Source organism: Platalea leucorodia (assembly GCF_965183815.1).
Source record: "Platalea leucorodia genome assembly, chromosome: Z".
Lineage (NCBI taxonomy): Eukaryota > Metazoa > Chordata > Aves > Pelecaniformes > Threskiornithidae > Platalea > Platalea leucorodia.
This window is the reverse complement of record NC_138858.1, coordinates 69,184,730-69,435,294: the sequence shown is the minus strand read 5'-3', so window position 1 is coordinate 69,435,294 and position 250,565 is coordinate 69,184,730. Positions and strand designations below refer to the sequence as shown.

At 38.0% G+C, this 250,565-nt stretch overlaps 3 protein-coding genes across 24 annotated transcripts; all 3 read left to right on the top strand.

The window, feature by feature from the left end:
- The first annotated feature begins 22,294 nt into the window (after positions 1-22,294).
- Positions 22,295-106,225, top strand: DMXL1 (Dmx like 1). Of its 15 annotated transcripts, none has more exons than XM_082336742.1 (46): positions 22,295-22,449; positions 32,745-32,834; positions 38,576-38,653; positions 40,779-40,857; positions 41,464-41,596; positions 43,327-43,393; positions 46,370-46,545; positions 48,044-48,233; positions 49,761-49,929; positions 53,288-53,500; positions 54,175-54,428; positions 54,528-55,212; positions 55,740-55,861; positions 56,389-56,478; positions 56,791-56,893; positions 59,005-59,121; positions 60,443-60,667; positions 61,333-63,030; positions 63,617-63,727; positions 64,749-64,918; positions 66,115-66,212; positions 66,899-67,064; positions 67,853-68,102; positions 69,759-70,849; positions 71,113-71,304; positions 72,565-72,641; positions 72,833-72,960; positions 74,680-74,928; positions 75,316-75,429; positions 83,180-83,343; positions 84,358-84,497; positions 84,836-84,921; positions 86,963-87,164; positions 88,438-88,564; positions 89,862-89,924; positions 91,820-91,906; positions 92,582-92,703; positions 92,818-92,959; positions 97,394-97,444; positions 97,720-97,780; positions 98,298-98,425; positions 98,594-98,686; positions 99,156-99,247; positions 100,182-100,234; positions 101,972-102,189; positions 102,590-106,225. In XM_082336742.1, exons 1-46 carry the CDS (start codon positions 22,363-22,365, stop codon positions 102,812-102,814), a joined length of 9,276 nt encoding a protein of 3,091 aa, XP_082192868.1. In that variant the 5' UTR covers positions 22,295-22,362; the 3' UTR covers positions 102,815-106,225. The 15 variants fall into 15 exon arrangements, with proteins under 15 accessions (XP_082192868.1, XP_082192867.1, XP_082192866.1 ...); XM_082336741.1 differs by having other exon boundaries at positions 32,745-32,870; positions 53,288-53,485; XM_082336740.1 differs by having other exon boundaries at positions 32,745-32,870; positions 88,438-88,555.
- A 942-nt stretch (positions 106,226-107,167) lies between these two features.
- On the top strand, positions 107,168-171,801 carry TNFAIP8 (TNF alpha induced protein 8). Of its 3 annotated transcripts, XM_082337493.1 has the most exons (3): positions 107,198-107,265; positions 150,456-150,555; positions 170,054-171,801. In XM_082337493.1, exons 2-3 carry the CDS (start codon positions 150,525-150,527, stop codon positions 170,617-170,619), a joined length of 597 nt encoding a protein of 198 aa, XP_082193619.1. In that variant the 5' UTR covers positions 107,198-107,265; positions 150,456-150,524; the 3' UTR covers positions 170,620-171,801. The 3 variants fall into 3 exon arrangements, with proteins under 3 accessions (XP_082193621.1, XP_082193619.1, XP_082193620.1); XM_082337495.1 differs by lacking the exon at positions 150,456-150,555 and having other exon boundaries at positions 107,168-107,265; XM_082337494.1 differs by lacking the exons at positions 107,198-107,265; positions 150,456-150,555 and adding an exon at positions 167,171-167,399.
- Positions 171,802-183,476: 11,675 nt separating this feature from the next.
- On the top strand, positions 183,477-246,987 carry HSD17B4 (hydroxysteroid 17-beta dehydrogenase 4). 6 transcript variants are annotated; one of them, XM_082336388.1, is made up of 25 exons: positions 183,507-183,590; positions 186,358-186,418; positions 186,684-186,737; positions 190,814-190,921; positions 191,446-191,505; positions 192,229-192,250; positions 192,365-192,411; positions 193,197-193,281; positions 194,994-195,181; positions 197,625-197,716; positions 198,347-198,371; positions 200,018-200,146; positions 208,574-208,680; positions 209,369-209,602; positions 210,062-210,113; positions 211,397-211,468; positions 212,979-213,082; positions 216,959-217,024; positions 228,926-228,995; positions 232,430-232,536; positions 232,848-232,934; positions 235,373-235,462; positions 236,532-236,670; positions 244,593-244,720; positions 246,583-246,987. In XM_082336388.1, the coding sequence occupies exons 2-25, from the start codon at positions 186,391-186,393 to the stop codon at positions 246,670-246,672; spliced, it is 2,184 nt and encodes a 727-aa protein (XP_082192514.1). In that variant the 5' UTR covers positions 183,507-183,590; positions 186,358-186,390; the 3' UTR covers positions 246,673-246,987. The 6 variants fall into 6 exon arrangements, with proteins under 6 accessions (XP_082192513.1, XP_082192516.1, XP_082192517.1 ...); XM_082336387.1 differs by lacking the exon at positions 186,358-186,418 and having other exon boundaries at positions 183,477-183,590; XM_082336389.1 differs by lacking the exon at positions 183,507-183,590 and having other exon boundaries at positions 186,342-186,418.
- Positions 246,988-250,565: the final 3,578 nt, after the last annotated feature.

Here is a 250,565-nt window from a genome sequence, read left to right as displayed (position 1 = left end):
TGCCTGATGAAAATTCCTCTGCAGAGCTGACTGTTGTTCTTCAGCGTCTCTCTTCTATAGTGTTTGCTGAAAAAGAGATACTTTCCGTAACATCGTTTCTTTCTCAGAATCACAGGATTTGGGGGATAATAATGTTCATCCATTAAAACTCTTTTTCTCCACAGCCTGGAGATACCCTGTAAGGAAGCACTGTTAAGAACTATTTCCATGTGAGGAAATAGCTCAAAATAACTATTCCATCCCAGCTATCTCATGCTAACTCCTGCATATACACTTTTTATTTTTGGTTATAACTACACAAATGAGTTACCATGAAATAATGAGGGTGTGACTTTGCAAGGTAACTACTACATCACAAAACTGTCAGTTTGCATGTTTTCACATGCTGTGAATACCAGAAAGTGTTCTTCCTCTTTCTCCCTCTCACTTACAGATTTTGCCATTTTGATAAAGTAATAGTGTAGACAATGATACCTGCTATGAGTAGAACCATATTTCTTTACTCAGTTTTACAACACTGAAACCTTTTTGGGAATCTGTATTGGAGCTAATTTCAACTAAGTTATATAAAGGTACTTACATCGTAGTATTTTTATTCCAAGAAGATGGAGAGTACTGGGGCAGGACAAATATCGATACAGACTGCAGCTTTGCTTTTGAAGTATCACCCAGGTTCGTCTAAGTGGCTTACGTAGTTTAGTCCCATTTTGAAGAGAGAATCCTTTAGGAGGCTGAAGATTGGTCTGCCACTATGTACTTCTGCAGGCATCATTCATCACTTGCGAATACATTTTGCCTAACACAGGTGTGCTGGTAGATCCCAAAGCCTCTGGCATAGATACAATTATGCCAGCAGATGCTATTGAGAGGCAGCTTTTGAGCATTTTGGTTGCATATGTTACTATAAAATATTACTAATTAGACAGAAAGATTGCTACTCCAGATGAATTTAATAAATACTGCAGTGCTTGCATTGCTGTTTGCAGTCTACCTGCGCTTGGAGTCCAGCATTCATTTGGGGGACAGATGCCAATGGCTTTGCAGGCATTTGTGGCTGATAAGGTAGTCACTTTTAATGGTGGATTAGTGATCCCTTCTCCCAGTGAGAACTGTCAACAAACATGCGCATATTTTTCTCTAGTTCCAGCTCAGAAACTGGTGAGTGCTGGCAGTGTAGCAGGTGTTAGATGATGCTGCTGCAGGCTGCCTCCAGCCAGTTTCCATCAGGCTCAAATGAGAATGTAGTTAAAGCCTACACAGCAAGCCTTAGCAAACTTTAAAAGTCGCAGCATATTTCTAAATGTGACAAATAATTTGAAGGTGTACATAAATTGTCACTACTGCTGAAGGTGACGATCTTGCCTTTCTTCCCACCGTCCCCATCTCCCCTGGTGCTAACACGAGTCATCATGTGTCCACATAACCACCCTGCAAGTTTCTTTCGCTTGTTTATTCTCAGATAGACCAATTCAGTTTACCTTGTGGCTAGCCAGGCACTAGTGCTGGTATAAGCATGCTAGAAGGGGGAATGAGGAGGAGAAAATCAACCATCTTTCCATTCAGATCTCTAGTGTCAGTAAAAAGTAAAAGACCAGTAAAAATGTAAATGCTGGGGAAAAAAAAAATACTGCTTTCCTGGGCATGTACTGCTGCACATGGGGGCTGGCCTTGGTTCCTGGTCACTGCCTCACGGTAGGCCAGCCCCATGCAGGGTACAGTCGTAATCTGCTGGAAGGGCAAATGGCAACATATCCATGTATTGCCAGCTAAAAATAACTCTTCATGGCAGCTTCACTTGTGTTTTTTTTCTGTCACCCTTCCTTTTGCGAGCCGCCACTTTTCCTTTCCTGTTACTCTGCTGCTGCTGCAGCATTCGTCTCATCCGTGCCACGGTGTGCTGTGAAGCAACACACCAGCCTGCTGGTCAGGCTGCACTCCCTGCCAGCGTGCCACATCACACGGTGCTGTATTTTCCTGATTTAGCAAATCTCTGTGTACTGGATTCTTTGTTCTGCTGTTAGTGGTTAGTTGCAAAAGATGTGGAAGAGATCATAATCTGGAAAAACACATTAAAGTACTATTTCTGTTGCCGAAGTCGGCTCATGAGTCTGGTTGGTTTTAGGTTTGTAAAAACTAACTGCCTTCTCAGTTGCTTTTGGTTTTATGTATTGCAAGATGTCACATTCTGCATAAGAAATTCACATGGATTTCATAAAGGTATTTTATGAGGTCACATGCAAGTGTCATCTCCCATCTTGAAACAGCTTAGACCTAATGTCTGAGGTAAATGAAATACATCATGTGACAGATCATTCACTTTCATTCACTTCTTTTACAAAAGAAAAAAGTGAACATTTGTAAAATGTGAACACATTTTCAAACACAGTCTTTTTCACCACTAATCTGAGAGTTTGGTAACAAGGCTTCTGATTGCATCATGGCCTCACTCAGGATACCAGACTAATAACAGAGGTAATTCTAATCACTAAACCTGTAATTGCAGCCTGTGATTGCAACTCTGATGACCTGGAGCACATTACAGTAATAGATAGCTGAGAACAACATGCTAATTTGAAAATCCTTGCCTAAAATTAGATTCAAAAATCAAAATCTATGCACTGTATAGATACAAGTATAGTTGGTCATAGAATCGTGGTATGCTGTGTACGTCATTTGGTATCTATAAAATGCAGTTGAAAATACAAGGAGCAGGTGCAAAACAAAACAGGTGAAATTCAGTGATGGAGAGATTAAAATAAGCAGCAGAGAGCAAGCCTATGAAGTGGTACCTGCTAAAATACTGTAGGTAAGGGTCAATGTGTCCTCCACAGCTTTGTAGCTTTAGAGCTACGCTAGACAGCATCTGTTTTCAGGGCTAGCCAGTGGAGGCTCCTGTACATTACATGTCTTTGGGAAGCTGGCAAGCTTGTACAGAGAATTCACTTGTATCAAATGCAGAGGTGGCACATCACAGGGAGAGAAAAGATTGTGAGTACACTGGTTAAGGGGCACTGACTGAAATCTTTAACTGTGAGCTTTTATTAAAGGCCTCTAGAAGTCAATGTTCCATTCAGCTGTACTTTTACGGGGCACTCTGGGATGTCAGAAGCCCTTTTTCCATTCACTTTAGAAGCTTTGCATTCAGCGAGTCATTTCAAAGTCATAACAAAAATATCTCACCTGAGTATGTTTCACAAACTTGTGTTGGGAATCTGGTCAAACATCATAATTACAGTATTTCTTTAGTGTTTCCTGCTCCAGTGTCAGTAATGGTATGCCCTACCCTAGGTGGTCAAAGGATGCAGGTTCCACACACGTTGAAACTACTCCCTCTTCTTTAACTCACCTCCCACAATAAGTGTAGCTGCATTGCTTTTGGTCTTAACAAACAAACAAGCAAAAGGCTTTAAGGCTGAAAGAAGTCCAAACTGTACCTGTCTTGCAATGTAACATTTGGCTTGTTCACTGTTCCTTCTATCAGAATGGTATATGCAACTGACAGAGGTGACCGGTGTGATTTATTCTTGGCTACAAGAATGCAGCTCCAAAAAGGAGAAGTACCTATCTCTTTAAACCCAAGAGGTTTTGGTCATTTGGAAAACATGACAATGCAGAGGTGAAGTGTTAGGGCGACTTTACTCATGCCCATGTGCTTAGCAGCATCTTGCCATTGCTTAGTTTGGGCAGTTTCACAGAACAGATGCACAATGCATTCCATAGGATCTGTTTTTCTGGTTCTGTAAACACAGTCTCCTAGACAAGTCTACATCAAATGGAGTAAAAGCCTCAAGTTACAGCAACAGCACAGGAGATTCAGCTGAAATTTCTTGTAAAGAACAAGAAAATAACACAATCAGTCTGTCACATGTGACCATCTCAGTTTCATCTCTAGGCTGCTTAAGAAAATTATTGACAGATGTGAAAGCGTACAGCGAGCCAGAAAAGCTCTTTTCTTCCACAGCAGTATTCATGCAGAACAATTATCCCAAATTTATAGACCAAACCCTAAACTAGTATTAAATAGTATATCTGGATATCTGCCATTCTACTCTAGGACTAGACTGTAGTTTAAATACAGACCACAGTAAAGTGTGAGGGAGGCAAATATGGAACCAGAAGTTCATCCTGTATAGTGAGAGAGGAGAAAATATTATGTGACATGGAAAGAAAGTTGTATTTATGAAACACGTGTTTCCAGCAGAAGCAACTTTGAACAAAACTATGCCTTAGACAGCAAAGCATACAGCAAAGCAGATCATTTTCTCCTCTGTGCTAGCAAGTCCTGGCAAGTGCATTAGAGGAATGATTCAGGGTGCCACCTGGTCCTGGACAGGACCTTTCTTGGATGCTTCCTGCTCACTCTCACAGGGCAAATCGGTCCTCTCACTCTGTATCTAATAGTGTAGATGTCCTAAATCTGCTGCTATTAGGTACTGCTTCTTGTCCCTGTCTTCTATGCTGACACACACTGCATCTATCAGAGCCATATCTTCAGTTTATATTTATTAAGGCTTATGGTTAAGCCTGAATTGTTAAATGGATGCATATGAACACCTAAGATCATTTTTAGAAAAATCTAAGTAGTGATGCATGATGTAATAATGTCCCCCTTAGTTACCTCTGCTGAAACATCTTGGGGTTTGTGACTCGGGTTTTGCTTTGCTTCTGATCATTTTGCTTACTCTGGCAATATACTTGCTAATCCTTCATCATCCCAACAATATCATTAGTGATATCAGGCGTTTAAGGAAGTTAAGTTGAAGTTCATGGATTTGTTTCCCCTTCAAAGAGTTGTTTACATAATAAAAAATACTGTCAGGCGAAACATGCTTTTTCTTCCAGTCAGTAGTTAGCAAATCAGAGGGAGTGAAAATAAACTGCCTTACTTATTTCAGAAATCTTTCTGTTTTGCTGAGTAGTCAGTTTCCTTTTTAATAGCCTAATCTGAATGCTTCACCAGACCCCAGCCAAATCCTTTCCCTTAGACTGGACTGAATCTCTTTTCCCAAGAAGTTTTAACTTCTAGGGATGACTTTGAACAAAGCTAAATGACCTAAATATGTAGTTCCATGGAGTGGCCTTGCACAGTAAATAGTCGGGGTAGTGAAGATAATTTTGTTTTACTGCAGTGCTACCATCTGCTTGATAGATAATGTAGTAGGCAAGATCAATGCCTAAAATAATTATGTCAGTAGAAGCCTTGATGTAATGTAGACATAATGGCCCTGCAATATACTTCCTAGGGCAGTCCCCAGACAAGGACATGGCATTTATATTATCTTTCACCTGCAACCTCAACCTGACTTCTAGCAGTCTACTAAACCCTTCTGGCCCTGCAACAAGTCACGACAGGGATTTTCTTAAAAGGATGCTGTGACTATTTCTCCCTGAGATTGTCTCTGCAATGACAGTAAGCTGTGCAGAGGTTAAATGGAGGGATGGGGTGTGCTAACACACCTAAACAGGGCTGCCCCTATGTGGGCACACAATGTGTTCCTTCAGGCACGTAATGTAGGTGATTTTAGTCGTGAGGCTGCATAGGACGGATGGGGAAGACAGAGAAGGAGGGAAAGGCTATTTTATACAGCACTGTAGATGCCAGGCCAGCGAAATCATTAAAAATAGCATAAGGACACAGGAGGCAGGGGAATATGGCGTTATTATAAGGTAGGTCCCTGCTTAAGGAATACCCTGGCTGTGAATTTAACGTGTGTATTTGCATTTTATAGCATTGTCTGGTAAGAGGGAGAATGGTCACTCATGGTGTTGGGCAGACACTCCGGTAATGAGTGTGTTCTTGAGAGAATCAGAGACAACTTTGAAATCAGTGGGAACAGTGAATCCATACTGGCATCATTTTTTTTCCAAGACCAAGACATGATTTTGCCCTGAACTAGTCTTTTGACATAGTCTGGAAAGCCACTATCTCGAACTAGCTTAAAACCACTATGAGAAGTGCATGTGTAAGGAATAGGCTGTCACAGAGCTGTCATAGGCTCTGTCACCTGTGTAGATTTTGGGAAGGCTGGCAGTGGCCCACTTGCACCACGCTCCTATTTGAATATAAAACCATTAAGCCTTTTCTAATCTATGTCCCAATTCAGCCCCCCACCTCTGAGGAATCGCAACCACTGTTCACTAGCAGCAGTGGGATCCTCCAAGAGGACTTCTCTATTTAAAAAAAAAAAAAAAATTAGAAGGCTTGCAGCTTACTTACAATGTTGTGAACTCCTGGGAAAAAGGTAACAAGGCTTTTAACAAGCTGGATCCTAGGAGAAAGGAGACGCATAGAAACTATGTTTTTAACAAATCAGGATGAGAAGGCAAGCAGTGAGATTTTATAGACAGTAAGCTGAAGGACAACTGCATTCCTAGGAAAAGCTACTTTTGAAAAAAAAGCAGATTTCACACCAGACTGCAGAAGGGAGGAGAATTCTCTAAAGAATTTTGTGACTGAACTTTAAATAATGATTCAGACACACTTCATCATATTCATCATATTTATCTTAATTATACTTACTTGATGTCATACAGTAAATGAAATCAAGAATACAAAGTGTGGAAAAGACTGGTAGAAGATACAGAGTAACCTTTATCAAGTTCTCTAGGTGTGTTAGGTGAAATAAGGAAATTGGCTAGAAATAAAACATTAGAGAGAAAAGATACAGCTACAGTGAGTAGACTGTCCTCCAAGACAGGAGCTTGGAAAGCTGGAAGACTTTTTAAGAAGAGAGTCTAGAGCAAAGGCAGGGAGTATGCACAGCTGCTAACCATGTCCAGCACCTGAAAAATCCTGTGACAGCTGCAGAAAGATGTAAACATTTTGCAAGAATTTGTTGTCAAGAGAAAAAGAAGAAAAAGAAATAGTATATCTTTATGAGTATATCTTTAGTAGCAGAATAAAACTGCCTGTGGACCCTGTGGAATACCAAGTAACTGTCCAGGGATTCCTCATCCCAGAAGCATTCTCCTAGTCATGAGAAAGACACTCAAAGCACAGTGTAAACACCCTTTTACACTAGAAGTAATTAGTAAGAACAGAAGATCCTATTAGTTATGGTATGTAAGAAAAGAGGGTGACAGATTCTGATTGTGATGCTTAGGGGTAATCAAATATGATATTTCTTTTGAGATACTCTTTGTGGTAGAAGCAAATTAGAAACTCACAATATCCATAGGAAAGGAGGAATAAATGGGCATGCCTCCCAAAATACAATGACTGTTTTTTCTCCCCCCAGATATTACTCTATGATTCAGTAATAGAGTGTAAACAGGGGAAAAAAAGATTGATGAGGCAAGTGATAAGACTAATGCTTTCAAAAGTATTTGACAATTGTATCTGAAAATAATAGGCTTTTATAACCAAAGTAATTTTCTTAGATTATCCATTCTCAGAAATAATGAGGAATAAATTTGCAGCAATCACAGCAAAAGACGAGACATAGCAGAAACTCATTAAGGTCATCCTAGTAACACAGCCAGGGAAGTACACAGTGAGGCCCTTATTACCAGCTCAATTCAGAGATATGTATCATTGATGACTTACTTACTACTTAAGGTAATAAAATGATGTCAGTGCAAGTATTATATCAGGCTTCCGAAAAATATGTGGAGGTCATATGGTACAACAAACTGTCAAAGAGAAGTCTGTAGAAAGAGAAAAAAATGTAAGTATGAAACCTGTAAAAATTAGTGAAGTGGACAAATACAGTTCTGGACATGCAGAAGCCAAACACTAAAGTAAGTACATTCTGGCAAAGATGATGTTATAATGTTGTGTCATTAGCCTGAAATTACTTTATCAGAGACTCTAATAACAAATCATGTCACAGCACACCATAGATCTATATTTGTCAAACAGAAAATATTAAAATTGGTGTGTCTACTAATAGTTCATTGTAAGTGGTCAGGATTTTAAACAAATAGTGGAGAATTAAAGAGTTAAATGAGAAACATAGAATACCATATATTTTCCACTGAACCGTTTACTGGAAAGTGTGATAAAAGAGCAAACAGAGTTTCCAAAGTTTAGTCTTTGACAAAGGATCCAGCCTGGGCTCTGCTGAACTTCAGAACAGTGCCTTAAAGTACAGAAAATCTGCAGGAGAGCTGTTAATGAACATGAAATAGTAACCAGAAGTCTTTCTTTAACCAAGACAGCAAAAAGCATAACTGACCCCAATTAATTAAAAACATCATAAAAATGCAAAGAAAAGTAAAATGGCTGGGATTCCACGATGCTAAAGCCTCAAGATGATATTTACATGCACAGCTCAAAGGGCTGGCATTACTGAGGAAACTGCTCATATCCCTGTGAAACGTAAGCATTTAAATGACAATCTTTCAGGAAAAAGCTGCCTTTTCCCCTTTTCTTTATCTTTACTGGGAGATACCAAGGAGAAACATGTAGCAGCGAAGTAAACATATAGTGGAACAAGTGTAGAAACCTGTTTCTACTGGCTCTCACATGGAAAAAGGAGTCAGCAGCTGCCGCAAGCAGGAGGGAGACAGAATCATAGAATCTTAGAATCACAGAATAGAATAGAATCATAGAATTGTTAAGGTTGGAAAGGACCTTGAAGATCATCAAGTCCAAATGTTAACCTAACATCCCCAAGTCCACCACTAAACCATGTCCTTAAGCACCACATCTACACATCTTTTAAGTACCTACAGGGATGGGGACTCAACCACTTCCCTGGGCAGCCTGTTCCAGCGCCTGACTACCTTTTCAGTGAAGAAATTTTTCCTAATATCCAACCTAAACTTCCCCTGGTGCAACTTGAGACCATTGCCTCTCATCCTATCACTTGTTACTTGGCAGAAGAGACCAACCCCCACCTCGCTACAACCTCCTTTCAGGTAGTTGTAGAGAGTGATAAGATCTCCCCTCAGCCTCCTCTTCTCCAGACTAAACAACCCCAGCTCCCTCAGCCACTCCTCATAACACTTGTGCCCTAGACCCTTCACCAGCTTCGTTGCCCTTCTTTGGACACGCTCCAGCACCTCAGTGTCCTTCTTGTAGTGAGGCGCCCAAAACAGACCACAGGACTCGAGGTGCGGTCTCAGCAGTGCTGAGTACAGGGGCACTATCACCTCCCTGGTCCTGCTGCCCACCCTGTTTCTGAGACAAGCCAGGATGCCGTTGGCCTTCTTGGCAAGGAGGAACTGGAGACAGTCTCAATTCAGTCAGCACAGAGAGGTCAGGAAAATGAACAATAGAGAGTAACATGGCCAGCTAGCCACCCCATCAGTGCTCTGTGCCTGTGCCACCGCTCGCCTGTCCTCCTGGGGAAAGGTTTCCTTACAGCTGGTCCCAGCCTTACCTGCCCCTGACCTGTCCATTATGCCCCACTGAAAGAGCCTGGCTCCCTGGCAGGCCCTCATAGGCATGGTGGCTTCTGTTAGGTGCCCCCAGGTACCCCCTTGTCCAGGCTGAACCATCCCTGGTGCTCCAGCCTCTGCACACAGCAGTGGAGCAGGCTGGGACTCTCTCCTATCTGCTGTAGTGTGCTTAGTCGTATTTGAACTGTGAGTCCAGCTGTGGGTCTGCTTCCTTAAGAAGCTTGAAGCATCCCCATATTCACCTTGTAAACACTGAAAGTTTTGTGGAAAAAAGCAAATCCAAAGGATCAAAGTAATATAGAAAGGTGTATTTTTTTAATAGCATTAATTCTGTGTATATATGAACTTGTATTTAAGGACTTGGAAGCACCTTACTGGATAGAACTAAAATAATCACACCCTATCATTTCCCATGACAAGTATGATCTGGCAACAGAGGAATTCAAAGTCCCATGCTACAACACTGCAGCCCACAGAGTAAAGAACTGCTGTGAGATAATAAGGAAAGATGGTGCAGTGCTCTTCCACTGAGATCAGTAAGAAAAATCAGCATGAACTTCAGTGAAGAGTGGGAAATATGCTGGAAGGAATAAACCTCCTGCATGTCCAAAGCCAGCTAAGGTGATATCCGCATGGAAAAAAAAATCACAAAAGCAACAGCACTGTGTCTATGCGATGCTGAAAGAAAATCCCCTTAACAGCCAAACAACACAAATATTGCAATTAGTGTGGCTTGTGGCTGCACAGTATTATGCAAAGCTGCACATTTTAGAGTATTCTGTAGTTTGAGCTGCATCTGACACTGATTTTGCTGTTGTGTATCTGTGTGATCTTGTGCCGCAAAGGTGTTTGTTATGGTGCTGCCACCTAAAGTTATGAAACAGAGAAAGGGAAAACAGTGGTAACATGTCAATTTTGTGTGTCCTCCTCATCTGTAAAATTAATAAAGCAGATTCTGTGTTAAAAAAGTCTGTGCTGATAAGAACAAAGCTGACAAAACAAATTCATAGAGAGATTGTAAAGGGTTTCTCTTCAGATTACCCTGGTTTGCACACAGCTTGTTTACTAGAGTGCAGCAGAAATTTTGTTGGTGTGATGTGTGCACTGCAAAGTCAGAAAGGTGTATGAATGAGTATGTTAAATTATTGCGAACATGCATTTACACCACCTTCAGGTGCTCAGCGTGTGCACTGCACCAAATAAACTCCTTTCTGTAGAGGTAGAGAAGTGTAGGCAGTTTTTAATGGAGAGCACCTAGCTGTAAAATAATCTAGTTTGTGTCAATCTGTACATCACCTGATTTGTCCCGTGCCCATGGCCCATTTGTAAGGAGATTGGAAGCAGCAACAAAGGGAGCTGCATATGAACCTGAACAGACGTGACAGGCAGGTTTATGCTGCTGACTGCTGCCGCAGTGGGGCCTGTCAGCAAAGCACTGGAAGGTATGCTTAAAAAACCCTTGTATCTCAATAATGGCACCCGTGAATAAATTTAGTGTCCCAGCCACCTTAGGCCAAGAGCTCACATATTTCACTTACCAGTGGTAATGGGAGAGAAGGGGCACGCCTCTCTTTGCTCAATTTACTCCTATTCACCGTGGCTTGTGATAGTCACCTACTGGGGCCATTGCCAAGTATTTGCAATAGACGGGCGACAAATGCCACCTTTAGAGGGCACTAGTGAGCTTCTCACCTGGCTCCATTGGTGGGCTCAAAGGGATATGGCCTCGTAAGGTGTTTCACCAATATTTCTATACTTCAGTTTTCGTCAACTTCACACCCCAAGTAAGATGGCACTTATCTGATTTACATAAAAGAGGATCATATTCTTATTCTGTATCTATTTAGTATCTATGGAGGAGTTTTGAAAATTCCCAGGTCCGTCTTTCAGTTCCTTCTTCTCATCAGTAAATGAAATCCACACTTGACTAAAACTTAGATCACTTGCCTTCGGAAGGAATGAAATTATTTGCAGACATTTTTTCTCATTAGATTTCCCCAAAACTGATAAAATTAGCAGCTGATACATCTAGTACATGATTTGCATTGTGCTTTAATTTCCATTTTCCTTCCTGTCATCTGACCAGTGGACATTATACAATTGTGCAAGAAATCTGCTCATTTTTCCTTCTTTTATGAAACTTTAAATTTCTTCCAATTAAATTATTTTACTTAATATAATATTATGCAAAGTGGGCTTATCTGAATCTGAATTCTCTCAGTGCCAGGAGGCACACAAGGCGCGAACATCGTTCTTCCACTTCGATCGGTCTGCGGCTGCGTGCTCTGGACACCCAAGGGCCACAGCGCAGTCTTCTGTTGTTTTTTTCCTCAGGACATGACCGATCCAGTTCCATCTCCTCCTCCTCACTTCATTACTGATTTTCTCCATCTCCGCCATTTCGGTTTTTTTGAAAATTGATGCTCGTTGTTTCTGCAACTTTTTATTTTTTTTCCGGGAGGAGGTAGTTGGCCTCCTGCCCAACCCCCATGACTTGGAGGGCCAGTGGTTTTTCTGTCAGGGTGGCCTTCCCTTAGGCTGCGTTGGTTCGCGGCACCTTCTTCAATTTTATCCGGTGCCCCCTCCAGAGAGGGATCCCCTATCCACCACCCAGGGGACGCGCCTTCTAGCCGCGCAGCCCCAGCCGAAGGAAAGTGGTCTTATAACCATTACTATTTCCCAAATGTAAAATGCATTCGTGTTCTTTATGCAACATATCTTCATAAAAAAAGAATGCAGTGATAGCATTTAAGTTGGAACCCCATAAATTCAAAGCTTTCATAACAAAAACCAGTTTAGAATTAACATGTAAGTTACAAAATACGAAATATGAACACTTCATTTTTCCCCCCCCAGGAAATATCTATATCCTTTGGTAAAATGGGTACATTGCTTTGTTAAAGAGTTCTGGGGGGGGGTTTAATTTTTTTTTTTTTTTGAGACCTCTTTTGCTTACAGTTTTGTAAGTTAGTGAAGATGACAGTTGTAAAACTATGCAAGCAGTACTGAAATCAAGATATAATACTTCACTGGCACTTTCCTGAGGACAGTTATTTTTAATTACATGTGTATCAACCATTCAATGGAAAATTACAGATGTCATAGTAAATTTCATCTAGCTATGATCAAAACCAAATTGGTGATTTTAATGGTTTTGATATATTGCCTCATATTTTCTGTTGCTTATTATATGGCACATTAAAATAATGAAATATTGATTTGTCAGATAGTCATTTGGTGTTTGTGCAAAAACTGTAGCGCTACGTCTAGGAAAAAAATCTGCTTTATATTAGACAGTACTTCTTGTGTAATATGAAAACAGTGTGAATTCTGAGAATGGTAAAAATCTTGTAAGCCAAAGGGTGATGAGCTTTTGGTTGAATCATCTAGCAACAAAATAATTAAAGATTCATATCTCCTCATATTTCAGGTAATCATTAGTGATTGCTATGCATTCTGAAAACATGCCAAGTAGCATGCATTAGTGATGATTCATAGTCTCTTTCTTTCTCGCACACAAAAACACACACATGTGGACGCACACATATGCACACACATACTCCCAAAAAGGTAAGCAGGACTGTTTACTGTGTACATGGAAGTCAAGAGCAGGAAACAATTTCCTAGATGGAACTTCCAGTTTTAGGCTTTTCAGTGCTGATTATTTATTTATTTATTTATTTACTTTAGTTATTTTCCTCTCTGGACTCGTATATTTAAACACAGAACCTAATTATAGATTATATCTGATTACTATCAATCTTATTTCTCTCTCATCCTGAGGCAAGGCTGGGTCTTTCTATTTTTATTTTAGAAGAACACACAGTAAGCTGTGAAAGCAAATACAGAATGCATATCAGGCTTCTCTTTTGCCTTGTGACTGTATCTGCGACCTGTTTGTTTCAAAGCCCCCCAGAAAAAATAAAGATAATATCCTTGATGTAAATTTCAAACAAAAATTCCTTATAAACATTGCTATTGGCAAAGCATTAAACTTTATTTGCCAGTGCCACTGAATTACAGTGGTCTTTGCAATGGAAGTTCAGCAGTTAACATACAGATTAAGACACTGCAATTGCAGAAGTGAAATTTATTTCTCTTCCTCCAAAATGTGTTAAGGGCATCATCTCTACAATACAGCTGTCTACCCTGATCAGTTACAATTTTTAAATGCGGGCTAACTCTATTTATTGAATAAAGCTTTGCACAGCTGTTTTTTATTTGCCCTGTTGGCATTTTAATATCTGTGTGTTTCTAGCAAATTTTGTGTTTTAAAATCATTGCCTGAAAATCTAACAGAGTAAACTGCTTATTAAAAATATACCTAATGTGGAAAAAAAGACTCAAACAGCCTTGCCCAGATCTGAGTCTGTGTATACAAAGTGATTTAGTCTATCAAAACAGAGCAGAACACCTGCTTCTTGATGGCTGTTGTTATTTCATTTTTCTCTTTCTCTTAGGTTTGGTTCCTTCTCAGGTGTGTGCTTCTGGTACAACAGGATCCCTACTGTTCACACATCCACGGAAAATATCCTATTACTTGCTCTGTAGGGGTAGAACAACACTGTGAAAAATGCACCCTCTAGGTTTTATGCATGCCCTGCCTCACACAGGCTTTCCCCATTGGCTGGTCAAGTCCTACAGGACGATTGCAATACAAGCAATAAACAGTAATAACCAAGGCCTAGGCAAATAAAATGTGACCAGCTTTCTTCTCATCCACCATCCATATATGCCAGGAAAACATTCCCTGCTGTCATTCCCACATAAGTTGCCACACAGGCAGGTGCCTCTGCCTCTGGCGCCTGCCCCAGTAAATGCGACAGTGTATTTTCCCCCTTTCAGTGATGCTGCTGCCTGCTCCACCAAACAGCTATTGATGTGTGATTATCAGCAACATCAGGGAGCCCTTTATCTTATCAAAACACCTGAGATAATTCTCTGCCATAGTTATTCTGCGCAGTCCCTTTTTTCCCCTACACATAACATTTAAATGCACTTTTGCAATTCTACCTGATAATGGGAGCCGGGACAGATGAAGAAAGCCTGCCGTTGCCTGTGCCAACTCTCATCAGTGAAATCAAGTGTTTTAATACAGCAAAAGTATTTCCTGATGAATCTCTGCAATGAAATGTTAAACTTCACATACAAATAATGTTATGCTACAAGAAGAATCAAACTTTAAATGGAAAAATATGTGATATTTCTTAGAGCTGCTCTGTTACACATGGTTTCTGCAATCAGACTTTCATTCTAGCGCTTTGGGGTGTTGAGCACCCTTAACTTTCACTAGAAACTCATTCAATATGACAGGATCAAGGCCTAAATGCTTTAAAAAGCTCCTGGTACCATTCAGTTGCTCAGACAGGGATTAAAACTACTGCAGGCAGTAGCAAAGTGGTAAATATTGACTCAGCAGTAAATAAAATCAGTCCATTGAGGTGGAGCGTACAATATGTGGTGGAGGAAGAGTCACGAGAAAGCATTATTGCTCCTGGGCAGATTAAACAGTTTACATCACAAAACCACATGCTGTTTCAGGAAAGTCAGAGTCTTCATAAAACACAGTGACACTTTACACTCACAGCAAACTTTAAACAAGGAATTGTGTGTTCTTTTTTTTTTAAATCTAGTCAAAAATTTATTTTCTTTAGTTGCAAAACAGATGAAGCCTGGTACTGACGGACAACCTGCCACCCTTGAATATGTCTTAAAATGTGCATGTGTAAATTTTAGATCCTGCCAACAACTATGTTAAAAAATCTTACAATTTGTTATTTATAAAATGGAGGATGTTTCAATACCATTCTCCCCTATAAAACACACTTTATTACCAGTTAAAGAAAAACAGATGACATACAGGTGATCAAATAATGAGAAAGACAGCAATTTTAATAGCTCTTTTCAAGCCTCGTTAAGCATGGTTAGTTCCATGCAAAATCAGTAACTGCAATGCCATTTTCTACTCAGCATATAGCAGTCAACTGTGAATCTACCACCAAAATGTTGGTGTTTTATTAGTCTGAGCTCCTTTGTTTTTTATGTTTCTACAGAGCTATGAATATGCCATCAAGTGGTAGAAGGAATTTGCAGTAACACAAAGATGAGCTCTGCTTGATTTGATTGCTCTTGCTTTCTCTTCTCTACTTTGGGGGATAAAAACAATATAAAGAAGGTAATATTAATATTAAAAAGGCAAGTATGCCTAGCTGGTGAGGCACCCCACATATGTGTATATGAATGCCTCAGCAGAGGAACATGGCTCAGGTACTGAAATGTAGCAAGCAGAAAAAGAAACAACCTGTGAGCTTTCACTTCATACCACTAAAACTGCTGGCAAAAGAACAAAAAGTCACAGTACCTCACGAGGTGCCTGTGAGATAAGAGGGGGTGTATGCATTTGAGGGGAAAATGTTTCATATTTGAGTTACACTGCAGCAGGAGAGAACAACAGGCTGGTGTGTCTCACATTTTTCTTTCCCAATACTTGAATGGCCATCTGCTTAAATCTGTGTATAGGTATGGGTTAATAACCAGTCCTCTGTCACAAGCTCACACGCCCTCCTATGAGGTTAAAACCTAACCATAAAGAACCTTAAAGAGGTAAAAGGTTGAAAAAATAGTATAAAATCACTTTCTCTTTTTTTCAGCCTAGCCCTTGAGCATCTTAAGCCATTTTAAAGGCCTAAATATAAACATCCATATGTAATAGATTTGGGAGATATGCAGATACTGAAGTTGGAAACATATACATCCAAACACTTGATATAAACATGACAGGAACAGTAAAGCAATAGCATTGTACCTCAGATAAGTTTGTTAGGGACACTATAAAGGGTTTCACCCTTTTAAATATGATATGGAAAACATATATGAAAGTTCAAAATATCTAATGGAATATTCTTTATTAGAATATTACACTGGCAGTATGAATGGAATATTCACTACGTGAATGTGGAGTCTATATATTTATTTACACATCATTAAACATTTCATAGTAAACTAAAGAATAAATATTTGGTATTATACTCAACCTGAAATTGACAGTATCTCTGAGAAAAGAACAGACTTACTGAATAATTTAGGGTTTACATAAAAAGGACAAATACATTCTGGTAAATAGTACTGCATAATGCATATTTCAATAGCCTTTCATGTGAATTTCAAGTAACAGACTATACATGAGCAGCCTAATCAGAGTTCAGTGCCAGCAGGTGAGCCGGCAGAGGAACTTCTCCAAGGCCAGATGGAGTCTCCCAGGTCTACACAAAGAACGGACCAACTAAAAGGGCATCTTTGTATAGGTGGAGAGAGCCTGGCTCAGTCATTTCCAGGAGGCTGACTATTGCGCCGTGGCACAAAAAGTACCCTGTGCATGACGAGACTGATGACATTTGAAAATTGGCTGATGTGTCTGGAAATTGGCACTGTTTAGCATTTGCAGTAAGATATGCCATGGAAGATCACTCTCAACCACACACCACAGAGTCCATCAGCGGGTGTTTCATACAGCTGCTGCATGCCAAAGCAGCCTGCCTGGCTCTCACAGCCCTGCTGCGGCGCAGCCCCATGGCCTGGCAGCAGCTTTCTGGAGAAATGATGGAGGGATCTGTGAGAAACCTCCCCAGGGCCACCCTGCCGCCCTCACTCGAGCGATGAATTCCAGCTCAGCATCCCCAGCTGTCCTCAGCTCTCACTCACACCCCTGCCCTTGCCTGGCCCCAATCCTGCTGCTCCCTGGCGGGAAGGAGTGAAACGGACACTGTTGCCACAAACAGGGGCCAAGACCCAAGCTTCCCAAATCACGTTTTAAAACACCACAGTCTGGAGCTCAGGGATAAAGAAAGAGTGAACAGGAGGTAGGAGCAAATGGCCTGGCCCAGTCTTACCACCAAGCTCATCGGGTCTAAATGAACTGGTGAGCACAAGCTGAGCTTACTGATATAGGGATCAGTAAATGATGCAAAGAAAAAAAAAAAAATCCTAATTTCCATTTTCTAAATTATTAGTGGTCACAGAATATTTATAAATACACAGGGAAAGAGTGGACAGTTAATGCATTATCCAGCAGCCCTTTCATGATTTTCTTCAAAAGTAGCTTTAATCTCAGTCTGTGAAATGAGTGCAAAGCTCTCAATATAAATGGAAATTTTAAAAGCTTGTTAACTGTTAATTTGCAAGCCTGAAGGATCTAATAATGGTTGGCTTTTACACTGGAAACAACTGCTGAATATACTCTGAGCTTACAAAATGGAAGTATCACCAAAAGCCAAATAAAAGATGAATCAAATAAATCAAAACATCTTTACTTATCTCTTGTAAGAAAGGATACCAGTCAGCATGTATCTCCTTCACCAAGTAAAAGGTTATATCAGATCACTGAAGTGAAAGAGAATGTACTACACTGTACATATTAAGAGATGTGACAGCAACATGAGCTATTACAAAATGTCTTTCACCAAATGAAAAAAGTAGGAAAAAAGAAGCAAATACCACTCTAACCTGCAGGCTACAGATGTAGAACATGGGGTACTGAAGACATGAACAATCAAGCTTTTTGCAAAGAAAGGTTTCTCAAAGTAGTCAGCTGTTTAGGACTGTACCACTAAGTGTCAATGTTCATGTATTTATGACTTTCATGTTTTCCCAAGGTGCCATGCTGTGTTTTGACTCTTTTTACACTGCTAAAAGTCATAAAAGCTCAAGAAGAGAATCAAGTACTTCTTCAAGTGATTCCCAGTGTGGGCACAGAGGGGGAACTCCAGATCTTGGGGAGATCAGTAAGGGTTTTTTCTCTTGACCTCACTAAGGTCAGACTTTTGGCTTGGGTATTCACAAACCAAACAAACCCTGCAGAAAGGTCAAGGGCAACAAAGACAAGGTCAAAGAATATATGAGGTGGAACGCTTGTTCCCACCTGCAGTGCATTGTTTTTGTAAGAAGCAAGTTAAAATATAATGAATTCCACACAATAAATTATTTCAGAGGGAAAAAAAAAAAACAAAACCAAAAAAAAATTCCAAACACAAAAAAAAACCCAAAAGAATGCTACCTACCTGTAGCTTATTATTAAGAAATCAGGGAAGAACACAACATTTTCTAGCACCGTAGACAAATTCTAAACATGCCACTTAAAATGCCAGCTTCTTTCAAAGCTGCCTGTGTATCATTGACATAAGTGAGCTCACTGCTGTTAATGAAAGACTCATGGATGTTTATTGTACAGAAAGAACACAAAGTATGTCATTGTACTTGTGCAAGTAAAATAATTTACAAATATACATCAATTTTCTACTGCATTACACTGAAGAATATTGTTAATATGGATTTGCTTTGCAGAGGTACAGTTTTGAATTTAGAAGAGACTTGTGGGAATATGATTTAAAACTCTTATTTGGACTTTCCTCGGACATTATTAGGGAAATACAAGTAGGATTTACTAATGAAAAATGCGTGTGTGTGTGTATATATATATATATATATATATATATATATATACAGACTTGTGTTGCTTTTTGGAGCATTCAAAGGCCTTGTTGTTACTGAAAAAGTAAAGCTGTGGTCAATAACCAAAAAGCAGTAAATCGTTCACTTCCAAGCCCTTCTATGCATGCACAAATGCTGAAATTCTGGCAGACTTTCAGAACAGCCATAACCACTATATGTTAAAATACTGAGAAGTGAAGAGTCTTTCCTGTCTTCTGGTATTCTCATATTGAGAGTATTTTGTATAGTGCCCCTTTAAAAAGACAAAGGCAAGGACTGAGTGAGCGTGTTCAGCAGCAGTTGTGAAAGACAGGAGTCAGCAGCTTGTGAGAAGAATTACAGCTCCTGAAAGACTCAAAGAAAGAAAATTTACTGATGTTAGGGGGCAAAACAACAGAAAGGAGCTTGTGATGGTATTTTGTAATCCTGTAGGGCAAACTCAGTGCCCTTTCTGTTTTTTAGATACTTCTGAGTGAAAGGCAAAACAAAGGGCTTTTTGGAAAAAACTGTTTAATGAGAAGCTGAGAAAAATACGCAAAATTAACAAAAAGCACAGGAAACACTTTTGTGGTGGTTACCGGCTTTCTGAGATTTTTTACCTTCCAATAAATGTCAAGTTTTGAAATTCTGAGCAAAACCAACCTCTGTGTTTTTGTCAACAAGGAAATGTATAAATATACTTTTAATTGTATTTACTCATTTTAAGCTTTTTTTTTAAAATGCCTGCAGTATGAAATTGCACAAGCCAGAGTTGAAATTTGTCAGTGTCCAACAGTGCATTCACATTGATATTATAATAAAATATACAGTACATAATTTGTCTATAGCTGAATTCACAGATGTTGCAAAAGAAGTGAGAATGGGCACCAAAGTGAAGGACGTGTGCCCAAGTCCCACTTCTGGTGGCTGCCCTTGCCATCCCTCAGGCTGAGAAGTGGCAGAGGCACAGCAGCAGTGTCAGGAATCAGCAGCGAGGAGTGAGAGCTCCTGCGCTACAGCTCATTGCTGACAGCAAATGTGGGAAGGGGAAGGTAGTGCCCCATCCCCGTGGGGATGGAAGCCAGGATGTGGATGCATGTGCCTGGCAAGTCATTACATAGGCTCTCACGCCATCCACAGAGGAGAGGATAAAAGGCAATGTCCTTTCTATTATGAAGTAAGCCAAACCGATTAATCTGAATAGTTACAGAGACCAAATCGAGTTTGGAAGGAAATGAGAAGTTCCACATTTTCTTACCATATCAGCATGTTAGGGTCAATTGTAAACAAATCATACTGTGTTGTAATTAGATATAGATTAAAAAGCAGTAGAACTCTTCCTTTCATTCTTTTACTCAGCGTCCTGAGTTTCCCCTTCTTCTTGAATTCTTTGCCTTCCTCAGACGGGGGTCTGGGATTGCTGCCTACTCTCACCCTGCTATCTCGTCATACTGCAAATGCTATGTGCTCTACACCTGTGGAGTGAATAAGGCTTGAAGAATCAACATGGTTCTGCAGGATCTGCGACCTTTTCCATCCAGCGTATTCCAGAGCAGTCCTTGTGGGAAGAAGTATCAGCTGGCTGCAGCAAAAGCCGGAGCGGTGCAGTCTGAGCCCAGAAGCAGGCGGCTGTGCTGAAAATCACAGCTAAGGGCCTCTTACTGTTTTCAGTCATAATTTACTTTCTTGCTTAGAATGCAATGCAAATAATTTTTGTTAACTTAAAAATCCACTAGGGTTGCTTCATGAGATTCTGCAGCTGGCAGAAGGATAGGATCACTTATCAGTGATCGGCACTCTTGGTAAGGGTCAGATCACTATTCATTGATAGGCTAAGTTGAGGAGCTTTTTGATCCTTTCCACAACAAAAGTGACAAGGGTGACTGCAGTTTACAACTAGCATGAGAAAACCATGTCTCTCTGAAGGAATGTCTGTATACACATAGTGCCAAACTTGATGGATTTTTCTCACATCAGAAGGCTTTAGAAAACAGGAGGAACCTTTCTTTCATTTGCATGAATTATTGCAGCAACCAGTGTTAAGGTGATATATTTTTCAATCTGCTTTTCAAAGGATGTGAGGCTTATATTTACTAAAATAATTTGCGGAACACCATGCCCGAAAGGGTATGACCTTGCTTACCCAAGGACTGGAAAAGTAACACAAGAAGAAAATGCACTGTCGTGTACAGATTCATAGTATCCCCTTATGAATATTGTGGGATGTGATACACAAAATTATGCCTATACATCATGAAATGGTTTTGATTTTGTATTATTTCTTGGAACAGCTGGTGAGCAGAAAGAGGCTCTAATATTCAATACTGGGATAATGTAAGAGTGAAAACCAATGCGGGAGCTGTAATTTGCAAGGGAAAACACAAATAATGATGAAGTTTCTATGAGAAATTGTTGGAATACTGAAAACGAGTTACAGTGGAAAGAAGTATTAATAACAAGACATGAAGTGCTTTCAGGGTAGCAGAGAGAATGGCCATGCCTTCTCACAATTGGGAGACACCTCAATCTTTCAGTCCATTTAGAGGCAAAGAGCTACTGAAACGGTGAGGTGCCCTGGTAGGACAGATCTGAAGATCCTGCTGTCATCTGAACATGCAGGTTACACTGCCTGTCGCACTCGGGCCTGACTTTACTTTCTCTCGTCTCGTTGGACTAAACCGGCCTCCGCTAACCCCGCTCCACAGCTGCGTGTAAAGCAGAGCTCACCCTAGATGGCTCCCATTTTCTTTTTTCTCAGGGTATGAGGAAGGTAAAAAACATGGTTGCCTACAGCTAATGTGGCGTCCCAGGAAAATGTCTTCTTCGTTTCCCAAGCCTCAGGGAACCATGTCTCCCATTGCTCTTGTAATGGCCTGTGGCAAGGCTGCAGCCCAGTCCCTCCGCTTGTGAAATGATGTGGGCTAGAAGGGGATGCATTCGGGCTTATTGACTCTTGTAAGGTGACGGACTCCTGTGCCCGCTCCAGCGAGGCGGGAGGCGGCCCGGCAGGCCTGACGAGTTTTGCCTCCCCCTCCCTCAGCCCACACCCGGGGTCAGCCACATCGAGCCCCTTGCCGCCAGGCCGAGGCAGCACTCGCCGAGGCCATTTTAATAGGAAAGTTAAATTAACCGCCGAGCTGCCCTTACCCGCGGCCCGCCCGGCCGACCGCGAGGCGCTGAGGCGAGACCCGCCGGCCCCGCCGCGCAGGCGCGGGCAGGACGCGCCCGCTCGCCCCCCGCTCACCGCCCCCCGTGGCGGCCGGCGCGCGTGCGCGGAGGCCGGGCGGCGGGGGCGGGCCCAGGGGAGCGGGGTGCTGCCGCCGGGGCGGGCTCTCGCGAGAGCTGGCGCGGTGCGGCGGCTGGGCGGAGCGGCGGCGGCGGCAGGCAGCGGGCAGGCGGCGAGGCCGGTGTCAGGGGGAGCAGCGCCTCCGCGCCCCGCCCGCCCGGCCAGGCTCCGCCCCGCAGTATGTGCCGCCGCCTCCGCCGCCGCCCGCGGGACGAGGGGCGGCCGAGCGGCAGGGGCCGGCGGGCCGGCGGCGCCCTCCTCTCGCCATGAACCTGCACCAGGTGCTGACGGGGGCCGTGAACCCCGGGGACAACTGCTTCTCCGTGGGGAGCCTGCACGACCAGCCCTTCACGGTCAGTCCCCCGCCGGGGCCCGGGCGCCTCCGCCGGGCCCGGGCCCCCGCGCTGCGCTCCCCGGCGCCGAAAGCGGCTGCGTCAGGCGCGGCGGCCGCCGCCGCCGCCGGCCCCGGTAGCGTCGTCGGCCCGTAGCGGCACTGCCGGCCGCCGGGGGAGGGCTTCCCCGGAGGGCCTGCGGCACACCTGCCCGGGGGGTGGGGAGAGACGTGCAAAACTTTCCCGGGGCGGCGGCGGTTCCCGAGGCCGGCGGTGCGGGCAGCGCCTGGGGTGGGCGGGCCGGGCCGGGCCGGGCCGGGCCGGGCGGCGTCTCTGCCGGCGCCGGGATGGACGGGGCGCGGGGCGAGTGCGGTGCCCGGCGGAGGCGGCGCGCAGCTGCGGCTCTTAGCGGGGTTTGCTAACGCGGGAAGATGGTGGCTTCGGTAAAAGATTACATAAACGGCAGCCGGTACGTGGGGCGTTCTGTGGCGGGGAATTTCAGCACTCGCCTTCCGTCAGGTGTGTAATTGGCATCCTTAATGGTCGCCGTGCAAGAAGATCTTGAAATACCGTGCCTTAGTGTTAAGGTTTTAAAACCAGTTTTGAAGTCCCTGCCGATGTTTATACTTAGAGTGGAGAAAAAAACGCTTGCAGTGTTTAGTAAAGGCTAGAACCTTTTATTAGTGTTTGTTTTCCTCCCTTTCGGTTTTGTTTTGTAAACAGACTTCTGGTGTTGTGGTTCTCTTCCCACCCTCCCTCCGAAATATACCCTTCCTGCCTTCCGTTTTGGGCTGAAGAGGGATGAAATGAGACGCAGTAAAGTTTCTCAGTGCACCACATCTAAGTGTTTTTAACCTTACTTTTTCTGGCCACCCCTAATTACAGCACAGTGTGGTTTTGAGTTTGATAGGGAAATGATAGATAGAAATGCAAGAATTAAGAAACTTTATTTTCTAATGTCCCATCTGCTGTACGCAGTTAAATTCAGCTGGCCGCTTGCAGCTTTGCTCTGCGGCAGCGGTGCAGTGCCGGTGCTGGGAAGGTGGGGTACAGTCAGCATTCAGAGCGAAGCGCCCTAGAGCTGCTTCCCCAGAGTTAGGCTGGCTTTGCGAAGTCCGTTTATCTACAGCCTTGTCCGGTGATGTCCTTGCTTCTGAAAAAATGAATCCTGTAAATAAGTTCATATTGGAAGACTTCTTAAACTGCAGCATTTGGGACTTTGAATTCCAACTGTGTCAAACTTTCCGATTTTACACATCTGAAAATGTTAAAGACCCACCAGTGGTGGGAAGCCACTTGGTAGGAGACAGGGAGGTTTGCTTCACAGAGGAATGTTAGTAAGCTTTCAAAGTATGTTCTCATAACTTTCCCATTTTGATATCATTCTTTTTTGAGGCAAACAGTTTGAGTTATCAGTGTCGCCGAAGTGCTTGCTGCTTGTTATGGCCTAACTTATCAAAAGTGTTAGAGCTTCCCAGTGGATAAGAAGAGTAAGAATCTCTCTTTGGGGAGAAGGGAATGATGGGGAAGTGCAGTTATCAGTAACTGTTTCTATGGTCTCTTTTTTACAAGAGCTATTTTGACATAAATACAGTAACAGTGTTTCCTATAGACACATTAATCTTGCTTTGTTTTGTCCTTTTCCCCAGAAGGTTCTTAATGGATTTCTTTTCCTCAGATTTAAAACTGCTAACAGAAATATCCTCAGCTGCTTCAGGGTTTTTGTTTTTTTTGTTGCTGTTACTCATTTTATAATGCTATGTTAAGTTCATGAGATTGCTCAGCAGGATTAAGAAGTGAAAAGTGCTGAAGCTAATTTCTGCCTTTTTGGAAAGAAATGGTAGACTTAACCTGTAGAAACTCCAACAAGAAAAATGAACAGTTGTTTTCTCATATCTGAAGTCATGATATAAACATTAGTAAGTATAAATACTGTTGAATGTTATCTTAGAAATGGAAAAAAAAAACATGTCTCAGCAAACTTCTATGCTTCCAGGTTTTGTGACTGAGAACTCACAGGAGTTGATATTTGAGGGCTATGTACTGTACAGGTGGGGTGAGTTACCTTTGTCTGATAAGAGAACTTGGTCTGTAATACCTTGATTTTTTTATTTGTTTGTTTTGGATACAGTATGGCCCAAAATATTGTTTGATATGGTGCACTAAATATTTAAGGTGAAAATTTCTAAAATGTTAACAGTTTTAAGCTAAAAATAACAGATTCTTCTCCTAAACTCTGAAAAATTGGATGTGAAACTTGTAAAAAGCGCCTGTACTCACTGAATTGCATGCACCTTTTTGAATACGTGCAGTTCTGATCTAAAAAGGTATTTGAGATGCTTGTCCTAATGGTGTGCAGGCGGCGGAGGTTTCTTGTTCTGACCTTCTTTTTTTAGGATGTGAAGTGTCAAGTGGAGCTTGAACTTCCTTAGACAGAGCACTGATAAAGAGTTTTTGGCATGTCTTTTATTTATATATAGAAAAAGGCTCATAAGCATCAAGATATTATAAGAAGCATGCCTGTTGTTTATCTGCTGAGAGTGGATAGTAATAATGTATGGTACACTAAATGAGAGAGAACTTGGCCCTCAGAAGTCTGTATTTAACTGTTTACTCTCTGTGTGCTACTCCTGAAATTTGTTTTATTTACCGTGTACTTGTCCACAGTGGACTACATCCTTAGCTTGCTTTTATTGTTTTCAGATCTGAAATATTTGAGTACAAAAGCCATTTGTTTAATAAGTTCATCACATAGGATACTGTTATACTAGTTATTACTGAAGTTGTATTTAAGTTATTGGGTAACCAGCACTGATACGCCTTTTGTGATTGATTGGCTTTGTGCATTTTTGCTTATTCAATTCTGCTTCTGTAATATTGTTTTTCCTTTGTTTTTTTCCAAGTATCAGAAAAGGGAAAAAAATCACTATGGGAAATAGCAACTTTAGAAGCACAAGTCCCAAGACTGGTAATAGAAGTCACAAAAAAGCAGTTGTTTGTAGGGGTAAAAATTTGGGAAAAAAAAAAAAGATAAATTACATGGTTTATTTCAACGCATCCAGAATCTTTTCTGGACAGATTTCCTCTCTGTATGTGGTTAAACTCATCCTGGACTTGAGACTTGCTTTGTATGATAGACAAAACTGTGAATTTAAAATGTTAAGTTGGAAAGCACTTGGAAAATGTGTTTTTTGGGTAGTTTGATCAAGATCGCACTGAATTTTCCAAAGATATTGGGTTGTGATATAAAGATTTCCAGCTTTGTAAAGATTTTTTCATAAATAAATGTAGTTTCTGTGGCTCAATAAAATTGGTACTTATTTGTCTGGAAAATACTTCACGTTTTCTTTGCATTTAGAACTCCGTGTGTATCTATGGTCAAGAAAATTAACTGACTGGTCATAAGAGTCACTCAAGAAGTTACACTGTTTACACCTGCTTCTTGATTGTGATTTAGAAAAGGGAAGGAAACATTTTTGATACTTTTTTTTTCCCAGATTCCGGTTAACCTATTCTGAACTTAATAAATTAATTGGCTTTTTGACTGAATTAATCTAAAAAAAAAAAAAGGGATAAAACCTCTTTACACTTCAATGAAAAGTGCAGTTGCAGTGATACTTGATTCTAAGTGCACATCCAATCAATTTCTCATTTAAAGAAGTATAGTAGTTCAAATACTTTTGATAGATTAGAAAGTTGTTGTTTTTTTTTTTTCCCAAGGATGATGAAAGAGTATTTCTTACATTTAATTCATCTTAATGAAAGAAATATCTTTTTTAAAACAGGACATTTAAATGTAATACTTAGAGTAGTGTAAGTTTTGATACAATAATGAGGGTGGGAGACCATGCTGAAAAGCCTAGTGCAAATTTATATCTGCACAGGTGAGGTTTTTTTTAATAGAGTGATTGAACAAGGTACCACGTGCTTCATGGTGACTGTGCTTTTTGATTTTGACCATTCTGTGCAAAGGAGAAAAATACAGATGTTATTGCAGTATTACCTGGTTAATAGATTCATTTGCCTTTAATTTTTGTCTTTTCATAAGAATGACCTTTATTGTAAGTTTTTCTTAGAAGAGGAACCAATGAGGAAGGTGTGAAAATGGGAGAAGTGAGACACAAGGAAATACTCGCCTCCCACCTGTGCCTATTTGTGTTGCATATAAGCAGTATTTAGCCCTTGCAGACTGAGAATGTATTATGTTTATGTGTTCAGTCAAGCAGAAGAAACAGGTACCTGATGTAATTAACAAAGATGATTTTTTTCTTTTTTTTGGTAATAAGTTTTTGTTCCTAGTCTACAATGCTTTTCCTTGGTAGATCTTTTTTTTTTTTTTTTTAAAAAAAACAAACTGGGAAATGACTCTTCTCTAAGGTATAAATGGTTGTAAAGATTGTAAAAGTACCTGTTGTAAACTTCCACTTTCAAACATGCGATAGAAATATTATTCAGCTATTACAGAATTCCAATAAAATCTTTTTAATCGGTCAATGTGATTGTAAGCCCTGGCATCCTCACCTTTGGGACTTGCTTCATTTCATTGGCAAGGGACATAAGAGCCCTCGAGACCCATCAGTGATAAAAATGGCCTTGATGTGGGTTGAGAATTACCCCCGACACAGTAACTGAATCAGCTGCAAAACAAAAGAAGCAAAAGATAGTGTGGGTTGTTGAACTGCTAAGCTTCCAGTATAGCTATAGTGGGGAGAGAACATTTCCAAGTGAGTTACTGTGAATGGTTAAACGTGGTCCCTTGGTCTGCTTCGGCTAGGTGGTTCTGTATGACCTTGGACTCAGCACAGCCTTCTGCATTATCTTTCTAGTCTGTCTGTTCATCCCACATACATTTGCATGTGTTTATATAAAACTTTATAAATGTGTATGTGTGCACACACATACTACTGCATTCACCTGTGCATAGTAGCTGGCAATTTATGGTAGGTGTACTTGTACCCTTCATGTAAGAGGTGTAGGTTAAATATAGTTTGTACAAGTTGTGCAAGATAATGTGTCAGTCCTTATGTAGCTGTAGCAGAAACTATAGCAAAAACTTTGTATGTCGGTACATAGAAGAAATACATAAAAAGGGTTGAGTATAAGGGAAATAACTGCTTTAGAGGTGCTGTGCTGTGTAAGAGGTCAGGACTCCTGCTCATTTGTTTTTCTTCTCTTGAAAGTAGTCTGATTTGCCAGTACTATTCTGTTTTTTTAGAGTTGTATATATCAGGCTTTCACTTTAGAAAGCAATTAGAATAGTTCATATAATTGTCTATACTATTTTCTGTTAAAAGTAACATGCTTTTAAAGCACTGTTATTGTCAAAATACCTGTTAATCTTCTCCAAAGAAATATGATTTTAGAAATAAGAGCTGACATATGATTAAAAGAATGAGTAGAAATTGTGTGAAAACCCGGTACTTCATGCAAAATCACATTTATTTTCACAGGCCTGAAACATCTTTCACTTCCTAATTTCAGGCTTGTTTTGATATGTTGACAGCTAGTGAAATCCATGTACATGCAGCATGAACAAGTTCTATCTTGTTTGTGTAACAGAAGAATAAAGCATTGTTTAATAAACATTCCAAGAACATGATAATGTCAACATTATCTGCTTGTCCCATTGTGCAAAGATAACTTTCTTGTAAATATCCTAAGACATTTTTAAGGTGAAAGGCTCTTATGGCTTGCAAAAATCAGATGTAGAGGCTCTGCTTGCTTTAAAAAGGCGTTCTGGCTGTTTATTATTTTTTAGGAATTCTTTCCTAGTTGAACACTGTGGCAGCGTTTTGTCCCTCACCAAGGGCCAGGTAACGTAGGCAAGAGTATAGATATGAGACATGCTTATACTCTGAAACTGCTTCTTGCCCTACGCATAATAGAACACTTGAATTACCTTTTTTCTTAGATTCTATAGTTTGTAAAAATGCAATCTCAGTAGCTTCTGTCAAAATGAAAATGGGTGACATGAACTATTGTGGACAAGTCTTGCAGTAAAAAGTAGATAAAGTTGACTGGTAGGCAGAATTAATTTTTGTTGTATCTGAGAGGCTGTTAGGGTATAGAAAGTATTGCTTACTCCTGAGTGCCCATTTCCATTATACCATGCTAAAATACCTCATACAGTTTTCTGAGGTGAAAAAAATAAGTATAAATTAGTCCAGCAGTTAGTTTTGTGCTCTTGGTTTAGAGAAATGCCTTTATAGGAATAAGATACTACTGCTTAGAAACCTCATTCAGAACTGGAGTCTAGGTTCCAGTGAGTGTGTATGAGGAGATGACCTCGCTGCACAGAGACTGTCTAATGGACGAGTTGCAGTGGGGACAGCAAAGAACCAAAGGAAGGACACCTTAAGAGGAGGGCAACACTCAAGCTTCCCTCCCAAAGTGTCTGGTCAGTGTGAGGTGTAATGGGATTGGGATGGTAGGCAACAGTAGAAAAGGGAGCCTGTTGCAGTTTCATTTGCCAAACAGCTTAGTTACCGTCTGTTCAAACACTTTTTTTTTCTTTGAAATATATAGCTTCCTTCCCCTCTGCATCCCTTGCCTTTTGTCTTTGAAATTGTGGTTCTCCTGCAGGCGAACATTGACTAAACGTCAAAAATAACTTCAAGCCATCATCCTTCTGCTTGACTGTAGTTATATTTGGAAGCTCCTTGAAGATGCTTTTTTTTTTCCCCCTTGCTGCCTCTTTGGGGACAGACCAGCTCTACAGGCTTATGAGCTAGTCAGTGGTTCTACAGCTTATTGGGGATTGGGAAGTCAATCGGACCAAGTATGATCTAATCCATCTGAATAGACTGATGTCAGAAGTGATTCTTTTTTTCCCGAATGTCAATTTTTTTCAGGTAATGTGGATAATTACCAGAACATAAGGATGTAATGACTATATTTTTCTTCCAAGAATAAGATTTTAAAAGGGCATCTGTATTGGGTTTGCGTGGCAAGGTTTTGGTAGCGGGGGGGCTACAGGGGTGGCTTCTGTGAGAAGCTGCTAGAAGCTTTCCCTGTGTCTGATAGAGCCAGTGCCAGCCGGCTCCAAGACAGAGCCAACGCTGGCCAAGGCCAAGCCCATCAGCGATGGTGGTAGCGCCTCTGGGATGTCATATTTAAGAAGGAGGGGAAAAAGAAAAACCTATGCAACTGTAGCCAGAGAGAGGAGTGAGAATATGTGCGAGGAACAGCCCTGTAGACACCAAGGTCAGTGAAGAAGGAGGGGGAGGAGGTGTTCCAGGTGCCAGAGTAGAGATTCCCCTGCAGCCTGTGGTGAAGACCATCATGAGGCAGGCTGTCCCCCTGGAGCCCATGGAGGTTAATGCTGGAGCAGGTATCCACCTGCAGCCCATGGAGGACCCTGCAGTGGAACAGGTGGATGCCTGAAGGAGGCGGTGACCCTGTGGGAAGCCCATGCTGGAGCAGGCTCCTGGCAGGACCTGTGGACTCATGGAGAAAGGAGCCCACACTGGAGCAGGTTTGCTGGCAGGGCTTGTGATCCTGTGGGGAACCCACACTGGAGCAGTCTGTTCCTGAAGGACTGCACCCCGTGGAAGGGACCCACGCTGGAGCAGTTTGTGAAGAACTGCAGCCTGTGGGAAGGACTCACATTGGAGAAGTTTGTGGAGGACTGTGTCCCGTGGGAGGGACCCCATGCTGGAGCAGGGGAAGAGCGTGAGGAGTCCTCCCCCTGAAGAGGAAGGAGTGGCAGAGACAATGTGTGATGAACTGTCCGCAACGCATTCCTTGTCCCCCTGTGCTGCTGGAGGGGGAGGAGGTGGAGAAAAATGGGAGTGAGGTTAAGCCGGAGAAGAAGAGAAGAAATAAGTATTAAACATAAAATGATAACCATGTTTAAACATAGCAAACAGGAGGAGGAGATACAGCTCTTGGACAAGAATTTATATTCATAAAGGAGACATTTTCAAGAAACGGGAAGTCTAGGGTATGTGTATACCTCTTGGAGCTACTGCTGTCTAGCACAGGCAGGGTTATCAGGGGATAGCCTGAGCTCTGATACTATTTTAAGTCCTTGTTCCTGATACATTGATGAATATACTAGTTCCTAAAGACTCCAGTGAGTAGTGTTTGATAGTTACTTTAGAGTTCTTCCAGTACAAAATGCCAAGTGTACTCAGGAATTTTTTTATATGTTAAAACTGGTTGACTTCTTGATCCCATTAAAATAGTTAGTTTATGAACGTCAGGATCACTGCTAACAGTATGTGTTACTATGTATGCTAGTTCTTGGTCACCATGGTGGAAATATTGTAATGTTGTGAAGCAATGTGATCTCAGGCTTGCCTGTGAAGCTAGTAATGGAGGGAACCAGATAGGAGAAATCTAGTAAGTCTATAAAGTGCTGATGAGGCCTAGAGGGGCATACAGAAGAGCAGGTGGGCTTCATACAGTCGTTGAGACTTCAGTCTTTTAAAGGCATTTTAATAAAGCCATGTTATCTTTTTAAAGCGAGGCACATTTTTTTTTTTTCTTTCTTAAAATTGCCTCCATATGGAATGCTAAATTTAACAAAATGGCTTTGGGAAAAATTTTATGTATGGTACTTCTGAATAACCTTTGCTGGGTGGACCAAGGATTTAATCAGTGAGTCACCAGGTGAGATGGTTTTTAACTAAAGAAAAGTTTTGTCAGGAACAGGTCCAAAGTTCATGTCATTGCAATATCAAAATAATCACTTTAACATTTGAATAAAAAAATAGTATTCAATCTCCTCTTCCGAAATGAGTTTTAAATTAGACTGCTTTGGAGCCTGCAGTTTAATATGTCAATTTGTAATAAATGCTGCTCTCTTGACAGGAGGAATTACACCTCTTGAACCTCTTAAAGCTGAAGAAGGGACAGGACAGGAAGGAGCTCAAAAACCTGACCAATAATAAATGATCATAAATAAATATATGGTTATATTTAGTCTGCAGAAGCATACTAGACAGAATTTTCAACTATCAGGTTATTTTAAGGGTGGCTTGTGGTCTGCTGGTTGGAAAGTAATAACTGAATATTGGCTGAGAATGGTGATCACAGTCTTGTGGGTAAGATTGTTTTGTGAAATATCACGGAACCCTTTGCGGGGAAAACTGTCTTTTGGACTGAAATCTCCGTATTTTTTATTTTATGTATTTATTTTAATGTATGTAATGGTATGATAGTCTAGGTCAGGCTGGGCTAAAAATACTCTTTCACATGAAGCACCTGAAAACATGATCATCAGATTTCAAATTTGTAAATCTAGCATTCAATTTTTCTGCTTTTTTCCAAGTCAAAAGTGTTTTTAGTTAATATACTAGAAATTAGTAGGGTTGGTTGTAAGACAAGATCATTTATGTCACTATATGGAAATCTTCCATCTGCAGTTTCTGTGAGACTGTCTGCTCCTGAATCTTTTGGCCAACTAAAACGGCATTTTTGGCCCTTTTATCATCCTCTTGCTCTCTCACAGAATACTATTTTTTTGTGGTCTTAATTTTGTTGCTGGCTTCCTGGCTCTGACTTTTAAATGGATGTGCATTCTTTGTTCTAGCACTTTCATCCTTGAATGCTATATTCTTACGCTTATTGGATGATTCTGCTCACTATTGTTTCCTCAAGTTTCTTCAGCGTTTAATCTTTCTCTCTGTTTTAATCTGTGGTCTGTTTCTAACAAAACTTGTATAAAGATAGGAAGACATTTTGACTCACACGTTGCAATACTCAATCAGCTGGCTCTGTGAATGTGTTAGATGTATCAAGTTACTTAGTGACAATATAAATTTAAGAGAAAATAAAATTAATCCATGGAATGCAAGTCACAGGAGACTCAACAAGTCTGAAGGCACAGCTTTGCTTCTCTATAACTAAGCTTCATACTCTTACCCTTTTGAATTTTTCCTTTACTGAATGTTTTGTAACATTTTAGCTCTTCAGTTCTATTCCCCCTTTTCAAAAATTTATTTTTAAATGCCTCTTTCTCCAGTGTGGAAAATATATTACTTTTTCCTACTTTGCATGAACTTTGTTCTTCATGCTTTTTCTTTTCTTTTAGATGTTTTCATAACTCCATCTTTTTTGCCTCTTCTATCTTGAACCACTGTTTGCTTGTTATGCAAGTGTTGTGATGCACTTCTAAGCATGGAGGAAGAGTAATTTGCCACTTCTATTGCTTGATTTAAAATATAGACGTCTGTTTGATCTCTGCGAATACGTCTGTACTTCTGTCTATAGTGTTCTACATGGATAGGATACGTGGACTATGCTGTTTCATTCTTTACACATATGCTGTAAATAGCTAAAGCTTTACTTCTTGTTTCTTTTTTCATTTTTAGGCATACGCATCAGGATGTGATATTGTGGTACTGGGGACTGACTTTGAAAGATTACAGATAATCCCTGGAGCAAAACATGGAAACATTCAGGTGGGATGTGTGGACTGTTCAATGCAACAGGGGAAGGTATGTAGAGCAGTGTTTCTAATAATGTTCTAGCAATATCATGTTAAGCACCTTCTTGAGAGCGTGGATACTTGCAAGGTAAAACAAATACAGAAGAGTGAATAGTAAAATGGCCGATTGCTCCATGTCTTTATTTGTGGTAAGCAGCACACTGAATGTGAAATACTAACCATAGATATGAGATTGTAGAAGATATGTAGGGCTGCACAGGAAGATGTAGATATGCACAGGGCTGCGTAGAGGAGATAGCAACAATTTGACTAGAAGATGAGTAAGGTAGAAGCAAAGGTAATTTGTTCACTATGGTTTCATACTACTTGGCGTGTCATTGACATACTTTGACGTGTTTGTAGCTGGTAGCAGATGAGAGGTTCCACAAAAGTCATTTTCAGGTCATTCAGAAAAATGACACCCTTTCAAGCAATTCATAAAGGCTTAAAATTGCTCTTGGACAGGGTTTTGCTTTCTTGAATTCTCAGCTTTTCTTTTTCTTATGTAGGTAAACTGGATCAGAAATGTTGTATTTTAGACACTATTAGGTTTCAAGTCCTTTTTACAGAGGTCTTTCTTAATTGTTCTGTCATAGTAAAAAAGAAATAACCAGGTAACTGTATCCACTGTGATGTCACAGTGTGATTAAGCTGTTCACCAATTCAGTAGGAACCTGTCTGGGCACATGTTGGCTTGTCTAAGAGAGTTTTTTTACTTTGTTGCTTTTTGTGAGGCTATAAGGTGAGCCTTTTGCACATCACTACAAGCATTATGAGTTGATGAGAGCTTTAGTTAGATTCTGGTGTCCATCTTGAGACGAGACCTCTGCATGGAAAGCAGTTCATGTTCACATGTGAAGTCTATGATGATGATCCCCAGCCACTCTCTGTTTCTGCTTTTTAATGTTTGAGTGATGAACTCTTACAATGGTGGTGAAGGAACATAAATGAAAATGAGGAACTGTTCTGCTCTGTGTGTCTTGGTACCTCATAGCCATAAAGACTGCATGTGTTTCTCCATTGGCTGCTCTTAACTAGAAAGCTTTTTTGAGTTCACTGACTGTATATTAACAGATAGTGAAATACACATGCAGATCACATATCACAGTTAATCTTATAAAATTTTTTTGCAAATTTGCAGGGTCATCTTGACTGCACAGTAGTGGTTCTATATGCATTTAAATGACAAACTGTCCTTGAGTTGTAAATTAACACATATGAATATATGAAATGATCAAGCTTACTAAGCTTTACAATTTTTTTTTTCTTAAATCATTTTGATTCTGCAAGTTGGTATGGTTTGCTGTTAGCAATTAGACTAGATGTATTTGCAGAGTGCTGAAATACTAAGCAGTGGAATCTGCATATTGACTGCACTGGTCAATACTTCTCCAGTTCACTGTTGCAAGGATGGAATTTCTTCTTATAGCTTCTTCATTGGTATTGACACACAGATTTCTCTTTAGTTTACCTCCAGTTTATTCTTTGTTGTTTGAAATCTATAGGAAGGAGCACAATGCAAATAATGCAGCTTATTTAGGCTGCAATTTTGAACCTTTGTAGAAAGCATCTAGTTAAAATTTGTAGTTTATGAATTTTGTACCTTTTTAATTTTTTACTTTATGGAGAACTGCTATCACGCATTTTCTCCATAATAGCTGGCCTTTACTCTCTTTGAAGGATCTCTGTCGTTCTCCCTTTGGATGACAGAATTGATCTGCAAAAGAGTAATTTTTTTAGTTGTGAAAGTAATGAGTTGAAATTTTTCTTCATTCTTGCCCCATAAATCTAATTGTAGTTTATTGGGAAGCTGGTGCCTTGTGAAGCTACTTTGAAGCACCAGCAGCTTAGAAGTTCATGTATGACCCACCTCTCCCTTGGTTTTGAAGGGTGGGGGGTGCATGGCACCATCTTTTCTTTTCCTAGTCTAGTTTTGGAGATTAACTTGATTCTCTGTCTCGATGAATGAGATGAGGGGAAAAAAATGGATGAGAATTTTTAATCATCCCGAGAAAGCATGTATGAATGTGTTTATATTTACATGTGTTTGTATGTGTATGTATATAAACTTTTTTAAAAAGTCACCCATGGATTTGCAAGGACTAGTTTCACAAACAGGACAATTTAATCTTAGGCCACTGAATCCAGTCTCTTGCCTCTGGTTGTAGGCAACTTAGTAATCAACAACTTATTTGTAAGTGGGTGCAGTACTCTATCTTCTCCCACACAATGTGAGCTACAGGCTGCTTTCCAGGCTGCTTTTTTTTCTTTAGTGAACATAAGAATTAAGGCCAAAACTTTTAATGATAACCTGACAAAACTTTAATTGTTTTCATGGTTTGGCTTGTACAAATATCTAACAGGATACAAGAAGACGGTCCTAGCTTCAGATCACTTGAAATGTTTAATCAGTTGTTTGTGTCATGGCTGGTGACTGCAGTGTTACAATGTATATGAAGTGTTTTCTTTATGGAACAAACTATTTTACTGATGTCAAAGGAAAACGTAGGTACTAATTAAAAGTTTCCTTTGGTTTACATGAGAATAGGTTACCTGTAGAAAATTGGTAAGTAAACCCAGTAAGTTTGTTAAATAAGACATTTTTAAAAAGGACCTTTTTTTTTCATAAGTAGAACTACTAATTATTTTGAGTATGAAAGCTCAGTTTTGAATCAAGGGTTTATAATTTTGTGAACTATACTAGGGTGGGGGTTTTTTGTTGGTTTTTTTTTTAGTAGGCAGTCTGTGGATTCTTTTCAAAGGAACTCTTGATTGTTTCATTTTCTGCTGTTTGGTAGTGAGTGATAATATAACTTGATACGAGTTACAGACCTTTTGATGAATGAGAAAAACGTTGAGGACTTCTATGCAATATGGAGGCTTGGTGGAGAAAAACATAAGTGTATCAAGAAACTATTTGGATTATACTAAGACTTTAGAAAATGAGAAACTGATGCTGCCAGTTCTATTCCTACTTTGGACAAAGTGGTGAGGTGGACGTAGTTGTTGCTCCAAGGACTGATGCTTTATTCGTATATGATGGTGCAAGAATTACAGAGTCACAGAACGGTTTGGGTTGGAAGGGACATTTAAAGATGATTTAGCCCAACCCACCCACCCTTGTGGGCAGGGACATCTGTCACTAGATTGCATTGCTCAAAGCCCTGTCCAACCTGACCTTGAATGTTTGCAGGGATGGGGCATCTACCACCTCTCTGGGCACTCTGTTCCAGTGTCTCACCATGCACATTGTAAAAAACTTCTTCCTTATATCTAATCTAAATGTACTCTCTTTTAGTTTAAAACCATTACTCTTTGTCCTATCACTTCAGGTCCTGTTAAAGTCTTTCTCCGTCTTTCTTATAAATCCCCTTTAAGTATTGAAAGGCTGCAATAAGGTCTCCCCAGAGCTTCTCTTCTCCAGGCTGAATAACCCCAACTCTCTCAGCCTTTCTTCATAGCAGAGGTATTCCATCCCTCTGACCATTTTTGTGGCCCTCCTCTGGACCCGCTCCAACAGGTCAATGTCTTTCTGGTGCTGGGGACACCGGAGCTCAATGCAGTACTCCAGGTGGGGTCTCACTAGAGCGGGAGAATAGCCTTCCTCGCCCTGCTGGCCACCCTTTTTTTGCAGCCCAGGATACGGTTGGCCTTCTGGGCGGCAAGCGTGCATTGCCAGCTCATGTTCAATTTTTCATGCACTGGTATCCCCAAGTCCTTCTCCACAGGGCTACTCTCAATCCATTCAGTCCCCTTGTCTGTACTGATACTGGGGATTGCCCAAGGTGCAGGACCCTGCACTTGTCCTTGTTGAGCTTCATGAGGTTCACATGGGCCCACTCCTCAAGCCTGTCAAGGTCCCTCTGGGTGGCATTCCTTCTCGCTAGCGAACCAACTGCACCACTCATCTCGATGTCATCTGCAAACTTGCTGAGGATGCACTCACTACCACTGTCTATCATTAAGAATGACTGCAACCTTTCTCTTACAACTCAGTAAGGCTTCTCTGCGCATCTTATTTCTCCTAACAGCACTTGGGACTACAACAGACGTTTGGTTGATGTCTCGGTGGTTATTGTCGTAGTTTGGGAAATTCTGCAACGCACATTTGCATTATTCTTTTTGGTGGCATGCTGCTCAGTGAGGACTAGTCTGAGTGGCTGTATCATTGTGGAAGCCTCTGGAAACTTTCACAGGGTAGCAGGTGCTCTGGACACTATTTGTTTAGCATTTTGGCATGCTAATGTTAGTTTGTCTTAAAAATCCCCTGCACAATAAAAAATGGAAGGATTGTCCACAGTTGGAAAAAAGGAAAAAGGAAAAATCTAATTGATACGAGGTAATATAAACTTCTTGCTGTTGGGGTGTGGAATGGAATTACAAGAACAAAAGAGTAATTGCGGTATTTAAAGAGAATTAGAGAGGGCAAATATTAGCCTGAGATGTAAGAAAAAAGTTTCTTCAGGCATTTTGCAACTATGACAAAATTATTCTTGGCATTTTTGGGTCAGGCTGATGTTTAGGTTGCTCGTGTGATAGAAATTTGTTTAACGATCTGTTCTTTTTAACGCAGAGGGCTTCTCTTGAAGCTATGGATCTATGGATTTTAGGATCTGTACGGATCTGTGCATTTGTATATCTGTACATTTGTAATTAACAGATCTGTAAATAACATGAACAACTTAGGTATGACAGTTCAGTGCTTTTTTTTTCCTTAAAGCTGCTGTGGTGGATACTGAAATCAAAACGTATTTTATGAAGTGACTCTGGCTTTCTTTAATGTTGTTAAAGGAAATCTGTGAATATTTTCTGAGCCAGAATTTCACAGAAATAGGAAATTGACTATTACAGCATATCAGAACTGTAGATGTGCTCCCTTTTAACATCAAGCATCACTTCAGAATGCAGGATGTCCATTATGCATGACCTATGCAAACTCCTTAATTTTCGTATTTCAGAGTAGTTTTAGGCAACATTGCCTTGTGACAGCGCTCTCAGGCTCTGCCTGAGGGCTTTAACATATATTTGGCTTGTTTTGGCTGCTCTTATCAAGTCTTTTAGGCTTGCATTTATATAGATATCTTGAGATAAAATACTCCTAATTTTGTCTTAATGCAAGTTTGGGATGGCTGATATCACTGATGGAATAAGACTTTGAAATACCAATTAAAGCTGACCATACTGCAACTTTTTTTGAAATATTTCATGTTAGCATTTAGTAGTTCTTCTGTTTTGCAGTTCTCTGCATTGGGTGTTTAGCTTATGTAGCTTATGTGTCTTCTGAATTATCTTTTTATAATGTGGCATGTTCTCATGCCAGGGAAGTCCACAAAAGGACCCTGAGCCAATGTTTCCATTTCTGAGAATGTGAACTCAGCAGACTCCTTTTGAGTGTTTACCTAATTTAATATGGAAAGAATATTGATAATAGATCTAATTTAAAAAAAAAAAAAAAGGCTCATGTCCACCTGTACTCTCAGTAGTTCATCAGGACTAATGTGTAAGTAAAGAATTGTATTTTTATTATTGTCAACACTTGCTTTATGATTTTTGCTAGATGTCATTTTGCTGTTATTGAAAGGGAGTATGAACGTGAGCTTCAAATTTATCTACAAGGAAGGTTAAAAATAGAATCAACAATTTGCATTTTATTCTTGTTCTATAGCTTGTTTCTTCTGTGTGTGTTTATGTACATATAAATATAAATTCCTTTAGATTGCAGCTTCTTACGGAAATGTGATTTGTATCTTTGAGCCGGTTAGCCTCTTGAAGCAGAACAGCAGTCATCATAATGTGAGTAATTCATCACTCCTTAATTCATTTACTCAGTTATAAAGCCTGACTCATTTTCTGGTTTGCTTTAAAGTTGAAGATTTCTTTGTCTTCTTTTAATGCTAGAATAAAATTGAGAGATAAGATGGTCCTTGGGAAGTGAAAATGGTAGGAGGAGGGCAGAAACATGTTATTTGAATAGTTTTAAAAGAAATAGGTTTTAATATAATGCTTCATATTAGTGATTTCTCAAACCCTACAATTCATAACTGAAATATTCCAGAACCCAAAAAGAAGTGCATGCCCTCATTCTCCAAAGAGTATAGCCATTACAATAGGAATTCCTTTTTGAACCATCCTGTGTAGCCTTTATGTCCTGATGTGTTTTACAATTCTTATTTTAACTTTGGTTTATGAAACTGCATGCTCTTGGTGAAATCTTTTATAGTTTCAAAAAGTCATTTATTCTAAAAGTTCTTTAGAATATCTGACTGAATGCTTATACTTCAGTGTTATAATGGTGAGTAAAAACAATATTTATTCTCTTGATAGCATCGCTTAATTTTGGTGACAGTGGTTTAGTGAATTAGTGGCCAGAATCTTAATTTCTGGCTAATAATGTGATTTAGAGCAAGTTATTAAACCATGCTTCTTACATGGGGAGGATTACTCATATAATTAGAAGCTTTAGAGTCTAATTAAAGTCAGTTTGATGATATGAGGACTTTGATAGCAATTGCTCAAGGAGCTTGTGTCTCCCTCTTCGGGGGTTTGGTCTCTCCATTTATATTAATAAATTATTTATACAGCAGTATAGTGGATTCCCTTCTTTATACTAACGAGCTAAGTCGTATGGTTCCTGGTGTACCTGTAAACTAGTGGTATTTTATATATTAATTAAATAGCTGGTATTGAATATCAATGTATAATATTTCATACCACTAGAAAGCAGTGGAATAAAATAACGGTACAATGTGACTTCCTGTGCTTATATGAACTTTTTAGAAGTACTGTTCTCATTTTTAATCATTGGAGCTGTTGAATCCATCCTGAATGTTTTTCTATACCTGTAAACACTACACTTACCTTGAAACCTCGAAGTTAGTATAGTAACTGTATGCAATAGAGGAAGCACTCTTCACCCATGATTTTCTTTCAAATATTTTATAATTGAAGAACTATTCTGTTACTTCATTCTTGCAGTTAACATCTATGCAATAATTTCCAGCATATTTAGGTTGTCGTAGGATTGTCTGTCTTCTATTTACTAGAATGTTCAGAATCTAAAAAAAAAAAAAAAACAAAAAACAAAAAACAAAAAACCAAAAAAAACCCAACAAACCAGCTTCAGAAATATTTCATTTAGATCCTTATCAGCAGGTACTTTCTACTGTTTTCTACCAAACTTGTGGAAGATTTAGTTGTTATATTTTAACTTTAGCATCTATTGGTTTGATATTTTTGGAGTGAGGGATGATTACTTTAAAAATGTCTGTCTTTGTGAAGTAAGAAAAAAACTTGTTGGCTCTAAATATTATTTCCAGTAATGGTTTCAGTTTCTTCTGTAATTCAAATCATCAAAACTTTGCAACCTATTATGTAAACAGACCAGATAAATACTTTGTGAATTTAATCCTTAGCTTGTTCCAGTGAATGAAGTAATGACGCAAAATCTGAAGATAGTTGACTGTCCTGTTGTATATTTAAGAAAAGGGGGGAGGGGGAAGTATCATATATGTTATCTTGACCTTAGTGAAATCCTTTAATTCAACAATACTACTGATATCAAACACCAGGTGCATTTAGTGTATTTCATTTTTGAAATATCTTTTTTTCCCCAAAATAAAATCGGGCTTCCTTTTAAAAAAATCTCAGATTCTGATGATGATTTTATGTACTGAATTTTTTTTAAGATATATTTTTAAAATAAGAACTTAGAAACTTCTATTTGTATGGTCAGATTAATGGAAAGCTATTTTGTTTAAAAATCAGAATGAATCCATTTTTATGAGGTAAGCAGTAATGTATTTTTAAACACATCCTTCATAAAAGTTGGAGGATGCAGTTAAGATGTACTATTTCTATTATGAAAGGGGAGGGTAAGGAAGCATTTTAATGTTAATGTTTGTGAACACTTAAATTTCAGATGTTACATTATCAGTGGCAGAAGAATGCTCAAATCTTACTGGAAGCCATAGCACATAATCTAACGTGGGATCCCACAGGTAAGAACAGAATAAAAGAAACACCTAACTATTTGATACTGCAACTAATTTTTTATTTAAATTTCACCATTCTTTGGGGACAAGGAAACAATTTTTGTTTTGCCTTGGCATAATAGAGAATATTACATTGGAGTTAAATCTACCTTTTGTCACTTGCTATAGGAGAGCCAAAACATTAGGTGCATCTGTATGGTTGTACTTGATTATCCTAATCTTAGCAGTATCTAATTTTTAAAAACATGGCTTAAATGGTAAGTATTTGTTAAGAGGGATGTCTACAGTAGCTCTAGGTGTTTCTTTTAGAGAGTAACTCCTTTGAAAATTTGATTAATTTTCACTATTTGAACTGTATGTAGATACTCTCACAAGACGTTTTGATTTGAGTATCTTCTTGCAAGATTGACACAGTCTATATCCATGTAGGGGAATAAGTAAAAGGCACACTGCTATTATAGTAACTTTGCTATAGAAAAGGTGTTAAAATAATATCTGGCATATTTTGTTCTGCAGTTTCAGCTTTGCAAAAGTGTTTTTTTCTCTCTCTTTACAGAAGTCTATATTTTGCTACTTGTTTTGTAGTTATATTGTTATAAATATTTGCTTTAGGCACTCGTCTTTTGACTGGTTCCAGTTGTCTTCAGCTTTGGTCCAATGTTCCTTTGGAAAACCCTTCTGACAATGACAATACTGAAAGAACAGGTGTTGGACTAGGAGAATGGAGGTGTATCTGGCAATGCACGTAAGAAACTTGTTTGAAGACAAGTAATTCCTTTTTCCTTGCTGATTCATACCTTTCAGATGAAATACTTAGTGTAGTTTAATGAAATCCTGTTCTATACTGTTACTTGATAAATATTACTGATATGTGATAATTTTGAATCATATTTCCCTTGAATATGTGACATTTCTTTCTTCCTACAACATCAGTTGTAATTGTTTTTGGGGTAGTTTATGTTTTTAGGCAGTTCTTCAATTATATTGAGCACTAGTAAAATACTGAGGGAAGGCTGCGATTGAGACTGTCCCAGTAGACTTTGTTCCTTGTACAAGAATTAAGGTGAAAGCTGCATATTTGAAAATTATTGTGCTTGCAGGACGGATGAAAATGAACTTCCTTCTATGTCCAATGTATTGCACCTTTCTTTTTCTCACACATCTCCCCCCTTTCACACACCTTTTCCTGTGGTTATTCTGTATATTCGGAACAGTTATGCAAAGATGGATGCATTCTGTTTTACTGCATCTCTGAATGCTCTTCTTGTTTTCATGTTGATTAATCATTTTAATCTTTGTGTCTGTGTATTGGTACATTCAGAAGAGTTTTAGTTTAGTACTTCAGTTATAAGACAATTGAAATTACAGTTCTGGAAAGGGTCAACAGAACTCACTTTGTCAGTTCATCTTTTATGCCTGTATGTCTTCTGGCATTTGTACTTCACTTAGATTTAGAATAGGGTTTTTCTTAAGGAGAAGTTTTCAAGGTAGTGATTTTGCAGTACTACCCTTTGCCAGAATAATTTTTTATGTCCAAAGGAGGCATTCCCAAATGCCTTCATAGTGGCTCTACTAGGAGAATGTTGCTTAATCCTGGGTGGAAATTGACTTTCATTGATGCACAGCTTTTGTAATTGACTTATTGTTGTTACTGCACCCATTAAATGCATCATGTTTTTGTTGACCTGATGGCTAACTTAATCCTTCTTGAAAGTTAGGCCTTACAACTTGTTTATACCTGTCTAATAAATTCAGGATGAAAACATACACTGTACTTGTGCTGCACCATTAAATTCTTGTATGCTCTTGTTGCCATTAATAAGCCTGTCACTTAGGCAATAGCTCAGTGCTTCAACAGCTATAAAAGAAGCTAATTTATTAGTATTTCCGATAAAAGTAAAACACAGCAAAAATGAACCACATAACTTAGGTTTAGATTATTTTGGTGTGGTATCTTTTATCAGTTTGACCATTAATGTAAAAACCACTTTCAGATACTTCTTAACTACACTATTCTTTTTAAACCTTTTTATTTTCTTGAGTTACAACTGTAGGAAGTATGAGAAATGGAGGTGTCTTTCAGATAAGTTGGAAGATAATATGGGACAGCAGAAATCAATTTGAAATCCAAATGATTGTGAAGTGGAAGTAGAGCATATCTGCATAGAATTTAATCCGTTAGCATCTGTTAAAAAATATCCTATGATATTTTGGAATATTGGATATGGTAGTACCCTCAGCTACAGCTTTTTGGTTTTCTGTTTTTCCTGTGTGACCACAACCATGTGTTGCACACAAGTTTACCTCCTAGTCCTTCTGGACTTTGTTAAAGCTTAAGTTGTTTCACACAATACAATGGACACTTGCATATAAGAATTAAATCACTTTCATGAGTTCAAGGGGAAAAAAATGTTCAGAGTTCTGAAAAAGTTCTTAAAACTTATTTATCTATTTTTAATTTTCTTTATTTCATAGAACTGCTTCTCAAGTTTGTTTAATGAAATTCTCGCCAGACGGGGAGTTTTTTGCTACTGCTGGAAAGGTAAGCATTTTCTTCTAATTTGTTTTGTACTAATTCAGATAAGCTATTAAAGCAAACAATCAAAACAAAACCACACTTTTTTTAAAAAAAAAAAGCTTTTCAGTGAAAAATTTCTTTTTTATATTTTTTTGCATAGTATTTCGAGTAATCCCTCTATGCATCTTTACATTTTGGTAAATAAGAATTTGGGAGAAAGGTAGTTTGGGGGGGGAACCCAACAAATATTCACTGCTTACTATTCTAAAAATACCCATTTTTAATCAGTACCAAATTATAAGACATCAGAAAGAGAAGAGTTTCAGGGAATGGGGGACATCTGTGAATGAGGTCACTGATGGATATCCTTCTAGTGAGGAAATATATTCAGTATTTCACTATTATCGTGACACCATTAATCAAAAATAGCTCTTTAATATCTTTTTGTGTAAATGTGTCTGTATGCCTATTTGTATACATAGAAGAGAATTCACGTTCCCCTCCACAGGTGTATTTGCACATAATTAATGTCAGTGTTTGCGGCCAGTCTTACAGATTGGTTCTGTGTGCTCAGCATTGAGTGATTTATCAGCAAAAGCAAATAAAACCCCTTGGCAAAATAAGCAAGAAAGTTAAAGCAAAATGTCACTGTCATGTTTTTTTCACTTCCTGAAACACCAATCTTTTATTTATACTACAAAACTTGTTCTTCAGGTTTTGTAAGAGAATAATATCCTAACAAGTCAAAGCAGAAGAAATCAGGAAAATGTAGAGGATCCGCTGAAAAAGTGTAACAAATCCGCACAAGAATTTGTATTGCTTGTTAAGGGATGTGAGATAAGTAGTTGTTTTCTGCAAATAATAGGGTTGTCTTTATCTGAGGGGAAAGTCGCATTGACACTGGTCAGAAAGTTCTAGTAAGAATGTCCAGATCCATCTTGTGAGAATTTATGGGATTATCAAAAGGGGGGGGGGAGGGGGGGGCAGGGGGCGGGTAGTTTTCAGATTACTGTTTTTAAAAAAGACACAGAAAACTTAACAGTATAAGCAGTTTTAACACAGATTAACAGATGCAGGTAGACATAAAGTTTGTGCTACCAACTAAAGAACCTAGCAGAGACTGCAGAATTATTAAAAAGGAAGCAAAATGCTAGTATGTAAGGTTAATTGGGACAATGCAATTGCTGAGATTAGTGAAAACCTAGTTTAGGTGTCACAGAATCCAGAGCAGTATTGGCCTGACAGAACGAGTTTCAGACTTAAGAATGACAGACAGTTGTGCAGTTTGGTCTAGTCTGTCTCAGAAGCATGAATGAAAAATTAGTATGTACACATAAAGTTTGGTTAGAACAGTGTTTGATTTGGTAGTAATATGTGGAACTTCGCTTTTGCTGTTTGGATCGTAATGTCCCTTAATACATGCTTGAAGCACAAAGATTCAAGGATGGTTCAGTCTGCAAATAAGTCTTGCTTTTAAAAGGTAGTTGTCATGCATATTTTTGTGATCAGTTGTATGCATCAAGAACAGGGGAGTAACACACATTTTGCTTAGTTGTAAGTGTTTGGTTTTTGCTCTAAAGCTTGCCATTTCAGATCATTATGCTTGCTTAGAAGGCTAACTTTGAAGGTATTTGCTATCTTTAAGGAAGAGACAAAGATGTAACAAATCTATAAAATAATCTAGATTTCTTTTTCTAGATAAACTATATTTCAGTTGACTAGTTTCCAACATGTGAAGTGAAATACTAGACTTTCTTGATGATAACCTGTATTCCGTATAATAACAAAGTCACAAGTTCTCATGTTCCATTCCTGTTTTGCTTATTTGGAATGTCATATTACTTGCTATATGTTCTGTGATGTCTTTATCCATTTACTGGCTGAAAGGAGAGTTATTGCAGTCATATTTAAGATAACTATTACTTTTTAATTTTTCGAGTACAGGTTTTATGAAAAGAAAGTTTTTTGTCATTGTTGGCAATATATGCTATATGTATTTCATTGTATTTTTTTGATGGGTAGGCATTAACATTTTAAAAGTCAAGTTTTAATAGGTTCTAATGTTATAATATGATTGAATTGTGGAAAAATAAATTAATCTGGAAATAGCTTCTCTAGGGGTAATATCCTTGCAGAGTTTTTGACTGGAGTGTCTTATGTCCTGATGTGTTATCTTACATTATAAACTCATGCAAAGCACAATTACTAAATAAATAGGAATAAGTAGGAAAAATTACTAAGTAGGAAAATTAATAACAGATTGTTTACCATAAATTACTAAGTTAATTACCTGCCTGCAGAATCTTTATAATGCATCTTAGTTTCTGTGTTGTCTTTGTTTAATTTTTTTATGAGAGGGGATGCTGGTCAGCAAAACAACTTGCTCTGCCCTCATCAGGGTCATGTTAAGCATACCCAGGTTAACATAATCTTTCAGTACCATTCATATTTAATAGTTGATCAACAATTTGTGAATCTAGGTCTAGATTAATTTATCTAGTCCTTAAAGGCATAAGGTCAAGGACACTAGGAACATGATTTTTTCAGCTTATGTATGTGTGTATCTAAGAAAAACAGGCTGAGCAGTACTGAGCTTGATTTTTGAGATGTCATCTTTGATCTTTGTATTCCTAGCATTTAAATTTGTGTGTGCAGGTTTTGGGCGTTTTCTGTCAGAGTGCAATAAGTTGTATTAACATTTGAATACCAGCTCAAGCCTGTACAGCTTGCAGTTTTGTGGTTAAAAACTGGCAGCTAATCAGAAGGAGCAAAATTAAATCCAAGTTAGCAATGGCAAGAGAGGTTAAACAGAAGCTCTGCTACCGTGTTTTCTTTGTGATCAGGTTTTGAAGTTCTATTTACTGAACTGACTTTCTGCCATCAAAAAATTATTTTACTTAAAAGAAAAATGAAAACCCAGGATACATACCCAGAAGTACTTGAAGTGCATCATATTCTTATGCAAGATAGTCTTATTTATTGTCTTTTTTCTTTCCCCAGGATGATTGCCTTGTGAAAGTATGGTACAATACAGACAGCTGGCGATCAGCCATAACACCACCTGGTGCAAGTCCAGAAAAACAAGCAGAAGAAGTTGATTTTTCATTTGTCTATTTGGCTCATCCTCGGTCAGTAAATGCATTTTCATGGAGGAAGACCAGTAAATTCATGCCACGGTCAGTAATTCTGATAACCTGAGGTTTGTAAATTGCACAAAAAAAAACCCAAACTGTGTAGTCTTCCCAGCTCTACAGTCAATAGTCACACAAGTTGTTCAGTTTATTTCAGTTAATAATTGAGTTTACACACCTTGTATATTGTTCGTGTGTGTTCGTATAATTCCTACACACTGAAGTTCTTGAGAGGATGGTAAGCATCCTCCTACCCGAGAAGGAACTGGAAAGATAGAAGGGGAGTCACACAGACTGGCTTAGAGATTGGACTAAATATAAAATCAGCTATTGAAAAATTACATCTCTTTGCATCTTTTCGATTGCACTGTCTTAAATGACCATTCGCGCATTTGGTCCCAGCTTGTTCCTCTCTTTCTATCCTAATGGAATCAAAGCAATTCAAAAGTCCTGTCACTTTAGGTTGTCTTTGTCCAACATTCAAATACTTCCATGTCTTTTAATTTATTTCTCTACCTAGTACAAAACTAAACCTCTTGTCAGAAACAGTATCTGGAAATTAAATCAAAATGATAATTTGGAAGTGGTAATTTGGGTTTGATTTGTGTGTGTGTGTGTTCTGACGATTCCTAAAAGACTAGTCCCTAGTTTTCACCAGTAATTGCGATCTCAAACTGAAGTAGCACTAGCAATTGTGCCCTGCAACCGTCTTTTTGCCATATTATTCCAAATAGTAGCCATTTGAATTCTGCATACCTTTGTGTGTTTGAGCAAGTTTATGCTGTCTTTTATACCAACCTTTAAGTAGAAGAATCTTCATAAAGCTATTACTGTAGTCCTTAAATCAGTTTTGAAAATCCACCTACTCCTTGATGCCTAAGGAAGTTTGCTGCTGGACAGTCCAGTCAGATGATCCATATAGTTTTTGAGTCTTAGCTAACACTAAATTCTGAAATTACATGAACCGGAAACCTGATGATCTGCATAGTTTTACTTCAGTGCCTAGTTTAGGTTAATTGGATTTTTTGTATATATGTGTAACACAAATTGCATTTGGAAAAATAGTAATTAAGAAAAGTTTTTAGTTTGAAATTGGCTGTTGTATTCTTGGTATTACCTTGGTTTCTCTGTTTTGGAGATATAATTTTCTAAGTGCTAATAGCAGTAAGATCTTGGGAATTGAGAACAGGTATCCAGAATATGATTAGGTTTTTTTGTGGAGGACTTTAAAAAGAAAAACATAAATTTTGCTGTTCCAGCTGTGACTAATTCTATAAATTGGAATCCATGATTTGGTGTTGCCCAGATGTGTAATGAAGTTTGAGGTAATTTATATTCAGGTACTTGAATAGGTATGAAAGCCTTTCATACATCATTTGTTTTCCTAAGAACGTATTAGTGAGTTTTTCTTTCCTCTAGCACCTTTAAGTTACTTGGTGCAATTCTGAAAACTGATAATGGAAAATTGTTTGCTACTGTTGCTTTATTTTGATGTTATGTCATAGTAAGCAGCTTCTTCACACCTTAAATTTTCTTTCATTAGTGGTGCTGTCTGCAATGTACTCCTGACTTGCTGTAAGGATAATGTTTGTCGTCTCTGGGCAGAGACTTTGTTACCCAATGACAGTCTGTTGTATGGTGGAGGATACAACAATTGGAGTGAAGCAGTGAACTTCACAAATAACTTCAAGAGAAATACTTCAAGTAAGGAAAAAGTGCAAAATGCTTTAGAGGTAAGAAGTGAAATGGAACAGTGAGAATAAACACATGTACACATGCGTAATTTTAGACAGGATTGTACTTAGTAGCTCAAACATGTATCATAAGCTGAAATCCTTTATACCATAGATGTGCATAAAATACTATAAAAGAGTGGATTTACTTTAAATCTTCCTTAGGAAGGCTAAGCTGACAGCCGTCCTACCAAGCTTTGACATTAGAAGACACAGTGTCGTTACATCACTACTGCCTGTTTTGCTCTGGTGACTGAAGCAAGGTGTTTTGCAGTATCTAGTTCAAAGGGATAGGAACAGTATAGAGCACATACTGTACATAGGATATGTGACACTCACTAATGATGCTGCCTTAAAATGTAAGGTAGAGGCTCACTTTTTACCTCTGAACTTGGGATGTTGTCTGGCTTCTGCAACTGGAAAAACAGTGGTAATATGGAGGGAAGAAAGATAGCCTTTGTTGCCTTTCTGCTGTAGTCCTCAGGTAGAGCACACTGCTTGTAAGCTGTATCTCTGAGGCAAATGATCCTTACCAGATAGTGTTTTCTAACCAATGGGAAGCAGGGGGAAGGTGAAGCATTAGTGGTCTTTTACAAAGCTGTGTAGAGAGTATGGACTGATGGATTTAGCATGATCATGGTGCTTTCTTAGCACATGTGGCACAGATGAAAAAATGACAGGCTAAAAGGCACAACACAGCAAAGAAAAAAATTCAAAGGGGGGAGGGGAAAGGAAGTTGGAGACAGTTCCGTGTTCCTGTTGAAAATAAGAGGCAACATTAGAGATCAGAAATAACAATTAAATAAAAATTGGGAGAAAACTCTTTTACATGAGCATGCTGGTAAGATGCAAAGGATAGCAAGTGAAAAGGAATGCCAAGAGTGTAATACCATCCTTAGTACAAATCATGTACCACCTTGTACTTTTTGGTGTCTATAATAGATAGCTACAGCACAATGGCCTTGAACTGTGCAGTATGTGGAGTGAGACTTCTTAATACTGGCATAGTCAATCTTAACAATTTAATATTACTTTTCCCTTGGAAACATCTATTTGCATAAAAGAGGGAAGGCCTTAAAACTCATTGGGCCATTATGATGGGAGTGGAAGTACTGATCCAATCAGATCCAAAGTACTGATCCAGTTTTTCAGTCTCTGAAATGAAATTAGCAGATTTCCTGCTTTTTTGTTCAGAGTCTTGAATAAGCATGATATGCCTTTATGAAACACAATAGTATTTTCTGTTTAAGTATAAAAACTGTATGAGCATTTTCTGTGTACTGAAATGTGAAGCAGTTACTAAGTCAAGGTACTGTATGGGCCTTCATAAATTAGTCTGAAGGCACTGGTATCTCTACTGCAGACACAGCCTGAACAGCGTAGTTTTTGCAAGAAACTCCACTGATAATTTCAAGTAGCTTTTGAACTGAAAAATTTCCTTCACTAGTATCTAGAAAACCACTTCCAGCTGAAATATGCTTTTTCTTTTTGAAAGGAATTAAAAATGACACCTTATTCTTCATGCAGTTAAACCTGAGGCACTTCCGACGAGGAAGGAGGAGGTCGGGTGCTGTTGTAGCACATACTGGATATGCTCCACATCAGCAAGATCCCCATGAAGTTCACAGGAACGTCCCTCCTCATGCAAATGCACTTTGTCACTTCCATATTGCTGCCAGTATCAATCCAGCCACAGGTAAGAAGTGTGGTAAATCCTTGCTACAGGGTGAGCTACAATTTCAGTTAGGTCTGTGTTGTCTCTGTAAGCTTAATTGGCTCAGATGTGTTTGTACAGTATTTAAATGATCATGCAACATTACAAGCATGTTGGTTTCATTTAAGTCATGGAAGAATCTTCTTCTACAGTCATGAAATCATTTGAATAAATTTTCTCTACAATAATCCTGTCTTTCATTTCTGGTCATCTTTTAACTGAGATTCACAGTGGTCTGAAATGCAGGAGGCTAAGTATTTGTAACTGGAGTTACAAATTTGCTAGGAATTGTGTATGATATTGGGAGCACACTGATAAATCAAAAATTTCTAGGCTTCTGAAAATGAGTACCTGACACTAAGTGTCTGAAGTAACCACACATCGCTGTACTTTGGCCTCTGAACCAAGCAAAACACGCCTTCATCTTGCGTTCCATAAACTTTACTATTCTCTTGCACTCAAGCAATATGTTGATAGGCATTAAGGAAAATCCCCTATAGTCACCAATATTTCTGTCTTCATAATCGTTTGTGTATGCTGAAAATGAAGTGCATGTCTGCTCATAGAAAAACTGAATAGAAATGCAATATTGAATGGCCTTTCATTAAGGTTTTATTGCTATGATGTGACTTCCTGTGTCTAGACTTAATGAGCAAACATGTAATCCTTTTCTTAAACTAGTTAAGCTCTGTCTTATAAATAGTATTTTTAAATTGTTTTTTGTTCCTCCTGACCGTTGTTTGAAAGGCCAATTTTGACCTAAAGACATTCATGAGTAGTTCATGTTTGTAGCTGTACAGTCTTTGGTATGATTATAAAGAACTATTGGCTTCCATTACCATTGCTGGTTTAAGAAAGCTGTAAACGCTTTCTCCTGTAAGATTAGAGTTAGTCTTCACCTTTTTTGGTATTGGTTCATGTTTCTTTTAACAGATATGACCGGAATCACATCCAGCCTACTAAAAGGGAACTTTTTGCAGTTTTGTGCTGTGCCATCAATGCTATCCTATTTCTGCAGGAAATGTTTCCAGTCATTACATATGTTACTACCCAATGTCATAAAGGAAAATTTCTCCAAAGCTTCTTAGAGATGTATAGTTCACCTGTCTGCATTTCTGCGTGTTCAAATTGCCCGGGGAACTAGCTAACCTTTTCATGTGGCTAGCACATAATCTTTCACTGTCTTTTTTGTATCTACTCTTAATGCACTTCTTTCCTTGTTTGTTTATACATAATAACTAAGTAAACTTTAAGTTCATTTTTAATAGTCTTTGCAATATAAATGTGCCCAACAGCAAACTCACAGAATGCGAATAAAAATAATTTTGGAAATGAACGATAAAAGATTTCCTAGTTGTCTAACACTTTGGCCTTTTTAGTCTTGTATTCCTTCTATGTTATCTGTATTAATGTTATCTATCTTGATATGTGTTTTGGATCACTTGGTCTTTAACTCAGTAGTTTGGAGGATAACAGGTTGTTCTTTAATGCAGAACCTCAGTTCAAAGTAACTTTCACATCTTAAATCTTAATTTGAAGAAATAACTGTTCTCCCTCACAGTCAAGTCCTTAAGTACCTCAGTCTAACCAGATTCTCTAGGTAGTCCTTTTAGTTTGCCCTTTTGAAATTAAATTTTATCTGAAAACCTAATTGTATTTTCTTCCACTTAATTTAAACCAAATCGGTTTATGATCTCTCACTTGAAAATTTGCCCTTAATACAGCATTCAGAGTACTTGATAAAAACTAAGGCCAAAGCAGCTTTATCTCTAGTTCACTTCACTTTTTGAAGAATGCTGTCATATAAAAGAATAAATGTCTTTGTATTATATTTGTGTTCTGTTGTTAATTTTGAAATGCATTTTACTGTAGCAACGAAATCCTTGAGACCTTCTTTTATACTGGCGTGTTATTTAAAGTGGTATGCAGCCTGGGTGGAGTTCAGTGAAAGGAATAAGCAGTGGCTGCTTGGACAAAATTACCTCTAGGCAAATCCAGGGAAAGTTATTGAATCCAAAGACCTTAAAGTTTTCTGGAAAGAGTGAATGTGATTTATGAAGCAAATAGAAATTCACTAAGGATTTTGTCCAGAGCTGAGCATCAGTTAGAAGTTGGTAGTTTCATGACAGGAGAATGGGGGAAAAAAGTTATTTCTTTAGCAATCTTTTGATATATCCTCAAAGTACATAGATTTATATTCTAATCTGAAAAGTCATCTTTCCAGTTCACCTTCTTATTCACGTTTACTGTAGTTTCATCTTCCAAAGAGAGGTCAACAGAATTCTTCCCTCCAAGTTCTGTTTTTGCCAAATGTATTACGATATTTTTAAGACTGGCATTAATTGGCCTTTTTAGGAAAACACTGTATTTCTTAAATACTCTGCATTCTTCTTGCCCCCCTCCCACCAACAAAACTGCTGGTAGTCATGGTGGCCCTTTCTTCTATCCGTGTGCTCTCAGTTACTGTTTTCTTAGGCTAGACTGGAGAGTAAGTAATTCAAAGCCATCACTGGCTTTGAAAAAAATGCCAGAATTCGAGTAAAAAGTATTTTGCCTGCCAGGGCATTGAATTTAAGTCATGCTGCATAAACAGGGAGCAGGAGATGAGAATATATATGGAGACTTCTAGGTGGGAATTAAATGCAGGTTGAGCTTTTAGCATGTTGCTGTATGGCCCATTTGAGGAGATTACAGTAAATCACCTAGCTGCTTTTTAGCCACACTTAATTTAGATGATGTTACTCTGAAGCAGTCTGATGTTTGCTTCTGTTGCTTACATTGTGATTACTGCTTTATTTTGCGCAGCCACCTGGGACACCAAGTAGCATCATAGGGCAATGTAAAATAATAATGGAATCTATAGGAATCAGAAATCCTGGGTTTATGTGATGTTGTTACAAAGTCACTGTACTAGTTTTTGCTAGTGTAAGCCCTGCCGTAAGTGGTACTTGATTACAGTGTATACCTACTGCAGCCTCCGTTGTGGACTAAATGTTGGGAAACTATGCTTAAATTATTTGGTTTGTACTGAGCTGTAGTAGCAAAAGACAAGATAAGTTAACCTGTATGGACAGAGTTACATCATGAAGATGTAACAGTCCAGGGCCATACTGTAATCCTAATGTAAGCATACCCAAGAGCCTCCTGTGGAGCATCTGTTGTTGTAGCAGTCAAGCAATTTACTACTGAAAGTAGATGATGTTGGTGAAATGAATGAGAAGTGGCAATACACTTAGTATTTTTTTTTCATGACAGAGTTTCTGCTTAAAAAAAATTTCTCTAAAATTCTTTTTGGCCAAACTACTTGGTTTTCAAAAATGTCAACATCTTTTTCTTATAGATATTCCTCTACTCCCTTCTATCACATCTCTGAGTCTTGGTGAAAATGAAGAAAAAAGTGGACCTTTTGTTGTGCACTGGCTAAACAATAAAGAACTTCATTTTACCTTATCCATGGAAGTATTTTTGCAACAACTGAAGAAGAGTTTTGAACATCATTCTCCTGAGATTAATACTGAGGAGTCTAATCAAATGGAAGGTAGATCAGAAGAAGGTAAAAGTCTTATCATAGACAAATGGCTTTCATTTTACAAAGTAATTTGGAATGTTCTTTCATGTGAAGTAAGAGGTGGGTATATTGACATGTAAGGATACAGACAGATTACGGTGGCATTTTTGCACATTTTCTTCCCTTACTCTGGAAGTACCTGTATCTAGAAATGCTGAATTTGTTTATGGTTGTTCCAGAGATTTTGAGTTATTTATGCTGCAAACTGTGTTAACGTAGGCTGACCTGGAGGCCTTTGCATGAAAGTGTGTTATTTTAACATGTTTAAGGAAGCAGGTACAACCTTAGAATTAACTTCTTTTTTTTAATATTAATGTACACCTAATTTAAATAGCTTTATTCTAGATATAATATAGTCAATTTATATATATACAGTTTGGCAGTGACTGCTTTTGTTCTGCCTATGCATGCAAAAATGTATATAAAATGGGGAAGAATAAAAATATTTCAAATTAATGTGCAATATAAACTATTTTGGTTTGTTAGTCATTGACTGAGGTCCACTAGGGTTTTCTCATTCAAGTTTTCATTATTTTGAATTTGTGCTTATATGAGTGGTTTACAAAAGGCCTGAAAGGTGCTTCAATGCCTGAATAACACTGCTTGCTGCTATACTTCTGCTTTTGAATATAATATATATATATCTGTGTGTGTTCTAGAAGTTGATGAAAATGGAGATGAACAAAAAGGAAACCAAGAAAAGAAGGAAGTGGGGGATGAGAAAACTACTCCAAATTCAAGCCTTGTTCCTTTATCTTCTGCTATTATTGATCATGAAATTGAAGTACTACTTTCTGAATGGAGTAAAAATGCTGACATGCTATTCAGTATACATCCTATGGATGGTTCACTGCTGGTATGGCATGTGGACTGGCTAGATGAATACCAGCCTGGCATGTTTCGTCAGGTGCAGGTACTTTTATTTTTTCTGGATTATGCATTGTTATTCAGTGAGAAGTATTATGAAAAAATAACTTTAATACTTATTCTTTCTCCCTTCTTAAAATTCCAGGTGTCATTTGTCTCAAGAATTCCTGTTGCATTTCCGACGGGTGATGCAAACTCTCTTTGCAGAAGTATAGTGATGTATGCTTGTACCAAAAATGTTGACTTAGCTATTCAACAAGGCAAACAAAAGCCTCCTGGCCTTACACGATCTTCATCTATGCTTATCTCTTCTGGACACAGTAAATCAACCAACAGTTTAAAACTAAGTATCTTCACACCCAATGTTATGATGATTTCCAAACATGCAGATGGGTCATTGAACCAGTGGCTAGTGAGTTTTGCTGAGGAATCTGCTTTTTCAACTGTACTCAGTATTTCACATAAATCCCGATATTGTGGTCATCGTTTTCATCTTAATGACTTGGCTTGCCACTCAGTATTACCACTGCTGCTTACAACCTCACATCACAATGCTCTAATTTCACCAGATGTTGAGAGCGCAACACAGGCAAACGATTCTTTAAAGTTTCAGGAGTCACCAGTAAGACTTCAGAGTAGAGGCAATGCAGATGTAACATCCCAGGATCCCAATGCAGTTTACAGTGAACTTATTCTTTGGAGAGTTGACCCTGTTGGGCCTTTGTCCTTTTCTGGTGGAGTTTCTGAACTTGCTCGGATCAATTCTCTTCATGTTTCGGCTTTTTCTAATGTTGCATGGCTGCCCACACTTATACCTAGCTATTGCCTTGGTGAGTTTGGTTTCCTGATTTGTGAAGTGTTCTAGAATAAAAGTAATATAACCTAATAATGCTATTAAATAGATAATGAAGATGTACTTGAATGCATTGGAAAAAATGTTAAGCGTGGGTCCTTTATTTCACAAATTTCCAAGCTGCTAATACGTGGAAATTATTTATTCCTGTGTAAAGAATTGCAGGGTTCTTCTGCCTTCTTTTATGTATTTGATATTTTAGAAGCTAGTGCAGTAGGGTTCTTAGATGCTAGTGCATACTTCAGAGTGCATTGAACACTTTAAGCAGAGGTAGATTTTGCTCTGGTTTGCAAATGGGATTCTCATTTCCTTTCATGTACTTTGATTGAGTTGCTGAGTGCAGCATTAAACTTTGTAGTTCTTGCTTGTGAACAGAAATTAATAAGAAAGAATTTTTCTTATGCTATATTGTTTTCTTTCATAACTTCAAAATTGCCTCTTACCAAAAAAGGGAGCAAGTTGGTGTTCAAATATTTGAGCACTTTCTGCATTCTTATTTTTCAGGTGCATACTGTAATTCTCCAAGTGCCTGCTTTGTGGCTAGTGATGGACAGCATTTGAGATTATATCAAGCTGTAATAGATGCGAAGAAACTTTTGTGTGAGCTTTCCAATCCAGAAATTTCTGTAAGTGAAAAGCTGTCTCAAGTTTTTGCAGGTTGGAACTTCATTCAGTAGCTCTAGTTTCAGACTTGTTCGTAACTAAGCTGGTTGCTGAGGATTTCACATTGTAGCCATACTGCATTCCATTTAATCTCAGACTCTGCATATTGAGGCAGGTCAATGTTTGATTGGGAAATACCTCTGAAACACTTCTATTACAAGGAGTAATAACAGAGCAACAAACTGTGTGCATTGTCCATCCTAAGGAAAAGTTGAGATGACAATGGAGCTTGGGGAAAGGACAATAAACTGCTGAATGCAAGGCTTTCCAGATGAGAGATGCAGGTTCCTGTCACCTTTCAGCCATCGAAAGCAATGTGGCTCTTGATAAAACTGGGAATGTTACCTGTGTTCTTGGTGAATGTCAACCAGTGTATATTTAATGCTTTAGTTAACATTTCCTTAGTGATGTTGCACCTACCTAGCAGGCTGTGCCACAGAAATGCACAAAACTGAGTTAACAAGATCATCCCCTGACTCTTTTTAAACAGAAATATGTTGGTGAAGTTTTTAACATCATAAGTCAGCAATCTACGGCTCGCCCAGGATGTATCATTGAACTGGATGCTATCACAGAGCTTGTAAGACCTTTCTCTGTACTCATTTTATACCATAATTAGCTTGTTTAAAAGGTGTTAATAATAAGGCTATACCTGTAGCTCTCCATCGGATAAAGATGAGGTATTTAAAGACTAATTCTAACATACACTTGCTTTTGGTTTCATAGTACCTGTAAATGAAAAAAATGTGAGTAATGAAGGTGCATTTTCTTGAGAAATCTTCCACTGATGTGTGTAACTTAACAATCAAGTTAAAAGCTCCTATGTTAGAGAGCAATCTTAAACAGTATGCTCCATGATGTTCACTTCTTGTGTGTGTGTTTGCTTTCTCAGCATGGCAGGAAAACACAGTTATTCCATGTTTTTCAAGAAGACTTCATTTTAAATAACCAGGAGAAGGAAATACCTGAAAAGAAGAACAATTTATCAGACTCTGGTAAAGAAATTTTTTTCATAGAACATTGAAGACAACATATTATATTTTTTAATTCCACAGTGGCAAAAGAATGTGTTATATAGCTTTTAGCATTTTAAGGTCAAATACCTTACTCTATTTGAGATCTCTATATACCAAAGAAAATCTAATCTAATGAAACTTGGGTGCTTCACTTCCTTTAAGAGTAGTGCGCAACCAAATTTAGACAAAGTAGCTTAAATCATGAGATAACGATTATGTACTGTATTAAGCATTCCATTGCTGATACCTTTCTTACATGAAGGGGAAAGGGTTTTAAATGTATAGCCTGTAGCTGTAGGGTATGACATTGACAAAGCTTGCTTGGGCCCTTTCATGATGGATGTTCATCCTTTACATCAGCTAAATACTGCTCCTCAGGCCTCACGTTGTATAATGAATGACAGGCCAAACAAATCTGCCAAAACACAACTATAAAATACAATATTGTGAGTAGTGTGTGGATTTGTAGGTCTTAGGGTGGATGTGAATTGCTCTGGAATAAATGATCAGTTTTCCTTGGTGGAGTGGGTCAGTAGTTGTGTTATATAGGCATCTCAATTTTGTTTTGCTCTGTTCCATTAAAATAATGTGGAAAAAAAGGATCAGAGTAAAGTTTGTGATACCAAGTCATCTGCAGTGGTAAAGAGAATGCTGAATAAAAGGAAGCAAAGTTGTGGAGCACTGTAAAAATGTCGCATAATAACTCAATACACAAAATTTATTTTTCTTAGAAGAAAAGGGAGACGCCTAGGGAAATATTACCCGAACTGTATATACATAGTGATCAATTCTGAATTAGCCGTTTCTAGTCAAGAAAGAGATTTGGAGTAATGAAGATTATCTATGCAAATGTCAACCCAACTCTCCCTAGAGGTCACAAAATGCAAATGGGTTTTTGAAAATGAGGAACAAAATAGAGAACAAAAAGAACTGTTACTCTACAGCATAAATTTGTTGTAAGTTTGCATCGTGAGTATGGTACACAGAAAGGACTTTAAAAGAAATATGGAATACTTAATCTTAGAAAAGGGCAACTGTATACATCTGTATGTGTTTTGAAGGTCTATATGGATTGCTGCCATGTAAGAAATTGGACTAAGTGGACCCTTTGAAAAACTGTGAATTAGAAGTGTATCATTCACATACATTCTAATTTGAAAGTATTTTCTAGTACTTTAAAGCTCTTTAGTTTTAAAAAAACCCACTATTTCTTCTTTAATAAAACATGTAAGTATTTAGCTCATATTATTTTTAAAAAGAGAACAAATTCACCTGTGTTTTTCTACAGTACCGTAAATAACCCAATGTCAAACCCACAGGCCACATACAGCTTATTCTTGATCGTGTTTTATGTAGATGCACACCTAAAGAAGGGTCGGAGGAATCATGGAGGAAAGATGGGCACTAAACTAACTATTCCTTCTTGGTTGTAATGGGTTTATTTTGGTGCTAAGGAAGGAAAAAGGCTGCGTGCACCCTCCAGAAATGGGCTCCTACTGATGCTGTCTTTTCTTGGGGTGAAAATATAGCAAATAATTTCTTAGGAAGAAGCATTGTACCTCTTGTGCATTCCAGACTATACAGGTGGTCTGGCTGGGTTGTGATGGATGAGCCTATCCATTAGACCAGGCTATGACTTTCCCAACTGTTGGCGTGTCATTTCTTCTCTAGATGTAACTTGCATACCTTTTATACATTAAAGGCCAAACCTCTGTCTAGCTCACTGGCTTAACTGTTAAAGTTGCCAGTAACGGGTAGCTAAGAAACTGTAAGACACAAGCACATAAAAGACAAAGGTGTAGAGCTGAGAGTACATTCTGATTTAACTTTAAACACAGTAAATTCAGGCAAATATTTTGTCCTCTCTGAAAGAAAACACTGATAGTTCTTCATCTGTGTACCTATAATTGTAGTGGTTACTGCTTGTGATAAAATACTGAGAAAACTAATATAACAGAGTTGGATGTAGTCACTGTTGCATTTCAGTATTAGTTCACGGTAGCTTAATATGTTTATTTGCTAGCCAGCAAAATTTAGTTCTGCTTTTAGGTGCCTAACCCCTAAGATCTTCCTGTTCTGAATTTCATCAGGAAACCAGCAGAATGGATTCTCTGAAAAATTCTACTTAATAGTAATAGAGTATACTCAAAACCATTCATTACTACATATGTGGCATTTACATTTGAAGTCAATTCCAGTCTCAGTAGGTAAGCCCTCTTTCTTGTAGTTTTCTGTTTTTTAAAAAAAAAATCACTATCTTGTGAATATATCTGCTATTCAGTATATTCTAAATTGTATTTCAGCTTTTTGAGAAAAATCTGCAATTCTATTACCAGCTTTCACCACAACCCATTCTTTCTTGATTACTTCTTAATGTTCAGAATGCTGAAGCTTTTGAGTTCAGCCTGAGCCCAAAGTTTGGTATTTTTTGTGCATTCTAAGGGAAAAAATATATATCTGGTTTTAATACAGCGTAACAGTTCAGACATTTTGCTTCTTAGAGGACTTTGTTCTGCAATTTTTGAGTTTACACATAAGTTCTAAATTGGACCGTAGTCTGAAGCACCTAAACATCAGAGCTACAATTACAATTATGAACAATTCTGAAGTTCTGAAATCTGCTAGTTCTCTTTCAGACTACCAAACTACCACAAAAAGTATAAGACTTTTTAAATAAACTAAGGTATATTTCAGTAGTTTTCTTTTATCATTTAAAGATTTTAAGAAAACATGTATCTGGCATTTACTGCATACCAGAGGAATCTGTTATAATGCATGTTTCTGTCATTTAAACCAAATTGGTATTTGTCTTGCAGTTGCTTTCAAAGGCAGAATTTCTTCAGTTATTTGAAGTATTATTGCAATTAGTTTATGAGTTCATGAGAAGACTAAAGATCCAAATTTTTTGATCTACTTGTATGATTAGGACATTGCTAATAAGACTTTTCAACCAACCTATTGTCAATCTTCATGTTCCAAATCCATCAAATTCATACTTCAGCTGTTGAGTTTTATTAAAAAACCAAAACCAAAACCAAACAAACTACAAAAAACCCAAAGCACTTGCATCACATAATCTCGGAGACCGTACATATTAAGGAAATATTAACAAAACTTTTCTGAAAAATACCTTTCCCCAATTTGTAAGGCAACACATGGAGATCTTCATTTAATTTTCTCCAGCTGCAGGTATTTTGTGCTTCACGAAGTGTTAATTTCCATGGATAACCACATACATACCTCCTTCATCTGCGGTTTTGTTGTTTCTGGTTACAGTTTGGTTGTTTTAAGTCTGAACTGTTTAAAGCTGTAACTTCTCAGGAGTTCTAGAATTTCAGAAGTATTTAATCTGAGATGTGCTAGCATTTCTTTTTAAATCTGAATTTGGGAACGCATTTCATTAAAATGAAAGTAAAACTTTAAGTCATGTTTTATCTGTCTTTTTGCAACTTTTGGGGTGAGTAAAATTAATTCTTAGGTTAAAAGAAATCATTGACTCTTTTAAATTAACAATGTCAACTTTTTTAGATGAGAAGGTAGATTCAAATACACCTGAAGCAGCAACACAAACGGAAGAATTGTATTCTTCACCAGATCCAGAGAAGATCCAATCACCTTTCACTCAAAAGTATCAGGCCTGTAGAGCAAATCTTCAGAGCACCAGCTGGCTTACTCTGTCTTCCAAAATGGTGTATAGCCAAGAGTTGCATTTGCCAGAAGGAGTAGAGATAATAAGTGTAAAGCCATCAGCAGGTTTGTAAATTTTTTAAAGAATAAAATAAGGAATCCTTGCCTTTCTGACTTTGGTCTTAAAATAGAAACAAAATAATAGTAAGTTTTGTATTTGTTTTTTTAAAATTAAAATGCCTGTAGGTGGATCCAAAAGGTTTGCTAAAACTTGCTCCCCTGACTTTATATCTCAATTCTGGAACTAATACTAAAATAAAACTTTTATTTAAGGTATAATATTTATGGAATTCCAGGTTCTTGCAATAAAAGGAATTACAGAAACACAAATTTGGTTTTGCAGTCATTCATGAAATTTTTTGTAGGATCTGTATGTAAATTTTAAGGCTTCCATCAGTAGTCTTTCCAAAAACATTTCATAAAGATTTTTAGATTTCTGAATGGGAAATGTTTGTTTGTTTGGGAGAGATGAGAGATATTAATACTCAGGTTTAAATCATATAATTTGACTCCTTTCTAGACCGTGAAATAGAAACAAAGGGTAAAATGGTTTCACAATATTTTTGTCACATTGCCTCCTTTGTGAGGCCCTGCAAACAACCCTCTTTGTGAGGAAGTGCTAATACTTTTTTGTTTCAGAATAACAAAATGATAACTGAATAAAAACTACTTTACTTTTTTGCTTGCTTTTTAATATTTCCCCAATAAAAGTGTATTTTATTTAATTCTAGGACATCTCAGTTCTTCTTCCATATATCCTGTTTGCCGTGCACCGTATCTGCTGGCTACTTCATGCTCTGATGGAAAAGTTCGATTCTGGAGATGCAGAGTTACCTCTGAATCATCAGCTTCTTCCATGCAAGAACATAGTGCACATAGTGATGTTACATATGTATGGGAAGAATGGCCATTACTGATTGAGGATGGACTTCTTAGTAGTAGTGCTATTAATGTTCCAGGAAGGCCAACTGAAGTTAGCTGTGCACACACAAACAGATTAGCAGTAGCATACAAGCAGGTAACACCTAAAAATAGTAATCTTTCTCATGATTTTGTAATGCATGTTAGTATTTTTGAATGCGAATCTACAGGGGGTTCTTCTTGGATTCTAGAACAGACTCTTCATTTAGATGAGATAGGCACCATGTTAGACTCTGGTGTTAGTATTGATAGTAATTTAGTGGCATATAACCGACAAGACATTTCTCTGTCTCATGGTGGGAGTATTATGCCCAGCACGAAGCACTTGGTACACTTAGATTGGATGTCTAGGGAAGATGGTTCACATATTCTAACAGTGGGAATTGGATCGAAACTTTATATGTTTGGTCAGCTCTCTGGGAAAATGCAAGAACAAAATGGTAAGGAGATTGTAGCAATCTCCCATAGTGGCCATATGAAGGCTACAACCCTTTCTAGATTTGTTCTTCTGCGTTGCGTTGACTTGGTTTCATCTGTAGAGGGGTCACCTCCTTTTCCAGTCTCTTTGTCTTGGGTGCGTGATGGCATTCTTGTAGTTGGAATGGACTGTGAAATGCATGTTTATTCCCAGTGGCAATCTCCTTCCAAGCAGGAACTAGTTAGTACAGATTCCTCCAGTGGAAGTATGCCATGTATAACTAGCTTAATGAAACAAAGCCAGTCAGCTGCCTCAGGTCTGCATCCACCAAAGCGAACCTTGACCAGATCTATGACCAGCCTTGCACAGAAACTTAGTGGGAAAAAATCTGCCTGTGATCTGTCTACAGAAATGGAAGATTCTGGTCTTTTTGAAGCAGCTCATACATTATCTCCCACTTTACCTCAGTACCATCCATATCAACTGTTGGAACTCATGGATCTTGGTAAAGTACGTAGAGCAAAAGCCATTTTGTCCCATCTCGTGAAGTGCATTGCTGGAGAAGTTGTTGCTATAAATGAATCTGAACCTAATCATGATAAGAGGCTCAGATCTCTGACCATCAGTGCTAGTGGAAGTACTGCAAGAGATCCCAAAACATTCAGCAAAACTGAGACTACAGACTATATTGAAATAGACTCTGTTCCACCATTGCCTTTGTACGCTCTGCTTGCTGCAGATGACGATTCATCTCATTCCTGTTCAGAGAAGTCTAATAATCAAAATAGTCAAAATAAAAAAGATGTGCCCAATGACAATTATGAAGATCTCTTTCAAAATACTGTTATAAGTACAGATGAACTTGTTACATTTGAAGCAGATGAAGACAGTTCGAAACCAAAAGTCATTGATCTTTCTCAATATAGCCCAACTTACTTTGGACCAGAGCATGCTCAAGTTCTTTCTCGTCACTTGCTTCATTCAAGCTTGCCAGGTCTGACTAGGATGGAGCAAATGTCATTGATGGCCTTGGCAGATACGATTGCTACTACCAGTACTGACATTGGAGAAAGCAGAGACAGAAATCAGGGTAAGCTGTCTCTTAGTCTTAAATATACTACTGTGCTTCACAACCTTTTTTGGGAGTTTTTCCTATTTTGGAATATTTCTGTGGCTTATGAAAGCACGTCATAGTTTTGTTTCATAGTATAGCCTGTATTATTTACTGCGCCATCACAGTATTTACTGTTTAACTAAAGTTTGAAGACTTCAGACTTCCATAAAATCCAATTTTGTGTTGCGAACTATTAATGCCAGTGTTGGTCTGTCAGTCTACATACTGTAATTGTTTCTAATACACTTTTGAGGAGGTGACTTTCCTAATGGCCAATGTTTGTTGCACTGTGTAGAGAAATCAAGAAATAAGTTTATGGATTTTTTTATATGATAATACTTTTTCTGTTTCTTGCATTAAGAACATATAACTTGAAAACTCCTTATATTTGAAGTTTTCCTCTTTCCCTTTCCATGAAGGGAAGAAGTATGAATTAAGCTATTATATTTATGAATTTAAAGCATTAGTAGTCACAGAATTGTAAAGTATTACTTCTGTTAAGACACCGAATAGCTACTTTTAGTAGTTTCTTTAAAGTGCATATAAAAATATTTAATTCCAGGTGGAGAAACTCTTGATGAGTGTGGTTTAAAATTTTTATTGGCTGTTCGGCTTCACACATTTCTAACAACTTCACTTCCTCCTGTACATCGAGTTCAACTGCTTCACCAAGGTAACTGATGTGTTTTCTTATGTGAGGTGAATCTTAGTGACATAGCTACACATATGATTGCTGTGCTGTTGACATGCTTCTGCAGAATCAATGAGTTATTTTGTCTTTTTTTTTTTTTAAAAATATTGTTCAATGTGAACGTATGCCAGACCAGAAAATGTCTGTTTTATTTTAGATAGAGGTCTTGGAACCGAAGTGATTTTTTTTTTTTTCCCCCTAACAATTTTTTGGTTTTAATTTTTCTCTATTTCCCCAAAAGAAATGGCTTTTCTGTACTTCTAGTACCATGTTGTTCCAATAACCTTCTGCAGGAATAATGCAGTAGAAAATACTTATTTACTTAGTTTTTTAATACGTGTTTGGAAAAAAAAAACTCTTACAGTCTACTCAGACTTTAAATGTTTTTTTTTCATATGCTTACCATAATTATCCAATGAACTACTTCAAATCGTTTTCTTTGGTATAGTTTTAAGTAGTTCCAACCTGATATTGCAGACAACTGAATGAGATGGACTTGATTAGGCTTAATCAAATCTAAAGGGCTGGCTCTGATTGCTTCTTTACCCTTTCATTAGTCATTATGACAGTTGATAGCATTTCCGGTCTTGTGGCTTGTCACCCTCAGCTGCATCAGAGATTGGAAATTGCCAGGACTGCCACAACAGAGTGCTACTGAGTTAGGTCTCTGATAGAATACTTGTAGTTGAGATACTTCTGCTTCTGCTGAGCTCAGAAATTGCTGAGAGTTAGAAGTGCCTCCAAGGCATCTGCAGATGTGCAGTTGAGTGTGCCTCCTTCCAGTTTTCATTTGTATCGCTAGCTTTCTTTAGTATTTGGTATGCAGTGCTTACAAATGTTCTTCAATGTCTGTTGCCTCATCAGCAATGCACTTAGAAATCCAAAATAAACAATTTGACCTTCTTCCCTTCTCCCTTTCCCACCCCCTTGTCTTCAGATTCTGGATTATTTTATTAGTGAATCTTTTTTTTTTTTTTTTTTTTTTAAATGGCTTATTATGTAGGCTTATCTACTAGTCATTTTGCCTGGGCATTTCATTCAGTGGCAGAAGAAGAACTACTGAGCATGCTTCCTGCGGTACAGAAAGGAGATCCAACATGGTCGGAACTCAGAGCTATGGGTATAGGATGGTGGGTTCGAAATATCCATAGCCTGAGGAAATGTGTAGAAAAGGTAAACATAGCATTCTGAAACAAAATTACCAAACTTTTTTCAAACAGCTGTCCTCTGGTGTTTACCTTCTATTTATGTGGTTTTAACTTTTTAGATATGTTCAGTGTTTCTGAATGTTTTATGCTGTATTTTTTTTGTACGTATAGTTTGTTGTATGAATATGAACTTTTGTATTTAACTGTTCAGTACTGTAGGTTTCAAATTCCAGTGTGAAGTACATTGCAGGCTTTTAGATATTCCATTTTGAAGGTGGCAGTGTACAGTGCTTATTGTGGATGCTGAAGATACAGATAGAGCATATAGTTGGTTTTTATAGCAAAATTAGGAAACAAGTTACAGGAAAATGTTCTCCTTAGAAACCTATCAGAAGCAGGGTCAACTAAAATATTGTACATCTGTTTTGCAAATTGATACATTTCCATGATTACAAAACCTTCTATTGTTTTGTTTTGGCTTGTTGTTGTTTTTTTTTTTTTTTTTTTTCTATATATGTATTTTAATCATCACAGATGTGGCAATAAGCCTAGCCTCATTATCACTTGTTTTAAGCTCTTGGAAAAGCCAGGTGTGTTGAGCTAGAAAATGATATGCACAAGATACTTTCACTACAAAGCACAAAGTGGTAAAATGCATGTGTCTACTTTTACTTTTCAACTTCAGCAATTAATCATCACTTTAGGAAACTTACCTGCCTTGGTTTTAAAAAATTCCAAGTATTCTGGGCCTGCATTTAATGTTACCTTACATGGGTCTTGGACTATTCTTGCTGCCACTTACCCCTTTTTTTCTTTCTAACCTCCAAAAGTAATCTCCTGTAAACAGCTTTTCTCCTGTTGTGACTGGTCCCAGCCTGTTCTTCAAGACTCCATTTGTCCTTTGGTTACCAGAGCAACTAATAAATTAATTTTGTTATGATTTCAGGAACTGATTTCAGATGTAGGCATTCCCATTTGATCTGCCAAAAATCTTCTAGAACTGGAAAAGCTTTAGCTAAATGATATCAACCAAAAACAAGGGGTTGAGGCTGTGGTATCTTCATGCGTTCTTATGTCAGACTCATAGTGAGAGGAGGGATCCTATATTAAAGAGAACTTCCAAGCACTGTGGGGTGTGGCATACCAGAAGCAACAGGAATCCCATTTAAGGTTCATTTAAATTTTGGTTGGGTTTTTTTTGCTGTTGAACTCTCTTCACAGGTGGCTAAAGCAGCCTTTCAGCGAAACAATGATCCACTTGATGCGGCCATTTTTTACCTTGCAATGAAAAAGAAGGCTGTGATCTGGGGATTATACAGGTAGGAGACATGCAAGCTCTTATGTGGAGTTTCATACTGTCTGGTATAACTTTGGGGAAAAAAGTTGAAGGTGATGGTAATCTAAAAGAAGTACAAATATTACCATGGAAAGCTGAGATTTGATTTCTAGATTAGTCTCTACTTTGGGTAGTTTTTAAGCTTCTTGTATTTACTGAGGTAATGAGTTGCTGCTTCAAGTTTTAGTCTCAAATCTACTGTAATTTCAATCACTGCTTAATTCTGATTTACTTTGAGGATTACCTGTGTAGTGTGTGGAATGACATGGCTATCTTTTAGAAGAGTGTTTGTAGTTATACATTTTACCTTAAGTTCAGAGGACTGAATTAAGTCTGTCTTTTGAACTGGTGTTTCATAATATAATGTTCAACGCTGCAAACTTTTTAAAAAGTAGTTTGCATTGTCACTTATTCTTAAGACCTCACCTGGGAAAAATGAGCTTTTCTGTATTTGTATCAGGTTAACTGAAAATACCGTTAGTTTTTGTATTTACTAAAGTTGTTGTTATTTCTAAATATGAAGCTTCGTATGCTTCCAGTGTGGTGAGAGCCTCTGCATTTCCTAATGAAAAGATCTGTGTAAAATTCTACTAGCATCTAAGGAAATGAAGGGCCATAATGCACCTAGTAAAGTATATAATATTTTTATCAATTATGTTCAATATGCAGGTCCCAAAAAGATACTAAAATGACACAGTTTTTTGGAAACAACTTTACTGAGGACAGATGGCGTAAAGCAGCATTAAAGAATGCTTTTTCTTTGCTTGGCAAACAGCGTTTTGAACATTCTGCAGCATTTTTCTTGTTGGCAGGACACTTAAAAGATGCAGTGGAGGTAATAATGAACTTTTTTAATGTTTAAGACTGTTATATTGTCCCAAACTTAGAAATATATTGAATGTGACTTGCATTTTGCATTCGTACAACCACTGAAGATTCTGATTTGTTTGTGCTCTTTCCCACCCTGCCCTTCCACCCCAAATTAATGACAAATACAAATCTTTGATCTTGATGTTTTGATTCTGTTTTAGCTCTCATGGTAGTAATACTAAAAAGTCCCGTGGTTAATTTCTCCATAATATTATTAAGAGGCCTACCTACCATTAACTTGCTTTCAGATTGTCTGCTCTGTCATATGTGAAGACAACATAGTTTTTCATTAGGAAGTTTCAGATCTGAAAACAAAGGTTTTTTGGCAGTGATGTGGGTTGGCTCCTAGAATCCCTTCACAAAAAAAAAAAATCATTTCCTGGGTCTGTTTAAATTGAAAAGCTGGGAGGAAATTCATCTCTTTGATAATGAAGGATTTGTTCTGTAAAGCTTCGTAACCAAAACATACGGCTTCAAGAGGTGGCATGTGCACACTGACAATGATTTATTGAAGCCAATTGATTTCAAAAATCTATTGTCATGTCAGACTTAAACTAAAGAAATTGCAAATCAGATCTTGCGTATCATAGTCAGCCACAGCTATTCTGCGTAGTTCCTGCTAATTTTTTATGGAATTGATAGACCTAGTTATCTCAATCTAAACAGATTTGTGTCACTTCCTGTCTTGTGATCATTTTAACCAGAGGAGAAATTATAACGTTTGGTCTTGTGAATATATTTATTTTCAATTAGGTCTGCCTTGAAAAACTGAATGACATTCAACTGGCTCTTGTAATAGCAAGGCTTTATGAGTCAGAGTTTGAAGTATCTAGTACTTATAAATCTGTACTACAGAAGAGAATTTTGGGAAGTGTGTTTCCTGGAAAAGAGAGCTCAGGAAACATGCACTGTGACCCTTTTCTGCGAAGTATGGCTTACTGGATTTTAGAAGATTATAGCAAGGCTCTTGACACTTTGATTAAACATTCTGTTGAAGATGGAGGTAAGAATATGAGTATTTTGCCTGTTATGTTGGTTTTAACTATTTGTTGCTTTAAGTAGTAGTTTCTTAAAGCATAGTCTGAACAATATCAGGTACTGCACAGTTGCTCAGCGTTGCTAGTAAGTAGCTTGCTGTAACAATGTATTTTTGTAGGGTTTTATCCTAAATGTGGTGACTGTGGTGGTGTTATCCTGTATCTCATGAATGGATACTTAATTTATCCTTTAAGTATGTGAATATCAGGATAATGAGAATGACCCTGCAGTGATGCAGCTGTTTTTCCAGCAGCAACTTAAAGATGAAGAGACAAATTAACTTCATTAGTTAATTTGACTCCATCACAAGCTAGGAAAAAATTTTATTGCATAGTTACATAGCAGAGTCTGGAAGACATGGCGGTTTGTAGCTTTTAGTCCTTGGGAAGAATGGTTGACCACAACGATAAACTGCCATAGCAAAGATTTTGATATTCACTATGATACAAGACGACCCACGTGGTGCCTGAAATAGCATGTAAGTCTCCTAAAGTGGTTCTTTTCCCTGTTCACTTGCTAGCTTTATAGGCCTTCTAAGAATCAGTTGTATTATTTCCTAAAGTTAATGTTCTCAAGGAAGTTAAATGTTTCAAGTCCCTAGTAGTTAGCATAATAGCTGGTTTCAGTCCTGGCTGCTGAGAGAATCTTGATGGGTATAAATGAAGATTCAAATCCCCAGAGTTGTGCAATTAATTTTAAGAACTGATTTCAGCAGAAGTTACATTCCTCAAGATAATTTTGAGCAAATGAGGGATGTAGTATTTAGTTGTTTCCGTCTTGGTCATATCCTCATGTGTAAAATAATATTTAAATGTTACTAATTCTTCTGTAGAAGTTCAATGGCTTGTTTGTGGTGTGTTGCTTTATTTTCTTACTTAAAAGGGGCTCTTTCATGTACCTTTTCCTATTATCTGTAGTTAGTTGTGCCATAACTCCTGACAGAGGAAACAGTAAGGGTATATCTCAGCTAACCTGGACTCTTCAAAATCTGTGTGAATCATTCTGTGCTGATGCTCGTATCTTTTCAGGGGTTTTCGTGTTGTGCTTTTGGACGTGAAAATAAAATCTGTAGGTGCTGCACTGCTACATAATTCATTTATTTGTATGTAATAGTGATCAATATGTATAAATGTTAAGGATTTCCTAGTTTTATTATAAGTTGCATTTTTGTTAAGAGGTAGACAAAATAAAAAATACTAATAAAAAAATTTTAAAAATTCTTTTTTTTTTTTTTTTAAGTAAAAATAGTAACATGTAACATCTTACTGTCGTTTAGTGATGGAGACTTCAGAAATCTAAACTGAACAGGAACGTGGTCTTGTTTGACTGCAGGAGAACTAGTCTGACTGCAAGGAAAAGAAATAACTGTTTTAAATTAAAGGTCTTACCTGGTCTACCATTCAAGCATCTCTTTTTAGTAGTGATTAGGTTTGGCAATGTCCTCCCTCCAAAGACACCCAAATGATAAAGGTGTGCAAAGGAAGGCGAAAAGGGGGATGCAATGAAGTAAGCAATAGAATGAATATTAAGACCTAATAGCCTTCTGATGAACTTAGAACTTTGCAGATGGATTATTTCATACAGAATGTTAGATTTTCCTCCTGATGCAATATCTTTTCAGATGAAGGAGATGGCTCATCGAGTTGTAACCCTGCGGTGTTTAACTTCTATAACTACTTAAGAACACATCCTCTCCTGTTGAGACGTCATTTTGGGTCTTCTGATACATCTTCCACACACATTTGCCTGACAGTAGAAAGTGGATTAGCTGACAAAATCAACCTAGGCGAAAGACGGCTGTTTTTCACCACTGCATATGCTCATCTAAAAGCTGGTTGTCCTATGTTGGCCTTGGAAGTGTTATCAAAGATGCCCAAAGTTGTCAAGAGGTCGAAGTCATTCTGTAGATCCCCTAGTTTAATGGATACTAGTAAAGATTTTTCACCATCTTCTCCAGTTAAAGAGTTGGAAACAAAAGACCAGTCTTCCAGTGTTGATTGGTCACAGCCAGTATTGAATGGTCTAGGTTCATCTTCAGATTGTTCATCAGGAAAACATTCAAGTTCAACTCTGTCCTTTGACTGGAGCCAGCCAAGTGTAGTATTCCAAGATGAACACTTGAAACTACAGTCAGACAGTGATGAAAGTGATGAGAGTGAAGATTCTTCCCTGGTAATGAAAGAGCTAAAACCTCTGAAGAAACCTGAAAAATTATATGAAACAAGTTCTAGCTACACAGAATCTTTTAGTGTAGTTGATGACAAAGATATTCTGAGTCCATCAGAAGATATAATTTCAGCACAGCTGAAGTTTAGAGCATGCCTGAAAATTCTTACTGTAGAGCTTCGTACGCTGTCCACTGGTTATGAGGTAGATGGTGGGAAGCTGAGGTATCAGCTTTATCAGTGGCTTGAAAGAGAAGTGGTAGCTCTTCAAAAGACCTGTGATTATAATGTTGAAGTAGAAGAGATACAGTCAGGAATTAGTGTGATGCCAGAGGAAGCTACGGTACATGAAAACCCTGAAGACTCCGCTGACCAGCAAAAAAATATGCTACAGAAAGAAGACTTTCAGAGAAGACGTCAATGGCTTCTGAAATACCAGTCTCTCCTCAGAATGTTCCTTAGTTACTGTATACTTCATGGCTCTCATGGTGGAGGTTTGGCATCTGTCAGAATGGAATTAATTCTGCTATTGCAGGAATCTCAGCAGGTATGTGGGGGAGCTTAATTTGTGTTTTGTCTTGCTTCAGGTTTGTTGTAGATTTTTTTGAATGTGTTTCATATTATTGTTGAAGTTTTCTTATTATAGCATGCAGCTGTTTTATAATAACTGTAACACTGTTTTTAACATGTAATGTTTTCTGTAGGTTATGGGGTTTTTTGTTTAGAGTCCCTTTGCCCTCTTTCAAAAGTTCTGTTCCCTTTAGGAAGCTGTACTATCACTTCGTGTGTGTGTTTCTTGCTTGTTTTTAGGAACAGTCAATACAGATACCTTCCAGCCCTCTACCAGAGCAAAGCTCCATACCTCTCCTATTTGCTTGCACAGCTAGTGCCAAAACAGTGGTGGCTAATCCATTGCTACATCTTGGTAACCTAACTCACGATATATTACATGCCATAATAAACCTTGATTCACCACCTCATCCAGATACTCAGAACAACAAGGTGTGTATTTTTTTTATAGTTGTTTGGGTTTGTTGTTGTCATTGTCCAGTTTGATGAAGTCATGAATCTTTTTCTGACAGCATGAAAACTTTCTGATGTGCCTACCTGTGACAAGTAATAGAACTGTGGAACATAGGTGTTTTCTGTAGTACTATAATGTCCACTGATTATTACTTATTGTTGAGGTGTTGAGCATCTGGTTCAACAAGCTGAAGTACATTGGCCTCTCTCAGGACTCAGTATTTGTCCAAGATGACATCTGTTGTGGAAAACATGTTGTACTACATTATCAGCGTCACGTTTGTCTTTATGACAGTATGATCATTACTTCTATTATATTAATGATACACTCTGCATTTCAGTCCTAGACCTAAGTAAAATTAAGTTTTGAAGTGTAAAAACTGATTATCAGCAAAGTGCACTAAACTCAAACTTTTTTGTGAAACAGTATATATGTTTATACAGTAAAACATAGTCTTTTTTTTTTTAAGTTACGTTTCTGTAAGATTTCTTCTATATTTAACGTTGGACTGGAAACCAAACTTAAAGTGTTAGATTAGATCTTTCCTGAAGTTTTGTATGAGTTAGGTCCCAAATCATGTTTACTTTTCCTAGAGATTTCTAGAGACTACTCAAGAGATTGCACAGTTCCTTGTCTGTGCTTCATTTCAGAGGTAACAGACAAATAAGTATAATAAACTAATTTTTTTTACTGAACCTTTTTGATCAACAGATTCTCTAGCTCTTTACGTACGTGTGTTTTGTGATACATTAAGAAAAGTATCAGCTATGATAAAAAAAGATCAGTGTGATACTGAGTAAATTGTGTGTGTGTCTGAGAGCTGCACAAGAATTGGTCAAAAACTAAGTTGCATTATAATTTCCATTCTGAAGCAAAGCCTTTGTATTCTGAGACAGCATATTGCTACTGTCTTAGGGTATAATCACTTATAACTGTTGTATAGAGGTTTAATATGTTGCTGTTTCTTAATTGAAAACATTGCAGCTAGAGCTGATCTGTGATTATGGGTTGGTGCGGTGAGTGAGTGCTTCCCCTTCCCTTTCATTGCAAAGTGAACTGATTTCTCTGAAATGAATTCTGAAGAGAAGGTGGCTTTGTAAGTGATTTTTGCCATAAGTGCTTGTACTTTTGATATTCAGTTCTTGTTCCACTGTTAGAAATCTGTATGCGTGAGAGGCTATGATACTAACCACTGGTCATCATCAGTGTAATATGTTCTATAAAACTTTGTCTTACAGATATATGTAATGCATACCTTAGCAGCGTCACTCTCTGCTTGCATCTACCAATGCCTTTGTGATGGCCACAGCTACAGGTAAAGGTCTATGAAAAGTACTTTCTAGAGCATGGTCAACACACTTGTCTCACTGTAGTGATGGTATAATACATAATGCACCGGAAGGTAGTGCTCACAGCTGCCTACATCTAGAAAGGGCCATCTCTTGAACAGTTTTAAACACAACTTTTTTTTTAATAAATACAACATCCCACTTTTGTGTTTCACAGCTCATTTCAAGCAAATCAGTTCACTGGAACAGTGTATCAGACAGTACTATTAACTCAGCGCCATTCTCTAAGAACAGGAAGCTTAGAAGAAACAGTGACTCCCAATACATCACCTGCTCAATGGCCAGGTATCTAGAGTTGATTTGTTTCTTTCCTCTTAAGGAAAACTTAATTGTCTGCATCTACTGTAAGAGAGTGTATCTATGCTCTGGACTTTCTAGTAGTATTTGTAACAGCTGTGTGGTAAAAATAAGTTCTTATAATAAAATTTTGTCTTCATTTTTCAAAAGCTGTAAGCTAGTAGTTCTGGTTATTCACTAAGTCAAGTTGATTTATATTGCTTTCTCTTGCTAAAAAATGTTAGTGGAGGCTCTAGTAAAGGGCAGGTAAATGGAAAGTAGGGTGTTGTCCTGTGCTCTACTTGCTCCCCCTGCAGGCAACAGATCAGTCTCATCATTATTCTACTTCCTTACTCTTGAAAAGGACATGGAAGGCTATCTTAGTTTGTGCTCTATCTCAGAATGGTTGTAGTTTATGTACAACTTTTGAACTAACTTGAAACTATTGACAATACAAAGTTTATAACGAATTGTGTTTTGCTGTAGCTCTGAAACCCACGTAGGACTTCAGGTAGTTCTTAAAGTGTGCTGGGATCTATGCTAATGAACCTACACTAGTCATATTAGAGGGAGTGTAAACCATGTAATATGTGTCTGTCTGAGCTTCAGTTTACAGCACTAACTTTAACGTAAGTGTAGCCAAGAAATATGCTTTCATATTATGGGATTTGTTTTTTCAATAAGAAAATTTCACATTAAAAAAATTTTTTTTAGAACCTTAAGCAGTCTTTGTATTTGATGCTATACTAGATTTTCTTTTCTGCAAAACATTCTGTCACTGAATCTACAGATTTCAGAGAGAAATCAGATTATCATCTGTTTTTTCCTTATTTCATTAGTTGCAGGGTTAAATTTCTAATGAATGGGACAAGGGATTGTTAGCAGTTGTGCTACCTTGAACTTATTTCTCTATTTTTTTTAATAGCATCACATGCTTTATGTGCAAGTGGGAGAGTATGACACAAAGCAGAATTCTTTGGCCACTGCTTTTTGTATTTTCTCTTATGTGCACAAAGTGACACAGTTGGAGCCGCATCTGAAACTCTATACAACTTTTCGTGGGAGCGTAAAAACACTACAGGATGTTTAGTACTTGGGTGAAAGAACACTTGTCAGACAGTGTTAGCTTTACCAGAGTAAACAGAGAATATAGCATTTCAACTTAGTGTTATGCTGGAATTATAAACCTAACTGGTGAAACAAGCACCACAGGAAAGTCAATGAGCAGATTAGTATTTTTTATCTTAAGATTTGGATGCTATGTATTAAATATGCTGTGAGGTACTGAATTAAAAGTAGAGAATAAAGGGCTAACCCTTTGCTGAAAGAATTGAAGAGCCAGAAAAGAGAGAGCTTGAGACATGGGGGGAAGAAAGATTCATGTAAGTAAAGGAACTAAATGTTGTATCATAGAGTTTCAGTACCAGGGAGTTGAATTAAAGCTGCCAGTGTTTTATTTAAGATATATTCCAAAATGTGAGTGCTTTTTTGTGGTGTTTTTTTTCTCTTATTCTTGAAAAGTTGATATGTATTTCTTTAACTGTTAGCCCAAAACATGGAGCTGTTAAAAATAAATAGCATGTGACTTTTTCCTGGAGTTTTCCATTTCCTCTAAAACTTAGAATTTTTCTACACTAGAAGGTTGCCAGTCAAAATACCCATGATAATCCAGAGTATGTTCACACACACATATATGGTTTGTTTTTTTTTTTTTTTCTTTATAAATAGGAATAACAGCTCTGATACGTCTCTTGAATTCTGCTGGTGAGGAAGCCCAGCCAGGTCTCACGGTTTTACTTTGTGAAATCCTGACTGCAGTCTATCTGAGTCTGTTCATCCATGGCCTAGCAACACATTCTAGCAATGAGTTGTATAGAATTATGGCTCATCCACTTAACAGCAAAATGTGGTCTGCTATCTTTGGAGGAGGAGCTCATATGCCCAACAGAGGACAACTGCAATTAAAGACAAAAACTGGTTAGTTCTGTTGTTTTACTTATATATGTCTTCTGGGTTTTTTAAGAAAGTGGTGTGACTGCTGAAAGCTTAAGACTAATTGCTTTAAATAGTTCATGTTCAGTAAGAATTCAGTATGGTTTTAGATCAGCAAAGAAAAACAACGCTTGAAAATTATTAGTATAGGTATTGTGTAGAAGAGGGTAGGAAGCAGAAGTGAATCTTACTGAAATAAGGTTTCCAAGTAGCACAACACTGTAATGTGAGGGGGTTACGTTCATCTTAAAGAGAAAATTTTCAGCACTATTACAGCTTAGTTTTTAATGTTAATTTTAAAGTTTTCCAGTTCTCTCATAGCAGGAATATATTCCCATTTTACAAATACAGTATGTTTTCTCTCTTTGGCAGGTAGGCACTTCCCAATGCCTAGCCCACATCAGGTGGTAGTGTTCTCCATGGAATGCGTGGGGTTTTCCAAATCCCTTACCACCTTCAGTACTCATAGTCCTACCAAATCTTCAGGCAAGATACTAGATTTAGTACTAGGCCTCTACATGCAGTTTGCTTTGTGTGATTTTTTTGCATATGTAGAAAGACAGAAAAACTTCTGTTTGCAAGCCATGACATAAAAATTTAAAGCAAAGTTTTGTAACTAAAGCAGCAGTTGAATTGGGCCTTTTTAAAAAAGAAAATTGGCAGTGCTATTGTATTCTTACTACACTTCATTTGAAATCAATGTTAATTATAAAATGACTTTGACCATGGTTTGAAAGGATCAGAAGTGTTTCGTATCTTTGGAGAGCTGCTTGTTTTGCTTTTTGAATATAAGCATTATTATGCATGTGGATTTCTAAGTGTTCATTCTAGACATTACAAAAGAAAGATGTCTTGTTGATATTCAATTTTGATAGTCTGAGAACCCTTTAGGAAAGCAAACAACCTTCAAGTTTTAAATTCAGATTATTATAAATTATCCTGAGGTCCAGAATGAATTCTGTAATGCTTTTCTTTTTGGTATAGATTTGTGCTTTTTAATTTAGTTGGACTTCTATAAAACCAAGAACGACAGTCCTACAAATTATCTACTTTTTTAACAGGAAGATTTTGTAAAGATAAATTTACTTGAACGATGGTGACTTTGTACATCACATCTGAATATATATCCATATAAATTATAACTTAAACTATATAATTTTTATTATTATACTGTTGTTATTGATATTAGATGTATGTTACATATAAAAATGTCTTACCTTGCATTTAAGGAAAGCTGGAAATTCAGTCTGTTTAAATACAGACTTTGTCAGACATTTAGAAAAGTATTTTCAGAGTAGAGATCATTTAATCAAAAGTGAGTTCTTATTCTAGATCTGATCAGTTTTCTCTGTAGTATTGAATAAATATTTCTCATTATAATTTTTTTAACGTAGATATATTTGCCATATCAGAATTGTTGGAAGGCATAACTGGCTTTTGTTTGCAGTTCTAAGTTTCCTAGGTGTTGGTAACTGCATAGTGAGGTGTGTTTAATGCTGCTTCTACTGCTGTTTTAAAATGATAATTGTTTTTACTTAGAGGTGTGTTCTGAAATTATACTAAATGCCTGTCTACTGCGTGTTTTTCTTAAAAATGAATGCTGGCTGTCTGCAGAATTAGTAAAACTGTTGCTGGAAGAATCAATGCTGAAACTGAAAATTTGAGGGAAGAAGGGACCTTTTTAAATACTAATTTGTAGGGATAATCAAACACTGGAAATTGGGGCCTAGAGGGATTGTGGAGTCTCCATCTTTGGAGTTATTCAAAACTTGAACAAACTAGGCCATCACCTAAGTTAGCCTTATTCTGAGCAAGAGGTTGGACCAGGTCCCTTCCAACCTACGTAATTCTAGGATTCTGTAGGTCCATTATTTGTTTTTTAATGCATGTTTATCTAGAGCAAATTTGGGGGAAAGAATTTTGGAGAAACATCTTTCTCTGTTACTTTAAAAAAAAAAAAAGGGGGGGGGGAAAAATAGACCCCCACTGAAGCAGAGGAGTCGGGTTAAAATCAGCTATATTTTTGTGCCGTTACTGTTATCTCTTGCTTTTTCTTCTGACACACAGAAGCAAACACTGAGAAGTGACTGGAATGCTTGTTCCAGTCAACTATGGCACATTCTTCCATAATATGATTTAGACTTCGTGTAGCTTTCTGTTTTGTTATGCATAACTAGACTCTTTTTTCTTAAGCTTATTTTTAGATTTTTGTGAAATATTTTCAGTCTCAAGTAAAGATCAAAACCCAAAAATTCTTAACACTAAAAATTCTACTACAAAATAGTAGAATATAGTTGATGTATAGCTGAATATAAAATTTCTCTTAAATAAGTATGATCTTCCTTTTAGACATAAACTAAAAAACAGGAACCAAAAAATAGTTCCTGATAGTCTTGTAAAATGCTGACCTCTGTTAAGAATCAGTTTGTATGAAAAACTATTGTTTTATTGCCTCTTTGACAGTAAAGATCAGACAAAGCAGAGCAGTTTGAATGCTTTTGAGAGCTGCCTGACATGTTATACTTTCCAGACTTGTTTCTTGTTTTTGCAGTTGCAGCAAATGATTTTGACAAACTGGGTTGCCATTTGAGAATTTATATTATGTCTAAAAATTGTGGGTGTGTCTTGTTTTCAAAGAGGCAATTAGCATCTGAAAAATAACCCTATTGTTGATTATAGTAGATCTTTTCAGAATCATATTAATATATAGTTTCTCTTCAAAACTGCCTCAGAAAACTGTTTTGTAACTTAAGTCTATATAAAGGTGGTAAGTTCTCTATAATCCAGAGGGTTCTTAAGGAAAAATTTGAATTTTGCTTTAACAGTTAGAAATCCATAATTTCATTTCATATATTCAGTTATTCCATGCTACAAAGTAAATTAAATGAAAAACTGGTTCCAAAACTTGAGTATTTTACAAGTACACTTTATACACTTAAAGATGTCATTTTGGGTTTCAGATGTAGAAAATCAGAAATCTGATAATACTTGATTATTGAGACAGGTTATTTTTCTCTGCTGATTGTTTTAACTTTCCAAGCAATTAAAAAAGTTTTAACACAAATACTATTTCTGAGTACTGTCATAGTTGTACTTTCATAGGGAGAAATGATAAACTGTCAGCTCTTACTGTGATGAGTTTTGCCTAACATGCCAGAGATTTTGACACAGATGCCTTGATAATAAGGATGTGCACATAAAATTTATCCATAGGATGTGAAATCCTGCTGTTAGTCTTATGCATGTATTTCTCTTGTTAGATCCTCTGAATTAATTTGTAGCTTTCGCTTGGTCTCCACAAACTGTTATTCATGACTTCCTAGAAAACATACTGCAATGACAGATAGTATAAATGTCTGACTTCAAGTAACAGAGCATCTAAGCAGAAGATGAATTTATTATTTGGCCAAGTTTTGTTTAGGCAATTGTAAAGAAAAAACAAACCCTTAGAACTCTTGCATTTATCTGCTTGTTGTACCTACTGTGAGGTAGGTTTCATCCAGAATCTAAAACAAAACCACCACAGAAACTGAACTTGCATTAGCAGTGCTTCAGACTAGACGCTCTCTGCTTCAGACTAGATCCAGCAATGCTATAATCTGCTACTCAATTTCACCAGCAAATCAGAAACAATGGTAAAAAGTGTTTGTTTTTAGACTTTATCTCCAGGAATGTCTTAATCTCAGAATAGATAAAGGGATACAGATTCCTCAAGTTTTAAAGCCTTCCAGCCTGTATAAGGACCTACAACAGCCATGCCAAACTACTCCGTTTTAATACAGAATTCCCTGTGATATTGTTAGTGATGGAAACTGACATCAATGTGAGAATAATTGCCTTTAATTCTGAGCTGGAATTCGAGACTGCAACATTGGGCTTGTTTTCTTACTGTACTTTGGAGTACTGAGTACTTCATTACTTGTATGGCCTTTCTATTCTGTGTTAAAGTCTTTGTCTTCACACTATTAATGTCTTATTCTTGGTTAAGTCAACCATTAAAACAGATTAGAAGTTTGGCTTGAAGTATTTGCACTGTGAATGATGGAGTTACTTTGGTTCAGTACAAGAAGCCTTAGATGGTCAGAACAGGATATATCAACAAAGTTTGTGTATGCCACTAAGTACTTCATTGTGCTTATCTGATTTTTTGAGAGGTTTCCATTTATTTATTGAAATGTCTACAATGTATATAATGTCTTCAGAAACATCTGAGAGTTTAATATATACTTGCTTTGAGCTTTTCAGTGAATCACTAGTCATTAAATGGTGCATAAATACAATAAAGAATCTACAGTCTTGTGTACATATAGTAATCAAACTGCAGCTTATGGAACTGAATTGCAGTTGCCACTGTTGAGTGCTAATTCATTAAATTAATCACTTTGGCCACATGGGTTATTGCCTGTGAGAAAGTAGAATATCATGTTGAAAATTTCAGGATTGGTAACCTTGCAAAATGAAAATTCTTTTTAGGTTTGAAGTCGAAGTGTCCAGGAGTGTAGATTTTTCACCAGGCTGGTGTTCGAGTTGGCTTTCATATCTTCCCAAAGAATTACAGAAATCTGTGCAGGGCTTTACACTTACTAAAATGATTTGAGGTGTGATTCAAAATCAGTATTTCTTTGTCATGTTTCTGTCATTCCACTCTGTTCTGGGCTTCAGCAGTGCTAATAATTGTTGATGCCTTCAGTCAAGGGTGATGCTTTTTTAAGAGGACTTCTTCATAATTTTACATCTCTTAATGAGGACTTGCATTTCTTGTAGGGTGATGGGGTGTTGATGCTTCATGTCTGCACACAGTCTTCAATAAAACACAGTAACTCTGTCTTGCATTTTAGTGTTTTTGGGAAATTGAAAGAGATCCGCCTTTTAGCTCTTCCTGGGAAGGTGGAAGGGAGGTGATGTGGGCAACAAGTCTTTTGAATATCATTGCATGTGTCAGATCTTGGCAGAAATAGAAGCATTTTCCATGTCTGAGATATTGCAATAATCTTGGAAAGTAACATAAATTTTACATTTGTCTTATAAGTAAAATGAGACCCAAGATAAATGTACCCGTGTAAAAGAGTTTTAACTAGAAATATGAGAAATTTGAAAGTGAATATAATTGATGATCTGAAATCCCAAATGACAAAGTCAGATTCTTAATGAACTTGTTAATTTATTTAAAGATTTTTAGAATGCAAAAAAAGAAATTGGCATTAGTAGTATGTATGTCAAACCACTTAGATGGTTGTGCATTTGCCTTAAATACTGATTTTTTTTCCAATGGCTAGCTTGCAGTATTCTTAAAGATACAGAGAATGATCCAACAGAATGGAAAAAAGTACTATTTTAAAGTAAAGCATTTGCTTTTTGAATTCTGTTTAGAAGAACAACCTGCAAGCATATACTTGCTTATTTCTGTATCATGCAACACTTGCTCCTTATTTTATGCCTAGTGAATTTCTTTTTTTTGAGCAATTGCTAAAAATTCATACAGTGATGCATGTGCATGCTCTTTCTTACCTGATGAGCTTTAAATAATGAAATGAAAATGCATTGTACTGAAGCTGTTATATTTGCAACTTTTAGTACAGGTAAGTGGATTTCAAATAATATCCCTAACAGGAAAAAAAAAAATTATGATACAGTATAGTAGTGCAACACAAACTGTTGAAATATCCCAGTTTCAAGATGAAAGATGAGATGCTGTCTTCAGCTTTTATTAGATTATCTATATAAATTATTTTATAGTTCAGCTGCTTGTAGTGGTAATGGTTGTCTTTGTACATGGTCAAAAATGATTTTGAAAATCCTTGGAAAAAATATGGGTTTTTCTGGTCCAAAAATGACCAGAAATTATGGAAAAAAAAATCCATCGGCCACTGTGAACACAGAGAATTTGCACATTTCAAAAAGAAATTAAAAAAAAACAAACCATGAAAAATCATAGTTGTGAGGTATAAAAAACTCAATTTTTTTTTTTTTTTTAAAAAATCAACTTAAATCTTACCTTCCTCACTGTTTACAGGTGGCTCAGTTTGTGTTATGAGCATGTAAGTCCTATGTGGAATATAACTGTTCTTAAATGAGCGCTGTTTTTCTTTCATCCAGAGTGTTAGACCTTCTGTTTTCAAGTGATCGGAGTACCCATAAGAGTTTCGAAGCAAGTAGTCTTTCAAGCATATATCAAGACTCAAAAGTCTCCTGTGGATAAAACATGTAAACAAAACAACATAAGGGTGTAGGAAATACTTCTTTGTAGTTGTTCACTCCAGGCATACATAGGGATGCTGGCTCTTTTTATGCCATCCCCAGCATTGTTAACAGGAGAAAGTAATTTCAGAAGCTTCAATGGAAGTTAGTTTTGTGGGCCCTTGGTAGCAGAAGGGAATAAGGAAAGTTAAAACAATAAAGCACCCATTTACGTTTGTGATGTTCATATTAGTTCATTCTTGCAACGAGTCTGGCCCAACATGTTGATGCTTGAACTCAGTGATAGGGATATGTAATCTCCAGTTCAGCTCTTTTAGCCTGCAGATTTGCTTTCTTTGAGCCTGTTTATTACTTTTGTTACATCAGTCAAAGACTCAAATCATAAGGCAACCCATATTCCCCTTTACTTAAGAGGTGTTTAAATGAGAACTTTTATGACTAACTGCCTGGTCTCGTTATTGCTCTATGCAAAATAAAAAAAAAACCACTTAATTAAACAAGAAACAAGCAAAAAGTTTTTCTATACTCTTCTTCCCCAACTGCTTTTTTTTGCACTTAAAAGAGTGGAGTGGGGTGGAACTTTTTAAAAGAATCACAGTGTGTTCTGTGATTCTTTTGGGTGATGTCGTAGTTTCAGATCTCAACTGGAAAAGAGAAAATGGAAAAAACTGGAAAAAAAAAATGTTCAGTACTTGTTTAAATAGGTGTTGAAAGTTTTGGGGACTTCAAAAGGCAGTTTGAAAAATCTACTTCCTCTTTATCTTAATGTTTTACCTTTCCTTTTTTTACCTAAATCTTGAACCCATTCAATTTTTTCACTGTAGAAACTAATCTCCATGCATTACATTTATCTACTTGAAAATAAAAAACAAATTTTACAATCAAGTAGGAAATGGATTCAAGTCCATTTTGTCTGTAATGGAAGATGAATGAAGGCTACCATGTTGTATCAAATCTCCAAATATGATTCTCTTTCTCCTTCATCCCTTCCACTTCAGAAATATTCTGGAGAGCCAGAACACTAGCTTACTGGTCAGGGACAGTGACAATCAATATCATTCATCCTCTAATAACAGAAAGGCTGTATTGGAATACAGTCCAGCTACCAAGAATTGGAATGGTTTCAGGTCATTAGATGGTTATGTGAGCCTCTTTTTAAGTAAGCCATTACTTTTTCCATATTTGTGAAGTTGATACTTCTCAATTAACAAGAAAATAAGGGATCTGATATGAGGCTTGCTTGTTTGTTCATTTGTGATATAACTGCATTAAGATGTTCCTGATAGCTTGGATAAGCTATTTCCTTAAGTACTGTGATCATCAAGAATGTAATTCAAATAAATCTGTTGTAGACACTTCTTATTCTGAAAAAAGTCAATGTTGGGGGAAGTGAGGAGACCCCTCAACTCCTAGGAGTTAGAGTATTATTACAAATAATTAGTCCTTCCCAATTTATAAGGTATATATCAGATTGTATTAGTTAAAGTGGGATCTTTTATATTTGCTAAAGAAATATATTGTCAGGGCATATGGATTTATCGGAATTGTACTGTTTAGAAAAAAGTACAGACCTCCTCTGGAAGGAGACATGGAGTTAAAACTTGGAGGAGGAATGGCAAGCTTAGATATTTGCACTATGTAGTCTGAAAAACAAGACTCTTGGCTTGTCTTAAAAACTAAGCATAATCAGTATTCAGTAGTGCTTATTAAAGTAAAATAGTTTTGCAGTATTGTTGCTTGAGCAACAATATTTGTCGTCTTTGTAGGAAGAAAGCTTCTAATGCAGTTATGCGTGTACTCTACTATTCTATGTTTGTGCTGGGGATTTTCCCCTTCTGGAGTTGTAGTTATATATTAGTTTTGCATATTTGAGGGTTAACATTTGCTATGCTTATTTGCTACAGAAATGTTAAGATAAAATTCTGAAAACTTGTAATGAGGAAGATTTTTACTTTCTATTATAAATCTCTTTATTAAAAGCAGTAGGGAGGTGGAGCAGACAATTTAAAGCAACATACTGTATTTTCTTCCTCTGTAGATGATGGAGAGAAACAGCAAAAACGTTACAGACTTTCATCAAAAACCTCTCCAAAAGAGAGTTCTCAGTTGCCTGCATTGCCATTGGTAGACCAAGAATCTCCATCTTACAGGGAAAGGTTTATTCCTCCTGAGCTTAGCATCTGGGATTATTTCATTGCAAAGGTAATTTTTTGCTATTACAACAGTTAAATATCTTCTGTCACTTCTGGAATGGTAATTTTTTTCTTCTTAGTCTTTATTCTAGGTATTAATTTAGATGTGTGATAGAAGCTGCCTGTTTTTATTACTCATATTTAGCTTTTTCTAAAATATCGCCTCTAGGTATTTTTGAAACAGCTTTCTTAAAAACTGTAGTTATGAAGTTTATTTGTTTTCAGATAATGCTATGAACAAAACATTTGCTTTTTACAGTTGCAGAGTAAGAATGTATAGGTGATTATGGATAAGCTATTTAGATGAACAAGGAAATGTTGAGAAGCTTTTTTATCATCTCTTTCAAATGGGTGGAATGAATGTGTATACTTACTAGAAATCAAATTATGTTGTCTTCTGTCAAGTCTCCTGTGGCAGATCTTTCTTTGTAGAAAGTTAAAGAATTGTATGGAGTTGTATGGCACATTTCTATATCAAATAATTAGCCATATCAGCAAAATAAATATGTAAGCAGTATTTTGGCAGCAAGGACAAAAAAGAAATTGCCAGTACTGAGTAACACAGGGGGACACTGATGGTGGGCTTGTCATAAATACTGAACTCTGTAGAGAGGGGATAGGATTTTCTTTTTCTTTAGTCCTCTGAGCCCTTGAAAGAACTAGAGAGAAAATACAGTGGTGGTTTTGGTTTCCACCTGGCAGACAACAAGCTTGTGTGTCCTATGTGTGGTTTGATATATCTGACGTGAAAGTAAAGCAAAATAAGAATTGGAAAACTGTTAGTATTTTCATTTTCAGTATTAGAATTTTGAGTAACGTAAAAAATGGTTAAGCTGTTAAAGTATGCAATGCTCATGGACAGGTACCCTTTTCATGAGGTACAAACAGCAAATGTTACTAAAATAAGATGATATGCCTGCTTTTTTTATAAAAAGTATTAAATATAATGATGTATTTTTCAAAAGATAATTTAAAACTAGATGTTGGCTAGAAGATACTCAAGGAATATTGTTTAAATTTTTAGCCTTTCCTTCCATCGCAAAGTAAAGTGGAATATGATTCAGAAGAGAGTCAGGAAAGTGGCGAAGATGATGAAGATATTGATGGTGATGTGTTTGCATCAAATTCACATAACCAAGAGCATTCTAATTCAAATTCATACAGGTAAGTAACTCTTTAGAATGCAAAATGTTCTGCAATGGCTAGACTTGCATTTCTGGCCTTTTATTTTTGAGATAATACACCAGTTACTTGATATTTTATGGCTGTGCATTATCTAGACTTAATAGTTAATTTTTCACAATGATTATTTTACATGTTTTATTAATACATGATATAGTGACTTTTGAATTCAAAGTATCTCTAATATTCTGAAATACTCTTTGTAGCTATCAGCAGTTTATAATAAAGATTTAAAGCTCTACATTTAAATCCTGATTGTGAATAAGTGAGAAAAATTTATTTTCCTATTAGTAAATGACTTACTAGTGCTTTCTTGTTAGTTGGTCACTGATGAGATTGGCAATGGTTCAGCTGGTACTTCACAATTTGAAGATTTTCTACCCTTTGGCTGGACATGATCTTTCAGGTAATAAGCAGCAGAGTTGTCTTTTCATACTTAACTACATTTAAAATCAGTGATGTGTTGAATAATATGTATGTTGTAGCTTTATTTTTAGTTTAAAAGTTCCTAATTTTTCCATGATCTGGGAATAATTGTTCTGATACTGTTTATTATATAGGTATTTTTATGAAATAACATGGTGGGTGGGCAAGATGAGTGGGTGAGAAGGAATGCTCAGTAGTTAGCAGAAGTCTCTGCATACTTAGTTTTTTCTTTGCCTCTTAGCCATGGACGAATGTTTACAATGTTTATTTCTTGGTAGAAGCCCTATAGTCTTTTGTAATTCAAGTTACATCATTCCTACTCCTTGTTTCATAGAGTCATGGAATGGTTTGGATTGTAAGGGACCTTTTAAAGATGATCGAGTCCAACCCCCCAGTTGTGGGCAGGGACGTCTTTCACTAGATCATGTTGTTCAAAGCCCCATCCAACCTGACTTTGAACGCTTCCAGGGATGGGGCATCTGCGGCTTCTCTGGCAACCTGTTCCAGTGTCTCACCATCCTCACTGTAAAAAATTTCTTCCTTATATCTAACATAAATTTATTCTCTTAGTTTAAAACCATTACTTCTTGTCCTGTCGCTGCAGGCCTTGGTAAAACGTCTGTCCCCATCTTTCTTATAAATTCCCTTTAAGTATTGAAAGGCTGCAGTAAGGTCTCCCCAGAGCTTCTCTTCTCCAGGCTGAACAACCCCAACTCTCTCAGCCTTTCTTCGTAGGAGAGGTGTTCCATCTCTCTGACCATTTTTGTGGCCCCCCTCTGGACCCGCTCCAACAGGTCCATGTCTTTCTTGTACTGGGGCCACAGAGCTCGATGCAGTACTCCAGGTAGTGTCTCATGAGAATGAATTAGAGAGGGTGAATCACTTCCCTCACCATGCTCCCCGTGCTTCTTTTTATGCAGCCCAGAATACGGTTGGCTTTCTGGGTGGTGAGCACACATTGCTGGATGACCAGTATCCCTAAGTCCCTGTCTGCAGGGTGGCTCTCAATCCCTTCATCCCCCCAGACTGTATTGATACTGGTGATTGCCCTAACCCAGGTGCAGGACGTTGCGTTTGTCCTTTTTGAACCTCATGAGGTTCACATGAGCCCACTTCTCAAGCCTGTCAAGGTTCCTCTGGGTGGCAACCCTTCTTCTAGCAAATCAACTATACCACTCATCTTGGTGTTATCTGCAAACTTGCTGAGAGTGCACTCGCTACTACTGTCTATGTCATTATCAAAGATATTGAACAGTACCGATCCCAATACGCACCCCTGAGGGGCACCACTTGTTACTGATCTCCATTTGGACATCAAGCCATTGACCACTACCCTCTAGATGTGACCATCCAGACAGTTTGCTATCCACTGAACAGTCTGCCCATCAAATCCATATCCTTCCAGTTTAGAGAGAAGGATGTTATGGGGGACTGTGTTAAAGGCCTTACAGAAGTCCAGATAGATGACATCCGTAGCTCTTCCCTTGTCCGCCTTTTCCAACTCTTTGGATGCAGTCATTCAGCCAATTCCTTATCCATCGAACAGTCCATCCATCAAATGCTTATCGCTCCAATTTAGAGGAAAGGATCTTGTGTGGGACTGTGTCAAAGGCCTTACAGAAGTCAAAAGCAGAGAACATCAGTTGCTCTTCCCTTGCCCACTAGCACAGTCAGTCCATTGTACAATGCCACCGGATTAGTCAGGCACGATTTGACCTTTGTGAAGCCATGTTGGCTTTGTCTCACCTGCCTGTCATCCATACGCCTTGACATAGCTTCCAGGAGGATGTGTTCCATGATATTTCATTTCTGTCAGCGTTGGAGAAGTCTGTTCCCGTATTTAGCAATGATAGCACAAAGCAGTTCATCTTTTTATACTTACAAATATCAAGGTGAGGTTTGAATAAAGCTTACTTTTGGAGATATTTGAAATACACTTCAGCCTTTGGCTGTGGAATTATCTTTGTTGAGGTTATAATGGAGAAGGAAGGTTTTTTATTATTGTTTACTTTTCTTTCTAGAGCTTCCAGTTAGCTCCCCAATATGCCATGCAGTTCTGAAAACACTACAGCGCTGGGAACAAGTTCTTCTCCGACGTCTTGAGCTGTATGGGGGTCCACCTCAACATTATATTTCAGTTCATGCTTCTGAAGATGCCTTAGCTGCTGGTCCTGCATTGCTTCGCCATAAAACTTTACTTGAGCCTACAAACACTCCTTTCAGGTGAGTCTAATTTCTATGAACACTGACTATATTATCTTTAATATACATCAAGCTTTGTTGTTAATGCATGTGACAGACCATAACTTCAATAACTATATAATGCCAGTTTCTAGACTTGCTTTAATCCATTGTGAACTTGTGGGTACACATCAGAATTCATGCACCTCTGGTCTAAAGCAAGATCAGGAAAAACAAAAGTTTCTAATTTTTGTAAGTTCTTTTATTGAAGCTTAACATTGATTTTGAGTGCCTCTGTGGAAAAACAATGGTTGACAATAAAATAACGACTAACAAATTTGCCCTGAAAGACAATTAAGGATGAGGGACAATGAATGAAATAATTGCCCCACTTTTGCAGGGAATAAAATTACATTCTTATCAATATCTTTTCCTAAGATGAAGTAAGAAATACTTACTATTTATAATATTTGCCTAGTTGTGACTCCATATAATTGCATGTTCAGCCAGAAAAGTCTGGTCAGTTTCTTAAATCATCACTTTTTAAATAGATTCCTGCCTTTTTAATCTTACTATCACCTGTGGTTGCAGAATCAACAGAAAGTCTGTCTTTTTGTTGTAAAATACCTCACAATTGTCACACTTAGTTTTAGTAACTTGAGCTGATTAAAAAGGAAGAGCTTAACATGTATCTGCTGCCTGGCGTTATTTTTAAATTATGATTTAAAGTGAGTCAAGGTTTGATGGATTTTGGCCTGCCATAAGCAGCTGTATTTGTATTTACAAGTTTTACTTGAGCATACAGTTTCTAGGGATAAGCATAAACATTTGAAATCTGATCTGATTCTACAGTCCTTCCAATTTTGTTACTGGAAAGTCATGGATGTTTCAGAGATGTTACACAGCTGGTGATGTGTTCCTAGCAGGAAGTGTTAGTCATTCATTGTCCATGTGATAGAAGCACTCATTAGCAATAAACAGAAATGATCCGTGTTGTAAAGAATGAGGTGGACTAATAAATAATCTGTATGCTGACCTTATTGTTGTGTAATCTCTTAAAGAGTTTTTTCTCACTTGTCCCAAGATCAGAGGTGAAAATGCTACTTGTTCTTTTCCTTCTTTCTTTTGCCACCTCCTCTCACACATAGGTTTGTCAGGAAGATGGTACCAGAATGCTTCTGAATAGCTCTTGTTTAGAGAGCTGTACTTTTTCTTCCGCATTTCTTCTGACTATAGTTTGATTATTATATAAGGTATTGCTGTCTCTTATAAGTATGAGCATGATGTCAATATTTATTTTAACTTTGTTCTGTAGATCTAACAGTCATGTTGCACTATCTGTGAAAAGGCTCTGGCAGTACTTAGTTAAACAGGAAGAAGTCCAGGAAACCTTTATCAGAAATATTTTTACAAAGAAGCGATGCCTGAATGAGGTTAGTATGGTATGTAAAATGCATAAAATGTTGCAGCTCAATCTATGAGCTTTTGCTTAAGTTATTTGGCTTTCTAGAGCATGAGTGTATAATATACTTGGCTATGACTCTAAATCGACAGTATTTCATATTGAAAAATCTTTGCCCATTGTTTCTTTGAATATTCTAAAAAATAATCAGTCTTTGACTGCAGACTGACACCTAACACCAGTTAGCCACAGTCAGCCTCTTCGTTAAGATCAGTATAAAAGCTGCCTCAAGGGAATGACAAAATTTAAAATTTCAAAGATTAAAACCAGTAACCTGATCAAGTGCTAAACATTTGAGTTTGTCCCTACCATGGTCATCTTGGGTTTATCCACTGGTTTCTGTCATGTTATGATTCAACTTTAATAGGAAAAATGGTCATACAACAGTTAATATTTCTGTCCCTGATAACTTGTCCCAGTGTCTAGCTGGAATCCAGGTTCCAGATTCAGTTAAATGTTTTAAAGTTGTAGTTCTGTAATGGAGTTTTGCTATTTTTTTCTCCCACTTTATTTGCTCCTTTTTTTTCCTTACTCAACCCTACTCCCAATAATTTGAAAGAATCACTTTTATTATAGAAAAACCTATGGAGTAGGAGAAACATAGGAGAAAGAAGCAGATCCAAACAAATTAAACATTCAGGAGAAAAAGAGTATTCATGACTAGCAAAGCCATGGCAGCAGAGAGTTCTGTATGAGCTAATCTTTGTCTTGTCACAACTAGAATTTTAGCTTGTTTGAATATTTGTGGCTGGCTGTTCACTACAGACTGCAATTAAAAGGAAAATTTTGTTTTGTCTTGTCCTTTGAAGATGCGCCATTTCTGATCATGTCTTATGTTAATGCGGCCGTGCTGCTATGCTGTATGGAAAGGTATTTTGGAATATTTTAGGTGGGCTTCATAGGTTTCCAATCAGGATTATTGACAGCCTTACACAGCATAGGTGTGTTGGCTTTATTTTGTATCCTCTTGTTACTGGCAAAATGTCAGTGGAGATGGCTTATTTTCCAAGAAATACGACTTTTGAGATGGACAAGATACTGTTACAGTACAGAATAGGTAAATCAGTGTCTTCTGTACTGTATATTGAGTTTAGAATTTGTTAATTACTGTTACTGTATAAAATACGTATGTGTGTGTGTGTGTATGCAAATGTACTGTTGTGTTTCAATTGTTCTGTGTTGGGGTAAACACCAAGGAATTAAGGATTTCCTTGATACCTTGCATGTTATGTCTTATCTTTATTCTTTGTTCTGTGGTTGTGCTTTCCTTGGTGAAGTCATTAGAGGAGCACAATGAAACCATGAAAAATTCTGTGGTGGAGGAGCCCATCGTCAATAAGGTACACAGTAGTAATGCTCAAATTAATTAGACCTTACATCATTATGAAATAGTTCCTTTTTGAAATGGTGCTGATCTCCCTTAAAAAAAAATCTTTGCTGACATAGCAAATAAACTTAAAAGTTCTATTTTGTAAGAGATTGAGTTAAAGTAGACTTGTGTTAGAGCCTATCTGAAACCAAGTGTATCTTAGCTGGATTAAACAATCAGGTAAGAACAATACGTATTATCAAATTCCATAGCTATGCCAAGTGAAGACCTGAGGTTGAGATTTGCTCAAGTGACAAAAATTCAGTAGTACTGTGGGAACATAGTACCTACAGGAGCTTTCACCAGTATGAGATGGCTAGAATAGTTGCCTGTAAATGAAGGTGGTTAACTGAAGTTAGAGCAGTTTGTTAGCATGATACTAGTTTGCTACCAAAAATTTTCGCTAAGCCTTAGTTTTAAGATGGTGACAAGTGAACCCATATAACAACTGTATAGCAACTTTCTTGAAAGATTGGTATGAGAGACTAAAAAAGTATAATACTATGCCTAGAAATGCAAACAAATACTGTATTTTTCAGCTGATCTTTTGCAAAACTAGTGAGAAGACAGAAATGAGAACATCCTGTGTCCTTGGGGTACCTTGTTGTTATTAATTATGCAATAACGCATTATTAGCTAGTAGGTAATTGGAACTGACCAGGGGAAAAACAATCTTAATTTCATGTGGGTTTGTTCACCACGCAACACTGATCATGTTTCTGTATCTGTTTGTCACTGCAGTTTTGTGCAGTCTTACATACATAAGATCATCGGAGTATCAATTTTGTTTTAATATTAAAAAATGTATTCTACTTCGTGCTGTATAACAGCTACAGACTTTTTTCAGACTTTTAAAAAGACTGTTTGCAGTTATTTGACAGCATCATCTTACTGTTTTTCAACTAAAATATCCTTGTTTAAATCTTTTGAAGACCAGAGAATTAAGAAATTGAAGGGGAGAGGCTGGGAAACGATAGTTCTGAAATAATTCTTTGTGTTTTGAAGAAAATACAGAATTTTACATTTGTAATTGAGGTTTGAATTTTTGTCACCATTTGTTTGGCAATGCCTTTTTTACTGTAAAATTATTTTGTAACTACAAGAGACTGGAGTCTGTAGTCTATCAGTTTAATACTTGCAGTGCTGAGCTCTTTAATTCTGAACAGGAGTACTACAGTGCTGGTAGAGTCCAGAATTTTGTGTGCCGACATATAGCTGGATGCATTTCTAAAATACAAAAAGGTAGACAAGATTCAAATATAACATTAGATTGCATTAAGAAAAAAGAAAAAATAAAAATATGATAGTAAAAAGTTTGTAGTACTGGAATGTTCAGGATTCCAGATTTATTTGATGGTGGAGAATGGTGAACAGATAAGCTGACAAAGCTCAAATTTATTTTCCTGCTCAGGATCTTGTCTGCACCTTCTGTTGGACTATTTCATCAGTTTCAGTGGCAGAAAGTGTTTGCTAAGAGCAAGAAAACATTTAGCAAATTTTTTTAAGAGCAAAACATCAGGACTCAATTTTCTTATTGTCAACACCCCCAAGTGTGCATGTAGCCTCGCTGTTTTTCAGCATCCCTGAGAACGAGCACAGTACTGTGAATTCTGTGACAAATTATGCTTTCTGTGTTGCTGTGGTAACCTCAGCGTGACAGTGGGAGGCTAGATTATTACCCATGAAACAGGTTTACTGTAACTATTACAGGTTATATTTGTCATATTTTCTTAGAATTAAAATAGAGAGAAAAAAATAACCAAACATAAAATTTCATATGATCCAGTGTTTGGTCTCTGTACTTCCAGTAAAGAGCAGTGTTCCATAGAAGTTTGCATTTAAATATGCTTTAATTTTTAAATACAGATAGAAACAGATTTGGGATACCCAGGAGGCAAGGCAAGAATAATCCATAAAGAGTCTGACATCATTACTGCTTTTGCAGTCAATAAGGTGAGTATAAAAGAGGTAGAATAATCTAATTTTGTTGTCCTTCCACCTGATAAACAGGCAGTAGTCCCATTATGAATGGGTGAGATATCCTTTGCCAGCCATCCTGCTGCAGCTTGAACTCTTAGAGCTTCCTTCTCTAAAGCACTTCAGAATTGTCTTTTCATAATCAAACAGTTCTACTACAAATTGTCTTTTTTTTCTATTGTGCAATGGATTGAGGGAAGGGAAAGGTGGCCTCTACTTTTTCTTTAAGCTTGTGTGTAGAAGCATTTTTTTTTCCTTCTCTGTTAAAGACAGCCAGGAAGTCATCTTTTCTTCTCCTGTTGTAACTATTTAAGCCTTAAGTGGAGGAGGGGAGCTTGGTTGCAAGCATTGTAGTATAGTTACCTCTTGTTTATCCTCTGAGGAAAGCAAGGAGAAACTAGAGCTCCTTGAGAGAGGTATAAAATACAAATAGTATTTGATGCTATCCCAGATGTAGATAAACTTTTAAAAGGGAAATGTCAAGTTTAGACAGTTTAAGTATATAGATTTATAGACAAAAATGTTTGGATTTTGTAAATTGATTAAGTGTATATTTTTTGAACAACTGTACCATAAACAGAGAAAATTAAAAAAAGCACCTTTTTGAGTATTCCTTTTGTACCTGCCTTTGTGTGTGTTACTTTTTTTCAGGCAAATCGGAACTGCATTGCAATAGCATCGAGTCATGACATTCAAGAATTAGATGTTTCTGCAATTTTAGCTACACAAATCTATACCTGGGTTGATGATGATGTGGAAATAGAAAATAAAGGGTATACTTTCTGTTTCCAATATCACAGCTTGACTGTGTATAAATCAGTGTTAATAAAGCATGGTATTTAATGGTGTTGTTTGAAATCTAACTTACAATGTTGTTTCATTTATAGGGCTGATGATTTCTTAGTTATACATGCTCGAGATGATCTGGTAAATGTTCAGGGAACCACTCCTTACACTCATAGTAATCCCGGCACACCTATCAATATGCCTTGGCTTGGTAGTACACAAACTGGCAGGGGTGCATCTGTGGTAAGTCGCTTGTCAAAGATTAGCCTTATGTACTCTGTTTACTTCTCTCCTTTTGTCTGTTACTGGTCATATTTTACAATTAGCATGTGAGTAAATGTAGTTTCTCTGTGTAGTCAAGGCAAGCTGAAATTTTTTATAATCATTCAATTAATAGCTTAAAATACTGCACGGAATTTAGGACACAGTAACTAAGCAAGCAAAGTTTTTAGTCAAGCCGTATACGCTTAAGATACATAGTTTAAAAATAAAGAATCAGGGTTCAGCTAAGAAGTTGCAGTTTAAATTGTTCTTTAATGACTTGAAGCCAAATGCTGTATCTAAAGAGTATATATTCAGGAGATTTCAGGATATAAATTCATAAAGATTGCGTAGAAATATTTGTGTGAAATATTGAGGTAACTGTTATTTTAATCATAATCTTAAGTTTCATTCTAAGTTCCAGACCATTCCAGTTTTTATGTAAAAGTAAATACCAACTTCTGCTCTAGTACAAAGTACCATTGTAGTGCACTGTATATTCATATGAGCCTGTATTATAGAAAGGGCAGCAAATGAACTCTTGAAGCAGATTTCACTGGCAGGACAGAGGCTTCAGTTGAAATTAATTAAACGCTGGAAACTGAGCAACTTAAACTTGGGAAAAATAGGGATTCTTGATTTCATAAGAAAAATGAGGAAGGCGGTACTGCAGAAATAGGACCAGCTACAAGCGTCATGTATAGTTTGAACTACACGTCATGCTGATGCATGACTGTTTCTCTCCAAATCTGTTTTCAGCTCTGTCATCTCTGAAGTGCTGCACAGTTTTGCCATAACTCTGTTCAGTAGCATTATTAAATATCTCACCTCTGAAGATCATGTTTTAGCAGAGAAGGTCAGTTTCACTGTTCAGCATTTCTGAAATACATTAGAGTGAGAGATGCCCAGTAAAGTGTAACTAGGTCCACATGAGCAAATTGATCCTTCTGATCATAGAGGTGACACCTGCACAAGGGTGGCTCTTACTTTTAGAGATAGATTCTGTTAGAATGAAGCTTGGCCCTGAGCAAAAAGCTATTAGCTCAGATTTAATTCAGATCCAATGATAATTCTAGTCTGGCCATTAACATACTTACCTTAGTTCCTATGAAGCGTAGATGCTCTCTAATAATGCAGATCTCTTGATTCGTTTAGCTGGGAGATGCTTAGCTTCGGACCTACTTAACTGGACTGAAATGGTCCTACAAGACACATGTATCTCTTAACCTGTCTGCACATAGATATGGAGTTTTCCTGGATAACTGAATGCATTAAGTCTTGTGACTTGACTGCACTTTGTGGTATTTAATAGCTCAGAGCAAGTCCATGAGTGGTGGCAGAATGAAAGAACCATATGCTAATTTATATTGTAGTTGGTTTTTAAAAATATTGGATGGTTAGGAGGAGTAAATAAGGAATGAGCATTATAAGAATGATAATGTTATCCACATGTGGAAGTAATACCCAGTATCACTTGTGCCAGTACCTACACCTGTCCCTTCTGTTTAGGAACTGCTGATCCTAGTTGCCAGTTTTGCAGCTCTGGTATCACAATCAGGTCTCTTCTGCAAGAATTCTTTGAATGACTTTGCCACTTTCTCCTCTCACTTCCATTGATATAGATATATACATATATATAGATTTTGAGTGTGTTTGTGTATTTCTCAACAAAGTAATTACATAATCTATTAATGTAAACTATTCTTACATGACTTTCTATTTTATATGTAGTAAAACTTTCTTACCTGAAGATATATGGCTATGCTTGTGTTGAATGTGTTTGCTGTTAAACTTTGGGCCTAAATTTTGTTTGCCATACTGTTTGACCGTGGCAGAGTAGAGAACCAACCACAGCACACAACGACACCTGCCCACTAGGGAGGGGAGACAAAGGTACTGAATGAAGGACAAAGTAAATGAAGGAAGATAGAAGGATTCTTGGGAATAGTGTTACTGTGGAAGGACTCAAATCTGGAGTAAAACCAGCTTCACCGAATCTTTCTGTCGCAGCTACTTGTTACTTTGTTCCTTCAGATACTGCTTTCGATCATTGTTCACATCTTTGCTTTTCCATAATTTGCAGCCCATTTAGTAGATAGAGCCCACTGTTCTTTACTATTACCGGCTTTTCAGTTTTGTTGTCTTTGCTTCACTTCCATCAACAAGGGAAACTACTGGACTTACAATACTCAGGCAGTTAACGTTTTATTAGCTCTAAGGTTTTTTTGTTACTCTTCACTATTTCCTGTTACGCAGTTCATACAAGGTAAGTAAGGAGGCTCACCACCAGATCCTTCAGTACACTGTGTTTACATCGTTCTTACAGGAGGTGTTTCTAAGAGAGCACTGAAATAAATAGTGCATACTCTCAGCTTTGAAACTCGGGTAATGTTTAACAGCTTGTCTGCCAAACCAGTACGACTGACACCAATATTCACCAGTTTAATAACTGGTGGGTCAGATTTTAAGCTTTTATATTCTTCAGTCCTACTGTATATTAGGCTCAAAGCACCCAACTCTCCAACAAAGCAATCAGTGTTCTAGCCATCAGCTGTTGTTAAGGGGGAACTGACAGAATCAAATGTCAGTTACATTGGTAATGAAAGTATTTGCATTTGATAATGATACTTGGCTTCTAAATCAGAGATGGTGCACCAGAAATTTATGTTAGCATAGTCTTTCAAAAGCATGTTTCTGTAAGCATGCATTTTTCCAAAGCATAATACAGTAGGCGTCAGGAGATCACGATGCATGCTTATCTGTTGAATGAAGGAATATGATTTCCACTGAGTTCTGGATAAAAGTTAGTAGCTAGAAAACTCAACACAGCCCTTCATTTTGGTGAAGAAATAGAATGAACATGAATAATTTTTCTTTCACTTACACATAGAGATAAATTGTAAGTTTAAAGTATTGCAATTATTTACTGATTGGTATATGCATTAATGTTTGAAGAATATCATCCTCTGTTGTCTTGTCCTAAATCTTATAATGTATATATTGTTCTATTCACCAATGTTTTACCAAACCATTGAGCTTTTTCCCTTGTCATTTAAAGTACTTACACAAAAAAAAGGAAAATATGTGTTTGAAAAATCTTATTTTTTGTCTTCAGGAAAGTGTTTTGAAATGAACTTGGGTAACCAAGAGGCATAAAGCTTTCTCTTCAACAAATAATAAAGCTTTGAGAATTGAAAGATCTAAATCTGCTTCCAAAATGTAATTAAGAGGATTGCAATTCCTCCACTAATCTAAGCCCCAGGAAATTTTAGCAAGAAAATCAATCCTTTCCCTTCCAAGTGTTTTTCCTCCTTTTTGTTTGCAAACTGAAAATGTGGAGAACATTGTTTTTGAACTCTTTGGATCACATTTAGTAACGTGAAGCAAGAGCATGAACATGATTCTAAGTAAAAACTTGTAATTAATACGTTCTTCTAGTTGACAACCTGACATGATTGGAGGCTTGGGGAGAATAGCATATTTAAAATACTTAATTTGCTATCTGCTGTTTCAGAGACAAAGCAGTGGCAGAATACTATACAAAATCATAGCAGTTGAAAGTCACAGTTGGAGTTGATGATCTTAAAGGTCTTTTGCAACCTAAATGATTCTATGAAAGTAGTTCAGTGCCAGCTTGCTATTGATGCGTAGAAGTGGTAAGCTGCTGTGTTGAAAGTGAGTGCTCTGGCAACAAACTTTTGTGTTATCATTTGAAGTTAACACCTGGAACAAATATAAACTTATGCCCTGTTCTCTCTCAAATGTTCAGTTAAATAATACATGCATAAGCAAACTGAATCCAACAATTTTCTGAGGAAAGGCAGTCCTTAATGTAGTCAGATGCTTTTGAGGAGAACTAATAGGACATAGAAGAATGAACACTTAACTTTGGCATACATTAATAGAAAGAAAAGAAGGGAAGAGACATGCAAAGAAAATACAGGTGCATTTCCCTGATGAAAAATCCCTACTGTTTCTTTCCAATAGTGGTATTGTGGGTTGGACTTATGATTTAATTAGATGGTGGGGTTTTATCTTAATTGTCTAATGTCTCCAGTCCTCTTCATATATTGAACTCTTCCCAGTTAGGAATTAAGCAACTAAGAAAAAGAGCATTCTTGGTCATGTACTTTGCTTAAAGCAAAGTCTGGAATTTAGGAACACAAGTGCTGCTGAAAATCCATTGGATGTGTATTTGCAAAATTACAAACTCTTCTGAAGAATTTTTTGTTTACCAGTTGCTGAGTATATTGCTTATTCTGGATGGCCACAAATAATCACTTTTCAGTCAATGACAATAAATTAACTGGAGTTGAAAATAAATATATTCCTTCCTATTTTTTACTTCTGTTAAAGTTTGTTTACCTCTTTCTTTCCATGCTTCTGCCTCTCTCTTGCTTATCTTACAATATTCAGGAATATTCCAATAAATTTAATGGAATCAGAAAGGAATTGGCAAGAAAAGAGGTAAGACTGCAGTCTAAGGAGTGTTTATATTTGGATCCATAAATCTCTGAAGCAAAAAGTTAATTTACCTAGATGTATAAAGCTGCAAAAGTATTAACATCTACACTAGTCTTGGAAGAAACTGACTTCTGTCTGAATCTCTAAACCCAGTACTTGCTTTCAGTAGGAATTTTGATAGGAAACAACTCTCTGTGATCACTAATGATTCTAGTTCAGTAAGTTTTTTGTTCAGTAGTATTGTTTAATTATTTTATATTATTTTGTATATTGAACAGATGCTCAAGAAGGCTATTAATAATGTCAGAAGAATGGCTTCTCATCCAACATTACCATATTGTAAGTTTGGTTTTGTTAAAAAAAGACAAAAGTTATCTAAAGATTATATATTTACTTCTTGGCCCTGTTTCTTAGTATGTTGCTATTTTGTACGAGCATAGTATATGTTGTAAAAGTTGCTTATAAGCCCTATTTTACTGAAACTATTTTTCATTTCCAAAAAAAAATAATACCGGTGATATAGAATTATGTTTTATTTGTGACTTGGATGAAAGATAGTAGGAAAAAGATACATTATTATCTCTGAGTAAATAGCTTGTATTTCAGTTACCATCTAAGTAGAGTTCTTAATTAAATAATGAGTAAGTACAGTTCAATAAGGTTTGAATAATATGGGTTTAAGTTTCAGTGGTACCAACTACTCCTACAGTATGCCAGGTACTATGGCACTTATGTGGCACTAGTTGTTTTGAGGATTTTGTGAGCTGGTGTGAGATTTCTTAAAATTTTGGAAGAAACCTTCCTGCTCAATTGCTACAACACCTGTGAAAAGTTATGTAAATATTTTCTGTTGCAGACCTGACAGGTGCTCAAGATGGTAGCGTAAGAATGTTTGAATGGGGTCATGCACAGCAAATCACATGTTTTCGGTCTGGTGGCAACTCAAGGGTAACTCGAATGAGATTCAATTACCAAGGAAATAAGGTAACTGACAGAATGCTTCTGTCCTTACCCTCTTCTCTTCCCCCCCATGCCCCCAATATGTTTTTAAATTAGCAGTAACATCACATTCTTCAAATATAGTTTCTCTGAATTGTGGATAATTTATCTGTAATACATACATATGTTTTTACAATTAATATCTTTTTTCAGTTTGGAATTGTTGATGCTGATGGATATATAAGTTTATATCAAACAAATTGGAAATGTTGCCCGCTTACTGGAACTTCACCTAAACCATATTTGGTAAGCTGAAAACTAAATTTGCTTCCATAAGCTTGTGTTGCGCTCTCTTATTTCCTTCGCCCTTTAGAATAGTTAAGAGAGCAGGAATTGTGCTGATAACCAGTATTAATCAAGATTTAATAATATATTGTTGCCATCCTGTGATCTGTATGACAGACAAGTTCTTAAATCCTAATCATACTTAGTAAGTTAGAGTGTAGAAAATGCAATGTTAGATCTGAAATAACTTTAATATTCTTTGAGACTTGTCAATAATTGTCAATTGTTAATTAATTGTGAATAGCGCAGGACTGGAAAGTATACTTCTAGGAAAAATTAAGAGTATCAGAAAGCATACACATATCTTTATATCCTGTGTTCTTTAAGTTGCTTTTGAAACAGCTCACCTTTTTGAGGAAGTTCAAGATTTCATGCTTCCACAAAATACATTTCTTTTTTAATTAATAATTTCTAAACTGCAATTTTTCAGACCTGGCAGTGTCATAACAAAACAGCCAATGACTTTGTTTTCATCAGTTCATCATCTTTGATAGCCACAGCAGGATTGTCTTCTGACAACAGGTAAGAACTGCTGTGATAACACATAAAAATGAAGTGGTGCCATGTTTTCTCTCCTTCCCTCCCTCTCCCTGTTTTTTTTAATGATTCTCCTTAAGCAGTTTTAAGAGCAATGTGTGTACTCCTGCTCGCTCTCTTTCTTTGTGGGAGTGAAGCAATGTTTGCAGCTAAATTCTATGTGCCTATTAAAGGAGGTTCCATAGGGAAGCATAAATCCTCTGTTCATGTTCCATATGAGGAAAAGGGGAGAGGGAGGTACTGATCTCTCCTCCCTGGTATCCAGTGACAGGACATATGGGAATGGTTCAAAGCTGCATCAGGGGAGGTTCAGACTTGACATTAGGAAGCATTTCTTTACCAAGAGGGTGGTCAAACACTGGAACAGGCTTCCTAGAGAGGTGGTTGATGCCCCAAGCCTGTCAGTGTTGAAGAGGCATTTGGACAGTGCCCCTAATAACGTGCTTTAGGTTTTGGTCAGCCCTGAATTGGTCAGGCAGTTGGACTGGATGATCATTATAGGTCCCTTCCAACTGAAATATTCTGTTCTGTTCTATTCTATTTTATTCATATGAGCCTGTCTTAAATTATTTTTATAGACGTAGGGTGTAGCTCTTGATTTCACACTTATTTTAAGTAAGTTTTGATCAAGAAATAGCGAAAACTGCAAACATTCAGGTGAATTCAGCCACAAAAGATTGTAATCTCAAAATGAATTCTTTATGAGAACAAGTCGTAGAATGGTTGTGTAGAGGGTATGTTCTTGCACTGTAGGTATAACTATGAAAGTAACTTGAGGTCTGCTCAAAAGTAATCACTGGAAGTCTGTTCACAGTGCTTTTATGCCTGAAACAATCTTTTTAAGGTTCAGATGACTTTTCAAGTGTTCGAAATACTTCAGAACATTTCTCACTGCATTAAAACATATTTTTTTCTACAGAAATATTTGTCTTTGGGATACTTTGGTTTCACCTACAAATACCTTGGTGCATGGTAAGTAAAATACAACCAGGAAAATACCTGATCACAGTAAAAAATACATATGTGTGTGTCTGTATGGAAAAGTTATTGTGGGAAGTAATTTTAATATTAGCAATAAAAGATCTTTCACAGTCCTGTGTGAGTGCACCAGCAGGAATATAAAAACAGATTCTTGAGAAATGACTTAGTGTTATATACAAATGATTGGTTTCATGGGTATAAGCACCTTCCTTTGCATACCATGTATCTTTTCACCACGAGTGCAACCCCTGACAGCCAGACATCTGTAATTTCTGTTCATTTTTAAAAGATTCTGAGCAACTCCTGCTTGCAGTGACAAGCATGTTAAGACAACAGCTATAACGCTGTCAAAACTACAGTTTTTAGCACAGTTATAAGATACATATTTGCAGGACATGCATCCACACCCTTCAATTCAAGGTTCCTATGGCTGTGTCTGTACTCATAAATCAGAGAGGCCCCACTCAAAATTGATCAATTAAGTGTTAGACCAAATAATGGTACTACAAAGATAGCATTGAGCACTTGCAGATACATTATGTATTTAGAGAATATGAGAGGACATGCTTTTTATGAACTGTTGCCTCTGTGAAAATCCTGTCCTCAGAGAAGCTGTAATTATAAAACTGTTCTCTGAAGATATGTATATGCATAAATGCACCAAGTTTTCTAGAATATATTAATTGATTTTTTTATTAATATATTGAACAAAGAGATGCACAAATAAGATCTCATATAGTAATTTTCAGAGTTGAACTAAAAGATGAACTTACTGCTATATTTGTAAAGTAGTGCATTTTTGCTTTCAAAGATTGTCCAGTTCTATGACACTTCTATGTATTATGCCAAATTTAGTGGAATGTTTTAAATTATTTCTCTCTGTGTGTGTAGATAATATATACACACAGTATTACAAAAATGCTTTAGAAGAATTATTCCTGTAAGTATGCTTTTTGAGATGTAATAAGTACTTAGCAGGGTTTCATTAACTTTATTACTAATATTTTGTTGCAGTGGAAAGAAATATATTTCAATGTCTGAAATACAGAATTAGGCTCAGAGAGAGCTCCTTGTAATTAAAATGTGGTTAATGCTTAAGTATATGTGTGAGACGTGTCGAATTTCTAAAAGTAAATTTAGAGAGCCCTTTGAACTACAAGTACAATATACTACATGCCACGTGTTAGGATTCATAGCGTTTAGTCTCAAACATACTGAGCTTTGTTCTGATAATTGTAATCTTCTTTCACTTCCCCCACTCATTTGGGTGAGTAGACATATCCACACAAATGTGAAAAGCAGCAAATTAAAAGTAAAATAACCAATGGAAACTTACAAGATATTTGGGCAAGTAATTTAGGAGGACATTTCTTATGGGAAACATATGCCTTAAAACAGCAAGCATTAGAGAATCTGAAAGGAATCTGTTTCTGGTCAAGGCTTAATAGTTTGTGATCACACAGGAATAGACAGAAGGATATAATTTTTTTTCATACAGATAGTAACTGCTTAATTTGAGAATACTGCAACTTCAGGATGCCTGATGTGAACTTGGGTTTACATATGTATGGTACTGCAGTAAATGGTTGTGGTCAATTGGATTACAGCATCAAAGTCACTGTTGCTACTGTCTTGAACCATTAGAGGTTAATGGAAAATTAAAGTTACTACTGTAAAATTGAAGTTAGTACTATGTGTTTATTTAAACTACTTTGCTTTGGCTTTCAGCTTTTATCTGTCATGATAGTGGAGCAACTGTGCTAGCATACGCTCCAAAACATCAGCTGTTGTTATCTGGAGGCAGGAAAGGCTTTACATGTATAATTGATCTTCGCCAAAAACAGCAGCAACAGTTACTCCAGAGTCATGATTCTCCAGTCAAAGCAATTGCTGTTGATCCTACAGAAGAGTATTTTGTCACAGGATCTGCTGAAGGCAACATAAAGGTATTAATGAGGGGGAGGGAGCAGAGAGATGAAGATGGTGGTGATGTGTAAATTCAAAAAGAATCTTGCATAGGTGTGGAATAATTAGATATGTCATACGTTCTGCATTTGTTCTCAACCCTGACTTTCACATCTACTAATTTAATTATGAAATGCTATTCTTACCTTGCAGTCCTCCTTTTAGTTAGTCTTACCTTAGTCCCTGTATATATTCCTTATTATAGAAAATTAATATTCTATAACTGTGTCATTACAGATTGTTACATAGCTTTTCTTTTACAGTTAGTGTCAGAAAAATGAATGCAAAATATAGTCCAATTTCTCCATGACTCATCACTGGTGAATTTTAAGATCATGGTAATTACCCTTATAAGAGATCGGTGTTTTGATGCTTTTTCAGGTATGGAGTCTGTCTACGTTTAATCTTCTTCACACTTTCATCAATGAGCATGCTCGACAGTCTCTCTTCCGAAACATTGGGACGGGAGTCATGCAAATTGAGACAGGACCAGCAAATCACATATTCTCCTGTGGTGCTGATGGAACAGTCAAGATGAGAATCTTGCCCGATAGATTCAGCCCTTTAAATGATGTGTTAAAAAATGATGTGAAATTTATGATCTAATATTTTTCTCGGAACAGTGTATAACATTCCCCTTCTGCCATCCCTAAAAATATTTTTCCTGGAACTAGCCAACAAAGCAGATACACAATGATAGCTTGTGCCACAAAGATGTTTGGGTTTCTTTTTTTTCCTGCTGTCCCATGCCCTGCCCCGCCCCGCCTCAATATTTATTACCTGGAGCTTTTAGTCCCTGATGCACTGATGCCTTAAAGATTAACAAGGTCCTTCAGATTTTGATCATTGCCTAAAACAATAGCTGTACATGACTCCATATTATATACTTATAATATTATTAAGATGTTGCTGAAGTGGTTTACTCTTCCTTTTGAGGTAGTTACGCTCCCACCTGGAGTGTACCATCTGGGCATGGCCTCTGCTTATATTCAACATCTGGCCGCCTTCTAAGAGCAGGTCCGTCCAGATGGAAACCTTAAATAATGTTACTCTTTCACTGTGGCAACCATAACTGTCTCTCTTCTCAACTATAAAAATTGATACCTGTGTGTAGAAGAGAAACAAAGCCTGTATGAGTAGATACTCCTGGCCGTACAAGCATTCATATAATGAGCCACTGTCTGTCTCCATTCCTGGAATCCAGGCTGTTTACCTCTCTAACTTGCCTGATCTCCTTCCTCTGACCTAGGGTATAAGAAACTGAAGGATGTTCTGTAACTTGTCTTCTGTTCTATAGCTTGAATCACTGCCATCAGGATGGCAGGCTTACCTTTTAAAAAGAAATATATTTTTAACCCTGAACACTCCCTTTACAAAAATATGTAAATATTAATGGATATCTTCCTAGTAAAATAGTCAAGATTATGTGTGACACTTTTGTCTTGATCAAAAAGAAACAGGAAGATACTGCTTTAGGATATGGCACTAGAATTTCTTCAAAGAATATTTATTTACATGTCTGTAGAGGAAAAAAAAACTAATTTATTTTTACATTTTTTCCAGTAAGACTTTTATTTAGCCCAAAGATACTCAGTTCATTCTTAGCACTTATGTTCTTGTTTGTCTGCTTTTCCTAAGTACCTTAAAAAAGGAAACAGGAAAAAAGTTCAACAGCGAAGTACTTTTAATACTGTCAGTCTTTGTACTTATGTTTACATCTGGTGTAAAATGAAAGAAAAAAAATTTGAAAAGGAGAGATGGATTTTTTTTTGCCAAAATATTAAACTGCAAAACTTAATGTTTGACCAAATTATTAATGCAGAAAGCCTTTACATTTTTTTTAGTCAGCTAAAAACTGTTTCTGTAAGTGTTTTGGTTTATTTTTCCTGACTTGAGAGCTTGACAAAGGTTTAATTTGTAAATTAGATGTGAGGCTGGATTACTTGAATGCCAATGGTGTACTTTTTGCTAAAAGATATTTTGTGAAATATAGCACCAAGATATTAACTGTAAAATAAACTTGTCAAATTAGGAACTATGGGGATACATAAAGCATAGCAGAAATGAAGGGCTTGTAAAATGAACTTTGTAACATTCTCAGGATGCTTTTATCTTAAGAATATAAAATTGTTTAAAAAGATTTTTTAAAATTAAGGTCATTTTAAATGTATGTTTCGCAAGTTGCAGTGCAAACACTATGAAGGTTTTTATGCACATAACCTTAATTTTCAAATTGTGCAATAAAAAGAATGTGAATATTTTGCCATGAAGAAACATGTGACAGCATTTCAAACTGGTACAGCTGTTCAGTGATTCAATTGTAATTGTTCTTCCACAACACTTATAGATTGGAATCAAAATTGATATCAAAACAGTTTAAGTACAGCGATGGACCAGAAAAGTGACTGACTAAAAGTGACACCACCTTACAAAACAGACTTGCCCAATGCGTCTGTCATATCTGCTCAGTGACTGAGTTTCTAATGTTCCTTATTCTCATGAAAGAAGGAAAACAGTGGAGTTAACAGTAGCGCACTCCTTGAGAATCAACTGAAACCCTGACTGTAGCTGCTTAAATACATGCATTAGTTTTATGCACCCACTGAACTAACACAATTTCGTTCAGAAAAAGAAAAATGTGCAAAAATCGTGGCAACATTATATAATGATGTTCTTGATGTTTTGTCCTTAAATATTGGTATCTTATTAGCTTCAATATTCCAAGCTCAGTTTATTGTACTGGCAATCACGAAAAGCTGTCTTATCATCTGCAAACTGAGCAGATTATGTAATTTGCCAAGACATACAATGTTGTCATTTTTTCTGAGTAGAGCTGCACTATGAATAATCCTGGCAAACTTACGCTTTTACCAGAAAAGTACTGACTGTGAGCAGGCATTTTCAATAATGTTTATAGTTACCATAAGCTACTCTCAAAACTAAATTATGTAAAATCACAATGTATTTGCCACACCTTCATAATCTTTACAATAAATCCTGCAGAAATTCAACCTTCTAGAATTCCATGTTGCTGCTACTTCATTTACAAATCAGTTGTTTGCTTGTATAATGTTCATTGATGTTTAACTATTATTGTAAGTCAAATTATCCATAGCTTTCTTGTAATGATGGAATCAAAATGAGTTAACTTCTGTTGTATCTGAAACTTTTAAAGGGACACTCTCAACTTTTAAATCTAGTCATTGGGGAAAAACTGAACTCAAAACTCTTCCAGCTGTTGCCCTTAACTTCCACTGAATTTTGTCCTCCAGCAATTAATGCTTTCTCCCTGTTGCTATGCAAGTTACTCAAACAGAAGGGTAATAGTGGCTACCCAGTGTTCCGTGCTTGAAGTAGCCATGTGCACAAACTGAACTTAAAATTTGTATTTGCCAGTGCTTAATCAATAATTCTGCACCCAGACAAAATAACTTAGCTTGTAGTTGATAATGTCCCTTCTAAATATCATAGACTAGCAGTTGTGACTTGTGTTTGTCTATGTAGCAATACACAATGCAATCGGAGTGTGTCATTCTTGTGATTCAGTTACCTCAAACAGATATATGATCTGACTTCTTTACTATTACTTTAGTAACTTGTGAGAGTTAAAACTGGCCATCTGGGTACTTAAACTGGCTTGCTGTGTGACTTTTGACCAGCAAATTCTCAGCTGACAGCTGATGTTGCAGGATGTTTATGGAGAAAGATGGAGAGTGGAATAGATGCAGATTTTGTACCACGCTGCTGTGGCACAAGGTGAGCTTATACATGTTCTGCGTTTTAGGAACCTTGCTACCAGTTACAGGAAATAAACTGTTGAGATATCGTGCATTAGGTACCACTCCCTTCCTCTTAAGAGCACCCAGTGTTAGATTAGTTGCAATAGGTATGAAAAAAGCAACAGTGATTAAAAAGAAATAAGCTTGGAGACTATATGTTCTCCAAGATAACTTTTTCAGATGTTTATTTTTACTAAAAATAGCAAAACCAACTCTAATGGCAGGTTCAGCACACTGATCAAACTACTTTCTATAAAATAAAGATATTGATTAACCAAGTTTCTTGGTGTTTCTTATTCCTTCCCAGTTCTAGCTCCAAAATCTGCATGGTTTTGATCTTTCTCCTTTCCTGTCTTTTTTTTTTTTTTTTTTTTTTCCCAGCCTTAGCTTTTCATGCCTTAGCTTTCCTTGTATTAGCTTTTTGATGTTTTGGGGGGTTTTGTTACTATCTTTTTTTTTTTTTTTTTTTTAAGTGTCAGTTGTGCTCACTTCTAAGTAATTTCTCAGTGGAATGAGGCCGATGTGGTGATGGTGCTTTCTGTCATTTTCTTCCACAACTAACTTTTTTTAACTCCTTGTCTGTTTCGTTTAAGCTTGAAAGCTTGTGAAGGTCTTGGGGAACTCCACCTCTCTACTTTTCCTAGCCCTAGACAAGACGCAAAGATGAGTCCCCCTGCTTTAGTTGTACATTAGGCAGCAAGCTGCTGCCAAAATTAAGAGCACCTCAACATGCAGCTCAGTAGAACGAAAGAAGAGTTTTACTTGGGGTTTGTCCTTGCGGTAACTGGTGGCAAAGAAAGATGTACCCTAACATCTGGGGCAGAGACCTTGATGTCCTTTGCGGGCGTGTTGAGCCCCCTCTTCTCCACCTGGTGTTTCCCTCTCTGCGTGCCCGGGGAAGGCGACCTGACCGAGGCGCCTCCCGCTGTGCCCGCCTGCCTGCCGCCCCCTTGCCCCGCGGCTGTACGAGCGGCTCGCCCAGGTGAGAGGCGGCGGCGGAAGCTTGAGCGGGACCGAGGGCGGGCGGGCGGGCCCCGCCTGGGGCAGGCGCTGCCGGCCGCGGGGGGCTGCCCGCCCCGGCCCTCCCCTCCCCTCCCGCCCCGGGACGAGCGGCGGGCAGGGCCGCCCCTCTCCCGCCCGCCAGGGCCGCGCCCCGCCCCGCGGCGCGGGGAGCCGGGGTTGCCTTCGCCGCGCCCGCACCGCCTCGGCAGCGCCGCTCCCGCCGCTCCCGCCGCCAGCCCCGAGGAGGCGCCGCCGCCCCCGCCCCGCGCCCACACAGTAAGTGCGGCCGCTCCGCGGCGCGGGGTCCCGCTCCCGCCGCGCCGGGCAGCCCCGTCCCCTGCGGCGAGCGGGAGAGGGCAGGGGCCCCGCCGCGGCAGGGCGGGCCCGCGCCCGGCGGCGCCTCAGCGGCGTGGCGGGCTGGGGCCTGGACGCCCGGCGGTGCCCCGGCAGCTTCCCCGCCGAGGGGGCGGCCGTGGGGGCCTGGCTGCCCGGCGGCTGCAGGTGGCGGAACCCGGGGCGGCACTGGGAGAGCAGAGCTGGGCTCCCCGCGCCGCCCGGAGTTACTCGGGTTTCGGCATGGGGGGCGAAATGCGGGGGCCGGGGCGGAACTCGGGCAGCCCCCGCGGGGCCGGGGCCGGGGCCAGGGCCGGGGCGCGCCGCTGCCGCCTCCTGCCCCGGCGGCTCTCGGCGCTGCGGAGCCCCGCAGCGCCTCGGAGCGGCTCTCGGGTGGGAGCTGCCCAAAACCGCTCACGTTGAGAGTTTCACCGCGCAAAAATGAATTTGGGTGAAAGCTGTACAGGGGTTTCTGTTCGGGGAAACCTGACTGCCCGTCTTCCTTCCGCCGCCCTTCCCGGGCGGTGGGGCAGTTTTCTGCTTTGTGCAGAAATATTCCTGCCGTCGCCCGCAGGGAGCCGTCGCCCGCCTCAGGGTGCGCTTGAGCACGCACAAAACACATCTGCAGCTCCTCGGGCAGGGGCAGCAAGTGTGGCAGCGTAGCTGAAGTCTGCGTCGTGCTGGTAAAAGACAAACTTTTCTGAGATACACGAGTTTGCTTTTGAAATACTACTAGCAAAAATTCTGCCGGTAAAATTAGTTTGTATCTTATTTACATACTGCTAATTAAATGAGAGAGATCACGGTTCAGTGTGGGCTTTTCCTTTTTAGAAACCTGGATGGTCAGACTTCCCACACTGGAGGTCTGTGTGTCTCCAGAGGTGCACGTTTGCCATCTTACTTGACCACACATATGCACTGGTAAAGCAAAATGCAGTCCAAATGATGTTTCGCTCTCCATGTGTCTTGTTCTGGTTATGCTCATTTGCAAATTATTTTGCATAACTGAGTAGTGAAACTGCTCGCGTTACAAACTGCCTGGTCAAAACTTCTCTGAGCAGTCGGGTATGCCAGATGAGGAGCCGTCAGTTGCACTCGCTGGCTGGGTTGACTGCTGCCAGCTCTGCTTATCTGTTGTCAGCTCTAAATAAGAAATTTTCTTTGAAAGAGCGCTGATAGCAGAGCGCTTGCAGCCCGTGCGACAGCAGACGAGCCTTTCGCTTGCCACAGACCACAGGTCTGGCCTGAAAAGCATCGCTGACCTGAACCTGACCGCTCGTGGGCATCGCTGGGAGATCCAGAGCTACCATTCTTCATTGGCAGACCCAAGGCGGGGGTTTCAGGGGCAGCACAGGTCAGGCTGGGCCATATCTGTAAAGGCACCGTGCCTAGACGGAGTCCTGATCCTGCAGGCTGTTCCTGTTCCCGTGGTGGGAAGCGTGTTAGATGAGATGGATGTTGTTGAGAAGCATAGGACAAGCCATCGACACTGTGTATTGCTTATAACTTTTCCATTTAATGGCTTTTGGTGGGAATCTATTTCTTTGTGGTGGAAGTTTCTGATTATTATTTCTACTTTGTAGTGATTAATAAGCATTTTAGTAAACTTTGGAGACAGTGCAAGACTGAGCTATTTTAACTTGAGAGTACGCTGAATGCATTCCTTTCCTCATCATGCTACTTACATTGTTGCCATGTATTACTAGTGCAAAAAGGTAACATCATGTGTTTGCAGACCTCAAAGTTTTAACTTAAATAAACAAGCACATGATGCACGTACTGCATGTTACAAAAACAGGATACATTTTTACCTTTACCTCATTTAAAATATGATAATGCGGAGAAGGAAAAAACATCCTCAAGGGAATGAGCTACTCGGGTATTAGCAGAAGGTGTTTGGATGTTCCTTGCCGCTTCATCCCAGAAGTCTATTTTCTAAGAGGCAGGAATCATCTGCTGTCTGTCAAATAAACCACATAAAAGTTTCCTGAGGCTTTAAACAGGAATTGGGGGGGGGGGGGGGGGGGGAATCCAGAGAGGAAGTTTTGCAGTGGAAGGAGGTCCAAGGCCTTTATTTGGAAGACAAAATTCATTCAACTTGGAACATGCTTAGAAGCAGGAAGAAGGAACTAAAATGTTCTAGTACATCTACGTACTTATTTTTATTTAACCTGGATGCAAATTTCACTTGGAATATTATAAAAGTAAAAGTTATGGTACAGATCTTTGCAGGAGCACAAAACGCTAAGGCTTAAATTGAAGTCGCTCGCTTTTTGCCCTGACAACAGGAAGCTGCTCATTTCCATTAAATAGTAACTAGCCTAATCTCACTAAACCTAGATTTCAGTGTACTTTGTGGCTTAATTTGCCTGTTTTGAGTTTTCTTTAAGTACTTGCTACTGGGTAAAGAATAATAATTGCTGCTGCAAATGGCTGAAGAAATAATCAAGTGGTTGAGAAATCTCAACCTTGGTCAACTTCTTATTTCAGTATGTCAAGACAAGTCCTCCCTAATGCATCCCTACAGATTATTTTTATACAAATAACAAAAGTACCGAGTAGCGAAGTATGGTATGTAAACAGTAGCTGATTTGAGAGAAGTTACATCTTTATGATGAATTTTCTTCCAGGTTACAGATGTTCACTCTTAAGTTTTCCTCTTAAAAGAGGTTTTGGCCTAGAATTTTCCTTTTTTTTTTTTTTTTTTTTTTTTTTTTTTTTAGTTAATTCTTATACATGAACAGTAAAAAGATAAAAAGGAAAAAAAAATGTTACCAAGTGATATTTGTTATGATCTTAACATTGGGTATATCCTCTTAAATTACCTGCTTAATTGAAATAGTTGGTAGTATGTTTTCCATAGTTTTTACTTTATTGATTACGTTTTAGCAGCTTTGACTACTGGGTAAATCTGGGAAAACTTAGTTTATAGCTTCTTACATCACTAAGATATAATACAAGGCATTTGTACTGTACTTTGCTTCCTTTCTTTTTTTCTTTTTCATCCTTTGTAGGTATGTTTCTTGCCATTTCATATATTTTCCCACCTTTAGGTAGAGCATTCAAACTGCCAAATTTCTTATGCTTTCTTTAAGTTAGGTTTTGTGGATCAGATTGATCTGATGAACAAAACAAAATTTAACTGAAAATTAAGTATATAGGAAGACTTTTCTCACTGGGAAAGTATACCTTTTATACAGTATATCTTGCATAAGCATCAAGACATAATCGAATGGTATGTATCTCAATTTAAAAAATTCTAGTGTTCTTGTCTGTTGTTTGGAGTATCAATACCCAGAATGTGGTGCTCCAGGAGCTGATGATTTAATGGCAAAGTAACTTAGGGACTTTTTAGGGTTGGTTTGGGTTTTTTTTGTGCCTATATGCACATGCTCACAGCCATGAGCGGCCCTGTTGTCTATTTGATCTGCAATAGAAACATTTGCAACATTTTTCAACTGGGATGTAGCAAAAAATCTAGTCTTCTTTATTTGAGAGTGGCTTCATAATCAAAAAAAGTGAGTATAGCTTGAAATTAGTTACTTTTTATTTTCCCTTATGCCTCCAGCATCTTCAGATCATAAGACGCAGAATAAATGCTTTGTGTGGTCAAGTAGAAGTTAAGATGGCATTTTGTCAGTTAAGCAAGCGAGCAAGAAGTTTTACTTGGCATTTTTACACTCTCTTTCTTGAGTAATGCTTTACTCAAACCAGAATTTCCTTTTTTAACTTGAAGATAGACTGACCTCGCCCCCCACTGAGAAGTGTGAGCTCTGTGGCCTGAGACTGAGGTAGGTAATTTGCAGAGCACTAGCACATGCCCATTTCTTTAGCATTTCTAACAAGTCTCCAGGAAGCAGGAGAGTACAGAATACACGATTTAAATTAGAAGCTTACAATCATGTGTATAAGGTGCTGTTTTCTGAACTGATCGTTGGCACTATTGCTTGGAGCCAAAACATCACTTCTTTCTTTTTCTTTATTTCACTGTGGTGGTTCCTGGGATCTCTGCAGCAACCTTGAATTTAGTAAGGCAGGTGTGTGAGATAGAGTACCAAACAAAACACATACCCTTTAAATGATGGAAGTAAAAGCTATTCCTTAATTTCAATTCTGCTTTTGTTTAGAAACCTAGATGGTGAGAAGTAAGTGTCTCATGTCTTGAGCAAAACTTACAGGGACTTCAGAGGTGTTACATGCCTTTTACATGATAAAACCATAAGTTGGCATTGGTAAGTTAATAAGAGGTATGTTGAGGACGAAGTCCAGAAGATATCAGTACCAAAATCTGCATTTCTTTCAATGCTTTCTCATTAACAAGAAGAGTATCTCCTAATAGGTGAATTTTAGTATTAAATATGCCTGGCTTAATCCAAGATCTCATTTTTCTTCCAGAAATAGAGTTGGGTGTTTTTAAGTATCTCCATGAAGATGAATTTCCCTTTAGTTTCTAGCTGAATTAAGTTGTTTTGGACCCAATTTCCATATAGCAGTGTCGGCCACTTCCAATTTGATGAGTAGTACTGAGCTATCAAAAGTATGTTGGCATTACTGCAGGATATCGTACTTGCCTGAAGAACTTATTTTGCCTGTAAATAAAGCTGAAGTTCTGGGAGTTAATCTGGAAATCCTGAAAAAAAAGATACTAAAAGTAGGTTTCAGGTGATGAGAAGTGTTCTCTGTCAGAAGTCTGTTGGGTGGGTGTGCTAGCTGGCACTCTAGGTGTAAATATATTGCTGCTGTCACTCCGTCCTAAAAGAAACAAAACCTTAACTTCCTGCTTTCGCCAGTTCTGCAGAAACCTAAGACATAACCAAGTCATTGGTGTCACTGGACATAAATAGTGAAATGCTCCTAAAATATGATTCAACTTTTTTGTTTCAATGTCCGGAGTAAATAACTGCTTCTTGACTTACTGAAAGCGCGCTAGTGTTATTTTCATATAAATAGTTATGAAGGGATTTTTGGTGCTGCTTTGCTTTGAGGCACACAGAGGAAGTTGCTGCTCTGTTAATTGCTATTAATAAAGCATCACCATTTCATACAAAGCAGTCAGTTTTTAGAGCTCTCTCTGGTATTTTGTGGTTAACTAATACAAAATACATACCTAAAACATACCTTCATCTTTCCCAAATAATTTTGTAGATTTTTGGATTGTTTAGATAATGTGGTTTCAGAATGTTGTAGAGAAATACTAGTTGGTACTGGAAGGTACCTGTGATTTTCTGACTCATCTGCTGCAGAAGGTACTCTCCAAGTGGTGAGTATGCACAGGCATAAAAAACCTAGATAAGGTAAGTTTAGTTAAATAGCCTGTAATTAAGCCCTGACTGTTGAGTGAATTTAGAGTATTCATAATTAGATATGTGTTTACTTGTGATATCCTTCCACTTTCTAGTAGAAAAGTATTTGTTTTGTATATTTGCTTAGCCCATTTTCTTTAGTGTATTAAAGTAATTTTCAAGTCCTGTGGAGGAACCTTTGTCTACCTTCAGCTTATCCCACATCCCTCCTTCTCAGTTGGGAACACAAACTCTGCATTTTATCAGCTGCACTTCAGCTGAATTTTGTATTTCATGCTTCTTTATCAGATGAAACAAAAATCAACAAAAATTGTTCAGCAAGTATTTTTTTAAAAAAATTCTAGATCATCTTCAAGTTTTATAGTCAATAAATGTTGATATTAAGATTTTATCTAATCCTGCTGTGTACAGTACTGTCTTTATGACTACTAACTGCAGAATTGTTTTATTTAAAAAAACCTCCCCTTCTGAGGATACCTTGCCAACTTGGAGCTTTATGTCCTTGATATAATTTAATTGTTGAGTTTATATTAAGGAAAAAATTTGCTACTGTTGGGCCTCCAACTTGTAGTGCTTGGGATTCCAGACATAAAACCTGTCTCTCAAGTAGTCTAGACTTGGTCTTATTTATGATATTGCTAGCACTTTCAGCTGTGTTACCTTTTTGGCGTGATTGGAATGATTTTGTGAACAGATGGGGGGGGGGGGTTAGTGGCATGTGGAACTTAATTATGCTTTTTATGAGATTAAAAAGTAGAAGCCTTTTGCATAAGATACAGGGAAAAAAAGAAGAATGTAAATAGAGGGTAGAGCAAGAGAGACAAAGCTGAGCTCATTTTAGGAGCCTTAAAGTTTGCTTAGCTATCCAAAACTTTGCAAGTCAAGTTAGAAGAAAGCAGTTGATAACCTTTAACTGTTTAGTTATGGCTATTATTACAGTGAAATATGGAATAATACACCTCAAGGACTTTTTGTACCTGTGCTATTCTTGAAATTTTTGTGTAACAAAAATCATCAATACTTTTTTGTGTAACAAAATCGAGAAGCTGTGTTGTTTTATTTTAATGTTAACCTTGTGATGCAAACCGACTCTTGCAGAGAGCTAAAGGACAGATCTGCATTGGTGGGATGACAAGTTTAATATTTTTAATATTACCCCCTCCATAACTTCTTGTAAGTTAATAAAAGCAATTATATAAAATACATGAGGTTCATTTGTAGGGATATCTCCTGCTGAAGTCTCAAGTGGATTCAGGATGAGTGTAGCAAGAGTTTTTCTCAACATCTCCCTGTGGTTTCCAGTAGTTTCAGAATGATTTAAACATACTGAGGGGAAGCTATTGGTTTTTCTCTGTTTGACTACAGTTTTCTTTTCTTGTATCACTGAGTAGTATTTAGTGTTAATAATAATGTGGATAAATGACAGAATGCTTTAGCCTCCTGTCTGATGAAATCATGAAATAAGATAGTACAGATCTGTTCACTATAAACAGTGTAATGGGAATCTTGATACTTTCTTTTTAGTTGTCAGCCCTGTTTTTCCCCAGTAGTTGACAACATATTGATAGGTGGAATTGTTTCTCGTTTGAAGATGTCATTCTAGAAATGGTTTATATGATATTTCTGTATTTCCATGCATTTCATATCAAGGTCTTATCTGCTACTTTATGTGAATTAAATTGGTTATTTCCAGACACATTCACTTAATTTGTTATCCATTAAAATGTTTGTTTGTAGCACTTCAATGTATTAGACTAGCCTCATGTTAAAGAAAAAGAAATCTGCAAATCCATTTTTGCTTGGAGCTTTTGAAAACTTATTAGAAGTTACATGTAGCATTGAATAATAGTGGAAATGTGATTAAACTTTGAATTGTAGAGAAATCTCTGTAATCCAAGCTATGAATTTATGTTGTACTGGTCTGCAGAACACCACACTGGTCAATGATGCAGAAAGTATGCTGATTGCAACTGAATGCTTTTGTGCAGATTTACTAGCAGTATTTGCTGTACAAGTGGTTTTGAATATGCAGGTGGATAGTTTAAAGTCACTTGAAATGTGTACTTTGTTGTTAATACCAGGAGGATAACTGGGGAATAGATGAGGAGGAGTACTGAATGTGAAGTCAGTGATAGGCAGTAAAATACTGTGTACATTATTTATTTATTCCTGTAAAATGTTCAGTTGTAATCTCAGATGATTGGCAGTTTATACATTTCTTCCGCTTCAGATAATAGGCTGGATAGGAGAGAGTACTGGAAGTCTGCATTACGACAAAAAGATGCACCTGTTGAAAGCATGTTTTAGGTCACATCAGAAGATGAAGAGCACAGGACATGACCCTTACTATTAACTGCAGTTTGTACAGTGTTGTCCATCTCATCTGGCATCCCTAAACACTGGTTGTTTGCCTGTGTTTTCCAATAAGCTTTGTGTAAGTTGTTTTTCATTACCTGTAGTTTTTTAGAAATTTCTCAGTATTTCAGCATACTCATTTTCTAATGACTTGCTTTAAAATTTAAGACCTTTCAAAAAAAAGATCCTGCTTTACAGGAAGTACCCAGTTCTACATATCAAGCCAGGTATTTAGTGTCAGTGATTGTAGAACATGTAGAACATGGTGTAGCGAAAACACTTGCAGAGTGTTTGGGTCCAACTGATGTGGCGTCAGCATTTGAGACCTATAAAACCCGCAAGTGCCTAAAACCAGAGTATGTGCTGCGCTTATGTACACAGGAAACCATGCCACAAAACCAACCCTATTTTCTGCTCAAGCACAAGAGGTTATGTGTAGCTGACTGAGTTTGGGGAAGGAGCATATATTGTTACAGTGGACTTAGAAATTTAGTTTTAAGTGATAGGAAAGCAGACATCTGTACTAGCCAACTGAAAGACAGCATGGACTATTTAACAATCTATTAGTTTTACAACAGTATGTAAGAAAAGTAGTGCAGGAATCTATAACTAAAAATGCAGTTATGACCAATTTCACCTTTGTTTGCCTTACAACCGTGTTGTTTAAAAAGTTAATAGTTACAGCACAAATCTGAAAGTTGGTGTTCTGTGTCTTGATGGCAATAAATACATTGATGGAGAAAAATGTCAATTAACGGATAGGAAAAGTTACAAATATTTAGCTAGGAGGAGTAAATGCAGAACTTAATCAAGTACCGGGGTAGGGATAAGGAGAAGTCTTGAGGAGCTTAAATTAACTTCTTGAGACCAAAAACAAAAGATTGAAATTAAAAACTTGATGTATGTTTTAAGTTTTGTGATATTTTTTTTCTTAATATGAAGAGCTGGATAACACCATAATAAAGTAATGTAAAGCTAATCAAAAATATTTGACAACAGTGCCAGACAGAAGAAAGATCTTTTTCAAAGCCTCTTCATGCTACAGAAGAAGTGGTTTAGATACCCAACGTGACAGTCTGAAACTATCTGACAGTGCTTTTTTTTTTTTTTTCTGTGCTCAGTGAACTGAGGGCTTGCTATGAGAAAGTGGTAGAATCAGTGAACTAAAGCTTTTCTAGATATTATTTCTGTTTGGTGTGGATATGAGCTGAAAACACTTCAGGGAATTTCACCATGGTAAAAACGTGTTGAAGGCTTGTTGGCTTTAGAGCACACACTTGCATCAAGAAAAGCTGGCAGACCCTGTCTGTCCCATTAAATGAAGCTCAAAACGGGAGCACAGCGCTTTGTGAGGGTCGGTAGCCGGTGTGGTGCCTCGGACCACAGAGATGCATGGAGCAGAAGCACCCGATGTGCTGTGACTGTTGTAGGCAGACCATGTCTTCTGGGGGGGTGGCCTGCAAGGGGGCAGGCGCATCACATCAAGTGCCTTCAAAACCCTCACACGTGTCACGAGATTGTGGTTACCTACCCAGAGTAACCGTCTGCCTTCAGTAATACTTCAGTATCAGACATGGGTATTTGTGTCTCCTGTATTCAGGCACGTGACCAAGTACAAATCTTCTGAGGTTATGCTGCACAACTGAGGGAAATACAGATTTTGTCAACTGATGCTACACAGATGGCATGAAGAGCGGTGACCATTGCTTAATTTCCTCTGCTCAGGTAAACTCAACGGAAGTTCCCTCAAGGGCCATGCTACTGTGCCTGACTAATTTGGAGGCAATTTGTTCAGGTGCTTAGTGTTGCTGCAGTGTAACCCTGAAAATAACATGCCTTAAGCTTGTTTATACCTTAAACAAGACTGTGTTGTAATTATGTTTTTCAAGCTATGGAGCAAGTGCTGCTTGCTGAAAGTTGTGGGTCCTGTTAGCAGAAGCCCTTCATAGTCAGAGATGGAGAAATCCTGTACTCCGGACCCATCCCACTCTCTACCGCTTTTATTGAAAGAAAGTACTAAGAAAACAATAATTTTCTCCAAAATTAAACATACAAAGACCTGTTAGACCCTGCTAGAGTTTTCAGTGTCACAGCACACTGTGACATTATCTGCTCTATTCTCCATGTGTGGCCACAGAGCATCAGTGCCAGTCACCTTAGTTTGGCATTGCGGTCCTTTACAAGCAGCTGAAGACCAGATCACCTAAAAGGATCTGCCTGAGGAACAAATAACTCGCAAACAACAATTTGATGGTGTTTCTCTGGCTGGTACATCTGTTGCTATGTCTGTCCAAATAGCATGGTGGTAGAGTAACTAGCTCTCAGAACTTGCTGTATAAAAGTTGTATCTATGTATAGTTGATTTGAGAGCTGGAGCATCCATTTTGTCTGATGACAGTTTTAGGAGATGTGGAAGATGATAGAGACGTATGGTGGGTGGTAAGAGAGGGCGCTGGGATATGTCTGAGCTCCCACAACTCCTGTTACTTCTGACTTCTGGGACTCCCGGTGTGCGCTGAGCCCACAACAGAGCACAGTGCCAGGTGATCTTGTTCCAGAAGTTATGCTCCTGTATCTGAAAACTTTGGCTGAATGCAGTAAGGATTGAAATAGGACATAGCTGTCTGTACAAATGTGATTAATGTGCAGGAGTTATTCTCTTAATACTTAATGTGTGGCAGCTTATAGCAAAACTAACTCCTGTTTTGGATCTTGAAATGAAATTTCCAATGCAAGAGTGTTTTGAGGGAATAAAAGTCAGTCAAGTGCTTCAAAAACATAACCTTTTTTTTTCTTTAAAATTATTTTGAGATGTGGTATTTATGCATAATTTAATTTTTAGCCATAAACAGGCATGGATAGAGTAGTTCTGATACTTAAAGTGGGAATCCTGAGGCTGCTCACAAATTCATGTAGTTCAGGAAAAAAGTTAGAGAAATGATGTTTTGGAAGTCCAGCTTAACAAATGAGAGAAAATAGGAAGATAAACTAATGAAGTTATTCCAACATAAGCTAGTGAAATAAGAAGATGAAATTCAAAAACTGTGGAAGGACTTCAGGCAATAACTTGCCTGCTCCCTTAGTACCCTCTTTTTTTTCAGTGCTCTAAAGGAAGTAAACTAATTAATTTTACACCCATCTATTCTTGTAGTACCTCTGGCACTATACACGTGCATATATACATATAAATGTTTACTCTGACTAGCAAGTTTTGCAGTTCCTCTTGTTTGTGTCATCCTTCCATGCAGGACTTGTACTAAATCATTCTTTCCTGTGCTGCTCTACTCCAGAAAAACCCCAGAGGTATTTGATATATAGTGTAAGATGAAAGCAGCCCGCGATGACCTAGTAAGAAATAATCGTCACAAAAGGAAAATGGGTTCCTCTTTGAGTACACAAAATCTTTTATTGACAGTAGAGGTGTGTAAGTGAGTTATTGCTGATGGCTATAGAGATGGTTGTGTGATCCAGTGTAAATATGTTTACGGATGTTGAAGTGTTGTCTGTTTTGAACAAATCTAAACCAAGCTGAAGAGAGTCTGGTGGAGTAAAGCATTCTCTGTGAAATTTTAAGCTCCTTTGCTCAACATGAGTGGAAGAGTCCAGACTTTTCTATTTGGATAAAACTTCCTTCCACATTGACAAATAGAAGTACTTGCTTTCTATTGTGTTTTGCAATCATTTAGTGAGGAGTTTTCAGTAACTGGTAATATTTGATCACAAGTATAATTTGAGGTAGTTTTCTTACATAGCACACATCCATTTTTACACACGGTTTAAGAGATAATTCATACAAAACTAAACCTTGTTATACACAGGAATATTTCTCAGACACCTAGTTTTAATGCTTGTTTATTGAATTGATTCATTAAATGCAAGGTGATTTAAAAGTTATCTTTCTCCCTACGATTCATATCTCTTCTCTTGATTTTTTTGCAAAGTGCCAAATCCAGACAGGTTTATCTAAATTTCTCTGTAACAGCTGCATGTAGTTACACGTACATCAAGTGAGTGCAGTATGTCTGAACAATGTTCCCCTCTGCATTAATAACATACAGAAATTACTGTGATTAAAGCCTTTCAGTGCTTGGGACCACAAGTTAAATTGCTTCTCAGAAACTATTTTTTTTCCCTTGTTCTTTCAGTGTATCACCATAGGACTGAAGAAAGTGGCTCAAGAGATTCAGACCTGGATTTTCATTCTTAAGTCTTTAAATATTTTTTTAGCAAAACTTTAACCCTGAATTTTCTTGGAAAATGCCTAGTAGAGAGAAAATTGCAGCATCCTGTCATTCGGGTTTTTTACTTGACTGTGTGCTCCCATTTTTATCAGAATCATAGAATGGTTTGGGTTGGAAGGGACCTTCAAAGATCATCTACTTCCAGCTCCCCTGCCATGGGCAGAGACATCTTTCACTAGATCAGCTTGCTGTCAAAGCCCCATCCAGGCTGACCTTGAACACTTTCAGGGTTGGGGCATCCACAACTCTGGGCAGCCTGTCCCAGTGTCTCACCCTCATTGTAAAAAATTTCTTCCTTATATCTAATTTGAACCTACCCTCTTTCAGTTTAAAACTGTTACCCCTTGTCCAGTCACTACAGGCTCTGGTAAAACGTCTGTCCCCATCTTTCTTTTAAGCCCCCTTTAAGTATTGAAAGGCTGCAAAAATTTCTCCCCAGAGCCTTCTCTTCTCCAGGCTGAACAACCCCAACTCTCAGCCTTTCTTCACAGCAGAGGTGTTCCAACCCTCTGACAGTTTTTGTGGCCCTTCTTTGGACCTGCTCTAACAGGTCCATGTATTCTTGTGCTGGGGACCCCAGAGCTGGACACAGCACTCCTGGTGGGGTCTCACAGAAGCAGAGTAGAGGGGCAGAATCCCCTCCCTCGCCCTGCTGGCCACACTTCTTTTGATGCAGCCCAGGATACGGTTGGCTTTCTGGGCTGCAAGAGCACATTGCTGGTTCATGTCCAGCTTTTCATCCACCAATACCTCCAAGTCCTTCTCCTTTATTCTAGTGCAGCTTTGGCAGGAATTCTCTTAATCTTATTTAGTACTCTTAGGTATCGTTATTTAGTGTTTAGAAATCCAGATACCATTTTGGCATACTTTTAATACTTACAAGTACAGAATGTTACCTTTAAATCCTTTATTTTTGGTGACAGTATTAAATGGTACTTATAGATGGTTTATTTATTCTGGAGTTGAAAATACACAGGAGCTGTCTGATTGTTTAAGCTGTTTTTGTAGCTGGTTTATCATAACGAATAAAGTGCAAAACAGCTTGCATTTTCTCATTTTCCCTATTTTTCTTTTCGATTTCCTTGCATGTGCATGAATATTATTTACAGTTCCCAACTCTGTCCTTAACTTGGGCAGCTAAAATGTTATAGATGGGCAATAGCTGGTTCCAAAAAGAAAGAAAGAAAGAAAGGCCCTGTAATGAAAGTCACAAGTTATTCTGCTTTAAAACCTGCCAGTCTGTATTATTTTCAGGGAATGTATGCTTAATTTTATGAAAAGCAATGCATGGCCTTAATCCTCTAGGAAAGCCAAGTAAGGGGAGAACAGTGAAAGCGGTCATTTAACTGTGGCAGGTGACAGCATCAACGGCTTTGACTACATCCCCGTGCTGTAAAAATTTTCAAGGAAAATTTTATTATATTTATGATTTTCCCCTGTTTAGAATGACATACCTGCACATGGAATAGAGTCCCATTTGCAAAAAGAGATATTCCTAGCTAATGCAAAAGAAGCTGGAGGTTGCATGAGGCTTAATTCATTTGACATTTAGCTACAAAACTTCCAGATCCTTCTGCTATCATGTAAGTGTTTAAGAATTTGTATTTTTTTTGTGAAAAAAATTTCAAATCTATGCCAGACTTCTAGAAGCTTTAAATAGAAAAGTGTCATCTATTGAGATCATTTAGCAGAAAGAAACAGTTCAGTGCAGAGTACTACATGTTTCAAAGGAACTGCTTTTTTAATTTATATTCAGAAACTATTTTTTGATTAATTCTGTGTATTTTTATAAGTATTACTTATTTTGGTGTTTTTTTTCCTACAATTCCTGTTTATGTATAAAGCACAGCTTGACTACAGAAACATGGGCAGTGACTTCTGAAGTATGACATTCACAGATTCCCCTTTATAGTCTTGATAGGAAGGTGCTGCTTCAGGGAATGCACCTCTCCTGTCTTGCAAGAATGCGTTTTTTCTTTGTGAGCCCTGGGAAGTGAGTGCTTTCAGCCCTTTGACGCTTGCTTGGGTAGCATATGTAGATTGGGAACCTGTTTTTCAGAGGTAAAATTATGGAAATTTGTAACCCTGCTGACAAGTTATTTGCATAGCCTAGAATGAAGTTCTAACAGTAACTCAGAATAGCAGTTAAAGAACTTTATTGTGTTAACTACAACATCTGGCACAAGATAGCTGTAAGGAAGCGTACTTTGTCAATAGCCATATAATAAGGAAATTTTACAGAGTGTCTATTGGATAGCGTTATTTTTTTGTTCCGAATGCATTGACCTTTGCTAATGTTACCTGGCGGTAAAGAGGACTAGTTACAGCACATTCCAGGAAGTGCAGCTGTTTGCCCTCTTGCAAAATAATGAATGTATTTGTTGTAGAGACTGTGCAAGGAGATGAATCCCCTGGTGACTGATACTGCGTTCCTTACCGAAGAGCCTGAAGCCAGGAATCTGAACTGTTAAGAAACTGCTTCGGCCGATGCGTGTTAAAACCAGCATAAGCTTTTCCAGTCATAAACTGAAACCAACTCTCATGCTGCAGTCATCTGCCACTTTCACTCAGATTCTTCTCTTCCATTGTTTTTCAAATAGAAACTGTAAAAAAAGTCACTTCTCAAGCTTCTTTCCTGAAAGAAGAAACTAAATTCATAATATTTGAAGCCTGTTAAAATAATTTTTGACATGGTAGAAGTAGAAAGTGTCTATGACTTTACTAAATGTTGATTTTATTTTTTTTTTTTAAGTAGGAAGATATATGTAAAGACATTTAACTTAAAAAGTGATATTCATAATATCAAGTTTATCAGAATCAAACCAGGGATGGGCAATTTTGTTAGTTCTGCTGGCTGTGCAATTTTTTAAAATAATATTATGTTTCTGGACATAAATTTCACTGCTGTTCTTCAAATAATATTGAATCCTCTCCACTTTGATTCATAGAAAATATTTTCTAATGTTTTATCACTAATCACCTTGGGATGCATGCTAAATATTTTTTGCTAATGTTTATTCTGTTAGCTTGAAATCAGGTGACACTTGCCAGAATTTTTGCCTTTAATAATTAAGACATCCCCTAATTCTTTTAGATAAGGTAAGATTTATAAAAAAGAGCTATATTGCTTTTGTCCTGGTCCTGCATACAGTCATACCAATTTCATTAGGCTGGTGGTGGCTGTGTTTTAGGAAGAGGTAACTGGAAGAAGCCTGCCTTCTGAATCACAGGCTCCAGGTCCCCCTGTAGTGAGCAGCTGTCTCATGTTGCAGTCAAACCTCATTTTCATTCTGCACAGGTGCTTGCACCCTCTAGAGAGGTAGGTGAAGGATTGCTCTAGTACTGGAGGTTTCTGATGTTTAAAGTTTTACTTGTTTTTTGTGGCTGGTCTGTTGTCACTTGTTTACGTATCAGCCTGTGAGCGGAAATAATTCTGTTACCTGCTGTTCAGCCCCTGGATGTTTTTATAGACTGAGGTCTTCTGTAATGCGATTGCTCGTTGGAAGAGTAAATATGCCAAACTCTTCTGTCTGCTGCTGCAGGATGGGCACTCCCCTTGACTAGTACGTTCTTCCTTTGCATTTCCTCTGGTCTGAATTCTGCTCTCCTGAACAGTGTAGGTACATACATACATTTATTTACATACATACACATATGTCTGTCATACATAGCATCTCTAGATAGAGTTCTGTCTCTGCTGGAATTACTTCTCATGATTTTTTCTTTTCTCTTCTTACTGGAGAGAGGCTGGTGGGCTCCTCTGCTAAGGGTTTCATGGTGCCACAGGCATAGATACAACTTGGCGTTAACTGTCATTGTACTGCAGCAACGTTTCTCTTACAGCTTGGAAGACTAATCATCAATATGCAGGCTCATCTGGTTGCGTTACCATTGGATTGTTATGCACATTATTAGCAAACATACGGGAAGACACGTTTTTCTTCATGCTTAGTTGTGAAAGCTGCTCTGAGCAGTGTGTGTGATGGCGTAGCAGATGCTTTTGGAGCTCAAGGGCAATTGAGGCTGTGAGATCCTGTGTGGATTCAGCTCTGGTGCATGCTCAAAGCTGTGAAGTCCTGACCAAAGCAAAAAGAGATGTGGCATGTTTGGCTCCTTCACTTTCTGTGTGTGAGAAACAGTACAGACTGCTTCATTAGAAAACTTTGGCAGGATTCATCCATTTGAGCTAATTGCAAGAACGGTGGAAAATCTGTGGGCAGGTAAAGTTATCCTTGTTTCAAGCGAAGAAGGTTAAACAGTGTTTGTTCTAAGCACGCGCTGCCAAGGTAGCTGCTCATCTAGAGTTGGCTTGAGGGTGAAAAAGGCCCAGTTTAATAAGATAAATACCCAGTCAGCAGGAGAAAAGCTCAGTGGTGTTTGCTTATATTGAAAAATACAACATTTCAAGCATCAATAGGTGTCAGGATTGTGGATATGTGAGCCTTAAAGGAAACCTGTGGAATGAGCATTGCACTGGTGCGATCCCAGGCTGTTGTGAGGAGTGGTTCTGGTGTCGTCTTCTTGCCCACCTCCACCCAGGAGAACTGGATGCTGTGCAATGGAAGAGGTGGTTGCTGAAATGAACGAGATCAGTCACCGATGCTGACAAGGCAGGTATGAGGCAATGACAGCCAAGCTAGGGACCTTGTCGTGGCAGGCCTGAATTTGGGTCTTGAGATGGTCAAAATGGTGGCAAGTTGGATGCAGGGTGAATAGATAGAAATATGGTGCACCTAGAAGAAGCTGTTGAGGGCTGGTAATGTCCCTTACTTACCAAGCACATTTAATGCCTTAGTGAATGTAACGGAAATTTGGGCTGAGACATAGGCTATCCAGAGTAGTATTTTTGGAAAAGTGTGGTGCGTGAGTGTCAGTTCAAATGCAGGAGTCCCTGTGTAATCAAGCAGTGAAGGATTAGGCATGACAGATACAGCTAGAGCACTGGACTGGTAGCTGTGGTCAAGGGCTGAATAACTGAAGGAAATACTGTAATGTGAGCTAATAAATTTTCAACCTCAGAACAGAAAAGAGATGATGGGAACCATTTTTTGGCCTATGTGGTCTCTAATTGGTTAAAGGGATTATGATATTTGCTTACCACGGGGTACAGGATAAGAAACAAGGCATCCTTAAGCCCACACAGTTCATGCCTTTTGTGAGTTTCTGTAGAGGAGCTGAAGCTGTGGTTTATTGTTTAATTGCATACCAAGAGTCTGTGCATCCCACCATTGTTGTCTTATCTTTTTCAGAGCAGTAACAGATTGGTTGATTTGTCATGATCTCGTGGCACAGGTCCTTTTCCTTTTCTTTCCAGTTGATGATATCCTCTCTTTGCTGAAGGATTCAAGCGAGTAAGCAGTAATTTCACAAACATCTTTGGCTGCCAAAAATGTCATTCAATCTTGCTCCCATGCTCGTATTATTTCCTTCCTTGTGTCAGCAGAAACATTCATGTTCATCAGACTGAGGAACTCGATCATGAGATCAATTAGCCTTTTTTTTTTTTTTTTCCCCCAGCAGCTTTTTTCTGTGAATCAATTATGCAATCCCATGTGCCATACAGCTAAACAGATGCTTACGCTACCACAGGGAGCTCTCATGCTGGGGTGGGAGGAGACGACAGAGTTGGTGTAACATGTCTGAGAGTTGGGGATGTTGCAACCATGTCATTTGGAGGCAATGCTTAAACATTTGTGTTCATAAAAGTCTCTCAGTCTGACCTTGCACTTAGAAATACTGGTCTGTATCCCATTGCACTGAAACTAACCCTGCTCAGATTTGTTCACTTTTTCCTGCGTGTTTTGTCTTCCTGTGTTAAGGATGCCTCTCAGCTTTGTGGGAGGCATCACACAAACTCTCACATTCTTTTGAGCCAAGTTTTATTACTGAAGTTTTGGTTAAATATGTTGCAAGGTTTAGCCTTACCTAAACTGTAGAAGAAACCTTTTAGCCTGATGTTTACCCTTCTGGTACTCCTTATTATAATTTTTCCTTTAGCAAGTTCACTGTCCAACTGCACACTAATAGTCATTTATCATTCACTAGTAGCTTTCCATATAATAAGTGTAGATTGGGAAACATAGTAGGTTATTTTCACATGACCTACTTTTGAGATAACCATTTCTGAATTATGTTTCAGTTTCATTAACGTCTCTTTCTTTAAAAAGCTTTCCGTAACTTGGAATGCTGCTGTAAACTAACAGGCTTGTAGTTGGTCAGGTCACTTTTTTCCTTTTTCCATTCCCCTTTGTTGTTTGCTGTTTTCCTAAATTACAAATGTAATTTATTCAGCCTTAAATCAATGTAATAAACCTCTGTGTATAAGAATTTTTTAGGAAGTTTTGTAGAGTGTTTGGATTCTGAAATATTTTTAGGAAAGGTGTTTGATTCTCTTTAAGCCAGTTTGTAGAGTATATTTTTTTTTTTGTCGGAGCATTGAGTATTGGAATACAGCTTGGCTTTGTTTCTCAAATGTAAACTTGCGTACCAGAAAAAGCTGCCTTTGAGTAACGCTTATGATGCACAATGTGTATGTGGTGCCACTGTAGTGTTTGGCATTTATTAATGCAACTTGCCACGGTAAGGTGAAAGATTTACCTTGGAATGCAGGGAAATTTGACCCAGGAATGTCCAAGTACAATAGAAGTATGGAAAATAAAACATGCCAGACACTGAGATTTTTTCATTAATCTTAGCCTTTCTTTAGCTATGTCCAATGATTTAATTTTGTAGCTAGCTCTTATGAATATCTGTCTTCTCAGTGCCAGCAGTGGCAAAGTTGCATTCCAGGATGTATATGAGAAGGCCCGATGTAGCATCTGCAATCCACATGTGTGTATTGTGTTTTAGATAAACCTTTCCTGTATAAACATCTCAGTAAACAAATGTGTAGCTGACCTACATATGCATGTCAAAATATTCTTATGTTTATACTAGTAACCATGCAGAGTTTTAAAAATATGCTTCTTTAGCAGTTGTTTGTTTCTGTATAGCTTTTCTATGCAAATGGCAAGTTAGTGCATGCAAAGGAAGCACTGAGATTTTTAAAAACATTTCAAATATTAACTAAGGGAGGAAAACTGGTAGTATTTAATCCTGATCTGCTGTCTCTTTTTCAAAATATATGAAAAAGTTAAAATGATATTATTCCTTAAACTGGTTAGACTGAATCCTGAGTTATTTGCTGCAGTTCTCTGCTTTTCCAAAAGCCATAATACAGAAGATCACTTAAAATTGTGTTAGTTGTGACAGAGATACTTGAACAAATCAAGACAATACACAGAAGCCAAGGTGCTGTGACTTGTTTCCATGTTACAGCTGTATTTTACTATCTGCTGAACCAGAGTGGTGAAGGTTTGGTAGACATAGATGTCTGATTTTACTGTTTGAACTTCTTCAAGAGACAGCTGAAGAGTGTACATTGTTTAGGGATTTGTAACATGTCTTTATTGAGCAGGATAAGGTGTCTATTGATAATAGTTAAAAAAAAAAAGAAGGGGACTGCACACACAGTTGTAGCTAGCAGTGAATATCTAGATCATGTAATCTGTAATCAGACTCAAAAATTAATGTTTTGTGACCTGATATCCTTCAGTAGAAAAGGAAGTAGAAAGTATCTAATGTAGTTGGTGGGATACAGTACAAGAAGTGGGATTAACATATGTACTTTTTCATGCTGCTGCATAGACTCACGCTGCTAGTTTCTTCATCTATCACCACTCAGGTAAAATCAAAAAACAAATGCCATAACAGGAATTATTAACAGCGTGATTAAAACAGACTGTTTTTTTGAGCTGTTTTCTTGTGGATTTTTTCTTCCTAATCCTTAAGAACAATTATCTGGTAGTACACAATATTGTGCTGAAGAATTTCTCCCTTTTTAGCATAGACTTAATTTGTCTTAACAATCCTGATCTGCTCTGCCCCAAACTTATTTGTCAAAAATATTAAAGAGGAAAAATGCCATAGAAAGTCAGCAGGTGCTGGAAAGCAGTGGAGATCTCCGTTGGAGAATATTGGCTTAGAAAGCAGAGCCCTGAGGAGCTGATCTGTAGCAGCTGAAGTGCATGGAGGCAGTAGTAATAAAATGAGTTCCTACTAATGGAGCTTTTCGGGCTTTCCTTCCTGAGGTGGCATGAGCCTGGCGGGCAGGTAAGTCGCCTTCTAGTCACTTGCTCACTCTCCCACAGTGACAGGGGAGAGGATCAGAAGGACAAAAGTGAGGAAAAAAACCTCATGGGTCAAGATAAAAACAGTTTAGTAAGCAAAGGGGGGCGGGGTGGGGAAGAAACAAGTAACGAAAAAGCAATGATTTACTACCAGCAGACCAATGCTCAGCCACTCTCAGAACAATGGCTACTTTGGAAAAACTCCTCCCTTCTGCCCCAGTTTTAATGCTGATCATGGCATTACATGGTATGGAAAATACCTTTGATCAGCTGAGGTCAGCTGTCTCGGCTGTATCACATCCCAGCCTCTTGCCCAATCCCAACCTGCACATGGGGAAAGGGGCAGAGTGAGAGACAGAGGAGGCCTTGACCTGCTCAGGAATAGCCAAAACATTGGTGTTATCAACACTGTTTTGGTCACAAATCCAAAACACCATAAGGGCTGCTATGAAGAAAGTTAACTCCATCCCAGCCAGACCCAGTACGCTTCTACTAACTCACCTGTAAGGCAGCAAGTACAGTAAATCTTAATAGGTTTACTAACTTTGCTCTGAAAATCCAAATATTCTACAAATTCATGGTAAAGGCAGCACTCTGTCTTTAAATGTCAAACATTTTAATTTTACCTTCCAAATTAAGGATTAAATTCTAATGCCCAAAGTGAACTTCTCTAGAGCTTATTGTCAATTATCAGTTAGCTTTCCATAAGTTCAAGCCTCCCATCTGAAGCCTCATTAAATTAAAGCAATGAAAGCTGCTATGAACAAAGTATCTGAATCCTCTTTCTAACATTTAGACTTCCCATTTTCTTGCTCATTACTTCATGGTTCTTGAGAATAAGTTTTGGAAATGTAAATCAAAGTTAGCGACTTCGGGTTTTTTTTTAATTACCAAGAAGCTTCACCTCTTTCTCTGGTTAAAATTCTTCTTTAAAATGTTCAGTGCATTCCACATTTCTAAATTTACTCATGTTTTTATGAGTAAATAACTCGTGACTTTCCAACATAGTGTTGTGGTGAGGGCTTGAACTGCTTACCTTCCATTATATACCACACTGTACTGTTCTGTAAATGGCAGCAACTGAAATTTGTTAAAATCATAAAGAAAAGGAAATATAATTCTTAGAGTGTGGGACCCTAAATCTTCTCATAGACTACAAAACCTTTCTTTTAAACTGTCTCATAATTCAAAGAAAATGCAGAAGTGCAAGTGAAACAATTAACACCTTGGTGAATTGGATCAGAAATCTAGTTGTACCTTTGGAAACTCGTGACAATCTAAAACCTCCAGAAAATAGCTCTTACCCCTGTCTATTGCTGTGAAGGATTTCCATAGATAGATTCAGTTGTAGCAAACAAGCATGTGCCATCCTCCAAACTGACAGGATGTGAGCCTGGTTTAACTCAAAAGCTTGAATTAACAAGCCCTACGAGACGTGTCCTCCAATAGTACAGGCAGATTGTTTCACAAGCTGTTGACAGATTTTTGTGATTAACAGTTGCTCCTTATGAAGAGACTGTATAAACCAGTTCAACTTGCTCTATGGGGACATGCGTTTTGGAGTCCTCAGTCCCAGAACTAGCTGAAACACCAAGTCGGTTTCAGAAGAAATCCGATGGTTTACTTGCTGTCCACAAAAACACCTAGAAACTCGAGGCAAACAAGCTTTCAGTTATTCAATGAAAATGTTTTGCTTGTCATTTTTAGCAACTGAAGATGTAGTTGAGTGTCTGTGGTGCTTCTTCACGGCACTTGCAGGGTAGGGTGGTTGGGCATCTATGTATCTGTTCCAGGGGTTCTAAAAGCTCTTTGGAGATCCCAGGAGATTTGTCAATGCGTTATGCCAAAGCCCTTGAGACCCAGCATTATTTTGCAATGCTGTTTCTAAAAAGTAGATCTGAGCAGAATAGATTCAGGTTGGTTTGTTACCTGTCAAGAGAGGTTTGTTGGAGCCTTTCAGAAGCATTTGCAAGATAAATGCAGTGAGGCTGTAGAGGTCCACGGTACTTAATCAGCAGTTAGGAGAGACAGGTAGATATAACAATTGCAGCACAGTGCTAACAAACAGAGTTAATATATAATGTCATGATAGTATCTGGACCAGTTTTCTCTTTAAAGCAAAAAAACCAGACAAGACCATAGTAGTTTTGGCAGCTTCCTTTTTTTTTTTTTTTTTTTTTTTGGCTGACATAAATGAACAAAAGTAGATCTTTTGAATGCCTTACAAATTAATATAACTTTTGTTCTAATTTCAGGTGTACTTTTACAATATAAACAGATAACTCCTGTTTTTTAGGACCCTTAATTACTGTAAATTAAAACAAATTATTAAGTGCTAGTCCTTAAAGACTAAGAATAAATTTGGTCTAGCACTCTAATAGGTAGTTCTGCTTAACTCCACAGAGGAGTAATATTTATGAAATGTAGGTAGGTTGATACTGGGACTGGATCCAGCAAATAATAAATAAAGCATTTATAACTTTAAAACATGAAAAAGTTGCACAGATGTCTGAGTATACAGTAGTTCCCATGTAAAATCTCTAAGTAAATGTTGCCATAATTCTTAGTGATCAATACGATGTTGTCCTCTGTTATTTACAGATTAATTATACATGCTAAAAGCTTTAACTTAATGAGTTATGAAATGTATTTCCCAAATTACAGTTTTATGAACTCTTAAATGTGTTCCTGATCCTTCCTGTTTACATTTTTCTCTATTTTTATTTATTAACTCCAATGCTTTCTCAAATTCTTTTGTGTTGTACGTCATTATCTACAAGCCATCTCTGCCTCTGATCGATCCTGAGTGGCAGATGGTGGGAAGGGTGGCTGGTGGCAATACTGCTGTACATGTCTTGTGGTCTTCCTGCTTTTGGCCACTGTTGAAGGTAGAGTTCTGGGACAAACAGACTTTTGGTCTCGTTTGGTGCAGCTGCTCTTTATGTTCACAAGTGATTACTTAAAGTGAGCAAAACTTTTAGCTGCATTTTAAAAAAGTGTAAGTTCACAGCAGCAAAAGCCACTAACGCATATGCTTCGCTGGTAGCCTTAACTTTTTGATCACCCGGCCAGACCTTCAAATTTGCAACAGCGCATGAACTGGGAGGTTCCTAGTGCTGTAAGCAGTGTGTGTTTTCCCTAATGAAGACTCTAATGTGTTCTGCAATTTAAAGATAGAGTAAGGAAATAGTGCAAAGGAAGGCCTGCCTCCTGGCAGGTTTTTTTCTCTAGTGTCAGACAGATGCTGACTGACATATACCACTGAATCTTTTACTATCATGAGGAAAAAAAAAATACAATTGTGCCTTATCAGAAGATTCTCCAGCTCCTTTAAGAGCAGGTAAGATTAACTCAGGTAGCAGAGCAACCTGACTTGTCCCATCTCACAGACTGTATTATAGTATCTCCTTACAAATCGTGGCGGTCCTGCAGATGGTGGTGCTAGAAAAGAACTACCTGAGAAATTGAAAAAGTGTGTGCACCCAAAGGTTCCTGAGATCCTGACTAACCTCAGGGTATTTGGCATTCCCTCTTCACAGTCAGGAGGAGCTTTGGCTGCAGTGACCATAAGATGGTGGAGTTTAGGATCCCAAGAAGAGAGAGCAGAGCAAAAAGTAGGACCATTGCCCTGTATTTCTGGAGAGCAGACTTCAGCCTCTTCAGGGATCTGCTTGGAAGAATCCCATGGGATGTGGCCTCGGAAAGAAGAAGGGTCCAGGAAAGCTGGCTGATATTAAGGATCACATCCTCCAAGCTCAGGAAGGACCCATACCAACAAGCTGAAAATCAGCAGAGACAGCAGGAGGCCTGCATGGATGAGCCAGGAGCTCCTGACTAAACTCAGACATGAAAAAGAAATGTACGAGAGATGGAAGCAGGGACAGGTGACCCAGGAGGAATACAGAGCTGCTGTCCAAGCATGCAGGGATAGCATAAGGAAAGCCAAGCCTGACCTGGAGTTGAATCCATCAAAGGATGGGAAAGGCAACAAGAAAGGCTTCTACAAGTACATAAACAGCAAAAGGAAGGCTAGGGAAAACGTGAACCCGCTCGTGAACAGGGCAGGGGAACTGGTGACAAAGAAAAGGCTGAGGTACTGTACCCTTGCTCCAGACTCAGGGTTAGGGAGCACTTAAACAAACTGGATGTACAAAAGTCCATGAGGCCTGGCAAGTTGCACACATGTGCTGAGGGAGCTGGCTGATGCCATTGTGAGGCCAATCTGAACTAACTTCTTTCACAGCAACTGAAAGAGGTTCCTGAAGACTGGAAGAAAGCAAACGTCACTTCTGTCTGCAAGAAGGAAGATTTGGGGAAATAGTGGCAGGTCAGCATCACCTCAGTTCCTGGGAAGATGATGGAGAAAATCCTCCTGGAAAGCATTTCCAAATGTATGGAGGGCAAGAAGAGAACTGGGACCAGTTAGCACGAATTTACAGAGGGGAAATTATGCTTGCCCAACCTGATGGCCTTCTACAGTAAGGTGACTTGGTAGATGAGGGAAAAGCAGTGGGTGTTGTTTATCTCAGCTTTGGTAAGGCTTTTGACACTGTCTCAGTCTCCTATAACATCCTCCTGGACAAACTGACAAAATACTGCTTAGATGAGTACATACTGGGGAGGTTTGAAAACTGGCTGAACAGCCAGACCTAGAGGGTTGTGGTCAGTGGGACAAAGTCCAGTTGGAGGCAAGTCACTAGTGGTGTACCATAGGGGTTGATACTGGGGCCAATACTGTTTAACCTCTTCATTAGTGACCTGGATGCTGCGACAGTGCACCCTCAGCAAGTTCACAGATGATACAAAAGAGAGGTGGGTACACCAGCTGCTTGTGCTGCTATTCACAGGGACTTGGACAGGCTGCAGAATTAGGCTGAGAGAAGTCTCATAAAGTTCAACAAGGGGAAATGCCAAGTCCTGTGTCTGAGGAGCAATAATCAGATTCAGAAGTACATGCTCATGGCTGATGGACTGGAAAGCAGCTCTGTAGAGAAGAACCTGTAAGTCAGCAATCTGCCCTTGTGGCAAAGGCTAGCAGCCTTTTAGGCTGCATTAGGAAGAGATTTGCTAGCAGATCAAGGGAGGTAATAATTTTTCTCTCCTCAGCACTGGAGAGGCCACATGTGGAGTGTTGTGTCCACTTCTGGGCTCCCCAGTACAAGAAAGATATGGGCTTACTGGAACAAGTCCAAAAAAGAACCACAAAAATGATTAAAGGACTCTTCATGTGAGGGGAGGCCGAGAAAGCTGTTAAGCTTGAAGAAGAGAAGCCTCAGGGGAACGTCATCAATGAAGAAAAGGGACCTAGATTTTTCTCAGTCGTGCCAGTGACAGGACAATAGGCCTTTGGCACAAATTGAAATGTATGTGATATCATCTGAACACAGGAACATACTTTTTTACTTGTAAGGTGGTCAAACAGTGGCATGGATTGCCCAAAGAGGTTGCAGAGATATTCAAAACCCAACTGGATGTGGTCCTGGACAACCTGCTTTAGCAGTGGTGTTGGACTAGGTGATCTCAGCAGATTCCTTCCAGCCTTAACAAATCTGTGATTCTGTGATTTTGGTGACTACTGCAATAAGAGTGAAACCAACCCGATACAGTATTTTACTACAAGTCAGCTTAGAATTTCATCAGACCTTTATCTTTCTCCTCCTCTATCAAAGAGGATTGTTCTCATAAGTGGAGACTTTGGCCATTTGAGCATCACCACAAAAGAACTGTAATCTCAGGAAACACTCAGGTCTCACTGGTGACATTTTCAACGAGTGAACACAGCATTCAGAGTCATTATTTCTGGATGATCCTTACTGACATATGTCAGCCTCACTCTGTTTAAAAAAAAAAAATTATTATTATTTTTAGTTTAGTTGTACTCATACAACCTCAAGGTGATTCGTCTCGTACAGGGACAAGAAAGCATGTAACCATGCTTTGTTCTCCATCTGCTGCAGTACAGTGATATCTCAAATAGCATCCTCCCTGCCACCTCAGTCAAGGGTGGCATGCTCCTCCAGCATCTGCTGCTACCATGAAAGATCTTAGGGCCTTTCCCAAAGTTATTGAAATGTATGGTGACAATTCTGAGGAATCTGACAAAGATTCTGAGGTTTTCTCCTGGCATCTGATTGCTAGGGAGACTGGGGTAGGCTGCTGCCAGATGTCAGAAGCAATGAGTATCACCATATTCTACCTATACGAAATTCTTGGAAAACACAAGTTTCACATGGTTTTACTGCTTAACTCGGTGGCTTCTTCTTTATCCATCTTGAACTGATTTCTGTCATTGCTGTTGACTGTGAAAAATAACTGACAGTTTTATTCTGCTTTTTTGGCAAAAAGCTGTGTATGTCCTGGTGCTTGTGATAAAACTTGTATTTCCAAGCTACTCTACAGTTTAACACAGCAAATTGAAATTGTTTCTGTCAGCATTAACAGTTTATATTCACTAGACTTAAATATTTAAAATAATTTCCTTTTCTCAAAGAAGTAAGCTGACTGCATTATTCTTTGAGAACTTCATCTTGCTTTGAATTTTCCCTACAGGAGTTGCTGGAGACACAACAGCAAGGACTTAGAGCTCTGCCATTGAGGAGTTACTCTTCATTTTCTGCACTGTCTCTGAAAGAAGCTAGAACAGAATTTAACCTTCTCTAGAACCACAAACTCTGCTTCTGTTATTTAACATTATGACCACGTGTACTCATCTATATATTCAAAAAAGGAAGCAGTGCTGTTGCTGATAAAGACTGTCTTCCTGTCTTTGCCTCCAACCACACCACCACATCTTTGAACGCCTGCCGGAAGTGGGGTGTTTTTCTTTTTCTTCTTCCTCTCTTCTGCATTTGAACACAGATTGTACATTTTCCATTTCACTTGAGCGGTATCATCATGAACAACACTTCTTATATTTATGACATCCTGCCTAACTGTAGTGGAATGTGTGATGTCAACTGACATAGTATCTCATGCCATATTCCACACAAATTGATGCAAGGCATCAACAATCCCCAAAGATAGCTGTGATCACAGTCCTAAGATTTTTAATTCTTTCTGAATGATGCAAGGCTAGACAAGATTTTTGGGGAACTGTCCATCCAGATTCAGATGACATGGAAGTCACTCTCCTTAGCGTGGTAGCTCGCTTGTATGGTTAAGGCACAGCTTTTCAGTATGCCTCTGCACAGCAGCTTCATGCGGTACAGAGGGATGTCTAGCATTTTCCCACTGAATCAACAGCTGTCATGCTTTAGTGTTGACAGTCAACAACCATAATGTACCACATAAATAGAAGTATGAGATCTTTCTCTTGTGTAAGGAAGTCATTGACTTTTGGGAGGTTATCTTACAAGATAACTCAGTTTGGTTAAATATCTGAGCTGCTAGTGAGAGGCCCAGGACAAAGGTTCAAGATAACACATTTTGAATTAATAATTCCTAAGTCTTGCCTTTCTTCTTACTTTAAGAAGCGATAGCCTTTCTGTTTCTGAGCCTATTGATTCCTATTATTGCAATTGGATGCTTTCCTCACGCCTCAGTCTGAGGTACATGTTTCTACTGAGCATTTCTGCCTCTTCTTCAAAAAAGCTCAGGAGTCCCTGGAGTGTTGGGACAACTTCCCTTCCCAAATCCTTCCCCTTTTGTCATCTGGACTGTTTCAGCCACATAAATGTGTAGGTTTCTCAGCCCCATGAGCAGCACTTTTCAATTTTAAATGCAGTGTTAGTCTATGCAAATGATATCCTCTGTCTTCCTGTCAGGCCTTAGTTGGGTTCCTTGGTATTTTCCTTTGATCGGGGATAGTGTTTCACAGGGTACCTTAATCAGGCATCGATGTCTTTTGCAAAAGAGCCTTTCAAGGCTGCAACCATGAGAGGTCTGCTGTTTCTTCTGGAGGAAAAGGAAGGCAAACCTGAATGAGCACTCACCTGAAGGAGACATGAAGGCTGTTTATTAATTACTAAAGGTTATTACAGATATATTCTGTATTCACATTCATAGTCCTCTGTCTTTCTGTCTCAAGTGCTGTCAATCAATTTTGAGATTCAAAGATTGTAAAGAAACTGAGAATGCAGCAGCATGTTCCAGCCATTTGTGCCCTCCTGGAGGGAGTAGATGTGAGCGCATCTCCTGTCCCAGCAGGTCCAGTCATGCTTAGTCGTGATGTGAGTGGACACTGTCTCTTAACGGTATTGGTTACTGGTAAAGTACACATTTAGGAATATTTCAGAGTTGGATTTGGAAAGCCCTATGGTTTGTGGATGAAGTGTGCATGTCTTAGGAATATTTCTGAACTGTATACCAGGTAGGCAGTAGTTTAATATTGCTGTCTCATTTCATAATAAATCAAGGTTTATACAGACCAGAATGATAGCACAGGCTCGGGGAAGGATGCTGAATGCATTCACTGAGTGTTCACATTCAAAACAAGCATTTGGCCTAAGAATAAATTCCTTAGTTTTTATAATGAAACTGGTCCCCAAAACTTTGTAATCACTAAAATGCATGTAAAAATAGAAATACATGTTTCATTTTGAGGGAATATCAAGCATCACAAATATAGTTAAACAAGAGCCTTTCAAGTGCCTTCACAGATGTTAACTGTTGATGTTTTTTGTCACTGCCTGGACTTTATCTTTCGTAATGTTGCTAACCTTGTTTTTGATGGAGGCATATCAGACACTTTGATCAATAGCTAGTCTTCAGTTCAGTGCAGAAACAGATACTATTTATTTGTTGGGGGTTGGCAATTCTGCTCAGATACAGAAGATACAGTTTCATTTCTCTTATTTAGCCAAAATAACATTTATGTCTGGTTTTAGTATAAAACACCTGTGAATAATTAACTTCCTTGTACAGCCAATGTTAGAGTAGGTGTTTGTAGTTACAGTGTTTTTACTCTATGAAACCAGTACTATGTGAACTCAGAAATCTGTTGCATTATACCTGAGGGTTTTACCATAAGAGATTTGGGGAGGAAAAAGCTGCTGTCTTATTCACTGAGGGGTTTCAGCACACAGCCCTGGGTCAGATGCCAGGACCCCTGAAGAGGCATAGCCAACTTACGTGAGATTCACACCCACCAGTAGGTTAGGTAAGGGCTTGCCTGAGTGTCAGTAGTAGAAGCTGACATGAATGAGGTCCTAGTTCCTCTTTGGAGAGAGACACACTACTTCAAATGGAAAGGCAGTGCCTGTTTCACCCCAAAATTCATATCCTGGAGCTTTCACCTCTGAAACAAGGCCTTTTGATGCACGGACGTTGCTAATATGTGAATTCAGACTAAATATTAGTTGTAGGGTTTGTTTTTTTTCTTTATATACTGAGGTTAGGAACAGCTTCAAGAGGATAAAAAATTCTTATTTCAAGTCTCAGTCAAGGTTGAGCATCTCAAACCCAGTTCAGTTCTGATTTCATTTAGAAACCATTTGGTGAAAAGCCATAAGTATCTCCGAGTTGGAGATCAGATAAAATGAGCATAAATCTCTGTGGTTATCAAACACATTACTTTCTTTCAGATTTTTGTTGCACAAACATTATTAACTATGAGTGGTGTCTGGTTTTTGTTGTGCACATTGGACAGTGTACATCTATAGTTCTGCAAAGAATTTTTAAGCTGTCTTTAAAGGAAAGAGGTGACATAGATGTGTAACATTTTTTGAAAGATAAATATTCGTAGATACCATATTTCAAAGGATCTGGAAAAATAGATAGAATAGGTACCCCAGAGGTGCTCTGTGTGTGCATGCATGTATGCATCATCAATGAAGGTGCCACAGAAACGTGTGTCACCCAGAGTCATGTGGGGGATACTGACATGTGCTCTAGCTTATCATTTAAAAATGCAGCATTTCACGCTGAGTATACTTGCATGCTTCTTAAAAACTAGAGAAATAAGAAAATGCATTCAGTTCACAACGCTAAGCCAAAGCAGCAGTGTTTGTCAGCTATCGGTCATCACAAAATACTAGTTTTGATTAGCAATTTTTTAAAAAACTTTTTGACAATGTTTTTCTCCAAACATTATATTAAGACAGATTTCTTTATTGGTGTTAGATACTTGCATATTTTAGTGCAGTAGGTTCTTTTTTTCCTTTCATTATTTCCCTATTCATTCACTATTAAGTGTTTGTATTTCACCTATTTCTGTTTAGTATTAGAATAAATGCCAGAAACCCACTGTGACAAGTAGGAATTTCTGTTTCTTCCTTGCAGTTAGTAGGTTCAAAACCCTGTAACTACTGATGAGATGGCTATCCTTGTGGTTTTTGTCATGCCTGTGATTTTTTTCAGTGAAGTTTTCTCTTCTTTACACCCTGATTTATTTTGTTTCATAAACTGATATACTTCTAGATTTCCAGGTATCTCTATGTGGAGACTGCTGTGTTTAAATTCCATAGGAGTTTTGAAAAGAAGGTGGATTATTTGCACAGCGACTGTTGAAGAGCTGTCTTGAATTGGTCACAAGCTTGAAGGTCAGTCTGCACTTACAGTATAAACTGTGGAGTAGAAACCACAGAGGATTGTGAAACCAAACTCTCAGGAAATGGGGAAACATGATGGCTTTAGTATTATGTTGCCCAAACACATTCACTGTTTACTGTAAGGTAAGCTTCTGCTGGCTTTTTCCTGATGTTAACAATAAGTTGTGTTATGTAGGTTGGAATGATCTGTTTTGGGAAGGCATTGCATTAGCTTTGAGTCAAATATATTTGTAGCCTGGTCTCATAATGCTACACTTCACCTCTGCTTTTCCATTCATCGACTAGACTTACTACTGTTTTCTACCCACAGTCAACTCTGCTGAGATCAAGTAAGCCTGTTTGGATATATAAATCTAATTTGAATGGAACAGCTGTATAGCCAAGTGAACATGTGAGCTTTCTGCTGAATAGATTACTGCTTTCAGTTAATGTGTTCTTTAGTGCTATTCTTTTAGTTTCACAGTTAAGACAATCATGTCACGTCTGGTATTTGATAAAGAACGGAGATTTATTTTTTCAATTTCATTTACAGAGATGAAAACCTTGGTAACTCTATGTTGGCTTGAAATATGGATGAAGATGTTGGGGAAAATCTTACCTGCTTAGATAGCATTGCTCAGAGTAATGGGAATGTTCTAAATGGTGGCAATTCCTGCTTCATCTTTTTTCATGGCAAATGTGAAAGCATTTGTACATACATTTAGGATGAAATGCTTTAAGGCAACCAGGAAGTAGAAAACATAGGTTTAGTATTTGTTTTATTTTCTTAGACTTCTGAAAACATGATAGGCAGGTGTCTCTACCCAACACTGACTAAACTAGAATATCCTAATTTGTCTTATTGCATCTCTGTTACTATAAATTAACTTCATTTATTTAAAATATCTGCTAAGGTTTTAATTGACATGCAAAAAAAATAAAAGTGACTAATACTTTGGAAGAAAAAGATTGGGGGGGCAGTCCCCAGACAATCACAGTTTTACAGTGTACACAAAATTACTACTATTTTCTAATTTTAGGTAAATCATCCTTTCTCCACCATTTGAGTTGCTCTTAATTTTCAGAAGAAAAAATTCTTTTGAATTTTTGAATTCTCACAGAATTATTGAGACTTTGTCTTTTCCTGGAAGTGACATAAAGAAAAATGTAATGCTTGGGGATGTTTTGCAGGCTTAGTGAAGGTTGTATGTGCAATCTTTATCCATGGCATTCCGTGGTTGTGATGGGCATTTTAATTCTGCATAGTTGTGATATTTGTGACTTCTTAGCATTGGACTTTGTATCACTGCTACACATCAGGTGAGAGGCTGTCAGGATTCCTGATGATTAGTTTGAGGCTCATCTCTCCCTTCCCACACCGACTTCCTCACGGCTCTTTTACCCCATCTGTACCTTGCTGGGGACCTAGGACCTCTTTTGGCGTGACCTCTTCTTCACAGAGGTGACTACAGCGTGAAGAGTCCCCCTTCTCCTATTTGAATTCCTGAAATAGGGGAGACCTACTCCAGTCCAGACCCCTGATTTACCCACTATCCTCCTGATTTATCCACTGTCTCCACTCATGAAACAATCCTGCATGTCTGGTGAGAGGAAAGGCTGCCACTGATTTTGGAGCTGGGAAGGTGAGTTATAGTTATCTCAAAACCTGCCCTCTGGGGGCAGGGGGAAAAGGTTGCATTACCCCATTTCTGGAAAGGCAATGGCAGGATAGGGAAGGAAAAAGCCTACAGGAAAAGCAGGGCTGAACTGAGTTGTTGCAGGCAGAAGGCAGGAGCAAGGGATGAACATCATGAGTAGCACAGTTGTATCCATACCTTCAAGTGATACTTGAAAATTTAGCATGGTTTTAAATTCATGGAGCCAAGTTGTTAACATCTGTTATATTGGTGTCTTAATGTAAGCATCCTCTACATAGATTTAAGTCTTTTTTCAAATATATTTGGATTTGGGTTGGAAAAATATGATATTTTCTGTTGCGGCCTGGTGTGTTGATGACTGATTTCAGGCGACAGTTACTGCGTCAGAAGCATTTAATTCTCCAGATTCCGTTCCAGCACGTACAGATGAAACACAATTTCAACATTTTTGTGTGAGTTGCGATATGAAATGTTAACATGGGGCTGTACGTGAAGCCGCTCGACTTTTTTACCTGCCCTTTGCTGCTGGTGGTGCTCTGTTCCCTAGGCTGGACCAAAACAATCCTGAAGACCTGCTTTTTTTTCTCAGGGAGCTGTTGCCACCTCGTGGCATTGGCCAAAACCAGCAACAAAAGCTCCATGACCGACATCAGTCACTGACATATGTCGCGAGTCAGATGGATGTGGGATGTGCCGGGGGAGCGGGTGGGTGGATGTGGATGCGGATGTGTGGGGGTCTCTTTTGAGGCTTTACCTCTGTGCAACACTCAAAAAGTTTGTTACATGAGATTTCTGATTAAAGTGCCCAATCCCTTGTGTGCCAACAGTGGCAGAGTCCGTGGTAGTCTTTATTCTTTTGCTTGCTCCTTTTATTTTCTATAGTGGACAAAGATACTAAGTGTTGTCCATACTGAGCCTCAGGTTTTGGAAACACACTCTAAAGTCCTCAGCCTTTAGGAAAAATTGCAGTAGCACAGCCCCAATAGACCAGCCGCCTGAACAGTAAATCATATTAAGTATGTGCCAGAAGTCAGCTTTCAGCAAATGAGATGTTGAGAAAAAAGACTAGGAAGTCTTGTTCAGATCTTGTTATGCACATCTCTTTTTTTGAAACTCAATACTTGAAATAGTTCATGAAAGTCTTGCAATAACTCTGTGAAGTGGTATTCAGTTTGGCCTAGCCCCATTGTTGCTGAAGCATTCTGAGAGCTGAAGTATGAATTTCCTGTAAAGCAGATAAAGTACTTGAAAGGTTAGCCATGCTTCTACTAAACAAACTCATTTAGGCTCCAGCAAAAATTCCTGAGGGTTTTTTTTTATTATTGGAACTCACAGCATCAATAAAAATCCAACATTGAGTTTTTAATGTAATGCTAAAGTGCTAAACGTTGTTCACACCGGGAATCTGCCTACATTGCTCTCTAGCATAAGCCTGCTTAATATAGGGAAAAATGAGTAATGTATGGATTTTCGATTGTCATAACTAGATTAGGAATCATCCAAGCCCTTCTTTTGTGAGAAAAATGCTTATTTTTAGCTGCAATTAATTTATTATATATATATTAAAAAAAAAAAAAAAAAAAAAGTATCAGAGAGCTATTTCAGGTTACAGTTCTCCTAGACAAAAAACAAATGTTAAAGGTTAGCTATAACTGGGATCTTCCTTATGTGGATGCCACATGTCTATGCTGGCATGGTAGGTGGAAAAGCAGATGAAGATGCTGCAGCTCTGTTAGACAGTCACTCTCACTTGGACCAGCCTAAAGTGCTGATCTTTCAAAGTGTGCTTTAGTTATGAAAATATCACCATAGGCCAGGGGAAGCAAATGCTGAAAATCTTCTCTCTAAGGCTGCCATAAATTAAGAGTTCTTGAATTCATTTTGGTATTGGGAACTGACTCTTCAGCACTTGTTCAGGATAGTCTTAGTTAATATCTTCCCAAAAGAAATACAGTTCTTGCAAGTACTTTTCCAGATTCTTAATGTGGCTTCAGTCTAAGCTTTAGGCAAATAATAAACTGATTTAAAACTGATTTGGAACATGTAGAAATCAATATGGATCTTTGAATGAACACCACATAATTAGGTACATCTGGCTTGTGAATGTAAACTATAGCTAAACTGAATTTTTAAAGAGCAAACTCAGCTTAGGTTTAATAGCCATTTAAATCCCTCTTTTAATCTCTTTTAATTAAATTTGAACTAAAAGGAGATTATTCTTATAGCTTGATTTTTTCAGTTTTGTTTGATTTGAAATTTTGTCCAGATAAGATTGCATTTGATATGCAAGTGGTATTTTGACTGTTTGCAGGATTAATGGCTTTGGCGTCTAAAAGAAAAAAGGCATAGTTTGATTGTTACGTATTAGCAAAACACTCGAATCGTTTGCTTGGGACTGGAACACAGCCCTCACAAACTGAGACACATGTGTTTTCCCATATGTAAGCTGCTTTTATATGAACAAAAACCTTCCTTTTTTAAGGTAATAGTCAATTTTCTGTTCTGTCAGCATCACTGCTATACCTTTTTAAAAAAAAGAAAAATGTACCTTATTAGCCATACACTCCAGTAGAACTGTTTAAAACATACTGTATTTAACACTAGTTCAGGCACTTTGTTTTCAAGTTTTTTTTGACTTTTGGCTATGTGATATTAGATTTTCTGGTTTTAATTAAAATACCGCTTTTCAATTATAATTGTTCCAGCGCTGTGTTTTGATGCACAAGTATCTGGCACTACCTCTTTTCTTACGTCTTGCTGAGAGTGGATCTGGTGTAAGTACGCCTGTGGCGACGCTGCCAGTCTCTGTGTTGCACATTGACTCCCCACTCATCTGGGGAATCTGTGATGCTTTTGTGTGATTTCTGTTTCTGATGCAGGGTTTTTTCATGTTTATGTTTTTGGCGTCTGCCTCTCAGATTTTTTTTCTTAGACCTTTCTTTCATTTTTGCAAAGGCTGCAATGTCATACAATAACACAACCATTTCATAAGAATTTTATCACAAACTACTACTGAGAAGCTTATTTTTCTATGTGACAAAACTAGCTCAGATCTGCTGTGCTCTTTACCAAACTGGAGGATTGCACCTCCTTACCTCTGTTCATGCAGGTCTCATTGTCACTGTCTCATTCTCTTCAATGCTGCCTTTTGCTTGGCATAGCTGTGTTGGCAGTAGCAATCTGTGTGTGCTCCTTTTAAAGGAAAATTTAAAATCATGAGTGAAATTTTGTTATCTGGAGAAACAGTGCTATGAGCCTGTATCAGTAACTGTTGCAGTCCTTGGTGCGAGACCCCCAAAAGACAGCTAACCTTGGCTATCTGTCTTTAACTTCTGTCACATCCTCTATGACCTCTTGAACGTTCAGCAACCATCACTGACTATGACCTATTTGTGTATAGCAACCAAGTCACTGAATGTTATTTGGCATGTTTGCTCTTGAGAAGTTGTTTTATACTTGCTCCTGCACTGAAACTTTGTCTTCAGTAACTGGTAACTGCTGGATAAATAATCGCCTCTCAGTGCATCTTATCTATGTGGCTATACTAAAACCATTGTTATTAGTAGTGGTTTTGTACAACATGATACTTATAGTCAAGGCAAACAGAATTACATCAGAGTTCAGATCTCAGAAATCATGGCATTGCTCTGTGTGTGAATTTGCAGAGTTGTTTTGAAAGAAAAAAGGTAAGCCAGTGAAACCCATTCTGAGCAGAGAGCAGTCTCGTACCCCGGCAGTGTGCTGTTCGGTGACAAATGATGCTCATCTTGAGGCCAAAAGGTGGGGATCAGTCTAAGGCAGCATCCCAGTCCTGTGCTGAGCTGTGCTGTGGCTGAAATATCTGACCATTAGCGGCAGATGCAGATAAAGCTTATGAAGAAAGCTGCGCTTTGAGGCTAAGTGAAGATGTTTCCTTGCCTGTTAACCGCAGAGCTTTTGAGTAGAGGCAACGGCAGCTTAAAAACAACTGTTGTCGCTATTTGAAAACCAGCAGTCTCAGTGTGTTTGTAACAGGGACACAGGCTTGGAAGACGCACACTGCACAGTAGTCTTGACAGTTTGCAAGGTGGTTACTACTATGTTATCTTCTCGGGCTGTCAGTGCTGAAAATACATAGACGTGATTGTGGATATTCCACAGATGGACACTGTAAACTGTACAGATGAGACTAATGGGACTTTAAAATTTTCTAGCAAAGTTATATTCAATATTAATCAGGTTCAACTTTATGAAGCTTTTTGTGCATATATCTTCCTACCCTCTCTCTGTCCGTTTTCTGTCTGAGGGAGAAGAGCTGAGGTGAGGAGCCTCTGTAAGGCAACTGTTACTGCATCCATATGGAAACCAGGATCTGTCCCCTACATGCTGCTTCTTCCTGTTGCTAATTTGGTGGGCTCATTGTGAATCTGTTTATCACTTCGTACGGCTGCCTATTCTGCCAGTTTGTTATCAGAAAGGAGGTCTTCAGACACGCTTTTGTACAGCTTACTCTATGGTGAAGCTCTAGGTTTTGCTTACTTTGACTGAAAGCTGCACCAGCAGTGTGATGTGGGTTCACATGACACTAGTTTTGCCATATATTGCTCGTGCTATTTGGAAATGAAAGAATGGACAGGCCTCAATAAAACACTAGCAGGGTGAAGAACGGATGCTGAACTGGAGAGTACAGAAATAGGTGAGGAGGATAGCACAGGGGAGGGGGCAGAATAGGACAAAGTGCTGGATGCCAAGCATGGAGCAGAAGCTTTTGAGGGATTCCTGATCCCTTGGGGCTGGACTCTTTATAATTCGTTAACCACGTGGTAGAAATATACACCAGAGTATCATTCCTGGGTTTGCCCAATAGGTGGAAGCATTGTGAGTGCTTCAACAAGTGCCACAAGCATTATCATCTGAATTGGTCTGAAGTCTGTTGTGCAAATGGGGAAAAACGAGTTAACGATAAGAAATAGCAAGCAGTGACAATCAGGCCAAAACTAGGAGTACCCATATTTTTCAGATCTGGCTTATAGATCAACCTGCTCATGTTTTGATTTATTTTGTCTATCTAGCTTTCAGTGGACTGAATTTTCCTAAGATGAAAACAGTACCTGGTACGTGGTTTATGCACATGAAGACAAATTGCTTAAAAATTCTGCACCATAGATAATTGAGATGTTAGAGTTGTGCTGTTATATGAAAACACTGAATGCTGTATGTTGAAAACAGTATTTCTGACATCAGTCAAAAGCTAAGCACTGTCTGATATATGTGTGTTTCATGGTAGAAGATAATAAATAGAAATCAGGGATAAAATCTGGCTACAGCAACAACAGATGGGCTATTGTACCTAATCCTTTTAGTTACAGTGCTATTAAAATCACAAAGCTAACCATAAGTCCTCTTTTTACTGTAAAATAATATTAAACTCCAAATTAACAAAATTGCATAAGAGTTGGAATTTGTTTTTACTGTGCTCACGCTACAGACTGCATATTGCATCCTCTTTTGCAATAATAGTTGTAACACAACTACAGATGGTGTTGCTCTACCTCTGGGTTAAGAAATAACTTTAAAATAGCTTCTTGGTTTGCTAATTTGAATGTCTGTGTGTAACTATCTAAGTGCGTAATTGAAAGCAGAACAACTTAGATACAATGCAAGAAAACCGAAATTTTACTTTTTTTCTGTGACTCTGTGCCCCTGTCTCCACACCTTTCCTCTCCGTGTGCACCTTTGTGCGCACATGATGTCTGTGTGTGGCAGCAGCAGAAGGCACAGACAGTGGGTCAGGCAGGGCTGCGCTGTTTGGCACCTGGGAGGATGTCTGGCAGGTGGATTTGTGCATCCTAGGAGATGGGCAGTGCTGGAGGAGGCAGCAGCTACTCGCTTTGTGCTGCAAGATCTCAGTGCTCGGTAGGGATGCCAAAGAGCTCATCCATCAGTCTAAACTAATAGGGAAGGGCTAGAAAACAAAAATGTCTCCTATTTTATAAACCTGTGCATCTTGAAACTCAGTGCAGTTATGATCTGCCTGTCTGAAAAAAAGGTTGTAGTCGTACTGGAAGAGGTGCAGAAAAGGACCAATGGAGCAAATCGAGGGCATGCTTCTGTGTTATCTTTGACTGCGTCCTCAAGCAGTAACATCTATAAAAAGATCTTTCTGGTAAAACCTACAAGTTAACAAGGCACCACTTTCAGAAGAGGTAGCTACAGTTAACTTCCTAATGATATCTCAATGCGGCTTCCAGGCTTTTGAATTTAATAATTTGTCCTCTTTTTTTCATGAGCTATTATCTTGTACCTTTTTTCTGAGACACTGTATAAACATCTTGTTGCCCTTCTGATAGGGCAGCATGTTTGGAGATTCCATAAATGTGTACAGACCAGACCTGCTGCATATATTTCTGCTTGGGAGATCTTGGATTGATACATAAAAATCTTCCATCTCATTCACTTTCAGAACATTAGTTTGAGAAAAACTCAGATATTTGAGAATTGGTGAAATGCATTTACAGTGACAGGTGTATCACATTGTTTCTCATTACATTTTGCCAATGATATCTATGAAGAAATAATACATGTGAGTGGTTCAGGACAGTATCCAATGTTCTCCTTGTCCTGTGTGACAACTTGCATTATGTGCCTGTAACCCACACCCATTGAAGAGTGTCAGAAGTTGAAAATGTGTCAACCCAAACCCCTTGTATCAGAAATAAGTACAACTTGTTGGGGCTACAAGTGAGATGGCGTAAGCTTTCCTTATATTACTGCATGATTGCTAAATGGCAAAGTTTACATAATCCCTACGTTATATATTTAAGTATGGTATCTTTGAGTTTACTCTGTGAAACCCGCTGGTTGAAAAGCTTTTTTTGTAATAGTACTGTGAAAGCCAGTACTTTGTTTAACTATACAGTCTTACATTGGACAACGTAGTGCAACACTTTTACTTTCTCATCATTGCTCCACACAACATTCTCCATCCTTGCTAATTCATGGGAAAGAAAATCTCTATTACACGGCTGTTGCCATAGCATAAAGAAACCATACCTGCAGTTATGTGTATTATGATCTTTCAGGGTACTTGTGCACCTCTTTCTTTTGTCTCACAGTTGGGAGTAGGGTGGGAAACCCAGATTTCCTCAGCTGCCATCAGAGTTTTGTCATGTGGCTTTAAATAACCCAGTGCAGTTACAGCCTGCAAAAGACATACAGTTGGCTTAGAAAGAGAAAACAATTGGTGGCTATTGTCTGTAGCAAGGAGTTGAAGTTGGGCATCAACTTTATTTTTATTGATTAAAGGTTTGCAGTCCATTAAACATGACATTCTGGAAGCGCAGAAGTTATCACCAAACAACTTGAATTATGTTAACCAAACATGGGGAGGTTTTTTTTAAAAAAAACATGAATATGTAATGTTTGAAGTGTTACATTACCACTTCCTTCTCTAGAACTGTTCTAGGGCTGTGCAGGTCTTTTTTTTCAGTAGGAGATTTATTCTTGCTTCCATGGCAGCTGCCTCCTCTTGAAAGCTTCTTCCTGATACTTCTCATGTAGTAGTGCTGCTTCCTCTTTTTTGTGAACCAAAACAATACAGTATTTTTTGACATTTCAGCATTGACCTTCAGAATCTTCTTGACAGTAATTTTAGCACCATTTTTGGTCTACTATGATTTTTATTATTTATTTTAAATATTTATAAAAGATGTAATAGGATTTGCCGCCTGTGTATCTAATAAGAAAATGCTTCTGTAAACAGAGCTGTCTCAGCGTGCATTGAGACCCAAAACATGAGCAAGGTTTTGAGCTGGGCTGGGGATGTGCTGACACAGCTACTCATCCTTTCACAATGCCCTGCATATTGCTGTAGTAAGCCAAGGCCTGGCTATAGCCTGTTCTTTCTGTGGTATGTCTGCCTTAGGGTTAGCAGAAACGAGGACAATTTACAAGTGATGAGCTAAAAACAAAAACAAAAACAACTAAGTTTTTTGTAAAGTAAAACCAGAAGCTTTTTGTTTCAGCAGAGAAGGGTGCAAAGGATCATACTTCACTGTACCCCCCTGTCTTACCCAGCTTAATGGCTTTTAGGCTTTTAGCCACTGAAACAGTATGTAAACCCATTTTTTTTGTGTATGCCACAAAAAAGATTTCATTTTCCTCTGGGAATTCTGGCCTTCCCTCCAAGACAGCATCTGTCCAAATGTGGTGTGGGTTTTAAGCCCTTCATTTTAGGAAGTTACTTTTCTTTTTCCTAAGAGAATCTGCCCTATAAAATTTAGCTGTATCTACTCGTTCTGTTTTTAGAGTTTTTGTCATTCTTTGTTTTGTCCTTCCTACTCTTTATCACATGCACAGTTTACGATCAAAGAGGGTTTTTTAAGCTTCCAGGCTGTTTACTCATCATGGGATCCAAAAATCAGTCTGGATGCTTTGATAACTGGCTCTTCCCTGCAGGTGAGGTAGCGTCTTCCCTTACCTGGGCTCCGGTGTTGTCCATAGACTCTGTTTAATTTTTACTTGCCTTATTCCATTACTTTTACTGGCCTTCTAAGTAAAATTATTGGAGTTCATTGGATGCAGACTCTGAAGAAGGTGACAATGTCCTCATGATCGAATGTCATTACAAGTCCCTGCTTAACCTAAGATCAGAAAATTACCTACCTAAACACTCTTCGGTCTGATTGGGGTCTTTTCAGCCGATGTATGTGTTTTTAAGAAGCATTAACAACCAAAATAAAACATAAAAACACATTTCTGGAGTCTGAATTGAGACCCTGTGTGCAGGGGGAACAGAGCTGAGTGAGGAGATGCAATCTTGCCTCTGTAGGGAAGAAACAAAACAAGATCATCGGGATTTTATTATCTGTCCAGAGAGGTCTGAAGTTTCTGAGAGATTTGAGAATTCTTAATTTGCAGAACTTGCTGACGTTTAACCACAAGGCTTATTATCTCTCGGTGTCCATCTGTCATCTAAAATAACAAAAGGCATCCATCTATTGTGTAAATCTGTCCACGCAGGGCTCTTGATACTGGCTTGTAGTCTGGCTATTTTATCTCTCTACCAACACTTCCTTTGATTAAAGGACCCCAAAGGCTATTGCAGTTCATATTGACTAACACTATGTTTCTTCCTGTTCCTCCTCTATTCTGTGTGGGGTTTTTTGAGTGGTTTCAATCCACCAAACAGTGATTACCCCAAACCAGTACGTTTTTTTTGGGGTGTTTGTTTTTTTTTTAACTTGAAAATGTGGCTTCTTTAGCTAGTCCAGTGTTGTAATTACTTTTTCTTCTGTGATACTTAGGGTAATATTTGCTTTCATTCTCTGAGCTTTGAAGGATGCAGGTGTTGTGCTTTGCCACACCGCAAGAGACAACGAGGCCTGTAGAAGACATTTAGCTTCTTGTGGAATGTCCTTAAGGGACCCATGGAGTTGTGCGTATTGCAAAATAAAAAATTGACAGTGTCACCAAGAGCCTTTAACTAAAATGAGATCTGTATTTCTTAGGCACGGGAGAAGTACATGGCAAAGGACAGTCCTTATCATTAATAAAATCATTCAAAATAGGACAAAAATTGCTCACATTCTGAAGTAGTATTTACCCCGATCCCCAAAGCAACTTTGTCATGGCTGAAGAATTCATACTGCCCTTCCTGACTCCGTACCTTTTACTTACAAGACCATCCTACCTTCTTAGAGTCTTCCCATAAACTTTAATGAATACAGTTGAATGTTACAATCTGAAATGCTTAATTTTTTTTTCCTATGTGCCCCAAGTTTGTGCAGCTGACAGCTTTGGCGCTTTCTGACTTCATCTTGAAATACACTTATTTCTACTTGACTCCAGTAACACACTCACTATTAATAGCATTACTTCGATGAAGACCCTGACAGCCCTTCAGGCGTGCGCATTTAACTCTGTGAGGGGGAGGTTGGTGGGAATTTAGTTGCATGTCAGAGCTGGCAGCGCCATCAGGACTTCTCCTGAGAGATCACGCCTCTCCTTTTGTTGGAGCAGTCACGATTCCACTGAGGTTTTCTCCTGTTCACTGTGCTAAAAATATATTAAATGAATAAGTAGGAAAAGATGGTTACTTTTGATGGTGATTTTCCTGGAGGCTGTGCCAATTGGAAAACAGGCTTCCAAGTAATTCCCCTGATTTTGCTCTGAAGGTGTGTATGATGCATGGCAAGTTGGGGGGTGGCAGCAAAAGACCCCTGTTCTCTTGCTGTGCTCTAAAACAATGTCGTGTAATAGTTAAAAATAATGATCTCTTCTAGGATGCAGGGGGCTCTATAGCACAAAGAAATCAGATAGTTTTTCTAAAAAGGAAAGGTGAATTGCACCTTTCAGGGTAGACAGCACCATGCACTGAGCATGAGTGAAAGAAAAAATAATTATTTAGCTTAAACTACCTGAAAGAGAGCTGCTGCTTCTCATCCTTCAAGCATGTATTTAGTCATCCTGTATTAGTCAGTGTAATTACAGAGGCTACAGAACTAATTCCAGATAGTAACCAGTGTTGAAATGTACAATTTAGGCTTAAAAAATCATTGATTTAAATTAGATTTTCCTGCAAGTTAAGAGAGCTCCAATCTGATTGTCAGTTACCGCAATCAGACACTGCTGTGCGCTCAGGGCTTTTTTGGTCTCCCCTGCTTGCTTTCTCATACCACGTTGGCAAGCTGCAACAAGTGAAACTCCACCCTTCCTACAGACTCGGGAGAATAAAATGCATAAACGGCGACTGCTGTGAAGTAAAATGAGGGTTTCTGTGAAGGTGCTGGTTTTCCAGACAGTCACTGGTGTGCAGCTGAGAAAGGGGCGGGATCCTTTTCAAGTAGCTTAGTTGTGATTTGCTGAATTCATAAGACTTTTCCCCTTAAAATCCCAACCCTCTCTCTCTTTTTTCCCCTTCCTCCTTTTTTTTCTTCTTTTTTTTTTTTTTTTTTTTGAGAAGTTGACTTGTGGCTGCCTCTCAGTACGCACGTCAGCTGTAATCTCGTCCCCAGTGCCTTGAGCTGACACCATGAGTTCGGAGGCTGATGAACCCAAGGAAGGTATGGTTTTTAACTATTTTCACAGGAGAGGAAATGTGCACGCTCACGTCGCCAGCGCCGCTTTTGTGAGCGCAGAGGAAAGTTTCTGCTTGCTTTAGCTTCGGGTATTCGAAGGGAAGGCAAAAATGCCTTGGCAGAATTATCTGAAGTCTTGTCGATGTCACTGGATATGAAATGACTGAACTGTTGACATCCAGGGATATCTATCTGTCTTGGCAATGGTAATCTACTCACACATGAAATACTGATACATGGAAGAAACGGTGTTTCAAAACACTAGTAGTGGAATATCGAAAGAGGAAGATTTTTTTAATTTGGAAGCACTGTATTTTTCAGCAAAAGAGGAAGTTGCATGGGGGAGAAGTGAAAGGTCATTATTTTGGGAATGAGCTTGATGCCGCTTACTTCCCTGTCGGAATGAGTGTGCATGCATGCATGTGCATGCACGCGTGTGCGTGTGTTAAAGCTCAGAGGAGTGTGCCAAAGCTACAGAGTTTCATTTACTGCTTCTAGAGTGGAATGTGCGGAGGAGCTGGAAGCGCTCCAACAAAAATACAATTATTCACTAGTGTTGATTGGGAGGGGGTGCGAGCCAGAGTAGGACAGTAGGGAGCAAGCGGGGGAGGAGGAGGGCAATTTCCTGAAAGTGCCTATATACAAAAGAGCATTTATGCAGAAAAGGGAACAGGGCAGTAGTGGGGTTATGCACTGGATTTCTTAGAACAGAATTGATGTTTCATGGCTACAAATAGTCCTTAGGGAGACTGAAACTTACAGAGATCCAGTATGGCTCAGAAAAATAATTTTAAAACCACAACAGATAATCAAGCAGTAAGGCAACTTAAGTATTTTGTATTTGGTGAAAACAAGAAATTTTCAGAATATTTCAGATGGTTTTCCCCTCACACTCTGTACAACTTCCCCCACTTGAAGAATAACATTACCAGGGACCTCTATCTGCTTACTTGCGTAAACCAGTATTTTGTTGATTGCAGAAAAGCTAGCTTGGACTGAATCAAACTTAATAATGCTGATAGAACCTGGTTAGTAACGAAGCACGATAGCCTATGTTTTGCTAAGAATTACGACAATGCTCTCTGTTTTCTTTTTCTTCTTTCTTCTCGTCAAATGAACAGATGAAGTAAAAGGCAGCTTTTCTTTTTTTTCAAAGAAGATTCTGTAAGACAGATCTATTGGAAAGCAGAACTGAAAAAAATGTTTCTCTATAGAAACTGTTTGGAAAAGAGAATATGCGAACAAGAATATGGCAATGTGAGGATTCTCCCTCAGTTTTACAGCAGGAGAGATGAGCATGCATGCCACAGCATGAAAGATCCTCTGGTTTACATACAGGAAGCTCCAGACAATTTTACCAAGTTGGCTATATTTGAAATGTAAATGTTCTTGTTTAAAGAAACCTCTTACCTTCTTAGATGACTCAGATTCTTAAAATCCTCTGAAAATATTTTTGCTTTTCTGTGCATTTCTTTTGAAACAATTTGAGATGCCAGGATCTTCGTGCTGAAAAAAGCATTTGGAGCAGGTGGCTGAGACAGGAAAGAAAGGGTAGCTTTTTGATTAGTTATTTTTGGCTGGGAAAATATTTGCGTTTTCCTGTCCTGTGATTTTAATGGGTTGCAATGGAAAATAAAAACAGTAGCCATTGCAGGAAGATGAGGTACAGATATCACTGAGAAGGTTTTTCCGTCAGTGTATAAATGTATTCCTGGTAATACAGTCCCACTTGGAAAGGAATAATTTAGAAGATGCATGAGAAAAAGGGGGTTTAGTGTGTATGTGAATAAAGACTAGGATTAACAGGTGAATATGTAGAACTGCAGCTTTTACACTACTTTGCTTTGATTGGACATGGCATGAAAAATCACTGATCAAAATACTGAAAAATACCATCAAATACCTGTGGACTTGTAGTGGTCCAGTGTATGTGGCATAAAACAGGCATTCAGAGTCTTCTGTTTCATCAAGGAACTGTGCTTTCTGCATAAAGAAAATTGATGCTTCATAAATTAAAACTTAATTTGGGGCTCATGCTTTTGACATGGAGGATATATAATCTTTTAAGTGGTTTACCAAAGGGAGGGGTGGTTGATTTTTCCTTTAGGTGCAAGATTGAATGTCACTCTCTGACTTACCCACAAATTACGAGGGCCAGCCAGGGAATTAGTAGGTTAAGGTCTGTGACTGATTATGGAAGGGGTAGAGGGTACATTTGGACAATTATAAAGTAGTTATTTTACCAAATTCTGTACATTTCAAGGCCAAAGCTAGAGATGAAAGCACAGTAGTTAATCTGCTACATGCTAAAAGGTGAAAGGAGGAGAAAGCTACCAGAAAAAATGTTATTTTAATGTCATTTGTAAGCAAAGGCAGGACTTTTCTATTTTCCTTAAAGCAGATATGCTCAGGTGGCCAGGGAAGCATCACTGGCCAGGGGCAAGTGAAGGGATACACAAGGAGCTCTGAAATTCAGTTGCAGCTTCCAGGCATGACTCTGGGACCATGTGTTGGAAGATCAGCCTGAAAGAAAAGGAGGGTTGAGGGCACAGTAATAGCATCGAACATCATGTATGTTCTGGCAATGATCTATGCTGAAGCAAGAAATACTTCACTTCCAGCTACTTTGTACAAGTGAATCACAGTGTTTGGAGAACATTGGGATGTCTATAAAAGTGGATTTAATGGGTTAATATGGATTATTTTTTTCCTTTAAATCTGCATAACAATATCAAAGACCATGGGTTTTGCTACTGTAAAAAAGAACTATACCCATTGTTACAGTGAAACCCAAAATCAAGGTCAATTTTGAATGGCTAACTCCTGAAGATTTTCTTTTTTATAATTAATCAAAAAAAGGCAGAATCTTTGACGTCAAGTCAATTCTTATTTTTTTAGCAGGACCTGGGAGTAAAAGCACATTGTTAGAAGGCAATCATTACTTCACTGTATTTTGTACTAATTGCTGGATATGGGGTATACAGCAGTGTATCTGGGCTTTTCAGCTTCTGCCTTTGATCTCTGCATGGTCTATATTAGAATGGTAACATGAAACAGTTATTTTTCTCCCACCATGCTGCTTAGTAACATTAGAACAATCCTTGCATTCATCTGTATACCACAATGCTGTGGTAAATATGTGTGTGTGTGTGTTGGTGTGTGTATGGCATCAATCTGTATTGCATTTACAGATTCCAACAACTGTTGTGATATAAATAACCTTGGCACATTTTCTTGTAGTTACTTTTGCCCTGAATGAAACAAAGAGCATAGTGAAGTCAAGAAAAAGACTATAGCATTTAACTGTATGGCATAATTTCAATCTGTTGTTGTGTGGTGGCATATCATGTGCCAAAGAAGGTTTCAAATGGTTTCAGGCTGTTATTTGACTTAATTCCTTTCTACAATCTGAAGGAAATGTTCTTAATGCTGTCACATTAAAAATACGTGTCATGAATATACCATTTTAAATACATGCCAATACTGGTTAAAATTATTGTGGTGTTAATGGATTCATTCCTTATATTACATTTCTTCAATAGAAGGAAACAGTAATTTATGTAAAGCTTCAGAAAACTTCAGCTTTGTTTTGCAGGTTTTATGTTGTATATATAGAAAACAACAGGACATAAACCTAATGTCTCAAAGGACAAGTAAAATAGTATTTTGAATGAGTGAATGAGTACATGTAATACACAGCCTATCAAACAATGGATATTGCACTACAAACTCAGAAGCAGTGAGAGCCTGCATTGCACCTTTATCGTACTTAGTTTTAAGTACCAAATTTCATGGGAGAGAGATCTCTCTGCATTCCTACAAGTGCACAGAGCTTTTTTAGACACAATTAGCATTTTTTAATCCAAATGAGATTACTGAGGAATGAGCTCACCTGTTTTGTTCCTTTTAGAGCTCAGAACAGAGACACAGGGGTTATAAAATCACAGAGCACTCACTGTTTTGAGAAGTCAGTACTCCCTCCTGTAAGTAGTCATGGATTTGCTTTGACATTTTGCAGTCACCTCTCATTGTGTGAAAGTTTTGCAGGGTAGAATCATGTTCATTTACATAACAAATTGTCTGCTCTTGTGCTCCTACAGGCCACTTATTCCATCCAAAACATCGATGGGAGTCGGTAATGTATGATTCTGTATCCCACTATCTCCAAAACCAACATTTGTTAGAAACTTTTATGCTTTTATGACAGTGAATGGGGAGATCCAAAGTGTGCAAGTAGAGCATTATGCATTCATAAATGCAACATGTACCAGTTGATGACAGCCCCATTTCATGTTAGCTTTTGAAGTTACAGGCTGAGGTGGGTGTCTGTCTCTTTTCCCAAGTAGCAAGTGATAGGACGAGACAAAATGGCCTCAAGTTGCACCAGGGGAGGTTTAAATTGGATATTAGGAAAAATTTCTTCACCAACAGGGTTCTCAAGCACTGGAACAGGCTGCTCAGGGAAGTGGTTGAGTCACCATCCCTGGAGGTATTTAGAAGATGTGTAGATGTGGTGCTTAGGGACATGGTTTAGTGGGATTTGGCAGTGTTAGGTTTATGGTTGGACTCAGTATGATCTTAAAGGTCTTTTCCAACCTAAATGATCCTATGATTCTATGATTACAATAAACTGCATGAAAATCATAATATTAAACAGAAATGGGATGTCTCACTGTCCACTTTTGGACCCAAATTTGAATGGTTTTGTGTGACTTATGGTAGCTTTGTTAGCTGCCAAAGTTAGAGATTGTCCCCTTGTCTTTTGTGGAGCTCATTTTTCCATATGAAGCCACAGGCAAGCAGCACAGACAATTGGTACTTACCCCACATATTAGACCCACCTTCTGCTCTCACCCAGAAGTCTGCAAAATGTGGGCTTTCTTTATTTCACCTGCTCTTCGTCTACACTCTCTTGTCAAAACAACAATTCCATAAAACATTAAGGCTAATGAAACAGGAGCTTTTTGTTGAGAGTAGTCTGAAAAGTTCAGTTCAGGAGCAGGACGAATCATCTGGCCCCAATGGATGTGTCAGAGATCTAGATTAGTCAATTTGAGGATTTTTTTATTCCACAGATAACTTGCCTGCTACCACTGAAGGGACTTAAAAGATTACTGGGGTCGTACGTATCATGTATGCAGCTCTATAAATCAAAGCAATGCTTAACAATTTGGCATTTCATGTAATCCCTTCTACAGATTATTAGAATTCAAGATTAATAGGACAAGCTAAAGGCAAAATATATCATTTTAGTACAGGAAAGAATGAAAAAAAGAACTAGGCTTATGAAAAATTAGAAAGAAAGAGTTATTACTAACCAGACACTGTAATACTATTTCACATATACATGGGGAAAGCATTGCCATAGCTGCAAATAGTGGCGGTAGAAGGAAAAGCAAGAAGCTAACATCTGAATGAAGAAGGAGCAATGGGAAATTTGGAGCAAATAAGACCACAGTACACAGACAAGTCAGAACTGCTAGATTTTTTTTTTAATGTAGTTTGGAGGATTGTACGTTTAATGAAGCAAGATACAGGAAATTGTTAAAGGGCTTTCAGGACAGGAATACAACTGCTGTGGTTTGTAGTACAGCTGCTGCAGCTCCATCTAGATGTGGACACTTGAATCTTTTGGTAAGAGCACTGACTTAAGGCTGTTAAACCATAAGACTCTAGAAGCAGCTCTGCATCTCTCCCTTCAAACATTGAAACAATGGCTGGTTTTATTTTCCTGGCCAAATCAAAGTAACCTTTAAGATAACCTATCTGTGAATAGATTAGGTGGCCGCTCTCGTTACTTTTTCTACAGGCTCAGAATTGAATGGGTTGAACTGGTGTTTTTTGCTGCATGTCACGTTTAGAAGGCCATATGCCATAGCTGCCTTCTGCAGAACACTTGGTACCCCACACATTTAGCAATCTTTCCCTTGTGCAGTTGGAGCAGATGAGGAAGCTAGGTGGTAATTTGAGCAGAGGCCACAGGATAAGCACTAGCGGTAGCTGGTAGGTTACTTCAGAGGATCACTGAAACTCTTAACAGGTTAATCATTTAGCTGTGATTGTTGGGTTGAATGCAAGATTGCTTTGAGAAAATTCCATTAATATACTTATGCAATCAAATCTTTTAATCCATAGCGAACTGCAAGACTCACGTGTTTAATTTCAATTAAGATACAGTCCCTTGAGCTATCTGGTCACTAGAGAGAAGCATAGATTAACCGAGGCTGCAGGGAACTTCTGGAGGTCATCGAGCACAACCTTCCACTCGAGGCAGAGTCAGGTTTGAAGTTGGATCCAAATTCAAAGTTAGATGAGGTTGCTTAGGCTTTTTCCAGTCAAGTTGATAGTGTGTTCAAGGGTGGTGGACCCACAACTTCTCTAGCAACATATTCTAATATTTGACCACCCTTGTTATGAAGGTGGTCATTCCTAATGAGAATTCCCCTTCCTGCTGCTCGTGTCTGTTGCCCCTGGCTCTTTTGCTGTGTATCCTCAAAAAGAGCCTGTCTCTGTCTTCTCAGTAACTATTCTGTAACAAGTTAGATGTGTTGGTTATGTCCACTATTAGTCTTCAGGGTGAAAAAACCTAGCACTCTCAGCCTGTCCTCTGTACTGTGCCCTCCAGCTCCCTAACCATCTTGGTGGCTATCTGCTGGATTTTCTTCAGTTTGTCAGCTCCTTTTTCGGAGAGATATTGGGGAGCCCCAAACTGGATGCAGTAGTCCATATATGGGGAGGTAGTACTTCATTTTCAAATTCTACCAGTCTTTTCCATCTTACAGAATTGATTGTTATACTGGAGACTTAGTTTCCCCTTCTTCCTTCCATTTATATGTTAATGACAGCATTTGCTGTATTATAGTATTTCTTAGTTATTTTCTTTGAGGAATTTACAGACTATGTGCTGTCATAAACGAGACAGAGGTTAGAGATCAGAGAGCAAAAGTCAGTAAATCTCTGAAGAATCAAAAGAAGTATCTGGGTAAGGGAAGGGCCTTGCACCTACATTCGGAAGGGCTGTATTCTTTATCAGTATTATTTCCAAGTACAGCAACAGGCTAAATGAATGGCTTGTAAGAATAATGAGTATTTTGTAATACATGTGTCAGGGATAACATGAGGAAAATGTAACACTCAAATAGTAATCGTAATTTGTAACTTTTATTCAAAAACACACATTGTTCCTTTAATCAGTAACAATTTGTCATTTGGTCAGATCCTCTGTTAAATGTGACAGATTCGTAAGGGTTCTTAAATACTGCTTTTTGAGAAGCAAATTGCTTCCCCTCCCTCCTCTTTCCTCAGACATCTAGAGTCTCTATAAACCCATTTGGGTAATAAATAAAGCAAATAAAAACTGTATTGCAGTTGTTATTTCAACCTTCTGGACTGATTTTTTTTCTGTTACAATTAGATTACAAAATGTGGTAAGAGGAGAGCATTTCATAAAGAGGTGCGAAAGAGCTACTGATTTTTATGCTACTTCATGAAACAACTTCTGTTTTTCTTTTTCCGTACATCACACTCAATAGAAGAAGTAGTAGGCTAAAAATAGTTTCATCTCTTTCGTAATGGCTTTAAAGCAAAAATGACTTTTTTTCATGTTTAAAGATTAATTTTTCATGTTTGCTTATTGGGTAGATACTTCATAGATCCAGTAGTATCCAGTAGTAGTAATGTTAGTAGTAACAGTTGCTCTATATGACTTCATAAGAAATTTGAATGCTTGAACGGACTGTTTCTGCATTAATAAATACTACCAATCTGAACATTAGTTTTACACATAATGTTATTAACATTTTTTTTTGTACTGTGGGAAATCTGGAAGTTACAGATTTTCATGTTTTCTGTCTGCATCAGTAGATTTGCTGAATTACTTCTGGTTTTTAATGGTAGATGTACACTTTTTCTTTCGTGGACGCATCTCCATCATCACTGCTGAACAGGATACACTGTGGGATTAGCGATGCAAATGCAACTGCCAGCAGCTTGATTCTTTTCACCATAATGTCAGCAAAAGCACAAGCCTTAAATCTGATGTCAGTTGGGCACAGTCTTGTTTTGAGCGAGGAGGAGAGAAACTGGGAAACGTGCTGTTTGAGAATTTCATTCTGCATTCATCCTTTTGCGATGGTTTCTCATAAATTTTGTTTTTCTTTATAAGATTCCCTGCCTGGGTTGGGATGTGGTTTGATTCAGTTTCATCAGTTGATTCCCTGTTAAAATTCTGTTTTGTGGTTCATTTCTAGTGCTTGACTGGCTAGCAATGAGAAGTAGAGAGCCTGCGCAAATGCATGGCATGGCGGATTCAGTCTGGGATAGTTGGGATCCAAAATCTTCACGACAGATCTGTTTCAGAAGAAGCAAGGTAGAGGATTGAATACACACTGTATAAACTAATTTATTTTTCCCTACCTTTTGCTGAATTCAGTATCGATATTTGTAACCATACAGATTAGTAATGAAAGATCAAAGAGTCTGTTTTGCATAGCAATAGGGGAAACCTACATTTCAGTTTGACATACAATATACAAATGTTAGGGTGTCTGCAGAGAGTCCTGTTCCTGCTGGCAGTTTACAGTAATGAGAATAAATTGCAGTAAAGTGAGAGTTAGCATTTCATTTATTTGAGAGCATTTATCCTTGAAAGGTTTGTAATTTGAAATCCAGGGACATATTGAGATGTATTTTACATATCTATGAAAGTCAGTACTTGCAGGTTTCTGTAAGGCATTTGTAGCTGACCTGTGATTTCAGTGGACCTCTAAGAATGTGATAGCCTCAGGTCTTGATCCCAAAATGTTTACATTTCACTTTATACAGGAATTAATAAAGCACTGAATCAGTGCATGCACAGACAAGCTTCCACTTAATTAACTTCATCAAGGTGTGTAGGAAACTTTGCCTTTGAAAAATGCAGAAATTCCATTGGTTTAAAATGTAAAGCTTTCATGAGATCTGTTTTTGCTTTTACTATGTCCACTTTACCAAACTATTCTACAGAGATAGTTTTATTTATAGAAAGAAGAAAATTTTGGTTTAATATTAGCAAAAGCAAGTAAATGACACTGGTGAATATTTCAGTTACTGATTCAAGGGCTATTTTTTCTACTTGCAAGAGTTTTGTCACTTAAAAACATTTAGATTAAAAATATTCACTGAGAAATAGTGACTAAGATTTCACTACAGAAACTAACAAAGAGCTTGAAACAATGAATCATGAATTTGAGCAGCTGTGAACAGAAATAGTGGATACTTCTGGAAGGGGTAAGAATAAAGTTTGGCTCTGTGATAAGATGTCTTCACCAAGCTCACAGCCTCGTCCTCAGTGTGGGAGATGAGAGATTTAGAAATCAGTGATGCAAGATATCACTGTCCTGGATATACATTTAAACTAATCTTTCTTTAAACAAAGAGTTGGTGTTATAATCAGCTGAAAGAGATGTAAATTATGGTGGATTTAGATGTTGATCAGTTTGTGCTGGCTTGTTACGTAATGCCACGCAGTATGGGAGGAGAGGGTAGCAGTATCATGGTGAGGTGAAGAGAAACTGTTGACATTTTTATTTCAGTGCAAAAATGTAATCTAACTAATCTGCAATTTAGATTGATGGTGTTTATTTTCACCACTTGAGGCCTCTCCATCTCGACATTCAAATTTGCATTCCATCCTTCTTACTTTTTTGGTAGTAATCCTGAAAATCTCAACCTTTCCTACTGGTGGATATCCCTTCATAGCTGACCAGTGCTGTTCATCGCCTATTTAAAAATAACATTTGATGCCAGTGCAAAGTAAAGAAGCTGGACATTTAAATTCTACAGTAGTTAACAGCTGTAAAAAACAGTGAACTCAATCTCCTATGCCTTGTGCAGAGGGGTGAACTACAAAATAGACGCAGGTTTTACAGAATCACAGAACAGTTGAGGCTGAAAGGGACCTCTGGAGACTGTCTAGTTTTAGTCAGTAAATATATTTGCAACATTTGAAAATAAATAGGATTGCCAGTGCTTTTCTAGCTATCAAAGTTCTGTATTCAAATAATACTGGTTCCTGACATAAAAGAAAATGACAGGGTCACACACATGATGTTTAACCAGAAGATTTAATTTTACAGATCACAAGCTCTTAACAGTACTGAAGACCTAATTTTTCTCTTAGGCTTTATATTCTACTAGGATTTAATGACATTAATGAAAGCAAAACCAAACTCTTAAGATATGTGGGGAGGTGGACCTGTGTTTTGACAGTCTTAGTTTATGCTTGAGAGTTTACGTGCTGTTAAGTCAAAGAGTTTAAAGGTGGGGCTTTTTCCCAGTAACTGTTATGTATAGAAGTACTTTGCATACTTTTTCAGCTGTTTCGAGCATTGGTTTTGAATTGGAGATGCCAGGAATAAAGCAAAGCAAATGGAAAAAAACAGGAGTCAAAGCAAAGCCTCCAAAAGATAGACTGTGCATTTGGGTCTTGGAGAGCCTGAACTTGGAGAGTTCTGAACTGACAGCAAGGGAGTAAGGGAACAAAGGAGAGAAAATACTCTCAACCATTGATTTCATGGCTGGAAGTTTCGGATGAAAGTGCTGATAGTTGTAGTATGGATACAGAGGGAACAGGCTGTTGCTACTAACTATTGGGAGAAAAAATTAAAACTGAGGAGTTTGTTTATTTTGCTCCTTGCAGAAGAGGAAAGTAAGGGAAATGCATGTTAGCAGTGGCAATGGAAAAGACCTCTATGGCCATCAGGTGTAGTCCTCCATAGTCACAGGTACCATGAATGATTGGTGTGGAAGAGTAGACAAATTCTGTGTACAGCCACACATTTAATGCCAGAAAACTTATCCTTCATGCTATAAAACAGGAAAACAGGTAGAGAAAAATTAAAAACTGCAAAAGAGATGAAGGGTGTCACTAGTGTCCCAGGCCTAAAGAACAGCCAGTATTTGATAAGTAAAATTCTTAGATGATATATTTTCTTGTGTTTTATAATCCGCATTTCAATGTTGATGTTGAAAAAAGGGTACACTAACCAGACACCTGAGAATTGAGTGCCCTGGGAATCACTACTGTTTTTTTCTGTATCTGGCCTGTAGCTGTGGCAATCTTCAGTGCCTCAGAAGTTTCTTTAGAAAGGAAAAGACAGAAACCGAATTATGTGTGTGTGGGGCAGGTGTCATTTAGTTTCTCAGGGCAATCAGTGGAAGACACAAGAGTAATGTATATAAACAAAGTGCAAGCTAGCAATCCAGCCTTCTCAACATTACACTGAAACAGAGATACTGATGGACTCCCATCCTGTCTGCAAGAAACAGACAGGGTGGCGTATGGATCGACATCGAGAAGAACAGAGAACCAGAACTAGAAATACAGGAAAAGCTTTATTAACTACTTTCAAAGCCATTGTAAGATCACTCACAAACCTTTCTGTCATTTGAACTCTCTGAAGCCTCTGCCGTGGCTTTCTTTACGTGCTATTCAAAATATATGCCCTTTGCGTTTCAACAGCCAAGTTGCTACCTTGTCCTTGTAATTGAGTTCCCTGTTCCTCTCATGCCAGATTGCCATCTTGTCTCAGCCTTCCAGTTCATTGTATTTTTGCCACATGTATCTTAAACTTCCTCTTAACTTCTCTGCCTCCTCCACCCTGATGTCAAATTTAAGTGTCTCCAATGCATTCAGAGTTCCCCGGGGCTGCTGGTCTCAGTGCTTTTCCTTCTGCATTCAAGCCAGAAGCTCTTGTGTTATGTTCTAGGTCCTGTGCCTACAGCTAAGGGTTTTTTTGTGAGAAGACATTCCTTTTGTCAGGATGGTTGTAAGAGCAATTAGGTACCTCTTTTTAAACTTTAACTTTTGGTAAAATGTACAATTGTAATGGCCAGATCATTTTATTCAAAGTGCCTCTTGGGTTAGGGAGTTTGGCACTGTTGCCTTGCTGCAGTTTGGTACGTGTTTCTAAGGCTGGAGGAAAAAATACTGTATCTGCATTGTATTTGCTTGATCAGAAGGAATGACCTAAGACACTTTATTTCCTGTGAAAAGATTTGTGCAGTATTACTGTTGAGTGTGCATGGACACCTGGTAGATAGAGAGGAATTTGATGTAGCCCTGAAATGGCCCACAGCTGAGATATACAGGCTGCATATCTAATACCACAGCACCTGTTGTTACATTCCAGCAAGGATAACAAATGGTGGAAAAGAAGTGAAATACCAAATTAAGTTCATGACCCTACTCTGCGTGACTGTAATTTCTCTGTTTAATATCCAACATATTTTAAAATATGCTTCTCTAAAAGCACTCATCAGAATTTAATCTGAATTTTTTTTTCAGCTGCACTGTTAATTAAAATACACACAGAGGCTCTAAGAAAAAGAGCTTTTAAGAAGGCTTTTTAAATTTCTAAATCAGCTACAGTATACGTATCATGTGATGCACAGGGTGGCTGTGGGAAGCACAGGCATGTAAAACCAGAATAACTTGTTGGCACAGACTGCTCTCATGGGACTGCAAAACTCTGCACATACATTCTTGTTGGAAATAGCATCTTTCTTGCCACACTACCCAGCCTTAACCTCCAGGTACTTTTTTTGGCAATTCTTCTCAACTCTTGATCAAAAAAGTATTTTGATTTCTTTTTTTTCATCGTTTGTTTTTGCAGCTAGAAAGTGGGTCATCTTTTGCTGTTGGTCAAATTTTGGACATTTTAATACACTAAGGCTAGATTTAAATAGCAAAATCAGGAAGCATGTAACTATCATGTGCATTTTGCAAACCTATTGTCAATGACTTCTTCAGCACTTTATTGAGTAAAAAAAAAAGGTGTTCCCAATGTTTTTTGCTAGCTTTACTTTTATCTTTCCCGTGTTCCTGCTGCTGAATATATGCCCACTTTCAGTATGAGTATTCACATCAGACATACTGTGTATTTCAAAAAATGCTTGATTAGCCCGATTTTTTGCCAGTATTGCTTGATTAACTGTTGCTTCAGAGAGACTTGCGGCCTCAGAGCTGACTTCCAAATCCAGTAAGCCTGCTCATCCAATATTTGCCATGCATTAGGCTTGGCTTCAGATTGGGTATTTTTTCTTTTCAAGGTCTTCCACTGTGAATGTTAAAATTAGTACACATTGCTTGACTAATTAACATTCTCATAGTATGCTCCGTTGGTAAAGATTATGGTGAGTGAGAATTTAGTACAATTTATTGTACCTATTAAGAGAACTGTAGGCAAAGCTTACTTACCCTTATGAACGAATGCTTTGTATGCACTGAAAATTTTAGTTTAAACTGTTTTCTAGTTAAAATTGATATTCAAATATAAATCTCCCTTTTTGAAAACAACATGCCAAACAAAATATTTGCTCTTCAAATAAGGACCTTGTGTACCTGAATCAAAAAAGTAGAGATGTATGTGGAAGAAATAAGTACTGTATAGGGCCCTTGTTTGTGGTTTTGTTTGGTTTTTTTTTTTCTTTTTTTTCTCCCCTCCTTCTGCAATTAGCCATTTGCCCTCTGGGTTTTCCACTGCCTGATGGTGCTTGCCCAAACCATCTGCCCTGTTGCAGTCCTTTTCTCAATAAACTTTGTGGCTGCCCTGGTCTCTTCTCACCCCTGCCATCAGCCAGCTTAGAAGTTGCAGTCCCAGTGTCTGAGGTTGAAGAGTGAAAGCTGTCAGAGCACTGTCTGGTCTTGCATGTCTGGTACAAGCTTCAGTTTTCATCAACTTTTGAAATGCCAGCAAGTGAACAAATGCTTGTGAATGCAGAGACTGGCCAGTATGCTGAAGTGGCTGTCGGGGGACTGCTGCATTTTTGGAATGATTTCTACACTGTGAGGACTTTATTTGTGCTTTTAAAAAGTTTAAATTTAACACAGCTTTCACCCAGGAAACTTTGAAGCACTCAGATAAGAATCAAAACATTGACTCTTCTGTTTAAAAGAAAAAAAAAAAACAAAAAAAAAAACACCCAAAAAAATATCACCAAAAAAACATTCTTTGAAACCATGACTCACTTACTCAGATGGTTATTAAGAAACAGCTATAAATCATGGTGGCAGCTGGAAAAATCAGCTTACCGTATTCATATCTGAAGAATTCATAGTGTGTGTCCTATCACTCATTTTTTAATCTTATCATCATGTAACAAGTGCATTGTGAAAATTGTTACAGCCCTGGTAACAAGTTTATGACTCTTATTTCTGTCTGTCCTGTACTTCAGGATTTGTTCATTGACTGGTGCTAGCTCTTGCAGTTTATCACTGTCGGAGCTTTACCTTACTGAAGTCATGTGTTTATACATGAAGTCATATATTTATATGCCTCAGGGTATTTAGTTTTTAATGTTTCTGGCCTTTATCATTCCTGAAAACAAGGGTAGGCCTGTAAAGACCCAGTAAGCAGAAGGCACAAGAAAAAGCAAAAATTCACTATTTTTTTTATCCCTTGATATCTAGGCAATCTCATGATTTTGGACGTGCATGACTCATCATCACATACACTTGGAGAGCTTACCGCTCTCAATCCCCCTTGATTTCAAGTTGCTTCCCTCCAGGGAAATGGTGTTCTCTCACTCCAGGAGTCTGACTGAACATGCAACTTGTATGGTGTGCGCGGGCTTTTAGCTGTAGCTCTCACCCGCAGTTTTGTAGAGAGGCAAACACATTCGTCCTCACAGGATGCCTGGCAGGAAATCAGTTGCCACATTTCTCAAAGCTATGTGCCACAGTCTTTTAAATGCTGCCTGAAGTGCTCAGTCAGTGCTGCCTCTTTCTTCCTAATCCTATGTAAGTGGTCTTTGTGCTTTGTCCGAAAACCCCTGTCATTTTTGGACATTGCACTCATGACGTACTAGTGCAGTACATGGTATGCCAATCACTGAAATGAGAACCGGGTCTCACGCAGCAGCATTGTTATTAATGGCTTCACAGTCACATTTTCCCTTCCACTGGGACTGTTGTATCAACATACCGAATACGTATGCGAGAAACGCAACTCATGTCAGAAAGTTCACCTCTTGATTTGCCCATGGAATTTAACATGGTTCACTGGAAGTTTTTACTGCATGCCTTTTTTCTGGTCCTTTGTTATAACAACAAGCTTAAAAATACTCAAGTGACTCAAGTATTCATTGTAAGTGTACATGAGATTGAATACACTCAACTGCAACTGATGTTGAATCTACCATCGACTCTTTATCTTATGGAAAAACATTCTGCCTTGATTTAAGGCAGTGAAATAATCTGATTCAACTTTTTTTTTTTCAAATTTTTTTTTGTTTGTTTAAATAGAGTTGAGAAATAGAGTATTTAGTAATAGGCATTTGCCACAGTACAGAGGGAGGTGTATTAGCTTCCATGTCAGGGAAAAGTCAGCATCACGGCCATAAGTAGTAGCCTTCTTGTACTTTTATACTAGTCTCCTGAGAGCTTATTAATCCACAATTCTGAATTCTCACTGAAAGTTTATACTTCCACCACAGTTTTAAGGAGAATATGTGTAAGGTAAAATATTTTGGGGAAAACACATCCAGAATGCTACATGTCCCATATTTATTGACTTTAACACACAAAATACTGGTGTTAAACACACATACTGTTGGTTGCGAAAATTAGGAAGTTTCATAGTTAATAAGTTCCCAGCTTTCACAGGAGGCAGTCTCTAGCAATTTGTTTGCTCCTCTGAATCATAAATTAGAAGACTTTGTGGATGTCCCCATTATCCCAAAGATCCTGTGAATTTCAAAGGAACAGAGGCAGGATTTTCTCTGAGAGTCTTTCCCCTTGGACTGCTCTCCTCAGTGGAGGAGAGCCAGCTCCACTGAACATAATCATGTTTATTTTTATAGATTGTACAGAAAATGACATTCCATTGATTTCAAAGGGGTATTTTTTGATGATACACTTCTTAAAAGTGAAGTGTAAAACTGCACAGGAAAGAAATAGGAGCTATAAAGAGCAGTCATGAGGAAAAACTATCTATAAGATGCTTAAAATTAGTGGGATTACCTGCCCAAGTTCTGGGTCTAATGCAGGCCACCAGAGAAATGGCCCTATTTCAGTTTAAAGTGCAAAGATGGGACCTGTCAATACAATAGGTGTGGTCAGAGATTTATACATCCTGGCCAGCTACTGTAATCACTCTTAGAAGGTGACTACATACAACCAACCATAAGAAAATGAAGCTATTTTAAGTAGTTGCCTAAATGTGGATTTACTGCCTTATTTTTAGGTGTTCGCATCTGAAATTGTGGTCAGAGGTTTGAAAGGGGATGCTTGGCTGTCCTCACGTTAGGAATGGGGGGCTGGCGACACGTGCAGCCGGCGGCTGCCCCTCACCGGCACCCTGTGACCCGTGAATCGAGCATCTCCCATACACGCGAGTATCTGGGTTAATGTTTTAATCTCTTCTTGACATGTCCCCTGCCCTGTCGAGTCACAGGACCTTTCTTCTCCCTCCCTTTCTGCTAATTGTTCCAGTTGTCAGTTAGCAGTAACGGCTATTGGCGTTGCACTGCTTGCTCAGCAGTGCAATTTCCTTTCAGCTCTCTTTTCAAGGAAGTGAAACCACTGCGATGTATTTTTGCCTTCTGAGGTGCCAAAGCAAAATGAAGCACTGCAGGCAGGAGAGAAAGGTAGCTGAGAAATGCTGCTGTTATGGTGAGGGGGAAAAACCCACGTTCACTCTGTGATAGCTTCTGACAGCATTTCAAAGCGCATGATAAAGTGTGAGCTGGATTTAGGGGAGTAAATAAGCCTCAGGCCAGTCTTCACCTCGAGTATTTTGTCTCTTTTTCTGCTGTCAGCATTAACAATTCCAATTCCATTTGATGAACAAGTAAGTAATAATTTTACTGTTTTGTAAGGAAGTGTGTATGTTCGGTCTGAAGGAGCTCTATGATCTTACTGCTTAAACTCATTTTTATTTAAGCAATTGACTGTGAAATACATTTTATGTCTTTCTGCCATCAGTAATGAGGAAAAATTCTGCTTGTAAAATACAAACAGTTTGCAAGTTCCTTTTTAGATTGACTGAAATACCAAAGTATGAAATCTACGTATTTAGCAATTAAATTAGAACCCATGTAATAACACAAGCAAAATGAAGATGACTTCTGGTGTATTGCGAAGTAGATAGAAAATAAGCCATGCTGGGTAGTCCCAAAACTTGGACATTTTTTAGAGAAATGCCATTAGGAGTTTAATACCTCTTGTAAGTGAGCAATTCCTGTTTTGCTTAGCAGTGGTAATTACACGTGTTGAGCTCCACCTTGTCAAATGTTAAATTACATAATATAAGGGGTTTTTTGTTGAAAAACTGTAAAATTTTTAGAGAACTGCCATGTTCTCAGTTTCTTGAAATTGATACTTTGCGGGTTGCTATGTGTAAATTGTTAGAACCATACCTGAGTGTTTGTGGGACCTGCTGGAGGCAGGTTGTATGGATTTCTGTTCAATTACCATGGAGCATTCTGTGTGATAGTTAGCATTTTATAAGAATACCTACAGCAACCTGGGAAAGATAATTTTAAAATACGTATATATTGTATTCGGGGAGTGCTTCTCTGCAAATTTATGGAATATATTTTGAAACAGCGACTGCTATTAGTATGAACATCTATATATCTTTGTGGTGTGTCAGAAAAAAGACATCATGACCAATTAGTAAATTGGAAGGCTTTAAGAAATAAAAGTTATGAAAGAACTACTGATATTCCTGTTTCCAAGGCAAAAAGCTGTTGTTCATCTGTAGATCTTTGTAAACCATTAGCTGTTGAGTTCTAGTATTTGCCCACCCTTTGAAATACTTTGATCAGTTTTATTTGAATAGGAACAGTTGCACGTTTATATTTAAAATTGAATCAAATATTTTCAGTTCAGATTGACTGCTTAGCATCTTTAACGTCTTCCTGTATCTTTGTGGTTGAGAAATGTGTCTGTCTTGTGATCTTGAGTGCTTTGCCCAAGATAGTTAACAATGGGTTCTTTGGTTTTTCAGTGTCCTCATGTAGTAAAGATTTTAAAAAATGTGCTCAAACACTTCATGCTTCAAAACAAAATACAGGTATGCACTGAAAGTCTTAAGAACGAAACCTGCTTTAACGTTTCCGAGATGACAAAAAAGTAGCTTGTTACTAAGTTTCTCAAAGGTACTGTTGAAGAAAAAAATACAGATTTGTGTCTTGCATATCCTGAAGGACAAGTTCCTTCTATTTGCTGGAACCCCAGAGGCACCCTGTGTCTGAACACACCCAGCTGCTCAAATACAAACAGTTAAGAGCAAACCTTTTCCAAAATCAGGGGCTTACGGCTTGGCATTGGCAGAATTTATGTTTTCATTAAAAAAAAAAAAAAAAAAAATGTTTCCAGGCTCTGTGTTTGCAAAGCAAACCTTCCATATGTGAAGTAAATGTAAACAGATGAAGCTTTCCTTCAGCCTGTCTGAGACTCCAGGAAAGCTGCAGCGTAAAGGCAGCCGTCCCCCAGACTGTTCAGCCTGGAAATATGAACTCACGTGTGACTTTTAGTGGAGAAGGTACTGCAAAGGGAATGTGCTGTAAATAATTGTCACTGGCAACAGAACATGAGCAGTAACATTTCACAAAAGAAGTCTCTGAAAGAACATTTGGGGTATTTAAGTGTTTGAAGAAATTACAAACCAGTTATTGGGTATACTGGTGCAAGCAAGCACAGTTTTGGAGGTGGAAATCTGTTCTAGGATCTACTTTATTGGTCACAGAAGGATCTCTTTATAAGGTTATGCTAGTAAGTGTTATGGCAATCTCTAGACTGTTCACTTTGGCTATTTCTGCATTAAATATAGAACACAGAAGTGTTAATCTATACTTGCTTTCCTTCTGAAAACCAGCATCTTCACATTGCATCCAGAGAATCTCAGTATTGTTTGCTGACAAAGGATTTTTGTATTTGTATTGTATTTTTATATAAATATATGTGTTATATGTATATAAATATAATACATGTGTGGGATCTGAATTCACTGATCATGTAAAATGCTAAGCAGGAAAATTTTTTACAATAGTCAATTCACTGAATTACTGCCTCTAATTGAGTAGCAGTGGTAATTGTCATGACATTGGGATAGTCACAGTTTCAGATTTCATTATGAATATGAGAATCAGATCAGACTTACGACTCATCTGATCAAATATGGCAGGTTTATTGCCTCAATCTGAAAACCCATCAATCCCTCTAGAGAGAGATATTTTAAATTATTTTTGAGCAAGTTCTATCTGATTTTCTGTTTTCTCAAAAGTAAAACAGTCTAAAAGAATGTAAACCTAAAGACAACCGAGTTTTAGGGATTGAAAAGATGGGGTTTTTGGCAACTACATACATAAGTTTGCATTATTTCTGTGGCAGTTAGTAGGACTAACATGAATGGAGAGACATGGAAATATTCCTCAACTTACTGTCCATAGTATGGAAGTTATGAAGTATTGACTGCATACTTTTTTTTTTTTTCCCCAGTGGCCACAGATGTCTTCAACTCCAAAAGTCTGGCCATTCAGGCCCAGAAGAAGATCCTTGGAAAAATGGTGTCCAAATCAATAGCAACTACTTTGATCGATGATACAAGCAGTGATGTTTTAGATGAGCTCTACAGAGTGACAAAGGAATATACACAAAACAAAAAGGAAGCAGAGAAAATCATCAAAAACCTCATAAAAATAGTCCTCAAATTGGCAATTCTCTACAGGAACAACCAATTTAATCAGGATGAAATAGCATTGATGGAGAAATTCAAGAAGAAAGTTCATCAGCTGGCTAAGACCGTGGTCAGTTTCCATCAGGTGGATTATACCTTTGACAGGAATTTTTTGTCCAAACTGTTAAACGATTGCAGAGAGCTACTTCATGAAATCATTCAGCGTCACCTAACTGCAAAGTCACATGGACGTGTCAACAATGTGTTTGATCACTTCTCTGATTGTGAATTTTTGGCTGCCTTGTACAATCCCTTTGGACCGTATAAACTCCATTTGCAGAAACTTTGTGATGGTGTCAACAAAATGCTAGATGAGGGGAACATATAAGTACTTGTATTAAAGTTGACTGCCTATGCATTATTTGTAGATGGAACACTGTTGATTTATGAAGGAATAAGGGAGCATGCAAAAAGGTTTTTTTACATTATGACAAATATTTCCAAAATATCTTTATTAAATTGATTGCTTATGAGCTATCTGTTGCTATTCACAGTCCATCTGGAAGAAAGACTGCACATGACTTCTTTTACTATGCTTTGCCTACAGAAACAGCTGGATAAAGTCAATAAAACAGAACAGTCCAAGTAGAGTAAGAGTCTTGCAAGACAGATACACAAAACCAAATAATATGCTGTCAGACAATCCAAATCTTTCATATATTTACATAATTATTTCTGAAGTATCAGAGTCCAGTAATGTTAGTAACAGGCTATCATGGTGATGGTACACTCTATAATTTCTTGACTTATTTGTAAAATATATATTTGATTCATTTATACTCTTTTATGCTCTCTGCACAGATCACAGCTTCCTAGTGTTGCCCTTATGAAGCATTCAGTTTTAAATAATAACAGTGATGCTGTCACATAGAGTCTTAACGGGCTTGTTCATCTCCAGCTCAGTGGTGAAAACTTCCTGTCTGCAAGGCTACCAAGTATACATCCTTATAGACCTGCACAGATGCTTGCTTCCTTTGATTATATGGGGATTATTTGAGGAATAAGCTACAGTAAAATAGCATAACTGGGGAAAAGTGCTCCCTAGAAAACACTTGCGGTACATAACTTTAACTCTGCTTATGATAAGGTAAAACACAGTGACTTACCTGTGCAATTCCTTAAGATACTTAGAATCCTACTAATAGGTCATAATTCTTTTTGAAAAGGTGTGAGTCGATATATTTTATACACTAGGCTGATGTGTATGATGATGTGAATTCAGAAAACTTAATCACCTGAAAATAAATTCCAAGCTGATTTGCTTTGTGTACAATGAAACTAGAAACAGAAATTGTTTTTATCATTGCGTTATATACTATTTAACTAATGGAAAAATGGCATCTTGAATATTTTTTTTTGTCTTTTCTTCCCTCCTACCTTTCATCCTTCTTTTTCTTCCTCATCTTCTCCCTACCTTGCCCTTGGGGATAAAAAAATGTGACTTTCTAGACACTGTAATGTATGTAAAAGCATGAAGTTAATACATTTCAAACATCTGAAGACTTTTTGTTAGGAGCCATATAAAGAATTTGCTGTTTATTTAATTGCCAGTGTTTTTGCTGTTTGCTGTGTCCTTTTATTTTAATGAGTAAACCAAAGAATATTTGCACTCCGAACTTTCCATGCCTTTTTTTTTCCCTTGTTGCATTTTAAATTATAAAGAGCAAACTTGGCCTGTGCCGGCAACGAAAACATTACAACCTCTGACGTATGGCTTCAGCACTACTTGTGATTTTTTAAGGGACAAAATTAACTTTTATTCATGTTTGGTCACTAGGTTCTGAATATTCCCAGAAAGGTGCTGGAAATGTGCCAGAGCAATGTGTGTTCAAAATGTGAACTCATTTTATACAAGCCACTAGTGTCTAGCAGAGACAGAAGATTAATGTACTTCTAGGCTTGAACAACTAGGAACTGACATAAGGATAGTGCACCAGAATTTGCCAAGAAATAGATTATTAGCTTGACATCTGAAGGAATATCATAAAAGATCCCTTCCCATGTTTTACTTAAAACAGTAAATACCTTGTACTTTTGTCCATCAGAAGTCATGTATAGGAATGTAACATCACGAGGAAAATCCCACAAATTGTAAAGAGTATAGTTTCTGATGTATTTGCTCCACCTATTTCTTTTCTTTTCCCACCCAGTAGGAGAAAGCTATTTGTTTTCTTTCCCAAGAAAGAGGTGAGAATAGAAAGGAACTTGAGTTCCAGAAATTGAAACTGTTTTCTTTACAAATCCTATATCTAAATCATGTTCTGATTCTCTAAAATAACATAGTTTATAATGATGGTAACAGTTACTGAAAGGAGGGTACGACAGTACCTTGTTTAGAACCAGGCACAACACATGCATGTGCTGTGTAGACCACTGAAGGTTTTCTTCAGCCATGACCCAGAATATTTTGACTGCTCAAATTTGAATTTTCTCTGGGGTAAAAACTGCTTAAATGATCTTTGTACATTGTTTACGAACATCTACTTACATGTATATGATCCATATGGTAGTCAAACTACATGTATTTTCAGTAACAAAGTACTTTCTTACTCAGTTGCATTATCTGGCCATATACTTTCTAGAAAAAGCAAAAATTACTCATGGAGATTTGATTATAAGCATAAAAACTTGACAACTAGGAGAAGCTATATTTAGCTCACAATCTAGTTACATTCTTCTGAGATGCTGTAACAATAGTTCTTGTCTGGCATTCATTTTCAATTACAAAGAAGTGAATTCTGTAATGATGAAAGGAAACAATTGTACTGGATTTCCAAAGACCTGCTTTTGTAAATAACATGATATAGCACTCAAGCTGTATAATTTTGCAATTCATTTATTTTTCCTGCAGCATACATAAATAGTGGCTTTAATTATCAAAATTCAGAAATAAATTGATAGCATTTTTCCTTGCAATACACTTGTTATCATATTAAAGCATCGATCCTCTAACAGAAACTTGACATAGTCAAGAGATTAAAAAAGCTTACAGTAGTACTGTTTAATTGTAGGTAGGATAATGTCATTATTCTGTGCTGTAAAACTGATGCAACACTGTGTTTTAATAGGGTAAAAATTATTAATATATTAAAATCCAATCATCACAGACACATTTTACAATAGGCTTTTAAATCTCGGTACCTCAAGTGTTTCATATTTGTAACATCCTTTTAATGTTTAGTTAATATGTAGTGCCTAATGCCATTCAAATGTATGTTGCTGAAGCTGTGGAAGTTAAAACTAATGTTATGGCCTTCTAGAGGAGTTGAAAAAGTGTTAAGTCAGACCTTGGATACGTTTTGCAAGACACATCAAACAACTGTGATTTCAGCCATACAAAGAAAACAAGATATAGGAATGTTATCACAGCCATTTTGTGTGTGCCACCTTAAAAGGGATTCACTAGATCTTTTGGCCACCCCTTAATTATCTTTGTATACATTTGTGTGTATGCATAGACAAACAAAAAGACACAATTGGGTAAGTTACAATCCTTATTCTTGGCCTTAAGGTCTCTTGAAATTTATCTCCATTTAGAAGGTACAGAGATTATCAGGAGTCTGGAAGCTTTCAGCAACTGGTGTGGGTTTTGGTGGGGGGGTTTTTTGTTTGTTTTTTTTTTTTTTTTCTCCTTAGGAAAATACCAAATCGTGTCTTCTAAAAAAAGATTCAACCCCACCCATAAAGCAAATTCCTGTAAAATAAAGGAATGCGGAGATGGCCAATTGCTTTCTCACATTTCTCCCTAAAAAGATTGCATTGTCCCAAGGAAGCAGCAAACCGGTTTTGATGCCAGCTGGCTCTAGTTGCTTTCCAGCCCCTTGTAGCTATAACAGCTATAATGTGACTACTTAAATGTAAACCAGAATTCTGTATGTAACTCTTCAAAGGACCAGAACATGCTTGTTTTCATGGTCTAGCAGAGAGGAATCCACACTACTTGTAAGTCCATCATTGTCAAAGATGACAGTGTTATTTATGAGGAGGACAGGTAAGTTGCCCATTGTACTGGCTTAGATGATCTCTCTATGATGAGTGATCACCATCTGGTGACCTGCTACCATAGCTTTCCTTTGGCCTTACATGCTTTTCCTGCCCTTCTGAGCAGCAGAACTACTCTTCAGACAGGTCTATTCTTTCCCTACCATTTTTGCCCCAAGATTATATTACATTGCATATGCATCTAAGGAGAACAGTAGATAGAATATATTACCCACTTAATGAAAAAAACCAGAGCTAAATACCAGTTTCCTGTTTTTTTGGCAATGTAATTTGAAAGAATAATCTACATCTTGATTTAATTGATAATACTGTTTTGGATATAATCTATACCCTCATCAGTATTTAGCTGTGATTTCAGTACATGTACTTCTGAGCCTTTAAAAAAAAAAAAAAAAAAAAAAAAAAAAGTAGTGCTTTTCAATGCGTTACAGAGGGTATACTTTAGCATGAACATGAAATGAAGACTCCCATTTGCATAACCATTTGCAGAGAAACCTTCTTGTTACAACTGTTTTTCATTGAGATTTGGGCAGGTCAGCCAACATTCATTGTTAAGTGGCAGCCATCTGTGCTCTGGATAAAACAACTGTCAAAGGAGATTATAGCTGTCCAGAAAAGTTCCATAATATCTTATTTTTGTGATTTGCACATAAATGAAACTTCTTTTGGGAAAGGAAAGTTTCCTATCTATCTTAAAAAGAAAAATTGCTACCCAAAACCACACTGTGGCTACTACTCAGAAAGACTAAGTAATGTAGTTGTTATTTCCAATTTGCTAAAAACTTGCATTTGTTCTTACAGAGAAAGAAGTTCTAAAAAACTAATCCATACTAAATTACTAAGGTATTGGTGCTGAAGTTTGCATACTGCAACTGAAATTATATTGCAACCTTGACATTCATATCTACAGTATTATATATTTTAGGTTACCATGCGATTTATTTTCTCTCTATGAAAATAAAGGAGTAGTATCTCCATACAGGCTATATCTAAGAGTTCTTTACGTTGCAGTAGTGCTTGGTCTATATTACAAATCAAGATTTCTTAATGTTAAACCACAAATTGCTGAAGTGACCTCTCTTTTCTTAGTACTCAGTTTTAATATTTAGAGTTCTGGTTTCCAATTTTAAAGCTGATATTTACAGATAGGACATTCCTGAATCAATACTCACTTTTTCTTGCAAGTTTGGGAAATACAGGAACAGAAGTATATCTTCTAACAATCTGTAAATTTCTACTTGCTATCACTCCACCAGTTTCTGGAGAAAGATCCCTTATGGCATTTCTTTCTATCAGAGAGTAAGTTGAAAAGAGGCAGCTCATAGCTTTGGGATGTCCCATAATTACACAGTATCAAGCAAAGAAGCAGACTATAACAATTAAGAATAATGGCATTAAGGAGGTACGTTACTTGCCCAACTTTCCCAAGCAACCGAAACCTGTTTGCCATTTGTTTTTCTCCCCTGTGGGAAAGTCTTGGTGTGGTAGGTGGAGGACAAAGGTGGAGCTTCCTCCAGTTACTGTGATTTAGATATAAATTACTTTTACCATCATACGTAAGACCTTCCATTTTCTACTCTAAACATCTTAACACTGGATTTTAAAATCATGCTTCCCATTGGCTTAATGACAAATCAATTCCTACTTCAGTTTGTATTAAATATTTGGGTTTTAAATCTGCTTTTATTAGCATACATAAATATGAGGTGAAACAAAATAGAAGTCAGCCTTTTGCATCATAGCTTTCTTCCTAGATACCATATTTTTTTCTACAGTCAGTAGAAAGAAACTTCTTGGTGGATATAATTCTGAAGGTTTTGATAAATGCATGTTGTTCCAAGAGAAAATTCTTGGCTTTTCACCCACTTGTTCTCCAGTTCCTGCTGGCAGCTTTTCAGAGTGTCAGCCCCACTGGTCTTTAAACATGGCCATTTAGAGCTCTTCATTTGCAACACCCTTTGTGGGACATTTTGAACTAAGTTTTTCAGAATTCATTTATTGTTGATTGCTCTGGCCAAGCCACAGCTAATACTGGATGAAAAATATTGTTACATTTAATTTGTCTGAGGTTTGTAGATGGAATAAATCAGCCCAAGTAGGGCCCATATACCACCAAGTCTTCTTTTCTTGCATGGGAATGGCAATGCACCAGTTCTACTCCATTATGGAACAGTACTGAAAAATTATTTGGCTTTCTTGAGCAGAATTTCGTCTCCTTGCATTTGAGGAATCTATTTCAGTAGCTGGGCTTGGCTTGGGTCCTGAGGCGAAAGTCCCCTGGCTGCTGATAGACTACTGTTAATTAAGGGTTCCTATGGCATGAAAGGACAGCCTTTCCCCATTCCAGAAGCACTTAGCTGATGCTTTCGGTTTACTTCACTGACTGGACTTGAGATACTGTGGTTTTTTGCTTTGTTTGTTTGGGGTTTGGTTTTATTTTGTGGAGAGTCAAGACCTACAACTATGTATCATCTGCCAGGCCTGACAAGAGGTTGCAGGAATAAAATAGACTGGGGCTGTGCTTTTTGCCAGGGGGGGGATAAGTGCATTGGTCCTGGGACATAACATGAGATCAGCTATTACTTTCAAGAAAGCTGGTTCTGTATCTCAAGGATCTTGATAATTCAGCAACAGAAAAATGATCTCATCCTTGGAACTAAAGTGAGTTTCTTTGCCCAACTGAAAAGCTCTCTCAGTTGTCGGCCACTTAACTTGATTTCAAAGATATGGACACTCCCAAAGGTACATTTGCTGTGCCATCATAGAAGAAACTATTAGGGAAAAGTGGAAAGGAAAGCTCAGCACTTTTCCAGGAGAAAGAGCTGTGATCACACAAAGATCTCATTAAGTTTGCTTTGCCATCGTCACTGTGATAAGGTCTACTGTCTACCATAAGTATAGGCATTTGACTTTGGCTAAGTAAGACAGTATGTTTAAGCTTACAGTTCTGGTATCCTATGACACTGCAATCTACAGTTTACCCCAAAACTAGAACTGAGAAGCTCATGCTACAAAATATGGAAACAGGGAAGGAAGCCCTTTACAAAACAGTATCGATGAAAACTAGTCTTTGCTACTGTTTGGAGCTGGGACAACCTTGGCTGGGGAATTCAGACTTCCCACCTCATTCCTGATGAGAAAAGCAAGTGCTGAAGAAGAGTACAAGCTACTAAAGAAAAACGTGTTTATGTTGTTACTTAGCTGACTGGCTGTTTTCCATCTATCTGTCTTGCTTCTCAGTTAACGGGCTATTCCATACTGCATGTATTCTCAACTAAAATTGCTCTTTACTGCAGGTTTAGGAGAAATTCTCACCACAGAATATAGTCAATCTGAACCTGTGGTGTTTGGCTTTCATTTGCATTTTTGGGGTGGTTGGGGTGGAAGCTGGCAGAGCAGGTGTTTCTGAGAGACAACTGGAAGTCTGTTGTTTAGCTGGGGGGATTGAATATACGTGTGCTGTTGTGCATAGAGAAAGGTTCTGTAACAACACTGGGATTAAGAACTCTAGAATGTACTCAGTGGCAGCTTGAGAGAAGAGGCCATTTTAGGAGGCACAGTTTAAAAGTAGCTTATCTTTTGTGCATGTTTTCTGTTTATTGAAAGAGCTGCCTGGATTTATTCTAAGAGCAGAACCTCTTGGAATTTTTGGCTGTTCTAAAGCTCAACATGGCCATTAACTCAGGAAGCAACTGCACTGAATCAGTTTTCTCAGGAGGCATTTCAAGTCTTCCATCTATTCAGCGAAGATTCAGCTCATCCGTAGATTCTATTTACCTGTAACTTGGTAGTAGTGCCAATATGCAGCTGATTTCCACAGAGTAAGACATATAGTTATTTGCTAGTCTTTTTACCTCTTATTTTAGTCCATGTGGTTTTTATTCTCCTTTTTTTGCCTTCAAGGAGACCAAGTTAATGGATTGTTCATGAAAAATCATTTAGCATGAAATGGAGTGGTTGTGTTACGGGAACACCACCATAACCTTTTGCTGGCACCTCCCTAACATCTCGCCACTGGATGTATTTTCAAAGCTGTAGATGTGCACAAGCAACTAGTTTCTGCTTGATGAGTTTGTTCTACTAATGTGTTATTACATACCAGCTCAGCAGTCCACCCAGCCCTGACTGACCCAGGGCTTCACTCTCCCTTAAACCGTGAGCCTCTGATAGAATCAAATGGAGAGCTTCCATAGCACTCTGCTTGTGCCCCCAGCATGGATTTTCCACTTAATTGAGTGGTATGTGAGACAAGTGCCAAAATTAACGTTTCTTGCCAAAACAGGGATATAAGGCCTCCTGTGATGTGGGTTGTTGACAAGAGCTAGAAAAATGTTTGCATTTACATTTGCAGTTGGTTCATAAGAATATATCCAGTCTTAACTACGCAGTAGGCTGCTCCTCAACATCAGGAAAGCTGCTTTTCAGGTTCTGAGGGTGACAAACAATGGATTCAATAGCGAGAAAAACCCCACTTACTAACTGCTGTAGGCCTACAGAAAAATAAAAGAACACAAGAGAATGCAAGTTAGAATGGAAATAATACTATTATTTGCTGTTCCTGCAGATGAAAGGAATCAACAGAAACACTACATGCTAGCTATGAAGAATTCCTCAGCAGGGGTTTCTATCACATAAAACTGTATACCTAAACAAAATAAGTAGTTTTCTCTAACCACTTTTACTGAGAGAGTAATTAGTAGGGTGAGCTGGGCCATACAGTTGGTTTAGATGAGATGAACATTTGTGACCAGCTCAGGGCTGAGACCTCTCAATGACCTCTCTGCACTGGCAGCCAGATGATGGCTGCAGAGAGAGAGGAAATGGGGACGATGACCTGGCTGCAAGTGAGGCCTCTTTGGTCACAGCAGAAAACGTCTATCTTCAAAACCCCAGGACTTCTACAGCACTAAGGCTGTGAGGAGCTACCATCTGTTGTAGCCCATGCTTTTGTAGTGTTCAGCGAAGGGTGCCGCAGTTTTTAACATGGATTCAATATCTAGTTGTTGGCCATGGCAAGAACCATCTAGTTGCCACCTTCACTCACATTTGTAGAGAAATCTTTGTTCCCAATGAATAGGCCTCTACAAATCTTGATGAACAAAACCATTTAGAGAGCAAATAAAGTACTTAAAAATGAGCCTTATGATCCAAACAGGTCTTTTAGCAATATTAAACAATACAGAGTAAAAGCAAGTCAGACAATTTGTTTATTCCCCCTGAAAAAAATGTTCAAAGGTGCTCACCATCTACAGCAGCAGATGGTAGAAAACATTTTCAATAGGATTAAGACTCCTACAGTATCCAAAACATGTGCAACCCCAAGTTTATAAAAGAGACAAAGCCCCCCCCCCCCAATTATCTAACCTGTTAGTCGAAAGAATGACTTTAGAACATATACCAAATTTGTTTTAGTGCACAACATGAAAGTTCACTATTTATAAAAGAACTTACCTGCTCTAGGCCTTGAAGCATAACACAAAAAAACATAATCATACTCAGTATTACAGGGTACTGCTTGGGGTTTTTGGCAGATTTTTCCTAGTGTATAAAGCCTGCTGTGTCAGTAAAAGAGTTAATGATAAATATGTTAGTTCACACTGCTCACTAAGAGACAAAATAAAGTAGATTTGTTCTTCCTTTTTGACTCACTTATTTCATTACCAGTTTCAACCACTTGAAACGCTGTCTGGCTGAGTTTGGAATCTAGATATCCTGCTATTAATCTCCCACTATGGCTCACTCATTCAAAACTGAGTTTGACACCTGCTATTGATTTGTGGCTTGACACCTACTCCATTCAAGTTTCCACCTAACATCACCCCGCTTTGGTTAACAGTGGCAGTGTTTTGCCCTCATACCTTGTTTCAGACTGACGCAAGTATTTTCTGATAGCAGTATGACTTCTGGAACAAATCACTTCTGACTGTTACGGGAACCCATCAAACCCCTTTCCATTCTGAGTTGTTCTTCGTATTTTGGATATTTTTAATACAGACAGGTTTCACTGTAAAAGCATAAATATAAAAGTGAGGTACTTTCACTCCAGTGCACTTTCTGTTGTGTCTTCCAGAAAAAAAATCTGGTGAGGAAATCCGATTTTATTTACTGTTTTGAAGTGTGGGCTTTTTGCTGAGTCTAATCCTAGTCTATGCACCAAAATGAGGAAGCTGTAAAAGGTCCTGACTTGCTAACAAGGCCTGTTTGTTAGCTACCTAATGAACAAATTACGTTGTAGAAGTACCTCAAGGTCTGATCTTACTTGCGGCACGTAACCAGTAGCTTCCAGGAATATTCAAGAGTAGAGTCTTTAGCCCAACATCTAATGCACACAATCCCCTTGCCCTAACAAATTACATCCTAAACTTACAGGACAGTACAGAAACAAGACCTAACCCCCCTAATAAATGCGTGGGAGAGAATATGGGTACATAACGCCCAGCAGATAGCACACCGGCTACACACTGCTTTAGCACAACGCTCTCTTCTGTGCACTGTATCTTTACAGATACACCGTCTGTCACGGTCATGTTGCGGGGCCAGGAAGGTGGCTCTTGCAGCAGCCAGCATGGCTCTTCTCCCACAGACTTCCCTCTCCTCTCCCAGGTGGGAGCCCAATCCCACGGCATAGCAACAACAAACAAAATATTGAGCGTTGAGGATGAATCAAAGCTCACAGACGGTTATGAGCTCAACCTCTTACTTCCTCAGGAAGAGCAATCGCAAACTGACTCACAGCTCTGCCCTCCCGGGAAAATGTTTCCTCCGGCCGGCGAGGCCAGCGCAGACAAATGACCATCAGGGATATTCGCTCTGTTGAGTGAACACCCAGCTGACGGCACTAGGCCTCTCACGGTTGGGAAATTTGCTCTCGTGTTGAGCTGCATTCAAATGAACTAGGCAAACTTTGGAAATGTAATTCATTGTGAGGGTATTTTGTGCTGATTAATACACTGCCAGAATAACACAAATCCCATGCAAGGGGTTGTTTCTGAGCACATTCAACAATATATAAAATCCGTGATTTTTTGTAGACTATTTATCTGTCCTGTGTTCCCTTACCTGCCTCCAGAACCATTTTGTAGTTTCCAGTGCGTACACATAACGTGCCTATACAGCCAGAGGAATGCCACCACCCCACTGAATCTATTGTCTAAGTAAAACCAACGTGTATTAAAAGCAGCGTCCCTTTGACTCGATCTGTGCGTAAGCCTTTTTTAGGTTCATCGTATAAGAATTTCATTACTTGTAGTGTGGTATCTCTGTCAATGCAGGCATTTAATTCAGTTTTATTGTGGCACAATTGTCCCTCTAGTGCCCAAACTGTAAATTGCAATTATAGTATTCAATGCAATTTCTCCGTTCAAACTGAACTGCATGTAATAAAATCACAGGCAATACATCTCTATTCCTAATACTTCTAAAGGAGTGAATGTTACAGACTACTTGAGGTCAGAAATGCTAATTTCTTCCCGTTTGGAAGTCTCCAAATAGCTATCGCTCAGGTAACTATCACCTCTCTTTAGTGTAGACAGTAAAGCACTAACAGCCAAGGAGATCTGCAGCAAAACCCATTTTTCTTTCTACTAGCTCCCAAAATAATCCAAACTTTACAAACTGTACAAGAAAGGTTAATCATGAATTAAAATTCATCTGTGCAGAGGAAATATGCAGATGATTTCCCCAATAAAATAAGCTAGACAGCTGCCCTTAATTCTGGGTACTCCTTACACCATCCTCTCTTCCCTGAGCACCTCCTAGATTTAGGACAGACAATGTGAAGAATCAGGGAGTTTACAGGTCCCAGAGGCTCAGGCTTATGATGCTCTCAGTCAGCAGGGAAGAGCGAGCAAGTAAGAAGGAACAGCTCCAAGAGACCCCTGTCCATAGTTCAGATAAAGTTTGTCATCACCTGAATTGGGTGGGCAATACTGGAAAATCCTAACTAGACCCACTGCTGAGATCCAGAGCAGTGGCCCTGTGAAACTCCAATACAATTACATTCTGAATGACACTGTCAGACACTACACCATGGCTGCAATGATGTAATGAATAGGCATGTTCATTCCAACCTAACCCGGCGGCTGCTTCCACAAAATACCATCATCTCTGCTACTCTTTCCTCTTCATGCTGTTCCCCTGCTTCACCGTGGGGTCCTTCCCACGGGCTGCAGTTCTTCACGATCTGCTCCAGTGCAGGTCCCTTCCACGGGGTGCAGTCCTTCAGGAACAGACTGCTCCAGCGTGGGTCCCCCAGAGGGTCACAGCTCCTGCCAGCAAACCTGCTCCAGCATGGGACCTCCATGGGCTCCAGGGGCACAGCCTGCCTCACCGTGGTCTTCACCACGGGCTGCAGGGGAATCTCTGCTCTGGCACCTGGAGCACCTCCTCCCCCTCCTTCTTCACTGACCTTGGTGTCTGCAAGGCTTTTCCGGTTTTCCCACTCTTCTCTCCCACAACTGCCGTGCAGTGGTTTTTATGCTTTCTTAAATATGTTCTCACCACCACCCAGGCTGCGGGGCTCAGCCGTGCCCTGCAGCGGGTCCGCTGGCGCCGGCGGGCAGCGGCTGTGTCCGGCCCAGGGCAGCCCCGGCCTCTCCTCACAGCAGCCCCTGCAGCCCCCTCTCGCCCCCGGCAGCGCCCGGGCAGGGACACCCGGTACAGCCTTCCACGCACGGAGAGGCGAAACCTGGGGGGAAAAAAAGGCGGTATATTTCACATTGATTTTTCGATCTAAAGGACTCCCACAGCCAGGGAAGCAACGGCTGAAAGCAGTGATTTGTACTGGGAAATAGCAAATAAAGCAAAAAATAACACAACGTAAGACATAAGATTAATATAAAAGATGAAAATAAAGATTAACTTGGAACGGAGGCATGATGTCTGCCATCAAGCAGCCTGACGCCGGAGCAGGACGGACGGGCCCGCCTGGTACAACCCCTGCATTTCACAAGCAGCTCGCCTCGCCTGCAAACGTAGGGAAACAGAGGGAGGAGGCGGGGCTGCAGCCCGAAAACAACGGCCCGCCCGGGGCCGCCCTCTCTCCTCCGCCGGCGCGGCGCCGCTGGAGCCACCGTTGCAGGCCCGACTACGTTTCCCAGGGGGCGGCGGGGAAGGCTCATGCGCGGTGCCGGCCCTCGCTCCGCCCCCGCCGCCGCCTTGCCCTGCCCTGCCCTGCCCTGCCCCGCCACCGGGAGCCGGGCCGGCGGGCAGCGTAGTCGAGCGGCGGGCGGCGGAGCGCTATGGCGGCGCAGCTGAGGTTTGACGGGCGGGTGGTGCTGGTGACCGGCGCCGGAGGAGGTGAGCAGCGCCGTCCCGTCCCAGGGTGCGGGGTGGCGGGGGTTTCCCGCCCCTGCAGGAGGCGGCTGGGTCCGTGGCGGGGCTTCCCGCGGGAGGCCGGGCGAGGCGGACACCCCACAGCCGCCGCTGCCTGCGGCCCTGACAGGTGTCCCGGTGCCCTCCGGTGGCAGCCGGAGAAGTCTGTGAGGGCTTCACTCCTTAAAAACGTTTTTTTTTTTTTTTTTTTTTTCCCGGAGGAGAGCGAGGCGTAGCGGCGGGAAGGAGGCGCGGCGCGGCGGGCGGCCGCCGCGGGGCTGAGGAGGAGGCCGCGCCCCGCGGCGGCCCTGTCAGGTGCCGGCCCTCGCCCGTCAGGGCCGCCGTGGCGGTGCCAAGGCTGTACAGGGGTTACCGCCGTGTGTCTTGCAGGGCTTTGGAGCTACTGCAGTTTGGTCTGAGCCTCATTACTGCTGAAAATTACCACGTTAGTGTTGCCTCCAAATGCGTGCTTTCTGTTGTTTAAATACCCGGGAGGAGTAACATTATTTCACAGCAGTCAGTAATGGATGTGCTGCTTCACGTACTGTTTTGCTATCCTAATTCCTTCCATTTTGCCTTGGACCTAGTGATTGATGCTTGTGACCTGTGTGGTCTGGCAGAGTGTTGTTCCAGCAGGGTTTGACGTGAGCCAGCCCTGCTGCAGAAAGCGGCCTCCGACCTGCTGCTGCCTTCCCTGACCTCCTCCCGGGAGGCAGCCTGGAGGCACAGGGGAGAGGGCAGCAGAGAAGTGGAAGGGTGGGGAGAGATTTCTTTCAGCAGCAGGGCTGGCCTGTGCTGTTGGTGGGCTGTGGGCCTTGCCTCTCCAGGGGTGGTGGTTCTGCAGTGGAATGTTTGGTTTTGCCAGGACATATTTTTGTATTTGTTGTTGTGGTGTGGGGTTGGGTTTTTTTGGTTTTATTTTTTTCCCCTTTTGTTTTTTTTTTTTTTTTTTCTTTTTTCTTCTTGTTCTGAATGCATGCTTTGACCTTTGCCTACTCTGGTACTTCCAGCCAAGATATGAGCTGTGAGTGTGGATGAGAGAGAGGCAAAGTTTGTAGTTCTTTTGAGCTGCTAAAGGAGCTTGTTCTGCCATCCTCTAAGAAGGTTCTGCCTTCCCACAGTGAAGTTTAGCCTTTTTTTTGTGGAGCTGCACATAGCCAGAGGAGTCATTTTGGGGGCCTAGATTACGTGTCTTGCGGAGAAGGAGCAAGAATATGAGATTTTTGTGGAAAGCACTGAACAGTCCACTCACATCACCTGAAGGTGAAAAACCTGAGAATAATTGAGGCCAGATCTTTGTACGGTGCTTTTCAGCTTTTACCAGACCTGTATTTATGTGCTTCTCTTTGTATAACAAGTTTCACTGAAGAACAGGTTAAGACCTTAGGTAGTAGCAAACCAAAGACACTCTGGCAACAAAGCTTCTAAAAAGCACTGCATGGAGCAAAAATTGCTTGTCATAAGTGTGGGTACAGTGACCCTTTTACTTCTAGTATTAGGCTGCTTGAAAATGGTTTGTTAACAGAGAAAACTGTCCTTGGATGCTGTAGTTCATAATAGTTTTTTGATATTTAAGCCAAGATAAAGGGAAGCTCTCTTAACTTCAGATTGGTTCTTGTTTTGCTTTTATTTAGTTTGTAGCACTGTAGTTAGACTGTACTGCTAATAGCATTGTTTGTCAATATTGATTTTGGAATTGGATGCTGGTGAACAGATCAGAGCTGGGAATTTAGGTAAAACATCTAGATCACTAATTTGTTTTAAAGTGAGACTGTTTTCACATACACAGGCATCTACAAATACAGTAGTTTCTTTTCACTTTGGGCAAATCCCTTGTGAAGTATTATTGCTGCCTGTCATGTAGCATTGTCATTGTTTGTGCAATTCGAGGTAATTTTTTTTTTTTTTTTAAAAGACTAATTTTGGTTCTTAAGCATTCAGTCCTTGCTTGCCAATTGAGAATACTAGCACATATAACATGGTCTGGGTTTTGTGCACTTCTCAGTTGCGTGACTTTTCAAAGCAAAAAAAAGTTTTCTTGGACTTGGGTTACATCAGGCAGTGGACATATATGCACCTCACATGTGAAACTCTCCATTGCAGAGGCTCATAGGAGTCTTACGGAAAATTCCAATTTGAGATTAGTGTGTTTCAAAACGGTCTAAACAGTTCTGATTTTTTATTTCCCATTTTTTTCTTTTGAGAGCTAGCTTTGAATGTTTTGGTGAGGGGCAAGGAGGTACTGTTGCACTCTGAGAAACTTTTTTCTGACCGATCATCTTTCGATCATTCAAATCTCAGTTTCTTTTGGAATGAAAAAAAGAATCATTATAATTGATTTCAATAATTTTTGACTGGTACAGTGGCTAGTATCTCTGTAAATCATTTCTCGTAACAAATACCTAATGTATAACACACCTGGAGTCTAAACCAGGTAAAGGTGCAAGAATCTAGCATTTGTACGTGAGGCAAAAATAAGAGTCTTCTGTTATGATAGGTAAACTGTGGATGCGTCTGCTTAACTGTGGTATTAACTGATTCCTTTGTATCCAGATAATGGGAGGGGTTTCGTCATCTTCAGTCACAGTTAAATTTTGTTCAGTTTCTTCTTCAAATCTTAAAGACTAACTTTAACCAGGGAAGTATCTTATTCACTTAGAACGTAATTAATTAACTTGAAACATCCCCTCCTTCTTCAAGGTTACATCAAGACATTAAACTCTCTGCCTTAACAAATATCTTCTTTTATCAGAAGCACAAACTCAGCAGCAAACAGCTTTCCCTGATGGTTCCGTTGAGTGCGATAACAAAGAGTAAGCATGGGGTGGTTTTTTTTTTTTTTTTCCCTCCTCTTGACTGGAGGTTTGTCCACAGTGTATCTGTTTGTTTACTTTTATGTTTTGAACTTTCATGAAACTTTAAACTCCTGGGCGAAGTAATGTTTTGCTTTGAACCTTCAAGGTGTTTGTGTTGATTTGGTGCATTTTTCTTCATGCAATTAATTTTTGTGTAGCTTTTCTCTGAATTGTGATCCAGGAGACAAATTGACTCTTTTTTACTTTTATTTTTTTGAACTAGGTTTGGGCAGAGCATATGCTCTGGCTTTTGCAGAAAGAGGAGCTTCAGTAGTTGGTAAGTTTTATGTTAACTAACTTGATCTAGACAATAACCTTTGCCTTTTCATATGGCTTGCTTTCAACTCTCCATGCCCTTTTTGATAGTAACCTTTGTTATTTAATGGTTTTCTGTCTTATCTTTTGCTATTTAATTTTTGCTTCCAAGCTTTATTTTGTTCTGAAACAAGTTGCCCAAGTTTGTCCAAGAGCTTATCTTTGCTGGAAAACCAGTTTAAATCAGATCATTTCCTGGACTTGACTTTCATCCATGCATACCAATCTTTACCATGAATTGTGTCCAGAGAGGCTGTAGTCTTAGGTGAATACTGTTCAGAAACTTTTAATATGACTGTTTGAAAATGTGAATATGCATCTCCTAGTACCTTCTCCCAGGAAAGAAGTTATTGGAATGTAACGCAGTATCAGTAGCCCCCCAGAAAACACAGAATGTGCTGAAAGTGCACTGCGTTGTTTCTTTCTGCAGCACATCACACAGAAGAGCCATCTGGTCTCAATGACAGTGCCAAATAGCTCTCAGTAAAGGATTTATGATAGTTTTGTAGTCATCTGGTTGAACCTTCTTCAGGGAATACTTAGTTGTGCAAAATGCTGTATCACAAGCTAGTTCTGAAGGTTAATTTATATTCTTGTGCACTCTCCGGCGGTTGGCATCACCATTTGACTGCCTATGAATTAATTTGTACAGGTATTGTTGATGAGTTCAAGGTTAAATGTTTAAACAGATGATGGACGAGAACTTGTTCACTGATTTTTATTTTTCTAATAAAAATCCCAATCTCAGTTTACAAATGTCATAAAATTGTTTGGTTTTACTTTATTGATTAAATATGAGAAGTCTGCGTGTAGACAAAAGAAAAATAAAGTATTTTTTTCTGGTGGTTGCCACCTTTGATACTTACCTTATTTACTAGGAACATGAATACTTCATCTCAAGATCTTACTAACAAAAATTAGGTCACTAAAACAGCCCAAATGTTTAATTATATTGACTCGGTATAGCTAGTGGTATTCTGACTTTCTAGAATGAGCTGAAAAAAAAATGTATTGTATTGCCTGACCACAGCTTATGCCCCTTTATCTCATGGCCTCATTGCACAATAGCTAAATCAGTAAGTTAAGAATTGACTGTCTGTAAGAGAAACTTCTTGTTTCCCTTTGGAAACTGCATCTCACTTCATCTCTTCTTATAGTGGTGCTTTGCAATTACTTGTACATGCCTACATTTATTTTTCTTACTCTTGTTCTCTTATGATTGTAACTTCAAAGAGTTGAGAAGTTACTTGTGTAAAGTTTTTTGGTTTTTTTTTTTTTTTTTTTTTAAAAACTAAAGTAGATATGAGACTCACGTCTTGTCTCTTTAAAACAAGTTCCCTTTTTTAAGTTATGGAAATGAAGGTACAATGTAAGAACAGGGATCAAATACTCTAGTTGGAGGAATACCAGCAGGTCCCAACGTGGGAGCTCTTTCTGTCCAGTCCCACATCTCTCTCTGTGTACAAGCGTCTGTCGAGTGAGTTGCTGTCAGTGTGGTTAGACTGACCACTGTGCCCCAAGTGGAAATCTCCCCTTTCTTACCACCCAAAGGCTGCCTGCTACCACCTTTTCTGTCGTGCTTCATCTCTTTCATGCTTCTCATCAGAAAAAGTCAAAAGCAGGATGAAGGGAATGCTTTGTTTTTGTCTTGCAACCTGTATTATGTCCAGACCTTACTGTTTCTTCCTTTTCAGACTACCTGAGCACTCTTCTGTGTTGCTGTTTTAGGTTACATTAGAGTCATGATTTTGAAGCATCTCTCCTGATTTCTATCTATCTGTATTTCTGCTTGCATTGTGGGATGGTATTGAAGTGCATGAGTGGAGTTCCTTTGAAAACCAAACTGGAAGATGCAATTTAGCAGTGCACCTGAATTGTTCCAAATGTGTGTTTGGTTTGTGGCACCAGACTACAGCAAGAAATGAGCTGGTTTATTTTTCAGAAAACATGTACTGTAGATGTCAGGTCCTCAGCACCAACTGTTTCACTCTACAGATTTGCTGCTTCTGCTCTGTCCTACTTGCTAATAATGCACTGATAGCCTTAGGGGCATTCTTCTGTACAGTTCAGACTATAGCTGTGCTCTGTCACAGCTGCTATAGTCTCTGGCTCTTTTCTACTGGAAGTTTTCAACTGGAAATTATATGATGTAAAGCTTGAGCTTAAAATAATGTTATTTATGTGTTTTTGTTTTTTTTAAATTACTCTATCACACTCCTAGAGTTACTTTATAATTTTCAAAGCCTAAAATATCTCTGTTCTTTCTTGTGTACTCATTTTTGCTTCAACTCTGTTAGTGCCTGCACTCACCCTAAGGTGCTGTGCTGCCTCTGGAAATTTTCCCAAATATTTAATTAAGCTTTTGCCAGCAAATTACTATTGAAGTGAAGGATAAACATATATAAGCATGTGTTTGGTAGAGAGTAGTAATGTCTTAACAAGGCTAACTGGATGCTTTTGTATAAAAGTTTACCACAAAATTGTCCGCTCTTCTTTCCCAGGACAGATTAGGAATCCTAATGCTGTTCCTGACTCGGTTTTCTTTAGTGTTGTTTTAAAGACCTTTGATGTTGCAGGCTGAGCAGCCTGCCCATGTTGCCTATTCTAATGCTTCCCTAGGCTTGGAAACTTTCCCTAATGCCTCACCTGAATTGTGCTAGCTGCATGTTCAAACTGTTAGATATTGATCTGTTTAGCTTGGAGATTGTGTCTCCTTTCTTTTTTGCATCAGTCTGTTAATGTACTTGAGCATAGCATCATGTTCTGTCTTAATTCTTCCTGCTTCAGGCTAGGCAGTTCTTGGTTTTGGTTTGGTTTGATGGTGGTGGTGTTTTATTTTGTTATGTTTTTCTTTTTCTTTTCCCATTCTTTACATGGCTCACTTCTGGCCTTTGGCATTTTCATTTACTCATGTGGATTTTCTGCAGTGTTTCTACATTTCTCTTGAAGTGCTGCACACAAAGTTGAATACAGGTTTCCATGTAAGACTTTCTTGGTCTGAGTAATAGAGAACAATTTTGTTGTGTGTCCTGCAAGCTATGCTCATCTTTACATGGAGAGTTTAAAAAAAAAAAAAAAAAAGGACCAGCAAGAATATCTTGCACATTTTGTGGATTTCACTATGGCTGGCTTATTGAGGACTTTAAAAAGTTAGAAGGCACAAAGCTGGAGTTCACCACAGCAGCAGACTGTTTAGCAAAATACCAGTGTTGCATGTAAATTCACAGTCAATTCTGGTTTTCTTAGAATTTCATTTTGCACCCATTTAAACAAACTTCTTACCAATTTTTTAAATTCTTTGTCCAAATATAATGTGTGTATGGATTTTTTGGGGATGTTTGTGTTCCCTTGATGAATTCCCTGAAACTGTAGGACGTGCAAACACAGCAATGCAGCAAACTGTGGTGATAATACAGTGCAGCTACTGTTAATGATGCATGCCCCAGTACAGAGAGCAGCCTGGAAACAAGGCAGCTCTCTATGTCAGGTGGCCCTCTTGTCCCACAGGAGCAGGATCTGAAGCTCCAGAGCAGGCTCTTCTCCCTTTGTTCAGACCACTTGATCTGTTCCATAGTGAAGTTTACTAGTAACATTTTAGCTACTCTATTACAGGAACAAAGTCTTTTCAATCTTGTTTACTCTTCATGCAGTAGCTATAGCAGTTTGACAAGAGACCAGAATTAATCACCTATGATTGATACATAATCTTGATCTTAATCTCTGAACTACAATAACACAATTGGAGAGGTAGCCTGGGCAGGGCAAGCAAATTGAATGCATGGTGGAGAGAGAGAAAAAAAAAAAAAAAGTTTTGTTTCCCATGTTATTTAAAAAAAAATGATACTGTATGTTATACTACTTTAAAAAAAAAATAATGTGACCTACTGTTCTTCTCTAATCATCTGAGATTGTCAGTAGGATCCAGAAGCAGCAGGTTTTATTAATACTCCTTATAATTTCCAGTGTGATAATGAGATAAGGAGAGACCGTGAAGTCTGAATGTTAACAACGAAAAATGCATTTCTTTGTGATGCACAGTGAATGATCTTGGAGGTGATTTCAAAGGATATGGAAAGAGCTCCTCAGCTGCTGACAAAGTTGTCAACGAAATCAGAGCAAAAGGAGGGAAAGCAGTACCCAATTATGGTATGTTATTTTTCCAGACTAGTGTAATGCTTTATCTGTGGGAATAGTGGATCTGTTGAATGAAGAGTTAACACTGCTTAATGAAGGACTACTGCCAGCTTACCAATACCATATAAATTAAATAGGTGTAATGTAATGTGGAGTAGGGAGACAGAGACTCTAAAAGCAGGTACATAAATTGCTTTTTTAATTAATACTCTTCTAGTAATGCTTTTTCATATGCATCTCTTAACATTGAAATACTAAGAAACTGTCCACCTGCAGTTGTCTGAGGCAAAATGGGAATGGATGATTCTTACTTGTTATGCTTGTTTTTCTTGCAATGGAAAACATTGTGTCATTTAGACTTACTGTGTGGGATTTGCTTTAGGCCACATGCAAGTAGTGGCTGAATTTGAATTTATTTTATATTGGGGTTGTACACAATTTATTTTTCTTAGCTCCATGGAATTAGTTGTTAATATCCTGATAGTGCAGTTTATGCAGTTCATTTGACTTGAGAATTTATACTTCTTTTCTTATAGATTCTGTGGAAGATGGTGAAAAGCTTGTGAAGACAGCACTTGAGGCTTTTGGGAGGATAGGTACAGTTTCTTAATTTTTGTTGGAACTTGTTTGCAAGTGCAGAGTCATTATAGACAGTGCAATTGACAACAAGTGTATGAAATACAGTGTGGCAATAGTAGAACTCACCAGCCCTTGATGCCCTTAGTGAAACTTAAATCAGGGGCTTTCCACTTTAAATCTGAATGGGCAACTTTTCTGTCTCTTTGGTACTTTTTAGCAAAAGTTTAAAGCTCAATATATAATTCTTGTTTTCCTGCCCTTCAGAATTTTTGTACTTCAGTAATGGTTAAAAAATTGTAATGGTTAAAAAAATTGTTATGATCCAGGTTGCTTTAGTGGCTCTGTGACTCTGTGGTTCTTCGAATTGTTTGGGCTTACTGCAACAAAAATGGTGGCACAAACTGCATAATTGGGAGCACTCTGGAATTCAAAGCAAGCTGCAAAACTGTGCAGGATGGCTGCATCCTGCAGGTATTATGTTTCCTAGCTAGCCAGCACTTTTCAGCTATAACTCCCTGTCAAGCTTTGTTCTGTTGGCAGGCCAAGACTTGCCTGTACTGAAGTATTTTGCTTTGTCTTAATTATTGTCCAATGGTAGAGTTCCACTATTCGGGACAAGGAGCTATAGAATAGTAATACAATGTATGTGTGCAGTGTTCTTGTCTATATATATTTTTAGAAGTGGGAGCTTGTATTTTATCAGTGCATTCACTTAGTTTAGGTTTTTGGTTTTTTTTCAGATATCGTTGTAAACAATGCTGGGTGAGTAAACCTGAAGTTTTTTTCCTGTTTGATTGTGGGTTGTCATTTTTGTGTAAACACCTGTTCATCTTTTGTTTGTTTCTTTTGTTTTGTTCTTCTAATGATGCATTTTAGGATCCTAAGAGACCGTTCATTTGTTCGGATAAGTGATGAAGATTGGGGTGAGTTGATAAACTTTGAAATGTACTTTCTGTGTAAAAGGTGAAAGGTACATCCCTCCCATTGCTACAAGGAAGAAGAGAAGGTGGGGAAGGCTGTCTATGCCAGATCAGAGAATTATCTTTTGCCCTGAAAGCTTAGTGCTGAGGTGCTTGTGTTCAGCTGCCTTGCGTTCAGCTTGCAAACCAGATCTGTGCTGCAATGCATGGTAGGTGTATGTGGTTCCAAGGGGGAAGAAAGGCTCTAGCTGCCACTCCTAGTTGCTGACTGGAATACAAAAAAGAGCCATGTGAAACCCACGCAATAGTTTTTTGAGCAGAACACATTCCTAGCGCCAGCACTGACTAGCTGAATACTAAACAGGCTTAAAAAGCCCAGAAATAACAGCAGAGGAAAGAAAGCTGATGTGCCAAGGGACAGCAGAACAGGGGGAACCTTCAGTGAGATGGTAGGTGGTGATAAGCCGGTTGAGCAGACTTTTGCAAAGATGGTCTAGCTTCTGTAGTCCTTGTTTGACTCTGCTTCAGTGCAGGAATTTTGAATGCTTGTAAATTCTATACAGGAGAGCCCCATCCAAGAGGCAGACGAGATCATCAGTGTATGTTCAGGCAAGCACTTCAAAATGATCTATAAAAAAGAAAAAAAAAAAAAAAGCCCACCACTGTTTTAGTAACAGTTTGGAGTGTGAAGAGAGTGCAGGTTTTTTCAAGAAAAAGAAACAAATGATGTATTTCAAGTTGGGAGACAAAATCATGGAATTATTAAACCAACATTAATTTGTTCCTAGATATAATTCATAGAATTCATTTGAGGGGATCGTTCCTGGTCACTCGAGCTGCATGGAATCATATGAAAAATCAGAAATTTGGCAGGTAAAAACTTGTCTTTCTTTCTTTTTTTTTCTTTTTTAATAGTGTGTAACAGACTGATGCATGCCCTGACAGTGAAGGAGGAGCTTTTCATCCTTTTCTTTCACTGTCACTGGGATGAAACAAAATCAGTCCAAATGTGTAAGCCCTTATCCTTTCAGTTCTGCCCCCCTCTCTGCCTCCCCAGCCAAATATTTAAAGTTTTTTTTCATGTAGATGCAAATATCCCAGACAGGAGCTGTACGGTTATAGAAACACCACTTCTTCTCATGAAGACTGGTTAGAAATGTTTGTCACTTGTATGTTACAGCATGTCTGAGGGATTCTTCTCCTGCTCCTTCTTATTCAAATGACGAATACATGCAGTTCTGCTTGTGAGTCTTGTTTTTTTCATTTGGGGTTGGGTTTTGACCCCCACCCTGACTTTAGACAAATGTACTTGTCTTAGAAGTTGTGGGAGTGTTCTTAGTCTGTTTTGGTATGTGTTACTGTTAACTGAAAGAGTGCAGTGAATTCAGACCTCCAAGTTTTTTGAATTTTTTTGTTTTTCCTTATCAAAACACTGACATTATATAAATCTTAACAACCATACCCACATGCTGAGAGCTGTATAAGCTGCTTTGTCATTCTGTGACCAAACTGACATTCATTGTCATCCAGGGAACTGAACTGTAAGGATAAGGGAAGAGATCAGCAGGCAGAATACATCGCTAACATCTAGGAGTTGTGTCCATTTAGGAAAATGTTTTTCTTAGCTCCTTTTCTGTATTTGCTCAGATAACAATGTGTGAGTGCTTCTGCAGTTTATGCGTAGATGTGTGCCATCTGCAAAATGCCTGCTTTGTATAGGTTTTGTAGCTTTTTTCATCTTTATTATATTGAGCCAGTACTTGTAACGCATCTCTTTATTTTGATTAAAAACAGTGGATTATTGTCAATGAGGCAAATAATAAAAATGAAATAGATTTTGATTGCAGCTATGCAGTGTGTTTAAAGTAAATTGGAACAGATTCTGATAAGGCTTCTTGTAAAAGTGAAGGTGTAGAATTCTCTTGAATTCTAATTTATGAGAAGACATGCAGCACAAAGTTTTCTTGCCTCAAACCAGCTATGAACTGCAGTAGTTTTAGAGCTTTCTTGTGAGCAGTTCAGTCATCTCCACAGCAATAATGTTAGGGGACAGCAAAGGGCAAGACTTTGCTATCTTCTTCCTTCATGTGTTTACCCCACGTTAAGATTCTTTGAATGTGAATTCTTGTAAGAATACATGTTCACATATTACCGGGTAGATGTTAAGGTGAAGTGATTTTCAATAAAATAATTTTCTTCTGACCGCTGAAGCCATTTGTTAGTTGTAAGAATAATGCCACTTGAAGTGCAGTTAGAACATGAAAAGAAAATACTTTTCTCTATACTGCACCCCATTGTCACAGAATGTCTGTTCTAGTTTTGCAGCGTAACTCAAAAAGGCTCATGACTTTCTTAGTTTTCTGCTACTATGGCAGCACTTCAGGATTTGTCAGCTGTTTGCTATCAATCAAACATAAAGAAGGTATCTGTTTGTTAGCAAAACCAACAAATAATGTTTTCTTATTTGTACACTTTTGTTTTGTGGAATTTGTAGAATACAATGCCAAAGCTGGAAAATGCTCTTGTGTAGAATTAAACAACTTGAAGAAATAATTTAATTTTTTTTTCTCCTCCCCCCCCCCAAGAATAATTATGACTTCCTCAGCTGCTGGAATATATGGAAACTTTGGTCAGGCAAACTACAGTGCTGCAAAACTTGGCCTTTTGGGTCTTTCGAACACAATTGCAATTGAAGGCCGGAAGTATAACATCCACTGCAACACAATTGCTCCTACTGCTGGATCCAGACTGACCCAGACTGTCATGCCACAAGGTGAATCATTTAAGGTCTACATGTAGTGATATTTTTCAGTGAACTGATGCACAGCTAGCTTTCTTATCTCCTAAAAAATGAAAATCCTTTACACTTCATACACTGCTAATTCATTATTCCTATTCTCTTTTTGACTCCAAACTGTCAACTTACTTACTTTGTTGTAAGGAATTCTTATTTTCTGCCACAAGATAAGATGGAATTTTTGTAATTCACAAAAGCAACTTCATGTGGCAGGGCATGTGGCAAGGCTCTTTAATTATAGTCTCTTCCAAGATCCTCCTGCAGTAGTGGAAAGGCTTGTTTGTTTCATCAGATGTGGAATCAGGTACGTACAAAAGGTGTCTGCAGTTGTTGTAATATTGTCTAATTGCAAAATACTGGTTTTTGCACAGTATGTCATGTGTGTACTTCTTTGTTTCATGATCAGCAGGAGATTATAATGAACTGAGTTGCCTAATATATTTCGTTTTTCTTTATTGCACAGTTACTAATCTTTGAATTCTTGAACAGGTTTTATCAGAGCACTGCATTGGGAAGTTAGTATAAAGAATGTTGTAGGAGGCAGCTGTATGTAAAGTGTAAATTTGGTGACTAAATACTTTTGCGAATGACTAGAAGAAACAAAAGAATTTGGGAAAAAAAAAGTCTGTAAAGGGAAATTGCTCTCAGAAAGTCTTCTAGAATCAGCCTATTTCATTTCCCTCCCACCCTTCTTTTCCCTAGTGATAAGCAGATTTCAAAGCCAGGGGAATCATTATGCTTTTCAGACTGATACACAAGACAAAACATAATATGTTTTATGCAGTTATGCATGGATTGAATGCATGATTTTGTTTGACGAAGTTCTTTGTAAAGTATCCTGGTTTAGGTCTAAATAATCCAAGTGATCAAGAAATCAAGCACCTCTATAGGTTGTAGGTTCCAGGGATGTATTACACTTATGTACATAAGAGTCAAATGCAGTCATTAAGCTTGCAGCCATGAGTTCCTGAAGTGTAAAGTGGAGTTCAGTAGCTGGAATTTCCTGAAGATGTTTACATAGAGTGATAAAACAACCTCCTAATTTTCTTTCTTAGTCATTTTAAGAAGAGTGAGATTCTTTGGTCTCCCTATAAGATAGTTACAGTTCTGATCATTTATTTCTTACCTCGCTCCCTCCCTCCCTGTCCAGTTTTTCAAATATTCTTAAACAGTTTGGAAACCAGAACTTTAAAAACATTTGCATATGTCTTACCAAATTATCCTTGTTATCTTAGTCAGTACTTTCCTGTTCATCTTTAGATGTCTGCAAGCACCTATGCTTTAGCATCGCCACAGTTACGTATGTTCAGCTTGGCCCACTTATTGTTGTTCTTGCTAGAACTCTAAATGTGGCTTGCATCTTTTGTGTGTTTTTTAAACTTCTACCACCTATTTCTTAATTCATTTAATAGTGGATTAACAGCATTAGTGATAACAGTCTAGTGCTAATTTTTGAGACTAAATGGTGTGTGGCATAAAGTGGAATACTTTACAAAAGCCTAAGGCTTTTGTTATACACTTAAAACGTAGCACATTAAATGGTGTTCGGTTTCCTTTTACCTTTATGGAACTTCTAAAAATGAACTTCTGTTACTTCAGCTTGGCTGTTAAAGAAGTACCTGTAATACTAAACTTTCCCAGCTCTTCAACTGTCAGGATCTATTTGAAAATGCTTCCTGACCTTTAGCTGAGGAACAGCTATGTATCTATTGCTGTTGAAAGAATAATATTCTAAAAGCTGAAAAAGAAAATTAAAGTTATTTTTTTATTTTCAGACAGTGGATAGAATATGTGGTAAGAGCTGCCTGGACAACCATACTCTGCTCCATGACAATATCTCTGTTTTCAGATAGTTTTCTCTTGTGCCAGATGACAATGAAAATCCCAAAATACAATTGATATATGAATTTAGCAGGGCTGATAAGTGCTGATATCACATTTGGAAGTATCAGCATTTCCAACTGGGATGTTTCTCAAATATTCAGCAGCTGCAATTCTTTTCATATTGTCTTTTCTTTATAACTGACTAGCAAATTAAAAGGGAAATTGCTCAGTCTCTGTCAGGATTATGTCTAGCTGGCTTGTCCTTATTTCAGGCTGCCTGTCAGATGGAGATTTAGGAAGGTACATGGCTTTGCAGTCTGCATGTTACGGTGTTCCCAGCGTTTAGACAGTGTTTAATCTGTCTGGCTGAGAACCAATGTCATTGGGTTTAGAGGCATACACACATGTCACGAGTTGTTCGTATCTAATGAATCTCCAAATGTTTCATTTCATTTGTCCTTTCTTTTCGTGGCAGAACACTGTTCGTTAAATTCTCCCTGGCTCTGCTGTTCATCAGAAGGTGTTAGAGTAAGAATAATTTGGTGAAATCATACAGTATTTCTATTTTATGATTCCTCCCTCCAATTTGCTCTAGATATGGTCGATGCTTTCAAACCAGAGTATGTTGCTCCCTTAGTTGTTTGGCTTTGCCACGAGAGCTGTGCAGAGAATGGCAGTCTGTTTGAGGTAATTTTATTTTCCCTTTCTTTGCTTTCTTTCCCTCCCTTTGCCCCTTCCCCCGAAATCAATCATTTGCTTTAGCCTGCCCAGTCTTAACCTTTTTGCTGAAACTGAACTATCATGTGAGATACTACATACTCAGCATAGACAGAAGAAATGTTGACCCTGTTGTGCTCTATATGACAAGTACATCAGGCAGTAATAACCTTGTCAAATTCTGGTGTGCGCTCAAAATACTACTGCTTTGATTGTTATAATTCTTATTGCACCCTTGTAAGTTTGAAAAGGTACCAAAGCAAGTACTTCAACAGAAGTTTTTGTTTTCTGAGTCATTCAAACGTGGAAAGTAACTTGCAGGAAGGATGAATTACTTAGTTATGGAATACATTACAGGTATTGTCATCAAACTGCTAGCTCATAAATTGGATGGAAGCTGTTATCTTGTTCTTGAGTTTTATGTTGCTAGCGATTCAGTGCTTAACTAAACTGTTAAATACAACCAGCAATAGTTCAGAAATTTTTGTTATGTTGAGTTTGTTCTGAAGTATAGTTTTGTTTCGCTACATTATCAAAACTTTGCTTTGCAACGTATGGTAAGCTGATGATTTTTTTTTTTTTTTATTTTTTACTTGGCAGGTAGGAGCTGGATGGATTGGAAAATGTAAGTACTTTGTGTTGCAGGATTGATTTTATTTTTTGAATTGACAACAAAAGCGTGCAAATCGTATTTGCAGTTAACTTCTGCTCAAGATATTTTTATTTAGGGAGAGTAGATTAGCAAAAGCCTAGGGTTCTGAGAAGACTGCTTATTTTAAGTAAAAGTCAAAAATTTCACTCCGCATGGGGGAAACCAGTAACTTAGCGATGTGCTTTGTTACGCTTTAGAGCTGACTAATAGTAACTGAAAATCTGCATAAGTAACCTTAACTCTTGGATCCTGAGGGCATAATTGAAGTCAAGAAGAATCTCCATTTTTGGTGCTAAGTATACATTGCTGCCTTTTCTTGGTAACATCAATTTTTCATGGTAAAAAGTAGCACGTGCTGGTAAACAGGCTGCTTTTTAGTTGCTTTCCACCCTTACACTTCTATGAAAATACTAGTGATATACATTAACATGTTGAGGCAATTAGCCTTCTTAATAACCAGTAGCTATGCTAGCTAAGTATTTTTCTTGAGTGACTCCAGTAACTAGCTTAAATATGAACGTAAAGAAGACTTGCAGACAATATTGAGGGCTTATGAGATGGAAAACTTAATTCAGTGTGTGAAATGTCTTAACTTTTTTCCTAAATATGTTGAACCTAATACAAGCATTATTTTCCTGAACTGTTCAAGGACTTTTCAGCCTACGTGAATATCATCAGTGGGTTGGAAGTAGGGCCATTAATTCAAGAAGTGGTTCCCCCTTCTTCCAAAACGTATTTTTGCCCACTTGATAAAGATTTTGTACATTTCTAACTAACTGTAAATGTTCTGGTGACACTGGAATAGCTTTTCCCAGGTAGTGTATTAAACAGATAAAACAAATAGGGGCAGCAGCATAAAACCTCTTGCTGCCCTCCACAAGGAGTTGAGTTGTAATACAGCCGAAAATCTGTGGCTTCTCCTCTCTGGTCAAAAGAAAATACCATTTTTCATCATTATAATGACTACTGTTGAAGTCTTTAAAATGAAGCTAGGTCATTAATGAGGTACCAGTGTGGTTTTATTCGTTGTCTGTTGCTAATTAAGAGCAAAACCAACATGACAGATTAAGGATTAGTTGCAGTCCAGGAACTCTGTATCCTTCCAGAACTGATTTCACATTACCCTTCCAAGTTTCTCTCAAGTTACATTATTGAAATAAAACTTCAGGGTCCATTTGGAGATGCTCACTGCTGGTATTAACATTCTTTCATAGATAACAAGTGGTTTTTCCATTTCCCCTATAGTTTTCCAAGGCTTTCAAAAAATTCCTAAGCATTAGTACCCAAAATCAGGTCAGAAGAGAATATCTGTAGATACATACTAGCTACAGCTTTTCACTAGACAGAATCCTAAAAAGGATGTCGTATTTTCAGAGAGCAGTCAGTCTGTTGTGGCTTCAATGAAATTTACACCCAGTGCTATTCCTTTTCTAAATGTTAGTGAAAAGCAGTGAACCCTTTTAGTCCAGCTTGAAGTTATACTGGTGAGTTAAATTGGAGTACTTACAAGCTTTCCTTTCTTGCACCGTCTTGCAAGTAGTGACCTAGATGAAAGTGATCTAAAGAAGCTAAAAGTCTCTATGTTTGTTACTTGAACTCTGGCTCATGTTTCCCATTAGTGCGCTGGGAGCGATCCTTGGGTGCTATTGTCAGAGTAAAGAATCAGCCAATGACGCCTGAAGCAGTGAGAGAGAAATGGGAGAAGGTCTGTGACTTTGATAACGCCAGCAAACCAAGAAGTATCCAAGGTAAAGGAGACTTCTATAATGTGGATAGTTTGGTGTCATGCTTTAAACTCAGACGGCATCTAAGCACTGCACAGCTGCTTGCTCACCCTCCTCACTGTACCCCGGTGGGATGGGAGAGAGAATCAGGAAAAAAAAAGCAAAACCCATGCACTGAGATAAAGGCAATTTAATAGGACAGCAGAGGAAGGAAAAAAAAAATAATGATAAAAGAATATACAAAACAAGTGATGCACAATGCAATTGCTCACCACCCACCAACCAATGCCCAGCCAGTCCCCATGCAGTGGTCACTGCCCCCCGGCCAACTCCCCCAGTTTATATACTGAGCATGACATCATATGGTATGGAACAGCCCTTTGGCCAGTTTGGGTCAGCTGTCCTGGCTGTGCCCCCTCTCAGCTTCTTGTGCACCTGGCAGAGCATGGAAAGCTGAAAAGTCCTTGACTAGTGTAAGCACTGCTTAGCAACAACTAAAGCATCAGTGTGTTATCAACATTATTCTCATGCTAAATCCAAACCACAGCACTATACCAGCTATTAGGAAGAAAATTAACCCTATCCCAGCTGAAACCAGGACATTTGAGCAAGCGAAGCTTAGAAGAGTAAGCTTTTTTGTCAGACGTTTGCTGAAACTTTGCTTCAAAAGTCTACAGAACCAGTGAATTCTTTTGTAAATGTTAAGTCATTTACTGTTTCAGTACAGTCAGATTTTTTAAGGAAACTTTTTTGTTCTTACCTGTAGAATTAAGATGGTTTTATGTTTCTTAAGAGTTTCTAGGGAAGCAACATCACTGTCATTTTGTGTATTACAGCCAGACTAATGGTAGTGTTTTATTTGATTACACCTGCACACAGGTAGTAGCAGTAGTGAGTAAGTAGACCTTATGGATGTGTTTTTAGATGCCTAAACCAAAACCAGAATAGGATATGCTTTGTCCTTTCCCACAGATCTTGGGAGAAGAATGTATCGAGCCATACAGTAGTTCTATATCACCTTACTGACTGTTTTCACTGATCTTTGGCTTACAGATGTCCCATTTCCAAATGTATGTCAGTCTATAAATGTTCTCTGTCCTGCTGTGGAATGGTATTTATCACAACATAATTCCAGCTTTATAGCTTTTAATCTATTCTCCAACCTATCACATGTACTATGTTATTTTTATGGGTTGCTAACGGAAAAATGTGGTAGAAAAGAAGTTGTAGATGGGAATTTCTTTTGAAAGTTGCTTCAGCATTACATATGATATTCCACATCTGCCTCTTGATGCTATCATGAGAAAAACTTGGACAAGATTTTGGAGTTCTGAAGTAAATGTGCTTACAATACAACATAGCAAGTTTCTACAGTCAGGAAATTGTAAATATTAGATTAGCATGAGTCTCCCATGCAGTGTAGATATCTTGGCTTCTGTTTTGTTATGAACTTAGCCAAAATACAGCATTGTACTTTCAGTGACATCAAGCCATAGATACTGCCAGGCTGAATGAATACTCTTTTATTAATTTGTTGTATGTGGGAATCAGTGGAAGGGTTGAGGAAAATTCTGAAGAAGCTAGCTGAATAGAATTTTCAGTTCTATATTAAAACTTTTTTCTACTGCCAAAGTCTCCAGTTTATTGCTTGAAGGTATTCAACTGTTAAACAAGAGAAACTAATTAGAGTACTTGCATTAAAAATTAAAAGCTACAATACCTAATAGCTGCAAGTTAAAACTCTCCCAGAAGATTTCATTAATTTAAGTAATTTGATGCTGTGAAGAGCAATCATGTACTAACTATTATGTATGATTATAAAAAAATACCAATTAGATAAAGTATTTGGTTGTCATATAGTAGAAAATCCCATAATCAGAGATGTTAATTTTGTTTCATAATTTGGGCATACTGATAAGAGCAGTGTGACTTTATTCATTCTAGATTACAAAAAAGTAGGAGCATCATCTGTTGGTTGGGGTTTTTTTTAGAGGTAATTTTTCTTACATGTGTAACAATCATTCATAACTGAATACTTGGATTCATGTTGTATTTTTTTTTTTTTACTTAGAATTCTCTTTTTTGCAAGCATAGGGGGAAGTCATTCTCTTAAAGATAAATAAATTAAATGCTCCACATCTAATGTCTGAATGATCATGCATTTAGAGCCCTGCCTAGCAAAGCACTCATTTGATGTTTAACTAGAGCATGTCCATAGTTGTGTATTTTAGCCGAGGTCATTCTATTAGAGATGCTGAACTCTAGAAGAATAAATGGAAATACTGTCTCATCTTTATGTTTTAGTGGTGGTCTTTGAAGAAATAAAACCATTGGATTCTTTTTCTTAGAACCAGTTTAAGTAAAAAGATCTGAATTTTTCTTTCCATCTTTTTTTGACTTTTTTTAAGCACTTCTTCAGTTCATAGGCTTAACTTGTTCTCTTGGCACCAACTGAATCGAGCTAAAAAAACTCTTGCTTGTCTACCAGTATATGATTTTATACGGTTTGTGCAATTTTAATTAGTAGGATATAGCTAATTGTCACTTGATTTGGGAGTTGATGTTAATTTAGTAACTTATTGAAGTTTCTCAGATATCACGATAATGTGCTCAGTAAAGCAATCTTTCTTGGTAGTTACCCTACATCTTTCTAGATGAACAGCTCCTGATTGTGCAGTACAGTCTTTTGCCCAAACTTCTCTCCTTACCCTAAAAGCTGTCCGACACGGTGTAACTGGCTATGCCTGCCTTTTCACTTTCTTTTTAATGCCTCAAGTGTCTTTGAATGTTCTCTGTAGTTATTCTGTAGGCTTCACAGGCTTAGTCCTTAACGTACCTGGAGAATTCCTGGCAGTTCCTCTGTACTCCCACACAGTTTAAGGTATAGTCCTGTTAACTAGCAAAAGATATGATTACTTGTGCATTCACTACACAATGTCTTTTTAACAGCAGAAAAATCGGAGAACAGATTTTATTTTTTTAATTTTTTTTTAAAAGCTATGTGAGAATTTAGGCCTTAGGAGGCTGAAGAAGTGGAAGATGTAGTTTTGCTGGCATGTATTCTCCTACATTCCCTTTACCAGGAGTGAAAGGTAACCATCTACTTAACGCAATATGAAAATGTCAGTGCCTCTGAGGCAGCAGTGAATCTGCAGTGACTTATGTGTCAGAGCTTTTTCCTAATTTGCATGATGATATTTTCTTACTAATGATTAAACTGAAATAATAGTTTTAGCTTACTTTATACCACTTCAGAACAAGCTAGAAATCTTTCAAGAAGATAAGCAGGGCATAATCAGAGCCTTAAGGTTAGGACACAGAATCAACTTACAGTGTACATCACCAAGTCACTGTAACTTGCTCCCTGTATGCCCTTAGGCAGTAGCAATTGCAGAGTAATGTAACTTGGCTTAACTAGTACTAGAAAGGAATTGCTCAGGCTCTCATTTGCAGCTGGATCTAGTGAGCTGACATATTTGTCGTGGTAACATGATTCTGTCTTTTGAGATACTGAGAGGTCCTGGGTTCCTGTGCCTGTGCATAAGCAAAAAGACCAAATTAAATATGATACAGAAGCTTCTGAATGTGTGGTGCATGTGCAGCAAGACACAGTTGTGGACTGCATGCTGGTGTGTTGTCTCCTTGTATTCCCTCTCAGACAAAGCTAGATCCAGTAGACCTTACCTCCACAGCGCACTACTTGCTCTTGTGTCCTAGTCCGATTCTTCCTGTTACACAAAGGGGGATTGTATATTGTCTACAGCATTCTGTAGTATGTATTGCACAGGTTAGTATGTTTAGTTGTTTTCTAGGAAAACAGAATTATGTCTGTCACCCGTATGAGACAGCCTCTTTCTGTCTTGATTTCCTCCTCGGTTGTGAAGATACGAGCCAGTTTCAGCTAAATCTGGTATTTTAGAGGTCTGTAATCTGCTCTTATGTTCACGTGCATTTTTAATTCTCTTAGAAGCTGTCTAGGTATGGAAAAGAACTTGAGTATTCTCACTGGCTGACTTTTGGCACATTTCAAAACCTTATCTCTTATAGAGCAAATTAATATAAAACACATAGAAGGTGTGTATGTATGTATACTTTGTGTGTCTATAAAGAAAAAATTTGCATAAGAAGAAAACTGTTCCAGCTTCAATTTCAGGTTACTTCATATGTGTTTAAAAAGGGTTTAAACACTGGTGCTGTTTGCTCCATAGTTAAGGTGTATGGTTTACATGCAATGTTCCCTAATTGGGAAGTGAGAGGAATACTTTTTGGAAAGAGACAGGCTTTGCCATGACTATTTTCAATGTTTGCTCTTCAGGTTAATCTTTACCTGCTGTCTGCTAATCATTTGCTCTATAATAGCAGACCGTGCTGGGGTAGTGGACATTTAAGGTTTTGGAGTTCACTGATGGTATAACAACTTAAAAAAATACCCCCAAACCAATATTAAAAATAATTATATTAATGAAAAGGTTTCCTACTGGGTTTGTTTCTGCCAAAATCAAACATAATAGCTTTGAGCTATTTCTTGGATGTTAGAAGAACCTTACTCAGCTTGTAGAGTCATGTGTTAAAAAGTACAAATTGTCATAGTTAAGTCTACTGCTGAAATGTTAATTTCAGACATCCTCGTGTGTTTACATGACTGAAAACTTATGCACCACTCTGTGCTGACGTCCTCATCTCTTTTACTTTCAGTAATCAAAAAAAGAGTGCAAAATAAAGACTGTTGAAACCAGCCTTATCAGTGTCCAAACCTCAGTTATCAGTGATTTTGTAATGTTTCATCTTTCTTCTTTGGCAATCTCATATCGCATTGTTAGCTCATAACAATGTATTTGATCATAACCTTTGTACTTCTTAATGCAAAAATCTAATTTACTCTTTCTTTTAACGTGCAACTCTGCCTCATGTGAAAGATTCCTATCTGGTCAACTGCTAGAATATTGCTGTAAACCTCATGCTATACAAGTCCAGTTTCTTATGCCAGGCAGCAGAAGAGCAGTGAAGACTGAAATAAATGAATATGTTGAGACATTTCAGTTGCATGCTGCTCTAGCAGTCCCTGGATGATGAAAGGAATATGTCAGCACTAGGGTTCTTAACTGGAAAAGTTCTGTAATGTAGTAAGTCAGGGGGGGAAAAATAAATTAGCATTTTTCCCCCCTTTATTAAAAAAAAAAAAAAAAAGAAAAAAGATTTGTTGCCTGCATTTGGTGATATTCTAGTAGCTTGCTTAAGCTTTTCAGGCAACTCAGAGGGGCAGCATCTTAAAAGTAGCTTTGATATTAAAGGATGAAAACCACCTTGAAACATAAAGCATAACATACACTTTCTGCTGATACCTCTCAAGAAATGTGGGCCTAGAACCATAGACATACCTCATGTAGTTGATGTCTGTCACAGATATAAAGAAATAACCCAGGAGTCCTTTAAAAAACATTCCATCCTTAAAGGTAGCTTTTTCTGCATACATATGCTTTGAAAATCAATAACAGTGTTACTAAATTATTTTGGTATGATCCAGGTCAGGTGCTGTTGCTGATTACAGATATAACAGTAGGCCAAAGTTTAAAAAAAAAAAAAAAACAAAACAGTTTGGGTGAGGCCTTTGATGTTAAGGGTGAACAACGACATGTCTCACATCTTAAAAAGGGTAGGAAGGAGGACCCTGGAACTACCAACCTGTCAGCCTCACCTCTGTGCCTGGGAAGATCATGGAACAGATCCCCCACGTGGAGGATGGGGAGGTGATTTGAGACAGCCAGCACAGCTTCACCAAGGGCAAGTCCTGCTTGACCAACCTAGTGGCCTTCTATGATGGAGTGACTACATCAGTGGACAAGGGAAGAGCTATGGATGTTGTCTATCTGGACTTCTGTAAGGCCTTTGACATGGTCCCCCACAACATCCTTCTCTCTAAATTGGAGAGACATGGATTTGATGGATGGCCTGTTCGGTGGATGAGGAGTTGGTTGGATGGCTTCATCCAGAGGATAGTGGTCAACTGCTCAATGTCCAGATGGAGATCAGTGACGAGTGGTGTCCCTCGGGTCCATATTGGGACCAGTACTGTTTTATATCTTCATCAATGACATAGACAGTGGGGTCGAGTGCACCCTCAGCAAGTTTGCAGATTACATCAGGCTGAGTGGTGCAGTTGGCATGCCTGAGGGACGGGATGCCATCCAGAGGGACCTGGACAAGTTTGAGAAGTGGGCCCATGTGAACTTCATGAGGTTCAACAAGGCCAAGTGCAACGTCCTGCACCTGGATCAGGGCAACCCCCAGTATCAATACAGGCTTGGGGATGGAGGGATAGAGAGCAGCCCTGAGGACTGGGGGTACTGGTGGATGAAAAGCTGTACATGAGCTGGCAACGTGTGCTCACAGCCCAGAACGCCAACCGTATCCTAGGCCGCATCAAAAGAAGCGTGGCCAGCAGGTGGAGGGAGGTGATTCTGCCCCTCTACTCCACTCTGGTGAAGACCCCACCTGGAGTACTCCATCCAGCTCTGGGGTCCTCGGCACAGGAAGGACATGGACCTGTTGGAGCATGTCCAGAGGAGGGCCACAAAAATGATCAGAGGGCTGGAACACCTCTGCTGTGAGGAAGGGCTGAAAGAGCCAGCGTTGTTCAGTCTGGAGAAGAGAAGGCTCTGGGGAGACCTTAGTGCAGCCTTTCAGTTATTAAAGGGGGCTTATAAGAAGGGACAGACTTTTTAGCAGGGCCTGTAGCGATAGAACAAGGGGTAATGGTTTTAAACTGAAAGAGGGTAGATTTAGATTGGACATCAGGAAGAAATATTTTACAATGAGGGTGATGAAACCCTGGAACAGGTTGCTCAGAGAGGTGGTAGATGCCCCATCCCTGGAAACATTTGAGGCCAGGTTGAACCGGGCTCTGAGCAACCTGCTCTAGTTGAAGATGTCCCTGCTTATTGCAGGGGGATTGGACTAGATGACCTTTAACAGTTCCTTCCATCCCAAACCATTCTATGATCTCCTTAGTGTTCAGCCAGACATTAGCTAGCTCACCAATTTGAGAGTCAAGTCATATAATAAATTCTGGAAGAAAGACTACTTCAAAAGGAGATTGTAGTATTCTACACCATTATTAAATTACAGGTTGCCTTTCTACTGTTTGTCTCAATGATGTCATTGCATGTAAAATACATGTTGGTAGTCTTTTCAGGTGTCACCATTAAGAATGATAGTTATGTTCCTGCATGGAAATAGGTTGTGGAAATGAAAAGTTGAGGAAACATTCAGGTTTACTTGGAGGTCAAAACTGATTTTCCCTTGAAGATTTTAAGGCAATGTAAAAGCCTTTCTTTGGTTCATGCAGGAATGGTAGAAACAGTCTGTTACTTCTCCCAACAGCTCAGTATTGCTTTTCCTTCATTCATTTCATATATGAAAAAAGGGATAAAAGGGATTACCTTTTAAAGGGTTCTTATAAATTACAAATCTCTTGTTTTGCACATTTTCACATTACCTAAATGTCATAACCTCATGTTGTGTAATGGCAGCGCTTGTACCCAAAGATAAAGCTTGTCTTTGGCAGAAGACGTGACAACATATGTTTGTTTCGTAGATGTTCCTTTTTCTTCATGAGATTCAGGCAACAAATAAAACATTATGATGATTCTGGCAGTGAGTCTGGGAAGCAAGAAATAGTTTAGGAAATCAAGATTCTGCAGGAGGTTATGCAGCTAACTTGCAAGATATTTAGGGGAGTGCTGTGCAGTAGAGCAACATGTTTTTTGAGCAGCAGTGCGAGTCAGTATGGGTATAGGGGTTTTGAAGTGGAGGGGAGTGGCCTCAAGGTAAAGGTAGTTAAATAATAATTTTTCACTCCTCTGACTTAAACACTTTTTTATTTTTCTGTGCGTAATTCTCACTTTTTGTTTGATTCTTTCTAACACACGAATGTTTAATATTGATTTTAGCCATATTGAGCTTCAAGGAGCAAGCTGTTCCTGATGACCTGCCTTTACCATAGCAAAGTTCTGTATCTCAGTCATGCATCATTTCAGTGTAATCTTGGCATTATTCAAGCCTCAGACTTATTTATTTATTTATGTGACTTGGGAGGATAACCTCCAGGAGATGATATCTGTTACTTGTATTGTAAATAATTTTCAAGACAAGAAAAGCAGTACTAATTTTCAGATGTTTACTTCTGAGACAGTTAAAACATAATGCTCGTTATCTTCTCCTTAACACCGTGGTTCAGGGAATGTGGATGGAGATCGCTTATCATCAACTGTTTCATAGATGCCTGTAAAATGCAGCGCTATGCTCAATTTGCAGATGTATGTTTGTTGTGTTTAAAAATGAATTGAGAAATACCAGGCTATATGTCATTTGCTGGCATGTTTGTTGTCTGTCTAACTGGAGTGTCTCATTTATGGCTATTTATAAGTGATATTTTTCAATTCCTTTCTCTAGAATCTGTAAGTGCATTGAATGATGCTCTAAGTGAGATAGAGTCTCAAGGGAATGTTTCTATGAATTCAACAAGCTCTGGATCAGTGGTGTCTTCATCTGTTGACATGGTAAGTACCTCTGTCTACCAGGCGCACTCAAAGTTAGGTGAAAACCTCGAGCAGACAGACTTATGTTGTTGATTAGCTTCTACTGTGGCTTCCTCTCTACAAAAAGAAAGGTGGGTTTTAAACTGTGAAGTGAGGAAGCAGAATAAGAAACATCTCCAGACTACATTCTTTATTTTTCTTATTGGTGATGGGAAAACTTAAGGTTAGCTAGACTGAATAATGCAGAATGCAAGTGCTTGTAAGTTCTGTAACCCTGTTTAGTTAGGGTAGTGTTCAGAAAAGGGTCAGGGGATGGGTCTTGTTTGGCAGTGTGGTTTTGCTCTGGCTCCTTCTCTATAGATAGTTCATTCTTCCTCATTTCAGTCTTATTACAGTGCTAATTATTTCATTTGTTGTTTGTTTTAGAAAAATTCTTATGCATTGCTATGAGCGGAGCTGTATGAAGTTATACTACTTAATGAAGTAAATTGCTTGCAGCAAGATATAATGAATTATATTTGGGTTGCTTGTATTATAACAAATATATTAATATTTTATGGTATTTTTATTACTCATACTTTATGCTTACATGTGACTACAAAGAAAATGCTCAAACATAAATCTTGTTTGATATGAGAATTATAGAAAGAATGCAAGTGCAATAGTAACTATTATGAAGTTTTATTTTATTCTGACTTTTAATTTCCAGGGAAGCATTGTTGGCCGGGAATTGGCTACCAATGTGTATAAATATACTCACTTAGAGCCTATTCTATATGCCCTTGGTGTGGGAATGTCAGCTAAGGATCCAGATCACCTGAAATTTCTCTTTGAAGGAAGTGAAGAGTTCTGCTGTTTACCTAGCTTTGGAGTAATTCCGGCTCAGACTTCAATGTTTGATGGTATTCCTTCTGTTCCAGGACTAAGTATTGATCTCTCAAAGGTATGGAAGAGTTAAGTACCTAATTTTGTTTGTGCTTTATATAACTATAAGGTGACTTTAATTAGTATGTTTGTAATATTAATAAGTTCCCTTTATTCTAGAAAAGGAAAACTCAAAGTTTTGTATTCTTACATCTTAAGAAATATTCATTTGCTTCACTTGTATGACCTGTGTCTTCCTAAGATGGTATGAATGATCAGGTTTTTGTTAAATTTTAATTTGTGTTCACTGTGCTTTTATTAAACCACAAAAGTTTAAAACTGTCTTTGAAAATATTTTCTGTTGGGGATGAAATTGGAAAAACAAAACAAAACACTTGCAGGTTTTTTTTGTTTGTTTTTTTGTTTGTTTGTTTGTTCTGAACACTTTCCAAAATAACTGCATATTCCCTTGCAATTGTGATGGGGAAAGCAATAGAATATATTGATTGTTGTTATAGCACTGCCTTTCTTTACATAGATGCTGCATGGTGAGCAATATCTGGAACTGTATAAACCACTACCAACCTCAGGTCAGTCCTTTTCTATTGCTGATTTGCTTTTCACTGTGACAACATTTCCTCTAGCCGTATTATAAATGGAAATAGGGAAGCGCTGTTTCCAACTGGATTTTTTTCATATTCTTTTTACAAGGAGTGGGGGAGAAGAGAGGCAACCTGTTGCATTATTGAAGGAATTCTGAAACTCTGTGTTCTTGGGATCAGGTGTTGCTTTTCTATAGCATACTTAGTAAACTCATGCCTAATCTTTGATACAATAAGCAAATACACTACATGCTGGTGTATTACTCATATAATTTGATACTAACTAGCAGAACTTTTTATTCTTTCTGTGAGGTTGTATCATAGAACTTTTGGGATGTTTACCTAAAAATTCTTCTACATTGGTTGCATCTGTGTGCCTATAATAGGATAAGATTTAAATTATGTATGTAAAGGAGGAATGGACATCTTAATGAGGAGGCTAAAAAACAATTACTTTTCTTCCTGCTGAAATTCTCAAGATACTAGTTACAGCAGTAGCAAGCTCTTTTCACAGATGGCTGTGTTTTTGCATATTACAATACTTGAGAGGTGCTTGTTAGACCCGTTCAGGATATGCATGCATGTGTCTGGGTTTCTTCATTAGTAGTTTTTAAAAATTAACCTTTCCAGAGTGTAGAAGGAAAAAAAATCTTGCAAGCCACAGATAAATGGCATAATTTCTTGTTGAAACAAAAGGAGATGTGTGAAAGTTATTTCAAAGAAGTCTGACAATTAATAATGGATTGCCAGGACTTCATGAGGCTTTTTATTTTTCCATTCCATATGCTGATTGTGTAAACAAATATGGTTACATATCTCTCTAGAGCAATAACCTCTTTAGAGACAAACTTCATAAACCCACAGGCCCAGGCCCTCAGCTGAGCTTCTCTTCTGTAGAACTGTAGTTGTCTCAGCCCTCTTGAAATTTGTGGACAATCCTTAAGTGATTTGAGCTATCTTTGAAGGTAGCGATGTGTTTGAGTCTGAAATGTGATTTGTGTTTAGCTCTGAATACATAAACTGTAGCAAGATTCTATTAAAAAAAACCAAACAAAACTTAAAAAAAATTCCTCATGCCTGCAAACCAAGATTTGCAAAGATTCCCAGACACTTCTGTTATAATCGTGATGATTGTGATTACTATGACTATTACTATGATTATTATTACCAGTATTATTATTGTTGTTAGTAACGAAGTGTAGAGAATCATCTGTGGACTTCATTCCTGAAGCAAAACCTTACAACACATACGTGTTCTTCTTTTCTTACAGGGCAATTAACTTCAGTTTCAACCATTGCTGATATTCTCGACAAAGGATCAGGAGCAGTCTTGCTTATAGATGGTAAGAAGGTTTATAATCTTTGGAGGGGATGCAGTAAAATTTGACAGGCTCAGTTTTTAACTAGCTGTACCAATAACTGCCAGCCTTTCCACAGTAAAGACTGTTAGCTTATTAAATCTCAATGAGAGTTGAGAAATGAGCTAATTAGCAATAGCTGTGTAAATGTATAATGTAATTATTCTTGCGCAGTTAGCGTACTGAAATAAGAACACTCTCTTTGGAAAAAGATTTCAGAGAAGGTTTGTTTTTATCCTATGTAGGTGGAATAGTGCACTATGCAAACTGAACAAAGTTCTTTAATAGTAATACTTAGTCCTATCTGAAGACAGCCATTTTAGATTCTGCCAGCCTTCAGCAAGGAGGTGTGTGTGTGCCTGTGTGCTTTTGTTTTGTGGGGTGGTTTTGCATAGGTTAGTCATGTGTATGTTGCGTAGACTCATCTGCAAAGCAGCCATCTTTAAGAGCATGTCCTGCATTCTTTTTTTATGTCTACATTATTCTTTTCTAAACAAAACAAAACCAAACCAAACCTCATTTCCTTCTTCTTGTATCCAAGTTAAAGGATCAGAATGTCTCTAGATGTTGTTGTTGTTTTCAGAATTTTGATATTTTTAGGTGTGGTTATACCAAGGTCACTTGGGAAATTAGAGTGCAAGAGTAGGTTAATAGGCAGTGAATCTCTGAACACTCTTGAGCTTTTATTCCTTCAGTGTACGGATAAAATTGTAAAAAGGTCTTTACTGTTCTTTTGTACCTCCTAGCTGTGTTTTGCATCCATCCTGGGCTAACATTAAGCCTATCTGTTTCTGCAACACGCAAAAGTTCTTTTTGTGAGCAGATTAGATTCTTAGTGGTTTTAAAATTTCTTCTGGAACTGGAAATGAACATTATTAACAATACTGTAAATTTCAGTCCAAGGTGTAAGGGAGTAGAATAGGCTTGAATTGGAAATAGGAAGCTGAATCTCGATTCAGTGTAAGTTTGACTTCTTCGAAAGGAGGAACAGGTGACTTTAAACTAAAGCTTACTCTGGAGCTCTTTTCATACAATGTACTAGTACTGCTTTTTGTATGAGTTGGTAATGTGCTTTACCCACTAGAGATTCTTAATAGCTTTAATACATCATATTTTATGGCACAATTCTATCATATTTAAATAAATTGCTAATGCAGTGTCCGGTGCTGAAATAAATACTAATTTCAGCACTTTTTTGTCAAATATTCATAGCATCTTGAATGTCATCAGCATTTTGATAGCTCATTTTTTAATTTTAGTGCTTTCATATAAATAAAATTCATGATAATGTTATTTGAAACGGATCATTAGTCTTCACTAGTCAGGAAGTGATTTGCAACAGTGCAACATGAAAGTGTGACCACTGTCCCTTCAGTTGTTAAAATGAGTTTTGCCATGTTTGAAGCTGAACTTTTCTCTTGTAACAACACATGCTAGCGATATGAAAAAGGAGATCGAAGACAATATATGACCTTCCTCTTTTGTTGTCTTTCAGTGAATACCTATTGTGGAAAGGACCTAGTGTGTTATAATCAGTTCTCTTTGTTTTGCCTTGGAGCTGGAGGATTTGGTGGAAAAAGAACATCAGAAAAGGCCAAGGTAAATTCACGCATATTCATATTTAAAAAAACACATAAAAACTTCTGTCAGCACTGCAACAAAAATATTTGCTATATCAACTAGGAAGGATAAACTAGCATTTGATCAGTGTGGTGGTACAAAGTCAAATGGAGTTTAAATACTTCTGTTCATTGAAGAGCCTGAGTGAAAAGGTACTTTTTAGGGCCTGGGAAACCAATGGTTTTGTTTTGACAATTAGGGAGAAAAGTGAATTGCTAAACATGCAACTGATGAGATATTCCTCCATTGAAATATTTGAAATTACAGGTACAGAATATCCTAATGGAAAACAGAATAGGAGATTCTCCGGAAGATGTTTAGAATCTAAATTCTGTGGACTTGGAATTAGAAAATTATGTCTGAAGTTAAAATAAAATTGAAATTTTTATAAAATGCATAATGATGGGGACAGAACAATCCTCTAGAGGATTCATATTAGATCTTCCAGAAGAGGGTCTTTTGAAGTCGACAGTGTAGCAGGCTGTAATCTGACCCAATTTGACCCAATTAATTCCATAGAAGTGGTAAAATCTGCTACATGTTGTACTTTGGGCTGTGCTAAATTCCTTAAAATCCTACTTCTGTAGGTCAGATGGAAGATGCTATCAGTTCAACTGTCCAATTTGGCAAGAGTCTTACTGACTCTTGGGTTTATGAAACCCAAATGCCAGCTTTGCAAACAAAAGAAACTTCGCGTGTTTTGATTTTATGTATTTACTTACTCCCAATCACGCTCTCCATAAATTAACAGATGAAGAAAGTTAGTAATATCTTGTTAAAACCTAGTTTGGGAAAGGTTTTATTTTCTCAATCTACTTTTGATCTGAAAAATTTTTAGAGACCTCTTAGATCAGAACAAGAACAGAGAAGTAGCTTTTATTTGTAAGTCTTGGTTTTTCTCAAGAAGTTTTAGGGAGCTTTACCTCTCTTACATGTAGCTTTAAGAGCAGATTTTTTGTCTGCTCTTGTTTGAGCAGCAAGGAGAGTGATAAAGAAGTTGAGACTTCAGATACTTTGTCTAGGGGCCTACTACTGAGCTGTTGGATTGTGCCAACTAGACTCATAACAGAGTCCTGATTTAATCCTGTCTCAGCTCTGCTGTCATGATCACATTTTAGTTTCTGCCTCAGTGCTTACATCTCCAATTGGGAATATGTAATCTGTGTGTCATCAGTTTAGCATTACAGTGTGTTCTGCTGCTCCACCTCACATACTTTCTTTGCTTCTGTTTAAAGGGGTGTGGGGGGCTATTTATGTTTCAAAATAAATTTATTTATTTTAAAATACCTACTGATAATTTATTTATTTTAAAATACCTAGTGATAATTTCGTGTGTATGTATACAGAGAGTGTTCATGTTTAGTTTAGCAACTTGTTTTTCATGTGTTAAATTTGTGCTAATAGGTATGATCATATGTTAATATTGCAAGATATTGCTCTAGTAAAAAGACTAGCTTAGTAAAAAGCTGAGAAGTACTCAAATGTGTAGTGATAGGTTTGAACTTGCAATTTCTAGAAGAGATCTATAGGTGTAGCTCTTTATAAATCTATGTGTTTGTGTGAAAGAGGTTTGGAAGGCATGAAGAGGAAATGTAGCATTATAGTTTCTCACTTCCAGCAGAGCGGAACTCCGGCATTTTGGGAGAGAGTTAGCAAATGACAACAATGTCACATGTATGCATAGTGTGTATGTCCAAATGCATGAAGTAGCTATTCAGGTACCTGTCACATAACTGTTGTATCCTTCAGTACTATGTTTAAGGGTAGTGCCAGCTATGACCAAATGTTGTTATTGTGAACTAGAGCCTTGAGGCGCTACAGTAATAAATGGTCAGTTAAATAGAGGCTATTTTAAGCTCAATATACTTGAAAATTTATAATTAAATACCTAGGTTTTGGGCATCTTTAATACTATAGGTAATGTTCTTTGGGATTTTTGGATGTAAACTTACAAGTTTTTGACTTAAATCTATATCAGTTATATAGAAGTTTTCCCACATGTAACTTTACAAACCAAATCTTGAAATGCCTGCTGCTTCAAAGAGAAACAGGAAAAGCCTCTGTGTAGTATGAAAAGTTCACAGAATATTATTGCAGACAGTGTATAAAGGTCTTTGATGGAACCCTTAATTCTTCTGTAATCAGATTTTATAACAGTGCATATAAAAAAATAGTGGTTCAAAGGAAATGCTGCTAATCTATAGTGGTTGCATCAGTGAGTCCAGTGTACTACCTTGGCACTTTTTAGTTAAATGTTGCACTTCAGGCACTGCAACTTCTTCACTCTATTTAGTGAAGTACGAGAATTCTATATAAATGATTTTACATTTTAAAATATAAAGAATACCTGTTTCAGGCAGCAGTCCTTGTGACAGAAGAAAACAAAATGTAGTCAAGACAACAGAGTGATAGCAAATTCAACAGAGGCCTCTGCATGCAAGAGGCCAGTTTCAAACAATAAATTTTCCTGCTTTGTCTTTGCAAACCTTCCCAATTAAAAAGACTTTCACATCCCTCTGTGCCAAAAAGAAATCCCAAGCTGATTAGATATATTTTATGATGTGTCTTTTTGTCACTTTACACATTTATTGTGTCTGCAAACTAAGGAGAACAAATCTCCAAGTTGAGGTCTATGATGAGCAAGAAATTGTGTAAGTCATGGCTGTCTGGAGCTGGGGTTTTCTTGCCCTACTGGCAGAAGGGTTTCCTTAATTATTCATATGTTGGATAGTTTTAATGTCTTAATGGCTCAGTAGGTCAGGTTGAGTTTCTTTAAACCAACTGAAAATAGATTGGCAAGCCATTCTTGTTTTGAAAGCATGTTAGATAGTGTCGTTGTTATCCAGATGATTAATGTGTAGGTCCATTGTGGTTCTCTGAAGGTACAAAAGCAGGAGTGATATCAAGTGTTCCACCCAAGATGTGGCTTTGGTCTGCTGTTAATAAACAGGAAAAAGCCTTTGCTGTCATTAGATGTGAAACTACACAGCACTCTCTTTCTTTTGATTTCTCTTTTCTTTGGTAAAGAACTTATGCAAACTAAGATTTAAGTAGAATTACTACAGATGAGAGTCAAGTTGCTTCCTTTCATTTTAGAGCTTACACCAGTTTCTCTTCGTTTGGGCTTTTTTTAATTTGTTTTGAAAACCCAAGAAGGAGAGGGGAAAAAAAAGATTTCAACTACTTTAATAGCTTTGAATTGGTTATAATGCTGTGTTTATCATGATCTATGATGTTCTCTGTCAGCCTGTTGCTAAAGGTTATATCTTCAAAACTGAACAACAAAGCTGTAGATTGAACAAGGAACAGCTTTTTTACAATAATATGGGGCTTAATATGCAGCATGTAATTGCAAAAACAAAAGAAGAAAGTGCAAAACAAAAAAAGAGCTGGAAGCTCTTAAAGGCCAAAAGTAGCGTAGTGCATGAGTGAGGCAGTAAATAATTTTGTACTCCATTGCACTTTTTAAAATGTTATTTTAAAAGCTTCGTTTTCATTTCTGTGTTCCAAAACACTAGTGTTCTTTGAGACACATATTTTTTCTGAGTGAATAATTCTTGCTTGAGCTTTTTTGGATAGTTTGGAAGAAATGTAATCAAACTTATCAGATATAACATGTAACTTTTAGCCAGATCTGATGCCTCAGGATCGCTATCTTTGTAAAGCTAACCTTCATAAGGGACTGTTTCTGGCCTAAATACCTTTTTCTATTTGTCTGTAAATGTAGAAAGGGTAGGAGGAACTTTAACAGCTTTGTAAATGCTGTTTCTTTTTATACATACCTGACATATTCTGGCATGGGTACAGTTAAAAGATTTTTGCAGTGAAATATTAATACTACTACTTTTGCTTTAGGTAACAGTGAATCCACCCAAGAGGCCCCCTGATGCTGTAATTTCTGATGTCACAACAGCTGATCAGGTAAAGTTTTGTATGCTGTAGGTGTGGAAATGTTTGTTTTGTTTGGGGAAAGGAGTCTTATATGATGTTTACTAATAGTTCAAATTTTCTGATATACCTCAGGTATTTATATATGTATATTTGTGTGCATACGTATCTATGTATAACATGAAGCTAAAATTTGGGCTAGGTTAAGTTATGACAGTGTGTTCAATGTTCTATCTAAAACATTCTTTTCATAAGGCTGATGCAATTTTATAATTGTTTATTACAAAATTCTACATAGAAGAGGAAATGAACATTTGTATTCTGCTGTAGTTTAAAAAAAAAGAGGTTCAAAATCTCTGAAATTTACAACAAATGGTGCAAGCAAACACATCATGACAAAAAAAAGTGCTTAAAGTTCACAGTTTTGAAAAAGTTAAATTTCTGTAGTAGTACAGTGGTAATCAGGGAAACTTGAAATACTGACAGATGTCTGTCCATGTATGTTTCCGTCTGTCCACAGTCCCACTGGTTGACAGGCATCCACTTTCCATAGGCAAAAACCTGAGTAAGTAAATGCATCATCCTCTGAAGGTAAACATATGCAGGTGTCAGACAAATATGACAGGAAAGTCTGGAGCTACCAGTATTAAGACACTGAGTAGTATTTTCAAAAGCAACTTAGTCATGGCAGGAGACTATAGCTTTTTAAGATGCAATTAAAATGTTGAGCATCAGCTGAACTGTGGTAACTGATGTCTGCTTAGCCTCTGATTATATACAGAGTAATTAAACTTAAGTCTCATCCAGCTGATTCATGTGGTTGAAGTCCAAGTTAGCCCTACCCGCTTAAATCAGGAAAGAGAGCTTAGATCAGCATTTCTGTTTCTATCACTGATGTACATGCTGCATCCTAAAATTCACAGCATCAGTCTAGGAGGTACAGATGTCTAATTCTTCTGAATAGATTTCATTGAAAATTGACAAACTGAGCAAGGAGCAGGGAATGGTGAGAGAGTACTTTGTTCCTGGGAGGTGGTCAGATGTAGTGGAAGGTGCTCTCTAGCAGCTGGCACTTTATTAGGTAAGATACAGCAACCCTGATGGCCCAGCAGTTAACAGTATTTACTTTGAATGTTGGAACCCTAGTTCAGATTCTGCTCTGCGTGATTATATCAGAATTGATTCCAGGTCCATCAATTTTCAGATGACATTTATGATCCACTTGTTCATACAGTAATCTTAGTTTCTGAGCCTTAAGCTCTTATGTCTGAAATTATTGCTGTATATAAAATGCTAAGTTCATGAGATAAAAGAAGATGGTAGTGACCCTATAATGCAGAATTTGGGAAACTTTGCTATTACAAAATTGATTTTTGGAAATAAAGGAAGGCGCACAGAGTAGCCACCACACTTACTTTATTTTAAGATCTACTCTGACAAGTAGATATATAAAGAGAATTCCTCTCCAATTAGGTCTTGCAAGAGCCACAGCCAGCAAACTTTGAGAACTGCAAGAAGGCTTATCTGCCAAGTTATACAGTAGCGTCTGTGCTGAAGTGATGATGCCTGTGTACAGGAGGGAGAATGTGTAGAACTTGGGAGCTTTATCGGCAGGAATACAGACTTTCGTGTGAAGGACAGCTTGGGGAAATGTTATCAAGATTTTATATTTATGTGTCTGTGGAATGACACATAACTGCCTAAAATCCTTTTTGAAAATGGGAGCTGGCACACAAATTGCATTGAAGTTTCTGAATTTTTTTTTTCTTACTGTTTATATGAAAAAGGTGTTGGCAGAAATTACTGTTGCCATTCAGCTATTGAATTATTATAGAGTATGAGACAGACTGAAAGAGTCTGTTTGCAGATGGCATTTGAGCTGACTTGATCTGTATTAATTTTCAATGATAGCTCTGACATTCACCACTCAGTTTTTGTGTTACCACAATTACGTGGCTAAACTGCTCTTCACAATTAGCATTTTTCCCCCTTAACTTTTCATAGCATGACCATGTAGTAAACTTCCTGATAAGCAGACCGTCATGGATATTTTAAAAATGTTGACAGTGATGACTCCTATCTTTCACTGAAGTCAATGTCTGTGGTTATCTTGAAAGTTATATTCAGTTCTCACATAGCTACAGTGGGTTAAGTTTTTTCCAAGAGGAAGAATGTTTTTTACATGTTTTCAGACAGGCGGCAGTGCTGTTTAGTGAAGAAGATACTGGAAACAGAGTGCTAATAACCATTTTTGCCCTTCACCATGTGTTCAGCAGAATGGAGGGTACAGCCACCTACAGTTCCTTGAAAAATTATTGTGTTATGTCAGTGACCATTGACAGAACAAACTAATAATTTTAGTTACTGGTATCAAAGGCCAATAGCAGGTAGTATCATAAATGTTTATCCCTTTCAAATCTGTACCCATTCTTGAAAAGTTGTTTAACCACCAACCAGTGCTCATGAATGAGTTGCAGTACCATGGTGTAAGCTGCTTAAAGATGAAAAATGGTTAAGAAAAATTTAGAAGTATCTGACCTTCTAAAAGGCTTTAAGGCTTAAAATTTGCATCATGCTGAAGAAGGACATAAAATATTTCTTCGTGTTTATGAATTTTTCCGCAAAGAACTAAGTGACATTTTTTCCATCTTGCCCGGTATAGATGTGCATATCCTGTGGTATTTTTCTAGCTTGTTCACTCTGTGGAACCTGAGCTGTGCTTTACTAGATATACTGCCATAAGTCTTTTGAATAAAATAGACCTTTTGACAGAAGATCAAGAAGTCTGGAGGGTACCTGACTATTAGCTGTTTAGCAAGAAATGAATCATTCAATTTCAGCCCCGTAGGGAATGTTTAATGTAGTTACAGAGCTTCAGTATCACCAAGCTACTCTTGTCCTGCCAGTTTTTGAACCAGGGCCTTAAATTAATCAATCAAACAGATTTTGCTGAATGGTTCCTAATGCAATTAAGAATCCCAGGCAGTGAATGACCTGTATCTCTGGAGAGTTTTGCCTCTGGAGAGTTTTCTTTTCACTCCCTTCCCAAATGTGTTGATTTCTTGGGAACTCTTTTTCTGATGACACACAAAAGAAACTGCAGTGGGTATTTAAAGTGGATGATGTCCAAGTGATGCAGGTCACTTTTGAGGAAGGAAACAAGTATGGAGCGTTGTGTTTGTTGGGGGCTTTCTGTTTGTTTTTTTTTTTTTTTTGTTTGCTTGTGGAAAAACTCATAGCGTTGTGGTATTGTGCAGATTGTTCTCTATCTTCAGATATCAGCATTAATATTCAGAATACACAGTGTTGTGACAATAAATAAACAGTATAATGGTAGCCCATAAAATGGAATTTTTCAAGTCGTCTCAGTTTTACTATTCTGTGTTTTCTCCCGCTTTCTTCTGAAAGCTACTGGTCTTGTTTGCCTACATGGAAGAACTAAAGCCGTAACACGCAGAGTTTGCAGAACTTCCAAGTTTTTGTTAATGTCAGATGATTTCAGTAAAATGTCTAATACTTTCAAGAAATAGTTGCCGGTTGAAAAATGCTTTTTGCTTGCAACAGTATCATATATTTCCCTAAAGCATTCTCCTACTTTAAATTCTGACTCTGTGTATTTGTTGCTTGCATTGGTGGGGAGAAATAGACGTGACAACAAGGTAGAAAAGACCATTTAGACAGATTTTGAAAATAACATGGTATCTCAGCCTACCATGCTTTGAGACCAGCTGTGTACATGCAACTGTGCCACCTATAAGTCTCTGAAAAGCAGTGTCATGTGAGCTATCACATGTGAATTTCTGCCAGAACTACTTTTCCATGCAACTTGGGTATCTCAAGCACATGATATTTCTGCTCTGTGGTGTCCAGGGTCAGGAAAATTGGCCATCTTTGCTTTCAAGAATTTTTGAATTCCTTGTTAGAGCTTATGAAACTGAGAATGATATTGGTCTGTTGGAGGACCAGCTTTTTGATGTCCTGTCATTTTTAAGTTGGTTTCGTTTGGGAAACTACAATAATATTTTAAATGTTTCAGAGTCTCTAAAAATATAAAAATTCCAAAAAAAGCTTGGTTTGTTTTTTGTTTGCAGTCTTAATTCCCCTTGTATGCAATGCTTTATGATACAGTTTTCAGTCATGAAGGCATAAATGGTGTGTTTGTTCCCTCTCCTTCAAGAACTCCTTCCATAGGCAAGGAGAGGGCTCTAAGCATGAGCTGAGATAGCGTAGGAAGTCAGTTTTCCTATTTATTTGTTGCAAGAAGTTGTGTTCTGAGAAGGAGTAATGAGAGGAAAATTATCTCATGGTTAGTGACTGGTTGGAGCTGCAGTTCTTCAACAATGGGTTTTCTTTGCTTTGTCCATAAAATTCTTACGGCCTGTGGGCAGCTGCTACCCAGATATCCCAAAGTACTCAGACATGGGTGCTCCTTAATCAGTGGCTGATAGGAGAGGGTGAGACGGTGGAATTTGGAAGATGAAATTTGGGAGTTGGACTAGCAGGAGGGTGTGTGAGCATCACAGGCAGAAATTGAAATTTACAGGAGCTCTGTTCTGAACTTGTACAGTGTACTTCAAAAATGTGATGCACTTTGCAGAATTAGGCCTTCAAATGTTAAATTGGAGAGCCAGAATTGGTTTGTGCTGCTGACAATTATGACTTTTTCTGCTGTCTTACAGTTTCCAGTCTATAAAGTAAGGGTGTTTATAAATGTTTGAGGCATTTTAATTGTATATGTGATACAGTGAGCAGCATTAAAAAAAGCCAATTTAGGGAATATAATGATTCTTGACTCATTCAGAGATTTTTAGAGAGATTCAGTAAATTCACACCTAGACTCATCTGGTAAGATTTAAAATATACAAGCTATGTAAAGCCTTCTGTTCCAGGTATAGATCAAGCGTTGACTGACAGGGTGTGAAGAGACTGCTGCTTTTTAGTGGTTTGGTTTTTTTTCTAAAATACAGTTATTTTCCATTTTCTCTGAAAGAGGAGAAAATAATTGGCACCTGTCATGTTTCAAGCAGTGTCATCAGCATCCTGTGACTAAGACTGCAGGAGTGTCCTTCCCTTCCTGAGTCATTCTTGCTCATAATGCTGTCCTTTATTTTTTCACTGTGTTCAGCTAAAACTGCAGTTTTTAATGTAATGGGAAACAATTGTGAAGACGATTATGCATGAATCTAGTTTGCTGTAAAAAGAGGACTTTGTAATAAAAACTTATTAAAAAAGACATCTTAGAAGAAAAGTGGTGCATGGGCAACATTTAACAGCCTAATGAATTATTAAACTAAAACCTACTGTAAAATGTTTTCTGCCTGTTGTCAACAGGTTCAGTACTATGAATCAGTGCTTTACCTTGAGGATGGTGCAATAAGACCCTTACAAGCTTCTGTGTAATTGGAATAGGGATACTTACCTGTGGAAAGTCATCTTTTATTCTGCACCGATTTTAATTTGTGTTTTCATTTTAAGTGTATGTAAATATTTGTGTGTGTTTTTAGAGAACATATGTGTAGATAGAATAAGTAATCATTAACATTGTATAGAAAAAAAAAGTTGGTTATTTCCAGCTTATGTTGGTTTTCTTGGAGAGATTTTATGCTTATTTTAAACAGATTAGAAGCAAAAAGTTATAGGAAGGTGAGTGTTTTGAGTTAAGGTCATTTTTTGAATGACTGCAATAAAGTCATGTGAGAGAGAAGACAATGAAAATACGTGCATGGATAGGGAAAATATGGTTAAAGGACAAATTTTTTTTTGTGTCCTGCTCTGTAAAGATTGTAGTACAGTGTTGCCTGAAAACATGTAAATTTAAATTAACTTCAGAGAATAGCACAAGAGAGCCTCCTGAGAGCCTCAGGTGATTTTTTTTCTGTTTGTAGCATAAATAATTTGTTTCAAGATAGAGAAAATTAGTGCTGCAGTAGATTCACAGATACAGAGAGCATGCCAGAAAAAAAGTCTTTAACAACAAATGGTGATACAAGCAAAACAAAGGGATTTGCCATTGCAAGGATTGGATAATGTTTTCCTAGTTTGTCTAGAGGTTTCAGTATGCAGAGATGATACTCTTAGAACCCTTGAAATTGTATAGTGAGTGAGCATTTGTAGTAGTAATTACTTTAAAAGTTTGTTACATGTTATCATGCTAATGTCAAGATTTATACACACACACACCCCCACACACACCTGTCCCGTGTTTATTTCTGTTAGGAAGATCAGAATATAGTTTTCTAATCATGGCAATTTTGAAAAATAGTTGAGGGCTTGGATTATACTGGAATTTTGTGTGGTTAGATGGTAAAAGAAGAAAAGGTACTAGCCTGGCAGTCATTTTGTTTAAACAAGATGCTCTTCATTACCAAGAGTTTGTTTCCCCCCCTTATCTATGCATATCTTAGTAAATGATATAAAAATTGTTATTCCATTTGAAATTCCCCAAACCAAAGTGGTTTGTTCTTTTTGATTAAGAGAGGCACTGTTAAAGGAAAGGCTTCTTGTACATTTGCCATGCTACTGAAAAACAGCTAATGTTCTGTGAAGCCTGTGCCAGAATACATAAGTTGATTTTAAATTTGAAAAATATGTGGTAAGGAAAAACAGTAAAGACATGAATAATGTGGGGTGAGGAAGGAGAAAAGATGTAGTGCCGTTTTATACCTATTATACCTATTCCTGTTTACAGCTGTGTATGTGAAGGTGTTTTAATTGAACATTTTAGTAATTCTTATTCTTGAGGGATTCAAAGGTATGTAGGGAATATGGTAGTGTTTGGCTAGTCCAGACCACTGAGAACCAATTGCAAACCTAAGGTAGTTTAGGAAACTATACACTTGCGTTTCTTAATTACAGTCTTGTTAAATAGAATCATGTGTGATCCGGATTTCCACAAAATATATTTAGGCATTGGAAACTATTATGAGCAACTTAAACTGTCTATTTGTTTATTTTCCACGTACGCCTACTTTGAGAAAAACATTTGGTTATCTGGAGGAACAAATAAAACCTTTTCTATGTGTTGGTTTCTACCAATTGCTCTTTCTTACTATCTCTCTTTACCCTTACAGAGATAATTAATTAAAAAAGAAGATAGGGCAAATGAGGATGTCAGATACTCAAAGAGTAGCTGCTTAATTTTAAGTACAGTGAATTACTTAAGTACTATGCCAAATTTGAGCCCTTGAAGCATCAGCCTGCTGGTTTAACTGGAAACGTTAATTGTTCTTAATGTAAATCAGAGGTTATTGAAATATGTAGATGAGATTTGTGGCTGTTTTTTCTTCATGAGATTGCTTGACTGCTTAGTCTTACTTAAATAAGCTGTTAGGTAGAGTATACATACATACATGTACACTCACATATGTACATGTATACATATATACACATATACCTGGTAAGATAAGCTCTTGGGCAGAGGTCTTCTTCTCCCAGTTAGAAGGGAAAATATATGGATAGTTGGCTTCCTTTTTCGTTAGCTTTGCCACTGACCTTTATTGCAGTCTGCAGGAAAGGCTGAAAAATTGGCACAGACAGGTTGGATATCGCCTTTTCTTTTGTGGTCTGGCAGAACTCCTAAATTGTTAGGAAATGAGACTTGACAGTTTGTGTTATTAATTGGAGAAAAATCTAACCATATTATGACTGACTTCAATTTAATGCCCTACATCAATTGACTCTTGTAGTCTACCAAGGATGCATCCCTTTTTTTTTTTTTTTTTTTTTTTTTTTTTTTTTTTTTTTTAAAAGCTATCACTCAAGACTTCAGGAAATGTCATTATTTGAGGAATATAGAAAGCAGAGCCAACAAGGCTTTAAAACAATTCTGTTCTCATGTGAAATATAATTTATATAATGAAGTAATACCAAAGACTGTGGTAAATGAAAAGAAGTTTGTTGGCAGACCTGACTTGGCTGAACTGAATCTGAAATAACCTGCTGTGTAACTGTTTTATTCAGTTCAGCCTCTGTGTTTTCTGGCTGTGACCAGTGCCACTCTAGTTGTTGAAAGTGCAAAAAGACAAGTATCATCTCTGTCCTGATTTTGGCTGGGATAGAGTTAATTTTCTTCCTAGTAGCTGGTATAGTGCTGTGGTTTGGATTTAGCATGAGAATAATGTTGATAACACACTGATGTTTTGGTTCTTGCTAAGTAGTGCTCACACTGGTCAAGGACTTTTCAGCTTTCCATGCTCTGCCAGGTGCAGAAGAAGCTGGGAGAGGGCACAGCCAGGGGGGCTGACCCAGACTGGCCAAAGGGCTGTTCCATACCATATGATGTCATGCTCAGTATATAAGCTGGGGGGAGTTGGCCGGGGGGGCAGTGACCACTGCATAGGGACTGACTGGGCTTTGGTTGGCGAGTGGTGAGCAATTGCATTGTGCATCACTTGCTTCGTATGTTCTTCGTCTTCTTCTTCTTCCTCCTCCTCCTCCTCCTCCTATTTTACTTTATTTTTATTTCACTTATTAAACTGTCTTATCTCGACCCACAAATTTTCTCACTTTTACTCTTCCAATTCTCTCCCCCATCCCACTGAGGGGGAGTGAGCGAGCGGCTGTGTGGTGCTTAGTTGCTGGCTGGGGTTAAAGCATGACAGTCTCCTATATTCATGCATGAGACTTTTAGTTAAATAATATAGATCACATTTAATGCTCCAAACCTAATTATTTCCTAAATGCTACATTTGTTTTGTTAGTGAAGCACAAGTATTTTTTACTACAGTAATTTTGAAAAGCATTTGGTAGAAGTATTGTCTCCCAAGTAGAGCTTATTACAACCCCAAATAACAGGCTAGTTCTTATTACAGCTTTAGTAAGCAACAGCTGCATAGCTAGATTTAAGCTGACATTTGAGCTTAAAACAGAAATGTCTTTTTTATCATACATAAATAGAATTTTCCAGTACTACAACTAAATGTTATTTAGATTGAATTAAAATTTATTACAACAGCTCCTTTGTGAAAATAGCCTTCTGAGAGCTTTTGTAAAAATTCAAATCAATGGAAGAATGAAAGTGAGACCTTAGACTTTTAATTTAGCTTAAAAGTAATTTAATTATTTAATTTAATTATTTCACATCTGGCAATTTTTAATTTCTAATTCTCAAGAGTGGTGATTTGCTGTTAGTTTTTAGACTCCCTTGAAAGAAAACTTCAGTAATGAAGGGTGATATTCTGCTTCATAGAATTCCGTCAAGAGCAACTCTCTTTAAATGGTCAGGTTTTAATTTTTTTAAAAAAAGGACCTAAGGATCTGTTCCTCGCTAAAAGTCTCTTTCATAGTGTTATAACTTTGATATTGGTGGCATTAAGGCCTTAGACAGCTCTTAACAAAGAAGCTAGTGGTACATCAGAGCTGCTCATCTCTATCTTTCGACAGTGAAAACACAATTGTAACAGCTACTTAGGGGAACAGTGGGGACAAGTGAAGACACAGCAAGTCAGAAAAGCAGCATGCGCATGTTCTTCTCTGAACCCCTGCTGCTGTGGGTTTTTTATGCGTGCAAGTGGGAATGTGGTGGCACTCTTACTTCCCCATTTTTCTTCTATTTGTGTGAGAACTGAGATAAGAGTGAACAAAAAGTGAAGGGAGCAAGTGCTCTCCATGGATGGTAATAGTTAGCCCATTTCCAGCTGTCTCTTTCCACTCGTGACTTCTCCCCAGCTGCCTTAGTGGTGTAGTAGAGTGTAAATATGTACATTAGCTCAGTTTGCTTTCCTGTTCCACCCTCAACCAGCACTGTGTGTTTCACTATGTACTCCTTGGGTGCCCCCTATAGAATGGCCTCTATGGCGTAGGATCACTTCGCAGCCCATTTGGCTTGCTCTTTTGGACTTGGTTTGGCTTGTAGATTGCTAGCTGAAGAGTCCTGTCAGTGGAGGATACTGCCTTCAGGAGATCTTGACTTGATTCTTCTCACCAGGTGAGATATCTTAGCTATTTCTACTTCTTGGTGATGCTATAAGATTAATTTCAGGTTATCTGTTCCTTCAGCAAAGTATTTGCCCTCTCCTTTGTCCCTTTTGGAAGGTCAAACTTGGACCCATCTGAACTGTAGTCTTACATTAGTATGAAATTTCCAGTCTTTACTATTTTCCTAAGAATTTATAGGGTCAAATAGAAGATTATTACAAAAAAAAGTTATAATAAATATATGTTTTGGGCAAAAGTGGAATTACAGATCCAGTGATGCCATCTTACTGATACATCTTTGTTTTCAAAAGGAAAAGTGTTTCAAAAAGAGTAAACAACAGTGTAAGCAGCCATGAGAAGTATTAGCTTAGTACTTGCCTTTCTAAGATTTGCGTGCTTAAGCTATGGTGCAGTTTAGGATTTTCTTCTTGCCATTTTTAGGGCATGTATCCAACTCTCACACACAAAAGCAGTGACAAGCTCTTCTACATTCCACCATAACTGAGACTCAAAACACTTGCTGTATTGATACATGCTACCAGGACAAACAAGAGAGAATTAGAACTTAGTGTGAAAGCTTTATATACTTGAAGAAATGGACCTGAATATTAACAGATTAAAAATAAAACAAATTGATTATGGATTAAAATGATAATATGAGTTCAGAACCTCGTTAGTTACACTGTCCTTTGCTTCAGATTTGGTAGAAGAAATGATGTTAGACATACATCAGAAAATACATCCTTTGGGGAATCTTTCCTTTTTTTTTTTTTTCCTTCCCTTTGAGAAATCTGTTAGCTTCTTTCCTCCAAACAGAATTTAGTGCATTTGGATAAACAAATACCATTTTTTACAATCCCAGTCCAAAATGGTGGGAGAAAAAGTTTAGTGATAAGGGGTTCCAAAGGCCAGTAATGTGCTCGATTAACATAAAATTTGTTTTCAGTTTAAAAGATCTTTTAAATTAAATTAATGTTCTATTTGTATATGCCATTGTATAAAACTACTAAATTCTTGAAAAGCTAGCATTAGTTAACGTGATGTATAGATTTTCTCTGTACTTTTGGGAATGTTGTACTGGAGAGTACTCCATAATCATTTAGTCACTGGATTTCATTGGAATCTTATGACCAGGGAATAAGTTTTTAGTCCAGAAAGATGGACAGGTTGGCTTGTCGTATTATGGACTGCTGGCCACTGTACACACACAGCAAATATAAGATTTGCTAATGAAAATGCTAAGGCCAAACAGAAACAGGAAACTGAAGTACAGTAGCCATATTCTTCATCATTTCTCAGGTTTATTCACATTCACAGTATATACAATACACTAAATCTGTATTTCTCTACATTTTATGAGTGAAAGAGAATATTTAACATGAAGCAGAAGTCTTCTAGAAAGCTTGGCGTGTTACTTTGGGGTTTTGTTTGTTTGCTTTTAATATTGGGACCAGCTACCCATGAAGCTGTTCAGAGACAAGTGTGTCACAATTAGTCAATCATGTTATTCTTAAAAAGGAAGGATAAGGATATTTCTGATATCTGTAAGATGAATCAAATGTTGAAAAAGCATGCTAGTGTGTGTGTTTAAAAAAAAGTTTCATATGTAATTTTTTTAAAAATCGTGGATGAATCTGTCATGGGAGAAGACTCTTTAAAATTACACTTCAAGCTAAAGAACCTATGGATGAATTATAGGAAATGCATACTTCACTGTTGCCAAATTTTAGTGAAGCTGGATCTGGATGTCAGCAGAGTAGGTTGTTTTTTCCTCCCATTAAGCAGTTGTATTTTCTTTTGTACCAAGGCCACACATAGTTCTTGGCACATTTCTCTGCAGTTTGTCTGCACAATAATATTTAATTTCTATTTTACCTGTTTTGTTGTAGAGTATGTTATCTAAGGACTAGCAAAATAGATTGTGATAAGTTTGTTAATCTATCCTAAGTTTTTGAGTGACTCCTGCTCGTTTCTGCCAAGCACAGCTAGCCTCCCATTTTTCTTTCTCTGTTTCCGCAGGCTGCCTTATATCGGCTGAGTGGGGATTGGAATCCTTTGCATGTTGATCCAAGTTTTGCTGCTCTTGGAGGTGAGCTGAGGGATACCACTGTATTAATATTTGGATGAAGGATGATGTAAATGTATTTTTAATCTTTTTTTCACTTAGTCTGTACCTTTTTAACAAGCTGGAAAAAACAGTGCTTTTTTTTTTATAGCTGTTCTTAGACTCACCATTAGATGTCTTCAAAGTTGTGTGTGACACTTCACTTTAAAGCATTGCTTCTTGTAGCTAGGAGTACAAAATGATGCTTGGAAACTACCTACAATGGAAACCTGCCTCCTACCCTGTTTTCCTTTTAGAGCTTATTTGTTGCCAGTATCCCATCTTTACAATCTCTGTTTCATAAACAGAAATAATTGACTATGAAAAGCTTCAGAAGGAATTCCATAAAGTCTTTGGTAGATAACTTTCCATCTAAATAATTTTGAGATTATGTTGGTCTCGGTAGAATTTTTTGTGCTTCTGTGTGGTCTTCTCAATCCCATTAAATCTCAGGAAGGTGGGAGAGAGGGAGTTTGTTAGCACTTCTTTCTTATAAAATTGCTTAACTGCACCTCTTGCTATCACAGTAGCTTGTTCATGTATGTAATGCTACATGCCACAGCAACAGACCATAGGCTACTTTAATGGATTTTTGCAGAGATGTAGTTACTAAAGAAGGGTTTGTTTTCTTAAATTTCTGTTGTAAAGGTATTTTTCTGAGTTGTTTTCAGGCCTTGCTAGTAATATAGTGTGATTACTCCAGGCAGACAGCAATTTCATTTACTTAAGAAATTTTCCTGAATATGTATGCTATCTTCATTAACTTTACATGAAAATACTGGTCTGTAATAATTGCTCTGCAGTTTTCTGGTGACGTTTTTTTAAAACAGAAGTATCATTGTATGGTGTTCTTACCAAGATAAATAGAGCAGAGCTATCCTTTCTTGTTCAGATCACACTTAACATACACAAATCGTCTCCTTTCATAATTAGATACTAATTGTTTGGTTAACTCTGTTTTGTGTAATTCTATATAAATTTGTGTTAATAAATATTAATAATCAAATACCAGAGTCCATAAAGAGATTTACCTGGCTTATTAAACCATTCTGTATGTTTGTTCACCTGATGATTTTGGATAAATATTTAGATGGAATCAGCCAATTACTCTTAAAGATGCTGAGGGAGAAAAATACATGTTTATAATTGAAATGCCAGTGCTTAAAACAATTATGATGATCCTATAAAAACCTTACAAAAGAAGAGGAGTAGACACCTTCTACCTGCTCACACAAAGAGCACTGGCACTTAGACACAGTGAAAAATGAAGTTAACTCTGTAGATTAGGTAGTCTCTTTGTTGGAACAGAAAACTGCCAAAAAATCCAGAACTGGATTTTGGAACTGTGGCAGTCTCCTCCTCAAATACCTATACTAAATGTAGGTTCAAACAAAGAAGAAAATGACTGTAGAGATATTCCACAAATATTTTTTCTAGTTATACAAAAGGTTTTTTTCTTGGAGCATATTCACACACCTTCTTGTATTTAATCTCTGTAAGTGTTCTTTTTGACTGGCTCTCACCAGCGTGCACTGGAAGCAAGCTTTCAGCGTAACACAGTCAATTCGTTCCAGCGTTACTGTTAAGCCTTCCTGTGGGTAATGTTTCAGAAGGTGATATATTGCATGAAAACACCTGCTTCTATTCTTTTGCCTTTAATCCTGTAGTTTGAGTATTTCCGAGATATTAGAAAGTGAAAGCAGCATTTACTTTGTTTTCATTTTAGTCTAGATAAAAAGTAACTTGATTGCCTTATGGATTTTTCTTTGAGTATGGATTAGTTTTATAAAGAAAATACTGGGGAGAATAGGACCATATATATTCTTCTGTTTCTGAGCTCCGAAGATAGTGGTGGTTTTTGGTTCTTTCAGGGTGAATTGAGCTAAGCTTTTAAAGTGCTAAATGTCATTATAACATTCTGTACGAGAGATACTAAATACTGATATTGTTACAATAATGCCAATAATCTCTTTTAAAATTGACTGCATGGTATCTTTGTGCTTTCAGAAATACTTTGTGGACAGTATACAAAAGCGTGCTGTTAAAAGTGTGCATATTCAAATATTTTACAGGAAAGAAATGGCAGAATGATTAGAGTGGAATACTTACAGCGAGAAAAGAGACTCTTGTTTCTTTTAGCCGGTCCTTCTGTCACGTCTCCTCTCCTAACCTAATGAGTCAAAATTTCTGTTTCTCATCCTTACTCCTGCTAGTCTTGTCTTCCCTTCGGGCTATGTCTCAGAATTCCCATCTTTCCCAGCATTGAGTCCTAGTGTCTTTTTTGTCTCTGTCTTGAAGGTGGTTTCTTGTTCTTCTACGTCTTCTGATTCTCTGCAGGCTAGACTTTTTCCTGTCTTCTCTTTTTTGTTTGTTTGGTTTTGCTTTTGCTTTTTTCTCCCAGCTGTTGTCCCTTGGGACAACTTTTCGTACTGTGTAGATGCTATGAGCAGTTGTTTAGAGCTCAGGAAAAACAGACTTTGGCAGCTGAGAGTGACAGATGAGTTCCAGGCAAAGCAACTGGTTTCAAAGCCAAAGCTGGACAGACCTGTCTCGAATCCATGGGCTGTTGCAAGTCTGATCCATTACTATTCACGTGCCCTGTCAGGTCAGAGCAACTTGTTAAGGGATCAGAACATAAGCAGTACAAGCAGCTTCTTTTAAACTTAACCGTTGCACTTTAACAAATCTCAGGCCAGTTTCAAAGGCTTATTTTGTCAGACTTTCGCAGGACTGGAAAAAGATTCAGTACTAATACAAATATTATCCTCTGCCATGGTTCGGCTCCTGCTCAAAAGCGTAGAAGTGTGGGGAAACCTGACCAAAAATGTCAGTATAAACAAACCACTGTAATTTTTTTTTTCCTCTTTTTTGTTAGATGTGTTCAAAATGCCTGAAATCTTTTCAGGGTTTTTCCACTTCTAAATAAATAAAAGTTAATCCTGAAGTGTGCACTAGATTTGAAGACTTCTGGCAACCATGAATAGGAATTAAAAATGGGAAGCATCAAATAATCTTAGTATCACCGCTTTTTAATCATTAAAATACCTCTTTACCCCTGATATGCATATTTCCATGTAACCGTGTATCTGGTGTGCCTATGCACATATACTAAAACAGCCAATCTCCTTATTTTTCATTTTGTCACCTCTACAAACAGGGACTAATTCTACTTGTGAATCTTACATGGCATTGGCACAGTGTTGGAGTGCCAGCTCTCAGTGAGCACTTTCCTTTGCCTCAAAGTTGAGGAAACAATAAAAGGTAATAGACACTTTTTCAGTGAGATAAATCAGGTTAAAAAGAAAAAGGATTAAGAATATTATTGGAGGAGAATACTATGAATAAAATATAGATATTTGTAGAAGCAACATGCAAATTCCTGATATTACAAATACTAAAATGTTATTTTTTTGAAATAGGATTTAAGAAGCCTATACTTCATGGACTATGCTCCTTTGGGTTTGCTGCTAGAAATGTTTTGAAGCAGTTTGCAAATAATGATGTGAACAGATTCAAGGCGATCAAGGTCTGTGTGTTCATTCTTTGCAGTTAATTTTCTTGATTTTTCTGGGTTTAGTGCCAAAAAAAATTCGTTAGGGTGGGAAAAGGCTTTTACACTGTCTTAACTTCCACAATTGCTTTTACTTATTGGTGCATGCATTTTAACGTCTCTGTCTAGAATGTTTACGTAAATATTTAGGCTTTCTACATTGCTAGTTGACTGATTTTTCTCTTTGCTTTTTCTCATTTCAGTACAGCCTGTGCTTTAAGCTTTGCATGTACGTATGACAGATCTGTTCACACCTGCAATTTTTTTCTTTTTTTTTTTTTTTTTAGGCTCGCTTTGCGAGACCAGTCTTTCCGGGGCAAACTTTACAAACAGAAATGTGGAAGGAAGGAAATAGAATCCATTTTCAGACCAAGGTCAGAACATGCTCACCATTGTGGGCTTTAGAGAAAGATGTGTTGGTTAAAAGACTGGGGGTGTGAGAGAAAGCAAAAAAGCGGCTCATCAAGCATGCCATTGAAGAAGGTTTTGTAAAGAAATTAAGTGAATAGAAGGAAATATTCTTACTTATTTTATGGTGTCACTAAGATTCCAATAAAAATACCATTATAGTCATAGGACTTAATACACTCTTTATATTAAATAATATAAGAACTCAGTTCATTGTATTGCATTTTCTGTATTTGTCCACTGTGGAAGAGCAAAAAGCAGTCATTCTCAGGTCAGCATAGTTTGTACTTGTTTTCTGCAGTTAATCATAACCTTGTGTGTGCATCTTTTTTTAACATTTGTTTATCTTAAATCAACTCCTGATATTAGTTTATGCAGGTAAACTTCTACAAATTTAACTTAAATTGAGTTCAACTTAAGCTGCCTCTACGCATAACAACTTACTTAAAAATGGAAGTTTCATAGCAGTTGGACATAGTAACTACAATAAAACAGACTTTACACTTTCATAAATTCAGTTTTTGCATTATTGTATTTTCTTTGGCATTGCTGTTAGCATTTTGTGTGGGTATCCTGTAATCCTCTTCTGCACTTGGTAGGATACTTACTGGAAGCTAAGGATAAAATACTCCATGTAGAGGTGAAAAGTAAATTCTCATCACTTCTGTTGTAGCATCCTATGACACTGTCACTTTCTTAAACTATGATTTGCTACTGGTATTTGTCAATCTGTTCACTTATGCAGGTGTAATTTACATTGCTTTGGCTGGCCAAAGTTTTGCAACCCCACCTCTGTAAAAATGTAGCCAGCTGTTGATTAATGAGTACAGTGGCAGGGATCGTTGCAGCTGCAGGGAGAATTAGGCAGGCAAAGTCAAATGAGGAGAGTCATCATAAGGACATAGGATTGCTGTTTCCACAGGAATACAGTTTTGTGGAATAAATGTTGACTGAAGGAGGTAAATTTTGTTTGCAGACCTGATGAGTGTTAGCTGCTGTAGAATTTCAGAATGATAACAACATCGAGGCTACTGTGTACAAACTCTCCATCTCTGATTACTAGTAGTAAACAAGACAGTTCGGTGCCTCAGATCAGCTTTGGAGATTACTGTATTGGAGATGGTGTAGCTATATTTAAAAGGTATACCACCCAGTCCTGACAGAATTTCTAGACCTCAGGTATTTAGTTTTGAGGGTTTGCATGTGCAGTGTAAATCAACAGAATTCATGATATGCTTCCAAGCCCTTTGGAATTTGTAAACAGAGTGGGATGTTTTGTTGTGTTTAAAGGCTGGATTTGTTATTATGCTTGGTTTAGTCATTGCTAATATGTAGAGTTTTGGGGGATTTTACTACAGGTGTGGAGTAACTTATTTTGGAGAGAAATTACAATGTTCAACAGGATTTTAGGAAACCGCCTTGTTTCAACAGTTACGAATTGTGCAGAATTCTGTTTCTTATTGCATGTTGGATTAGTCGGAAGTAAAGCCATCTTTGCACTTGTAATAAACTCTGGTTAAATCAAACTAAATGTAGACATATAACTTCGATATGCTGGTTTAAATCTATTTTCAGCGTTGTCTGAAGTGCAGTGGCAGCCGGTGACAGGCTGTTAGGCATGATTTGAGTCATCATTATTATGTAGTCTTTCTGTATTAATTTCACCTGTGCAATAAGCTAGTCTGTAATACTGGGTATTCCTCCGCTTTGGCTATTTATCATATAACTCTCTGTATGCATTGTCAGTGAATCATTTTGCCATCTTATCTTTGCTGCCATAAGTCACAATGGTTTGTCAGACCCCTTAAAGAGACAATGCCAAAATGAAAACCATTTTCTTCTCTGACTTAACTATTTAAAAAAATTAAAACAGAAGGGAATGCAGGTATTTTTCATCTTTCTTCTTGTAATCTTTCTGGTTTTACAATGCTTAAAAAATTGTTTCTAGTGCAAGTTGCAGTGTAAGGCACCTGGATATAGTGAAACCGTCTAGATGTATTCTTGACAACTGCATATCTACCTCAAGGAAAAACATTTTAGAACGGTGTCTTTCTCAGAACTATTTATGAAGTAACAGTAACTTATAACACTGGAGGTAAATTTTCAGATAAATAAGGTTTTTCTACCATTTTGTGAACAGAAAAACAGCAATGTATTTTGGTATAATTTCTCAAGAAGCAAATAATTCTTTTCTTTGAAGAGCTGTTTGCAAAGCATAGTGTACTAACTTGCCTCAAGACTATAGCGTATTTATGGGGTGGGTTTTTTTCACTCTGGAATTTTCATGTTTTCTCTTTTCTTCATCTCTGATTTTAAAATGTAAGGAAGACTCCTTTGTTGCCCTTCTGTTGTAACTTTTTGCAAATATGTCACCTCTTTGTTGTAATTTTTTCCCCCACCACAGGTTGAAGAGACTGGAGAAGTTGCTATTGCAGGGGCATATGTGGATATAGTACCAGCCTTCGATAAGCCTTCTGCTCGGGAGCCTCTGAAGGTAGGGGGAAGCAATAGAAGTCTTAACTTGCAAAGCAGCATAATTAGGCTTTATTTTGTGAAAAACATGGGAAAAAGACTTAGATCGCTTACCAGTCTTATTTGCAGTACTTAGATGAGTATATGAGTTCAGAGATGTGGACACACACATTGCTTAAGATACAGAGGTTCACGGATTTATTTAAGGGGAAAAATACAGACGTTTTAAGATACACAGGATGGCGGATGAAGTTTGAAGTTCTTGATGCCAATTGAACTGTTAGGGTAAGCATCGTGCTGTATGTTACAAAACAAATGAGGCATGCATCAGTGAGCGCCACAAGTTTTGAGCACTTGTGTAACTAAAGATTCGAATTAATCCCTATAATTTGAGGCTGTACCTGCAAAATGAGCATTTTGTTTTTATTTTGTAGATGTTGAAGGTCAAACTCAATGTAAGTTGTAAAAGCGTGTGAGCTTTCTGTCTCAGTTTTTTCAGAGAGGCATGGGGAGAGTGACAGGAAGGCATTAGAAGAACAGAACAAATGAAAATGAGATGGTGTGCTCATAGAAAAGAACAGTTTTGTCATTGAATCATTTTGAAAGAAGGCTCTGATGGCTGTTTGTACATGTGGTTAGGCCTAACACACGATATGCACTTTATACAATAAGTGTTTTAAAAAATCCTCTGCGTGCATGCATTAAGCCTTGGGTACTGGACTTGCCACAAAAGACAGAATTGTGCATGCAATGCAGTGGCAATGGTAATCTTCCAAAGGGAATAAAGGGCAATTTAGAAGCCCTGAGAGCCCTAGTTATAAAGCGTATCTAAAATTGTAGTGATAAAAGACAAAAACTGCAAAAAATTATTTGAAATAGAGGAAGAGTACATGAAGCATTTTGTGCTTGAATATACTCTTTAATGCTGACAGTAGCTAGAGGTGATTATTTGTGGTGGAAGAAATCTCAATTGCATTTAATAATTCTGCACTAGAAACTTTCCTGGACACAGTGCTTGAACTAATGGACGTATTTAGTACTTTTTTAATGGAGTTTCAGTTTTAAATTCTTCATACTCACTCTTTTTTAAGACTTCAGGGCTGCAGAGCGACCTTGTGTTTGAAGAAATTGGTCATCGCATAAAAGAGATTGGAAATGAATTGGTAAAGAAAGTAAATGCCATATTTCAATGGGACATCACTAAAGATGGAAAAACAGCAATGCAGTGGAGTAAGTTGTAGCTTTTATTAATGCCCTGATGCATTTTTTTAATGAAGTGAGATTAATTACATTCATTCTAATTAAATGGATATAAGGATGAAAATAAGGATAAGGTAGCAGCTGAATATTCATTGGGACCCAGAAATCTGAATGTATACTCAATGCACAAGTGACAAGGAGGTCAGGTAAAGTTCCATAATGGCAGTTACTAACCTTTCTAGGAACATACTTCTGTAAGTTGCCTGTTTAGATGTAGACATAGGCAAACTGTCCTCTAGAACTCCGGTGCATTTCTATTTACATTTTCCGAAGGGATCACCACTGCCCTTAGAAAAGCAGGCTAAATTAACCAACCAGGAGCAATGTGTTACAGTAATTAGTCTGCTGGTGATGTACACACTAACTAATCTAAACCAAATATTTATTTCTACTGCATTGTTCTTGTCACTTCAGTGAAAGTATAGCCCAATTTGTTTCCATTCAAATTTTCTGAGATCAAGGTTTAATGAAGGTACAATGATGCTTACCCATCCTTTAAGCATGGGACTGGGTTGATGAAGAGAGGCTAAAGCTTATAATAGCAATGAGTCAGAGGGGAAGTGTTTCCTCGTAAAGTGGATTATACAAGTATGTGACATTGTCTGATGGAGGCAAAACTACTTCCTCAAAAAACTTCTCTTCTTAAATTCTCTTGTGCTCAGTTTCTAAGGACATGTATTTTTGCAAAAAGCAGTCTAGTTTTAATAATTGGATATATTTCATTGTCTTTGAAATTATTCAGGTTTTTTTTGGTGAGATGTCCTAAATGATCTGTTAGTAGAATGTAAAATTTTTCCAAAGGGATAAAACATAGTCAAGTTGTAACTTCCAGGCCTTTGCTTTTTTGTGGAGAAATGCGAGTCTTTGAGTCAAGTCTGTCACTTAGACTGCTTCATTTTGATTGGTCTCAATGGTTGGATCCAGTCAGAACAGTTTTGGGGGAGATACAGATGGTGGGCTGCCCTTTGATAGGCTGAGTGGAGAGACTGACATGTTGGTAGGTCAGATCAGGACTTCATTGTGCTTTGTCCCATAGCCTGTGACTTTTTAACTATTGTTAAGCCTTTGCAATGTCTGTTTTCAATAAATGGTTACTGTGTTCAAGAAACTGCTGTTGCTTTTACAGAGTGGTTTAGAAACCTATAATTTCACTTTCTCTTTTCCTGATGTTAACCAGAAGAGATTCTGAGTAGCAAGACTGCTGTTAAGTTTCAGGACAAATATCATATATATATTGATCAAGATAGTTCTGTTCTACCTGTATTGCCTTTCAAGCAATTTTTGAGGGGTAAGGGGTGATTTCCACTTGGATAGCAGTTAATCAATATATTGAATATACCTGTGTAGATTATGCAGGCTGAGTACCTGTACATCAAAATGAGAGGTGGTAAATACTACAAAAATTCAAGTCAGAAGGATCTGTCTTAAAACTCATTACTGCTCTTAATCATTTCTACCATCTGCAGTTTTCCAATTTTACCCTCAGTAATTTAAATGATGAGCATGCTTAGAACCTGGACAGAAGGCTTATGAAGTCTTTCCTGTGTTCTTGCTTACATTTTCAGAACGTATATTGGAAGCACATAGATGAAACTCCAAAACATTTAAAGTTAAAGAAAAGTTTAAAGTTAAAGTTTAAGATCTTTTAAACACTATTCTGGTCATTAAAAAAAACCCAAACAAACATAAAGCAAAAAAAGACCTTCCAGAGGCGAGCATTCAAGATTTGTAAGCATTTGCCAGCTTAATTCTTTTTGCTTGTTTGCATACATTATTGTTCAGTATTCAAGAGCATTATCATATACTGTCTCCTTTGCCAGGTGCTACCATAATTCATTTTACACGGTGAATGTGGAAGAAGAGAGTAGTTTGTGGCTTTGCATTCAAAAGAAGACAGCTTTCTTGCAGTTAAAATATTGTCGATAACCCAAAAGATTTCTGACAGATCTTTATATGGTCATCACCAAGACTTTCATAATGCACATGAACGATGACAGCCAATTTAGAATATGTAACATCAACAATGCCATTTACTGACTTGAATGCTTGACTTTTTCTGTTGTTAATGCAATGGAAGCTTCTGTACATAATTAGAAATTTTAGCCTTTGACAAATTAATTTTTTACTTTAAAAACAGAAGATCATAGTAAGATGTCACCTTTCCTATAGCTTGAATTTAATTATATGTCACTATTTTGACCGGTTTCAAACCTGCTTAAGACTTTAATGTTAGTCAACTCTGTCAGTAGAATGCACTTCTTTACATTACATTTAAATTTGGCCCACTGATTATTAGTTGATCTTCTGTTTAAAATAATTTTAAATCAGTTTTGTAACTGTTATGCTAAGTTAGATTGTAACAATTTTGAATTATCTTTCTCTCTTTTCTTAAAGTAAAATTGCTGTTTTGAGAGCTAGATCCCATAACGTACATAGCTACAATAAAGCAAAGATGAAAATATGAAATTAAAATTAATTTAGAATTTGGTTCCTGTGGATAAATATTGCATACTCCTTCAACGTATGGTCAAAATTCTTGCCATGTTATCACTGAAACAACTGAAATGTGAGGAGGTAGATTATGTGGGGGGAGTTTTTTGTTTTGTTTTAATCCTCGAGTTGATGCTAGTTGTTTCATTATCTATCTTCTTTTTAGACCTCTCTTTCTAAGGGCCTTACAGGCCTTTACAGGCAGTTCTTGTGGTTCTCTTGGGCCACCTGCTAAGCCTCTCTCCCTTATTAAATTTGTTACGTAGTCATGCGGGCTTGTCTTTTAATTTTTGACTTGTCACTTTTGCACAGCTTTGTGCTGTTGTGAAAACTGCAGCAATTGACAGCGCTAGAAACAATATGGGCCCCACAGCTCATTGCTGTCTTATTCAATGATTGTAGCTCCAGCATCTTCTGCTAATGTCCTTGAGCCTCTGAAGATCTGGGAGAAGGCTGGGAGTGAAGCAAATGACAGAAGGCAGCAGTATTAAGGACTGCTGTGAAATTCATTGTCATGTACGCTTTTGTTCTGGTGTTTTCCAAATTTCCAGGAAACAAAATTCTTTTTTAAAATTTATATTTATTTTTAGTGTTTTGTTTTAATTGCAACTGTAACCTTTTGATCTCTATTATCTGCAGCAAGCCAAGATTTTTGTTTATTACTTCAAATTAAATGGGATTTGTGAATTCGATTTAGCTTTTGTTGTTAAGAGACATTTCTTGATGGTAGCACTAATATTAGTAACACTAGTCTGTTTAATTAGCGATGACCTTTACTTTTATGTAGTTCTCTGTGGATGGTGTGAAGCTATGGGGAGGTGTAGAACCGTTGATCTTGCACTCAGGATGTGAAATTTTGGACAGTTTGTTCACTGTCTAAACATTGTTGAACTGTAGCCACTGACAACTGGTCTTAATTAGTGGTATTTCTTTATAAAAGCAAGCTGTTCTAATTTAAGAGGATGCTGAAAATCCTCTTAAGAAGATAAAGCAGTACAGATTTTGGCAGTATCAAAACCTAAGGAATAAGCTTAGCAGTACTGGAGCTATCTTTTCTTATTTTTTAACAAAATTCTTAATTGAGACGCCCCAGCTTTGACTTCTCCAGTTGGCTTCACTACCTAAAGCATGCTTTGCTCTCTCCTGCACATTTATTACTGTACAACAATTGCTTTTGGTTTCAATGGTTACAAAGTATTTATCTTTTTTTTAGAGTTAAGCTACTTCATTTCAACTTCTCTTTCCATACAGAAAAGACATTGCCATTGAGATTTGTTAGCTGATAGTTAATGGTTGTCTAGAACAGTACTCAGAAGAGTTTACCCATCTGTTGCTTTTCATCATATTTCTGAAGGCACTGCTGAAGGCAGAAGATACTTCTGTTCCTTTCCAGTTCTCAGAAGAATAAAACTTTGTTAGGAGAACTGGGAAGAAATTGTTACGTGCCATTGGTTGCGAACATCTGACAAATTACAGCAAAACTACTTAATAATTTATGATGCGATATGACTTCAGGCAATGAAGAGTGGGTGACACTTTGTTCCATTTGAGGATGAGTCTTGTATTGCAGTTACTTACACTCTGTGAAGCAGAATAAAAACCAAACCAAAACAAACAAATACAGTCTGACCCCTTAGTATTTCTCTCTGAGAAATGGTAAGGCGCTCTTCGAAGGCAAAGCAAAACCTGTGCCCCAAATCTTAGATTTTTAGGCTGTTTGGCTATGTACTATAGAATGTCAATGTCTACTGTTTTAGCTTGTATATGTATGATTTTTTGACCTTATCATTATGTCTCTGACAACAGCATCTTATGGATGATAATAATTCATAGATACTTAATTACTGTAATGTAACACTTATGTATACAAGTAAAAACAAAAATTTGAAGGATAACTACCATTTCATCCACTAAAACTGCTTGATTCTGCTTTTCTGCCAGATGTGTAATACTAAAATCTTACATATTTAAGAAGCTAGTTGATTTTTAAAAGGGACTTCAGCTTTAATTTGTGTTGCTACACACAGTATCGAGGAGTACCATGCCCGTGTTTCATACTTCTTTTTTTGTATGGAGTGGATCAGCCATGTGAATGGCTAGGAGAAGAGCTGTATCTGTAGCAGCCATGGAGGGCTACATGTTCTCAGGAACAAAGAACACTGGAGACACCTTAAGGCTACTCATCTGTTACTGCTGGCGGTGGAGGTGCATTAGCAGTGCACGAGGTAGTTGGTCTGGCAGCTGCCCAGGTCACAGCCACCTGAGCACTGACATAGCTACGCCAGTACGAAGTCATTATTAAGTTGGCTGCTGCAATTGTAGTGCAGCATGCAAGCTGCAGTGACAAGACAGTAGCTGTAACCATAGAGACGTGTATCCAGGAGGTACGTGTAGAAAACATGTATAGGAGGCTTGCATCAAGACTGTCTCCTGCTACAGCAGGCAGCTGTGTTATATAGCTTTATCTCATAAAGTTGTATTTTACAAGAAAGCACCCTCTCTGGTCATTTTGGAAAGCTAGAATTTTTCTGCTCTCATGGTTGGAATCTGTTCTGGTGTTCAGCTCATTTCTTTCATTTCTAGTTTATATCCATTTGTCTGTGTGCCAGTGCTGTAGTTTAGTCTCAGTTGTCATCTGAATACTTGAGGCTAGGTCAGGAGGTGAGAAAAATGACCGTATATGTTTCTAATCCTTTTTTTTTTTTCCCCTCTGAAAAAAAATGAATGGGCAAGCTTTTGGGGTATTTTTCAATTCTATATATTTACGGGAGTTCATTTCCCTCTTTAAAATACCAACATATGATGTATTTTGGATCACTGTTTCTCCGGTGTGATTCACTAGAATTCACCCACTAGGGCTTCTGTATCAACTTTCAGGATTTCATTTCCTCCTGCTAGTTCCTTTGGGGTTTTGGGTGGCTTTTTTTTTTTTTTTTTGACTGCTTGCATTAGAGATGTGATAACTCATTAACTCATTTATGATAAAGCTTAAAAAAAGGGGTGGGTCAAGTAACAGTAGAAGGTCTTTCATGGTTTTGTGAAAAAGACAGTATTTGTTGTCACAGAGGTCTTCTCTTTTGTGGCTGCTCTGTTCTTTTTTCTTTTTTTCTTCCTTAGCAAAAATTTTAATGCTCTTTAAAAAGAATAAAGAGGAAATAAAAATTATATTTTCATATTTTGGGGAAAAGAACATACTATTAGATTGGACCTTTTTTTTTTTAGAATTTCTAATAAGTTTTAATTTGAGGTGGTTTAAGGATTTGATGTGATTAAACGTAACAGTTTTATGCATGATTATGCAATGTTTACAGGCATATTTGCGCTTTGAGAGCTTACAATTAATTATAGATGTGGATTGGTAAGTGATGCTCTTGAGACTTGGATAGGAAATGGAGAAGGAGAACAGGGATTGTAACAATGTTAAGTATGTACTATATGCGGATTAAAATCTAGGAGTTTTTAGAACTTGCCTGAGTCACTACACCTTTTTAATTCTAACTTTTTGTGGTTGAAACTTTACACTGCTGAGACTGATGGATGAGGATTATCAATGAGATATATCAAAACTGCTTTTCCAGCCAGTCCTTAGAAGAGAAGGAGAAGAGGGTCTGTTGTGTCTTGGGAGATGTTATGTCAGGCTTTCAGCCTTTGGCTTCTCTTCTGGTACAGTCTGGGAAGGCTAGGGACAGCCAAAAGCATTAATGCATGTAAAATGAAACACAAGGCGAGACTTATGCTCTTTTGATTTCTGAGGCCCAGAAGTAATTAAAAATAAATAATTAAGAACTGTAAGCATCCTAGAAAACCGTGTGTGTGTTTGTGAATTTGTACGTGGGGCTCGCTGACCAGTGCTATTTGGCTCTAAGGGAGCTCAGTTTGGCTGCATTGGTATGGTTCGTAACATTGCTAGCATTTGAGTAGAGGTAAATATAAAAGCACACTGACAGTTAAGCTTGATTACGTTAATCTGAGGAGCTGGTATCCACTGTGAAACTTGCATTTCATGATTCAACAGATGATTTTTTTTTTAAATAATAGTCTGTACCTGCACAATCTATGGGAGCAATGTCTAAAGGCTCGCTTACGATGTTAGACTATGTAGTAGCTGTTTTGACTCAAAAGACTGTTACACAGCTCCTAACCACAAACACAGAAGGTATAGATTGTTCATCTGGTGCTCAGTAATTTTTTTTCTTTCTTCTCCTCTTATTGCATCAAGTTAGTGATGTCCATTAAAGCTTTTCCTGAAATTATGATTTACCTTAAAATCAAGTGGATAATAATAATCCAGTATGTCACTTCTCACTGAGCATCATTGTAAACTTAATTCCCCTTCTAGTTTTGTTATAGCTGGATAAATATTACTTAGAACAGATTTCAGAAAAATGAAAGATTTAACTCAAACAGACAAAAGCTATTCCCAGTCTGTATAGTTCACCTTACCCTTTCAGAAAAATTATTTGGAAAAAAAATACACATGAGATAGTTTATGCAGAAATAAGTCTCCATAGTTAGGCCAGTGTCTTAAAATTTGTCAACTAAGAGAAACCAACTGACAGTATTAATATTGGTTAGGCAGCCATGATTCTGTGATTAGAGATGTCATGTCCTTATGGGAATATCCACTTGAATAATGATTTTGATTTGCGCTTAAAAAGCAGGGAGGGGGGACCAGGAGGAAAAGGTGTAAAGGGAAAGACTGGGGATTTGCAAAATCTGAGAATGATTTGGCAGAGCACATCCTGTCAAAATATTCTTCTAATATTCTTCTAAACAAATGACACAATACCTGATAGTGTTAGCCTTGTAATAGATTATTTTGGCAGGTCATTTCGTTTGGGAAAAGAACACTCTGAAGCTCCAGACACTTTGAGGAATTTTTGGCTTTCCAGAGAGAAAGACAGATATTTGGCAAGGCTTTAAATGTCCTTTGCGTGAAGCAGAACAGGCTATCTTGCCTGTGGGGCAGAACAGGGAAAACGCAGCAGCATGTTTGAATACCACCACATCTGCGTTCTCTGAATATATATGTTTTTAGAACATTAGAGCTTTATTACTAACTTTAACATTTTTGTAGTAATTGCACTAATTAATATCTTGTGAATCTTAAGTGTTGTTTAAAAATGGTTGTTGCCATCTATGCAAGAATTTTCAAATGGCAGTTCTTGCTGTAAACCTCCTCCCCCTTAGTACTGGAATAATTTTTTTTTTTTTATTCTTATCTCAATTATTTTCTTTCATTAAAGAAGAATTAAACCCCTTTCATTTTCTAAGTGGCTGTTAGCTCAAGATTTCTCTTTAAACTGGATGCTTCATAATAATAGATAAGGAGAGTAGTGTTCTTTAGACTGAAAATTTTATCTTTATTTTGAAATAAAACTATCTTTGCTGCTTCTTCTCAGCAATTGACTTAAAGAATGGCTCTGGAGCAGTGTATCAAGGTCCTGCAAGAAGTTCTGCTGATACCACCTTCACTCTCTCGGACGAGGTTTTTATGGATGTGATACAACGAAAGATCAACCCCCAAAAGGTAAAACCTGTGCATCACAGACATACTCACTTGTGTGGGGACATATTACTTGCCTTAAATCAAGCTCTGGTTTGTGACTGTTTGCATTCTGAAATCCACAATGCTGGATGTTTTGACAGTGCAAACCAGAGTCAGATGAGGTATAAGCACATCATTGCCTTACACTGAATTAGTCAGAAAACATGATGAGGAATTTATGCCATCTTTGTCATCCTGAGACAAAGATACCTCAAATGGCATAAAGCCTGGCAGTACGAAGTTACTTGTTTGTTTGTTTCCTGGCACTTCACAATATATGATTTGCAAGGTTAGGTTTTGTCAGTTTGATCATTCAGGGTGTTTTGATTGGTCATGTTGCAGGAAGTTGGTATTTGTTGCAATCTTATGATTTACTGCAACTACTGCAGCGAAGGGGAATCTTGGACAATGCATGGATGTAGATCCATTGAAACTGGTCAAAATTCACCCAAACTAGGTAGATTTTTAAGGGAAGGAAAGGTTTAAGAAAGGCATGTAATCTGGGTCTGCACTTTTAGCTTCTTGGAGTAATCAACTGCTTAAACCTACTAATTTTACTAATAAGAATGACTTGTATAAAAGTAAACTAAACTGTCACAAATTTAATATGTCAGCTTAGAGATTAAAGCTTGAGCGAATGAAAACTTTAATTAAGCTCATCATGTGTCATACAGTTCCTTTTCTTTGATCCCAAGTAGAAGTTGTTGGAGACTTTGATTGTAAAATTGAAAGTAACGATGATGGCAAATATTTGTTGTAGTCCTACATACCACATGAGTAAAATTCTTTGCGACCCTCTGTATATAGCAGGCATAAAGCATAAACAAACAAGATGTTGATGTGTAATCTTCAGAATGCTAAAGTACAGTGATTTCAATTCAGGAACATTATCTGTTCTTAGGCATTAGTATTTCCTTTGAGTTTCTGTGAAGTTTTTCATCTAAAGAAGCTCAAAGCATCTATTCAAATTCTTTTCTGCTGTCTCTGTCTGTTCCTTATTTGAATTTATTTCAAGTTAATGGAACTATGCAAAAGCACATTGTTTCAGAGCTTCCAAAGAGCTTTCAAATTGCAAAGCCACAGCGAAGCAAAACTAGTTTTAAAAAAACACTGAACTAGATTGAAACAGGGTATACAGCTCTTTGAAGCAGAGACAATAAAAATGTAATATACCAGCATTTCAGTGAAAATATTGGTTGATCTATGATTCTGCAAATGCAATGAAATCTTGTTTAGTCCCTGTTTGTTGTAATATGCCATGTATAAACCCAGTGCATTTCTTTGGAATATGTGTATACGTGTATTGTGCAAGTTCCTCTTTGGACTTGTTATGAATTTGAGTGAGTAGCTGACCTTTTCATTAGGCCTTTAATTTTCATTAAATGGCCTTTTCATTCCATTTTCTCATTTCATCTAAGGATATATGGATATCTATAGCATATGGAGGGGAGGTCTGGGAGCTTTATTTTTGTGCCCTGGTGAAGTTTTGCCATCAGCTTCTGTGAACGTATTTGTCGTATACTGGGAGAAGTCCTCTGTGCTATATGTAGAAAAGAAGTGGAGGCCAGTGAAGTTGCTGTGTATTTATTTTTCCCCCCCTAAGTGATAGACTTGGCCTTGCCTGCACTCTAGATAGAAAACTGTGATTCTGGATGCTATTAAAATGGAACTTGGATGGTTTTCTGTTAATAACCAATAACCAATAGGCATTGTGCACTGAATTCTTTCTCCTGAGCTTTAAGCAACCACTCTTACCTTTGGCTTCTTGTTTGGTTCTAGCAACTCTTTGGATTGTGGGTGAACAGTTGAATACATTTCTTTTCCCCCTTCTCTGCTTTTTGTAGGCATTCCTTTCTGGTAAACTAAAAATGAAGGGGAACATCATGCTGAGCCAGAAATTGGAAATGATCCTGAAAGATTATGCCAAACTCTGAGCTGCTTGATCATCTACCACAGCAGTGAAGAACTTAAGAAGACAGAAACTTCAATTAGTTCAGAACCAATGACTGAAACATTTGCAGGCTACTTAAATCAATGTACTGATTCATTATACTGCTAATATACGAGCTGCTTTAACTGCTGTAGATGGAAAATTATGAAATGAACGTAACTGTTAATATTGTCCCTTTTTTGTTTCTCAGCAATGGTAGAGAATCATACTTTCCTCATTGCACACCTTTACCTAAATAAAATGTATGTAGTTCTTACAAAGATGCATATATTTCTATCTTAATTCTGAAGAAAATTAAACCAATACACCTCTTTGATAGTCTGTCAGTCTTCATTTATATTGCCTTAGATAGACTGTATAATTTCTATGAATCTAGCTGGTTTATTATTAACATTATCTTTTGTCTCAAATTCTCATGATCCCATTAAAACAACTGGAAGATGGAAGTCAGTTCCATTTATTTACATTTTGTCATTATGGGTTTTTTTCTGTACAGGAAAAAGCTCTTGAACTTTAGCTCTGCTCACCTTATTTAGACAGTCATTTTTATGTAAGTTTTTCTTATAAATTACATGGAAAGTGGTAAGCATTAATTCTTTAGGGGAAACTTTTTTATCTGAGAGGTGTTACACTGCACCAAAGGCTGTCATTGTAGCCAGATTGTTTTCTACCTATGACCAGAACTGAGGTAGCAGCTGTGGCCACATGTTTTCCTGAAGAAAGTATGCTCTTAATCACTGGTTGTCACATGAACATCTGGAAATTTGATTTCACCAATATGACCAACATTTTGTGTGCTCAGTATCTTTTTTTCTCATTCAGACTTGTTCTATGTTAGTACCTTTTGAAGAATTCAGGCCATCTGAGGCTTCTCTCCTTGGTCAGAATGACAAAATCATTTTGCGTTATCTTAGAGGATGGAATTTTTTGTTTGTTTGGGTTTTTTTGTCCCAAAACTGGGAGGTACATCACTGCCCTGACTATGTGAGTACACTGTAGCCATTAAAGAGCCTTTTGGGGCTGCAGATGAGTTTGACAGTTTGAGGATAAATTCTACATGTCGTAATACTGAGTCAAATTCTCCACAAATTTGTTTCTTCACAGCTGTACTATCAGCCATGCTTTGATTCAGGCAGAGAAATATGAATCTGTGGTATGTCAACAAGTATCTCACATAAATTACATCATGAATAGAAGTGAAACAAAACAAGTGTGATGTTCACCACATCAAAGTGGCCATCCAATAGAAATGATTGAAAAAATATCCTTTAACCACTTAACATTTACCTTTTCCAGAGCAGTCATTTCCATATATAAGTAGGACCTAATCATTGTCTGTACTGCCCAGCTTCTATTTACCAAGCAACTTTGTGACAAATAGATAAAGGTGTCTTCTATTACTTTCTCTTAAGAAATCATACAAGAAAGATTGATTGCAGCTTAGTATGTTAATGCATGCACATGCTACATCAAAAAAAATTAGTTTTCTACATATATCTTTCCTGTCTATAAATCTATATAATGCTATAAAAATATGTGTATTAAGAAAAAGGAATTGTGAGGAACTAACTTTGAGTCTAGGAAAGCAATTATCAATACATCCATTTAAGAATATGGTATTTACTGTAGGTCACGTGGTCTTGAAAATTCACAACAGGTGATTTTTTTCTCAGCCTCATAGATTGTCTGAAACCTTAAAGCACTGATCTACAAGGAGGGAACAAACTGCTAATAAGCTTTTTTTTCCTCCCCTTTGGAAGCGGGAAGCAAAAATACTCAGGCAAGTGAAGCTGGTACTGTTGAAACCTCTTGCAATTTAACAGGTTGGAGTTCAGTCCACTAAAGAACATCAGTTTACTGACTGTGTTGGGTGAGGATGAAAGAATAACACAAGAACCATATCAATTATAGGTATTCATGTGATGATTTCTATCCTGCATAGTTTCAGTTGGAAACAAAATCCACATGCTTCAGTTGTATCCTCAATACTGGCCTTAATTAAAAACACAGAAGATAGATACACGCAAAAGTTACACTGGTGTTTGATGTACGCATCCTAGACTGTAGCCTGACTTGAGCTTTTTCCTGCACCATGACTTACTCATAGGTGTTAATTTTGGGTGGAACAGAAGGTCCTCCTTACTTTGCTGCAAAAGGCTTTTCCTTTTGCTCTCCGTACCGAGGCTATTTGAGCACACCTGTCAGTATTGTAGTAGACTCTTTTCTAGGAGCACAAATGAGGTATTTAATTTTGTCATCTGCTTTGTGGCCTGAGTAGCCGTTATTAATGATTTTGGCATGTTGGTTTCATCTCTACCCCAATGTATTTACCATCAGAATGTTCTTGTTACGTCATGCTGACTAGTAACTTAACATGTTACTGGTGAAGGTAAGGTCACTTTGCTATGTTGAATATATACCTGAAGTGATTTGGAGGTTTTGGGTTTTGTTTTCTTCCTAGAATGTGAAAACTTTTTGTTCATGATTGCTACCTTTTAAGAGTAGTATTCTCAGAAACAAGTAATAAACCCGAGTATCTTTAAGAGAATCCATGCAATAGAATGTTAGCCAGTTTGATAGGTGGTTGTTTCAGTCTGAATGATTCTCAGATGCTTTCATCTAGAATGGTGTAATTCTGCTTTGGGGGCTCATGTTTCAAGCCTGTCCATATCTCTTTCATCTGGAGCATTTTTGGGGACCTTTCTTGTCATCCAGGAGCAACAGTACCAGTATAGTGTTGCAACCATTTCCATAGAGGACCTAGAAGCACGCAACAGCAGCACACCACATTCTTTTTTTCAGAGTAGCTGCTGCTTTGAATGTTTTTTCTTCGCTAGGGATAAGCACCATTACCTTGGATTGCAAAGCCCCACTTGTTTGCCAAACATTTCAGATAGCTCTTTAGTGATATTGCTAAATGCTGTAGCAAATAAGGAGGCTTTTACAGGCATCTTAGCAGTAAAATTCTTAACAGTGCATATACTCTATTTAATGTAGAGGAGAGCAAGATTGTCTGCTGTTTATTGCAATGTGTACTTTATAGTGTTTTGATTAATTCTGTATACATGTAAATATAGGTGCTGTCTGGACATCAGTGTAAAGTCTGGACATCAGACTTTGTAGCAGTTGGAGGTAAGAATTCAGTTGTTTGTCTTTCCAGAATAATTGAATTAGTGCTAAACCTGGTCATGTAAATTGGTGTGATTTTTAATCATGGCACAGTATTATTTTATTTCTCTTTTTCCTTCTTACATTCATTACAGTCTTCCTGCTGGCTTGCAATTACATCCATCCTCCAAAAAGTAAATTGCGGTTCCACTGACGTATGTCCTCTCCAGTCATTATGGGTTCTCTAACTAAAGCAGGAGAGCAGTAATAACGGATGGGGAAAGTTACACAAGCTTTCTGTCTATTAGTATTGGCTTCAGAGAAGCCTGTGCTGAATATTATGTGTTCTAGTCACTGGAATTGTTCTTAATTAGTTTAGTTCAGAGGAGTTCAATACACCTTCCAGCTGTCATCAATAATTACAGATAACAGCTCTTTACATGTTGACAAGTGCATTCATAATCAGAAAATATTAAAATAGGTAAAATGGGGGAGGAGCAGAAGCATGAGAGAGAGGTAAACTTGAGCAACTTCAGACAGAGAAACTTACATGCTGTCTCCTCTAAGGCTTATTCCCACCTCCCTACAAGCACCACATACCTAAGGGTTACTTGTATTCTAGTCTGTTGGGCTGCACTACTTGTAAAAACAACTGTCCTTCATTGCTCAAGAGTCACCTCGATAAATTAAAATGCTTTGTAAAATGGAAGAATTCAGTGGTATAACAAGTAAAGTATTCTAAGCTGGATAAATAAGCATTTTTAAATG

Excerpts from the sequence above, each read along its gene's own strand:
- DMXL1 (XM_082336733.1), top strand. The coding sequence starts at position 22,363 with ATGAACCTGCACCAGGTGCTGACGGGGGCCGTGAACCCCGGGGACAAC. Across the intron at positions 72,961-74,679 it reads ATCACCTGCTCAATGGCCAG|GAATAACAGCTCTGATACGT; the intron begins GTATCTAGAGTT and ends CTTTATAAATAG. Across the intron at positions 97,781-98,297 it reads TCATCCAACATTACCATATT|ACCTGACAGGTGCTCAAGAT; the intron begins GTAAGTTTGGTT and ends TTTCTGTTGCAG.
- TNFAIP8 (XM_082337493.1), top strand. The coding sequence starts at position 150,525 with ATGAGTTCGGAGGCTGATGAACCCAAGGAAG. Across the intron at positions 150,556-170,053 it reads GGCTGATGAACCCAAGGAAG|TGGCCACAGATGTCTTCAAC; the intron begins GTATGGTTTTTA and ends TTTTTTCCCCAG.
- HSD17B4 (XM_082336387.1), top strand. The coding sequence starts at position 183,533 with ATGGCGGCGCAGCTGAGGTTTGACGGGCGGGTGGTGCTGGTGACCGGC. Across the intron at positions 190,922-191,445 it reads GAAAGCAGTACCCAATTATG|ATTCTGTGGAAGATGGTGAA; the intron begins GTATGTTATTTT and ends CTTTTCTTATAG. Across the intron at positions 232,935-235,372 it reads GAATCCATTTTCAGACCAAG|GTTGAAGAGACTGGAGAAGT; the intron begins GTCAGAACATGC and ends CCCCCACCACAG.